General features: G+C 41.2%; 1 protein-coding gene, 1 non-coding gene and 1 pseudogene across 7 annotated transcripts; 2 read left to right on the plus strand and 1 right to left on the minus strand.

Moving 5' to 3' along the window:
- Positions 1-410: 410 nt before the first annotated feature.
- HERC2 (HECT and RLD domain containing E3 ubiquitin protein ligase 2) lies at positions 411-228,507 on the minus strand. 6 transcript variants are annotated; one of them, XM_067742325.1, is made up of 93 exons: positions 228,183-228,507; positions 227,705-227,807; positions 216,048-216,162; positions 196,969-197,106; positions 187,459-187,678; positions 184,900-185,000; positions 184,254-184,410; positions 183,696-183,806; positions 182,979-183,150; positions 181,080-181,253; positions 179,227-179,415; positions 178,520-178,671; positions 176,333-176,490; positions 176,130-176,243; positions 174,304-174,555; positions 170,063-170,256; positions 166,988-167,188; positions 162,954-163,182; positions 162,724-162,848; positions 152,623-152,801; positions 148,159-148,343; positions 146,378-146,533; positions 145,490-145,675; positions 139,919-140,074; positions 139,426-139,529; positions 138,402-138,552; positions 135,849-136,063; positions 135,465-135,597; positions 135,238-135,365; positions 134,951-135,146; positions 132,558-132,685; positions 131,828-132,001; positions 131,615-131,751; positions 131,352-131,503; positions 130,494-130,685; positions 125,288-125,475; positions 123,984-124,176; positions 122,478-122,660; positions 120,434-120,615; positions 119,757-119,904; positions 119,480-119,676; positions 119,010-119,240; positions 118,014-118,152; positions 116,452-116,595; positions 113,712-113,854; positions 109,853-110,120; positions 109,571-109,707; positions 109,027-109,125; positions 107,331-107,499; positions 107,102-107,227; positions 105,299-105,407; positions 105,042-105,181; positions 99,026-99,216; positions 98,206-98,311; positions 98,026-98,117; positions 78,160-78,335; positions 74,868-74,979; positions 73,461-73,542; positions 73,211-73,354; positions 71,685-71,775; positions 71,202-71,379; positions 70,933-71,014; positions 70,681-70,852; positions 67,488-67,632; positions 66,606-66,831; positions 53,616-53,787; positions 52,578-52,767; positions 51,633-51,773; positions 47,497-47,688; positions 44,814-44,967; positions 37,525-37,632; positions 35,870-36,001; positions 35,270-35,428; positions 35,070-35,185; positions 34,349-34,474; positions 33,740-33,895; positions 33,222-33,337; positions 32,922-33,120; positions 26,897-27,111; positions 18,695-18,872; positions 18,005-18,166; positions 16,765-16,856; positions 16,413-16,552; positions 12,672-12,859; positions 11,943-12,140; positions 9,506-9,589; positions 5,889-6,030; positions 5,565-5,759; positions 4,809-4,921; positions 3,984-4,174; positions 3,034-3,139; positions 2,502-2,714; positions 411-1,357 (listed from the first exon to the last, which is right to left on the minus strand). In XM_067742325.1, the coding sequence occupies exons 2-93, from the start codon at positions 227,774-227,776 to the stop codon at positions 1,085-1,087; spliced, it is 14,490 nt and encodes a 4,829-aa protein (XP_067598426.1). In that variant the 5' UTR covers positions 227,777-227,807; positions 228,183-228,507; the 3' UTR covers positions 411-1,084. The 6 variants fall into 6 exon arrangements, with proteins under 6 accessions (XP_067598426.1, XP_067598424.1, XP_067598423.1 ...); XM_067742323.1 differs by having other exon boundaries at positions 122,478-122,657; positions 139,919-140,089; XM_067742322.1 differs by having other exon boundaries at positions 139,919-140,089.
- LOC137225934 (NADH dehydrogenase [ubiquinone] 1 alpha subcomplex subunit 5 pseudogene) lies at positions 62,555-62,895 on the plus strand (annotated as a pseudogene).
- Positions 207,697-207,803, plus strand: LOC137226906 (U6 spliceosomal RNA). Its single transcript, XR_010944598.1, has one exon. It is a non-coding gene; the product is annotated as a U6 spliceosomal RNA (small nuclear RNA).
- Positions 228,508-257,005: the final 28,498 nt, after the last annotated feature.

The following is a 257,005-nucleotide window of genomic DNA, read 5'->3' on the forward strand; positions in this document are numbered from 1 at the left end:
CTGCCGGCCAATCTCCCTCCTATGGTCTCAGTCCTTCACTTCGCAGAGCCTACCACACACGTGATCCCGGAACAAGCAGCTCAAATCCTACTCCATGGCCGACTGGACCAGAGACACTCCCCTGCCCCCAGGCCCATGGGACAGGAAGGAACCAAGGCTGCAGAGGCAGATGGCATGGAGGACAGGGGAGGGACGCTGAAGGCTCCCGACCCTAGCTGCTCCCCTGGAGCCCTTCCAGTCTCCTGAGGACCACTCCCTTTGTCACTGCAGTGAGTTTGGTTTTGTAACCAAAAAAGTCTAACTAGACTGGAATGGCTTTAACTAATGCTGCATCAAACACTAATCTATTTTGGGGTGGCAGCACACCCACCAGTGCTAGTCTAACCACATAAGAAAGATCAGCTTAACAATTTTGTGACAGATGTTTTATTTATAGGGTATTAAAATTTAGGCATATACATGACACAAACATTATATATAGTACTTTCCATGATAGAAGTTATGATACTGCTCACAGAAAGGCCTCAATTCAAGTTACACACCGCATACGCTAGAATGTGCACCTGGGGAGGAGGGGGGGCTGATGGCCTTTTTGTTTTGATTTTGGTTTAAATAACCTCTGGATGCATTCAAGTAATACTGATCATTTAATGTTCAAAAAACTTTTAATAAACAAATTCCGAGTAAAATTAATTGAAATATTTATGATACGATTTAATTGTTACACAGTATTTCCAATGTACAATCAAGGCAATGCACAACACTTAAAAGGAAGGGAAAAAACCAATCTATTGCACCCACAGGGAAAAAGGCTTTTTATTCATTTTTGGGACGCTGCAATTCATTATTTATATTAAACATTTACACACTTTAGTAAACGCAGAAGTCCTACATGTAATGCAGCATTGTGGGTAAGAAGCCCCTTTTAAGTCTCCACGTGCGAGGCTGACTTTCTGATCATTCTCCCACACGTTAGGGGGCTAACCCTTCTCATGGCACACGTCACGCCCTGCAGTCTGAACTGCAGCACTCTGCCTCCTCGCTCAGTCTCGTGGTGTCTTGTGATGGATGCCATTTCTCCACCTCAGTGTCCTGTTAAGTAATCCTGTGTAGAGTCTGAAGCAAATGAATCCACATCCTCGTTCTCTGAGTCGTCACTGCTGTCATCCGCAGCCGGCTCTCCTGTGAGGGCTATGCGAGCATAATCATCTGTGTCTATGGACTTGCAAAAGTGGATGGCATATTTCAGTTTCTCCTCTAGCACCTGCTTACAGGAATACCGGGGCAACTTCAACAAGAAGAAGCAGGTGTAGGATTCAGGAAGGAAGTGGTCAGGAGGGTTGTATTTATCCAATACCTGTTAATGAAAAATGTTAAATCATCACAGACTATGTACAAGGACAGGTAAAACCGCAATCTATTTTATTGTGTTCATTAGACTCTTGACTCTCATTCACATAAAGCATCATATTTTGTTGGCTAAAAATAACAAAATATCAGAAAACACAAAATCTAGCCAATTTCATAAATAAAAAGGAGCAACTAACTATTTCCCAGGACTTTCAATAAAAAAATAGCAACTGGTTACTGTGACAATTGCCTTTTACAGACCAATGCTGTGAGGAGAGTCAGATGGCTCCACCCACCCCCGGTCAACAAGGTGGGACCCCAGACCCACTGACACAGGGTCCGGTGCAAAGGCACGGGCTTAGCCATCACCCATGTGGGGAAGCTCTCCCTGAATCTATCAGCCCACTTTCAACCACAACAGATTAAGATGCTAGGAAGCCAGCAAGAACTGTGGAAAAACCCCACAAATTACCTACCTTCTGAGAGGAAAACTGCATATGCTCTCAAAGATCTCCCTGAGAGGGGACTACTTCTGTAACCCTGGCCAGAGACCCAGGACAGGGTGCACTGGGCAAGGAGTCGTCCCCGAATCCCCCCAAACATGCGGGAGAGTGGACTTCCAATCCCTCTCTCTGCGGTAAACTCCACCCCTCAGCACTGCGACTGGCAAAGTCAACTGAGAGTAGGCAGTGGGGAATCAGGTCATTTCACCCCCAGGGCCTGACAGGTAGACAGAGCCTATCTCTGACCACGGACCGCAGAGTCAGAACTCAAAGCAAAACTCAATCTGATGAGCGCTGATTTTTCTCAGTAAGCAGCATTACTCAGTGATTCACCTAATTCAACCAGAGAATCAAATAAACGCTTTAAGTGATGTGTGTGCTCAACAACCTAGGATACGCTGACATAACAGCAGTGTATTCTGGTGGTGGCCAGATAAAACTTTTTAGAAGTAGGCAGTGGTACCCAAGACCTGTAGTCATTGAATTTTGAGCTGTCAAACCAAAGAAGTTACGTGTTTTTCATTTTTGTTTCCAGAGGGAAGGAAAACCACGTAACAGGAGAGACCTGCTCGCCTTCCCAGCTGGGGCAGGGCTGCGTGCGAGGAACACAACCCTCGGCTGACGCCGCGGGGTGTGTCGGAGCCACACCTGGACGACGAAGTCTCTGCCCCGGAAGTCGGCGATGGTCCTGGGCAGCCTCGTGCGGCCCCACACGAAGCGAAGGAAGAGGGAGCGCTCAGTGTTGGAGAAGGACTCCATCACCTCCCAGAACCACTGGATCAGGGGTGCGGAAGGCTCCACCCCCTTGTACGTTGCCACCGACTTTAGAAGATGCAGGGGGATGTCTGGGCTGCCGCACACCTGTGGAGGGACACGCTTTGCGTCAGCACAGGGTCCACCACTCCTTTCTCCCAGGGCTGGTGTGGGGAGGCTCAGGCGTGGGAGGCCCTAGGGGATGGGTGGGAGGACAGGCCCTGTGGCCTGCCGTGTGCGGGCCAGGGCTGGGTGGGGGAGGCGGGGACTAATCGCTCCCTGAGCATGTCTTACTTCACCCAAAAGGCACAAGTGTATCTCAGACCTCCAAGAGCAAGAGTTAACTGAGAGGTGAACTGGCGGCACTGACTCAGTGGATGACCATGAGAAGGCATTCCAGGGCGGCAGCACGAAGCGGCGGGCATACCATTGTCTCCAGTTCATATCCGGTGAACAGAGAAAGAAGGGGCACAGGCACGACTCGGGCCATCCCCTCCCGAACAGCAGCCACCTGCTCATCAAATTCGTGGAGTCTGAAAGAAAACACTCACTTCACACTTCTGTCTTTGGTGATGTAGACCTTGTTCTGCTCATACCAACCAAGCCTTGCCACACAGATGAGCCAGGTGTGTGCTCTGCAGACAGAGTCTCAGAGCTTCTCACGGAGCGGGGCCATCTCACTGGCACAGGGAACGCGACCTCAAAAACTAGCTACGGCTATACACGTTCCAAGACACAATTCTCAATCCCCCCTGCTTCCCAGGAAGAAGCCAGAGTCCGACAAGCAGAGGCAGCGAGCAGGCCTCACAGCACCCACGGTAAGAACTTCCCGAAAGCAGATGCTGCGTCCAAGGCCCTGGTGACTGGCGAGTTAGGGCACGAGACAGAAAGGAACACGGGTGGATGGCACAGGACACTTGCCAGGACCAGCCTCAGGCAGAGCCTAGCAAGCAAAGCCCACCTGACGCACGGGCCCTCATCCCAACACCCAGCCAGGTGCTTCTGGAGGAGAAGGCTCCCAAGCAGCACACTGAGCGGACGTCGCCGGAGGCCACGCAGCAACCGCAGCTGACGGTGGCGCAAGGGCCAGGCGAGGGGTGGAGACGCCCCAAACACAGCCCTGCTCCCGGAGAGGTGGCACACAAAGGCCTGTGACCTCTGCTGGGACAGTCCCCAAACGGGGATTCTCTTCACCTTGGTATTCTGATCAGAGCCAGGAATCTCGGGTGAGAATAGTAAGTACTCCAACCCTGATCACAATGGAGCCAAGTCCATTAAATTTTCCTTGTGGAAAGAAAGCGGCCACCCAAGCAAACCATTTTCTGCTGTTTTTGCTATTTACTGAGTTGAAACACTGGAGGGCAGACGACCACATACCTGTAGTTCATTGCGAGCCGGACATACTCAGCGCGGTTGTCCAGGGTGATATGTGTGTACTTGGAGCTCAGCTGGATGTCCTGGCCGCTGGCGCTTGGCACCGTGAAGGGAAGGCTCATGGCCTCAAACTCCTCCGAGGTGGCTTCATTGTCACGGATGTACATGAGTCCAGGGATAAAATCTTTATCGACCTTTCAAGGGGAGAAGGGAGTCCGTTTGTTGGGTCGGGGTTGTTCCCGCACCCCAGGCCCCAGTTCACACCCGACACGCAGTCGCGCGAGGCCTCGATCTGCCTGGGGCGTACGGCAAGGCTCCCAGTGTACTGCGCGTGCCGGGGAATAAAAGAGGGGCAGCGGGGAAGCATTTTACCCGAGGAGCTGAAGAAAGAACATGTAACAAGGAAGTCTTTAAAACCACTCACTGAGAGCGCGACAGGCACTGCTCACAGGCGAGTCCCAACCTCACTCATGGCACCAAGGGAACCACACCTAGGGAGGCCCCGGGAGCCTCAACTTCCCCCCAGCTGCCCATGGCTCAGCTGTGCCACAGGAAAGACAGAGGGCTTTCTTATCTGACGAGACCGTACAAGTGGCAAAGCCCACAAGCAGCTGGTGCATCAGGGTCTAGAAACGGACTGGCCTTGTGTCCACACCCCGACTCTGCTGCTAGAAGGCGGCCGACAGCCAGCAGCCTGACCACCTGCGAGTATGTCAGCACCTCGGGACAGCCTGTGCCTCTTAACCAGACCCCAGGGGACGCCCCCCATGCTCTGTGCTGGGCACACAAGGTGTCACATCTCTCAGCCCTCTCCCTCCTGGAGGTTACCTCACTGAGGTCTGCAATGGTGAGGCTCATCCCAGCCAGCTGCTTCCAGACAGGTTCAGCAAGGTTCAGACTCAGAGGACTCCCAGTCCGGATGGCAATACCCAGTAACACACCTGCTCGTTCGAAACACAAGAAACAGGAGATACTTGGAACGGATGACAGAACATCCAGTCCATTCAACAACACAGCAGAGATGAGCTCTTCACTGGGGCCTCAGTGCCTTCTAAACCAACATTACCCCAATTCACAGAGACTTAGGTCTGTCCTTAAAACCTTATATCCTACTCTGAATTCATTGCTCCCTTCTGTTCCTATGGGTGAAGTCTATAACTCTTCTGCTCTTTCCACCAACAGCTGTAGCCACAGTGGCCAATCCTCTGACGGCAAAGCCAACAGCCGGAGCTTCTCAAGGAGGTGCTCGCAGTGCCTGGAGAGGTGCAGGCAGTGCCGTGAGTTAATGGGCACAGACCCTCAATGAACAGGTGGCCAAGTATCAAGACATCCTAAGATCTGATCCCAAGTTTCAGATACGTTTAGGATGCAGACACGCTATCTCAGATCCTCTGAGTGCCAAAGGCACCTCCTGGTCCTTAGCACACAGCTGCTAATGGCCCGGCTCTGCACGTCCCTGCAGCTGCACACTGAGAAGCTCGAAGGAGACATTTAAAACAGCTGCACCAAGACACAGCAGCCATTAAGCTAACAAGGCACACACAGCGGAACAGCTGCAGCACTGCACCCACACAAGAGGCCCACCCAAGAAGCGGAACATGTTGGTGTGCACGGGCGCCCTGGCAGCCGGGCTGAACAGGTAGCAGTCGCGGTTGGCCCCCGACTCGTCCCTCCCATTGGGCGTCACGATCAGAAGTGGGGTGAGTCCATTCTGCAGCTCTTCACAGATCTCAGCTATGGACTCACTGTAGCCACCACCACAGTCATCCACAGATTCACCTGGGGGGAAAAGAGGGTCGGCAGCTCACGGTCACTGCGCCAAAGCTCCCTGGGGAGTGGCTGAGGGCCGCTCATTTCTCCTCGCACCACCCATTACACCACCGCCCCTCGGCGCACGCAAGCTCTCACCCACGAACTTGACCTTCCAGACGCGGTGTGGGAGGAGAAGGCTGTCAGGACTAAATGAGCTCATCTTAGCGCACATCTGCCCAAAGACAGACTTGGTCCCATCAGGGCCCGCTAGGCCACCTTTACTCCTTGAACGCTTGACCTAGAGAGGGAGACAAAGAACATACAGAAGGGGGGCCACAGCAGAAAGAACACAGGTGCCATCTTCGGCAGCCGACCGGCCCTGGAACCCCTGCATCCAAAGCAGGGCCCTGCGGCCAGTCACCCCTCCCGTTACCCTCGCCTGTCCTGTCCTGGTCACCAGCGGGGAGTGGGGGGCAGGAGACCCTACAGACAGCAAGCAGCACCCAGACGTGTGGCACGGCCCCTACAACCTCAGGCCGCCACGAGCGCCCAGCAAGCTCAAGCACAACCCCCCGAGCACACCTGTGCGCGCACGAAGGGTTGCTGGACCTCCCAGGACTGACCTATGTCCTCGCCTCCTCACCCACGCCTGCTGAGGACCCCGAAGACCAGCCTTGCGCTCCTCTTTTTCCCTCCCCTGATGCAGGCTGCCTGCTGGACAGCTGTGCTCATGGGGCCAGGGCGCGCTCGCCAGCACACGCAGCCCGGCAGGACGGTGGTGGCTAAGCAAACATGCCCTCAAGAAATCACAGACCACAGGAAGGACTGCAGCAGCCCGGGCGGGCAGGAGCTGCAGCCTGGCTCACCCTCACACTTTGTAACCTTGCCCACCGTCTCCGTGAAGAAGCGGCCAGGAGCCCTGAAAGCGCCCTCCGAGCAGACCATCAGCCCTGGCAGGGTCACCCCAAGGGGCTCTGAGACCAAACCTGGCCTGTAATATCTGGGCCAGGACAGAACCTTCCTCCCCTCCTTTCCTCACCTGCACAGACCCTGCTCAACTCTTGGGGTCACTGTGTCTCCAAGTATGATCGCTTGTCCCACCTGTATTTCTCATCATAAGCTAAGATTCCCCAACAGATCATAACAATGGCCCTCAAGCCCTCACTTAGTGTGGCCTCAGTAACCCTGCAGCTTGCAGCCTAGGCTGTGCTTCAGAATCACCCAAGAAGCTCAGTCTGAAATGACTGCAAAATGAGAAGTTAAGGAAAATATGATTGTGAGAATGTACTTTCACTTGACTCTTCTGGCTAAACTCTCACCATCCTTAACTTCTTCGTGAGTTCTAGGCTGAGTTTAACAGCTAATTCTCCTCACTGCATAAATTACCATTCTCAAGACTAAAAACATAAGAACGATGACAATAGTTTCCTGTGGAGTGAGTTTTCCTGTGCACCACACAGTCAGCTGCACGTTCTCATATGTCATTTCATTTGACCTTAACAGCAGCTCTCTAAGGCACACAGCGCCCAGGGGAGAGTGAGCTACAGAAAGGAAGAAGGATGCGTTCCTACGTGAGGGGTAAGACACAGACCTGCTGCCCACTCGAAAGGTCACATCACCTCCGTTTACAGTGCCAGTTAACACAGACTGATGCTCTCAGCTGCTATGAAGGAACATGGTTATGTGAACACAGCCAGGACACCGCAAGGACAGGGCTGTGTACCTGACACCTCTGGACAGCAGGAATATAGGTGGTTTTAATGGTCTTTAATTTGAATTTTCTAAATTTTCAGAAATGAGCAAGCATTATCTGCAATACATTTAAAGTTTTTAATGTACACAGATTTTTAGATCCTGTTACAAAACTAAATTAAATTCAAACACAGAGAAACCCTCCAAGAACATGGCCTACTTTTAGTGTCTCTACAGCACTTCTGACAGACAGTAAGAAAATGTCTCCAAGGGCATCCCCACGAGAGAAGGCTGCAGCCTTGGGACAGCACAGGGAAGAGGATGCCCGCACCACCTTTCTGGGTCACTGCTGGTGTCTGCGTCCAACTTGGAGTCACAGAATGCCCCCCACACCACTCTGCTCTACTTTATATCCATCTTTGTGGAGGACCTTCCCAATTTCAAGAGTATGTTTGAAACCCTGAACTGAAGGGAACCTGGCTCTGGCACCTGAGGACCGCTGGGTGGCCCGGAGTGGCCCCTGTGACATCAATGAGCATTGCACGCTGTGTTGAAGGTTGTTTATACGCCTTTTAAAAAATGTCTAATACAAATTTGTTTCTCTCCTTACCTATTCTGTTCTTTCAGACACACACCGAGCATTTTCATAACTCACTGTGCTGGGGATGCCAAGATGAGAAAAGAAGAGGCATTGAGCACACAATGACTGGAAAATGTGCCTGGTGTGGACTCCAGGTTAGCCAGGTTCCCTGGTGCCAAGGGCCCTGGGCTTGGACACCCACACTGGGCCACTGGCCCCAATGTGGTGCCTGTGCACAGCTGAGGCAGGCCTGCAATCCAGGAACACCCAACTGTCTGAATTAGACGATCAGCTTTCCTCACTTACGAACTTTAGTATTTACACCCTAATAATGTAGAGCAAACCAAAATGATCCTCCAAGGTGGGGAAATAAAAGCTTTTTTATGACCCTAGTTAAAACAGCCCATTTGTTTGTGGAATGGGCTGACTGACCTCCAGCTTCACATTAAACACTATGACGTCAGTGAAGGAACCACTTCCATCAGCATGGTCACATGTGTTCTCCAACAAAGGAAAAGAGTTTGATGCCTTAATTGAAAATGCCCCCAGGAACAGCTCTGGAAGAAAGTCTAGTCATACAACCAGCATCAGGGTAGAAACCATGTGCTGACACGACGGCTCAGGAACAAAGCATCTGCTCTTCAGGCTCTGCTCCTGCTCCAAGAGGCGGGGCCGACTTCGCTGGCGTGGGAAATGTCAAGTGCACACACGCCATCAGCAGTGCTGGGCTTCCTCTGGTTTTAATTAATTCTTTTAGCTCGAAGCTTATATACATTTGGCAGCAGTACAAATTCAGAGACGGTCTACTTTTCACTTCTTCAATTACTACTGTGACACAGTCTTAGTATAAGTGATTCTGGCCTATTAAACTGGCAAAGTAAGCAGCCATCAGAGCCGGGGAAGGTATGAGGCTGGCGGGAACAGGGAACCTGCTCTGCCTCTCAAAACCTAACCCAAGGGGGTGACTGAAGACACACACGTAGCTGGGGCCACACCACCTGGCCCTGCTATACCCTAGCCTTCTAGCCCCCAGCAGAGAAATCAACATGGGCAGCTGGTTGGCGTAAACAATCCCACGGCCCTACAGCATGGGACAGGGAGGTGCTTATTACAATGCATTAAGAGCAACAGACAGCAAGTTGCAAAAGAGAGTCATCCAGTTCAGTTTACAACCAACAGATACACACCCCCCAAATGTTAGCAGCAGTTATCACTATGTGGTGGAAATATGGGTCATTTTTACTTTTCCCCTTTTGCTTATCTCGATTTGTGGTTCTGGGTTATCTGAAATAAGCCTTTCTTCTTTCCGTTATAAAGAAAACCACTAACGTTGCCACCTGGCAGTCTCAGCACTGGACATCTCACACATGTGGCACCTTGCTCTCTAAAGCAAAGGCATGAGAGAAGGTTTTCTACGAGCACTTGCCCCCGGCTGAGGGGACATGCCTCACAACCACAAAGCCATCACATCTAAGAACAGAAAGCCATCTCCACTTGTTACCTGGATCCGGTTCAACTCCACCACGGGACCGTGCTGGCGATCTCGCACCATAGTTGCTTGTACTACTTTTCGGAAAGCCGCCTCCTAAAACACGAGAGACAAAATTTAGAATGTGATATAGAAAGTATTACCCACAGATATTTCACATCACAAAACTCCCTTTGTCGGGTCATGAGGTGGCCCAGGGCGGTAGCCTGGCATCCACACGCAAGCCCATGCAGAGGCTCAGGCAGCCGGCAGGGCCAGTGCTTAGCAGCACCCCCTGCCTGCCATCTGGAGGCATGAGGCACCCGGCACGCACTGCACAGAGAGGGGCGAGGGCCAGAGCCCGGGGACCACCTGCTCCAACCCAGGGCTCAGGCCAGGCTCCGAGGGTTAAACAGAAAACCGAGGTTTCCCAGCCAAACTGCAAGTCCACTAGTGGCAGGACTGAGGCACTAATTATACAGTATTGCTGTCCCAGCAGAGACATCGGCCACAAAGCCACAGCAGGGCCGGGGAGCGGGCCAGGGTGGGATGGGGATGGCGAAGCCAGTGAGGGAGGGAACTCATGGGCACCGGGCACTGAAAGAAACCTGGAAAACCCAGGGTGAAGACGGCAAGCAAAGGGAGCAGGCCCCAACTTCACCCAGGGAGACACATGCCCACGTGGGCCTGGGCGCAGGGGACACGTGCTCGTGTGCGTGTGCGTGACGACGGGAGGAGAGTCCAGACTCCCGGAGGAGGCAGGACCAGTGGCAGCCCCAGGTCCCTGCCAAGTGGACGACTGGGCTCTCTTCTGGAGACAGGGCGGCTGGGGTAGGAGCGGAGGGCGGGCCACGAGGTGCCGACAGCAAGGTCTGCACCCCCCTCTTAGGTCAGAGCCTGAGAGCTCCAACCTGTGAAGATGGGAAGGGAAGAGGTGCTGCCATCACACGGGGGGCCCACAGACACACACCCCGCACGATATAGGCGATGCAGAGGCAGGCTGCTCCCCACGCATTCCTGCACACCCTCCACCCCAAGGACCAGCACCCTGCTCGCTGCTCGGTCCTGCTCCAGGCATGAGCTCCCTTCCCCACGGAGCGCCCCGCGAGCCCCGCCCTCCTGTGGCTCGCTCTCTTCTGGGCCCTGGTAACAGCTCTCCACAGTCACCAACGAAACCCACTCCCTAGAATTTCCTGCAGAGGCGGTCCTTTCCAACGAGGACCAGAATAGAGGCTGACACCCCCGTGGCTGAGGGTGCCCTTTCAGCCTCCCTGGGCGTCCCCGCCCTGCGCTCCCAGCCTGCACGACACTCACATACTCAGCGTGAGACACGTGCTACCTCTCGCTTTGTTTCCTCCCTACAAGGAGAGGCTTTTTCCCTTTTACTGCTTATTATCACCTCCGCTTTGAGGGATTAAAAAAACGGTGAAAGTAATCAAATTTGCCATTTTTATTACTGAAAAATGGTTGAAGTAAAGTCTCATATTGATTTTACCTGCCCACAATTTTTTCCTGCTCCGGGTCATCAGAGAGCTCTTACCATTACCACAATCCTCATCACTGTCTACGTGTCTCTAAGCCACACATAAAAATAAAACGTGTGCACCAGTCTCCTTCGGCTAGGTATTTTAGGAAATAAAGCTAATCCTGAAAAAAAATCTGTTTGGACAGTACTCCAAAACATCTAAATTTTATTATCAATAAGAATAGATCATAACCTTGGATAACAATATATGTCACAGAATCAGACTCTTCAGGACTAGGATTCCTCAATTTGACCTCTATGCTTTTTTTTCCCTATACAAATATTCCCCCTACCATACAACAATCGAGCCTCTTCCAGGACACCCTGTCAAGCTGCTTGCCAGAAACTTGATGACTTCAGGCATTTCATTCTAGAAAGCTCAAATTATTACAAATGTCAATGGGTCAAAATTTCTCTCATGACTTTCAGAAGCCTTCATTCATGATTCTTTTCAGAGGCTGTTAAACTACCCTTCGGCCAGGAATTTCTACATATCCTGGTACCGAACTTCTATCCAAGCGATCTGTAACGTCCAGGTCCCTCCTCTGGACATCCCTGGAGAAGAAATTATCCCATTATTTTTCCTTCCTGCTGTCAGCAGGGATTTGCCGTAAAGCCTCAAGGCCAGGACAGCAGAGAACACTGTAAGAATGGAAGCTTAGGTCTGCCAACCCCCTTCTGGAGAGGTGGGAAACAGAGATTACAGGGGGAAAAGGCAGCACACCACACTATTCATTTTTAACATAAGCTCCAAAAGAGAAGAGATTTTGTCTGTTTCGATGCATTCTAAGTACCCAGGACAGAGCCTGGCATATAGTAGGTGCTCAGTGAACATTTGCTGAATGAGCTGTATTCAATACATTCCAACTTTAGGAATTTTTGTTGGATAAAACTTACTGAAGATACCAATATCACCTATAGTAAAAACTGCTACCAGAGTGGTACCTTTCCCTGGGATATCAGAACTCCTCGCAGAGTGCCAAAGCCCACAGAAGGCCCGAGTCCAGTTTCATCGAGAGAGCCCTCCAGGTCAAACATGGGGATGCAGGGGCAGAAGAGCTCTGAGATGTGATGCAACAGCAGCAGCCGGTTCCGCAGTGCTGTGATTGGGATCTCCTGCAAATGACTGTACTCCATGGGGACCTGAAACATGGAAACTGCGTTAAGTCAACTTAGGCGCCAAACGCACAGGTAAGCCATAGTATAGTAGATGGATTCTGAAAATACTGTTTTTGAAAACACAGAAGCACTATGACTTCTGAGTTTGGTTTAAAATATCTTGCTGTTTCTAAAATAATATTTTGGCCATTTTGCCTGAGCCAAGAAACGTAAACCAAAGAGAACGTTAAAAAAAATTAGCGTATAGAAATATATTTACTACAGAAAACATGCAGCCTGAACTACCAGAATGGTTTTATATAGTTTATAAAATTTTGAATAAAGGTGACACACTGATACACACAGAATGTCGACAGGTGTGAATAATTAATGTTCTTAAAAATACTGTTCTTACCATTATCAATAATTATAAATTATTTTCAGTAGAGCACCTCTGTAAATGTATAAGGGGAAAACGAAGTGGGCGCACGCTTGCACACGCATAATTCAATACACAGGCTGTAACTTTGTCACAACCTGCATGCCTGCTGGCCCACTCACCCAATCGCCACTAACCTGTGCAGGGAGCTTCCCAGCACTGGCGGGCTTGCTCGTTGACCAGGCGAGAGTGTGTGCTGAGCCACAGGCCACACGGTTGACCTTCTTGCCCTGAAGGGCAGCTACCAGCCGAGGCCTCTGGATGGCATTTGTTGTTCCATCTCCCAGCTGTCCCTCATCATTGTCGCCCCACGTATAAACTTCACCTAATGCAGATTTAGAACAAGGACTTGTATACTAGGACCAATGAACGCACAACCACCACCATCTTCCCACACGTACAGTCCTCGCTGCCCTCCAGCTGGGTGTCGGCGGTTGTCTGTGAAATGTTAACCTTACGGTGATCTAGATGTCTCTAATCACAACACTCAAAGAGGTAGCAGGCTTCCCAGGACCCTTCCCCTGCTGCTAACACGGCTTTTCCAACCGTGTCTGTTCGCAGGACTAAGCATGTAACTGGAGCAGTTCTTAATCAGAACAAGTAACATCAAAACAGATGGTAGGGCTTCCCTGGTGGCGCAGTGGTGGGGGGTCTGCCTGCCGATGCAGGGGACACGGGTTCGTACCCCGGTCCGGGAGGATCCCACGTGCCGCGGAGTGGCTGGGCCCGTGAGCCATGGCCGCTGAGCCTGTGCATCCGGAGCCTGTGCTCCGCAACAGGAGAGGCCACAGCGGTGAGGGGCCCGCATACCGCAAAGAAAAAAAAAAACAGATGGTAAATACTTACAATCCAAATTGATTTTGTATGTCAAAGGAAGAGAAAGTCAGTTTTTAACCAAACAAAATCCATGTTTTAAAGGAACATGTTGTTCTTCCAATGGTTATTCATATCCTAAACATGAGATATGAATCTCTCATTCATATCTCACTGATGAGAATCATATTTTTCAACATACCATATTAGATTCCAACCATGAAACACCACTGTATGGGTAAGGTGGTGACTAGAATAGAAATGAGTTTAGTTCTCTAGGAACATCACAAGCCTTGCAAATCCACAGACTCCTCAGGGTGCCATGAAGCCATAAGCACCACTGTGCAAAGTGCAAGGCCCACATGATCAAGGGCAGTGTGCTTGTGTCCTGCCCCTTCCTGCTCTGGAGAACTCAGTCCTAAAGCCACTGGGTAGGTGTCAGAGTGCAAGCAAGGGGAAGAGAGCCTCTCCGCAGAGGCGCAGCTGGGTGCAGGGAATCAGAGTGCATGAGAGACAAGGACTTCCATACAGAGGGTAGCCAGGTGTGGGAAGTCAGCCAAAGCAGGGAGCAGTACACCCATGTGGGGACACGGTCCAGAGTGGGCAGTCACAGCCCAAGTGAGGTGAGGATCCACCAGGGGAGAAGGCAAAGGCAACGATGGGACACCAGCCACTACAGGAAGAGTAAGTGAATCACTTACTTACTCAGTAAGGGGATCCAGGTTTCTTACCAAAAGAGAAAGGAGTAACAAGTATGGAAAGAGAGAAAACTAGAATGAACCTGTGGTCCAGTACCTTGGGGTACTGGTGTGAACAAGTGGTACTCTATGTACATATATACATATAGAAATAAACACAGATGTAATTTTGTGTATTACTTACATATATATTCCCTAGCTCTGTCCACTAAGAAGGCCTGGGAGCAGTGACATTCCATTAGCGATGAGCACACCTATAGACCTGACCTTGTCTTTCAAACACCATTTTCCTCTAAAGGCACCAGGGCTCCTTGGGGAAACAGACAATTCTAAGCTTGAGACATGGAGAGTCAAGACGAGGACAGAAGGTCTTTTTGTGCCAGAAAGCAAGGAAGTACTCAATGAATGACGGGGTGGGAACTTCAGGAGATGAAACCAGCCAAACAGGGCACAATTTGAGCATCAAGGTAAGTAAAAGCAACAGCTTATATATAACTCATTAAATAAATTAGGAAACCATGAGTCCAACAAGATGAAAACAAACCAACAAAAATTTAAATATCTGATGAGAATAAATAAAATGTTCAGTGAAAAAGGAATATTTATATAGTTTCAAACACCCTCCCAAATACTTATTAGTTACAAAGGATGTTCACAGTGGAACAGGCTGGCTACACCACCTTTATCAAGTGACTGACATTAACACCATTAGTAATGGGACAAAGAGAACATGCATGTCACCTGATGAACTGAGAATGAGTTAGGAATGCAGGACAAATTAAGATCAAAGATGTGCAACCTGAATCTACTGAGGAAACATCAAACTCAAATTGAGAAATGTTCTACAAAATAACCAGCCTATAACCAGTGTGAAAAGTGTCAAGGTCCAAAAAGTCCAAGAAGACTGAAGAAGACTGACAAGAATGACCCTGAGGGGTGACTGAGGGTTGTCTCAGAACAGAGACAAGAGCAGCACAGCTGATGGAGCCCATGTTGTGAGGGGAGAGAGAGGGAGGTCAGGTGGAGTGACAACTGTGTGTATTTTCTCACTGAAGGCCATGTTGTGATTATGTAGCACAGGGCCCATCACTGTAGGAAATACACACTTGTTCAGGGTAATGGGGCACCATGGCATCACCTATCTCTCACATGGAAAAAGAAAAAGTTCTTTGTACTATACTTGCAACTGTTCTCTAAGTGTGTTATATATATGTTTCAAAAAATTTTAAATTATAATAAAGGAAATAAAAGTGTGTTGTCATTTCTTCATCAAGAACTACATCAGTCCCACCACAAGCCACAGAAGTTGCATATTCATATATGAAACTCATTCATCGAAACTAATTAAAGGGCACGTGTTCATATAATTCACCGAAGCCTTTTAAAGGGAGCAAAATTTGGGGAATGTCAGTTTTCCAGCAGCCACCCATACTCCCTGGCCCCTTCACTCCACCTTCAATGCCAGCAATGGCAAGTTGAGGTCCTCTCGTAACTGGAAAGTCTCTCCTTCCCCTTCTTCCATCACATCTCTCTCACTGATCTTCTGCCTCCTTTTCTCCACTGAAGGGTGTGTGAGATTTTACTAGGCTCACCTAATAATTCAGAATATTTCCATACTGTAAAGTCAGCTGATTTGGCAATCTTAATTCCATCTGTAATTCCCTTTTGCCACTGTCTTGGGGTTCCCAAGACCACCCTCAGTTTTGATGATTCACTAGGAGAACTCCAGGACTCAGCACATATCATACTCAGAGCTATAATTCATTACAGTGAAAGGACACAAAGCAAAATCAGCAAAGGGAAAAGGCACATGGGTGAAGTGCAGAGAAAACCAGGAGTGAGCTTCCAAGGGTCCCCCACTCCCAGTGGAGTCACACAGACGCATTTAGTTCCTTCAGTAACAAGTTGTGGCCACTTGTGACGTGCCGTCCAGCAGGGACATAAGAGACTCGATGCCAGGGTTCTGACTGGGGCAGGTCAGGCAGGCACTCTGCCTGGCACGTACCCAAGTTCCAGACCCCCAGAAGGAAGCAGGTTTCAGCAGAGACCACGCTCTTTGCAAACATTCTAACAAAGCCTCCTTCAATTAGGACTGGTGGGAGCCCTCCTGAAATCCAGGCTCCCAGAAGCCAGCCGAAGGCCAACCTTGCAAGCGAGTGTTCCTAAAAACAGCCGTATCAGGCCTGCTCTGTTAGCCACGAAACACAACATGTTCACCAGTGTTAACACCAGGGACTGAAGACGATAGGGCCAAAACCACAGGCGTATTTTCAGAGTATAGTATGACTCTCCCCATCCCCCCTCCACCTTAGAGCTGCACAGATTATCCCTAAACCTCCAAGTTACAAGGTTGGGCCTCCCACCTACCGTCCTCAGTGCAGCACACACAGTGCAGGGAGCCGGTGGCGATGGCAATGACTTTCTTCCCCTGCAGCCCTTGAACCTGCCGAGGTCTTCTAACATGGTCATCAGATCCATGGCCCAGCCTGTGATAATCACCTTTGCCCCTGCACACAAGGAAACGTGGAACTTGTGAGTGCAAAGCCATCTTGTTTACCACCCTGCGCCACCCTCCTGGAGCAGACACCACACTGACACTGCAAGACACAAACCACAGCCTGCCACAGAAACCACATTTCTATCTACAAAAAGGCAGTTAAAGTGACTTCTAATTAACAATCTGGATTTGGTGGACTTAAATAAATAGAATCTTGCATACCAAGTATAGACAGCACCAGATTTGGTCAGGGCGACAGAAAACTGGGACCCACATTCCACTTTAACCACTCCAAGGCCCGTCAGAGAATCGATCTAGAAGGGAAAAGGCTTAATTAGACTGATTCAATCAAGGTTTTTGCTGATGGTTGCACCCATATAGAGACTGCAGTGACGCGAATAGAGAACTCGGAAAGCCCTTACTCCTACGCCAAACATTTACTACAACATAAAACCCTACTCCACACAGCCAAGTGTTCTCAGAAGGGGCAGGAACCCTGGCTCTGAGGGAGCACAGGCCACAGGCGGCCAGGCGGCCATGCCACCACCCGTGAGACCCGCCGCATACTGCTGGAAATGAACACGTCACTGTTGAAGGTCTATGATCGCTTTCCCCAGCATTCACTCTCCCAACTCCATTTCTCTTTGTGATGTGGTGGCCCCATTCTCCAGCAAGCCCTGCACTTCCCATCTGCCCTCCAGCCCTATCAGATGCACAGGCCCACAGGGAAGAAGAAGCAGGTAACGGGGGACGGATGGCCAAGACAACCAGGGTTCTGACTTCAGACACTAGCAATCCACCTGCCCAGGTTATTCCAATTAAACACGACGTTGATCGGGTCAGTACTGGAACCCACTTCCACCCCTGCATGCTCAAGGGTCCAGACCCTTCACAGCCAGCACCCAGAGGTCTTGTTGGGGTTCATTTACCTAGCTGACATCTTTTCTCACCTAGCAAACTATGTTCCTTATTACCTGTGACTGTTTCCAGACTCAAGTTCTCAAATTTAAATTAATTATCCCCTAATTCTCTGTTTTCTCCTCACCCTACCCCCATCACAATGATAGCAGTAATGGCCTCCCCCCCCAAGACCCCCCAACATTCGACATCTCAGTCCTGCAAGGTGCAAAGCCTCTGTCTAATGCCTTCTTGACATACAGAAGCCCACAACAATTTTTTCATAAATGTGGAAACCATACGTAACAGACCTCTGTGAACAGAAGGGTGTGAACAAGTCGTCCTTCCCCTCAAACAGGTCCGCACACTAAATAAAACCATGGGCTGCGTGAAGCCCCGCTGACCACAGACATTCCCAAGAAAGCACGAAACAGTACTTAAAACTATCTTCATACCTCTGGGTCTTTCACTCCCTTTTCACCCAGTGACCCATCATGTGTTTTGCAAAGAAGCTAAAGATGAAGTTAGGTTACTCCTGACACGCAGGCGGCAGCAGGCAGCGTACCTTCACGGGCGCCTTGCAGCCGTCGCTGCCCCCTCTGCCCAGCTTGCCGTAGTCCCCGTCCCCCCAGGACCAGACGGTGTCGTCCTCCGTGAGGCAGAGGGTCTGGGCATCCCCACTGCCACAGGCAACGTCGACCACACGGTGGCCCTGCAGCACCTCCACCTGCAGAGAGAGGGGCACTGAGGACATCCGACTGCAACAGAACGGAGGCTCTCCCCGGAGGGGTTAACGTGCTGGGATTTGGGGGTGGAGTGGGGGGGAGGGTGCCTGTCTTAATTCTTTACAAACAACAGGGAATCTTAATGGTCCTGCAGGCCAAGACAAAAGACACCCTCGCATATCTGAACTGTGAGCATCTCAGCGGTAGGAGGCAGGTCCCAATGTCCAGTGCTCAGTCCTGCCACCCACCCTGCAGCCTCACCTAAATCACAGCGGACCTCCCAGAAGACAAAGCCTCTAGCTAGATGCCAAGTAATATTTACTAGTGTAGATAAAAGGGTATTTCAAACGCTATCCTGTTTAAACGACCCATAGAATATATACCACGGTGGTTTTTATTCCCACCAAAAAAAACACTGTTAACTCTGAAACTAAAAAGAATCCGGAATAGGAAATACTGTGGATTTTTACAAAGCATAACGACAACAGCAAGCTGTCCCTCCAGGCCTCCCGCGCACAGTTCCTCCTCACCAGCTTTGGTTTCAACTGGTCCTCACTGTCACTGTGCCCCAGGCGGCCATACCGGCCTTTGCCCCACGTGTAGAGGTCCCCGGCTGCAGTGACACAGGCGCTGTGGGCTCCACCAGCAGCGACGTCAACCACCTCTATTCCTCTCAGAGACTCAATGACACGAGGACGGTCACACGGACTGCAAAAGAGGTCACCAAATGTAACTGAAATAGTTTCATTCTTAAATATTTTTAAATTATTAAATATAGGCTTTTGGTTTGTTGCTCATTTATCCAATGCACACCTCTCAACCTACATACATCTGTCAAGTCAATCATTAAATCAATCTGGAAGAAGCATTCAGGCCTGAACTCAAAATCATGTAATTCCCTACCTACCTCCTTCTATACAAACTGCCCAAATGCCAGAGAGGAGATGTACAGTCTAAATCAGGGGCTGGAAGACCAGCACTTACAGATGGGCCATGTCTGGCCTATGACCTGTTTTTGAAAGGCCAGTGAGCTGAGAATGGGCTTTGCATTTTTTAAGGGTTGTAAAACAAACAAACGAAAATGACGAAAGAAGGATACACAACAAAAAATGTATGTGGCTGGCCTAAAATATTTATTACTATCTGGTCTTTTGCAGAAACAGCCTGTCCACCCTTGCTATAAATCAACATTTCATTTAAGGAGTCAACTAGTCTATATATAACATGGCAAGCCTGATGACAAACTTCTTTTTCTTATTACTGAGTTTTGAAAGCTATTTATAATGATTTTGGATATAAGACCTAAGGTCAGATATATGATGTGGCAAATATGCTTTCCCAGTCCGTGGCATGTGCTTTCCATCTCTTAACAGTGTCTTTCAAAGAGAAGTTCACAATTTTTATAAAGTCCAATTTATCCTATTTTTCTTTACTGGATTGTGCTTTTGGAGTTCTATCTAAAAATCTTCTTCTGACCTAAGGTCACAAAAGTTTTCTCTCATGTTTTCTTCTAGACGTTCTTAATTGTAGGTTTTAGACTTATGAGTTAATTTTGCATATGACGCAAGATAAGAATTCAAGTTCAAAGATCGAGGTGTTCCCTTAGGCAAGGCTGAAGATTTCAGTCTGTGGTATTTGGAATTTAGGCTGCAGTCCTTGTTTTTGGATGGATCACTGGGTTTGTGGCACAGTTCATGCTTTAAACCAGATCTGAACAGAAGAATGGCTACTTGGCCCAGGTAGAAGTAGATGAAGTATTTGGTTTAATTTTGGATATTAATGGTGCAAGATAAGAATTTAAGTTCACTGTTTACCATACAGTTGTCCAATTGTTCAAAACCATTTGTTGAAAACACTATCTTTTCTCCAATAAATTGTTTTTGCACTTTTGTATTATGCACTGCAAACTGTGAGGGAGGAATCAAGTTTCATTTTTCCACACTCATTGTATCAGTATTTGTGGGTACGTTTTTGGACTTCCTATCCTATTCTGCTCCACTGATGTATTTCTCACTCGATACAATAATACCACACTGTCTTGATTACTGTATCTTTAAAATGAGACTTGAAGTTAAATAGTGTCAGTCCTCCAACTCTGCTCCTCATTTGCAAAGCTGTCTTGACTACTGTAGGTACTCTTCATTTCCACATGAATTTTATAATCAGCTTGTCAATTTCTACAGAAATTTTGATTGGGAAGGGGTTGAATCAATAGGTTAATTTGGGGGAAAACTAAAAAATCAACAATATTGAGTCTTCCAATCCATGAACACAGCATACTCCTCCATTACTTTAGGTCTTTTAAAATTGCTCTCAGCAATATTTTATAGTTTTTTGTCTGTAAGTTATCCATACCTTTGGGTCAAATTTATTCCTTACTATTTCGATTTTAGGGGGAGGGTACCATAAATGGTATTTGAAAATCTCAACTTCTGATTGCATATGTATATGTATAAAGACACACAGTTGACTTTTTTAAATGCAGAAATGTTTCCTTTATTTGCCTGCAATCGACTTTTATTTACTGATCTTCTATCCTGCAACCCTGCTAATCACACTCATTAATTCTAGTAGCTGTTTTGTAGATACCATCAGATTTTCTACATAAATAATCATATTATGTGTAAATGGACAGCTTTAATTCTCCTTCCAATCTGAATGCCTTTTACCTCTTTGCATTGTTGTGCTGCACTTGCTAAACCTGCTAAACAACGCTGAATACAACTGGTGACAGACAGCAGCAGATGTCCTTGTCTTGCTCCTGGAGATAGGGAAAGTGTTCAGCCTGTCACCATCAGGTACCACATTAGCTCTAGCTTTCTTTCTTTCTTTCATTCATTCATTCGTTTATTTATGGTTGTGTTGGGTCTTCGTTGCTGTGCGTGAGCTTTTTCTAGTTGTGGCGAGCAGGGGCTACTCTTCATTGCGGTGTGTGGGCTTCTCACTGCGGTGGCTTCTCTTGCTGTGGAGCACGGGCTCTAGGCACTCAGTAGTTGTGGCTCGCGGGCTCTAGAGCGCAGGCTCAGTAGTTGTGGTGCATGGACTTAGTTACTCCACGGTACGTGGGATCTTCCCAGACCAGGGCTCGAACCCGTGTTCCCTGCACTGGCAGGCAGATTCTTAACCACTGAGCCAACCGGGAAGTCAAGCCCTAGCTTTAACAGAGATGCCCTTTACGAAGCTGAGGAAGTTTTCTCTCATTCCCAGATTGCTGAAAGTTTTTATCAGAAACAAATGTTACTTTGCCAAATGCTTTTCCGCCTTTCATCTATTGAGATAATCTATACAGTTTTTCTTTTTTACACTGATCAATTTTCTAATGTTAAAACAATTATTCAATACTGGCAAAAACGTCATTTGGCCTTACTGCTTTATCCTTTTACATATTGTTGGATTCAACTTTCTAAAATATTAAGAATTTTTACATCTATGCTCATGAAGGATACTGGTCTATATTTTCCTAATAACATCTGAGTCTGGTTTTGATATAAAAATAAAGCTGTCCTCAAAAAAGTAAATTGGCTAGAATTCCCTCCTCAATTTTCTGAAATTGACTGTGAAGAACTGGTATTATCTGTTACTTACCTGTGTGGTAGACATCACCAGTCATATATCTGGTCCTGAGGATTTATTTGTAGGAAATTCAATTTCTTAAATAGACACAGGGCCATTCAAGTCATCTAATTTTTCTTGAGTGAGCATTAAAGAATGTGTGTCCTTTGAGGAATTTGTCCATTTCATCTAAAAAGTTCAATCTGTCGGCATAAAGTTATTTAATATACTGCATCTTTCAATAACTACATTCTGCAGTAATGAAAGCTCCCTCATTCCTGATATTGCTATAATTTGTGTGTGTCTGTGTATACATAGGTAGATAGATTAGTCTAGATGGAGGTTTTATTGATGATGCTACCTTTCTCAAAGAACCAACTTCTGTTTTCTTTAATTTTTCTCTATTTCTCTGTTTTCTATTTCATGGATTCTTGCTCTGATCTTTCTTAGTTGCTCACTTTGTCTTTCTTATTCTAATTCCTTAAAGTAGAAGCTGAGGTCATTGTTTAGAGATCATTTTTCTTTTATAAAAAGGCATTTCATGCTATACATCTCCTTCTAAGTACTGCTTCTGCTGGATCCCACACATTTTTATATGTTGTTTTCATTTTCACTCAGATCAAAATTCTTTCTAATTTAGCACTGATTCCTTCTTTGACCCATCAGTTTTTACATTTTAGTTATTTTTACATTTTATTTACTTTCCAAATATACGGAGGATTTTCCATACTTTATAGTAATTGATTTCTAATTAATTCCATTGTGGTCAGAGAAAATCTTTTATATAACTTGAATCTTTTTGATTTATCAGATTTGTTTTCTGGCCCAAATTACGGTCTATGTTGGCAGCTGTTCCACGTGTACTTGAAAAGAATGTGCTTTTGTTAAGTAGTGTTGTATAGTGGTAATTAGATCAAATTGGTCGATAAAGTTGTTCAAGTCTTCTGCCAAATCTTCTATCCACCTATCAGTTATTGAGGAAGGATATTAAAATCTGCAACTGTAAATCTGTTTCTCCTTGCAGCTCTGTCATTTTGTTTAATTTCATATATTTGGAAGATCTATTATTAGTTGTGTAAACATTTAGGATTATTATGTCCTCTTGATGAACTGACCACATCAACATCATAAAATGACCCTTTCTCTGTTGATATTCTCTGATGTTACATCTAGTTTGTATAATATTAATATAGGTATTCCAGCTTTATTTTAATCTGTGTTAGCATATTTTCCCACCCTTTTATTTTTAATCGATTTTAAATTTTAAAAAATTAAAAAAAATTTTTTTTAAATTAAAAAAAAATCGTTTTTAAATATAGACATGTTAAATACAAATTTTGTTCTATGTAGCATATGGTTTGATCTTGCTTTTATATGCATTCTGACAATGACTTTTAACTGTGGTTTAGATCATTTAACATTTAGATCATTTAACATTTGATGTGATATTATTTTGGTTTAGATCTATACCTTACTATTTGTTTTCTATTTGTCTCATCTGTTTACTCCATTTTTTCCTTTTTCTGGTTTCTTTCGAGTACGTTTTTTGATTCACTGTAACTCCTCTGTTGGCTTATCAGATAAAACTTTTTGTTGCGTTATTTTCGGGGTTGCTTTGGCGGATGTAGAATGCATCTCTAACGATTAGAGTGTAGTCTGGGGTCATGTACTACATCATGTATAGTATAAGAACTTCACAACAGTATATGTCCACTTCCTGCCTCTAACCCCAGCCTCTGTGCTACTGCTGTCATATATTTTACTCCTATGTATGTTTTAAGCATCTCAATTCATTTTTACCATATCCTGAAAACATTCAATTATCTCTTAAAGAGATTTATATAATAAGGGAAAACATCATGATATTAACCCATGTAGTAATTTCCTCATTCATTTGTATAGATCCCTGATTCCATCTGGTATAATCTTCCTCTGGTTTGAAGTAATTCCTTTAAATTTTTAGTTGTACAGATCTGGAGGTGGTGAATTATTTCAGCTTTTGTATGCCTGCATAAGTCTACTTCAAATTCATTCCTGAAAAAATAATTTCATTGAGTAAAAAAAATCTAGGCTGACAGTTATTTTTACTTTCACTATCTCCCACTGTATTCTAGCTTACATTATTTCTTATCAGAAATTCACCATCACCCTTTACCTTTTATTCTGTACATAACTGGTATTATTCCCCCTGGCTGCTTTAAAATATTTTGCTCCTTATCAATGGCCTTGAGCAATTTGATTATGATGTGCTTTGGTGTAGTTTCCTTCATGTTTCTCTTGCTTAGGGTTCTCTGAGCTTCTTGAATGTGTGGGTTTATAATTTTCATCAAATTTGAAATTTTTTCAGCCATTACTTCTTCAAAATCCCCATCTTCATCACTTTTGGTAACTCCAATTATGCATGTATTGGGCCATTTGAGGTTGTCCACAGCTCACTGATACTATGGTCTTTTTATATATTCTTTTTTTTTCTGTTTCATTTGGATAGTTTCTACTATTATATATTCAAGTTCACTGACCTTTTCTTCTGCAATGTTTAATCTGCCATTAATCCCATGCACTGTATTTTTCATCTTAAACATTGTATTTTTCTTGGACATTGTATTTCTTTAGGACTTTGATTTGGGCATTTAAATATCTTTCAGTCTCTACATAACATGTTCAAGTTTTTCCTCTAGCTTACTGAAGATAGAACTGTTTCAGTGTTCTTGTCTAGTAATTCTACCACTTGTGTCACTTCTGGGTCAGTTTCAATCAACCGACTTTTCTCCTTATATGGGTTGTATTTTCCTTCTCTTTTGTGTGCCTGATAATTTTTTTATAGCTTTATTGAGATAAAATTGACATATAATATTGTGTAAGTTTAAGGTGCACAATATGATTTGATAGATGTATATATTGTGAAATGGTTACTACAATAAGGTTAGTTAACAAATCCTTCACCTCACGTTTACTTTTGTATGTGTGTAGTAAGAACATTTAAGATGTACGCTCTTAGCAACTTGCATCTGTACAATACAGTATTGTTAACTATGGTCACCATGCTGTACATTAAATCCCCGGAACTTATTGATCTCATAACTGGAAGTTTGCACTCTTTTAGCAACATCTCTCCATTTCCTCCACCCCCAACCGCTGGCAACCACGAATCTGCTCTCCATTTCTATGAGTTCAGCTTTTTTAAGATTCCACATATAAGTGAGATCATACAGTTTTTTTGCCTTTTCTCTGACGCATTTCGCTTAGCATAAAGTCCTCGAAGTTCATCCATATTGCTGCAAATGGCAGGATTTCCTTTTTCATGGTTGAATAATATTCACATGCGCACACACACACACACACAACACATTTTTCTTTCTCCATTTGTCTGTCAATGAACACTTAGTGGTTGTTTCTTTATCTTGGCTATTGTAAATAATGCTGCAATGAACATGGGGGTGCAGATATCTTTTTGAAATAGTGGTTTCATTTCCTTTGGCTATATACCCAGAAGTGAGATTATTGGATCATATGCTAATTCAATTTTAAATTTTATGAGGAACTTCCACACTGTTTCGCACAGTGGCTGCACCAATTTACATTCCCATCAACAATGTACAAGCGCTCCCTTTTCTCCACACCCTTGCAAGTACTTGTTACCTCTTGTCTTCTTGATGATAGCCATTCTAACACTTGTGAGGTGATATCTTACTGTGGTTTTGATTTGCATTTCCCTGATGATTTAGTGATCTTGAGCAATTTTTCATGTGCCTGTTGGCCATTTGTATGCCTCTTGGAAAAATGCTTATTCAGGTCCTTTGCCCATTTGTTAATTGGGTTATTTGGTTTTTGTTTGCTATTAAGTTGTATGAGTTTCTTATGTATTCTGGATCTTAACCCCCGATCAGTTATGAGATTTGCAAATATTTTCTCTCATTCCATAGTTTGCCTTTTCACTGTGTTGTTTCTTTTGCTGTGAAGAAGCTTTTTAGTTTGATGGAGTCCCACTTGTTTATTTTTGCCTTTGTTGCTTGTGCTTTTGCTGTCATAGCCAAAAAATCATTGCCAAGACCAATGTCAAAGAGCTTTTTCCCTATGTCTTCTTCTAGGAGTTTTATCATTTCAGGTCTTATAGCCAAGTCTTTAATCCATTTTGAGTTAATTTTTGTGAGTAGTGTAAGAGAGTGGTCCAATTTCATTCTTTTGCATTTGAATATCCAATTTTCCCAACACTACTGAAGAGACATGTGCCTGATAATTTCCGACTGGATGAACAACATTGTGAATATTATCTTGCTGGGTGCTTGGTATGTTTGTATCCATAAAAACATTCTTGAGCTTTGATCTCTACAACACGGTTAAGTTACCTGTAAACAGGTTAATCCTTTCAGGTCTTGCTTTTAAGCTTTGTTGGTGGGATCAGAAAAACACTTAGTCTATGATTAATTTCTTTCCCCTCTGTTGTGCACCATCACTCTTAGTCCTCTACTCAGTGAATTATGAGGTTTTGGGAGTAGGCACTATCCTCTGCCCTCTGTGAGCTCTGGGAATGTTCCTCCTAATCTTTTTAGGTGGTCTGTTCCCTGGCCTCTCAGATATTCTCCTCACACATGATTGTCAGTATTCACCTCTGGAGATCACTGACCGTACTTTACTTCCTGTTATCCAATGTCTTTAGGGCTGCTATTTCATGTATTTTGTCTGGTGCTTTAGTTATTTCAGATGCAAAGGGCCCTGTCATTCCAATTTGGCAGGTAGTTCCCGTTACTTTTTAAAAATTTAGTGGGTTTCATTGCTTTGTTTGAAAAACTATGTCATTTGTGTGTCCCTTTCCCCTACTGCCATTTCCTCTGTATTTACAGTTTTAGCATCTGCATATTAACAAAATGCCAAATGTGATTCAGTGGATGACTCAGGATGAGGGGAAGGGGACTTGGGGGAAAAGGACAAGATGAAGCTCACCATACTTAGTAATCAGAAATCAAAATTCGGAACTGATTTCCCCCCAGCAGAGGGGTCATGTAGGCAAGCCTAAATAATGTCACATGAACTTATTTCTGCTAAATGAGTCATTAACATTAACTTTGAGTAGATTATTACAAATGTTGTCTTAAAAAACAAACTGTCAATACACCATACAAGCATTAACACAAACAAGAAGAGGAAAACTTAACATTAAAAATGATGTTTTCACATAATACCTTCTGTTGCCATGCCCCAGCTTCCCATCTTCTGCCTCACCCCAAGAGTAAACTTCTCCTTCTGAAGAGAGGGCAAGACAGTGTTTTCCTCCTGAGTTCACAGCTACTTTCTTAATAAACACATGCTGAATGGATTCAAGTAATGTTGGGGTAGATACCGACTCTGTCCCTCCAATTCCTAGTCTGCCGCCTGCACCATACCCAGTGGCATACAGCTAAGACAAGAAAAAGTAACATAAACATCAGATTTTTATCTAAATATATTTCAGTAAATAATAAACCAATTAGTTCATTTTAGTAATTAATAACCTATATTTTAGTAATTAATAAACCAGATCAATGCTCTAGATTTTTTTACCACAGAAAAATAAAATTAAAAATCACAGGAAAGTTTAAGACTTTATTTTTGCTTTATCAGATCTCTAAAAATTAAAGAAAACATTATAATTAATAGAAACCCCAAATTCAGAAAATGTATTTTGAAAACACAGTCTTTTCCCTGGACGCATTTCTATTTTTGTCTAGAATAGCAACTACAATTAATACCAAGAAAAACAAAAACGATTTAATTAGCTACTATATGCAAATCCCAGATAAGTAACACCTACAGAAACACCCATATGAAAATTATACATATACTTAGTACTTCAGCAAGGCAGCATACAAATCACACAGCCGAATATACTACTTTTCTTTCATTCTAAGTGGGTAATTGATTTGGGACATAAAACATCTTTACCATAAAAAAAAAAATCAAGATTGCCATTTCCAGATGCATGTCAAACACCCCTCCTATAACAATTTAAATGCTGTTTCACATTGTTTCAAATGCTCTGCTGCATTGACACAACAGTAAGGAAACTTCAAGGACTAAAACAGGAAGTGAAACCAAGAATTCAGATGGATAAATGAATCCAAAGTCAGCCTCCCCTGGGAAGGTTTTAAGGCTCTCGAGTGCACTGGGTGTGAGCAGTGAGGCGCCAAGCCTAAAGGGAGACTCTGCAGAAAGGAGAGGCTCTGAAGTGCTTCCCCTCACTCAGACTGTGAATGAGAACTAAGAAGAAAACAAAGAGAGTTGCCTTTCTCAAAACTTGGGACTGAATGAGAGGGTGGAAAATCTCTCCTGAGAATTCGTAACTACAAAAGCTGGTCCTTGAGTTGGTTTTCAGTCTGAATTAATGCTACCTATGGTCTAAATTCCGTAGGTAGAGAATTTAATTTACAATGGCTTAAAGTTGGTAGTACCCAGGGTCACAAATTCTTGTTTGATTAGTGACTTCAAACTAGGCCTCTGACACCACAAACTTCTTAACCAGCACAGGCAGGAGACAACACTATGAAAAAGTGAAAATGTGCTGCCTTCTTCTTTTACTTTCTCTTCATTTAGATACTGCCTGATCCCTCCTCAGTCTTCTGTCTGGAACTCCTCCTCTCAGACACCTTTCATGGAGCTATTTCCCAGCAGTTTTCCATGCTTCAAAATCGTCCCATCCTATCAGAACTTTATTGTTCAGAGTCCCATTTCTGTGAGATACTTAGCTTTCTAAGATGTTAATAGATTCTGATACTTTAGGATATCATCTTTTAAAATGTGTCCATTAAATGCATGGACCCTGTAATAAAATACCTTAGCTGAGAGAAATCAAAAACAAAACAAAACATACAAAAAACAAACAAACAAAAACTAGGCCTCAAAGAATTTCTACATCAAATTTTCCAAGGAAAATGGTCAGCTCATAGTTTTAAAAATTCCCATTATCTAAAAGGAAGGAAGGCACCATGAGAGAGAGTCAGAAGAAAAAAAAGCCCAATATTATGTTTAAAGAAATAAAAAGCTTGAAAGTATCCCCAAAGAATAAGAGACCAGAAGGTAACCCAAAACAGAACTTCCAGAAATTAAACAAAACATAGTTGAAACAAAAAACCCGGAAGTATTAAACAGAAGATTATAAACAGGTACAGAAATCAGACAACTAGAAAATGGATCTAAGGAAATTATCCAGCATATGGCACAGAAACACAAACAGAAGAGGAAACAGAAAAGAAGAGAGAATTTGGGATAGATCTCCTCACCTGAACGTCGATCAGAACTCAGAGTTTCAGGTACAGATCATACAGAGAATATGGGAGAGGCAATATTTGAAAAAATGTCTGATAATTTACCAGAGTTGTTAAAAGGCCACTTCTCAGAGCCAGGAAGCCCACCCCTCATCCCTCACCACCTGGCAGAAACAAAACAACACAAAAAAGGGCAGGAAAAGTAAAAAGAAACTGACATCTAAATATATTCTAGTGAAACTGTAGATCACTAAAGAAAGACCTTGAAAGCAGCTACAAAGAAAAGATTTATTACCTTCATTTGGGTAAAAATTAATCTGACTGCTGACATCACATTAGCAACAATGAATGCCAAAAACCAGAAGAATAAAACCTTTAATAGGCTGACTGAAAATAATGGTCAACTGAAAGTGTTATACTCTAGGACAGGGCTTGGCAAATCAGGCCCACCACCTGATTTTGCCACACCCATTCATTTACATATTCTCTACAAGCTGCTTTCATAACTGCAACAGAGACCAGACTATATGATTCCCATAGCCAAAAATACTATCCTTTACCTAGAAAAAGGACAAAGCTAAAATATTTTTAAATAAACAACAAAAACAATCAGGGGATTAACCAACAGTAGACCCTCACAAACGGAAACTGAAAATATACACTTAAAGTAGAAGAAAAATGACTGCAGATATAAGATCTGAGACGCACGAAATAACTGGTGACCAAAGATGTGTATAACATTTGGGTAAATCCAGAAAACACACCGTCTATATAAAACAACAATAATAATAATGCCTATCATTCGGGGAGCAGGTTAGCGCCAAAACACAGGATAACAAAGGATCAGCCTTTTTAATTTGAGAGGAGTATAGAAATTTTAGATTTTAAATATACATGTTAAAATCACCAGGGAACAACTGAAAGACAGAATTCTCCAGAAAACAGAAAAAGAGAGCTACACTTCAACCCTTGCTATGAGGCTAGCACGACCTTGATACCTTTGGCGGGTGGCCTCTGACGTGGTTCCCAAGAGTCCCTGCTTGCAGGGATTCCCGCCCCTATGTAATCCCTTCTTGGATGTGGGCTAGACCTAATGACTCTCTTCTAATGGACAGAATACAGCAAGAGGGATGCACTGTCACTTCTGGATTAGCTCACACAAGACTGACTTCTGTCTTGCTCTCATGCTCTCCTGCCCTCTCCCTTGCTTGCTCTGATGAAGCCAGCTGCCACATAGTGAGATAGCAAAGAGCTGAGGGCAACCTTAGCCAATAGGTCATGGGGAGCTGAATTTTCCTCAGGCCAGCCTTGCAGCAACTGCAGCCTGATGAAAGATTCTGGGCTGGAGGCCCAAGCTAAGCCACCCAGGGAAACTGTGAAATAATAAATGTGTATTGTTTTATGCCAACTGTTGTAAGTTAAACAGATAACTAATATATTGGGTTGGCCAAAAGGTTCTTTCGTTTTTTTCCATAAGATGGCTCTAGCAGTGCTTAGTTGTCTTTAACTTCATTTGAAACAATTTTGTTAGACTGTATTGGGACAGCTGTCATTATCAGTGTGCATTAAAAAAAAAAAATCAAAATTGGTGAATTTTTGTGTAGCCATTCTAATACTGAAGATATAGGGGGGAAAAAAGCAACAGTTTTGGCACATTACGCTTTATTATTTCAAGAAAGGTAAAAACGCAACTGAAATGCAAAAAAAGATTTGTGCATGGAAAATGCAAAAAAAAATTTGTGCACAACATTTGTGCATGTTGCTAATTTGTGTATGGAAAAGGTGCTGTGACTGACTGAACATGTCAAAAGTGGTTTGCAGAGTTTCATGCTGGAGATTTCTTGCTGGATGATGCTCCACAGTCGGGTAGACCAGTTGAAGTTGACAGCGATCAAATCAAGACATTCATTGAGAACAATCAACATTATACCACATGGGAGATAGCCGACACACTCAAAATACCCGAAACAAGCACTGAAAATCATTTGCAGCAGCTTGGCTATGTTAATCACTTTGATGTTTGAGTTCCGCATTAGTTAAGCAAAAAAAAAAACCTTTTTGACCGTACTTCCGCATGTGATTCTCTACTGAAATGTAACAAAAAGTTCTGTTTTTAAAACAAATTGTGTTGGGCGATGAAAAGTGGATACTGTACAATAATGTGGAACGGAAGAGATCATGGGGCAAATGAAATGAAGCACCACCAACCACACCAAGGGCCGGTCTTCATCCAAAGAAGGTGATGTTGTGTATATGGTGGGACTGGAAGAGAATTCTCTATTATGAGCTCCTTCTGGAAAACCGAACGATTAATTCTAACAAGTACCACTCCCAATTAGACCAACTGACAGCAGGACTCAAAAAAAGCGTCCAGAATTAGTCAACAGAAAACGCATAATCTTCCATCAGGATAACGTAAGACCACATGTTTGTTTGATGACCAGGCAAAAACTGTTACAGCTTGGCTGGGAAGTTCTGATTCATACGCCGTATTCACCAGACACTGCACCTTCAGATTTCCATTTATTTTGGTTTTTACAAAATTCTCTTAATGGAAAAAATGTCAATTCCCTGAATACTGTAAAAGACACCTGGAACAGTTCTTTGCTCAAAAAGGTAAAAAGTTTTGGGAAGACAGAATCATGAAGTTGCCCCAAAAATGGCAGAAGGCAGTGGAACAAAACAGTGAATACGTTGTTCAATAAAGTTCTTTGTGAAAATGAAAAATGTGTCTCTTATTTTTAACCTAAAAACCGAAGGAACTTTTTGGCCAACCCAATAGTACCATAACCGGACATGGAGTGGGTAAGACAAGAATATTATGATGATTGCACTCATGATCCTGGATCTCCCCAAAATCCCAAACACAAACCAAAAAAATATAAAACAGAACCTGACCAAGTAAGGTTTTTCCAAAGAATACAAGACTATCTGATATAAGGAAAACAATTAATCCAATTCACTATGTTAATCCACTAAAGGAGAAAAACATCTCTTTGATTATTTTTTAAACATAGGAAGAATGTTTGACCAAAGTCAGTACCTATTCCTAAATAGAAAAAAGAAGTGAACTTCCTTAATCTGATACAGGGCATCTACCAAAACCCCACAGTAAGTGTGTAAAGGATTCCATCATAGTGCTTCCTTTGCAGCCTGGATCAAGCCAAGTATAGGCCCACTACCACCCCTGTTTAATACTGTACTGCAGCACCCACCAGGCTGATGAGCTTCATTTCTCCCCTGCACAGGAGAAAAGTAAAAGTAAAAGACAGGTGAACTGGAAAGGAAGGAACAAAATTTATTTACAGAACATGGCTTTATAAAGAAGATACACAACAGTTTGAGATACTAAGAAAGAAAAGAGTATAATAAGGTCACTAGACATAATGTCAGTATATAAATACTAACGATTTCCATGTATCAGTAGCAATTAATTTTTTAAAAGATAGCATTGTGGGGCTTCCCTGGTGGCGCAGTGGTTGAGTGTCTGCCTGCCGATGCAGGGGACACGGGTTCGTGCCCCGGTCCGGGAAGATCCCACATGCTGCGGAGCGGCTGGGCCCGTGAGCCATGGCCACTGAGCCTGCGCGTCCAGAGCCTGTGCTGCGCAACGGGAGAAGCCACAGCAGTGAGAGGCCCGCGTACCGCAAAAAAAAAAGATAGCATTATGATAGCAAACAAAAAGGAATACATACGTTTAACGAACTGATATGCAAACAATTATAACACGCTTTTTTATGTATGCTGCATCTCAAAATAAAAAATTCTAAAACCACAGGACACACTAAAGATTAAACAGAGATACTTTAGAACGATAGCTGCTTCCAGCACACCATAAGCACTGTGTACACAGTCTTGAGATACTGTTTTAGCACAGAATCGTTATACATGCTGTGAACCAAACAAATGCCCTCCAGCCACAGCTGTCTCAGTTTCAGTGTATGACACAGGAAATGCACCTTCTTACCTTCCCATCAGCTGTCACTGCAAAGAGCGTCTGCTCTCCTCCAATTAACTGCACGGGTCTGAGAGCTGCAAGGGCTTCACATGGAGTGGGGACTTTAACTTTTGCACCTTCGATGCCCCCAAGCTGACCCCTATGATTATGACCCCAACCATAAATTGTTCCACTGCCGCCAGCAGAAAGAGTCCAGTCATCTGGTCGCCTGTAACAAACATTAAGAGAACAATTGACATGGGAAAGAACTGCACGTGAAGCACCATTCTCTCACAGACAACATTATTTCTTATTTCTGATATAGTAAACCTGTTCATCCACTGCACAAGTTGTTCATCTTGCTCTCTTCTAAAAATGCCGTGGCTCTCATGGAGAACATCCATGTTTTCGCCGTCTGCCATTAATTCACGAATTTTCTTAGCCACCTGGACAACATTATTATGAGATTATACATCAAACACTCATCTCTCAAGAATAAAACAAATAATACTAAGGTAAGAAGACAGGAGAGGAGGTCTCCCCACCCAAGAATATGAGGGAATGCCAACATCAACATTGTGACTTTACAGTTAATAAGTAAAATCAACATGATTATATCACGTTGAAGATATTTTAAAATGTCTAGACAGTATCATTATATCTTTACTAAAAATAAACTTTAACTGAAATTTACAGTATCAGTTTATTCATTTTCACCTATGTGCTTTTTTCTTTATGATATTCCTTGGCAAGAGAAGTGTTACTGTGTCTCATAATATTGGCATCTTTTTACACTATAAAGAAAACACTGTGCATCCCAAAAGTGGTTCCAAAATAACTTGCAATACCTCATCGAGAAACAGACGGGGCAGTGGTGTTCTCTTGTCCAGGGCCACAGCAACACGGGAGGCCATGCAGTACCTTCGGAACCAAGCCCACTTGTGCGTCTCAGCACAGCAAGGGAGAGTGTCTAATTCCAGGTCACAAGCAAGAGCTACTAGTACCTGCAGCCACCACAAATTAACAACACAGGGACACTCAGAGACACGGCTGACATTCCACTTCACCAACACTGCCTGCCAAAGACAGCCCCCACGCAGGCTCCCTGGGGGTCCTCCTTCAGAATTCCTCATGCCAGGCTGACTGCCACGTGCCCAGCAAGGGTCTTAGCATCACCAGTGATGTGGATTATTCCTACCTAGTGACTAGCAATGCACCTGACAACAGGACCTCAGATCAGACCACTGCTACAACACTTGCCACCTAAACCAAGGCATCTGAAAGCACACTGATACTTAAAGTACAAGGGCTTAGATCACACAGTTAACTCCTGAAAATCTTTCATATTCAACTTCAGCAATAGCTACACCTGTCCTCGGGGATGCCTGATACTTGATGCACTGCACTTGATGGCTCTCTGTGGCTCTCTCATCACTTCAGAACAAGTCAAGTATTACCTTGAAGAATGGGCTGTGGAGCAGTTGTTTGCCACCTCTCACGATAGGATCTTCATATTCAAACTGCCTTTGCAAAGCTTCTGGAAGGCCTTTCACCAGAGCAGCAAGAGCACTGCCTGAAAAACTCTTCAGAAAACAACCAAATTATAACCTATCCCAGGAAACCAAATGCAGGGGAGTCGAGTGTTTTGTTCCTGTGAGTCAAATGTTTTATTACATTGATACTGTTCTCCCCTAAAACATGTGATTGATACTTTCAAATAGGAAAAAATCTAAAAGGACATGATGAACACGAAAATAAAAAAGAACATGAAAATTCACCTCAAAATGTTTGGTCTTAATTTCAGCACAGCAACTCCCAGGGAACCAGAAAGGAACTTTCTGGCCTACAAACCTCCATCTCCAACATGGTTAAGATCAAGAGTTCTTTTCATAGTAACTATTTCATCCAGCAAAACAAAGGGGGTGTGGTGAGTCAGACTCATAAAGTCCAATAGACAATCCTATTCTCACAGCCTGAGAATAGGGCTGTTCTTAAAATCTAAGCCCAGCCTGAACTCAATATAGTAGCAATATAAGGGAGTCTGGATGCAAGAAAAGCTGTCTATTCCTATGTGAAACTTCCCAACTCTTCTCGGTGATTTAGAAGTTTACATTATTAAAGCAACGCTTTAGTCCCAAAGGGTCACACGACTAGAAACTGTAACGTGATGTTTCGTACCAAAGCTCTCGTTTCCCCATCATCTCCAAGTAGCCTGTTTATGTTAATTGATTGCCCAAATTCAGTTGTAAGAAGCTTCCTTAATCTTTGAAGGGCCCACATTCTGTGACTGGCAGCTGAAATGAGAAGGCAGAAAATGTCAGAGGATGATCATTTTTCTCACGGAGTGAGACAGACCTGACAACGGAGGTGCCATTTACCTAAGGCACTCAGCTGTGCGCACGCTGCCAGAGAGGCTGCAAGGCGGGGGATGATGCTTCTGTTTGAGGCAAGGTTGAGCCGGAAGTCCAACAGACAGGTTACTAAGTCCATGGACGGACAGGAGAGGACACAGCGATCAGAAAGGAGGTCTTTAGGGCCTGAAAAAAGAGCACTATAAATGTCCCCTTGCTGGACAGGGCGAGAGCTACCCCACAAGGAGACGTGGACAGATTCAACCAACAATGAGTGGGCCCCATCCCCCTGGATGCCACGGTTAGAGGGGCGCCCGGGGTGCTGCCACTGTCTTGCACATAACTACGTTCTGTACACTGACATTTTACCTGAAAAATCAAATGGCTTAAGAACTGCAACCAGCAACAGCTGGGAAACTTTGGGTGAGGATGGAAGGCTAACGCCCAACAGGCAGACAGCTGAAGCAGCTCACTGCAGTTCTGATCTTTGCCACGGCGGGGCCTTGGGCAGTGCTGTCTCCCAACACCACAGGAGAAGGTGGACCACAAAGTACTAAATGAACACGACATGTGTTGTTTCCCTCGCGTGGGTCATCAAGCCTTGGTGGCCATAAGCCTCCTCCTCACCTGCAGCTGGCATGATGGGGTAGACTGTGAAGCGCCAGCCCCATCCATTCACAGACCCGTCACTGATGAACTTCCACTTCAACTCATCCCCCGGGATGCGCAGCTCGCTGGACCAGTCAGACCACTCCCGGCCTGGAGGACAGAAGCACACTGGGGTTGGGTTCACCCGTCATCAGATCAACATCAACTTCTTTAGATACAAAGCAAAGTCATTCACGCCACATCTGAAGAATAGCTGGCTCCTCCAGCCCCCTCCCCATGTGCGTTCACACCATGCCCTTCGACTCACACTGTAGCAAGCAGTTGGGAAGTGGAGGGCAGGCAGGCACTGCTCCAACAGAGACACTCACACACAACCACGATGCTGTGTGAGAGGCCCGCAGAGACAGCCCATGCTCACACCCAGGGTCGGGGCCGCAGGGAGGTCTCTTGGGGAAGGTCTGATATAATGGTTGTTACCCAGGCAACAAAACAGAAAAGCCCGGTTCTTCCCCAAAGAGGGTGCAAATGTTCAAAGGCACAGGGGGCACCCCTGCGGCATAGGGGCAGCTCAGCAAGGAAGAGCCACCCTCAAGGGAGAGTGGAGCAGCCCAGCCAGAGCCCGGGGCCTGGGGTGCCACGGAGAGGAGCTAGAGAGACAGGCGTGTGGGGTGCTACCCCAGCCAGGCTTCTACTTCGAAGTGCCGTCGGTCAGCGGCGTGGCGGCAGCCTGGAGGGAATCTTGTCGGAAGCATAGAAACCAGGGGGAACATCTCACAACACTGAAAACTATATCGACATTTGTCAAACTGCCAGAAAAAAATCCACACTCATCTGTGACACCACTTCATCCGAAGTAACGTTTTGTGAGTAAAATTCTACTGGGTCACAGCCAGGCCCATCGTTTACATTCGGTCTGTGGCTGCCTTCACTACAAAGGCAGAGGGGAGTAGTTATGTCAGGAAACGTCTGCTGACCCTTGCTCCAGGTGAAGGATAAAGAAGTCTGAAGAGATCTACGTGTGCACGCGCGCACACACACACACACACACACCCCCACACACACACACCCGCACTGATGATTCTAAAAAGCCCAGTGAAGAGCGTGTTAACAAGCCCCTAGACAGAGTGATCTGCTCTTGCTCAGCCTCATGTTGAGCATGAGGTCGCTCAACCTCCTGAAGCACATCAGCAGAGCAGAGAGAGGCCCAAAGGAGACACCTCTCACCCACTCCAGTGCTGTCTACCACACGCACAGAACACTTCCTCCGTGTGCAACCCAAGTCCTCACTGCAATCAATTAAAACCCAAAAGCCTTTAAAGCCTTGTAGTATGTCAACATTTACCTGGCACGAGCCCGGCACTACCACACACCTTACAGCACCGTCTCCACTGACTGGCTGAGACTGGGCCCCAGGCGGCCTGTGCTCCCAACAAGGACCCGTGCTCACACTAGTCACCCAGTAATCCCACCCGTCAGTGGTTAGGGGCAAACATCACTTGAATAATTATCTTACTGAAAGTACTGGGAAGAGGCAGATAAAACCTACTGTATTTTGCAGCTGGATCACTTATGGCCCCTTCCTTAAGTCTTACATGAGAACGAAGCAGTAGTAATGTTCTGTTTAGTAATGCTAATGGTTCCGTTCTACAAAGCAAGCTCAACTGGCTTCCCACCTGACCGCACGGAGACAATTCTGTTGACGCCGTCCATGACTGTGAGAGGGTCGTGGCGCCTCTCTGTGGAGCACTGCCGGTCAAACTCCACCCTGAGTCCTTCTGCGCCTGGAGGACAAGCGAGCACAAAACACAAAGTAACAACTCCCACTCAACATACCACAGACAAGGCCAAAAGCCACACAGAAGCAGTGAGACTAAAATGATGTGTAACAGCTAATGAAAAGCAAAACTCAGGAAGAACTAACCTCAAAAAATAAGAACCTAAGACTGAGCACCCCTCTCTCCCACCCTGCCTCCCACAAAAGAATTCACCTGGGATGGAAACGCCAGAAGACATTCTCACTTGGCCAACTGGTTTTGTGGTCTCACTTCTGGGCACATTTTCATGCTGCAGCCCCAGCTGTGAGACCACGCTTTATTATCCCGCCCACCCCCATATTTAAAAAGCCATATAAAATCACATGCATCAAGCATTTAGCATTAGATCTAGAGTCTTCTCTGGGACAAATTAGCTTACAAAAGAATCAGTAAAGGGTAGGACTGGGTTATGGTGGAGGGAAGAGGGTGGCAAAATAACTATAAAACCACTCAAAATGATAAAAAAAAAAAAAACAGTGATTCCAGGGCTCTTCAAATCAATTAACGGCAAGCAACAAATTGAGAAGTGATTATTTATGGAAAAACCTGCCAAACTTGGGTAGGGAGAGTGAGAGCCTGTGGTGTCCTCGCCTGGGGCTGCTCTACGCAAGCTGGGGCACAGCTCTACCAGGGTGGGACTCTACCTCCTGGGGCTTTTTGCTCACTGTGTAGAGCAGGGGAAGTGCCCGGGCAGAGATTCTGGAAGTCAGAGAGTAGGGAGGGCAACTGAGGACACACAGAAAAACTTGCATCTTTGCTGGCCCGGGGACAGGGGTGTGGCTGGGGGGTGCCAGACCTGAGAACTAGCCAGAACTCTAACAGGAAGATCCTGGAAGTCAGAGAGCAAAGAAGCGCTCAATGAGGACGTCATTGAGGCCTGGATGACGCGAGGCACGTGTACTCAGGAAAACGGAAAGAGCTGGGCACACACACACGCACAGGGAAGACTGCCAAAACACTGACTTCCATGCCCTCCTTGCTCCCACCCACACAGAGATCCACCTGCAGAAGGGAACTCAGCAGGCTTGAGCGCCAAACCAAGCAGACATAGAGCAAACCCTAGAAGTCAGGCTACAAAACAAAAATCAAAATAGAAAAGTGAGCAGGGATCCCAGTGGATATGTGATGTGGGGGAGAGATTTCAGAGAGTAATTCCAGGCATGTTACAAAACAAACACAAAACCACCAAAGAAACCCAGTGACAATTACAAATCTTAAAAAAAAGTCAGAATCCAGGTGACACAATACAATCTAAATGTCCAGTTTTCAATAAAAAATAATGGGATATGCAAAAACACTGAAAAGTTTGAGCCATACTCAGGAAGAAAATCAGGCAACAGAAACTGACCCCGATGGCCAGATGCTGAACTGAGTAGACAACAACTTCAAAGCAGCTGTAATAAATATGTTCAAAGAGTTCAAGAAAACCAGAGAAAACATGATCACAAAGGAAAAGATGATAACAATGACTCGAAGAAAAAAGTACTAAGAGGAATTCTGGGGGTGGAAAAAGTACAATGACCGAAATGAAACATTCACCAGCTGGACAAAACAGCAGATTTGAAATGGCAGAAAAAAAGAATCATTATACAACTTGAAGACCGTGTAATTTCTATTACTCTAACTGGAGAACAGAAGAAAAAAGATTGAAGATAAATAAAGTCTCATAAACCTGGGAGACAACATCAAGCATACAAACATATGCATAATGGGAATTCCAACCCCCCCAAAAAAGAGGGAAGAGGTTAACGGGGGGCAGAAAAAGTACTTGAACAGAGATAGCCCCAAATCTCCAGTCTGATGAAAAACATTAATCCACAGTTCCAAAAATTAATAACCCCAAGTAGGAAAACACAAAGAGATCCCCACCCAGACACATTATACTGAAACTGTTGAAAACTAAAGACATGGAGACAATCAGGAAAGCAAGAGCAAAAGACACATAACATATAGGGGTACAAAATACAGTTAACTCTGACTTCTCTTGAGAAACAATGAACACAAGAAGCCAGTGGGATGACAAATTTAAAGTGATATGAGAGAAAAATGCCTATCAACTAAGAATTCTATCTCCAGCAAAACTATCCTTCAAAAGCGAAGGCAAAATAAAAACATTCCCAAATACACACATACTGAGAGAATCCACTGCCAGCAGACATGATTTAGAAAAACCACTTAAAGTATTTCAGGCTGAAATAAAATGATACTGGATAGTAACTTGAATCCACAGGAAGAAATAAAGAGCACTAAAAATGGGAAAGACATGGATTGAGAAATAAGGTTTTTTTTCTCCTTTTCTTAATATTTTTACAAGGTGAAAGACTGTATAAGGGAGAGCTTAGGAAACTATAGTCCACTGGAGAAATTTGTCCCACTCACCATTTTTACATAGCCTGTGAGCTAAGAACAGTCTGTACATTTTTTAATAGTTGGAAAAAATTCAAAATAATATTTTGTGACATATGAAAGTTGGCCAATCCCTGGCACAATGCGATAATTATTAAATCACATACATATATTTGTAATACATATAGTTACAAATATGTTGTACAGGTCTGCAACATATACAGATACAGTATATACAACACTAACAGCAAAAATGAAGGAAGAGGAAATAGAACTATAATGAAGCAAAGTTGCTGCATTTTACCAGAACTAAAACATTAACCTGACCTAGACTGTGATAAATTATGTATTTTAATCCTCAGAGCAAACACCAATAAAAGTGGTTTAAAATCAACAGAGGAATTTAAATGGTACACTAAAGAAAATTTTGTTTAATATAAAACCAAGCACTGAAGGAGGAACAAAAAAGGACACAAGACACAGAGAACACACACAGCGAAATGGCAGATGTAAATCCAACCACATTGTCTATAACTAACTGTCTTCCTAATCCAGATGTAAATCCAACCACATCTATAATTACATTAGATATGAATGGCCTAAGCATCTCAATCAAAAGGCAAAGACTGTAAGGATGGTCCTTAAATATGTTCCAGGTTTAGGCCATTTGTCTTGCTTTGTACTTGCCATCTGCCTTTTCATACCCATGAAAAAGAAAACCGAAGCAAGGATGCAAAGAAATACTACAAACTATAATGCAAAAAAACTGTCTTGAACGACAAGACCTGAAACTACATTTTAAAGGGGCGCAACTCCTTATCTGAGAATATCGCCTATAACAACCAATATGAAAACATATTCTTAGTAAAATTACAGAAAGAAAGCACGATTTATAAGGGGGGAAAATAGATTATCATTTTCCCACTTTCACAAGAGAAAAACATAATTAAGGACCAGCAAAGAAGATGACGTGGAGGGGACAGGAGAGAGAGACGGGTAGAGAGGAAGAGAATGTTGTTGGAGAGGTGAACAGGGCTCATGTAAAGTTGCACAGGCCACCATCAAGGGTTTACATCCTATTTTAAGGTTACAGGGGTGTACTGGTGGGTTTTAAGCAGAGTAGCAGTATGTTCTGACTCGTTTAAGAGACTCTCTCTAGATGCCACATAAGGAGTTGATTCTGGGGGACAAGTAGGTGAGAAGTAGAAGGTGAGAAGTAGAAGCAGAACATGCATATTATACTAGTATATGACATCTAGTATAATAAACCAGGTGAGACTAGATGGTTGGACCCAGAATGATCTGGAGTTGGTGATAAATGACCTAATTTGGAATATATTTTTAAAGTAGAAATGATAGGACTTGCCTGGTAGACTGGTTATGAAGTAAAGAGAGAAACAGAAAAGAGGAAGAGGGATACCAGATTTTTGTCTTAGGCAACCGCTGAGTGGAATTATCTTTTGTTTTGTAAATTTCTATGAAAGAGTAAGAGCTCAAAGTTAAAGAAGCTTTTCTGAATGCCATCTCATTCCAAAAGTTTAAGAATACTAGTTTCACATAAAAATGATCCGGATAAAAGTATCAAGGTCAGAAATCCAAGAAAGAGGGAATATATGTATATGTATAGCTGATCCATTTTGTAGTACAGTAGAAACTAACACAATGCTGTAAAGCAACTACTCCAATAAAAATTAATTTAAAAAATGTATCAAGGCCAAATGCAATAAAAAGTTATCATTATAAAAGAGAGAATAAGAACATAATAACATTTTCCTACAGACAATGAAAGCAAGCCAGAAAGATGTACCCACAAAACACATGAAAATTAAAATCTATTATTTCAAACCAAGCTAAAAGAAATTAGGAAAATGATACAAGATATGAAAGAACAACATAAATTAGAATTAGGACAACCAAAACACTAAATGAGAAAATAGGGTAAAGAATTTTTTTTTTTAATTCAGAAATGAAAATTAAACTAGAAAGAGCACAGGAGCAAATAAACACAACGAATAATGCTTTGAAACAAACAGAAGGACAAAGGGGGAAAAAAGAAGAGATAAAAGGCACTTGAGGGACTTCCCTGGTGGTGCAGTGGTTAAGAATCTGCCTGCCAACGCAGGGAACACGGTTTGAGCCCTGGTCCAGGAAGATCCCACGTGCCATGGAGTAACTAAGCCCGTGCACAACAACTACTGAGCCTGCACTCTAGAGCCCGCGAGCCACAACTACTGAGCCTGGGTGTTGCAACTATTGAAGCCCACCCACCTAGAGCCCATGCTTTACAACAAGAGAAGCCACCATAATGAAAAGGCTGTACACCGCAACGAAGAGTAGTCCCCCGCTCGCCACGACTAGAGAAAGCACACGCGCAGCAACGAAGACCCAACGCAGACATAAATTAATTAATTAAACTGTTCCTCCAAAACTGTTTTAAAAAAAAGAAAAAAGAAGCACTTGAGAGGGAGTAGCCAACACTGACTCTAAAACAGCGGTCCCCAACCTTTTTGCACCAGGGACCGGTTTCGTGGAAGACAATTCTTCCATAGCCGGGGTTGGGGGTGATGGTTCCCAGCAGATGAAGTTTCGCTTGCTCACCCACCACTCACCTGCTGTGCGCAGTTCCTAACAGGCCTCAGCCCGGGGGACCCCACCCCCACCCCCACCCCTGGCTCTACACGGCATCCAACACAAGAAAACGACCACATATCCATGAAAAAGAAAACTGAAGCTAGGATACAAACAAATACTACAAACTGTAATGCAAAAAAACTGTCTTGAAAGACAAGACCTGAAACTACACTTTAAAGGGGCACAACCCCTTATCTGAGAATATCGCCTTGTAACAACCAATATGAAAACATATTCTAGTAAAATTATGGAAAGAAAGCACAATTTATAAGGGGCGGGGGAACAGATTAGTATTTTCCCACTTTCACAGGAGAAAAACATGCTATCCAAAAAAGCTAACTTTCAAATTTGGGCACAAACTCTTAGAACAAGCTGACCTCAGTCGGGACTGCCGTCCTCTGAGCCCTGATGAGGAACTGATAAGAGAATGAGCTTCAGACAATCACAATAAGGAAGGAGACAACTAAACCTAATGCAAATTAAAAGGAAGGAAGTAGAGTATGTAACAGCTATTATGCTCTGGGATATACAGTATAATCATTTAAATAAAGTTACAACAATGAAGAGAGCAAGAAAAAAATTTTGTTAAATATTTTCAGTAATTATGTGCATGTTTGGTAGTATTAGAATTGTATCCTTAGTCTTTTGTGCATGTAGTGTGGGATAAAGCAAATAAGTAATTATGAGATATTCTAATTCTATCATCCCGTGTCTTAGAACCAGGATTTTGGGTATGGAACAAAAGAAACACTGACATAAGAGAAGACGTTAAAAGTAGAAACCTTGTAGCTCTGAATTTGGCTCTATCATATCATTATGAACTCAAAAGAAAGTCAGTCAGTCAGTCTGTCTGACTGTCCACTCATTCATCCTATCTCTGTCCACTGAAAAAATCTAGAAACAATGATAGCCCAGTGATCTGAAATGCTATCTCCACTAAAAGATACCAGGGCAGATTCCAGGTGGAGGGGAGAAACTACATGACAAGCCTAAAGCATCCTGTCATATCAGACTATATGGGAGTCACTGCAAGAGCCAAACTGAAGAGGTTCCTGATGTCTAGAGATGGGATAATCTGAGCTTCTGTAGGATAATAGTCACAATGGATTAAAGCCCATCATATATGTTTAAAACCATGAGTTCATAATGACATAAAAGAAAAAATAGGTAATTCCCTGGCTGTCCAGTGGTTAGGACTTGGCGATTTCACTGCCGTGGGCCTGGGTTCAATCCCTGGTAGGGGAACTAAGATCCCATGAGCTGCGAGGTGCAGCCAAGAAAAGAAAGAAAAAAGAACTGGTCACCTTCAAAGAATGATAGGTAACCAGTTCATTCTCTTGAAAATGTAAACAGAAGAAAAGAATCAAGCTTTTATCCTGCCTTTCTTACGCAAATAACCAACCAAAGGAGAGGAAATGTCCCTATATAGAGTATTCTAGCAAATAAATAAGAAAGCAATGGAACGATTAGAATAGCACCATTTTGCAACCTCTAATGGATTTAATGGCCTCAGGCAATGAGCATCAGTAGTGGCTGCCATCACGAAAGGAGAGACAAGCAGATAGCAGGTGCTTCCAGATGCTGGATCACAAATACCAATGGTCTCGCCAAAGGCTGAACTAATTGGGCCTCTGAATCAGGGGAAATCTGCAGAAAGACGGGGCTGGGGAGCAGGTGGAAGTGCAGCAGGAGTGTGCAGGTCAAAGGCCCAGGTTCCTCCATAGGTGAATTGTTGAGAAAAAAGGAAAAAACTGTAGGTCAAAAGAAACTTAAAAGATGGAAATTATTAATTAAGAGAGGTAAGATGACAATGCACGCTTGGGTAATAGAAACTGTCCAGAAACACAAGCCAGGACTGTGTTACTTCAGGGGACACAAGGAGGGCTTCTGTGGACAGGCACAAAAACTCTAGACCTGAGTTTTGGTGACTAAGGCATCCATCTAATAAGCATTAAGCTAAACATTTACTTTGCGTGGTTTTCTTTATCATGCTTTATTTCGGGGGGGGGGGGTCGTTTTTCTAGAAAAGGTGGGAAAAGTGATTCTAAAGCAATTCCGTAGCTTCTTTTCTATAAAACAATGACGGCTGCTTCTACTGATGCAACTGCAGAAATGAAGCTGTTCTACAGGCAGGGACGCCCCATTTCCTCCCTGGGGCCAGCCCTGAGTACCTGGTATCTTCACTGTACCGCTGGAGGAAGTGTCATCAGTGTAGGGATGGCTACTCTCCACCACCACCGGCTGAGAGGACAGGCGGCCACTCTGTGAGTCTGTGGCTACATCCTCCAACTCGGTGACACAGAGCTCCAACAACATATCTGCCACCTGCAGGAGGAAGCGGGGTACAAAGCAGAAGGACGTCAGGATGCCCGCCCAATTCAGATCTTTCCATAAGAACGGGGGCAGAGTGGAGGCCTTGGGAGTTTGAGAAATCTAGTTCAAATTAGGGCTCAGTTTCCTCATCTAGAAAATCAAGACAGCACAGAGCTCGCAGAGGTAGCAGCCAGGAGGTGCCTGACACACCCAAAACACCCAGTACATGGCAACTGATGAAATGAAATGCCTGTGATTACAACAGTTTCTCTTTACATCAAGACAAGATTTCTTCTGCCCCAGGAACAAAACTATCAAGCGAAGGAGCAGAAGGTATAAAAAGGACCAAGATCCTAGAAGGCACTGGGGGGCCAAGCAGGAGGGAAGCAGGAATGGAGAGGAACGACCAAGCTGTCCAGGTTGAACAGCAGCAGACGGCATCTGAAATGAGGGCTACAAATATGAAGACAACTGGGGGTGTCTCTTGACCCAAGACGTCTAGGGTCAGCCTCCATACCACATTCTCCCAAAAATCCATAATGTTCCAATTTCATTTGAAAATTTTAGTGATTCACACCATTTAAATGGTCAATACTGGTGATTGTAAACTCCTTGACTGCTATTTTTAAAAACAAACAAGAATATGCTATTACAGTAATAACATATTAACCTCCAAATATTTTTAATTTAGAGAAAAATAATGAATCTATTCTGTACTTTTCAGAAATGATTGTTTTTATCTATTTTTCCTCATACTTAGATAATAAACAGATTAGCTTAGCAAACAGCTTTATTAATGACAAACTAAGATCACTGTCATTTAGGTGTTATCATTATAAATTCAAAAGTTTCTCTTTTTTTCTTAAACAGTCCCACATATCAGGTCAGAGTAGGACATAGGAGTAGCATCTTGCCACTGGCCAGGAAAGTTTGAAGACAATTCCCACCTTTGTTTCTGTCTCCCCTTGAATCTGAGATGCTGACATCATCAAACTTCTAATGCACAGCCCACTAGGGCTCTTCTGGGCTTCAGAACCTTCCTCTGCAAAGCCAGTCAGTCCCCCAGGAGAGGTCAATAAGCTCTGAGGCGAGGGTGACAGAGCGGTCACAGCTGCGGTTCTGTCCTCAGAACACTCAAGAGTCCACCACCATTTCTCCCACCCACCAGCAACCTGAGTGTCTTTGAGGCAGTAATGACCTCTGAGAGCCTCAGTGTGCTTATCTGTGAACAAAGGGAAAGTCTGTGCTCCGTACTGAGAGAATGCACCAAGAACCAGGCCTGGCAGGTAATGTGTACAAGAAATGCTGGGTATTATTACTTTAAATCCATGTTCTCATTCCACCCTTTCCTTGCACAAATACATTAAACATGTGAAAACATTAATATTTTGCTTACGGCAATTCACCTTGATTTAATCTCTCAGAATTATGCCAAGTAACTTGCCTCAAAAAACTACAAAGTAGGAAACCTATAACTTTTAGTTCTTCCTGAATACAATTAAGAAATTAACAAGCCCCTAAAATACCTACCAAACCATTTACTATGATTTCAAGACCACTTGACCATACTTAAGTACTTTATGGTTTTGGTGGTGGTAATATGGAACTTGGAAAAACACAGATGACCCATCTGCACAGGGCACATGGCATCAGACTCCCTGACACAGCCAGTTCTGAAAAGGCAGAGCAAGGCTGCTGATAAATAAGGGTCCTTAAGGAAGCCCAAGGACTTCAGGACTAACCAATTCTACTTTTAAGATATATTGATATGATACTGACTTTACACCCTAGACTAGCCACATGTGGCTGTTCAGATTTAAATTAATTAAAGTTAAATAAAATGAAAACTTCAGTGCCTCAGGTGCACTAGCTACATTTCAAGTACTCAGTAGCTACATATGGCTGGTGGCTACTACACTGGATGGCTCGGGTACAGAACATCACCACGGCAGAAAGTCCCACAGGACCCAGTACTACCAAATATTAAAATCTATTTTAAATAGTTGATACTTAAAATACTGTGGTATTGGAGCACAGAAACTAGATTAATGGAATAGAAAAAAGTCCATAAAAGTTTAGAATATGATAAAAAGTGCTCTTCAAATCACTAGGGAAAAGATGGATTTATTCAATCAATGATGTTGGGGCAACATGTTCGCTATCTAGGAGGAAGTAAAGTTGAATCCTCACTTTATCCCTTACATCACGATAAATCCCAGGTAGTTCAAAAAGGTAAATATAATAACAGATGAAAACGTAAAAATGATTAGAAGAAACGTGAGAGAGTTTTTTAAACAATGTCATGCTGGTAGCATATTTTCGGTATAATACAAAATCCAAAAGCCATAAATGAAAAAACTGGCAGATCTGACTTCGTAAAAACTAGAAATTTCTAAATTCTAAAATTCTAAAATATCAAAATTACATCAAAAGGCAAACTGGGGAGCAACTGCAGCACAGATGACAGAGAAGGGACTCAACTTTAGCAGGAGCCCTTCAAGCACGAGACAGCATCAGCCCGCCCACCCGCCTGCAGCTCACCTGTGGGTAGGCAGCGCCCATGCCAGACAGCACAGCCGAAAGCACATCCTTGCCCTTGTCCCCAGCCCGGCCGCACACAGAGAGCTTGAGCAGGTCCACCATGACGCGCGTGTCGTCCACAACCAACAGGCTGGTGAACTCATCCAAGGACTGAAGTTCCGGGCCTGACGCTTTATTTTGGCTTTCAACATCCTAAAAAGTCAAACAATTAAAATGAGGAATGATATGTTAAGAGGTAAACAGTCATAAACTCAAAGGATACATGATTACCAATAATGAATAAAGGACTTTCTGAGAATTTAAGACCATGAAATACTAGATTAAGAAATGACAAGCCCCTAAAATCTCCACCGCCCTGCACTATGCTTTCAAGATCGATTACCTATTTCACAAATTACCAATGGCTGTCAAAAGGAATGCCTAAACTACAAAGAAATGACAATTTATACTGTGACCAAGTTCATAACAGAGATACGTTACAAGGGGAGACTTGGAGTGAAATCACACCATGTAAAATTACCCCCATAGGGTATGTTTGGGAGTTTTCTATCAACTAAATTTGTACACTATGCTTTTACATATTTTGTCTAGATCCTCTCCATAATTCTTTCTTAGAATCTTATTTAATGGACTTATTGGCATGTAACACATTGTCCATAATCTCTTGCCCCTTACGTTCTTTTAAAAAGAAAATATACAAAGTAAGTGTCTTCTCAACATTCCCCTTGCACCTCCCATTCACAGTATGTCAGATAAAACAAACCACACCTGCGATCATTTACCTCTCTTTCCACATTAGCAGAGGAAAGGAGATGCTTGTTTGCCTGTGGCAGCATCACTGACATCCCCAACCCCGCATGAGGGTGGGGGTGCCCCCCCAGGAGAGCCACCCCACAGCCTGCCGCCCACCACAAAGGAGCCTCTTGGGGGCTGGCGGTAGGGTCCAGCTTACAGGGGGGAACAGGGAGCCGTCAGAGCTGGGAAATCCCCCAGCTTCTGAGCAACACTGAGACCTGTGCTGAACAGGGGAGCAGCCGGGCCCTTCCCATTCCCCAAGCAGAGTCCAGCTCTCCAGGAGAAGAACAAGGTGCCACAAGTTCCTCTTCTCTTCTCTCTTGCCTTCTGGATTTCAGTGAAACCAGTGCCAATGCTTTTCAGAAACAGAAATGAGCCAGGGGAAGCACAAGCCCCACTTAGGAACCTTAAGGGCAATGTGACGTATCCAATGCGCAAAGTCCATCAATGCTCAAGTTGGCCCTGGAAGCCATAGCTCTCTCGGGCAGGAGCATGGTTTCTCCCTTTAAAGAAATAGACCCTGCTCCTACCTCCGAATGAACACTTAGGGAATCAGTAAGTGAAATTCATCGGAAACGATGACATTCCAGAATCTCACTCACTGAAGACCAGCGAAAGCATCCAGTGGAATATACTGATCATATATAACATCTTTGGTCTTATTTGAAGCAGGATCCAACATTTTTTTGGTGGGGGGTTTAAAAAAAATATAGAGGACAAGTCCAAAGGAAGTGCTAAAAAAATAAAATCACTAGCTGCCTATCCTTGAATAAGCCCAAAACTAACATGAAAATTACTTTGCCATTATTTATGAATCAAACCAAAACTGAAATGATAGGAATTAAGGGCTATACTCTGGATAATACCTATGTCTCATAAATAAGTTGGTTAGAAAGAAATTATACCATCCCTCTTCTAGCTAAAAGCAAAAATTTTGCATAATTCAGATTAATTTCTGCATTAAACCCTCACCCTAGGAGACTGCCAAATATCAGAAGTTGAGTCCAGACACCTAATTTATAAATAGCAATTTCCTCATCACCACAGATGGTTATGACGATTTTCCATAGGACATATTTTCATCAGCAGTAAGAGCATAATATAAATCCAGAGTTCCAGATGTAACTGACAACAACGTGTGTCTGTTCCCAGGGTCGGCCGGCAGGGAAGAGGGTGGGAGCAGGCGCGATGGCCTGGCATGGGGGCACCCGGCGGGCTCGGGAGGGCATCCATGTTGGGGCGCCGCGTGTTAGAGCCAAGGGGAAGATGTCCCTGCTCTGGGCCAGCGGCACTGGGTGCAGGGGTGGGGGAGGTCACAGGTCAAGCAGGGTGAGAGGTTATCCCTGCCGAGGGCAGGCTGGTTCTGCGTGCCAGAAGCTGTGCAGGCGACGGGGGGTGTCCGTGTGGGAGAGGAACGACAGCGAAAATGGGAGGGTGGCTACCTAAGGGCAAGTTATTAAACAGTCACTAACAGGAGCCAGGTTTCTCCCTTTCAGAGAAGAGAGTTTCCAACACAGAAAGGGAGGAAAGTAGAATGAATCCTGTGCAGTTACTAGAATTGACGGTATTGCTGCGGTTTCACTATATGTAGATATATAACAAAATAAATATTAATGTGTATAACTTATTGCATGGATGCGCACATGCACACACACACGCACACACGCTTATTTCCTAGCTCTGCCCAGGAACAGCGGTTGTGAACAGCTGCCCCCTCAAGAGCAGTGAGCACATGAAGGCCCAGATCTTGGCTTCTAAGTACCATTCTCCACTAAAAAGAACCAAGACCTCTTGGAGAAACATCTGATTTCTGTGCTGGAATATAAAACATCTTGTTAAACCTAGAATTTTGTGTTGTGCCAGGAAACAAGGAAATATAAGAATAATCAGAACATGTTAGAACAGAGAAAATTCTACCAAATATTTAAAGAATTAATACCAAACCTTCACAAACTCTTCTAAAAAACAGAAGAGGAAGGAACACAGCCCAACTCATTCCAGGAGACCAGTATTACGCTTTAACCCAAATCAGGAGAAGATATAGGTGCAAAATAGCAAAGCAATCCAACAACATATAAAAGGATTATATACCTAAAATATAGAAAGAGAGTAAGAATAAACCCTGTGGTGTTGGACTGAAAACTAAAGTATTCGTTTGAACCACTCATGGTTTTCATTATATAGATAAGATGCCAAAGGAGAAATAAATGCTTGTGGGTGTGTGTGTCTGTTTGCTGAGAGGGCCTAAACCAAGGACACCCAGTAGCAATCAGCTTTCCAAGCTCCCAGATCTTGTTTCTAAATTCTCTGATCCACTAAAAGGAACCAGCGCTCCTTGGAGAAATGGCTGATTCCAGGGCGAGGGCCGGGTAGGTGAAAGATAAGTTTGGAACACTCTATTGTGCTAGAAAGTAAGGAAGTGCTCAAAGAGTTATGGGGAAACATCAGAAGGACAAACCAGCTGGAAAGGGCTCCCAATGGCCAAGTCTGGGGCAATTTGGGTGTCAAATGATGTATGTCATTATTTGAGTAAAACAGGATCCCATGAATCTGTACCAATAGACAGACAAACAGATGAGATGAGAAAGGAAAGTTCTCCCTTACAGAAGAACCGCAACAGTGACATTCCAAAAGGAATGATGAAATTTGAAAAATCACCACATGACAACTACCACAGTAATAATGGATCCAGCTAGAATCATCAAGATACTAAAAACTGGTAGGTGAAAATATGACAAGGGATAAGGTAGTAACACAGTCTCAAAGTATCTCCCCATGAATACTTATTAACACACTTTTATTAACTTCCAATAGAGAAATCTGGCAGATACTTTTAACAAAATAGTAAGAATTAACATCACCTGTAATGCAGCAAATTAACAATGCACACATCCCAATGGGATGCACTAAAAAGAACCCTGCATCATTCTTGTGGCGTTTCTGACAAAAACAGGAACTGAAGGATTGTTCCATATTGAAGACCAAAGACACAACACTCAACCCTGGGCTGGGTCCTAGACCTATAAAGGATACTACTGGTACAACGAGCAAAATCTGAATAGGTCTATGGACAGAAAGTAATCCTGGATCAATGGTAATGTCCTGATACTCAGGAAATATGCACTGAAACGTTAAGGAGAGTTGGGGATTGTGCCCTACAGCGCTCCCGCCAATGGTTTAGAAACACTAACAACTGGAGAACCTAGGTAGACAGTACCTAGGAGTATATCACATAGTACACAGGCTTACACCATGTTCTATTTCTATGAACTACTTCTGCAACTTGTGTGTACATTTAAGATTATTTCAAAATAAAATGTTAAAGAAGAAAGCCCCTTGACCTCTTTGGTTTTGGTCATGGTTTCTGCAATGATGCTGGCAGCTCCTGGGTCATCTGTTACTGGGATAAATGGCCGAGAAGAAGCTGAGGAAGCAGATGGGGTCACTGCGGAGGGGGTCACAGCATCCTCAGAAGAGACGATCTAAAATGAAGAAGAAAAGGAGAAACTTGGCAACATGGCACACTTCCCATCCAACTCCAAAAGCCTTACCCCTTGGGCCACCTGGAATATACCAGATTTTACAGAGGTAACAAGGCACTTACACCACAAGCTACCACCTCCAGTGGGCTCTGGGACAGCCCTGCAAAATCAACCATATTCATATTCCCAGGAGAACCTATTAATAGTCACAACAGGTCACATGAAAATAACTAAAATGAGCTCCCATTTCTTCAAGTTGGATTTTCCCTGAAATAAGTTACAAAAATCTTTAGCTTTTGGAGCTTTCACGTTTCAGAATTTCAGATAAACAACTGTGCACTTGCATTTAGCAACTTTTTAAAAGAATAATCTGTTTCCACCTACACACGAAAAAGGCTCCTTTTTTAAAAAAATATTTATTTATTTGGCTGTGCCGGGACTTAGACTTAGTTGCAGCACGCGGGATCTTCGTCGCCGCATGAAGGATCTTTTTAGTTGCGGCAGGCGAGTTGTGTCATGCGAGCTCTTAGTTGCAGCATGAGTGTGGGATCTAGTTCCCTGACCAGGGATCGAACCCAGGCCCCCGTGCATTGGGAGCATGGAGTCTTAGTCACTGGACCACCAGGGAAGTTCCAAGGCTCCTTTTGCAAACAGAATATTTCCTAATTCAAGCCAAAAATCACAGCAGTAGGCACAAAAACACTCTGAATTAAGTGAAAGAATGACATACTTTACTAGATACAAATTAGCTACCTTTTCCTTTCTGATCAAATATTGCTTTATTGCTTTACCACTTATTTTTACCTCTCCTTTCTTTTCTTGCCATGGATTTGGACTCAGTCTGTCTTCAATATCAACAGCCAGCACACACTCCTCTCCATTCATGGGACTGGCCATGGCAGACACATCAGAAGTGGGTGCTGAGGAAGAGAACGAGGGACACTCCACCAGGGCAACCATGCCAGCTGGCATCAGGGCCCCGACCACGGCGTCTCTGTCAGGAGAGAAAGCCAGACCTGCAGTGAGCTGCCATTCACCTCTGCAGAAAGGAAGAGTCAGGGGGCAGGACAAGCGCTTATTGAAGGACCCCCTCATTTTTATAAGATAAGTATAAAAAGAGTTTTAGAAAAATACTGAATGTTATTACTATCCATCAGCTAAAAGCTAAAATACTTACTCCTGATCTTATTTATTGAATGACCACAGTGATGACAGGTGAAAAAGTGCCAACATAAATATGAGCCTCTGTATTTCCCTGAGAAGTCTTCTTGGTTTGTTCAAGCCTGAGGGTAATTTTGTGTTTACTGAAGGCCAAATACCAAAGGTGCCTCACACAAGACAGCAAGGACTAAATGTCCTCTCAACGATAAGTCAGCCTTTGGTCTAAACTAATGTTCCTGTGTAAGTATTAATTTCTATTCATCAGATCCATAACCATGATACACTGACGGCTGGGGCACTGATTCAGGTTGTGAGAAAACAGCAGCAAAACGGTGGAAAACACAGCACTGCCAAAACTGCCTTATCAAAAGTGAAGGAGATGACAGGTGTCTTGAACATTACTGTATATTAGTAACAACTGATTCTTCCTCTCATCCCCCAAAATATGTTTAAAGTTTATTGGCCATAAAAAATAATGAAAATGTTCTTTAACTTGATTTTCTAATTCATATTTCAACCTCCATTAAAGAAAGCACAGATACCATCATTCACCATCAAAGGGTGTATGACCCAGAACTCACAGTATTTAAAAACAATACACACAACATTTTCCATCAAAAAACTACAAAAACCCAAAGCTTACATAGCTGTGGGATTTCAAAAGTTAGCAAACGAGCCTACCTGGCATACATGATTTGCAGTGCTGTAAGTATATGAGATAAGGCCTGCTGTTTGGCCAGATTTCCATCTAATGACAGGAGAATCTTGGCAAGAGAGGGGCGATTTGGTTTAGAATTATTTGCACCACTGACTTTATTACTGGTAGCAGAAGAGTCAGCATCAGAAGGCACACCTGAAAAAGGAAAATAAAATTTGGGTTCAATTGTTAAGATCACAGTTTGCTCTGTTTCTATCATTTGACCTTTCAGTTTAGTTCCAAGACACACTGCAATCTGCATTTTGCTATTTCACAAATTAAATATTAGTTTCATTAATGGTCTTTCAGAGTTTAAAAAAAATTATCTATACTTATCTAAAGAAGCTATTTTCAGCAAAGGTTCACTGTAAATGCAAACAGATATAAATACTTTTGCAAAATACACTTACAACAATTTACACTATACATAAGTAAGCTTTGAAAATACTACAATAACTATCTGTATTTACTTATCATTGAAATGTAAAACAAAAAATAATCCAAAACAATGGTGAGAAGACAAGATGTTCACCATATACAGTCTTAGTGGACACATGTTCCAGCTCACTGCCCTGAGACTTCCCAGGCCTCAGCAGAGGGAGAGAACCAGGTGGAGCTCAGCGGTCTCTGCGAGCAGAGGAGGTAGAGCTCAGAGCCAGGGAGTCCAATGTGGCCAAAGTTCACAGGACAGGACGAGAGGAGAAAGTTGCCCAGAGAGTGCCCTGGAGATGTGCAGGTGCTCTCACTCACCCAGCTAAGGATGCAGCAGAAGCTGATGGGTGCCTACATAAAAGGGCACTGCCCAAAGCCAAAGAAAGAACTGCATGAAAGGACTGGAGACCCAGCACAGAGGCTGGGAGAAAATGGAGGGCCCAACTCGTGCCTGCTCCCATCCGCCAAATGGGAAGACCTCATAATTCACAAGACACTGAGTAGAATACTCAGTGGGGAAATAATTAGCCCCAGGCTAATATCAGGTCTGAATCCACTTAACAAATCCAAAACCAAGACCCAAAAAGATCAAACTGTTTGAGAGTAACTTAACTGTACCTAAGCTCAAGATTTATACACACATAAAAATCTCCAGCAACATTCAGGTTAAAATTCACACTGTATGGCATCCAACTAAAAGTTACCCAGTGGGCAGAAAGGCAGGAAAGTACCACTCAATTCCGAAATAAGAAGAAAAATCAATTGAGCTAAACAATCCAGAACTAACACAGATATTACAATCAGCAGACAGGTTAAAACACTTATATCTCTATTCCATATGTTCAAAAGAGAACCAGAAACATGAAAGATATAAAAATGCCCAAATCAAATTTCGAGAGAGGTAGCTAGGATGTCTGAGATTTAAACAGTTTGGTAACATTAACAGCACATTAGAAAATGAAGAAAAGACAAGTGAATTTGGAGACATAGCAATAGAAGCTATCCAAAATGAAACACAGAAAAGGAAGTTAAAAAATGAACAATGTCATTTATCTGTGGAACAACTTCAAGAGACCTAATATACATAGAACTAAACCTCCCAAAGAGGAGAAAGAAAGGTACAGGAAAGAAATTTTTTGTGAAGAATAGTAACTGAAAAATTTCCAAATTTGTTGAAAATTAGAATCCCAAAGATCCAAGAAGCACAATGACCCACAAGCACATGAACCATGAAGATAAAAACCATGGAAATAAAGAGAAAATCCTAAGAGTAGTCTGAGATAAAAGATGTTATGTACAGAGTTCCGGCAGAGAGCGCGGTGAGAAGCGGATCGTGGCCTTCTAGCCTGGGGCCCTCCAGGCCCTCCGACCTCTGGTCGGCAGGTGAACTGGGGGGCCCCCGGGACAGGCTCAGGCTGTGTCTTGCCGAGCCCCAGAGCCCTCACCGCAGCCGCCCACTGGCAGTGCCCGAGCCCGGAAGCAGCAACGAACTGCTCCCCCACCCCCACCTCCTTGACCTAATGGCGGCGGCCCCTCAGAGCCCAGATCCCGCCCACCGCCGGGTCTCTTGACCCCACGCTGCAGGGGTTAGGCGAAGCCTCCGGCAGGCCACCAAAGACATGGCGCCTTTGGGCGTCGGGCGTGGCAGGGCAGGAAGAATGACGGCCACTGGAACACCGAGGAGGGCCGTTAGAGCCTCGAGGGCCCGGGAAGGGGGGTCTACGTGGAGGCCAGCTCAGCCACCCTTAGGCCTTGGAGCCCGTGCGGATCCGAGACCTGAGGTGACCTCTCTGCCCCAGTTGGACGAGACCTCACCTCGTCCGGACAACGACAGACAAAGGCCTGAACGGGCCCGGGAGGTGTGCGGGGCCCCGATCGACGACGGGTGGAAAGTTAGCGGGTCATCGGGCGGTTGGTCGTCGTTCTACCAAGACCTCGATGTCGGAAGATAGAAACGGTAGAATCACGTACCACGTGCCGCCAGTAGGAAGTGCCCGCCACCCTTCGGGAAGACTTACTGGCCGTTTATAGAAGGCCTGTGTATATAATATGAAAAGGCTGCTCTCAACTTTCCCCCCAACCTTTCGAAAGAAGACTTTTCGCTACATATAGGCCTTCTAGATGTGAAGAGGTTGCCGACGTATGATAGAGTTAAAGTCACATGTCTTGTAAATGCCCATTTGTTTCTTTAAAAAAACCGTAGAAAAGAAACGTCTTCTGGAAATGACTTTTCGAAATGGAGTTGTTTGACCGCCTCTAGAGGCGACATCAGGAGCCACAGAGGTCCACGTTTGTTCAGTGGGTTAGAGGACATGGAATGGAAGACGTTGAGGAGGAAGAAAAGAAGGTTCTGTGCCAGACTGGTCAGTTAGAAGACGTTTGCGTATTAGAACCATTGGTTTGTGTGTGCATTTTTCTCCTTACTACTGTATGTGTAGCTGACAGTAAGTACTTTTTTGAAATATCTAGTCTTTCTAGATCTTCTAAAGTGCCTGATATTTGTTCAGAGTAGAGGTAGTAACAAGACATTTTGTAAATATCTTTTTGTTAAAATTCGTATGAAATGTTGTTGGGGGGGGAGGGGTGGCCAAACCACTTTTTTGAACAGTACGCGGTATGCACTGTGTTTGTTTGTGCACTGGTTCAAGGTCGGGGGGAGGAGAAGGAAGTGCAAAGAGCTCTGTGCCAGTGTGTTTATAGTGAGGCAAGATTAACCATTGTCTTTTTTATGTTCCTGCATTTGGTTTCACTTTGCTGTGTATATAGTGTATATAATGGACAAATGAGTCCTAATTTACAACATCTAGTCTTTCTAGATGTTAAGGAGGTTGCCAGTGTATGACAAAAATAGAGTTAGTAAATAATACATTTTGTACATTTTGTGTTAAAATTTCTAGGAAAGGTTGTCTTCTGAAAATTTGAGCATGATAGCCCTCTGGGTTGGTGGAGGGGGGAGAGAGAGAAGGGGGTTGGTCTTAGAATGGCTAGAATGCTGGTATTTTGAAGACAGTTTCAGATTATAACTGTTACATGTGTGCAGTTCATTCAGCACTGCTCTGTATATAGTGGACAAATTAAGTCCTTATTTGAAACATCTAGTCCATCTAGATGTTTAGAAGTGCCCAACGTATGTTAAATGTAGAGGTAGTAAAATATCACTTTGTAAATAACTTTTTGCTAAAATTCACAGGAAGTACTGTCTTTGGGAATGTTAAATGTTAAACCACCTCTCTGAGCAGTATACTATTGTCTATACTTGTTCAGTGGTTTGGAGGAGGGAGGGAAAGAATTGCAAAAGGTAATATGCTAGTGTGTTCATACCTGGACATTGTCAGACAAAACCATTTTTTGTATGTTCATTTTGTTTTGCTGTGTATATAGTGTATATAATGGACAAATTGAGTCCTGGTTTTGCAACATCTAGTCTCTAGATGTTAAAGCGGTTGCCAGTGTATGACAAAGTAGTAAAATGAGCACATTTTGTATACTTTATTGAAATTCATAGGAAAGCTTGTCCTCTGTAAATGACTTTTGGATATGAATTTGTTCAGCCACCTCTGAGCATTACACATGCATGTACTTGTCCACGGGATTGGCGGTGGAGAGAAGGAAGTGAGGGAGGAAATGGTTCAGGCCAAAATGGTCATATTTAGAAGATACCTCAGATTATAACCATTGTTACATGTGTGCAATTTTATTTAACAGTGCTGTGTACATAGTGGACAAGTAAGTTCTTATATGAAATATCTGTTCTTTCTAGATGTTTAGAAGTGCTTGATGTATTTAAAAGTAGTTTTAGTAGACTAATGCTTCTTGTAAATAGCTTTTAAAAACTGATGGGAAATACTGTCTTTGGAAATGGAATTGTTAAACCTCCTCTCTGAACAGTATACTCTGTGCTTGTTCATTGGGTTTAGGGAGGTGGGAGGGAAGATTGCAAAAGATGTTTTGCTAGCAGGTACTAGAACATTTCAACTTATCCATTGCTCTATATGTTTCATGCATTTTGTTTAACTTTACTGTATATATTTTGTATATACTGGACCAGTGGGTCCCAATTTTATAATATCTAGTCTCTAGATATTAAAGATGTTGCCAATGTATGACAAAAGTAGAGTTAGTAAACTAACACATTTTGTACACTTTGTGTTAAAATTCATTGAAAGGCTGTCTTCTGAAAAGGGCCTTTGGAAGTGAAATTGTAAATCACATCTAAGTGACACCTGTGCCTGTACTTGCCCAATGTTGGATGGATGGCAGAAAGGAGGTACTGGGAGAAATGAAGTGTTCTAGATTAGGATGTCCCTATGTAGAAGACACTTTCAGATCTAACTATTGTTACATGTGTGTAGTTTATTCAACACTACTGTGTATATAGTGGACAAACTTAAGTCCTTAATTGAAACATCTACTCTTTCTAGATGTTTAGAAGTGAACAACGTATGTTAAAAGTAGAGGTAGTGAAGTAACATATTTTGTAGATATATCCTTTTGTTAAAATTCATATGAAATACTGTCTTTTAGAAATGGAGTGATCAAAATGATCAAACCACCTCTCTGAGCAGTACACATTATTTTATTTGTGCTGGTTCAGGGAGAAGAAAGCATAAAGGGCTTTATACCAAGACTAACCATTGTCTGGTGTGTCTCTGCGTTTTGTTTTACTTGGCTGTGTACATAGTGTACATAAAGGACAGAGGGTCCAAATTTACAACATCTAGTCTTCCTAGATGTTAAAGAGGTTGCCAGTGTATGAAAAAAATAGCCGATAAATACATTGTGTACACTTTGTGTTAAAATTCATAGGAAAGACTTCTGAAAACAACTGGAAGAAGTAAAATTATTAAAATCCCCTCTAAGCATTACAGATGCTTATTATTCTTGTCCACTGGGTTGACAGAGATGAGAAGGGGAAGCTAGACTTCTAGGCCAGAGTGTTCCTGTTTAGGAGACACTTTGTGACTGTAGCCTTTGTGTGCAGTTTCTTCAGTGCTGCTACGTGTATACATTGTGGACAAAATTAAATCTGTATTTGAAACATCTAATCTTTCTAGATGTGTAAAAGTGCATAACATATGTCGAAAACAGAGAGTTAAAAGTAACACCTTTAAAGTATTTTTTTCCTGTTAATTCATAGGAATGGTTGTATTGGGGGAGTGGAAATTGTTAAACTTGAGTCTTGGAGAGTAAGCTGACTCACTGGGTGGGGAGGTGGGGAGCGGACAGGGAAGGAAGTACAGAGAAGGGATCTGTGCCCATGAGTCTTTAGACAAGTTCAGATTGTCTAACCATTGTTCTACTTGTGTGTTTTAGTTAATATTGCTGTGTATTAAAGAATAAGCAAGTCCTAATACCCAAAGTATATTAAAAGTAGAGGGAGTAAAATAACCCCTTAATAAATGCCCTTTTGTTGGTTTTTAGGAAGGGCTGTGTCTTCTGGGAGCGTCTACATTAATCCACGTCTTGGAGCTAGATATAGTCCCGTACTTAGTCGCTGATATGCTGGAGGAGGGGTAAGAGGAAGGGTGAAGGGAAGGGCTCTTAGCTAATATCTCCATATCTAGAAGACAGTTTTAGGTTATAACCATAGGTCTAAATGTGCATTTTTGTAAAGTACCAATGCTTATTATAGACAAGGTTCATTCATTATTTTGCAACATCTAGGCTTTTTAGGAGTCCTGAGGTGACAATGTATGATAAAAAGTAGAGCTAGCGAATTAACCAATTTGTAAATATCTTTGTTATAATTGGTAAAAAAGTAGCATCTTGGACATGGAATTGTTAAACCATCTGAGAAATGTACACCAGGACTTGTTCATTAGGTTGGCAGCAGAGGGGCAGAAGGAAGTATAAAAGGGAGGGAAGTGGGTGGATGTGTTCCTTTTTATATTTTGATGATAACCATTGATGGTGTGTGCATCTCTTAGCTGTACTATAGGAATACATTGTTAAGTAATTCAGTGGAAACATACCTCCTTGCTAATACTTTAATAGTTTAGATCAGATAATGAATCCTCTTAAGAGCATTATACTTTGGGTACTCTGTTGCTTTATATCTCATTTTTTAATTGAACATTAAGGGAATGTAGTATTTTAATCATAACTCTGCCAATATCTTAATCTAGAGGCCTGTTGCCATTTTTGCCTTTTCTGAAGTTTTTGTCGCCAAGAAAGGATTACATTTTTTTTCCTTCCAGATTGAGTTGGTGTAGTCTATTTTTGGTTATCAAAATACTCATAGCTTTGGGACTTTGAAACGGTAAATATTCATGATGTGTGAAAAAGCATGATACATAACTGTATGATCTTAATTACATAAAAATGGATGCTTAGTTGTTTAAATATACAAACGAGACCTAGAAGGACACATCAAATGGTAAACTGCTTGTGATGATAGATGACGTTGTTTTTTGCTTCTTGTGTTCTTTGGTTTCCTATTATGCACAGGTTAACTTTTAAGAAATAAATGTTATTTTGAAAACCTTAAAAAAAAAAAGCTGTTATGTACAGAAGAACAAAGATGACAGCAAATTCTCAATGAAAACAATTTCAACCAAAAATTTTATACCCAGCTAAAATATACTGCAAACATAAAAAGTTGAAAGGAGGAACCCCAGACCTGAGCTACAAGACATAAAAAAGTAAGTCCTTGGGCTTCCCTGGCGGCGCAGTGGTTGAGAGTCCGCCTGCCGATGCAGGGGACACGGGTTCGTGCCCCAGTCTGGGAAGATCCCACATGCCACGGAGCGGCTGGGCCCGTGGGCCATGGCCACTGAGCCTGCGCGTCCAGAGCCTGTGCTCCGCAACAGGAGAGGCCACAACAAGTGAGAGGCCCGCGTACCACCAAAAAAAAAAAAAAAAAAGTAAGTCCTTTAAGCAGAAGGAAAATCGTGCTAGATGGAAATATGGATCTCCACAAAGAATGAAGAACACCAGAATGTATCACTGATTCACTTTGTTATAAAGCAGAAACTAACACACCATTGCAAAGCAATTATACCCCAATAAAGATGTTTTAAAAAAAAAAAAAAAAAGAACACCAGAAATGGTAATTACATGAGTAAATATAGAGATATTCTTTTCTTTTTAATTCATTTCAATAGATAACCTAATGTTTAAAGAAAATTAATTTTTAAAACTGTCACATTTACAACATACAAAGAAATGTATAACAACAACAGCACAAAGGCTAGGAGGGAAGAAATAGAGGTATACTGTTATATAATTCGTATACTATACATGAAAGTGTAGAATCACCTGAAGGTAGACTATGATAAATTAAAGGTGTATAATATATATCCTAAAGCAATCACTAAAATAACATAATAAGTTAGAGCTCAAAGAAAACAAAGAGAAAATAAAATCATAAAGAACAATTAATTCAAAGAAAGGCAAAAAAAAGAGAAGAAAAAGAACAATGAACAGCTAGGACTAACAGAAAACAAATAGCAGGATACTGACTGAAAACAGATACATTAATAATCACATTAACTGTAAGTGAAATGAACACCCCAATTAGAGACTGTCAGAGAAAAAATTAAAAAGCTAAATACAACTATATGTTTCGTACAAGGAAGTGTCTTTTAGTAGGTTAAAAGTAAAAGAATGGAAAAGATATACCATAGTTTGCTGTGGTATATGGAGTACCATAGTTTAAGTACCATATAGCATTGGTCAAAAGAAAGCTAGAGTCACTATATTCATATCAGACAAATTTGACTTTAAAGCAAGAATTTCAAAGCAAAGGGATAAAGAGGGTAATCTGTCATAATGATAGCAGAGTCAATTAATCAAGGAGAGAAAAGTAAATGTCCACATTAGAAAAGTAGGAAGATCCTAAGCTTCTTAGAAGAAAAGAATAAAGATAGAGCAGAGATCAGTGAAATAGAGAACAGAAAAACAATGAAGAAAAATCAAGGAAACCATAAGCTTGTTCTTTGAAAAAACTTAATAAAACTGATAAACCTCTAGGAAAGAGAAGGTACAATTACCAATATAAGGAATGAGTAATGACATCACTACAGAGTCTACAAATGTTAAAAGAAAAATAAGCAAATATTGAGACCAACTTTATGCCAATAAGTTCGACTTCCATCAAAGACACAAATCTTACTAGGAAAAAAAAAAACAGATAACACTGAATCTATTAAAGGAATTAAATTTGTGGTTAAAAAACATAAAGAAACTGCACAAAGAACTCTAGGCCCAGCTGGCTTTACTGGTGAATTCTACTGAAAGAATACCAATTCTACACAAAATAAAAAGGAAAACTGAAAAGAAGGGAACACTTACCACTTCATTCTATGAGACCAGACAGAGATACTAATAGAAAATTACAAACCAATATCCATCATGAACAAAGAGGTAACAGTTCTTAACCTTTTTTTTTGGCAACTTGAATACAACAAGGTACAAAAAAAATAATCCACAGATCAAAAACAAAGCTGAAAAGAAATTTTTAAAATACATAAAACTGGGCTGTCATGGCGGCATGCTGAAGAAGACCACTGGCCTTGTGGGACTGTGGGTATGTAAGAGTCCACCAAGAGGCTAAAAATATTGTATACAAAGATTCTTTATGTTCTTGGACAAATCCTTAAAAATGTACCATATAAAAGGTATATAGAACAGATTACAAATGAGAAGCTGCGTATGGTTAAAGTGGAGCCAGATGTTAAAAAATTAGATGAGCAACTTCAGGGTGGCCAACTAGGAGAGGTAATTCTTTAGGCTGAAAATGAACTAAGTCTGGTGAGAAAAATGGTGGAATGGAAACCATGGGAGTCTTCAGTGGAAGAGCCTCCTGCCAACCAATGGAAATGGCTAATATAAACATCATTAAATGACTTGTGTTTTCATGGGAAACTGACATAATTAAATATTCTGTTATATTAAAAATGTTTCCATATTCATCTTATAATCAAGAAAACTGATATAAAACATATTGAGGAGACTTGTTAAAATTGATGATTATGGTAATAGGGACTTGTGAATCAATTCTTGATTTGCAGAGCATTCATTCAAATTATTTCCAAGATGATATTTTTTAAAAAAACAAAGAGGTTGTGGGAAGATTTGAAAGTTAATTGGAAAAATTCCTATAGATTTTCAACACAGGGACCATATTTGAAAGGTGAAGTATTTTTAGTAGTATCTTCAACACAGCATTTAATTTTTTTCATTCTGAAAAAACATAAAAGGTACTTAATTATTATTTAAACAAATTTATAGGTCACTGTTTGAAGTGAAGTAGTAAGAAAAAAACCATCAAATTAGAATTTGTTGTATACTTGAGAAAACTGATTCGGTATTTGAAGATTTGAGAAAACTGATTTGGTATTTGAAAGATTTTTATTTATAGTGGTAGTTGGAAAAATTTTCCTTTTGTCTCATTTAAGGAAGTTAGCTTTCTGGCCCTTTGCCTTTAGTTTTCTAGATCAACCAAAGTACATCAGGATAGAGAGAGAATTTCTGTAAAACAAGAGACACTAAGAGTTCCTAAAGTTTATCCAACATATAGATAGGCTTACATTCAAAACATCTCGCTGTATGGTTATAACTTCAAAGTGGAATCACTAAGTGGTTTTCACTAATTTCCAATATGAGTGCAGCCTGGATATCAAACAGGAGATAAATGCTCTTCAAAGAATGAAGCAGTTTGGCAAGTTTAAGGTTAAACAAAAATAAAATTACTTTTCATATGTCCTTAAAATACATATATATAACTGAATGAAAATGAAAATACAACATACCAAAATTTGAGAGATGTAGCTAAAGCAGTGCTGAGAGGCAAATTTATAGTACTAAAAGTTTACAATAGACAAGAGGAAAAGTCTCAAATCGATCTAAGCTCTCACCTCAAGGAACTAGAAAAAGAATAGAAAATAAACATAAAGCAAGCATCAAGATGAGAACAGAAACCAATAAAACTGAAAACCGATAAACAACAGAAAATCAAAGAAATGAAAAGTAGCAAAACCAGGCGGGGTTTATTCAAGGTATGGAAGACTGACTCAAAAACCTTAATAGGAATATTCATAGCAGATTTTACTTCTAATAACCCCAAACTGAAATAATCCAAATGTCCTTAAAAAGATCAACTGTATTTCTACACACTAGCAAGGATCAACTTGAATATTTCTAGATAATAGCAAAGAACAAAAGAAATTATTAAAACACCATTAACAACAGATGAACAATATGAAATATTTAGGGATAAATATGACAGAAGATATACAAGACCTGTACACTGAAACTACAGATTATTGCTGAGAAATGTTAAAGATCTAAACAAATGGAGAGAAATACTACATTCAAGGGTTGGAAGATTCAATACTGTGAAGCAAGTCCCAAAATGATCTATAGTCAGTGCAATCAAATTTCCAAGTAGGCTATTTTATAAAAATTGACAAGCTGATTCTGAAAGTTATATGGAGGGGCTTCCCTGGTGGCACAGTGGTTAAGAATCAGCCTGCCAATGCAGGGGACACAGGTTCGAGCCCTGGTCCGGGAGGATCCCACATGCCATGGAGCAACTAAGCCCATGCACCACAGCTACTGAGCCTGTGCTCTAGAGCCCACGAGCCACAACCACTGAGCCCACGTGCCACAACTACTGAAGCCTGCGCACCTGGAGCCCATGCCCTGCAGCAGGAGGGGCCACCGCAATGAGAGGCCCATGCACTGCAACGAAGAGTAGCTCCCCCTCACCACAACTAGAGAAAGCCCACGTGCAGCAACGAAGACCCAATTCAGCCAAAAATAAATAAAATTTTAAAAATAAAAAAATAAAAGTTATATGGAAATGCAAAGGGTCTAGAATACCCAAAACACACTTGAAAAAGAATAAAGCTAAAGGATTACCAAAGCTTGAATTCATTCTTTTATAAAGCTACAGTAATCAAGACAATGTGGTATTTGCAACAAAATACAAAAATAAATCAACTAAACAGAACTGAGAATCCAGAAATAGATCCACACATAAATAAACAACTGATTTTTGACACAAGTGCAAATTCTTTCAATCAAGAAAGGATATTTCTTTTTGACAAATGCAATTGAAACAACTGGATATCCATATATCAAATATAAATAAATAAATAAATTTATTTCAATCCATACCTCACACCACATATGAAATTTAACTCAAGATCAAGCATAGACCTAAATAACTAAAACTACAGAACTTTTATAAGAAAACACAGGAAAAGGATCTTTATGATCTTTATGATCTTGAGTCAGGCAAAGGCTGTTTAAATACAACACTCAAAAGATAAAAATGGATAAACTGGACTCATCAAAATTAGAAATTTTTTGCTCTTTAAACTTCACCTAAGAGAATGAAGAGACAAGCTACATTGGGAGAAAATATGTGCAAATCATATATCTGATGAAAGACTTGTACCCAGAATACATAAAAAGTGTTCAAAACTCAATAATAAGAAAACAAACAACCTAGGTTTAAATACAGGCCAAAGATTTGAATAGACACTTAAAACATATTTGGGTGGTAAATAAGCAAGATGCTCAACATCATTAGTCATTAGGGAAAAGCAAAGCAAAAGCACAATGAGATAACCACTACACATCTACAAGAATGGCTAAAATTAAAGACTGACCACACCAGGTACAGACACAAATATGGAGGAGCTAGAGCTTTAGAACAAACACTTTGCAAACAGTTTGCAGTTCTTAAGAAGATAAACCTACATCTACCAAGAATTCCTCTCCTAGGTATTACCCTAGAGAGAAATGCAAGCGTATGTCCATATAAAGACCTGTACACAAAGGTTCACAGCAATTTTATCTGTATAGCCAAAATTTGGAAACAACCCAAAAGTCCATCAACAGGCAAATGAATAAACCAACTGCAGTATACCCATAAATAAAATGCTACTCAACAATAAAAAAGAATGAAATACTGATACATGCAATGTGGATGAATCTCAAAATAATTATGGTGAGTGAAAAAAGTGAGATTAAGAAAAAAGTACATGCTGTATGACTTAATTTATATAAAACTCTGAAGGGCAAACTGATCTATAGTGACAGAAAGCAAGTCAGTGGTGTGCAGGCAGGGTGGGTCTACGAAGGGCACACGGGAACTCCAGGGTGGTGCACGGGCTCATCCATTACCTCACCTGTGATGATGCTCTCTCAGGCATGCACAGATCAAAGCTGATGAAAACTACACTTTAAAGGTGTGTGGCTTACTGTATGGTGATCACACCTAAACAGTTATTGAAAATACCAAGTGCCTATACATGTCAGGTGGTTATTGTAAAGTCTCCCCTGTTTGCACATGTGCACAGCACTGCCAGACCTGACCTGACCACAGTACAGGAATCAGCCTTGCACTCTCTTCCAAGTTTTCCTTCCAGCATAAATCACAGCACAGTGCGCCACGATGATTCTGTGGCTGTGGTTCAGAATGCAGTTAGCCCAGTGCCACAACCCCTAATCTGGTAGCGACACCACACATTCTATCGACGGCATGCTATAGCATACAGAGGGGTCTCAAATAAAACACAAATCTGTGTTACCTAAATAGGAAGCACCTAAAGGGTCTCTTGCGGTCTGGAAGAGGACGGGCTCGTGGACGGAGGGTGTTGCCACGTCGACGGTTGTCCATGCCACACTGTGCGAAGACCCGCAAGCCACTCGCGTGATCTTCTGGCCTTCTAAGCCTTGCACAAGTGTGGGCTTTCTATTAACCGTGGTCGTGCCATTGCCCTGCTGGCCGTGGTCATTGTCACCCCAAGCATATACCTGTTAAGGGGGAAAAAACAGAATTTTTCAACATTTCAGAACATTTGCTCTAAATTTACTTCAAAATTCTTGCCAATGACTACAGATGGGTATTTACTTAATATCAACCCAATGAATTCATCTATTTTGTTCTGTTACAGGAAGCAGGGAAGTTCTCCTCTTCAACTAAATATAGTAACTTATTTTTTCCTTTATTTTGCAAAGAAAAATGATCAAAAAAATATGCTCACTTTTCAAGGAATTTACTTCTTGGCTTTACAGAATTAGAAAGTATAATTCATTTTTAATTCATTTGATTAAAGTACAGTGTGCTGATTTGTTGTCATAAGTCAATGTCAAAGTATATCATCTATGAGCTTGTCACGGGATGGCCTCTCATGGCGGAAGAACGAGTAACACTTGTCAAAGATAACTTTATTTCTGAAATGAAGTACATATATCTCCCCATCAGGCATTAGAGTGGGAAACCCCATGGCTTTATAGCCTGCATCAGTCAGCAGCTCTTTCCCGGGTATGCTCACCCATGCTGACAGTTAGGCAGATATACACAGGAACACAATGGACAAAGCCCACCCTCCTGGTGCCCCAGTACTGGGACTCATGTCGTTTCATCATGTTACACTACAGACAAAAGGACCTGTCACAGGCTCGCTTACCTGCCCCGCGTCAGTGACCGCCAGGCAGTGCAGGGCCCCGACGGCCACATGCACAATTTTCTTCCCTCTCAGCCCTTCCACCACCTGCGGTTTCCGCACATGCACATCAGAGCCGTGGCCCAGCCTGAAGTAGTCCCCCTTCCCCCTGCAAGGAGGTCAAGAGCGAGCATTTTTAATACATGATTATGGTGCTGGCAATGCCCCACAGAAAAACACTCACTGTCACAGCGCTAGAGGCAGCTCAATGATAACATCATACACAGTGCCCAAGGTCTTTGAAATTACTGTTATTATCATATTGTTCTAAAATAGTATACCATTAATTCAAATTAATTCATTAATTCTGCTAGCAAGATCCTTCATGTGTGTTTTACATTTAAGTTACTGAGATAGGTTTCATCTAAAGAGATTGAAAACATGGCACGAAACCTCAAATGGCTCTTAAAAGACCTCTCTGCTATAATTCTTCCTCAGCTGCCTTTGGGTCATGATACTCAGGCTTAGGCCATCACACTGCCTGGCCGTGGTCAGCTGGATATTCCATTCCTTTCTGATTTAGTAAAATAATCTTTCACTAGAAACAAACATGAACTTTTTCAGGGATCAAATAAATCAGAAATCTGTTTTCCACGCATTTGATCACTAGGCTTCTTGCACGGCAAAGCAGCAGAAGAAACCCTATACATACACCTCACCTAAACAAGAAAGGCAAAACTGAAACCATTTCCACTAAGATCAGGAACAAGACAAGGTTGCCCATTCTCACCACTATTATTGAACATACTTTTGGAAGTTTTAACCACAGCAATCAGAGAAGAAAAAGAAATAAAAGGAATCCAAATCGGAAAAGAAGACAGAAAGCTGTCACTGTTTGCAGATGACATGATACTACACATAGAGAATCCTAAAGATGCTACCAGAAAACTACTAGAGCTAATCAATGAATTTGGTAAAGCAGCAGGATACAAAATTAATGCACAGAAATCTCTGGCATTCCTATACACTAATGATGAAAAACCTGAAAGTGAAATTAAGGAAACACTCCCATTTACCACTGCAACAAAAAGAATAAAATACCTAGGAATAAACCTACCTAAGGAGACAAAAGACCTGTATGCAGAAAATTATAAGACACTGATGAAAGAAATTAAAGATGATACAAATAGGTGGAGAGATATGCCATGTTCTTGGATTGGAAGAATCAACATTGTGAAAATGACTCTACTACCCAAAGCAATCTACAGATTCAATGCCATCCCTATCAAACTACCACTGGCATTTTTCACAGAACCAGAACAAAAAATTTCACAATTTGTATGGAAACACAAAAGACGCCGAATAGCCAAAGCAATCTTGAGAACGAAAAACGGAGCTGGAGGAATCAGGCTCCTGGACTTCAGACTATACTACAAAGCTACAGTAATCAAGACAGTATGGTACCGGCACAAAAACAGAAATACAAATCAATGGAACAGGATAGAAAGCTCAGAGATAAACCCACGCACATACGGTCACCTTATCTTTGATAAAGGAGGCAAGAATATACAATGGAGAAAAGACAGCCTCTTCAATAACTGGTGCTGGGAAAACTGGACAGCTACAGGTAAAGAATGAAATTAGAACATTCCCTAACACCATACACAAAAATAAACTCAAAATGGATTAAAGACCTAAATGTAAGGCCAGACACTATCAAACTCTTAGAGGAAAACATAGGCAGAACACTCTATGGCATAAATCACAGCAAGATCCTTTTTGACCCACCTCCTAGAGAAATGGAAATAAAAACAAAAATAAACAAATGGGACCTAATGAAACTTCAAAGCTTTTGCACAGCAAAGGAAACCATAAACAAGACCAAAAGACAACCCTCAGAATGGGAGAAAATATTTGCAAATGAAGCAACTGACAAAGGATTAATCTCCAAAATTTACAAGCAGCTCATGCGCTCAATATCAAAAAAACAAACAACCCAATCCAAAAATGGGCAGAAGACCTAAATAGACATTTCTCCAAAGAAGATATACAGATTGCCAACAAACACATGAAAGAATGCTCAACATCACTAATCATTAGAGAAATGCAAATCAAAACTACAATGTGATATCATCTCACACCGGTCAGAATGGCCATCATCAAAAAACCTACAAACAATAAATGCTGGAGGGTGTGGAGAAAAAGGAACCCTCTTGCACTGTTGGTGGGCATGTAAATTGGTACAGCCACTATGGAGAACAGTATGGAGGTTCCTTAAAAAGATAAAAATAGAACTACCATAGGACCCAGCAATCCCACTACTGGGCATATACCCTGAGAAAACCATAATTCAAAAAGAGACATGTACCACAATGTTCATTGCAGCTCTATTTACTATAGCCAGGTCATGGAAGCAACCTAAGTGTCCACTGACAGATGAATGGATAAAGAAGATGTGGCACATATATACAATGGAATATTACTCAGCCATAAAAAGAAACGAAATTTAGTTATTTGTAGTGAGGTGGATGGACCTAGAGTCTGTCATACAGAGTGAAGTAAGTCAGAAAGAAAGACAAATACCGTATGCTAACACATATATATGGAATCTAAAAAAAAAAAAAAAAATGGTCATGAAGAACCTAGGGGCAAGATGGGAATAAAGACGCAGACCTACTAGAGAATGGAACTGAGGATATGGGGACGGGGAAGCGTAAGCTGGGACAAAGTGAGAGAGTGGCATGGACATATATACACTACCAAATGTAAAACAGCTAGTGGGAAGCAGTCGCATAACACAGGGGGATCAGCTCGGTGCTTTGTGACCAGCTAGAAGGGTGAGATAGGGAGGGTTGGAGGGAGGGAGACGCAAGAGGGAAGAGATATGGGGATATATGTATATGTATAACTGATTCACTTTGTTATAAAGCAGAAACTAACACACCATAGTAAAGCAATTCTACTCCAATAAAAACGTTAAAAATAAATAAGTAAACAAACAAAAAAAAACAAGACAGACAAGTTTGGGCTAAAATTTCTCCAGTGTTCTTTTCTAAACAGCCCAGTTATAAGGGGAAATTTCTTATAATATTGTCATTAATCCCAACTCAAAATAAATTATAAAACAAAGATGCCTGAACGAGTAAGAAAATAAAGGTTTCCCCCTCCCTAAAAGGCCCCAAACAGACACACTGACAGATGACAGGCGTTTACGTACCATGTCCACACCACTCCCGACTTGGTGAGGGCCAGGGAGAACTGTGCTCCGCACTCGATCTGACACACCCCCTGTCCATTTAGTCTCTCAATGTTCTGGGGAATGTTACAGCCTTCGCTTCCTCCCCGGCCCAATTTTCCAAAGTCACCATCACCCCAGGAAAATACCAAACCTAGGTTTAAAAATATATACTTTAGGCCAGTGTCTCACAATGTTCCTCCCCCAGCAACGTGGAGTCAGGACAGGACTCACCTTCATCAGTCAGAGCCAGGGTCTGTGCATCTCTACTTCCACACGCCACCTGGATTACTCTGTGACCAAGAAGGACTTTCACCTACTCAATCACAAATTTAAAAACAGAATCAAGCACAGGCACTAAGAAAGCAAGGGGGATTTTTCCCCACAGACTGAAAGCCAATACTGGTCATGTCTTTATGAACTGTCCTAGACTGGGAGCTTATCTTCTCTGGAAATCAGCAGGTGGTAAACTTTCTGCAAGCAACAAAAATGTGTATAATCACCATTTTGGGCTTCAGCTGTGTTGTGTTATCCCCATGTCCCAAGCGGCCGTACTCTCCGAGGCCCCAGGTGTACAGTTCACCACTGGACGTGAGGGCTGCACTGTGCGAGCTCCCACAGGCAATATCCCGGATTCGCTTGGTTTTCAGGGCCTCTATCAGCCGTGGCTTGTCACAGTTCCTAAAGCAAGATTAAATAATATTCCCTATAATCAATCCAACCTTTTTAAAGAAGAAAGAAAAGGACATCAACACTGAGCCACATTTAGTCAAAACAACATCTTTAGATTAAGTTAACTATCAAACCTTAAAACAGAACATGTGAGGCCAAACCACATTCATAGACAATTTTTAAATATATTTTTAAGTTCCGTTTTCATAAATAACCCATCCTACTCAATTTTCTACAAAAAACTATCAAAAAGCATTCACTATTATTAACAGTAACAGTTTCTTATTAGCAAGTAATGAAGAAAATATTCTTACATTCTACTGAAGTGTCCAAGTTTGCCATCATCACCTTCACCCCAGGAAAACACTTTCCCATCAACAGTTAAAGCTGTAGCGTGCCGTCCACCTGCAACATTCACACAGAGAGAGGCTGCCAAAGTTGGTTTACAAAAGTTAACAGCACAACTACCTATTTTTCCTGGCATGCAGTAGGTGTGAATATGTGTTGAATAATTGAGTAAATAAGATGAACATTTCAGGGTGACAAATATATAAAATAAGTGAACATTTATTAAACTACAAAGTTTAAGTCCTACAAAGAATTTTACTCACAAAGAAGCAGCAAAATGATATTATTTATTAATGGGGTTGCTGCTATGTTAAATATATAAAGGGTCAAAATTCAGATGGAAAAATAAGTACATTTGTGATTAGACAAATTATCAAATGCAGTGGCCATTAGGCTTTTGTGAAATGTACCTAAACAATGGAATTATTTAAGCAAAAGTACCATCAATTGCAATTAAGGCACTATGCTCACTCTTCCCAAAACAATCAGTTCATGCTTTTTCCCCAGTATGGCTCACTCTCCTAGTCCATCCACCCCGGCTCAGGACTGAAGAGCATTTCCTCTCTGTCACTTGTGTCCACAAGTTCCTAGGCTCCTAATACCCATTCGCACCCTATCCCTTGCCAACAGAGCCCACATGATCCAGGGCAATGTGCTCAGCTAAAAACCACGCTTCCCAGACTCCCTTGCCCACAGAGGATGGTGACAGAGGTGCGACAGAAGTGAGTGAGGCTTCCAGAAAAGCTCTTTGGAGGGGCAGAGTGGGCCTGAGGAAAAGGCCTATCTTGTATGTTCACCTGTGGCTGCAACGGGGGTAGACAGCAAGCTAGTGCACCTCACAGGTACTGAGGCTGCTACACTGGCCCTGGACCCCACCTCCAGGTTTCTACAGAGAATGGTAAAATGCCATCTTGCTCAAGCCACTACCGTTTGGATTTTCTGTTTTAAGGGGTTAAATCTAACCCTATCCAGTATAGACACGAACTCAGTTTTTATCTAATTCAGTTCATTTCCTCAGAGCACAGGGCTTTGAAATGATACTCAAAGTTTCCTGAATTGAAGCAGTGTAATTTTTTTTTTTAAATGGTTCTTTCTTATCACTGGAATTTACAGATACTGGGAATCTGATGAAAGTTACAGGCTCTTTCCCCAGAAAAGTAACACATATTTAAGCACAGAACGTGATGACTGCAGAGATGCTATGAACCTGAGACCACAAGCTCCAAGATTAAAAGCCCCCTCCTTTGGTGAGGTATGCCCCACACGCCTGGAACGCCAGCAACCACTGGCTTCCAAGAAGCCTCGTGCAGCAACAATAATTAAACTCTAGACCACCTGGATTTTTACATTAACCAACTTTTATTCCTAATAGTTAAGTAAAATTTGAAAAAGAATGCAAAGACACTTTAAGGGAAATTGTTTACGGCCCCAGTTAATTACAGAGCACGAACAACAGGCTTATCTGTGCACCAGTGCAAAGCCTGGCTCTTACCTGAGTGAACGGCCACCTTCTTGACCACGTAACTGCTGAGAGCTGTGATCTGTCGAGGAATGGGCACAGTCCCACTGGAGAGGCCCAGCCCCAGCCGGCCATTCGTGGCTTCTCCACAGGCATACACTTTCCCTTCCACTGTCACTGCAAGGAACAGGAGTGAGGAAAGGACTCACTTTTCACAATGCAACAACTATGTTTTCAGTCCTAAGCATCATATAAAACTTTTTAAATATTAGAATAATCATACCTGCAAACAAACTTTTAGAACCACCAGCCACCTGTACTACATTTAAAGCAGACAGTGTCTCAGAGAATGAAGGAACTTTTATCTAAAACAAGAATTTTTTTTAAAGGAAAGGAGAAAAGAGAGAATGTTATTTACACTTTTAAAATTACAAGTAATCTTACTAGATGGTACATAGAATTACTGTTAATTTACATGGTTATATTAACCAAAGTTCTTGTCTCTTAGATATACACAAGTATTTTAAGGATGAAATGATATACTGAGATTGACTTTAAAATGAATAGGAGTGAGGCTGTGTAGGAAATAAAGACAAAAATGTGACCATCTGCAACTGTTGAAGCTGGTACAGGGACAAGAGGACTCAGGTCCCTATTCTTTCTACCTGGGTACATCTGAACATATCCATAATAAAAGGCAAAAAATAAAATACACATAATGTAAAGATATAAACAAACATTTGGTAAATTACATTTTATTTCAGGTCATGTCCTGCTCATTCTTGTTAATTCTAAGAAATTATACACTTAAATTTCCCATTAGAGATGGGTGTGATTTAATTTAAAATTATCAAAGCCCCTGTCTAAGAAGCCCTTTATGATTCCTATGTGTCAGAAAGTATCAAATAGTCACTACTACTGTGGAAGAAGGATGTTCATCCCAACCGTGAAGCGCCAACCTATCTTTCATGTGCAAACCCCAAAAAGGGCCATGCCCTCGGGACCCCCTAGACAGCCCCTGTCACAGCTGAGGCTCCCAGAGCTTCTGGGCCTCACATATCTCCAAATGCAGGGCAGGAGCCTCAAAAACAGATGTAACTCGAGGCTGCTGAATTGCATAAGATTATTTTCATTGTACTAGAACCACAAGACTTAAAATGAATGAGTTCTAACTTTCCTTTTCAGCTCCTCGGCAATGCAGATAACAAGGGATCTTATGATGGGTGAAGTCTCATGGAATACTAAGTAGTGGAGATGCTCATCTGAAAAGAAACTGTTTCCAGACACTAAAATTCGGAGGAATCTCTTCCTCAGTTAAGAGCCACACTGAATTCAACTCTAGTTCAAATGCATCAATTGTTGTACCTACTCTTTAAAATATAATTAATACTCTACAATTTTTACCTCTGTGCTTGTCAAATCTTTTCAAAAGTGTATGTTCTAGTTTACAAAACAGCAATAATGCAACTATATCTAAAGTGCACTATTTTCCAAGGACAGAGGCTTCTCAGAAACTAAATTTGATAATGTCTGTAAGTTCATGTCAAGAATTACTTAAGAAAAGTCAACTTTAAAAACAACATATAAAAGGAAAGACCATTATAAAAACTTCAAGAAGCATGGCTGTTGCTGGGCCTGTCTGGGTCTGAGCAGCATGGGGTGGCGAGGGCACTGGGTATCGGGCAGGTACCTTGGAGCCCTTCAGCCCTCCCAGCTGGTCCTTGTCATTCAGGCCCCACACAAACACTTTGGTTCTTATGGTAGCCGCCGATTCCAGACCTGCAGCCTTCTTTCTAATAAGGCTAATCAAAGGAAAAATAAAACAGAAATAGAGGTCAGAGTGAAAAAATTTTTTAAATAAAAAGGAAAACAACCTCAAGCACACAGTTTGCTGGTTACTATCAGAAACTCTTAAAGTTTTGTTTTAATTCAACAAAGCCTGAAGTATACACAGGAGTTAGTGTTCCAGAGGGTCAAAATTTCTAGATACCAGTATGCTACCTTTCAATACTAGAATTTAACCTTAGCTTTTTATTCTGGTGGAGATCTTCCCAAGAGACACTGTGCAGTTCTGTTTCTTCTTGTATACCAAGTTGAACGTGACAGCTTTTACTGCTTTTACAGCAATTACCGCCCATCGCCTTAACGCACAGCTACTGCAGATGTAACTGGAGAGAATGTTGGTTAATGGCGCCAAGAATCACCACCGGGACTGGCATTGTGGCCATGTCCCTAAACCTCAAACGCTGTTTGGTCATATTTTCCCCGCAAAGAAATAATAAAATGGATGTAGCCACATGGCCTCTGATGTACTCAAACACAAACACATGTCCCGAGGCAAAATGCAAATTTCTTCCTTTACACCCTCTGCCCACTGTGCTGGCCAGCTGTGTTGGAGGAGGAGGTCCAAATCTCCATTCTGCCAGGGGAGGTCTCACCAGCCCCCCGAGGCTCCTGAAGCACAGGCCATCTCATTCATCCCATCTCCTGACCTGCCCTCGATGGGTTAAAAGTTTGATCAACAAAGTCCACACATTATTCAAAATAAAATAAAAATTAAATTAAAAAAAAATTTAAATGACAAAATCACAGTAACCGATGTCCATGCATTAAGTGTTAACTATACTGCTAACACTTGAGAAAAATGGCTATTGTTACTTCCAATTTGTTGTACATCATAAATAAATTAGATTGAATCAATTAAAAAAAAAAGTCCATCAATTCTTGAACACGATAAGAACACGAAGTACATGGAACAATGTTAGATTTGCTTGGTTGTCAGTTTTATGCCAGGTGGTAAGAAAACTGTTGCTTCTGTGTTTGAGGTTTTAGCTTTTTGCTTTTGTTCTATTTTTATAAGTTACAATAGACAACTGAAGACTCCAGAGATTAGCTTACAGATAGGTAAGATTTTTTAACGTGTTACATACTAATGAATATTTACTTTCAGGGATCAAAATTTTATGGTTTGGGGATAAAAGGGTAGGAAAACTCTCATCCCATACCAGGCAAAGGAGAGCAAGTATATGTACATTCTATTTGAAATACCCTGTAACACAGTGTTACTCAAAAGTATGTAAGGGATTCCACCAGTGTTGAGACATGTAAGGACTGGTACCATGTAAGCATCAGCAGGGGGAACAAATGCCAGCGGGTGGTCAGTGAGGGCACACCCTAGTTGGGGGCTTGCCCTGTGGGAGACTGCTTGGACCATTCATTAGTTATTAGCTCATTAATGATATTTGAAAGGAAAAAAAATTACATTCAAATATCTAGAATTTCTTTTGTGAATGTATCCAGCTGTGTAAAAATTTCACCTATGAGTAAAGCTCAAACTTTTGTGGTTATTTCACATATATAGTACATGTACTAATTATATTTGCCCAATTCATTTTAGTAGCTACCGAATAAGAAAATGTGACTCTAGAATCCTTTCACTTAAAAATCCCAATGATTTATTTAAGTGAAATGTCATTTTCCTCACTTAATTAAATTAATGCATGTAGACACAAACAGTTTGAACTGTAACATATAGTATAACATATATTCTAGATAAGGTAGTGTTATAAGACTATTTTCTCTTCAACTTCTTTGCAAAGCTTCCAAAATGAAACAAGACAGGATCCAAGCCCAAGATCCCTAGAATGACCTGATTTATCACCACAGTGGCCACCTCTTCATGATTAAGAGTATGTGCTTAATAGCAGTGCAGAGCCAAGCTCCTTTGTTTCAAAAGGACAGACTGCTCACGTCACACACTAGAAAGCACTCAGTGCTAAAGGCAGTGATCAGCAGAGCTCAGCTAGCACTGTTACCTGCCTCTAGTGAACATCTGCAAGGACCCAGCTACACCAGCAATACAAGAGAAACACCTATCGACTTGGCAATTTCACTTTTAGCAATTTATTTGTGAAAAGACAACTTATCTGAGGACAGTAATTGCCTGCACTGTTTGCTGCTGGGACGTAAACAGAGCTCAGAACAGACACTGCACATGAGCCCTCCATACAGGTCTTGGAATAAAAAGCAAATGTGCACAGACCTGGCAGACACCTTTCTTCACCCTTGGTATATGATGTTCCCCTGCCAACACCCCTTACTGCCCACTTTGCTTTGATGGGGGGAGTTTTTCCTTGTTCTCCTGACAGCCCAATGCTCCTTTGCAGTCGCTCAAAGCACCAGGCCCTTCTCCTTCGTGCACTTCCCACAGCCATGAGGCCACTCTAATGTGTGTGAGTTTGTCTTGTTTTATTTAGCATGTTCAGTACAGCATTCACAGGACAGAGAACAGGGTTTAGCCCCCAGTAGGTGTTCAATAAATATATGGTGGACGAATAAATACAGTAATAGTCATCACTACAGGGCTCATACAAAATAAGGAACTGAGTAAATGAGAACGTAATCATGAGATGAAATATTGTACAAAATAAAATTATACAACAGAAGGCTAATGATACAGATATTCTAAAGATGGATGTTACTCATGGTTGCACAATAATGTAAATTTACTTAATGTCACTGAACTATACACTTAACTGGTTAAGATGGTAAATTTATGTATATTTTATTGTAATAAAAAATTTTTAATTTAAAAGTTATTAATAAAATTCTTAACAAAAAAGCCTGTAAAATACATACCATACCACACTATCTCCAAAGGAAAACACAATTAGGGACAGATAAAAAAGAAAACTACAAGAATATATACCAAAATATTAACAGTAATATTTCAGGTAGAAAAATTAACATTTTTATTTTCCCTTTTAAGTGAATTTTTCTAAATACAATGTGTTTCCACATTAAATTTTTCCTAAAATTAAATTAAATCATATTTTTGAATATGATTTGAACATTAACTAATACTTAACAAATAGTCCTATCGGCACTAAACTATCCTCATTATGAGATACACTCCAATTAAACACTGGCTTTTGAAAGTCAGAGTTTGGGCATGAGTACCACCAACAGCAAACAGCTCTCACCTCCCACTGTTGCCTTTTTCGTCCTCTTCCTCCTCATTATCTGAAGCTAAGAAAGGAACTGCAGCCAAATCTTCCTCCTCCGCACGTATCCGTCCCAGCAGAATGAGACCATGGATTTTACAATCAATTCCTGAGCTCCTGCACTGCTTTATTGCAATTTCAATATACCTGTGATACTAGATACAAACACAGTAAGCTACAGAGTTTTCAGAATCAAACACATTAGATACTTTAACTGGAGAGAAGGACATATGAGACATGGAATGTGTGGAAAGTTAGAGCCCCTTTACTTAAGTTCTGGAAATACTAGGCAGGGTTGAGGCAGGCACATTTGAGTGGGGTTTGCTTTCAAAAGAAGTCGTTAATTCACCAAGGATGTTCATCCAAGGCATGGGACTCACAGTAATTTTCTTACTAAAATGAAATAGTATGATAGCCTTACTGAATGACTCCAAAACTTTTCTGTCTTAAAGCTTTCTTAAACCAAGATGATTAAGAAAGAGATTAGGTGTCAGGTAGTCACAAAGGCTTCATAATTTTTAAAACATAATAAAAATACTTGATTACATACAAATTAGAGAAAACAATACAGAGTCCCATAACCCCATCACCTAGTTCAACAATTATCAATGGATGACTGATTTTGTTCATATATGGATTATCATAAGAAAATTCCAGGCAGCATGTTGTTTTAAAACTTTAGTATGTATCACTGAAATACAGGCATTTAAAAAATATATCCACAGTACTATTATGATAGCTAAATCAATAATCTTATATCATCTAAATGCTACCAGTGATCAAATTTTCTAATCATCTCATAAACATCTTTCTATTTTCAGCTTATCCAAATCAGAATCCAAACAGGATGCAACCTCCCTCTGTTACACCTTTGCCATTCATTTTTTAAAGTTGGCTCCCTGTCCCACGGAATGCCCCACCCCCCGTACTTGACATTCAGAGTATTCTTCTATTCCTGTATATCATGTGAACAAACACTGAAACAGCAGGAAGCACACACATCACCAATGACTTCTTGTTGCCTCAATGGGCCCTAATCAAACCTTAAGATCTACCTATGATGTCACAGGAAGCACAGGTTGAGTGAAAAAGGCAAACAGAGAAATGAAAAATTCTACAAGAAAAAGAGACCCTGTTTCTTTCTTTAGCAAGGAAAAACCAAGACAGTGAAAAATTTTAATGAAGTGCAAAGTGCAGACACTGCCTGAATCACGATTCAGAGTAACCAACTACAAATGAACATTTATTGGATAATTGGGAAAATTTAAACATTGACTGGATATTTTATGATATTAAAGAAAAACTTTTCGGTGTGATGGCATTGTGGTTACATTTTTAAAGTCCTTGTTAGAAATGAATAATTGAAGTACTCACTACTGAAATAAGGCCATGTCTGGAGCTTGCTTTAACACCTCAAAAAAAAAAGGGCGGGGGGCAGGGGGGACACATGGACGGAGTTAGTGAAACACGACTGGCAAAAATGTTGATAATCATTGAAACTAGGTGATAGGTTCATGGAGGATTCAGTATACTTACTATTTACAGTTATGTTAGAAAATTCCTGTCACAAACCATTTTGATAGGAAAAGCAATGCTAGAAGAAAGAGTCCAGTAGCTTTACAGGAATGGTAATATTCTAGTTCTTAAGTTGGTTGGAGGGATGGAGAGTGGGCCCTGAATTTTCTGAATACTCACAATGCTTCATATTTCTCATATACGTGAAATACACTATTCTGTGCTTCTCAAATATTACGTAATAAATTGTTCTGAACTGAAAATTTATTAAAATTTATTAAAATCAATACACCTTTCATGAATACCTATCTCAGTTACTGAATAAATTTCTGTGGTTACTGATTTACTTAAAATAAAAAAAAAAGAATTCAGTAGCATAATTAAGATAACAGACAAGCTACATTCCATTACCCAGCAATAAGTTAATAAAATGCACTAAAATGCAATATTATCTTTTCTCAGAAAAACTCAATAATATCTTCAATTTTCATCATTTGCCACTTTATTAATTTATTACCACCATTGGTATTAACTGTTAATTTATTACATGGCATTCCATAAAATAGTTTAATGACATTCAAGAATGAATGGTGTTCCAAAATTTTATTTATCAAAGACGGGAAGAAAATAAATAGAACAAAAACCTTCTGGTGTACCCAAGGGCCAAAGCATCAACTCTTAGACCTGGGGGAAAGTGTTGGTATGGTCCCATAGTCTCTAGATACAAGTTACCAATCTTCCACCTTGAAAAACTGTGTTACCAGTTTCTTTAACGTAACACACTGGGATCACATGGAACTTGCCTGCCTTTATGTGGACAGAAAAAAATAATAAAGCAATGATTCTTACCCAAGGAGCAAAAGACCTGTACTCAGAAAACTATAAGATACTGATGAAAGAAATCAAAGACGACACAAACAGATGGAGAGATATACCATGTTCTTAGATTGGAAGAATCAATATTGTAAAAATGACTATACTACCCAAAGCAATCTACAGATCCAACACAACCCATTTCAAATTACCAAAGGCATTTTTCACAGAACTAGAACAAAAAAATTTACAGATTGTATGGAAACACAAAAGACCCTGAATAGCCAAAGCAATCTTGCAAAAGAAAAACAAAGCTAGAGGAACCAGGATCCCTGACTTCAGACTATACTATAAATCTACAGTAATCAAAACAGTATGGTACTGGCACAAAAAACAGAAATACAGATCAATGGAACGGGATAGAAAGCCCAGAGATAAACCCACACACCGATGGTCACCTAATCTATGACAAAGGAGGCAAGACTCTACAATGGAGAAAAGACAGTGTCTTTAATAAGTGGTGCTGGGAAAACTCGACACGTACATATAAAAGAATGAAATTAGAACACTCCCTAACACCATACACAAAAATAAACTCAAAATGGATTAAAGACCTAAATGTAAGGCTGGATTATTATAAAACTCTTAGAGGAAAACATAGGCAAAACAATCTTTGACATAAATCGCAGCAAGATCTTTTTTGATCCACCTCCTAAAGTAATGAAAATAAAAATAAAATGGACATATACACACTAACAAACATAAGGTAGATAGCTAGTGGGAAGCAGCCGCATGGCACAGGGATATCGGCTCGGTGCTTTGTGACCGCCTGGAGTGGTGGGCTAGGGAGGGTGGGAGGGAGGGAGACGCAAGAGGGAAGAGATATGGGAACATATGTATATGTATAACTGATTCACTTTGTTATAAAGCAGAAACTAACACACCATTGTAAAGCAATTATACCCCAATAAAGATGTTTAAAAAAAATAAAAATAAACAAATGGGACCTAATTAAACTCAAAAGGAAAGGAACAGCAAAGGAAACCATAAACAAAACAAAAAGACAACTGTCAGAATGGGAGAAAATATTTGCAAACAAAGCAACTAACAAAGGATTAATCTCCAAAATATACAAACAGCTCATGAAGCTCAATATCAAACAAACAAATAGCCCAATCAAAAAATGGGTGGAAGATCTAAAGAGACATTTCTCCAAAGAAGACATACAGATAGATGGGCAACAGGCACATGAGAAGATGCTCAATATCACTAATTATTAGACAAATGCAAATCAAAAATACAATGAGGTATCACCTCAAACTGGTCAGAATATCCATCATCAAAAAATCTACAAACAGTAAATGCTACAGAGGGTGTAGGGCAAAGGGAACCCTCCTACACTGTTGGTGGGAATGTAAATTGGTGCAGCCACTATGGAGAACAGTATGGAGGTTCCTTTAAAAGCTAAAAATAGAACTACCATATGGCCCAGCAATCCCACTTCTGGGCATATGTCCAGAGAAAACCATAATTTGAAAAGACACATGCACCCCTATCTTTACTGGAGCACTATTTACAATAGCCAGGACATGGAAGCAACATAAATGTCCGTCACAAGAGGAATGGATAAAGAAGATGTGGTACATATATACAATGGAATATAACTCAGCCATAAAAAAGAACAAAATAATGCCATTTGCAGCAAGATGGATGGACCTAGAGATGGTCATACCAAGTGAAGTAAGTCAGACACAGAAAGACAAACATCATATGATATCGCTTACATGTGGAATCTAAAAAAAAAGGGTACAAATGAACTTATTTACAAAACAGAAGTAGAGTCATGGATGTAGAAAACAAACTTATAGTTACCAAGGGATAACGGGAGGAGGGATAAATTGGGAGACTGGGACTGACATATACACACTGCTATATATAAAATGGATAACTAATAAAAACCTGCTGTATAGCACAGGGAACTCTACTCAATACTCTGTAATGGCCTATATGGGAAAAGAATCTAAAAAAAAGAGTGGATACATGTACATGTATAACTGATTCACTTTGCTGTACACCTGAAACTAACACACTGTAAGTCAACTATACACCAATAAAAATTTTTTTAAAGTAATAAAGCAATCATTGGTAAACTGCATTTAATAATTTAAAAATAAACTCACTTATGATAAACTTTAGATGAATAAAAGTCAACTATTTGGTATCTTTATCCACTATCATATCAATTAAATAAGTTCTCATGAGATAATGTATAGGTAGTTAAAAAAAACTGCTTTAACCTGCGTTACTTTAAATATATTTAATTTACTAAAATAGTGTTCACGTCTGTGTGGAAAGATTTACTGGAAGATTTATAAGGCAGTCTCACTGATCCGTAATATGTACTGTTTAAAAGAACCTTCACTGATTCTCTCAGACAGAATTTTCAGGAGATAAAATTAACTTGGATTCATTTTGAAATTTTCCTTACTACCAAATTAAAGGTATGAAAACAAAAAAGCAATTTCCAGTGTCACATGTATGGTCAGAAAGAACTATTGCAATAGTAACAGATATTTAACGTGAATAACACAATGCTAAATGCACAAAGCACCCTGACATGCTTGGCAATGACTTTTGCCAAGAGCTTTTACCCCTGCTTCTTACCAAAGATAGTGAGGAAGAAATTTGTTTTGTTTTCTTTTCAAGCTGATCTGATAAGCAACAAATTCAAGTTGTATACATGTCAAATTTTAAAATAAATACAATTATTTAATTAAGGGGGAAAATATGGGCTCAATGTTATTATAGAGATGGTCAAAAAAAGGCAACTCCATTGTCATTTGCAAACCATCAAAAAGGAACACTATGGGAGAGTGGCCAAGATGGCAGAGTAGAAGGACACTAAGCTCACCTCTTCTCACAAGCACAACAAAATCACAACAATCTGCAGAACAACTATCGTTGAAAAAGACTGACACCTACTAGAAAAGATCCTCTACAGCTAAAGACATAAAGATGGACCACAGCAAGACTGGTAGGACAGGCAGGCTCATGATATAATTAAATCCCATACCCACCGGGGTTGGCAACTCACAAATTGGAGAATAATTATATTACAGAGGTTCTCCAACAGGAGTGAGAGTTCTGAGCCTCACATCACGCTCCCCAGCCTGGGGGTCTGGCACTGGGAAGAGGAACCCTGAGAGCACCTGCCTTTGAAGATCAGCGGGGGCTTGACTGGAGGAGATCCAGAGGACTGGGGGAAATAGAGACTTCACTCATAAAGGGTGCATGCAAAATCTCACATGCACCAGGACCAAGAGCAAAAGCAGCAATTTGATAGGTATCTGGGCCAGATCTACCTGCTGGTCTTGGAGGGTCTCCTGGGGAGGCAGGGAGAGGCTGTGGCCCACACTGGGGGCATAGACACTAGTGGCAGATATATCAGGAGAATATTCATCTGCATGAGCTCTCCTGGAGGCTGACATTCTGGCACCAAGACCTGGCCCCACCCACCAGGCTCTAGGCTCCAATGCTGGAACGCCTCAGGATAAACAACAAACTAGGTGCGGAAACAGCCATCAGCAGACAGACTGCCTAAAGACTTCCTGAGCCCACAGCTGCCTCTATACATGGTCCTGCCCACCAGAGGACCAAGACCCAACTCCACCTACCAGGGGGCAGGCACCAGCCCCACCTGCCAGGAATCTCACTCACTCAACTATCTAGACCAGCCTCACTCACCAGAGGTCAGACACCAGAAGCAAGAAAATGACAGTCCTTCAGCCAACAGACCAAGTCTGCAAATGCAGGCCAGACCCTACCCTGGAACCAGCTGGCCCGTGGCCCTTCCTTGGATGATGAGAAGGAACTGCACTGCTGGGATGCATAGGACATCTCTTACAGAGGGCCACTTCTCCAAGGTTGAGAAGCAGAACCAACCTACCACATACATAAAAATACAAATAGCAATTTAAACAAAATGCAGCAACAGGATTATGTTTCAGACGAAGTAACAAGATAAAACGCCAGAAGAAAAACTAAGTGACGTCGAGGCAATCTACCCAAGAGTTTAGAGTAATGATGATAAAGATGATGAAAGAACTCAGAAGGAGAATAGATGCACAGAGCGAGAAATTAGAAGTTTTTAAATAAAGAATTAGAAAATATACAGAACAACCAAACAGAATTAAGGAATGCAATAACTGAACTGAAAAATATACCAGAAGGAATCAACAGTAGCCTAAATGAGGCAGAAGAATGGATTAGTGAGCTAGAAGACACAGTACTGGAAATCACTGCTACCAAACAGAAAAGAGAACAAAAAGAAATGAGGACAGTTTAAGAGACCAGTAGGACGACGACAAGCACATAAATATTCATATTATAGGAGTCCCAGAAGAAGAGAGAGAGAAAGGACTTGATAAAATATCTGAAGAGATAATAGCTGAAAACTTACCTAAGCTGGGAAAGGAAAAAGTCAACCAAGTCCAGGAAGCACAGAGAATCCCATATAGGATTAACCCGCAGAGGAATACACAAGGACTATTGTCATAAAAATGAAAAAATTAAAAGATAAAGAGAGAATATTAAAAGTAACAAGGGAAAAGCAAAAGACAACATACAAGGGAATCCTATAAGGCTATCAGCTGATTTTTCAGCAAAACCTCTGCAGACCAGAAGGGAATGCACAATATAAAGTGATGAAAGAGAAGAACCTATAACCAAGAATATTCTACACTGCAAGGCTCTCACTGAGATTTGATGAAGAAAACAAAAGCTTTACAGACAAGTAAAAGCTAAAAGAATTCAGGAACATCAAACCAGCTTTACAGCAAATGCTAAAGGAACTCCTCTAGGTGGAAAAGAAAACGACACAACTAGAAACAAGAAAATTACAAAATGGAAAAGCTCTCTAGTAAAGGTAAACATACAGTAGGAAATCATTCACACACAAAGCTAGTAGGGAGGTTAAAAGACAAAAGGAGTAAAATCATCTGTACCCACAATAAGGGTTTAAGGGATAGACAAAACAATTAGATGTAAAATATGAATTCAAAAGCAGTGACCATGAGGGGAGAAGAGTACAAATGCAGGGTATCTAAAATGCATTTGAAATTAAGAGATCAGCAACTTAAAACAAGCACATATTTAACTAGACTGCAGTACAAAAACCTCATAGTAACCACAAAACAAAAACCTGTAATAGAAATACACACAAAAAAGAAAAAGGAATGCAAAATAACACTAAAGATATACATCAAATCAGAAGAAAACAAAAGAAGAAAGGGGAAAAAAAGACCTACAAAAACAAATCCAAAACAATTAGCAAAACGGCAATAGGAACATACATATGGATAAATACCTTAAATGTAAACGGACTAAATGCTCCAACCAAAAGACACAGACTGACTGAATGGAAACAAAAACATGGCCCATATATCTGCTGCCTATAGGAGACTCACTTCAGATCTAGAGACACATACAAACTGAAAATGAGGGGAAGAAATGTTATATCTTCTTCAATCCAAGGAAATACAACAATTGTAAATATATATTCACCCAACAGGGAAGCATCTCAACATATAAGGCAAACATTAACAGACATAAAAGGAGAAATCGACAGTAACACAATAACAGTGGGGGATGTTAATACCCCACCTTCATTAGTGGACAGATCACCCAGACAGAAAATCAGTAAGGAAACACAGGCTTTAAATGACATATTAGACCAGAGGGGCTTAATTGATATTTATAAAGCATTCTACCTGAGAGTAGCAGAATACACATTCTTTTCAAGTGCACATGGAACATTCTCCAGGATAGATGACATGCTAGGCCACAAAGCAAGCCTTGGTAAATTTAAGAAAACTGAAATAATAGCAAGCATCTTTTACGACCACAACACTATGAGATTAGAAATCAACAAGAAAACAACTGCAAAAAAAACAAGCATATGGAGGCTGAACAATATGCTACTAAACAGCCAGTGGATCACTGAAGAAATCAAGGAGGAAATCAGAAAATACCTACAGACAAATGAAAATAAAAACATGATGATCCAAAACCTATGAGATGCAGCAAAGCAATTCTAAGAGGGGAGTTCTCAAATAAACAACAAACCTTATGCCTAAAGCAAACAGAGAAACAAGAACAAACAAAAGCCAAAGTTAGGAGAAGAAATCATAAAGATCAGAGCAGAAATAAATGAAATAGAGACTAAAATACCAATAGAAAAGATCAATGAAACTATAAGCTGGTCCTCTGAAAACAGAAAAAAAAATTGATAAACCTTTAGTCAGAATCATCAAGAAAAAAACGGGAGAGGGCCGGAAACAATAAAATCAGAAATGAAAAAGAAGTTATAACCAAGAGCACAGAAATACAAAGGGTCATAAGAGACTACTACAAGCAACAACATGCCAATTAAATGGACAACCTAGAAGAAATGGACAAATTCCTAAAAGGTATAATCTCCCAAGACAGAATCACGAAGAAATAGGAAGTATGAACAGACCAATTACAAGTACTGATATTGAATCTGTGACTTCTTTAAATCAATTAAGCAATTTATTTTTCATTGATGTATAGTTGATATATAATAATATGTGAGTTACAGGTATACAATATAGTGATTCACAATTTTTATAGGTTATACTCTATATCTGCTATATTCCCCACGTTGTACAATATATCCTTGTAGCTTATTTTATACCTAATAGTTTGTGCCTCTTAACCCCCTACCCCTATATTGCCCCTCCCCTCTTCCTTCTCCCCCTGGTAGCCACTAGTTTGTTCTCTATGTCTGTGACTCAGCTTCTTTTTCTGTTATATTCACTAACTGGTGTATTTTTTAGATTCCACATGTAAGTGATATCATACAGTATCTGTCTTTCTCTGTCTGACTTATTTCACTTAGCATAATGCCCTCCAAGTCCCTCCATGTTGTTGCAAATGGCAAATTTTCATTCTCTTTTGTGGCTGAACAGTACTCCATTGTATTTATGTACCACATCTTTATCCGTTCTTCTGTTGATGGACACTTAGGTTGCTTCCCTATCTTGACAATTGTAAATAATGTTGCTATGAACATTGGGGTACATGTTCTCTTTTTCGGATATATACCTGTACCAATTTACGTTCCCACCAACAGTGTACAAGTGTTCCCTTTTCTGCAATTCTCGCTAACATTTGTTATTTGTGTTCTTTTTGATGACAGCCATTCTGACAGGTCTGAGGTGATATCTCATTGTGGTTTTAATTTGCATTTCACTGATGATTTGTGATTTTGAGTATCTTTTCATCTGCCTGTTGGCCATCTGCATTTCTTCTTTGGAAAAATGTCTATTCAGTTCTTCTGCCCATTTTTTAATTGGGTTGGTTTTTTGCTGTTGAGTTGTATGAGCTGTTGATATATGTTGTATATTAATCCCTTATCAGTCATACCATTTCAATTTTTTTCTCCCATTCAATAGGTTGTCTTTTCGTTTTCTCCAGGGTATCCTTTGCTGTGCAAAAGCTTTTCAGTTAATGATGTGCTAAATCTGTGATTTTAAAACTTGCAACAATCAAAAGTTCAGGACCAGGTGGCTTCACAGGTGAATTCTACCAAACATTTAGAGAAGAGTTAACACCTATCCTTCTGAAACTATTGCAAAAGAACAAACTGCAGAGGAAGGAACATTCCCAAACTCATTCTATGAAGCCACCATCGCCCTGATAGCAAAACCAGACAAAGATATCTCACACACACACACACACACACACACACACACACACACACGAAAGAAATGAAAATTTACAGGGCAATTATCACTGATGAACATAGACACAAAAATCCTCAACAGGTGACCTCCCTGGTGGCGCGGGTGGTTAAGACTCCACGCTCCCAATGCAGGGGGCCTGGGTTTGATCCCTCGTCAGGGAACTAGATCCCACCTGCATGCTGCAACTAAGCAGCTGGTGAACCGCAACTAAGGAGCCTGTGAGCCTCAACTAACAGAGCCCACCTGCCGCAACTAAGGAGCCCATGTGCCACAACTAAGGAGCTGGTGAGCCACAACTAAGGAGCCCTCGAACCACAACTAAGTAACCTGCCTGCCACAACTAAGGAGCCCACGTGACGCAACTAAGGAGTCTGCGAGCCACAACTAAGGAGCCTGACTGCTGCAAGTAAGACCTGGCTCAACCAAATGAATAAATAAATAAATAAATTTTTAAAAACTTCTCAACAAAATACTAGCAAACCGAATCCAACAATACATTAAAAGGATCATACACCATCATCAAGCAGAATTATCCCAGGGGTGCAAGGATTTTTCAGTATTCGCAAATCAGTGTGATACACCACGTTAACAAATTGAAGAATAAAAACCATATTATCATCTCAAATGGATGCAGAAAAAGCTTTTGACAAAATTCAACACACACTTATGATAAAAACTCTCCAGAAAGTGGGCATAGAGGGAACATACCTCAACATAATAGAGGCCATAAAGCCTATCCAGGGCTTGAAATAAAGATACTGGGACGAGGGGAAGATGGCGGAAGAGTAAGATGTGGGGATCACCTTCCTCCCCACAGATACACCAGAAATACATCTACACGTGGAACAACTCCTACGGAACACCTACTGAACGCTGGCAGAAGACCTCAGACCTCCCAAAAGGCAAGAAAGTCCCCACGTACCTGGGTAGGGCAAAAGAAAAAAGAATAAACAGAGACAAAAGGATAGGGACAGGAGTGCACCACTGGGAGGAAGCTGTGAAGGAGGAAAGGTTTCCACACACTAGGAAACCCCTTCGCGGGTGGAGACTGCGGGTGGCACAAGGGGAAAGCTTCAGAGCCGCGGAGGAGAGGACAGCAACAGGGGTGCCGAGGGCAAAGCGAAGAGATTCCCGCACAGAGGATCGGTATCGATCGGCACTCACCAGCCCGAGAGGCTTGTCTGCTCACCTGCCAGGGCGTGCGGGGCTGGGAGCTGAGGCTCGGGCTTCAGGGAGAGGTCGGAGCACAGGGAGAGGACTGGAGCTGGCGGCATGAACACAGCCTGCAGGGGGTTAGTGCACCACGGCTAGCCGGGAGGGAGTCCGGGGAAAAGTCTGGACATGACGAAGAGGCAAGAGACTTTTTCTTCCCTCTTTGTTTCCTGGTGCGCGCTGCTTAAAGGAGCTCCAGAGACGGGTGCGAGCCGCGGCTAAAAGTGCGGACCGCCTGGAAGTGTGGGATAGGGAGGGTGGAAGGGAGGGAGACGCGAGAGGAAAGAGATATGGGAACATATGTATAACTGATTCACTTTGTTATAAAACAGAAACTAACACACCATTGTAAAGCAATTATACTCCAATAAAGATGTGAAAAAAAAAACAACTGCGGACCCCAGAGACGGGTATGAGATGCTAACGCACTGTGGCCGCCACCAAGAAGCCTATGTGCAAGCACAGGTCACTATCCACAACCTCCTTCCGGGGAGCCCGTGCAGCCCGCCACTGCCAGGGTCCTGGGATCCAGGGACATCTCCCCCGGGAGAACACATGGCGCACCTAAGGCGGGTGCAACCTCACGCTGGCCTCTGCCGCCGCAGGCTCGCCCCGCACTCCGTGCCCCTCCCTCCCCTCCAGCCTGAGTGAGCCAGAGTCCCCAAAGGAGCTGCTCCTTTAACCCCGTCCTGTCTGAGCAAAGAACAGACGCCCTCCGGCAACCTACACACGGAGGCAGGGCCAAATCCAAAGCTGAGCCCCGGGAGCTGTGAGAACAAAGAAGAGAAAGAGAAATCTCTCCCAGCAGCCTCAGAAGCAGCGGATTAAAGCTCCACAATCAACTTGATGTCCCCTGCATCTGTGGAATACACGAATAGACAACAAATCATCCCAAATTAAGGTGGACTTTGAGAGCAAGATTTATTATTTTTTTCCCTTTTCCTCTCTTTGTGTGTATGTGTATGCTTCTGTGTGAGACTTTGTCTGTACAGCTTTACTCCCACCATTTGTCCTAGGATTCTATACGTCCGTTTTTGTTTTTCTTTTTCAAACAAAATTTTTTTCTTAATAATGACTTTTTAATTTAATAACTTTATTTTATTTTATCTTATTTTATTTTATCTGCTTTCTTTCTTTCTTTCTTTCCTTCCTTCCTTCCCTTCCCTCCTCCCTGCCTCCCTCCCTCCCCTCTTCCTTCCTTTCTTTCTTCCTATCTACTTTTTCTCCCTTTAATTCTGAGCCGTGTGGATGAAAGGCTCTTGGTGCTGTAGCCAGGAGTCAGTGCTGTGCCTCTGAGGTGGGAGAGCCAACTTCAGGACACTGTTCCACAAGAGACCTCCCAGCTCCACATAATATCAAACGGCGAAAATCTCCCAGAGATCTCCATCTCAACACCAAGACCCAGCTTCACTCAATGACCAGCAAGCTACAGTGCTGGACACCCTATGCCAAACAACTAGCAAGACAGGAACACAACCCCATCCATTAGCAGAGAGGCTGCTTAAAATCATAATAAGTCCACAGATACCCCAAAACACACCACCAGACGTGGACCTGCCCACCAGAAAGACAAGATCCAGCCTCATCCACCAGAACCCAGGCACTAGTCCCCTCCACCAGGAAGCCTACACAACCCACTGAACCAACTTTAGCCACTGGGGACAGACACCAAAAACAACGGGAACTACAAACCTGCAGCCTACAAACAGGAGACCCCAAACACAGTAAGACAAGCAAAATGAGAAGACAGAAAGACACACAGCAGATGAAGGAGCAAGATAAAAACCCACCAGACCTAACAAATGAAGAGGAAATAGGCAGTCTACCTGGAAAAGAATTCAGAATAATGATAGTAAAGATGATCCAAAATCTTGGAAATAGAATAGACAAAATGCAAGAAACATTTAATAAGGACCTAGAAGAACTAAAGATGAAACAAGCAACAATGAACAACACAATTAATGAAATTAAAAATAATCTAGATGGGATCAATAGAAAAATAACTGAGGCAGAAGGACGGATAAGTGACCTGGAAGATAAAATAGTGGAAATAACGACTGCAGAGCAGAATAAAGAAAAAAGAATGAAAAGAACTGAAGACAGTCTCAGAGACCTCTGGGACAACATTAAACGCACCAACATTCGAATTATAGGGGTTCCAGAAGAAGAAGAGAAAAAGAAAGGGACTGAGAAAATATTTTAAGAGATTATAGTTGAAAACTTCCCTAATATGCAAAAGGAAATAGTTAATCAAGTCCAGGAAGCACAGAGAATCCCATACAGGATAAATAAAAGGAGAAATACGCCAAGACACATATTAAACAAACTGTCAAAAATTAAACACAGGGTTTCCCTGGTGGCGCAGTGGTAGAGAGTCCGCCTGCCGATGCAGGGCACACGGGTTCGTGCCCCGGGTCCGGAAATATCCCACATGCCGCAGAGCAGCTGGGCCCGTGAGCCATGGCCACTAAGCCTGCGCGTCCAGAGCCTGTGCTCCGCAACAGGAGAGGCCACAACACTGAGAGGCCCACATACCGAAAAAAAAAAAAAAATTAAATACAAAGAAAACATATTAAAAGCAGCAAGGGAAAAACAACAAATAACACACAAGGGAATCCCCATAAGGTTAACAGCTGATCTTTCAGCAGAAACTCTGCAAGCCAGAAGGAAATGGCAAGAGATATTTAAAGTGATAAAGGAGAAAAACCTGCAACCAAGATTACTCTACCCAGTAAGGATTTCATTCAGATTTGATGGAGAAATTAAAACCTTTACAGACAAGCAAAACCTGAGAGAGTTAAGCACCACCAACCCAGCTTTACACCAAATGCTAAAGGAACTGCTCTAGGCAAGAAACACAAGAGAAGGAAAAGACCTACAATAATAAACCCAAAACAATTAAGAAAATGGGACTAGGAACATACATATCGATAATTACCTTAAATGTAAACGGACTAAATGCTCCCACCAAAAGACACAGATTGGCTGAATGGATACAAAAACAAGACCCACGTATATGCTGTCTACAAGAAACCCACTTCAGACCTAGAGACACGTACAGACTGAAAGTAAGGGGATGGAAAAAGATATTCCATGCAAATGGAAACCAAAAGAAAGCTGGAGTAGCAATTCTCATATCAGACAAAATAGACTTTAAAATAAAGACTATATGAAGAGACAAAGAAGGACACTACATAATGATCAAAGGATCGATCCAAGAAGAAGATATAACAATTGTAAATATTTATGCACGCAACAGAGGAGCACCTCAATACATAAGGCAAATACTAAGAGCCATAAAAGGGGAAATCGACAATAACACATTCATCGTAGGGGACTTCAACACCACACTATCACCAATGGACAGATCATCCAAAATGAAAATAAATAAGGAAACACAAGCTTTAAATGATAAGATGGACTTAACTGACACTTATAGGACATTCCATCCAAAAACAACAGAATACACATCAAGTGCCCATGGAACATTCTCCAGGATAGATCATATCTTGGGTCACAAATCAAGCCTTGGTAAATTTAAGAAAATTTAAATTGTATCAAGTATCTTTTCCGACCACAACGCTGTGAGACTAGATATCAATTACAGGAAAAGATCCATAAAAAATACAAACACATGGAGGGTAAACAATACACTACTTAAAAACGAAGTGATCACTGAAGAAATCAAAGAGGAAATCAAAAAATACCTAGAAACAAATGACAATGGAGACACGACGACCCAAAACCCATGGGATGCAGCAAAAGCAGTTCTAAGAGGGAAGTTTATAGCAATAAAATACTACCTTAAGAAACAGGAAACATCTCGAATAAACAAACTAACCTTGCACCTAAAGCAATTAGAGAAAGTAGAATTAAAAAAACCCAAAGTTAGCAGAAGGAAAGAAATCATAAAAATCTGATCAGAAATAAATGAAAAAGAAATGAAGGAAACGATAGCAAAGGTCAATAAAACTAAAAGCTGGTTCTTTGAGAGGATAAACAAAATTGATAAACCATTAGCCAGACTCATCAAGAAAAGAAGGGAGAAGACTCAAATCAATAGAATGAGAAATGAAAAAGGAGAACTAACAACTGACACTGCAGAAATACAAAAGATCATGAGAGATTACTACAAGCAACTCTATGCCAATAAAATGGACAACCTGGAAGAAATGGACAAATTCTTAGAAATGCACAACCTGCCAAGACTGAATCAGGAAGAAATAGAAAATATGAACAGACCAATCACAAGCACTGAAATTGTAACTGTGATTAAAAATCTTCCAACAAAAAAAAGCCCAGGACCAGATGGCTTCACAGGCGACTTCTATCAAACATTTAGAGAAGAGCTAACCCCTATCCTTCTCAAACTCTTCCAAAATATAGCAGCGGAGTAACACTCCCCAACTCATTCTACGAGGCCACCATCACCCTGATACCAAAACCAGACAAGGATGTTACAAAGAAAGAAAACTACAGGCCAGTATCACTGATGAACACAGATGCAAAAATCCTCAACAAAATACTAGCAAACAGAATCCAACAGCACATTAAAAAGATCATACACCATGATCAAGGGGGCTTTATTCCAGGACTGCAAGGATTCTTCAATATATGCAAATCAATCAACGTGATACACCATATTAATAAATTGAAGGTGAAAAACCATATGATCATCTCAACAGATGCAGAGAAAGCTTTCGACAAAATTCAACACCCGTTTATGATAAAAACCCTGCAGAAAGTAGGCACAGGGGGAACTTTCCTCAACATAATAAAGGCCATATATGACAAGCCCACAGCCAACATCATCCTCAATGGTGAAAAACTGAAAGCATTTCCACTAAGATCAGGAACAACACAAGGTTGCCCACTCTCACCACTCTTATTCAACAGAGTTTTGGAAGTTTTAGCCTCAGCAATCAGAGAAGAAAAGGAAATAAAAGGAATCCAAATCGGAAAAGAAGAAGTAAAGCTGTCACTCTTTGCAGATGACATGATACAATAGATAGAGAATCCTAAAGATGCTACCAGAAAACTACTAGAGCTAATCAATGAATTTGGTAAAGTAGCAGGATACAAAATTAATGTGCAGAAATGTCTTGCATTCTCATACACTAATGATGTAAAATGTGAAACTGAAATCAAGAAAACACTCCCATTTACCACTGCAACAAAAAGAACAAAATATCTAGGAATAAACCTACCTAAGGAGACAAAAGACCTGTATGCAGAAAATTATAAGATGCTGATGAAAGAAATTAAAGATGATACAAATAGATGGAGAGATATACCATGTTCTTGGATTGGAAGAATCAACATTGTGAAAATGACTCTACTACCCAAAGCAATCTACGGATTCAATGCAATCCCTATCAAACTACCACTGGCATTTTTCACAGAACTAGAACAAAAAATTTCACAATTTGTATGGAAATACAAAAGACCCCGAACAGCCAAAGCAATCTGAAGAACGAAAAACAGAGCTGGAGGAATCTGGCTCCCTGACTTCAGACTATACTACAAAGCTAGAGTAATCAAGACAGTATGGTACTGGCACAAAAACAGAAAGATAGATCAATGGAACAGGATAGAAAGCTCAGAGATAAACCCATGCACATATGGTCACCTTATCTTTGATAAAGGAGGCAGGAATATAGAGTGGAGAAAGGACAGCCTCTTCAATAAGTGGTGCTGGGAAAACTGGATAGGTGCATGTAAAAGTATGAGATTAGATCACCCCCTAACACCATACACAAAAATAAGCTCAAAATGGATTAAAGACCTAAATGTAAGGCCAGAAACTATCAAACTCTTAGAGGAAAACATCACAGAACACTCTATGACATAAATCACAGCAAGATCCTTTTTGACCCACCTCCTAGAGAAACAAAAATAAACAAATGGGACCTAATGAAACATCAAAGCTTTTGCACAGCAAAGGAAACCATAAACAAGACCAGAAGACAACCCTCAAAATGGGAGAAAATATTTGCAAATGAAGCAACTGACAAAGGATTAATCTCCAAAATTTATAAGCAGCTCATGCAGCTCAATAACAAAAAAACAAACAACCCAATCCAAAAATGGGCAGAAGACCTAAGTAGACATTTCCCCAAGGAAGATATACAGACTGCCAACAAACACATGAAAGAATGCTCAACATCATTAATCATTAGAGAAATGCAAATCAAAACTACAATGAGACATCATCTCACACCAGTCAGAATGGCCATCATCAAAGTATCTAGAAACAATAAATGCTGGAGAGGTTGTGGAAAAAAGGGAACACTCTTGCACTGCTGGTGGGAATGTGAATTCATACAGCCACTATGGAGAACAGTATGGAGGTTCCTTAAAAAACTACAAATAGAACTACCATATGACCCAGCAATCCCACTACTGCGCATATATCCTGAGAAAACCATAATTCAAAAAGAGTCATGTACCATAATGTTCATTGCAGCTCTATTTACAATAGCCCGGAGATGGAAACAACCTAAGTGTCCATCATCGGATGAATGGATAAAGAAGATGTGGCACAGATATACAATGGAATATTACTCAGCCATAAAAGGAAACGAAATTGAGCTATTTGTATTGAGGTGGATGGACCTAGAGTCTGTCATACAGAGTGAAGTAAGTCAGAAAAAAAAGACAAATTCCGTATGCTAACACATATATATGGAATTTAAGGAAAAGAAAAAATGTCACGAAGAACCTAGGTGTAAGACAGGAATAAAGACACAGACCTACTAGAGAATGGACTTGAGGATATGAGGAGGGGGAAGGGTAAGCTGTTACAAAGAGAGAGAGTAGCATGGACATATATACACTACCAAACATAAAATAGATAGCTAGTGGGAAGCAGCCGCATAGCACAGGGAGATCAGCTCGGTGCTTTGTGACCACCTAGAGGGGTGGGATAGGGAGGGTGGGGGGGAGGGAGACGCAAGAGGGAAGAGATATAGGAACATATGTATATGTATAACTGATTCACTTTGTTATAAAGCAGAAACTAACACACCATTGTAAAGCAATTATACTTCAATAAAGATGTAAAAAAATAAATAAATAAAAGGTTGGGGAACCCTAAAAAAAAAAACAGTATATGAATATACCTTTGCTATAAATGTGGACTCCACTATCTACTGCGTGTGTGTGCGTGTGAGTGTGCACACGCTTTGGGGGGGGCGGAAAAAAGAAAAAAAAAGAAAGATACTGTACTACTGTAGTCTATACAGTACTGTAAAGTATCCAAAAGCATAACCACTTGTAGAGGATGCACACATGTGACAATGTATGCCAGACGTGAACTAACTTACATGACTGGACATGTGAACACACATTCTCATCTTTGAAAGTTCGCATCTTGAAGGTTCGTATGTAGGGTACTTACTGTACTCATAAAACTATAAGACGCTAATGAAGGAAACAGAAGATGACACAAACAGATGGAAATATACACCATGTTCTTAGATTGGAAGAATATTGTGAAAATGACTATACTACCCCAGGCAATCTACAGTATCAATGCAATCCCTATCAAATTACCAATGGCATTTTTCACAGAACTAGAACAAAAAAATTTTTTAATTTGTATGTAGACACAGAAGACCCCGAAAGCCAAAGCAATCTTGGGAAAGAAAAACAGTGCTGGAGGAATCAGGATCCCTGACTTCAGACTATACTACAAAGCTACAGTCATCAAAACCAGTATGGTACTGGCACAGAAACAGAAATATAGATCAATGGAACAGGACAGAAAGCCCAGAAATAAACCTACGCACATATGGTCACCTTATCTTTGACAAAGGAGGCAAGAATAGACAATAGAGAAAAGACAGCCTCTTCAGTAAGTGGTGCTGGGAAAACTGGACAGCTACATGTAAAAGCATGAAATTAGAACACTTCCTAACACCATACACAAAAATAAACTCAAAATGGATTAATGACCTAAATGTAAGGCTGGATTATTATAAAACTCTTAGAGGAAAACATAGGCAGAACACTCTGTGATATAAATCACAGGAAGATCCTTTTTGACCCACTTCCTAGAGTAATGAAAATAAAAATAAACAAATGGAACCTAATTAAACTCAAAAGTCTTTGCACAGCAAAGGAAACCATAAACAAAACAAAAAGGCAACACTCAGAATGGGAGAAAATATTTGCAAATGATGCAATTGTTAAGGGATTAATCTCCACAATCTACAAACAGCTCATGAAGTTCAGTATCAAAAAAACAAACAACCCAATCAAAAAATGGGCAGGAGGCCTAAACAGACATTTCTCCAAAGAAGACATACAGATGCTCAACAGGCACATGAAAAGGTGCTCAATATCACTAATTATTAGACAAATGCAAATCAAAAGTACAATGAGGTATCACCTCATACCAGTCAGAATGGCCAACATTAAAAAGTCTACAAATAATAATGCTGGAGAGGGTGTGGAGAAAAGCGAACCCTTCTGCACCGTTGGTGGGAATGTAAATTGGTGAGGCCACTATGGAGAACAGTATGGAGACTCTACTTACCTCTGTGGAGTCATTCAGAAGGGACACTGTGGTATCAGTGGGGTTAATGTTGATTGTCTTTAATTCAATTAGGTTATTTAGGGAATTTCCACCTAGGAAGAAAAATGGGGTAAAGGAATCAGACAAAGGAGTTTTTATTATATGATAGAAGATATTTTTTGAGTAAAGTAATTCAAGTACCTGACACGACAACCAGGGAAGGCATGTAACTACTGTCAGCAGGATCCACTATCATTTTTAATCTATGAACAAGAACATCTGGGAAAATCTCCAAACGAATCCAATGCTTTAAAAAAAAGAAAAAAAAGCCTTCTTAGTAAAATTCAGCTATATTTTAGCTGGAAAGTATCACTAAAGCTTGACTCTCAATGAGATTTTTTAAATATATAATTTCACATGAGAGACAGAATTTGCCTTTAAGCTGGCAGAAACAAGAGCATTACTTGTTTATTAGAAGAATGTCTCCCTCTAAGCCCCAGAAGTCATGTGTTTATAGACTCCTGACTTAGGGTGGTCCCTTAATACCCATCAAAGAGTAGGTTATAGAAAACACTAGAGTCAAAGTGGAGGGAAAGCACCTTTCTCCAAGTCTAACTTGCATGTCTAGATAAGGCACACCCATATGTAAGTGCGATTAAAACAGCATTCCAAAGATAAACACATATTTGTTAGGATATATTAGAAGAACTTCTAACCAGAAGCAGAATCTGAACTCATACATTTTATGTGGGGGAATAAAACAAAACAAAACAAACCCTATTATACCCTCTATCAGTTATATAAAATCTATTACCGATATTGTTTAAAAATCTCTGACAATGAAAGCTGGATGGCATATTACTCTGAAACTTTAAAGTAATTATGAACTAAAATACAAAATGAGTACTGAGAGGTGCCATCACAGTATAACTTAGTAGGTTTTTCAAAGTTCGTGCTGAAGCTCTAAAAGGTTAAGCCATCTAAATGAAGTGTTTCTGGAAGTGTCCCCATGGCACACTACCTTTCCTTGTGAGCCCGAGGACTGCCAGCAGGGCTCGCTGCCGTCAATGAGACGGGAAGCCTGGTTCACAGAGGATGACACGTTTAGGCTCTTCACCATCCGTGCCCAGCTGTCCAGCAGCATTCCTGGCTGACTGTTGTGAGAGCGCTTCAGCTGTTTTCCAGAACGGCCACAAAATATTGCAGACTGTCCTATTTAATGGCGGTCAAACAGTGTTAATACTTGTGGGACAGAACCTTCACAACCAAGAAATAGATATTACATAGTGTTGAGCTCCTTACTTCAAGAAAATAGTAAGTTTCCAAACTAAAAGGAGCTAATAAATACCTAAAATGACTGCAAAAAACCTATTCAAGGTATTTAACCCCAATTTATGAGACAAAGTTCATATAATGCTGATTTATTCCACTTGACTCTCTCAAGTAACAACAGAGTGATACATTTCCAGATAGAACGATACATATAAGCAGCTGGGGGGCAAGTTCAGTAACTGTGCTTACAGAAAACATTCTTATCAAAAAACCTTTCATAAATGCAACAAAAACAAATTTGTGAAGTTTCTACCTCCATTAATGGTATATCTGGAAATTCATCTAGCTCTCCCATTGAGGACAACTAGAGGCAGACAAAACATTTAAAGATGAATAAATCTTGAAAGTATCAGAGTTAACAAGGTGATACAGAATTATGGGACCAAAATCAGAGAAAGGCTGAGATGAAAGGTGTCAAGATGAGTGCCCCATGGATCAGAGGCTGCTTTTCCCTGGTGTATTTATCAGTTTCTAAGGAGAACCTTAAAGAGGACACATGGCACTTCTGATGGCTTCCTAGGGCGAGGGGGCCAGGAACCGGAGTCCAGAGCTCACCAGGAAAGAAGGGGATGGCCACAGAAAAACTCACACTTTGGGCTGGGATCCCAACAGAAGAACCCCTAGAGGAAGGGTGAACTCTACAGGGTTGACTGTTTGTGTTCAGATTGCAGCTCTGCATGAAATCACCTCAATCAATGAAACTGGACTGAAGTGAGCCCACATAGTTACTTACCCCAATTACCTAGAAGAACAACCCTCTCCCCCCAATCCGTGGAGAAAGATAATATCTTAGGCCTCAAACTGACTCAAGAAATAATTTTTTAAACATAATGTCCAGTACATGATGGAATGTGAGACAAGAAAACATGACTAAAAGCTATGAGAATGACAGACAATAGAAAGAGACCCAGAGAGGCTCCAGATATTAGAGTTATAAGATACAAATTTTATAATAACTATACTTACTATGTTTGAAAAGACACTGAATATCTCAGCAGAGAATTGGAAACTATTTTTTAAAAAAGAAAGAAAGACTAGAACTGTTAAATACAGTAATTAAAATTTAAAATTCAATGAATAGGTTTATGAGCAGACTAGACTCAGGTGAAAACAGAATTAGTAAAAAATAATTAGAATGAAAAACTGAAGAGCAAAAGTTTAGAAAACATAAACGAGAAGGTGAAAGACTTAGAAGACAGAGATAAGAGTAACAGGTGAAAGAGGAGCCCCAAAAAAGAAGGAAAAGAAAATAGGGCATCGATAATACTGGAAGAAATATTGACTGATGGAAAACTTCCCAAGACCAACAAAAGATATCAAGGCACAAATTTTAAAAGCCCTACTCTGAAAGTTGGAAGAGAAGATCTTAAATGTTTTTACTACACACACAAAAAAGGGTAATTATGTGAGGTGATGGACGTGTTAACTACCAACCTTACTGTGGTAATCATTTTGCAATATACATGTACCAAATCATCACATTGAACACTTTAAACTTACACAATGTCATATGTCAATTAAAGCTCAAAAAAGCTGGAAAATTAATTAATTATAAGCTCTACTAACTACAAGAAAGATAAATACAAAGAAACACATATGTACACACACATAAAATTTGTGTAAGATAGAAACAAGAGTACCTCAAAAGCAGGCTAAGGGGAAATACAAAGACTGAATAGCTTTAATGGAACAGTAACTACACTTGCAGCTGACTTCAGCAGAAAAAATATAAACCAAATTACAATGGAACAGTATTTTTAAAGTGCTAGAAGTCCCAGCAAAAATATTTTTCAAAAATAAAGGAGAAATAAAGACACATAAAAAGAGAATTCATAACCACATAGATGCATTAAAGAAAATATTAAGGGCCATTCTTCAGGCAGGAGAAAAATGATGATGGATGAAAAGTGAAACACACAAAAAGGAATAGAAAAAAACTACAATATTAAGTATGTGAAAAAAATCTTGACAAATATTACAGAAAATAACAATCATATGCCTTGTGTTGTTTAAAATTTACATGTGTAAAGTTTTTAAACACAATAATAAAACCATGGTAATTTAAATCAGAATGAGGGTTAATGAAGTTAAAGGGATCTCAGGTCCTTGCATTGCTTAGGAGGAGGGTAAAAGTACTAAATAATATTAGATTTTATAAGTCAAAAAAGGATGTCACTATATCTTGAGTAACTACTAATATCAAAAATGCATATAACATACACTACTCATATAGTATATGAATACACACTAAACGTGTAACTTCTAAGCCAAGTATGTGTGTTGGGGAGGCGGTGGTTGGCTAACTAATAAAGAACGTATCAGTCCAAAGGAAGATGGAATGGAGAAAAAATGGAACAGAAAACAGGCAGAACAACAACAACAAAAAACACTAAGAAGTTGATCAATTAAAAAAATATATTTCAGTAACTGCCTTAACTGTAAATAAATACCTAAAAGATCCAAATAAGAGACAAAGATCATCACATTGGAATTTTTTAAAAAAACAGAACTATCTACAACCTCCACTAATCACAAGATTACTGAAATATTGAGGTTAAAAGGCTAGAAAAAGATACACTAAGCAAACACTAACTTCACCATAAAACTGCAGGAGACATTCTTTCAGGCATGCATAAAACATGTGTAAAATCCCATTATATGCTGAGTCTTATGATCATACAGAAGTTTCCCCCAAAATGTCAAAGATCAGGCAGGATACACAATCTGAATGCAATGCAGAAACCAATAAACAGATAGAGGTAGAAAATGCTGACATGTTTGAAAATTTAAATATCAATGAATATAAGAAAATAATTCCAATTCAATTTTAAAAATACTTTTAAATGAATGATGATGAGATATTACTACATATCAGCATTACAGGATACAGCTTAAGCCATGCTTAAAGATAAATTTAAAATTTTAAGTTCATATATTAGAAAATATGAATGTGAGAAATTAATGAACTAAGCATTTGGGGCGGGGGTGGGGTGCGGAATCAATGTAAACCTAAATTCCATAGGAAAAAGAAATGAAAAAAATATGAGAGACAGCAATTCAAAGCCAAAAGTTGGTTCTTTGAAAAAACTAATAAAATTGATAAACCCATGGCAGGCTGATCAAAAACAAAACGAAGTATTCAAAGTTAGCCTTGAAGAGGAGATTGCTCTGCAGATTCTACAGATCTCCTTCATAAAGATAAGAGAATATTACAAATTAGGACTAGAAAGGAACTTCCTCAACATGATAAAGGTTATTTATGAAAAACCCACAGCTAACATTATATTCAGTGCTTAAAGACTGAAAGCTTCCCCACTAAGTCCAGGAACAAGACAAGGATGCCTACCCTTGCCACTTCTCTTCAATGTAGTACTGGAAGATCTAGCTGAAGCAATAAGACAGGAAAAAGAAATATAAGGTATCCAAATTGGAAAGGAAAAAGTAAAACTATCCCAGTTCACAGACAACATGCTCTTAAACACAGACAACATGATCTTACATACAGAAAACCCTAAAGACGCCACCAAAAAACCCCATCAGAGCTAATAAATAAATTCAGCAAAGTTGCTGGAAATAAATTCAACACACAAAGTGTGTTGAAAATATGCACTGTAGGTGTGTAGTGTATATTTCTATACACTAGCAACAGATATTCCAAGAAGGAAATTTTAAAAAATAATTTAATTTAATATAGCATGAAAAATAAACCCTTGGGAATAAATTTAACCAAGAACCCATAAGACTTACACACTAATCACAAAACACTGCTGAACGAAATTAAAGAAGACCTAAGTAAATGGAAAGACAACTGACAATTCTGTCCAAAGTGATACACAGAGTCAATGCAATTCCTATCAAAATATTGTTTTTTACAGATGCAGAAAACTCCATCCCAAAATTCATACTGACTTCCAAGGGACACCAAATAGTCAAAACAATCTTGAAAAAGAACAAAGTTGGAGGACTCACATTTCCCAATTTCAAAACTTACTACAAAAGCTATCATAATCACTGTGTATGGTGCGGTACTGATGTAAGGATAGGCAAATAGACCAATGGAATAGAATCGAGAGCCCAGAAAAAAACCTCTCACATCTATGGTCAACTGATTTTCAAAAAGGGTGCCAAGACCATTCAGTGGTGAAGGGACAGTCTTTTCAACAAATAGTGTTGGGAAAATTGGATACACGTGTAAAAGAATGAAATTATACATTATACCATGCATAGAAATTAACTCAAAGTGGTTCAAAGACCTAAATTAAAAGACCTAAAGTTAAAACTATAAACCTCTTATAAACATAGGGGCTGACCTTCACAACTTTGGATTTAAGCAATGATTTCTTAAGTTGACCCAGAAGTAAGTATGACACCAAATGCACAGGCAACAAAAGAAACAATAAATTAAATTTCATTAAAATTTAAAACTGTATCACAGAATCCTATCAAGAGAGTGAAAAAACCACCCACAGAATAGGATATTTGCAAATCACATATCTGATTTAATGTCCACAATATATAAAGAACTCCTACAACTCAATATCAAAAGTTTTAAAATTGAATTGACACGCCCTCCCCCAAAAGATATACAAATGGCAAAAAGCACATGATAAGTGGCTCAATGTCATTAGGGAAACTCAAATCAAAATCACAAGATACTATTTTGCACCCATTAGGATGGCTATAATTTTTAAAAAAAGAAGAAGAGAATAACAAATGTTGGTAAGGATGTGGAAAAACTGAAACAGCAAAAACACTGCTGATAGTAATGTAAGATGGTGCAGCCAGTATGGAAAACATTTTGGTGGTTCTTCAAAAAGTTAAAAGAACTACCTAATGACCCTGCAATTCTACTCCTAGTTTTGAAAACTGGGACTCAAACAGATTTGTACATCAATGTTCACAGCAACATTATTCACAATAGCTGAAAGGTACAAATAACCCAAATGTCCATTAAGAGAGAACTGGATAAGCAAAATGTGGTAGATACATACAATGGACTATTACTCAGCCATGAAATGAAGTTCTGACACATGCTACAACATGGATGAACCTTGGAAACCTAATGCAAGGTGAAAGAAGTCAGGCACACAAAAACACAAATTTTGTATGGTTCCACTTATGCATGAGGTACCTAGAGTTGTCAAATTCATAGAGACGAAAAGTGGATTAGAGGTTGCCAGGGGTTGGGGGAGGGAAGAATGGGGATTATTGCTTACTGGGTACACTCTTATTTTGGAATGGTGAAGAAGTCTCAGAAATAGATAGTGGTGACAGTGTGCAATATTCCCTTAATCGTACACTTAAGAGTGATTAAAATGGCAAATTTTATGTTGTATATATTCTACCATAATAAAAAAAGATATACTAAAAGATATACAAATAAAAAGACTCACTCTCCGTCTCTCCAATTCCACATCCCATCCAACGAAACATTTACTAGTTTCTTGAGATCCTTTTACTGTTCTTTATGGAAATACAAGCAAACAATCCCTGTTATTCTAGTTCCAGTGACCACTCATTGCTTGAAGAAAAAACAGCAATTCATCAAGTGGGTAGGACCATCTTCCCTGTTTTGCTGTGCACACAGTACAGTGCTCACCATATAAATATGAACTTTAAAGAGCAAAGTTAAGTACATTTGTTTCCACAGTAATTATCTCATTAATAATAGTTTGATGAAAGAGAACATAACCAGTCTACTATACCTGGTTCATTTATTCTGCCAAATGTATGCCTGGTGTTGTGTTTTCTGGTTTTGAAACAAGTTTCACAAAAATCGAAGTCATCACAGTTTCTGCATTTGAATCTAGATCCATTGATGGGAAACATCTGACAGCCATCACACCTGTTTTTAAAATAGCCATTGAGTTGAAAAGAAAAAGCTGAGGTCATTTATTAAATTTAATTCCAAAGAAAACCATCCTTCCCAAACAAATCTAGCAATATAAAAATAAAAACTCACGTAACGCCAGGATGAATACTAGGTACCAACTCCATTTCTGATAACAGCCCAGTCCAGTGAGACTGCTGAGGAAAGTCGACAATAACATCTTTTCCATTGGCACTGAAAGCTAGGACAGAACAGAAATTGTCTGGAACATCTCTGTCACCAATAAAAACCTAAAATTAAAATTAAATCTATAGGGCTTCCCTGGTGGCGCAGTGGTTGAGCATCTGCCTGCCGATGCAGGGGACACGGGTTCGTGCCCCGGTCCGGGAAGATCCCACGTGCCGCGGAGCGGCTGGGCCCGTGAGCCATGGCTGCTGAGCCTGCGCTCCACAACGGGAGAGGCCACAACAGTGAGAGGCCCGGGTACCGCAAAAAAAAAAAAAAATTAAATCTATAATCTAGCTATGGGATATTATATTATAGTTATTTCTGTTTACAAAGAGTACTTCTCTTTTAGAGAGACATACTAAGATACTTATGGATGAACTAACACATGATGTCAATCAGGGATTAGCTTCAAAATAATGGAGGGAGGAGATCATGGATGAACAACTTTGGCCAGGAGTTTGTCAACTGTTGAAGCCAGGTGATGGGTACACAGAAGCTCAGTATACTATATTCTCTACTTTTGTATATGTTTGAAATTTTCCGCGATAAGAAGGTTTGTTTAATTACGCCAAGCAAAAACTCCATTCAATTATCTTAGGGACTAAAAATTACATTAATAACGTTAAGACATCTATTGCCCTTTGGTGAAAGCTACTCCAAAAGTTAACTTCTAAACCAAGTTACTATTTAAATTTATCTTTGTTTTGATTTGTAAAACTTTGAAGAATCTCTTAAGTAAAGAAAACTGTTAAAGTAAAATGTTAAATAAGCTATTTGTTCTTATGTAACCTAAGAAATACTAACACTCCTGCACCACCATTGCAGCCACTTCTAATCTAAGCTGTTTGACAGTAAGAGTTTTCTCCAAGACTGAAACAAGAAAAAACAAAGAAAAATGGCACTGAAGGAGTTTAAAGATAAAATAAAACCACACATATATCTGGATCATTTCTCATGCAATTGTTAAAATGCACATAGTATACCTTTTAAAGTATGCCATGTGTTTGATTTGAAATCTCAAGAATATCACATTAAATATTAGCTGAGGAGAATTTTGTGTTTCCAGTTGCTAACTCCTATCATTTGCACACATCCATTTAAATTTAGTCCTAAATTCTTACACAGCATTAAGAAAAGAGAGAAAAACACTGAGGAAACTAGCTATTTGGCAGAAGGATTGACAGAACAAGTTTATAGAACCCCAACATGAGACAAGGCCACCCTGAGACTGTAACAGATTGAGATAAAACCAGAACCACTCTTTAACATATCTGGTCACATTCAATCTAATCCAAACCACAAATCCATCCTGGCTGCTCTGCTTCCTTGCTCATCATAACCTCACTGTGAGTCCACTGTTCTTCCTCCTAAATAATCTTCACTAAGATTCTTAGAATTACCCCATTCCTTGAACCCCTCCCCAAATACACAATGCAAACCCCATTAGTCTTTGTTACACCCACTTATGGAGACACCCCATTTTCCAGGGTATGCATCCTCCCAAGTTGCAGTGAGTTAATACATCTGACTCGGTCCAACAACAGGTGTACTCCTGGTCTACAGAGCACTGAAAAGCAAAACAACACTATTTATGTATCATAAGGCTTGCCTTCCACTTGTTTTTCTTGCCCTCGAATGAATAAATTAAAAGTTACATTAGTAGATGAAAACCTGGCACTTGGAGTTTTCTTGCCTGGGGAACATTACCTTTCACAACTCCCGCACTCTGATGAGTCACAGATCCCCACTTGTACTTCGGTGTGGTAACTGAGGCTTTGACGCGAACTTTATCACCAATCTTGATGTGAGAAGGGGAGCTTGGTGGAGGATAGCCTAGAGATTCCAATAAAAAAAATGAACTATAATTAGCATTCATTTCTGGGAACTCTGAATCTAACTAAGAAAGACAAAAGAACTTAATAAAGAATGTTCTCACCTATAAGTTCCACATGAATATACCTAACCCAGTAGGTGCCTCCTTTCTGCTGCCAGTCACACTGCACATTGAGGTCATGTAATCCATCTCTATCCAACTTGATAACTTTGCCCACATCTCCTTCACACACTTCTTCATATGTTCGACAGCATCTAACCATCATTCCCACCTAGAATTAAGTTAAAAATCCAGTACAGTATATAGGTGAAATGATCAATTTTATGTAGTATTACTCTAGTCCTAAGAAAAATTTCCTCTACCCACCAGCATGCTCTCAAAATCATTTTACACTAAAAGGAACCAGGGCTCTTTAAAAAATTGCCTGGTTCGATGTCTGGGGCAGGAAATATACAAGATGAATTTGGACCAACTTGTGTCATCAAGCAAGGGAGCTATCAAAGATTAACAGGGTCCCTCAAAAGAACAACCTGACCAAAAGGAAAATGGCTGAAACACATCAAATCCATAACAGCCAATAAATTCATCATAATGATAATAAGCAAAATAAAGGTTCTTGGTCATCTTTTTAAGTACCAGGGCACCAATTCACCACTCTGAAAATTGATAACACAAGCAAACAAACAAAAAACAACCATTTATTCTGCCTTTTCTGTGTATACAAACTATATTATAGTTTATCAACCAGAGTTGATAAGAACGTTTTCTTCAACGAACAGAACTCCAGCTAATAAATTTGGAAGGGATGACGAACTTAGAAAATCACTATTGTGGGACCCTTCTTGATGGGTCTAGATAATGACATCAATGGCTACTGAAGCACCAAGATGGACAATTAATAGAGAATGGATGGCGTAGACAACAAGTGATGCTGCACGTTGGTCCATACGATACATTCTTTCCTAAGATGCAGCCTGAGTCCACTCACCCTCCAGCCCTCACTTTGACTTTACAGGAGATGCAGAGGAGAGGGAGGAAGATGAGGGCCAACGTAATTTTAGCCACAAATAAATGGCATGAAAAGGGAAAAAAGAGGGAGAAACTGTTCCAGGGTAAAAAGACACATCACCCAAATGTAAGATGCGTGATCTTATTCGTATCCAACTCTTTAAAAATGACTATAACAAGCCATTTTTGAGAAAATTGGGAAAATCTGAGCAAGCATTATATGTAAGATGATAGTAAGGAATTATTGTTTATTCTGTTAGGCAATGCGAGGTAACAGTAATGTCGTTATGTTAAAAATAAAATCCTCTATCTATTAGGGATACATACTGTTGACAAATTTATAGGAGAAATGAGATGATTTGGGGGATTTTCCCAGAAGTATACTAACTAGAACAAAAGAATTAAAACAGGAAAAGAAAGGATTTAAGGTTAAAAAGGACTACATAAAGAGCATAACTAAATGTTTAAAATTAGATGGCAATGAGAATAATTTTTTTTTTAAATAATATTTTTTTTAAAAGAAAGCAAAAACAGATTGTAAAAGTGTCCAAAACGGGGGTAATCGAGAAGCACAGGGCTGTGTGCCACGTCACTGTGGACAAGCCACCTCTTGCTCTCTGCCTCTGGTCCCCCCGCCCCCCTTGCTCATCTTCTGCTCCTCCGTCCTCTGCTCCAGCCACAGCGGCCTCCCCTGCTGGGTGCTGCACCCTCCCTCTCCAACTTTCTGAGATGCTCAGACATTTGCTGAATGAAAACCTAAACAAAGTTCCAGCCTAAGACAATTACTCACCTGAATATTCTCTCTCACATACACAGCATAATCATCATTACTCAAGAAATCAGCTCGCTTTTTGTACGTCTGGCTCTCTGTTACAACAGCACCAGTAGACTACAAAAGATAAATACATTTTTTTTAAATGGTGAACCGATAAACCTACTTAAAAAGAAAGTAGTTTGTGAAATCGATAATATTAAAAAAAAGTATAAAATATTATTCTATGTTTTCACTATGAAATTCTTCATTTAAAAGAGACTAATAGCAGCAGGATAAATCTCAAAAGCTGAAAGTACAGAAAATTTCTGAGCCATATCCAAATTAATCCCATAAAACAACTGGCTCAGAAGTCAACGTGTCGCATAAATAATGATTTTTTATTAAGAGCTCCTCTAATGGCTACCCGACATCATTAGATGTTGGAACAAGGGTCTGTCTTAAAGCTAAAAGTAGTTAAGAGACAGAAAACCCAGGCAGCACTTCGTAGCTTTGCCTCATGCCCAGCAGTGGTGCAGAGGAATCCAGAGCTCAGGACAGATGGCACGAGGGGAGCACTGACCACAGCATAGGCCGTGGCATCCACATCCTCCACCACCTCCTCGTCTGAACACTCCTCAGACCCCGTGTCTGCATCCGAGAGATCCGTGACCTGCACGTCAGCATGGTCCAGCAGCCACCCAACCAAGGCTTCCACGCCTAGGAGCAAGCACACACAGCATAACCACAGTGAGGACCACAGCGCCTGCCTCCCGAGGGGCCTCTGACGTTAGTATTTCAAGGGAAGCCTACAAACAAATGCGTGGGCGCGTTAAGTCCAACACCCACAAGGAAAACCCAGTACCTGGCAAGCCAGCAGCATTCCCAGAGGCGCCAGTGAGTGACTTCAGTGCAAACTCTATGTTCCTTCTAGGAAATCCCATTTCCATGAGCTGAACCACAATAGGCAGAGCAGGACCAGGAGACTGCTTGTGCTTCTTCGCTCTAACTGGGCGAACATGCTGCACAGGAACAGGCGTCGTGGCCTCACTGGAGCTGCAGTCTTCAAACACAGGGCTCAACGGGTGAGTAGACTCCACAGCCAAACACTGACACACGGCCAACGCGGCAGCCTGGGCAAATGGGGTTTGTAAATCAGGGGACTAAGAAGTCTAGGGAAATGGAAAGTACAGACTACTACTATGAACTGCAGTACAAAACTATAGAAAGCCCTGGCTTACATGTGTATTTTTAAATGAATGGATAAAACATGTTTAAAAACAACAAAGACAACTTCCATAGTCGAATGCAGAGGAAAGATTCAATAGTCAAATAACTCCTGCTTCAGTACACACAGAGTCTACCTAGTAAATGAGCTAATTATCAATGTCCACTGAGGAAACTTCACAGCAGCCCTGAACGCTAAGCGAGCGAACACAGGTGAGAGGCCTGATGGGGTGGGAGAAAGGGACCCCCACCCTTCCACATGACAGGTCAGTGCCCACAGCCTCCCGCTTTCTTCCCTCTGCACGCAGGTCAGAGATGGCACAGGACCCTCTCGTGTGTCACCAAATCAACTCCCAACTATTCAAAGGCAGAAAAGCCACTCTGGGGGTTAAACATGGTATAAAAAAAAAAATGAGGGAAATAAAGAATACTGGGTAACAAACTGCAATGCATCAATGAATACATGCATCACTGTGGCCTGAAGCTGGGAACTGCCTGCCTCCAGACAGGGAGCCCTCTCCCTTGTCCACTTGCAGCTCTCTTTCCCTTCTCTTCAGTTGTTCTCACAGCACTGAGACTTGCTCTTTTTTTTTTAACTGAACACGTCAGAAGGCATTCGGAAGAAACAGAAGACACCCTTGGGCCTTCCAGTGCTTAGGAAGTGTCAAAAGCCTAGGGTTTTGCTGTGAAGTCCGAATAACTGGGAAGTGACAGGCTTCCTAAAAGCTTACAATTCAGAACCAGATCGAGCTAGGGATTCTGGTTCTGGTAATGGAGAGGGGACTGGACTAAGCTTCTGCCGTGATAATAATTATGAATTCTGGACAAAATATTTTTTAAAACTGTTTGAAGGTCCCGGAGAAAACAGGAACAGGTGCAACCTTGGCCACAGGGAAGCCCACAGGCAAGCTGCTAAGAGGGGCACTGTCACTGGACTGCGGCCTGCCAGAGCAAGTAGACGTGAGGGAGAACCACAAAATGCACATGTGGTCTACACTCAAATCTTTGGCTGACGGCAAAACTAAGCGTGTGTGAGACTCAAGAACCCAGCCAAAAGAAACTGCTGGAAGGCCCAGCGCTAGGGAGACGGTGTGACATCCCAGTCCAACCAAGTTTCAGCACGTTGCTCAAGATGTAAAGGTCTCCACTGAAACCTCAAAGAGATTCTAAATCCCACAGAATTAAGAGACCAGGAACCAGGACTAAGGGCAAAACAAAAATAAATCATCACCAAAAAGTCGAGAACCAAGCCTCCTTAGACTGAGGAAAACTACCAGGTACTGAACCATCTACAAAAATAAAATTCCACATTCTCCAGAGGAAAGTGACAGACCCAGAGCCCATACGACATAATATCCAAAACATCCAGAATACAATAAAATTTTTTTAGATATGTAAAGAAGCAGAATCGATAATCAGAAGAAAAACTGCCAATGGTAGCAGACCAACAAGTGGCCTAGGCATTAGAATTAGCAAATAAGAAATTTAACGTAACAATCAGAAATATGTTTTAAAATATACAGTAAAAGACAGGTATAAAGGGTGAAGAGATGGGAACTGTCAAGAACGATAAAACTATAAAATACGAACAAAATGGAAATATGAGATCTGAAAATATAAAATAAAGGATTTCTTGGGTGGCTCACAGCAGATTAGACCCAATAAAGCAGCACACCCTGACCTTTAAAACAGTTCAGTACAGTTAACCAAGCCATTTAACCAAGAGACTTAAAAATAACAGAAACTCACTAATAATCTAGCAGACTACAGCAATAATCTTAGAAAAGAACAAAAGAGAGTGGGACAGGAAAAAATATCATAGTCAATAGTTTCCAAATTTGGTGGGGGGAAAAAAAACATCAAGTCAGAGATACAAGTAACTTAAGCAAACCCCAAGGAGGATAAGGGGGAAAAACCACCTACACCATAAGCACCCTTAGTCAAATTGCAGAAAACAAAAGGAAAACAGAAAGTATTAAACGCAGCCAGAGGAAATGAAAGACATTTCATACAGAACAATAAGAATGTCAGCTGAATTTCCATCAGAATCAATGGAGACAAAGCAATGGAAGCTCTCTCTCTGGTACAGTAGCCCTTCCCGGTTCTTAAAGGACAACTCTAGGTCTCCTTGTTCCCTCGAGTCTTATCTTTCCCCATAACACTGGGCACCTCCCAGCATGGCTCGGGGGTGCATCTGCCCAACATCCTCTTCATTGCTCAGTGTCCTGTTTTTATCTGATAGGTGACTGGCAACACAGCCTTGCAGCAACTTTAACCTGATCTCCCATCTCAAGTTTTCAGACCTAAGGAGTAGCTGGCATTCAGGCCCACTTGGAGAAGGCCCGCCACCCTCCTCTCCTGCTGCCCCTGTGCCCAACATTTCCTGCCTTCTCCCTTTGCCCCCCACCAGCTTCCTAGCTCACTCTGGATCCTGGCTCCCCACAGGGTCTTAGTCTCTGAAGATTTCTACTACGGTATTTTCTGCCTGCCAAATTGAGCACTCACGGTTTTGGTTTTTGTGTGCGTTTTTTAAAATTTATTTATTTATTTTTGGCTGTGCTGGGTCTTCGCTGCTGCACGCGGGATTTCTCTACTTGCAGCAAGTGGGGGCTACTCTCAGTTGCAATACGTGGGCTTCTCATTGCAGTGGCTTCTCCTGTTGCGGAGCATGGGCTCTAAGCACACAGGCTTCAGTAGCTGCAGCACGCGAGCTCAGTAGTTGCGGCTCACAGACTCTAGAGCGCAGGCTCAGTAGTTGTGGTGCCCGGGCTTAGTTGCTCCGCAGCATGTGGGATCTTCCCAGACCAGGGCTTGAACCCGTGTCCCCTACATTGGCAGGTGAATTCCTAACCAGTGCGCCACCAGGGAAGCCCCCAAGGTTTTAGTTTTTTCTTTGATATTTTGTCCAGAATTTTTGATGTAGTACAAAGCAAGAAGTATTTTTTAAAATACCTAGTCCTCCACGTGGTGGGCCGTGAAAGTTCCCATCATGCTTAGACCTGGCCAGATGTCAGTCTCTTCTATAGGAACATGCCCACAGCCCCACCCCTGAATATGCAGTGCAGTGCACATGCTCCAAAACAGGGTGTTGGTTGAGAGCCTGGCAGCAACAAGGCATGCTCAAGACAGGCTTTGGCGTGAGTGAAACAAATAAGCAAGCACCATATTCCTAGGTCTAATGGGGCTCTTTCAATAATAATATTTCCTGGAAAAAGACCCCTCCATGAATATTTGAGCATTAACACCAAATGCTGAATCTAGTTAATTTTTACAAATAATTCACAGAAACTTTAAATAAGATTAAACTTTAACTCATTCATTCTCTAACTAGTATTGTAATATTCTATGACAAACATGGTTAAAACCTAGTCATAAGAATTACTTTGGCATATCATTTAAAATTCAGACTATATCCTTAAGAAAATACACATCTAGGAAAAGAAAGTTGTCCACAATCTAATGCACTGGATTAGAATTGCCAAGGCTACTGACTGTACCTCAAGCTCCTGTTTGTCAAATATGGCCTTCACTGGAGACGGCTGGGTGGCCGAGGCCAGTAACTGCTGCAAGAGGATCATTGGGGGCTGTGGCCCTTCAGGAGACATGTCCCCAAGGTCAGGGGATGAGGCTGCTCCATCATCTGAATTTAAAAACAAAATATGGATGACACTGTATTTCCAACAGCAAACATCTCCTTACTACAAAAGATAGTGCATTGAGCATGTTAAACCAGGTATGATTTCTACCTCATCAAGCATCAGATAACCAAAATCTTCAAGGCTTTTTCCACTCCCTGCTTTTTGGCCTCGGTCCTTCTTTAGTTCATCTGTCTGTGCCTTCAGAGCCAACCAAAGCTACCTCCCAGATTCCTGCCCTTGGTCCAGTTCTTAACCTTCTCCATCTTGGTGCTCACTCAGTACTCCAGAAACCCCTTCTATGAACACTCCCAAGTCTGTATCTCTAGCCCTGGTTTTTCTGTTAACGCTTGTTCAGACTATAAACTGACACCAATCCCAAATATGACGTGTGGTCAGGGTGATGTCTTTTGTTGTAATCTGAGCAGCTTCGGGTGAGGTGTCTGGCACTTCTTGTTTGCCCTGGGACCACTAATAGCCAGGTTTGGTTACAATTTCAACTAATCCTCTAAGACCAGAGATTGTAAATCGTCTTGAAGTGCCAGAGAGTCAACAGTTTAGGCTTACCGACCACAGGGTCTGTCACAACTACTCAACTCTGCCACTGAAGTGTGAAAGCGGCCAGAGATGACATGTAAACAAGCAGGTGTGGCTATGTTCCCATAAAACTTTATAAAACAGGTGGCTGTGGTGGATTTTTTAAGCCCTGCTCTAGACAGCTCCATCTGGAGCCCTTGATCTGCCCCAAGCGTGGGAAGGTAATCCGGATTCACCGCTGCCATAGCTCCACATCGGGGTGACCACAGAACAGCCAATCCAATTCCCTGGGCCCTGCTTCCTGATCTTCTAATACAACTGTGGATTGTCTTCAGGGTCTAATACGGAATGAATCTGCACTTCCATTAGATTTACCTCCATGATGCCCTCTGAAGTCTAGGAAACAAAACGCAACACCCCACACTCCACTGGGCTTTTCTAATTTTTGTCAACAGTCCTCCTCCCTATCCTCCCTATAACTCAAGCTTGAAACGTCAGCCATCTTTGACTTTTCGCTAGTTTTCCAAAAAGATATCATCTAAAAGACTACACCATCACAGTGTCTACTGATTCCTTCTTTCCATTTTTCATGCCTTCCCCTGGAAGACACCTTATCACTTGACACAATTGCCCCCATATCCATGATCTCCTGTTTCAAATACTCCTATAACTCACTAGCGTATATATTTATCTTCCTCAACATCAATCCTTGTCATGACAGGCGCTGCCACAGCTTTTCCAGTCAGCCTTACCTCTCATTCTGGTAGTCAGGGCACTCTACCACATGACTTCAACTAACCTCTCCAGCTTTAGCCCCACAGTCCTCGATAAACCCTGAGCTCCTTACAAAGCTCAGTACCCACATACTTACTGCTTATGCCTGGGCTCCTACAGTCTCCTCCCGCGGGACAGAGACGCCTCAGTAGCCTGCACCCAGGGTCTGCCACACACTTCCGAGGCTGCTCTCCCCAGCCCTCAGCTGCCAGCATCCCCCAGACGCCTGTGAACCTGTGCTCACATGTCTTACAGCACACAGGCCCGTACCTTGGACAGAGCCATCTGCGTCCATTTTCTATCCCCACCCTCACCCCAGAGAGTAAAAAAATCATAAACAAGGACTATCTTGTTCCCCATAATATTTAACACAATGTCTTTCAATAATAGGTAATCAAAAAATATTTCATAGCTTTGGTTTTTTTCTATTCAAAGTCATATGAACTCATTCCAGAAAGTTGAGGTAATACAGAAGAGTACACAGAAAATAAAGTCAGCTGAAATTCTACTGTCACTATTTTGGTAAGCAGATGAATCTACGGCAAATCTACAAACAGATATACATAGCAATGAGCTTTTTTGTTTATCATTTTCAAGTTTCCATGGCATTAACATATATATATGTATCATCACTGTGAATGACGCCATGGTACTCCACTGCATGGGTACCCCACCTAATAATGGGCATTTAGGTGTCTCCAGTTTTCATCACAAAAACAACACCAACAAAAAAGCCATAATGAGCATCTGTAAACACGTATCTCCACGGCTTTTCATGTGATAAATCCCCACAGGATGACTTGCTAATCAATGGATATACAGATACAGATATGTGTGTGTATGCATTTTGAAGTCTAAGATTTCCTCAAATGCCCATTAAATGGTTGTACCAACTTAAATTCTCACTAGCAAAGTGTTAGAGCAGTGCCACTTTACGTGCATACGAACCACCTTAGGGCCTTGTAAAAAATGCAGATCCTGATTTCTTAGCTCTGGGGTGCGGCCTGAGAGTCCACATTTCTACATGTTCCTATGTGCCATCAATGCTACTGGTCCTTGGGCCGCACTTTAAATAGTGAGGCAGCAGAGCACTGTTCTCCCTCCCCCCCACCAAATCCCCTCAGGCTCTATCACTTTTCATCAGTTACTAGCCAGGTTGCACATCTTCCTTGTACATGTAGAAGCCATCTGTACCTCCCCTTTTATGCACTGCCTGTTCATGTTCCTTGCCTGTTTCCTACTGGAGTATCTGCCTTTCTGACAGATTCAAAAGGGCTCCTTAAAAAGATACCTGTATGAGTAGCTGCAGACTCCTGAACAGCTGGCTGAGACAAGATCTGCCTGAGCTGGTCCTGGTGGGAAAGCAGAGCACGGCCTGCCTTCAGAATGTACAGTTTTAGCTGCTGGCACCTCAGCAGGTCCAAGTCTACTTGTCCTGTGGGGGAAAAAAAAGGACTCAGCAGGAATGGAACACGCTGCTTGGGCTCTCCCCCTCAGCAGCTGTACAGCCTTGAGGAAGGCACTGCCCTGAGGGACTCAGCTGACCATGTCAAAGCCTGTCCATAACGTAGGACTTGCCCTTCCCAGTATTGTGGGTAAGCATCCTCTACCTCCCTCATGTCTTCTCCCTTTCCCGCTCCCCATGCATTACCTCGGGATGGGGCGAGTATTAGACGGTTTAAAACAGTTAGAACCATGTTAGCTATTGCTAGTATAATCAAATATTTCCCAAATTGCTGAAATTTCAACCAGATACCTACATCACAAATAAAATACTTTCACCTTGTCTTCCCAAGACGCCTATGAGACACTTTTGTCAGATACTCACAGCATACAGTTCTCTAACTCATCAAAACCATCGTACCCTACAGAATCTTATCTAAACAAATGACTGCAGTAATGTCCACGGGCGGACTGAGGAACAGACTAGGGAAGCCACCACAAGGATGGTAGGCAGACCACAAGGAGAGCTAGACTACAGTCACAGCAGCAGCGTTCCAAAGCAGGACATGCTGGAGGCCATGGAAGGCAGCATGGGGACGTGGGAATGTGGGATGGGAGGACACAGGAAGAGCCAGAGGTGCCACTGGGGCACCAAGCTCGAATACCTGGCAGACAGTTTTATTCACTGTGACAGGAAACGCTGGCTAAGGGACAAAGTTACTTGAATTGTTGACATGCTGTGGTTTACATGCACCTGGTCCTCTAGCCAGAGATGTGAACTGGAGATCCAGAGTTAAAGGTGTTTACCGTCATAAACGCTGCAGCAGCAATTACAGGAATGGGGGAAAATGGGTGAGAAAACTCAAGAAGAGTGGGCAGAAAGATCAAGAAGTTATGGATGAAACCACAAGGATTTCCAAGGTGCAAACAGCAGTCAGGGAGAAGAACTCTCAAATAATATGTGAGGGGCAATGTAAGGAAAGTCCAGTGAGCAGTGGAAGAGGAATAGTTCCAGCACGAGTGGCCTTGGTCTTCGACGGGTGGCCAGCATCCAGACACCAAGCGAGGCAGGTCCAAACACACAGGCCCTGCTAGGTACGGTTGCAAAGAGGCCAGGGGTAAATGGGGAGGGGGAAAGAACACAGATTCCTCTTCAAAAAGTGTGCGCAGAATAACGCTGGCACCAGGAGGTAGGGAGGCCTGGGGTTCTTCAGGTGCCACCCCCGCCATGGCATCATTCTTTGCATCACACACTCTCATCTACACACCCACCGTCACTCAACCAGTGGCCATCCATCTGAACCCAAAGACTTCAGCAGTGACAGAACTTGCTCTGACAAAACAACAAACACTGTCCAAACAACACTAGTTAAGACTGTAGCTGTTTCATCATGAAGGGCATGTACTGACCTGCAAAACCCTGTTTAGGTGACTTCTTTATTTTGTGTTTTTCCAATCTGCTACCAGCAAGGTTCACCAGCTGAGCCCAGACCGAGAGCATGGGCTCTGTGAAGGGCAAGTTGGTGACGCTGAACGCCGCAGCAGGGAGCTGGAGAGGGAGCACAGAAACCTTCAAAGTGTGTCCAACGAGAAGGACAAATGAACGTTCTGAAAGTTATCATAACTATGCATCTTAATTCTGAAGTAACAAACATGTTCATAAGTCTTTCTAGATCTGAAAATAATTTTAAAAAGACGACCCCAAAGGCAAGATAAAGGCTTACATATATAGTAAATATAACCTAAATTAATTTTTTCTTTACTGACTTGTTAAACAATGATTACATCGTGGTGGTAGTTATTAACTTCTTAGATATTTTCTATACATTTCAAATTTTCTACAACATGCATATATTCTTATAATAATCAAAAACAGCATTTTATTGAAAGATATAGGCAAATTGCACTTGGGTTATATCAAAGTAATATAAATCACTCACTTTCCCTATGGATCCCTAATTCACAGATTTAAGACGACAGTAGCTGCTACATAAGTCGTGGCACTCAACATAGGCATTAAGCATTTTCAACGTGAAAAAAAGATCATTTTTTTTAAAGGAGTCATTTTTAGGTTTTTTTGAAAGTTGAGTCATTCAATAAAAAATAAATTTCATAAATTCACATTTTGAAATAAATAAAACTAACTTATACTTACACAGGACCCTCTAAATTGCTAATGCCCTTTCACGTCTTTTGAGGCTAAAATAAGACACATGAACTACTAATCTATATACAACCCTGTGAGACAGGCCCTGTTAATCAAAGGGAAAAAGATAGATGGTTTTCCTCAAGTTGGGTAGCTTCCTAGAAGGCCAACCTAAACTACAAGAATCAAGTTCTTCCCAGGTCTAGTATAAAAAACCCCTTTGCCTCATTACCTAGTAACCCAAACACAAGTTCACCTACTGGCTTCAGCTGATTCAGTGGGCAAACGCGACACGTCCGCATGTCGGAGAACTGCACGGTGATTTTGCCCTTCGGGGTGATGCGAGTCACGGTGCCTTCTCCAAACTCATCATGCATGACTTGTCCCCCTAGTCGCAACCGACCGTCAATGCCTCCAATCACAGCCAGGACTGCCATGAGGCCCCCCACCTCAGGGGTCTCAGAGTCAGGAAAGTAGTCCTCTAACAGAGCCTAATGCAGACAGACAGCAAGCTTGTAGACGAGAGCCCAGGGGCTGCCTGTCTCCTACACACTTGCAATTAAGCCAAATTCACTTTTATGTTAGTTTCCTCAATAACTTTTTCCAGTAAAAAATATTTTAAAATACATCCTTGAACAAAATACACAGCATTTAAAAAGGTAATTTGAAAGTTAAATCAGCATTCTACAGAGAAAAACTAGCAGCTGTGAAAAGGCAGTGCAGCACCCACCCCCTCTGCCGGCTTTCCCGCGCAGCCCGCGGTGACGGAGTGCAGCTGCGAGTTGATGTACTTGTTGATGAGTCCGTTCCACTGGCCCAGGGAGTGCAGGGTGCGGAGCAGCGCCACCACCTCCTCCGCCAACGTGCTGCTGTGTGTGGCAGTCAGGGAGGCCTGCGGCCGGGCCCTCCGCCTCCTCAGCGTGGATTCTGCAGGAAACACGCGAAGGAGGGCCTCATGACGCCCTGCTCGCTTACCCAGGACACCGGTAAGGGGGAGAGCTGCCCACCTCTGAGGAACGGGACATCTGAAGAGCAGGTGGTGAGCAAGCGCCCCAGGAAACCAAACAGCTTCTCCACAAGGCACTCCATGTCCCTTGCCCTTTCCGTCCTGTCCCACGACGGAAGTACTGCTTGCAGTAAATGTACAGCTAAGATCTGGCAAGGGCAATTGAAAACAGCGAGCATTAAAGAAAGCCACTGTCTGACAGATTAGGAGGTTTTACTTTATTTTTTGTTCCTGTAACACAATTAATCATGTGAAAATTCTAATATTCATGATTCTACAGCAAGATAATTACATCCAGGTTGATTAGTGATATGGATTATCAGAGGTTAAAAAATAAGCTACATTACACATGCAGATATTCATTTAATTAAAAAATAATTCCTTTTAGTTTAATTCTTCTCAAGACAATTATACCACAACTCCCATGAAGCAGATCAGAGCAGCTGGTAGGATTTATCACTTCACAGAAAAGCAATTCAACTAAGGCTTAACAACTGAATCAATTTAAAATAATCAACTTCCTCAGCCTCTGAACTCTAGAAAATCTCCTGTGTTAGTTCCAGTTCTTTTCTGCCCTCAGGCACCTAATGACGACGGCCAGCTCAATGCCACCTCTGATGGGGCTCCCACAGTCCCAAAACTCACGCTAAGCGGGGATCAGTCTGGCAGCACAGTTACCTGCCGCTGCAGCGAGGCGGCGGTGAAAGGCGCGTGTCCCTCCACGACCTTCGTGAGCAGTGCGATCCAGGACGGGGAGCTGAGGGCGGCACACATGTGCGGTGTGAGGGCGATGCTGCGCACGAAGCCCAGGGTGCACCAGCTCCTGTGCTGCTCCCGGCTCACCAGCCTGCTGGGGGAGGCTGCCAGAGCAAGAGAGACCAGCTTGGTACCCCATTTCCAGAAATAAATGCCCAGTCCAACTTTTAACTTACCTACATCACATTACTTTCAATAATAAGCTCCTTTCCAAATATATTACAGTTTCAATTATTCTAAGTGAGAGCAACAGGAGGACCTGCGACTTGGCTCAAGGAACACTGTAGATTTTAAAAATCTCTAAGGTACACAGAGCAACTCAAACTCGCTAAGGAATTTCATCTACTTACTGTCTCTAAGCAGTAGGAAAACAATTCACAATTCAATAGCAGTTATCTGTGCGAGGACATCTGGTATAGGTTGTAAATTTCACATGTTTTAAATATCCCCCAGGAGCTTGTTTATATTTGATCTGCATCATAAATTTCCAATCCAAGTTTAAGAAGGCTATGATAGTAGAATGAGAATAAGAGGTTTTCACAGGGTTTAGTTTACCCCGCTTGACTCTGCCGAGAGCATGACCCTATCTGCTTCTCCCGGGGTCTCCACTAGCGGACACCTGGGGCTTCCGAGCCCTCCTGGCTGGCAGAGGCCCTGAGGTGGAGTCACGCCACGTGACCTGCTCAGATCCTGGACCAGCTTCCCTTCCCCAGCTCCCACGGACCAGCCGTCCTATTCTCCAGGCCTCCAGGCCTCCAGGGACACCACCCTTCAGACATGCTCTCTCCCATACTCAGTCACACCCACACACATGCACAGGCACTCGCACCCCAGCATGTCTCAGGTACGCACTCTCACGGCCACTCACACTCACTCACACATACCCAGTTACACAGATCCACATCCACACTCAGTCTCACTCAAACTCACACTCACATGTACACACACACGTTTGCTCCACTCACTTCCTCAACTTCTGCCCCACTTACACATACTCACATTCACATACTCAGAACACTTTTGTAGGCTGAATTGTATCCCCCAAAATTCATATTCACCCAGAACCTCAGACGTGACCTTATTTGGAAATAAACTCTTCACAGATGTAAGTAAGGTAAGGATTGAGATGACATTATACTGCATTAGGGTGAACCCCAAATCCAATGAAAGCCCTTACAAGAGGCAGAAAAGAACAGAGGAGGCATCCAAGTGAAGATGAGACAGAAACTGGAAAGATGTGGCCACAAGCCAAGGAACACTGGAGCTACCAAAGCTCAAAGAGAAAACGAGGGGCCCTCCCCTGGAGCGTTGGGAGGGGGCACAGGCCTGACGGCACCTTGATTTTGGACTTCTGGTATCCAGGATTCTGAGAGAATGAAGTTGTTGCTTTAACCCACTGTGAAGGGTTGAACTGTGTTCAGTCCTACTATCTCAGAATGGGACCTTATTTGGAAACAGGGCCATGGCAGATGTGATTGGTTTAGATGAGGTTAAACTAGATTAGGGTGCGTCCTTAATCCAACGTAACTGATGTCCTTATAAAAAGGGGAAATTTGGAGACAGACACACACAGGGAGAATGCCATGTGAAAATGAGGGCAGAGATCTACAAGCCAAGCAATGCCAAAGATTGCCAGCAAACCGTCAGAAATTAGGCGAGAGCCTGGAACAGATCCTTCCTGCCCTCACAGTCCTCAGGAGGAATTTGCCCGGCTGACACCTTGATCTTGAACTTCTAGCCTCCAAAACTGTGAAGAAATAAATTCTGTTACTGAGGCTGCCAGGCTGTGGTACTTTGATGTGGCAGCTCAAGCAAACTAATACACCATGTCTGTGGTAATTCGTTACAGCAGCAGCCCTATGACACTGACACACCCACACACCCCCACATGCACACCCACACACAAACACATGACAAATCCACAGCCCACTTCTGACTCTGTGGTCCACAACTGTCCACTGCATACATGTCTTGTCTGTCGTTCCACTCTCCACCAACATTCGCAGCAGCCCACACAGAGTCTTGACGGCTTCGCTCTGCATAACTTCAGCATGGACTCCAGCAGAAAGGCAAAGAGTCTGCAGTAAATTAACAGTGCTGGTAAGCATCACTGCAGTGGGGTGAATGTTCCTTTCAATTTGTTCAGCTTCTGAAAAAAAGAATCAAAATAAGGAACTATACTCCCAAATAAACTGGAAAATGTCCCTGCATGTAACTTAAGGGATTTAATATCACATTCTTCTTTTCTTACTGTGGAAAGGGAAGCAGCTCTTTGCAATTAAAGATGGAATTCAGGATGCACAAGTGCTCACCCTAATCAGCTCTGGCCCCACCTTACTCAAAGGAAACAAGCCTTTTAAATTACAGTTAAATTTTTTAAAGCAATCTCAGCATACAGCTCAGAAGCACTAAAATGATTTCAAGGATCCAACTTATCAAATGTCAAAAGCCGGCTGCTGCTGAGTTGGCTATGCCCCGACGAAGATGAGGTGGCCACCTCCAAGGAGGCGGAGCCTGGTGCTCACACGTCCAGGCCATCGGCCTCTGGATGAGGAAGACACAACTGGGCCACCTCTCTGTCACTTGGCCTGCCCTGCTCAGGGCCCAACTTCACAAGCAAAGCCCCCAGGCAGAGAGCTGGGAGGAGGGACACCTGGCCTGGACACTGCCAGATACAGTGGTAACAAACCAGCACCAACTATCTAGGCAGGGCCACACAGCTTCCCGCACACTACTCCTAACATGCCCAAGACAGGGGTCACCCATTTATATCTGACATGCATGGAGCAGCCTGCACATGCGATGGGCACAGAACACAGCCTCTGCCACCTTCCACGCCACCCCTTCTCTAGCGAGCTCAGCCTCTTGGGTCTCCTCTCCTAACCGTAAGAGTGACCTTGGGAGCCTGCCATGCTATGCATACAGCAGACACCTGAGCCCCAAGAATCAGTGCCAGCCTCCTAGACAGTCTCGCCAAGATCGGCATCCCGGGGTCTTTCAGATGCGTCTCAAAAAGTGTCATGGAGCCCTCTTCCCACAGCCTTACCTCTCCTTACAGGGTTAACTTTCTGAGGTCACTCTAAGTTCTCACCCTCACTTTCTCTAAGGCAGTAAAGTACTGACTAACTCCACATTATGTGCCACATTCTGAGGGAAGGGCCTCGGGAGGGGAAGGTGAAAGAAGGAAGAACACATGCTCAGGGCACGGTGAGGCAACGCCCGCAACTCCAGGAACAGGCTCAGGGACAGCAGGAGGCCCACCAGGGGAGAGGACACAGCAAGCCCCCCACTGCCTCACCCCGCCGCCCCCCACTGTCTCCGAGGCGAAATGGGGAGTCAAGTCCCTCAGAAATCACCCGGGGCCTGTCAACTAGACCTTCCGGGAAAGCCTGACCTACAGAGCACCTCTCTCACTCCCAGATGAAAGGACGGGCAGCCAACACACAGCTTGCCAGGTCCCCCGGGCACCCACCGGAGTCGTCCTCCGTGTCCGAGTCGTCTGCCGAGGGCTGCGTAGAGGCTGGCAGCTCCGCCAACTTCAGGTCGTACTTCCCCTCCTTCCCCATCCTGTAAGAGTTGGTGCTGCCTGTGTCCCACTGGACCCTGATCCAGCCATCCTCTCCAAGTTCACCAATCACGCGGCCGAGGCCAGGAGGAGGTCCGTCCTGAGGAAGCCAAAGCAGAGACGGGTTAAAGGTGTGCGGGCCTGTCTGTTACAGGAACACTGCCTGTGAAGATGGCTGCAGCAATGGACACAGCCCCCGAGTCCACAGGGGGCTCCAAACCCACCTACATGCCCAGCTCACATCATCACTGTAAAGTGAACACCAGCACGAACCTGCTCGCACGCCTTTACCAAAGAGGTGAGCAGGGAAAGCACCACCTCAATTAGCACGCTCTCTAAGCCAGTGCAGAGACCAGACTTCCCAGCCTGGTCCTGCCACCCTGCTCCTTGGCCCCTCAACCCCTCCTGGGGCTTCACAAGGTCAGGAACCTCCAACAAGCACCAGTATCTCCTCGTCGCCTCTCGTTCTTCATTTTTCCCCCAGATCTTAGAGTGAACCTCTACCTCTCATTTCTATGAGGAGAAGCTGTTTTTAGGATGCTGCTAGCTGTTCCAGTCACTCTGATCTCTGAGATGATTCTCAGGAGGCATGTGCTTAAGAGTGAGGCTGAGAAAACCTGGACATGACAAGAACGCTCCACGTCACAGAAGGGCGAGCGCTGTCCTCAGCTAGTGGCTCCAGCACCGGCGCAGAGCCCAGCCCCCGGCCTCTACTTGGGGCGACCTGACAGAGACACAGGAGCAAAGTGCTGGGGGAGAAGTGGAAAGATGGGCACCACCCAAACAGGTGCTTGTAGCCACTGGGTCAGCACGCCTTACCGGCACACGGCCATGAGCTCACAGAGGCAGTGTCAGAGCTTTCCCTACATGATTATTCAGGTGAGGATTACCCTCTCCTGCCCCCTCTCACACTTGTTCTGGGCTGCACCTCAAGTCGCGCCTATGCCAGGAGTTTCCTGAAAAGAGTCGCCACTCCTCATAGACTTGATCCTGTTCAAGGGCCCTAAAGCAGGCCGCCGCTACTCTCTACTGGTTTTGAGATTCTATTCACCTGCCCGGAAATCAACAACTACATCACCTGTCAATCACACATGTCCTTGAATGAGATAGGTATTTATTCCAGTTTCCACCTACTCACAGCATGCAAGTCAGGATGTGCAGAAGGTGACTAACGTATATGGCTAACGTGTTTAAGTCAAATCTCTAAGTACCTGATCACCCCATTTCCAGTCCACGCCTCTCATGACCCTGGTTCCAATCTTCATCATGGCGGCCAGCTCTGGCCCTGAAACTGGGAGCTGTACTGGGGCTGTTTCTTTCCGTGTCTCTTCCAAAACTGTGGCAGAAGCTCCTCGGGTGGAAGAGTTCATATCTTCTTCAACATTATCACAACTAGGGCCTATCAGAGCATCAAAAACAGCAGATGAGCCAATAAGTAGTTACAATTTCCTAATCTTGATATATGTTTTTTTTTAAGTATTACATATTAATGAAGATAATAATTTTAAAGAATCCGCAGTATATTTTTCTACCTATACAACAGATACCATGAAAAATTTACTGATGAGAACTAAAATTTTTAAAAAGGTTAAGTGGAGGACAAAATATATAAATATGTATCAGAAGATGTAAAAGATATAAAAATTCTCAGGAAAGACATTTACTCTATTTCTAGGAGTTATGCCCCACTCCAAAAAACAAAATGATTTTAAGTTATTAGAGAGACATTCATCACTCATATTTTTATTAGAACAGAAAAACAAAAAATAACCACCTAAATGTTTAACCGTGTGAGAAATTAACAAACTTTAATTATGGTACTGTAAAGAAAAGAGCTGACAGAGCAGGCCTGATACTGCTGTCCCTAGACAGCCTGTTTGCAAGTCAGCCATCAGCTGGCCTCTGGGAACCTGGATTTCGTGAGGGCTCCCACCATCCCCTCACTGCCAAGAATGCATCCCTGTGCCTAAACTGTTTGCACAAACAACATGGTCTCTGCTGAAACCTGCTTCCTTCTGGGGGGCCTGAAACTTACTCAAGTGCCAGGCAGAGATGCCTGCATGACCTGCCCAGTGAAAGCACAGGGCACGAGTCTCCACACTTTGCATGTGAAGACAACACTTCACATGTGTGGTCACAACACTTTGCTGGGGGAACTAAGTGCACCCTGTGGGTCTCCACTGGGAGAGAACTTGTGTCTAGTTTCTCCCAGACTTTGCCCATATGCCATCGTTGATTTTGCTTTCTATTCTTTCACTGTAATAAACTTTAGCCCTAAGTATGACTATATCTAGAGTATTGTGAGGCCTGCTAGCATATCATTAAAACTGGGGGTGGTCTTGGGGACCCTGACACAGGGATGACAGCAATGGGATTCTCTAGAACAACCCTGAGTCACTGAGATATTGCAAAAGCATTGTTCGGTACAAGGAAGAATGAAGGGATGGGACACGATGAATATTTGGTCCCTGGTGGCCATGGAACCACCCATAGTATAAAACAGAAGCTGACCTGTCAGCTGTGAGAAATAAAATTTACCAATGTATTTGAAAACAGTAAATTCAACCCCAGCAGCCAGCTTGCTTGGACTGAGGGAGGGGAAAGCACATCCCTGGTAACCCTGTGGTCTTTGTTCTGTCTCCACGTAAGAGGAAAAGTGCCCCAAACATTCCCAAAAATGGGCTTGGGTCGGTTAAAAATGTAAAGTTTGTGTTCCACTCTCCTCCAAGAGGGAGAAAAAAAGGTTATTCAATTCCCAGGTCTGGAGTAAAAGCTTTAGATAAACTGGAGGGAAAATAGTCTTTTCTTCAGCCTGGCAGTGCCCCTGTGAGGCCCCAGAAGGGGCAGGGGCTGCATTCCATCTGGGATCTCCCCTGGCAGCTGTAATTTTAACCCTCTAAATGCTGAATTTGCTGCTTTTTTTCATTTTGCAATAAGAAAAAAAGGAGAATCTTTCTTTAAGTGGCTTTGTATTTTGTGGCTATTGTATGTAGAAGTATACATAAAAATTAATATAAAACATATGCTTATAATTTCTTGTATGAAAGAGAAATCACCTTGATCAGAGAAAGCAACAAAGATAGATATGTATTCATTGGACACAACTCCCTGGCTTTTTGCAGCCAGTAGTCAGATTGGAATTTAAACTCTTGAGTACTGTTAACAGAGGAAGCCCCCATAATTAATGATTTGTGCTATGATTTTTACCTACTGGAGTCTCTGGAAAAAAGGGAGACAACAGAAAAAGAAAGGCAATTTCTAGATGGAAATACACTTTCAAGATTTTTAAAACAATTTTTAGTTGCTAATGAGGTCTGCAGAAATCAGATGTTGACTGACAGTATGGTGCATATTTCTGAATGGGTCGTGTGGGCACAAAGACTGACAAAATCAAAGAGCTTAGGAAAGCCTTGCTCTTTCATTTGGACTTGGAATACTGGCCCTGTAGTATCTCAAAATGTCAGGCAAAGAACAACATTATAAACCAATCAGATCTAACAGACATGTAGAGACATTCTACACAAAAAGAGCAGAAGACACACTCTTCTCAAGGACAAAGAGAACAACACCCTCCAGGAGAAGCAGTGTGTTAGGCCACAACACAAGTCTCAATAAATTGAAATAGGGGCTTCCCTGGTGGCGCAGTGGCTGAGAGTCCGCCTGCCGATGCAGGGGACACGGGTTCGTGCCCCGGTCCGGGAAGTTCCCACATGCCGCGGAGCGGTTGGGCCCGTGAGCCATGGCCGCTGAGCCTGCGCGTCCAGAGCCTGTGCTCCGCAACGGGAGAGGCCACAACAGTGAGAGGCCCGCGTACCACAAAAAGAAAAAAGAAAGAAAAAAAATAATAAATTGAAATAAGTAAAATCATATAAATTATCTTCTCAGACCACAATGGAATGAAACTAGGAATTAACAACAGAAGGAAAACTGGAAAATTCACAAATATGTGGAAATTAAATAACACACACTTAAACAACCAGTCAAAGAAACAAAAATCACAAGAGAAATTAATACTTTGAGACAAATGAAAACAAAAACACAACATACCAAAGCTTATGAGATGCAGCAAAATCAGTCCTAAGGGGGAAATTTAAATCTATAAATGCACACAGTAAAAAAAGAAGATCTCAAATCAATAACTTAACTACACCTGGAGGAACTGGAAAAACAAGAACAAAGTAAACCCAAAGTTAGAAAGAAGGAAATAATAAAGATTAGAGCAGAGATAAATAGAAAATAGAAAAACAACAGAATCAACAAAACCAAAAGTTGTTTTTTTGAAAAATGTCATCAATAAAATTGACAAACTTTTAGGTAGACTAACTAAAAAAAAAAAAAAGAGAAGATGCAAATCACTAAAACCAGAAAGAAAAAGTGGGGACATTGCTACTGATCCTATAGAAATAAAGAGAATTATGACCACACTGTGAACAACTGTACACCAATAAATTAGCTAACCTAGATGAAATGGATAAATTCCTAAAAACATAGAAATTACCTGCCTCAAGAACAAATAGAAAATGTGAATAGACCTAAAACAAGTGAAGAGTTGAATCAGTAACCAAAAAACTCTCAACAACAACAAAAACCCAGGGCAAGATGGCTTAACTGGTGAATTCTACCAAACATTTAAAAAAGAACTAACACCAATTCTCTAACCCTTTCAAAGACAGAATAGGAGGAAACTACTTCCTAACTCACTCTATGAGTTACCAGCATTACCCTGATAACAATAAAACTATAAAATACTGCTCAAAGAAACGAAAGAAGACCTAAATAAATATAAAGCTATCTCATATTTATGGAATGAAAGACTTAATATTGTGAAGATGGCAGTACTCCCCAACAGGATCTACAGATTCAATACAATCCCTACAAAACCCCAATGGCCTTTTTTGCAGACATGGGAAAGCCAGACCTGAAAGTCATATGGAAATGCAAGGGACCCAAAGTAATCTTGAGAAAGAAAAACAAAGTTGAAGGACTTATCGATTTCAAAACTTACCACAAAGCTGCAGTGTTCAAAACAGTGTGGGACTGGCGTAATGACAGACACAGAGACCAACAGAGCAGAACTGAGGGTCTACAAACAAACTTAAGTATCTATAGTCAAATGATTTTTGACAAGGGTGCTAAGAACTTGAGAAAAGAAGAGTCTTTCCAACAGATGATACTGGAACAACTGGATAACCAAAAGAAATAAAGTGAACCCTTACCCCACACCATATTAAGAAACTACCTTAAAATGGATCAAAGATCTAAATATAAGACTTAAGGAAGAAAACATAATGGGTAATCCTCTTGACCTTGGATTTGGCAATGATTTCTTGAACATGAAATCAAAAGCACAAGCAACAAAAGAATAACAGATAAATTACACTTAATCAAATTTTAAAATTTCTGGGCACCAAAGAAAAGCAAAACCCAGACTGGGAAAAAAATGTCTTCAAATCACATAACTGATAACAATCTAGTATCCAGAATATGTAAAGGACCCAGACAACTCAAAACACAAACAACCCAATTTTAAAATGGGCAAAGGACGTGAACAGACGTTTCTCCTAGATATACAACAAGCACAGGTAAAGAGGCTCAACATCATTCAACATTAGTGAAGTGTAAAACAAACCACAATGAAATACCACTTCACGCCAAGTAGGGTAGCCTTAATTCAAAAAAAAAACCAGAAAATAACTAGTGTTGGCAAGGACATGGAGAAACTGAAACTCCTGGCCCATTGCTGGTGGGAATGTAAAATGGTATAGTGCTGTGGAATAGTTTGACAGTTCCTGAGCAAGCTGAACATAGGATTACCATATGACCCTGCAATTCCACTCCTAAGTATATGACAAAAGGACTGGTAACAGGTGTGCAAACAAAAACTTGTACACAAATGTTCCTAGCAGCACCACTCACCATGGGCAAAAGGCAGATACAAGCCAATGTCCATCAATGGATGAATGGATAAATAAAACACAGTATATTCATATGACAGTTTTCAGCCATAGAAAGAAATGAAGTACTGATACATGCTAAATGAAATAAGCCAGATACAAAAGGCTAAAATTGTATGCTTTCATTTGTATGAAATATCCAGAAGGAGCAAGTCCATAGAGACAGAAAGCAGACTTGTTGTTGCCAACAGCTGGGGGAGTGGGAATTCAGGAGTCACTGCTAAATGGATATGGGTTTGCGTTTGGGGTGATGAAAAGTTATGGAACTAGATAGTATTAAGGCTTGCACAACACTGTGGATGTGCTTACTGATAACAATGAGTTATAAACTTAAAAGTACTTAGAATAGTAAATTTTATGTTATTTGTATTTTACCACAATAAAAAAAAAAGTTTATAAAAAGAGAGAGATCAAGGCAAAACCGTGGCATTTTCACAAAGGACTTAGGGCGATGCCGACCCACCGATGAGCCGAAGTGCTGTCTGTGTGAGAGCGAGCATGCCGGAGTTCAGCAGGAGGCTCAGGTTGTGGGCACCGTGCTGCAGGGTGAGCGTGCTGAGCATTACCAGGAGAAAGCGTGCTTGTGGGGTTGTCCCCAGGCTGGGTCCCGACGGGTTCTCATTTGTGATGGTTTGCAGGGGGACAGGCTGGATACCTAAAAAGCATTGGCACCTACATAAATTTCTTGTGCATGGATACAAGAACATACACGATGAAGAAAGCATTAACAATTTTTTTTTATAAGTCTGTCTTTTTCATCAGATATCCATAGAGTGTGGACATCGGGCAGCTCTGTATTGCTTTGCAATAATCATACCACCATCACTCCACATACAGCTATCTTCATCTGTCTACAAAACGTATCACACTGCTCTTCTAAATATCCCTGGTGGCTTACTCATTTCATGTCAAATGTAAGAGAGATATTTCACTTCTCTTCCACAAAACCAATCCTACCACTTCTTTGTAGATGCTCAAACTGTCCAGGAAATTATGTATTAATATAGGATACACATTCTAGGATAGATTGTGTAAGTGATACACATGAAAATGTTAAAATGCAAAAGCTTTATATTAGGATACTACAAGATTGTATCTTCTGCCAAATTTTGAAAGTTTTGTTTAGAATTTGAGAAAACTTAAAGCAGCTTAGATTATCATTCTAATGCACAAAGTTATTAAAGTCTTCAAAGCAATAATAAGAATTTGCAAGTTTCCAGAATATATAATAAAGAGCCAAACTATGAAATAATGCTGATGTGATCATTGACATCAACAGCAATTTTAATACAGCCTTTTAACTGTCAGATTTTTAACTCACCAAGTTCTTTAAACTTGTTATTTGCATCCATCAAAACATTTCGAATATTCTGAACAGCCCAAGCATACAGCTTGCCAAAAGTTACTTCAAGCAGCATCCGATTAAAAGGTGGGATCAAATCAACATCCTTTAAACAATCAGTAAGGGGTTCCCTTTCAAACAAAGATGAAGAATTTTACTCAGAATACTGCCAGGCTTCAATAAAACAATGCTTTGTTGTCACAGCTTCCCTTAATTAAGAAAAAAATATTATAAAGTCTTACCCTATATCAATCCCCTCTGGAATAAGTCTTTGCCATCCACAGAACATAGCATACTGCACAGACGGAAGTAAGAAATTTTTGGCTGCCAGTTTTAAAATTGTATCTATCCCTTCCAGGCGAACCTCTGCTCTCTCCAACTGCAAAACATCAATGCATACCGTTAAGTGTTTATGTATTATCCAATACAGAGAAGAATGTTCTTAGCAAATTTACCTGTTTTAGTAGGCACTTTCTCATTTTTTCCACATCCACTGGCTCTTCTTTAAGGGCAAATTCAGCAATAGTACTGAGGAGTGCAGACTGAGGATACAGACCCTGAACATTCTGCTTCAACCATTTGTATTTGTGAACACCTGTAACTGTACTCAACAGTGGCTGCCATTTATCCTGACAAAGGAAAACCATTTTCACCATTAGTTAACCCTATTCATATTAACATGTGCTCTAAAACAATTACTTGAAGAAAATATAAATAAATGCCACTAGGTTTAAATTGGTAAAATATTTTAAATTTAGTAATTAATTTATGATAAAAATGACTACATCATAAATAGGCTTATAAGTGAATTTATAATCTATATGCTTACATACTTTGGAATCAGCTAACCTGACATGCAAAGTTAAATTATCATCCATATTAATAGCTTCTGGAACAAAGGATACATTCAATGAATGAGTGAATAAATGAATGAAGAAAATGGTGAACAAATAATGATACAATATACTAATAAAGGCAAAAGGAAACACTTCTCCAGCTATCAATTTGACCAGGGCACCATAAGTCAAGTGCATTAAGCATCACTGGGGCACAGTTACTCATACTTTTAATGACCACCAAACTCTCTACTGTATATTCAAAAACAAAGCAACAATATTTGTGGATTCCCTTGCAGTACGTTGTGCTTCTACACAGCCAGTCTTAGAACCACACAAAATACTTCACCTTGGGTGATTTAACTGTAATGGGTCTTTTGTCAACATTTATAGTACTGTGAGGCAAGATGCAAGCTTCTTCACTCTCTCCGTTTCCAATTTTTTCTTCATCATCAGTAGAGTCTGGCTTCTTAGGAACTATGTTTAAAAACATCATTCATTATAACAATCATTAAATATGATTTTAAATTAAGAAATGTTTAAATTTGCATGAAGGTAAAGGATATATTTTATTCACAGAAACACATAAATATCATTGTCAAGTGCTCAAATTACAAAAGTAAAAACTATCATAATTATTCTCACATGACATCTAGTAATAACACTTTGCCACTCCATGTCAGGGATAGAAAGACAGTGACAGTGTTATGATGGAGGGAAGTCCTAAAGAAGGGGAAGCCCAGGGGTTGGCAAACTTTTTCATAAAGGGCCAGACAGTGAATATTTTAGCCTTTGCAAGCTATTTCAGTCTACTGCAAATACTCTACTGTTGCAGCATGAAAACTGGCAAACTTTATTTATGAATGCTGTCATTTAAACTTCATATAATCTTCATGAATCATAGTCTTCTTTTGAGTTTTTAAAAAATAATTTAAAAATGCAAAACCCAGGCTTAGCTCATGGGCGATACATAGCAAGTGGTAGGCTGCATTTGTCCCCAGACCCTAGTTTGCCCACCCTGGACTAGTGCATTGGTTCTGTCACCAGTGTGCAACTGAATCAATTAGATGCCTCTGACTACGTTAGTCTTTTTAATCAGAGAAATTTCTATTGAATTTGCAATGTGATATGTGGTGTTGCTTCCGTACTTTTGGTCCTCTTCAAGGTTTTCAGTCTCATTCTTCTCAATATATAATATAAATAACCAGCAACACAATAATAAACATAGGCAATAAAACATTAACACAGCAGGTCTGGGCTGCTCAAACCCTGCAAATTCCCAAGAAAGGCCTGTCCCGTCAGCACTGGCTCTTCACCAGCTCCTGCGAACTGAGCTCTGAAACCTTGGTATGTTCTGCCTGAGAAGAGTGTGTCTGAGGCACAGGACCACCTTTACCAGTGTAACCAGACAGCTTGTGACTTACGGCAACTGCCTGTGTCTACTCTGGATGGAGTCTGGGCAGCTGAGAGCAATCACGCAGGCCCCACATGGCCACGTGACTGACTCCCAACAACAACCCTGGACACCAAGGTTCAGGTGAGCATTCCTGACTGACAGTCCTTCACACGTGTCACATGTCACTGCTGAGAGAACCAAGCATGACCCTGTGTGATTCACTGGAGGGAACACTGGAAGCCCGGACCCGGTTTCCTTTGGAATTCCCTCCATGCACCTCTCCTCTTGCTAATTTTTATCTGTACCCTTTCACAGTAATAACTAAGAGTATAATAGTTCTTCTGAGTCCTGTGGAGCCCTACCAGTAAATCATCAAACTTAGCACAGCACCAGGAATATTAATTATTTCTATGTTACAATTAAGTATATAAACCCACAACATCAAGAAATTTTAAGCGGTGACAGTGTGAGCTCAGAGACCAGGGAGGCAATGGCCACACGGGGATGGGGCCACCCTCCCTCACGCTGAGATGGCAGTCTCTGAGTTTCCTGGCTACCTGGGTTAAAGGGATCTCAGAAGTGTTCCTGCCATATCTCCTGATTCAGAGCATCTCCAGGATCCAGATAAGCTGTGGTTTAAGCTCAGGAACAATCAATTCAGGATGGCGTCTACAATAAGTTAGTCTTTCATGGCATTGTTTGTAATGTCCATCTAAAACTCAGTAATTAATATTGCTTAATAAGCTAATCTGGGGATAAATCAATATAATTCATAAGAATATAATCAGATATTTTGGTAGACTTGCTTATAACCACAAGTGACCAAATTAGAAAGTATGTATTTTCACTCAAAGTTTGGTTAATACAAAAACTCTTTTCCATATCGCTACACAGTTGCTTCCTGAAAATATCAGTAACTCTTTTGTTTCCTTTTATAACAATCTTCCATGTTTCAGAATACTCAATATTGCCAAAGAAAAACATTTCTTCACAAGAATGGCAAGATTTATTGAAAGATTAAACGTTCCCATATATCTCATTACCAGGACAAGTGATTAAAAAAACACTTCCTTTTCCCCATCAATTTAATAAAGTTTACAGTATTTTCAGCATCAATTTACTAGTTACCAAATGATAACACACTCAATCCCAAAGTTGCATCATCATCTGATATCTTGGAAAAGTAAGCAGGATTTGTACACTTAACCCTAAATACACATAACAAACATTATGGCACTTGTGAAAATGCTACAATAGGTGAGCAGCAGCCCACAGCCTCACTGCAACCACAGACACCTATACGGGGACACACTCTGAAAGAATCCTCCTACCTTTTACCTTCTTACCTCTCTTCTTCCTTCGTTCTCGAATTATCTTCTGAGCTATCCTCCTCCAACGGGGCAAAGAACTTAACAGTTTAAACTTGGACATTATAGAGAGGTCATTACAAACTGCAGGTCTCAGTTCATTAAAGAGGAACCTCAAACGTTCAATGACTGGGGCACAGACCTCCTTGTAAGAACGGCCCTGTTCTTGATGTGTCTACAAAGTTAAATATGAAAGAACAACTTAACAACAAATACTTCGCCAACTGTCCAGAAGCACAGAAGAAAGAAAATCGAAATCTATTTACCTTAATGAGTGAGCATTTTGCTTGGTAGACAACCCTACAAACATCCACCACTGATTTAGGCAACGTTCTGTGCTTTACTTGCTCAATACCAAGTGTACCTGCATAAACTAAAGATAATGCCACGTGACCTGTAAAAGATATTTAAAAGAAAGGGCAGGGTAGGAATGAATGTGTACTACATGTCAGTTGAAAGATCTACAGTACAGCTACAATATTGAGCGTCATACCTAAATCTTCATGTTTTAAGAGGCAGCATAACAGCAAGCGGCCGACCTCCTCCACAGGATGCTCAGGAGGAAAGGTGATGGGTGTGGTCAAGTGGCACTGCCTACAGTACCTTTCTATCTGACACAGAAAGTCCTGCAACAGAAACAGCTGGGGGTAACTTCAGAGCCAACCTCACAACATCGTCAAGAATTCTAAACTAAGTGCCGTAGCTTCTAAAACCTCACCGGACATTGAACTGAACCAGCCTCTTACCTCAAAACCAGCCCTCCAAATAATATGTAAACAAAGTCTGTGCTAAGCTAACCAAAGTCTGTGCTAAGGTGTTCACAAGTCAAAGTCCTAAGGTAAACAAAGGACGCTGAGTGTGGGAAGGCCTCACTCACCTTCACGTTGTGGTCTTGAATGTTATTGTCAGCAATGGCTTGCAGGAATGCCTGGGAATGGTCACCCAGCGCCCGTCTGTGGGAGTAGAGCCGGGACTTGCTGGCGGGAGTGCCCCCTGGAGAGCTACAGTGGTCCTCATCTTTCTCCTCATTGTAGCTGTAGTGGATCTGGCTAGTCTGCAGGCCTCCAGAGAAGATGGATGACTGAAGCCACTCTAGAGAGTGCACATGCAAACGTTAAAAAGAAACCTGAGTGCACTGTTCAGAAATAAATACTGAAAAAAAAAAAAAAAAGATAGAAAACTAAGTACTTCATTTAGGAGGTGAAATTCAGGATCATTCATATGAAAGTCACATCTAACATATTTACATAGATTGGCTTATAATTCCTATATCTATGTGAAAAAAAGTAACACTTTCTGGTTACTCAACACATCTTAAGCATGGTATCAGAACCCAATATAATTGTTCCAGATACCTGCTCAAACATGGAGCTGTCCAGTTCCACAGAAACCATGTGAAGACTAGAGCTATGCCTTCTAACAGGGAAAAGAGCACTGAGGCACCACTTACACAAGTAATCACCGATTTCAACTGGGATAACCACAGGCTACAAGTACTACGAGGGGAACGACCGTGCAGCAACAAGCCCCCGACTATTCGGGGGGACGGTAAGGAATTTGCTGTAATCTGGATGAAGACCAAGACGCTGAGCATCCAGGCAGGAGAACAGCATGTGTGAAGGGTTCCATGAAGAAAAACATGCTCAGGGCAGCACGTCTCCCTAGAGCATTAATCAATTAATAATAATAAGAGACTACTGAACATACAACACAAGATCGTTAAGTAAGGGATGGATACGTGGAAACCTGAGATCCAGTAGGCTATAAAGGAGACCTGTGTCAAGGCACAGGTCAGACCCCATAAGAACATGCCACCCATCAGTGCAAATAGGGATACTCATTGTAACTGCTATGAGTGAGATTCACCAAAGAATAATCAGTTTTTACATAACTACAGATTTTTTTTCAATAACTGTGCTATCAAAATATTCCTCCAAAACCCAAACAATCAAATCTGGGATGCACTCAATGTCCTTTTACTGGAAATTTCGATTTTAGAGCATTCAGGAGCATTCATCAAAGTGCCACATTAATTCTTCTAAAACACAAATGTGATCAGACCCTCCCTGAACCTCTCCATTTAGAACTCCGTCTTGTTTCTTTTTTTAAAAAAAATTTATTTTTTGTGTTTTTTTTTTTATTTTTGGCTGCACTGGGTCTTCATTGCTGCGTGGGCTTTCTCTAGTTGCAGCGAGCAGGGGCTACTCTTCGTTGCGGTGCATGGGCTTCTCATTGCGGTGGCTTCTCCTGTTGCAGAGCATGGGATCTAGGTGTGCGGGCTTCAGTAGTTACAGCACTCGGTCTCAGCAGTTGTGGCTTGCGGGCTCTAGAGCGCAGGCTCAGTAGTTGTGGCACATGGGCTTAGTTGCTCCGCGGCATGTAGGATCTTCCCGGACCAGGGCTCGAACCCGTGTCCCCCACATTGGCAGGCGGATTCTTAACCACTGTGCCACCAGGGAAGTCCCCTACAGGTCTTCAGAGGAAGAAAAGTCCACTGTCTTCGAGGCTCTGCAGACAGCAAGGCGCCCAGCACACACACCAAGGGTGTGCTCCAGAAGGCAGGCTGAGCAGGCACCATGATCATCCCTGCCCACTAGCCTTCTCCCCCGACCCTACACATACACAAGCAGCTCGAAGCTGACTTTCTCAACGATGCCCTCACACACCCAGTCTGCTGGGGCTCCAATTTCAGGATGGCTCCACCTCCATGAAGTCTTTCCCTCCACCCCATCCCCACTTCCCAAACCACTTACAAATGTCTCCATTTTATCCTCTAACACCATCCAACCTGACCTGCTTACCATGTCTGGCTCATCATCACACAAGAAGCACCTGAGGGCAGAGGTGCACCTAATTCTACACCTACTACACCCATGTTAGAGACTAACATGGTAATTCACATGAGAAATTACTCCATAGATACTTGTTGGATAGTCAGTGAAAGACAGATGGAGAAATGCAAAAATATGTGAAGAGATATTTAAACCTATCATATGGGATAGGGAGAAAATGTAATACTTTAGGTGGTTACAAAGGCTGCCATCACAAAATGTATTGGATTTGAGTCTGGTAAAAACGCAATGCTCAAATAGAACAGCATTCCTAAGAGGAACAGCCAATCCACATCACGTGGATTTCTAGGCACACAGGGAGATGTCAGTCGAGTTGAGCCGATCTGTTGGAGGATGCAGAAGTGAGACCACGCACAGGCCCAACATTCCTACATACCTGTTAGCTTCCTGTGCTGCCACAGGTCGTGAGCACAAATGAAAGCCGCTCACAGCTATTTCTATTAACTGGTTTAGTCTCACTATCCTTATTTTTCCTCACCAATAACTGTGTTGATTCTTCCTGTTCTATTCTCAGTAGCACTTACAGCTCAGCTAAAATAACCTGCTAATCTGTTAGCTGAAAACAAAATTTTTCTTACTGGCGCATTCGACCTCAACTGGAGATAGTGGTGTGCTCATAGCTAAATAGGAAGCGTGTAACCCAAGGAGTAGGCCCAGATTTCTTTCAGTGTCTATAAGAGGTGAAGACAGACTTCCCAAATCTGGTATGGTAACAATTTCTTGGTCAGGCTGCAAAAGACAAATTTCAACATTAGTATGATGAGATTAGTAGTATGAGAAAACAGCGTTAATTAACATTAAACCAAGACCAACAGCTTTAACCTTAAACAAGACATACTGCCATAATAAAGACTATATCCTATAATAGAGAGATCAGGCTGCTACCAAAATAACAGAAGATATAAAGCAGACAGTATATGCATAAGTCTGGTAGAAAATCCAAAGCAAGGATAAACCACTTGGCTAGAAAATTCCTTAGGGAATCAAATAGAAGTTAGAAAAGAAAAGGATCTAATGAAAATAATCTTAAATGTTGCCAGCCACATGACAATTTATAAACAAAGTTAATTTTTCCCTTCATAAAATGCTGCAAACATTACCCTTGAGGCATAACTTAATAAATTTTATTACCTCTGTATCCATATCTGGAAAGCCAATCCCAATATATGAATCCCAATGCTAATGAATATATAGAATGGACATATTTCTATTCTAAAAAATTATGCTACTAAATAGTTCCTCCCCAAAAATATATATCTCAAGATGGTAAGTCCTTCCAAATTTCTACATAGGATTACAATAAAATCATAAAGACAAAAAGTTAACCTCTTTTTTTTTTTTGTGGAACAAGGTCTACGTTTCTTACAAATTAACAATTTTAAAATAATTTTTCAAGGCTAATACATCATAAACTACATGAATAAATGTAAACTGATTTATGAAAAAACATCTCTAAAAGATCTTTGTGTTTATCACTTAATAATGACCCCCTCCCCCAAAAGATCCAACCAGCAATATTTCAGGGTAAAAACCACTTCTCAGAAATATCCAGAGAGGTTCTCCACTAAAGTCCACCTTGGTGCTCACTGCACACAGCCTCACCTCCAGATACTGGCCAACACAGAAGGCATGCATTGATTCCCGTGTGTCTTCAAACTGCAAAGCAGCTTCCAAAGCTACCACTGGGTCTTCCCCTACAAACTGAGCTGCAACATAACAAACAAAAGCAACATGACTTCAGTACAGTTTGCCTAGGCATTTATAGTAGAAATGGCAAGTAGGAAATAGATTAGGCAGGTTAACTCCAAAGTGAGGGTTACCAAAGTAATGTGATCTCTCATCCTCTGCCAGGGCTGTCTGGGTCAACTCAGAACTTGGAACAAGTTCCAACAAGTGTTGGAACAAAAAGTGCATAATGATAAGAAATTTTGCATATGTGCCTGAATTTGCTGTGATAGGACAGACCCCAAAGTCACTGACAGATTGAAATGTATGGGTGCTGGAGCAGTACTAAATTGATTATTTTAAACCAAACGCTCTGCTTAAAATAACACATCTGAAACTACTAACCATGAAGTAAAAAGCGAGGCCTTACCAAGAATACTATTTCCTGTTAATGACTGCGTCTGGAAGTCCTTTATATCATACACTTTCCCATCAATCACAGTCCAGAAGCCTCCATCTTTATTATGGTTCTCCAAATCAGCTTTGCGTATAAGCGTCACTTCCTCATTATTTCTACAGTTCTGACCTGTAAAAAATGACTCTGTGTATACAGAAACCAAAGTCAATGAATCAATAGATCAATAGATAACATGACTAGTACAAACTGTGTGAAAGAACTACAAGGTGAAATAGACAAATCCACAAACACAATGAGAAATTAACATACCTCTTCCTATAACTGTCACCACAAACAAAAATTCAGCAAGGATACAGAATGATTTAAAAACAAAAACACCACATGAACAGCATGAATAGCAAGTCTGGCCATATACCAAGCATTAGAGCAAATCTCAAAAGATTTCAAGTAAGTCAAGTTACACAGCAGGGACACTGACTACAATGCAGTTAAGTTAGAAATAGGTAACGGAATTCCCCGGGGGCCCAATGGTTAGGACTCCACGCTTTCACTGCCAAGGGCCTAGGTTCAATCTCGCAAGCCATGTGGTACGGCCAAAAATAAATAAATAAGTAAATAAACAAACAAACGAATGAATAGCAGAAACAGGTAACAAAAAATAAATAAAAACCTCTACATATTTGAAAATTATAAAATATATTTCATAAATTCCCAGAAAAAAATGACTACGGAAATCAGACAACTGAAATGAACAATAATGAAAATACTACAGATCAACACTTGTGACATACAGCTAAATGTATGTTTGAGGGCATTTCTACCTTTAAATGTATATATTAGGAAAAAAGAAAAGCTAAAAAGTTAACAAACATAAAATCAATAAAATTCAATGAGTTCATAATGATACTCAAAAAAAAAAAGAAAACCTCATGGGTCACCTTTGGAAGCATTAGGACTCCAACTTAATATTACAAAAAATGGTTAACGAGGGGTGGGGTGGTGGTGAATCAAGCCAGGATCACATCCTCCCTGTGCAAACTGTATCTTATGCTACCAGAGAGCTGAGGGCAAGGTTGCTGGGGGACTGCACAGAGGACACGTTATACATGAACTCCCTGGTCCATGTGAACAGAAGTGAAGGTGGGGCCGCCCACCATCACAGGCCTCTGAGCCGATGAAACAAAAAGCGCACACACTCTGACCCATCAAAACTGAATCCGAATCTCATTAAGCCTATACATATTATCAGCAGTTTACAGAAAATGTAACTGACAGAAGATGTTAAGATTTGAAGAAGAAAATGCAATCAACCAAGTTCAGAAAATGTGAAATTCTCCAGAACAAATGTCCTACTTCTTTGAAAAATAAACAGTATGACAAAAGAGAGGGAGAGGAGAGCCTGGAAATAGCTGTTGGGGAAAAAGAGACTCAAGTATGTATCACCCAACTGCAACGTACAGAACTTGTTTAGATCCTGACTCAAAATAACCACTAATAAAAAGATTAATCAATCACTGTTAATCTTAGGAAAATGAGATTGTGGTTTTATTCTCCCAAAAAAGTTCTTCTTATCAGGTGAAGTGTATGAAAATGTTTTAGACAGAAATATGCTTTAAAATAATACAATCAATCAATCAGATAGAAAGTGTAGGAATGCTTCGGGAATGTGAGTTTTTTTGTTTTTTTTTTTTGTTTTTTTTTTTTTTTGGCCACACCACGCAGCATGTGGGATCTTAGTTCCCAACGGGGAATGGAACCTGTGCCCCCTGCAGTGGAAGCTCAGAGTCCTAACCACTGAAATGCCAGGAAAGTCCCCAGGATTGTGAATACTTTTTATTCTACATTCATTTTATTATTCTCTCTTTTATCTCTGTTAGAAAACTTTCAAAATAAACATATTACAAAAACATCAGTATGCTAACAATTATCATTTCTCAGAAAGTTAGAAAAATGTCAGATTAAACCCTAAGAAAGAAGAAAAAGAAAGAAAGAAAGAACAGTGTGGTATCAGCATAATGACAGACATTTGGATCAACAGAATAGAGAGCCCAGAAATAAACCCTCACAATATATAGTCAAATGATTTTTTTGACAAGGGTGGCAAGATCATTCAATGGGGAAAAAAGGACAGTCTTTAGAAATAAATGGTGCTGGGAAAACTGAATATTCAATTGCAAATGAATCAAGTTGGACCCCTACCTTTCACCATACACAAAAATTAACTCAAAATAGATTAAAGACCTAAACATAAGAGCTAAAACTATAAAACAGAAAACTCTTGGACTTCCCTGGCAGTCCAGTGGTTGAGACTCTGCATTTCCAAGGCAAGGGGTGCGGGTTTGATCCCTGGTTGGGGAACTAAGATCCCACATGCTGAACGGCGCAGCCAAAAAAAAAAACCACGTGTGTGTGTGTGTGTGTGTGTGTGTGTGCGCGCGTGTGTGTGTATCTTAGAAGAAAACATAGGAGGAAAGCTTAATGACACTGGATTTGGCAATGATATTTTTAGACAAAACACCAAATGCACAGGCAACCTTCATCCAAAAAAAATCAAAGTACACTATCAACAGAATGAAAAAGCAACCCACAGAATGAGAGAAAATATTTGCAAATCATATATATCCAGAATACATAAGAAACTCCTACAACTCTACAATAACAACAAAAAATCTGGCTCAAAAGTAGGAAAAAGAGGGATTCCCCAGTGGTCCAGTGGTTAGGACTCTGCACTTCCACGGCAGGGGGCACGGGTTCAATCCCTGGTCGGGGAACTAAGATCACACAGGATGGCAAAAAAACAAAAGTTGGAAAAAGACTTGAAAAGACATTTCTCCAAAGATACGCACATAGTCAACAGGTACATAAACAGATGCACAGCACCACTAATCATTAGGGAAAACCAAATCAAAACTACAATGTAGGGCTTCCCTGGTGGCGCAGTGGTTGAGAGTCCGCCTGCCGATGCAGGGGACGTGGGTTCGTGCCCCGGTCTGGGAGGATCCCACATGCCGCGGAGCGGCTGGGCCCGTGAGCCATGGCTGCTGAGCCTGCGCGTCCGGAGCCTGTGCTCTGCAACGGGAGAGGCCACAGCAGTGAGAGGCCCACGTACCGCCAAGAAAAAAAAAAAAAAAACTACAATGTAATACCACTTCATCCAAACAGGATGGCTATTATTTAAAAAACAGACAACAAGTGTTGGCAAAGAGGTGGAGAAATTAGAACCCTTCCTTGTGCATTGCCTGCGGGAATATAAAATGGTACAGCTACTGTGGAAAACAGTATGGCAATTCCTTAAGAAATTAAACATGGAATTATCATATGATTCAGCAATCCCACTTTTGGCTATATACCCAAAAGAAGTGAAAGCAGGGACTCAGACATCTACACAGTCATATTCACAGCAGCATTAGTCACAACAGCCAAAAGGTGAAAACGGTCAAGTATCCATCAACAGATGAATGGATAAAAAAGGTGTGGTTTGTATATGTGTGTGTATACACACACACACACATATATACACCATATATACATATATATATACCAAATATATGTGATGGAATACTACTCAGCCATAAAAAAGAATGAAATTTTGCCATTTGTGACAACATGGATGGAAAAAAACTGTAGAATCATCAAGAGTTGCAGAAAAAGTATTTGATGAAACTTAATATCCATTCACGGGACTTCCCTGGTGGCACAGTGGTTAAGAATCCACCTGCCAATGCAGGGGACACGGATTCAATCCCTGGTGCAGGAAGATCCCACATGCCAGGGAGCAACTAAGCCATGCGCCACAACTACTGAGTCTGCGCTCTAAAGCCCACGAGCCACAACTACTGAGCCCACGTGCTGCAACTACCGAAGCCCGCACACCTAGAGCCCATTCTCCACAACAAGAGAAGCCACCGCAATGAGAAGCCCGCGCACCACAACGAAGAGTAGTCCCTCCTCGCCGCAACTAGAGAAAGCCCACGCACAGCAACAAAGACTCAACACAGCCGAAAATAAATAAATAAAATATAAATAAATAATTTTAAAAATCCATTCACCATTAAAGACTCATCACAAAGCAGAAACAGAAGGAAACAAACTTAATATTTTAAGGTATCTACAAAGAAAGTCCTACAGCAAACATCATACTTCATGTGTGAACTCTGGGAAGTTTTCCCTCTGCTCTTAGGAACAAGACAAGGATGCCCATTATCACCATTTCTATTCCACAGTGCACTAGAAGTGCCAGCAAGTGCAATATTTCCGGGGCAAAGCTCTGTGCTCAGAAGCAGACATGGGCAGAGTCACCTGATTCAGACAAAAGTGGCACTCTAGAGGAGAGACCACAACGGTCCTTTCACCCAAGCGTGCTGCCACAACAATCCTACGGACAAAATGCATATGGAAAAAAATGGCATGCGATCTCTTGGCACAGAGGAGGGACAGGGAGAACTCCCACACTTTGTAGAGATGAGGCACAATCACTGTGGAAACCTGGCATTCTGTACTAAAACACGCCTTACAAACCACCAAGCAAAAGACGTGAGGATGTTTAAACAACTAAGTTGTTATGGGGAACATGTCTATCTGATAAAATGATCAAGAGAAGCAGGGGAGCGGCAAGCACACAAGCCCAGAGAGGGGAATCTTTCAGGGAGACAGAGACAGTGTTTGGGAGGGTCCTGCTTAATGAACAGCTTCCCCTGTGATCAGTCCCAAAGCTGCTTTCGGTACTTTCGTGTCCATGTTATACTTCACAATAAAAAAAGGTTTTACAATGAGTATGTTTGAACTGCTGATCAAGTTATATGCCTTCAACCATACACAGTAAACAGACAAAAGTCACAAATGACCATTTAAGTTCACAACAGTAGATGAATCGCGTTGAAAATATTAGCTATACTAAAAAATAAAAAATTATGCTCAATATCCTAAGGTCAGTTATTTTCCTCAGGACAACTGTTACTTTTCGTTTTAAGCTCCTATGTTATAGAAATGACAATCTACAATGGCATAAGAAAAGGCCTACCTTGCTTGAGCTTTCCTATAAAATGAAAGTTGAACCACAACTTCAATTAATTCTGTGAGTTCAGGAAGTCATAATACTTAGATTCAAAAGCATCAAAATTCAAAACTTTTGAGAAGACAAGTTTCATTCCAATTTGGTAAGCACTCGAGACAGTACGGACGGGAAGTGCTCAGCTGACTATGGGAACTCCATAACTCATGTCACATAACACCAATGAGTTTAAGAAAGTCCTCCCATATTAATGTCTGCCTCCAAAGTGGGACCATATCTAACCACCTCAACAGTACCTTCTGGAGACAATTTCCAAGAAAGGGTTTTCCAGAATGTTCTAAAATAATCCAATTTGGGATGTAACAACCACTTCTAACAGAAAAATTTTCCTTAAATATAACCCAAATCTGTTCTGATTTGGATTATCTTTGTTTTCCATTTACACTACCATCAGTGAAAATGGCAATAACTGGTCTTCCTTTGTTAAATAGTCTTTCAAATGAAAAGGCAAGAATAGAATAGACTAGGACAAAACTTTCCTCAGTGAAAGTCTTTAAGTTAAGATGCCATACCCATGATGCCGGGCCAGGCTAACTCTTCATGGTCGTCCCTTTCCTTTCCTGGTGCCAGGTGGTTGAACCGATCCAGATGTTCTAACAGGCCACCCAGCAGAGGGACAGCTCCAGCCTCCTGCATGAGACCAGCATTTTTACTGAGCAGAAGCACTACAGAAACTACTAGTTCTGGAAGGAGAATACCTACATTTAAAAAGAAAAAAAAAAAGGCATGAGATTTAAACAAAAGTGTTCATCCTATAAAACCATTCTGTAAGCTTGTGCTATGTTTAAATTCTGATAAATCACAAAATAAGGAATGCTAGTCCTTTAGCATATTTCTACAGGATTATTTTCTCTTTCATTCTGAAAGAAACAAATATAGGTATCAAACAGAAGCCTCTGAGTTATAAGAATACTTTTCAAAAACACTGTGTTTCAACACAAAAGTATTAACTAGGGTCTTTTATTGAGAAAACTAAGTGTTTGCCACTAAGCTTATTATCAGAAAAAAGGCACTCAATACTCTGTCACAGAATTAACTTGAAAAAATATTAAGCAATATAGGAATTTATTAAGGTCCTAAAAGGGGCAACTAATTCTTATGCTGCTGAAATAAAATTAGACAATTACCATTAACCTCATTATTGAAGTGTTAATAATGGTGGTATGACTCTAAATCACCAATTATATGTATCACTGTATGTGATACAGTGACGTGACTCCCATACCAGGTTGCTCAACCACAGAACTGTCAGTAACTAAAAAAAACGAAAGGAGAAAGGGCTACAGGACTAGAAGATGTATGGGGTAAAGGCATGCAGGTTTACCACAAAATGATAAATTTTAAATCTCATCAATCTCGGAAAAAGATACATGCCCACATTTAGGAAACAAGGTAAGTACCAGTGAAGTCCCCTTCCACAATGCAGGCCACCTCTGCAAAGTGCCTCCAGCTAGTGGAAGCAATGCTGGCTGCCACGGGCAGTATATCTCCAATGTGTGTGCACAAAAGGGCTGTGTACTTCTTCAGCAAGGAACCAACCCCCATTAGTTCAGGACCTGAAGGGAAGATTTAGACAATTTCATTTGCACTATTAAAATTTACTTTGTAAATAAACTTCATCGTTCCACTAGTCTACTCTCATCTATACATATTTTACCTATAATAATTTTCTCAAACAGGAGCCGTTAATCTTACTTATTTAGTCCTTGGCTCCTTTTATATCACATAATTTGAGAAACTGAATTTGGATATACTGACTTTTATACACTGCACTATATAGTATCTAAAAACTTCAAGTAAAAATACTAAAGTCATAACTTAGAGTTCTAAAACCTTATATCCAATATACATGTTTTCTAAGTCCAAGACTTAATGCCTGAAAATTACTCGCAGTGAACAAAGTTAGGCATTTTTCAATCTTATAAAAATCTTCAACTTTTCGGAGCTTTCCTGGCGGTCCTGTGGTTAAGACTCCACAATCCCAATGCAGGGGGCCCTGGTTCGATCCCTGGTCAGGGAACTAGATCCCACACATGGCAGCGAAGATCCTGCGTGCTGCAACTAAGGCCCAGCACAGCCAAATAAATAAATATTAAAAAAAAAAAATCTTCAACTTTTCCTCCTACATGGCTCTTAAAAGCTTTTTAGTTCTTGTAACTTTATGACATTGAGATGGTCACCTCTTTCAGACTGAAATGGTTCACCAATTTCAACCTGAAATTTTCCATCCTCTACAAGTGCCTAACGATTTTCAGGAAGTAACAAAATTGTTTTAGACTATACTGGCTATGAAAATATTAACAGGGCTTCCCTGGTGGCGGAGTAGTTGAGAGTCCGCCTGCCGATGCAGGGGACACGGGTTCGTGCCCCCGTCCGGGAAGATCCCACATGCCGTGAAGCGGCTGGGCCTGTGAGCCATGGCCGCTGAGCCTGCGCGTCCGGAGCCTGTGCTCCGCAACGGGAGAGGCCACAACAGTGAGAGGCCCGCATACCGCGAAAAAAAAAAAAAAATTAACAGAAGTAGCAAACCTTTCCATCACTGACAGAGAAAACTACCTTATAAAGAGCCAGGCACTCCTTTTGGAGTTTGTGGAAAGTGCTCTACTCTACTTTGTACACAGGACTGAGCACTTATGTATCATCCTATTTTCATTCTCACAGGCACCCTCAAGTCTTCTTAACCTAACTCTGTAGGTGAGCAATCTACAGCCCCCAGGAGACTTAGTCCCGTGTCCAACAGCTAATAAACCAGAGCTATAACTGAGATTCAGTCTTCCTTCAACAATAATGCATTCCTCCTACTACACCCATCTAGCTTACCAGGGTGACATACAAACATTAGGTCACTATTTCGTCCCCACATTATGTCAATCTCTAACAGTCCACAACTAACCCGTTGAATAAGTCTGATAAATCTTCTGTAAGACTGACCTGAACATAAAGGATGCTATTTCTCACGTCTGAGGAATTTAAATGTTAACACAATGAAATAAAAAATATTGATGAGTCTAATATAGAAATATCTGTCCAAAAAAAGTGGATGCAAAATGAAATCCCCCAAAATTGGTGCATCTAACAGTATAAGAACTACACATCTGGGCATGCAGAATAGGCATGTCAAGAAGCCTAAATAAAAAAGCCAAAATACACACAAGACACTTTAACATTTTAAGTAACTTACTAGAAATATCTGAAGTCTGACCAACATTTTCTCCTGGATAAAGTTTACTGATAAGTAAGCGCTGAAAACGCAGCAACAAATCCAATGAAGCAGATCTCTCATGACTATGTTGCTCAAAGTCTAGACATGATGATATCCGACGGGCAACATCTTTCAATCTGGCTACTGTCTGAGAAGCAATGTTTCTATGCAGGAGAAAGAGGATTGCAAAATTAAACAAGTTATGCTTGTTTTTAAAGGGGGAGAGGAGTTGTAAAAAATAAAAATCACAACATAAACTAAAATCAGAAATAAAGATCATACACCCAAGTGACCTGCAGCTGGCTTCCTTCCCCAAATGTGTGTCAGCTGTATCTGCAATAAGCACACCTCATTCAAAACTGAGCAGAGGCACACGGAAGACACAAGAGGTAGAATGATACCCTTTGCTTTATAGATGTGCTCCTAAGAGTTGCATGGAACAGTCCAAAATGATAGGAAACCCCTGTACAAACCTTTGGAAGGAAAAGTAACTGTTATTATTTTTTGTCCAAATCTGCATTTCAAATATAAATGTGACACTATCCTTAAAGACAAGACCCACTAGCATTTCTGCATCTGCCTCACAAGTGTGCCTTCAGACTTAATCAAGTAAACACCCAGGTGGGCCATGTGGGGGGATACCCAGGGCTCAGAAACTACAGGAAGGAAGACCAAAGTGGGCACAAATAAAACAGGTCAGAGTAAGAGATGCTCAAAGAACACGGCAGCAAGGAAAGGAGCAGAGGATCCAATTCCAACTGCAGGATCCAACTTGAGCCATGAACCATCAGTAAGTAAATGGGGAGAAAAGAAAGTACAATTAGAAGAGTAGTAAGTGTTCTGTTTCCATGAGCAGAATGCAAAGGAACCTGGGCACAGAGGTCAAAACAAGGAAGGGGAGTGGACACAGTGGACACTGTAGGTGACGGAGTGCCAGGTTGCTGGCACTAGATTCTGCAATGCTGAGCCACCAGTTTTGAAAGGAAAGTGACATCCTGTTTGTGTCCGAGAAAGGTAACTGAAGTCAGTGAGAAAGCAGATTTTAGAGGGCACAGGGAACACCAGATAAGACCCTGCCACCCAGGGACAGTCTTGGCGCCAGGTGAACAAGGTCTGATCCGTGATACTGAAGACAGAAGGAAGGAAGTTAGTGAAATTAAAGAGCCGAAGCAGATGGGCTTCCCTGGTGGCGCAGTGGTTGGGAGTCCGCCTGCCGGTTCGTGCCCCGGTCCGGGAGGATCCCACATGCCGCGGAGCGGCTGGACCCGTGAGCCATGGCCGCTGAGCCTGCGCGTCCAGAGCCTGTGCTCCGCAACGGGAGAGGCCACAGCAGTGAGAGGCCCGCGTACCGCCAAAAAAAAAAAAAAAAAAAAAAAAGAGCCGAAGCAGAGCCTGGAACTTCTGTCAGTGTAGCTCCACCACAGCAGCCCCAACCCAGCCAGAAGGGTGAGAGCCAGCGGCTGACAGCTGGCACTGTCACTGGGGAGGCGAGTCTGGAGCCTCTGCACAACACCAGGCCACGGAAGAGGATTCTGCTCCACTTCTTTGATTTCTAACGTAACAGCAGGTTTGAGGAGAACCTCTGTCAATCGCACCAGCCCCCAGCGTTCATCCACTACAGCAGTGGAGTGAGGACAGGAGCAGAAGACACACATCAACTCACGTCCACAGAGTTGAGAAGAAAGAGCAGTAGGGACCCCTGGCTTGTGCTCAGCACTCCCAGCCACACAAAACCAGGTGGATGCTCAGGGCCTCACCTGTGGTCCACCTCACCTTTCTGCTCCACGACCTGATAACCTGACCTGATAACCATATCACAATAGAAGAAAAGGTCTGGAATCTGGGTTTTATGCCATACATGATGGAGCAAAAGACAGTAATAAAATACAATACAAATGTTAACTTATTTCCCTAATACAAAATTCAGAATCATAATCAAAGTGTGTAATTCTGATAGAGTTCATTAATTTAAACATCTTCACAGCTCTCTATTGCCAAATATAAATGGTTTTCTGTGGTTCTTCGCCAGCATAAGAGTTACTCTGAAATCTGTTTCATGGCTTACTTTTGGGAAGCTGCAGTTTCTCCAACCTGTCTTCCAAAGAATAAAATATAGGAAATGTCTCCAAAATCACCAAAATGTAACTCTTTAGACTATTTTTCAACAACTGCATCAGTCAAGAGGTATTTAGACTCCATACACTGAGTCTCCTTTAGTCACAGACACTTAAGGTAAGAAATAAATGTTAAAGTTTATCTCTGCAAGGGGAGGGGCACATCATCTATGCTTATGAAAGGACCCTGGAGCATAGGCATTCTGTTAGTGAGAGGGCTGTACATGCATTTTTCTTTTTCTATTTTCCAAAAATTTTTAAGGTACTATTTACTCCATGTTTCAGTTTTTGTTTTGTATTTTCCAAACAGGTACATTTTCATTATAAATCTGCTGTGGAGCCAACTCCTCCCTGCATGCCAAAGGAACCAAAAGTAAAGAGGAAGGTTCAGAAGACAATGTGCGAGGATGGGCTAGAGAGCACTGTCCAACGGAAAAGTACTGCCAGGGAGTCACATGTGTACTTTAAAATGTCTACCAGTCACATAAATAAAGATAAAAAGAACATGTAAAATCAGTATTAATAATGTACTTATCCCCATATATTTAAAATATTATCATTTCAACATAAAACCAATAAGAAAAAGCATTGAGATATTTATATTAGTTTTTTGAAGACACAAAGTCTTCAAAAGCCACCGTGTATTTTGTACGTACAGCACATCTCAATTCAGATAACTAAATTTTCACTGCAAATACTTGATCTGCACTTAAGTCTCATAAAAATGCAGAGCTGAAAAGGTAAATTCATACGGCCAAGTTATTCCAAACATAATTACAAGTTTTCTAATAGCTGAATCTAATAGCTGAATGTCTAAGTTTTTTAATTTTAATTTTAATAAAAAATAAAAACTCAGTGACTCAGCTACACTGGACACCCACAGGCAAACGTGGCAAATGACTGCCAGACTGAACAGCACAGGGGTAGGTAGGCTAAGATGGACAGGTCTCTACACACCAAGGGAACAAGTAGTCTGAACAAGCAGGAGAGCTGGCCCCTCATGGGAACAGTAACCTAAGACAGGACTGAGGTCAGAGAACCCAGCACTGGCTCTCTGCCAGTGACACCAGCGGGCCCAGACACAGCCTCCTCGGCAAAGGAAGGGGCAGTCAAGAACACGGAAAATCACATCTTGAGATACTGCTTTTGCTTTAAAACTTCTCCAGAGACCTTTACCTTTTCACTCCAAAACACTCAATGTTCATTTTCTCACTTGACCCTCGATTAACTCTGCAAGATAAACACTGCTCTTGCTGCTACTGCCACAGTTACCATGCTGGGCAGGTGTCAGTGGCCAGCTTTAGACAAGCAGGCGCAACTGCAATTTTCTAGGAACAATTCCCAAGCTCTTGTCACTGCCACAGCTGCACTGACTTAATTCACTTTATTTCAGACTGTTATAGTGAAGATCAGAATGCGTGAATACTGATTTTAAAAATCATCACCACATTATAAAAAATAGGAAACAAGGGGTTTTTTATTAGCATTTACTAAAATATATGTCAGGAACTAGCTCTAAAACTTCCTCTTTTAAAAGCCCAGCAAATTCTGGTGTTTCCAGGTGTGAAGGGCAGGCCACCCCACGCCAGTACACCGCCCACCAATGCCCTGGACTTAGGTACCTAAGCCAACCCACCAGGCCCTCTTTCCTCTCTGTATAAACAATAAACCAGGAGCCAGGTTTACACAGAGCGGAGCTGTGTTACATAAAGGAGCAATAATTTTTCCTTGTCTAACAAATGCCTTTCAGAAACCACCCAGCTTTTTTGCTCTTTCTGAAGGACACCGCAACGCAGGCTGACATTCTTTAGCAAACAGTGACTGACTACTTCAGCCCTTACCAAGGTGAGTCTCTGCGTATATTCTGACTCTGACTGATTCTTACCTCCTTCTGATCAGTCCTTTGACAATAACGCTCACCATTCTTTTACTTACTTCAGCTTTTGAAAGTTGTCTTAGAAACTAATAGATATAATTCTATGATATATAGAATGAGGCAAGGACACAACCAGTTTAAAAAAAAAAATCTTACCATGATGATTTTCACTTGTATCTACCTGCTTACTAACGAGGCTAAGAACCTCATCCTAGGTTTATCACACACTCCAATTTTCTCTTGTGTGAAAACTTTTAGAATCTCCAGTTCTACTTCATACATTCTAACCTCTCCTCTCACCTACATTTAAGAATCTGCTCTAAAGTCTATCCTAGGTAATTTTCAAAGTACTTCATCAACAACTAAACACATTTTTGAGACCCTAGTACTCGATCTCACTATCTTAATATGAAAACCAATAATCCTAATTAAAATATGTCTAATGCTATTTACCTAAGAAGCTGCTGTATGAGCTGAACCAGAGGCAAGCACTGTTTTCCAGAAGATTCATAGATTCCCGTATTAATAAGATCTTTATCCAGTGGAGTCCTACTTCTATGAAATGTCGAGGCATTCGCTTCCTGTTCATCAATTTCTTTTTCCTTCTGTGCTTCTTTTTTGGCTTCAATATCCTGTAATTCATGAAACAGAAACTGGTTACCAGTTATCTCAGTAGCAGGTATGAAGGCACCATGGGCTGAGCCCTGATCCCACAGCCTAGCTGTGTGCTGACTCACACACCTGGTGACAGTGGCCCACACCCACCCACTGGAAATCACGCCACTCAGTTGCTCAGTTTCTAAACAGACGATTTGTCCTACAAACCCCGTGTCCAGGCTGCCAGTGCTAATGGTCTCCAGCGTCCTTCTGTGAAGTTCCTAAAACCTTTACCCCTGCTTCTGGCTCTCACAACACCCAATGTGATCACCTAGGCAGAGTCTACCTGCTTTGTAAACATGAAGCAATAACCTACAGAATGGGAGGATACATTACCAAATCTTGTATCTGATGTAAGACATACAAATAAAGAAAGAATTCTGAAAACTCAACAATTAAAAGATAAATGACCCAATTTTAAAATAAACAAAAAATCTGAACAGACACATCTTCAAAGAAGATATACAAATGGCTAATGAACACATGAAAAGATGCTCAACCTCATTAGTCATCAGGGAAATTCACATCTCCTAGGACAGTATAATAAAAAAGATGAACAGTAGCAAGCATTTGCAAAGATACAGAGAAACTGGAACTGTCATACATTGCTACTGGGAATGTAAAATGGTACAGCCACTTAAGAAAACAGTCTGGCTATACCTCGAAACATTAAACATAGAGTTACCGTAAAACTCAGCAACTCCACTCCAAGGCATACGCCCATAAGAAATAAAAACGTATGTCCACACAAAAACCTATGCACAGATGTTTATAACGGCATTATTCATAGTAACTTAAAAGAGAGAACAACCTAAATGTCCATCAGCTGATGAATTAAACAAAATGTGCTGTATCCATACAACAGAATATTGTTTAGCGATTTTAAAAAGTTAAGTACGACATGAATGATACAACTTGGCTGAACTTTGAAAACACTATGTTAAGTGTAAAGCACCAGACACAAAAGGCCACATACTGTACAAATCCACTTATATGAAATGTCCAGAACAGGGACATCTTTAGAAACAGAAAGTAGATTAGCGGTTGGCAACGGCTGGGAGGAGTGGGGGATGCGGAGTGACTGTTAAGGGGCACAGGGTTTCTTTTTGGAGTGAAAGTGTTCTGAAATTAGATAGTGGTGATGGTGGTTGCACAACTCTGTGAATATACAAAAAAAAAAATCACTAAATCATACACTTTAAGAGACTGAATTTTACAGTAGATGAATTAGATCTCAATAATGTTATTATTTTAAAAAACTTTTAAAGGAGGTATCTTTTGCCAGTCAAATGCAACCAATATTCCTGAGGACCTATTATACACTAAGCATTGTTCTAGTAATCAAATTTACTGTGAAAAAGCACACAAGTTCTTTCCTACTGGGCTTTATTTTCTAATGGCAAAAGCCAGAACAAGTCTAAACACAAAGTCTTCCCCATTCTGAGGGGTGTGGGGACAAGGACCATGTCTAAGGGGCTAGACTGGAACTGTGCCACCTACTCTTCAGAATAAGAAGGACACAGACCAGACAGCTTGAAAATGTGCGTGCTTTTGACCCAATTTCATTTCTAGAACTTCTTCCTAATAATCATTCTTATACCCAATGACTTATAATCTTCAAGAATGTAACTAAAAATTATTTATAATAGTAAAACTATCTAAAACCTAAATGGTCAACAATAGGAAATTGTTTTAAAAAAAAAAAAAGTGATTCCCTTTCCATATGACAGACTTCCCCAAAGCAACAGAACAAATGGGCATCGCAGAATATTCAACACAAAAGACATGGCAACCTTATGAGTGGAAAAGATACAAACCACTGAGACCAGTTCTGGCATCATAATTAGTATTGTTAGTAAACATTTGCATTTTTGAAAGCCTGGAAGACCATACATGAAAAACATTAACAATGGTTATTCCTAAATGATGAGGGTTTTTCTGTTTATGCCTTTCTGTAGCTTCAAAACATTTTTGTTTTAAAACAAACGGCCTTTTGGCTATTTTTTCAGACATCTTAATTATTGTCATAGGGATCACAATCTGCATACTCTATAGCCCACCTCCCCCTCTCAAGGTACCACTCTCCAGCAGGACGCAAAGAATAACATATGCTAACTAAATTAACAGGTTCTAAAAATACTGCTTGGGGGGACTTCCCTGGCAGTCCAGTGGCTAAGACTCCGCGCTTCCACTGCAGGGGGGCGCGGGATGGATCCCTGGTTGGGGAACTGAGGTCCCGCATGCTGCACGGTGCAGCCAAAAAATGTTTCAAAGTAATAAAAATAAATATAAAAAATAAAAATACTGCTTGGGTCTGGCCCACATGTGAACTGCCTCTGCCTGTTCTCTGTCATTGCTCCCATCAGGTGAACTATTACACTGAGCCACACAGAGCACAGGAAGAAAAGGAAGAGGTTTGGAGTCAGCAAACCTGTCATTCACTAGTCATGACACCTTAGCAAATCGCTAAACTTCTGTGGTATCTATGTCCACGCTTATAAAATGGAATTTTAAGACAACTTTTTCCACTCAATGTGAAAAACAATTCACATTTCCTGGCAAGAAAAGAAAAATTTACACATAGGAAAACTTTCTCTGTCCTTTGGCCTCCTCTCTGCCCCCTACGGTACATTGTTTACCTGCATTATGCATCGATCAGCCTTCCCTATCAGCAAAAATACCTGCTCAACCATAAACAGCAACATTCTCCTAGCATCAACAAGACAACACCCTCAAAGAAAACCCTCCTTCTTCCTCTTGTAAGAGGCCATGATGATGCTTAGATCTGGATTGTGTAAACTGTCAATAACACATCATTTAACGTACAGCCCTCTGTCTCAAAAAACTTACATAACTGAGCCTTGACTTGTAAGGAACGCAATAATTCTCAGAGCTTTCTGAGATTCTGTTCCTGGGTTATAATCCTCAATTTGGCTTGAATAAAATTTTCTATCTCTTTCTTAGATCGACTGATTAATTTTTTGTCAACATCAACATGGCTCACAAGGTTAAAAAAAAATGAAAGGAAACTACACAGCATAGGATCTGGAAAATAACAAGGTACACAAAGAATGATACTTGCAACTAAAATCATTACATTTATGATTTCCTCTAATTTTTTTCAATTTAATCAAAGTAGGTATATTTTCAAAAACATTTTTAATACACTCACTTCATCCAATTTTATCAGTGTAAGTTTTTAAATTGAAAACTATTATGACAATGAAAGCAACAAAAGAAGCTATGAATGGCCAATAAGCACATACAAATTAACACCCCACCCTACCTGCAGAATAGCTAAAGCTTTTAAAAAGACTGACACGCCTCATGTTGATAAGGTCAAGAAACGGCTAGAACTCTCATACACGCTGGTTCAGATGTAAATGGCACAACCACCCTGGGAAACTGTAAACACACACCCACCCTAGAACCCTGCAAATTCTAATTCAAACTATTTACCCAAAAGGAAAAACACGTGTTCCCAATCATCGAATGTCTATCAACAGGAGAAGGGATATACCAACAGTGCCATAATCACACAATGGGGCACTCCTCAACAGCAAAAATAAAGTGACACTACAGAAGCCTCTTAGATAGCCTCATCGACCAAACAGCAGGCAGCAGAAGCAAGGAGAACTACAATCCTGCAACCTGCAGAACAAAAACCACAATCACAGAAAGATAGATGAAATGAAAAGGCAGAGGACTATGTCCCAGATGAAGTAACAAGATAAAACCCCAGAAAACCAACTAAATGAAGTGGAGCTAGGCAATCTTCCAGAAAAAAAATTCAGAATAATGAGAGTGAAGATGATCCTGGACCTCGGAAAAAGAATGGAGGCAACTAGAGAGAAGATGAAAGAAATGTTTAAAAAAGACCTAGAAGAATTAAAGAACAAACAGAGATGAACAATACAATAACTGACATGAAAAATACACTAAAAGCACTCAATAGCAGAATAACTGAGGCAGAAGAATGGATAAGTGACCTGGAAGACAGAATGGTGGAAATCACTGTCATGGAACAGAATAAAGAAAAAAGAATGAAAAGGAATGAAGACAACCTAAGAGATCTCTGGGACAACATTAAACGCACCAACATTCGCATTACAGGGGTCCCAGAAGGAGAAGAGAAAGAGAAAGGGCTGGAGAAAATATCTGAAGAGATTACAGTCGAAAACTTCCCAAACATGGGAAAGGAAACAGCCACCCAAGTCCAGGAAGCGCAGAGAGTCCCAGGCAGGAAAAACCCAAGGAGAAACATGCCAAGACACATAATCAAATTCACAAAAATTAAAGACAAAGAGGGTCTTCCCTGGTGGTGCAGTGGTTAAGAATCCGCCTGCAGATTCAGGGGACACGGGTTTGATCCCTGGGCTGGGAAGATCCCACATGCTGCGGAGCAACTAAGCCCATGCGCCACAACTACTGAGCCTGTGCTCTGGAGCTGGCAAGCCACAACTACCGAGCCCACAAGCCACAACTCTTGAAGCCTGAACACCTAGAGCCCATGATCCACAACAAGAGAAGCCACCACAATGAGAAGCCTGTGCACCGCAATAAAGAGTAACCCCCCCTTGCCACAACCAGAGAAAGCCTGCGCACAGCAATGAAGACCCAACGCAGCCAAAAATAAATTAATTTTTTTAAAAAGACAAAGAAAAATTATTAAAAGCAACAACGGAAAAACAACAAATAATATACAAGGGAACTCCCATAAGGTTAACAGCTGGTTTCTAAGCAGAAACTCTGCAAGCCAGAGGGAGTGGAAGATATATTTAAAGTGATGAAAGGGAAGAACCTACAACCAAGATTGCTCTACCCGGCAAGGATCTCATTCAGATTCAACAGAGAAATCAAAAGCTTTACAGACAAGCAAAAGCTAAGAGAATTCAGCACCACCAAACGAGCTCTAAAACAAATTCTAAAGAACTTCTCTAAGTGGGAAACACAAGAGAAGAAAAGGACCTACAAAAACAAACCCAAAACAATTAAGAAAATGGTAATACAAACATACATATCGATAACTGCCTTAAATGTGAATGGATTAAGTGCTCCAACCAAAAGACACAGACCGGCTGAATGGATATGAAAACAAGACCCATATATATGCTGTCTACAAGACACCCACTTCAGACCTAGGGACACATACAGACTGAAAGTGAGGGGATGGAAAAAGATATTCCATGCAAATGGAAACCAAAAGAAAGCTGGAGTAGCAATACTCATATCAGATAAAATAGACTTTAAAATAAAGAATGTTACAAGAGACAAGGAAGGATACTACATAATGATCAAGGGATCAATCTAAGAAGAAAATGTAACAATTATAAATATATATGCACCCAACATAGGAGCACCTCAATACATAAGGCAAATACTAACAGCTGTAAGAGGAAATCGACAGTAACACAATAATAGTGGGGGACTCTAACATCTCATTTACACCAATGGGCAGATCATCCGGACAGAAAATTAATAAGGAAACACAAGCTTTAAATGACACAATAGACCAGATAGATTTAATTGATATTTATGGGACATTCCATCCGAAAACAGCAGATTACACTTTCTTCTCAAGTGCACATGGAACATTCTCCAGGACAGATCACATCTTGGGTCACAAATCAAGCCTCAGTAAATTTAAGAAAATTGAAATCATATTAAGCATCTTTTCCAACCACAACACTATGAGATTAGAAATAAATTACAGGGGAAAAAACGTAAAAAACACAAACACATGGAGGCTAAACAATATGCTACTAAATAACCAAGAGATAACTGAAGAAGTCAAAGAGGAAATAAAAAAATACCTAGAGACAAATGACAATGAAAACACGACGGTCCAAAGGCTATGGAATGCAGCAAACGCATTTCTAAGAGGGAAGTTTATAGCAATACAATCCTACCTAAAGAAACAAGAAAAATCTCAAATAAACAATCTAACCTTACACCTAAAGGAACTAGAGAAAGAACAACAAAACCCAAAGTTAGCAGAAGAAAAGAAATCATGAAGATCAGGGCAGAAATAAATAGAAACAAAGAAAACAACAGCAAAGACCAATAAAACTAAAAGGTGGTTCTTTGAGAAAATAAAAAAAATTGATAAACCTTTAGCCAGACTCACCAAGAAAAAGAGAGAGAGGACTCAAATCAATAAAATGAGAAATGAAAAAGGAGAAGTTACAACAGCCACCACAGCAATACAAAGCATCATAAGAGACTACGACAAGCAACTATATGCCAGTAAAATGAACAACCTCGAAGAAACGGACAAATTCTTAGAAAAGTATAACATTCCAAGACTGAACCAGGAAGAAATAGAAAATATGAACAGACCAATCACAAGTAATGAAATTGAAACTGTGATTAAAAATCTTCCAACAAACGGAAGTCCAGGACCAGATGGCTTCACAGATGAATTCTATCAAACATTTAGAGAAGAGCTAACACCCATCCTTCTCATCAAACTCTTCCAAAAAATTGCAGACGAAGGAACACTCCCAAACGCATTCTACAAGGCCACCATCACCCTGATACCAAAACCAGACAAAGATATGACAAAAAAAGAAAATTACAGACCACTATCACTGGTGAATATGAATGTGAAAATCTGCAACAAAATACTATCAAACAGAATCCAACAAGACATTAAAAGGATAATACAGGGCTTCCCTGGTGGCGCAGTGGTTGAGAGTCCATCTGCCAATGCAGGGGACACAGGTTCGTGCCCCGGTCCGGGAAGATCCCACATGCCATGGAGTGGCTAGGCCCGTGTGCCATGGCCGCTGAGCCTGTGCGTCCGGAGCCTGTGCTCCGCAACGGGAGAGACCACAACAGTGAGAGGCCCGCATACCGCAAAAAAAAAAAAAAAAAAAAGGATCATACACCATCATCAAGTGGGATTTATCCAAGGGATGCAAGCATTCTTCAATATACACAAATCAATCAATGTGATAAACCATATTAACAAAGTGAAGAATAAAAACCATACGATCATCTCAAAAGATGCAGAAAAAGCTTTTGACAAAATTCAACACCCATTTATGCTAAAAACCCTCCAGAAACTGGGCATAGAGGGAACCTACTTCAACATAATATGTGTAAGTCCATATACGACAAACCCACAGCAAACATCATTTTCAACGGTGAAAAACTGAAAGCATTTCCTCTAAGATCAGGAATAAGACAAGGATATCCACTCTCACCATTATTATTCAACATAGTTTTGGAAGTCTTGCATTCTCTTGCATTCCTATACACTTAACAACGAAAGATCAGAAAGACAAATTAAGGAAACAATCCCATTCACCAGAGCAACAAAAACAATAAAATACCTAGGAATAAACTTACCTAAGGAGGTAAAAGACCTGTACTCAGAAAACTGTGAGACACTGATGAAAAAAATCAAAGATGACACAGATGGTGAGATACACCATGTTACTGGATTCGAAGAATCAATATTGTGAACATGACTATACTACCCAAAGCGATCTACAGATTCAATGCAATCCCTATCAAATTACCAGTGGCGTTTTTTACAGAACTAGAACAAAGTATCTTAAAATTTGTATTGAGACACAAAAGACCCCGAGTAGCCAAAGCAATCTTGAGGAAAAAAAAAAAATGGAGCTGGAGGAATCAGACTCCCTGACTTTAAGACTATATTATAAAGCTACAGTAATCAAGACCATATGGTACTGGCACAAAAACAGAAATATAGATCAATGGAACAGGAGAGAAAGCCCTGAGATAAACCCACGCACCTATGGTCAACTAAGCTACGACAAAGGAGGCAAGAATATAAAATGGAGAAAAGACAGTCTCTTCAATAAGTGGTGCTGGGAAAACTGGACAGCTACATGTAAAAGAATGAAATTAGAACACTCCCTACCACCATACACAAAAATAAACTCAAAATGGATTAAAGACCTAAATGTGAGACCAGACACTATAAAACTCTTAGAGGAAAACATAGGAAGAACACTCTTTGACATAAACACAGCAAGATCATTTTTGACCCACCTCCTAGAGTAACGGAATTAAAACAAAAGTAAACAAATGGGGGCTTCCCTGATGGCGCAGTGGTTGACAGTCTGCCTGCCACTGCAAGGGGCGCAGGTTCGTGCCCCGGTCCGGGAGGATCCCACAGGCCACAGAGCGGCTGGCCCCGTGAGCCATGGCCGCTGGGCCTGTGTGTCTGGAGCCTGTGCTCCGCAATGGGAGAGGCCACAGCGGTGAGAGGCCCGTACCACAAAAAAAAAAAAAAAAGTAAACAAATGGGACCTAATGAAACTTAAAAGCTTTTGCACAGCAAAGGAAACCATAAACAAGACCAAAAGACAACCCTCAGAATGGGAGAAAATATTTGCAAACAAATCAACTGACAAAGGATTAATCTCCAAAATATACAAACAGCTCATGCAGCTCAATAATAAAAAAACAAACAACCCAATCCAAAAACGGGCAGAAGACCTAAATAGACATTTCTCCGAAGAAGACATACAGATGGCCAAGAAGCACATGAAAAGCTGCTCCACATCACTAATTATTAGAGAAATGCAAATCAAAACTGCAATGAGGTATCACCTCACACCAGTTAGAATGGGCCTCATCAGAAAATCCACAAACAATAAATGCTGGAGAGGGTGTGGAGAAAAGGGTACCCTCTTGCACTGTTGGTGGGAATGTAAATTGATACAGCCATTACGGAGAACAGTATGGAGGGTCCTTAAAAAACTAAAAATAGAACTACCATATGACCCAGCAATCCCACTACTAGGCATATACCCTGAGGAAACCATAATTCAGAAAGACACATGCTCCCCAATGTTCATTGCAGCACTATTTACAATAGCCAGGTCATGGAAGCAACCTAAGTGTCCATCGACAGACAAATGGATAAAGAAGATGTGGTACATATACACAACGGAATGTTACTCAGCCATAAAAAGGAACGAAATTGGGTCATTTGTAGAGACATGGATGGACCTAGAGACTGTCATACAGAGTGAAGTAAGTCAGAAAGAGAAAAACAAATATCGTATATTAACACATATATGTGGAATCTGGAAAAATAGTACAGATGAACTGGTTTGCAAGGCAGAAATAGAGACACAGATGTAGAGAACAAACGTATGGACACCAAGGGGGGAAGGCGGGGGGGCAGGTGGTGGTGGTGGGATGAATTGGGAGATTGGGGTTGACGTACATACACTAATATGCATAAAATAGATAACTAATGAGAACCTGTTGTATATCACAGGGAACTCCACTTTGCTGTACAGTAGAAACTAACGCAACATTGTAAAACAACTATATCCCAATTAAAAAAAATAATAATACGAAAAGAAATAAATAGTTCCTTAGGAAAAAAAAAAAGGCAAAAAAACAACATAACACTACATCCAACACAGGTGAATCTGAAAATCATTATCAAGGCAACATAAAGCTGACACAAATGAGTATATACTGTATGATTCCATTTATGGGACAATCAAAACTGGCAAAATTAACATCATCTGGGGGAGGCAAGAAAGTGTCCTAACTTCAAACACAAAGGGGCACAAAGGCACTTTCCAGGGTGACGGAAGTGATTTATATTATGATTGGGGTACCTGTCAAATTCATTTAAATAGACATTTAAAATGGGTACATTTTATCATACTTAATAATAACTCAATATTTTATTAAACTAGTAAAAAAATTTAATTACAGAAATATTTGGCTGTTACTAAAAGCTTTGTGTTTCAAGGTTTTTTTTAAATAATTCTGGCAAAGTGTCAGTCTCAGCTCACTGGGGAGTAAAATCACCTCCATCAGTGTGCACGCGCACGCGCGCGCGCACACACACACACACACACACACACACACACACACACACTCCTAGGACCATACCTGGATTTCTGCAGTAATGGCTGCATTTAAGGCTGATTCTAAGCCTCCATCAGCCATCAAGCTGCCCACAAGAAGATCAATCATGAATCGACGACCTGGACTTACGTTAACTTCATTGCCTGAAACTGGAAAAGGTAAAGTGTTTTTCCCAATGTGAGGCAAGCACCATCCCCTCTGGCACCCCCTCCTGGGCCAACCCCACCCGACCCCTGCTCCTAGCCCCAGCCCACCTGCACAGGGCAGGAGAGCAGAGAGTGCCCGGGCCCGCTCCTCAGCAGTTGGCAGCAGCACTGACCACCCGCTCTGCAACACAGCCTGGGCGGCCGCCTGCACAGTACTCAACACGCCCGCACTGCTGGCCAGGGTCACCACCGTCTGCTTCAGGCTGTTGAGGAGGACGCTGCCCAGACCTAAACCAAGGAATTCTGGGTCAACCTGGTGACTGATGGCAGCATGCAACTGAAAGGAGAAAAACAATTTTCACTTAGAAGCCCTAAAAACAAATGCTTTCCAAATCTTATTAAAGATGGAATAATACCTCAAACTGAGTTTTACTCAAATAATAAAGGTAAAACTTCCAGTATAGGTATTTTTTTTAACCATACTAAAAATTTTTCACCTATAGTAGTTGAGAATCCATGGTAAGGTATTCTATAAAAGGAATTTTTTAAACCCAACTCTGAGTATGTATGTGGAAAAGATCAACAAAGAGGTTGAACCCTGTGGAAACAGCAACCTCTACCCCACCCCCAAGCACCCAAACCAAACACAGAAATAGTGAATATAACTAAAAACTATTAAAAGAGTAGACAGCCAAGCTGAGGGTATACAAGGAAAAGTATACAAGGGAAAGTTCTGGTTTAGCTCTTGAGACACACACAGCAGCAGCCAAGGGGTTCTGGGCTCAGAGAGCAGATCAAAGCCTTCTGAGACACAAAATGCTCAGGACAGCCCGCTGAACCTGAGCTTCCTGTCAGCCAGCCAGGGCCTGAGGGCAACATACTACCCACACAAGGCTTTGGGCACAAAGAGACCCCACAGTGAATCAGAGACCTGGCCTGCCCTGTGAGCAGATGTGAAATCAAATTTATACCAATCATCTAGGTATGGATATCACACGTCAAGAACTGAACACCAAAACTCATCAAGAGCCCAAGGAACTCAATGGAACCTCACAGACACAAGTACAAAACTGCCCTCTGAGGACATCTCCACAGCCAAGGGCAAAGGGACACTCCACAAACCCTCCCCTAAGGGTGGCCTCATAGTCAAAAAGGACAAGCCATACTAGGTCACCACAAAGAAGTGTCACAGACAGGGTAAGAGGCAAAACGCATGTCCCAACAGATTTTAGCAATTTAAAAAACTGGAATGAATCCATAAAATAAGTAAATGTTCTTAGAGATCAAGGAAGGAACAGAAGCCAGAAGATGAGAATATAATGAGCAAATGAAAGCCCTGGAAAACACCAAAAATATAAATTCTGAAAATGAAAAAAACAGCTACAGGAATAAACACCTCAAGGCAGAGGAGTGAAGAGCCTGGGCCCCAGGTTCCAGCCCTAAACCTTTGTGCACTGGGTACCCAACCTGGGCAACATTCCTGAACTTCGTGCCTCCCCAGCTGTTCAATACAGATGGAGGGTCCCACCTCCCAGAGGGCTGGTAAGGGGATTTGATGATTCAATCAATATGTGTAAAGCAGTGCTCACATAAATTTTTTAAATAAACAGACAATTCAACAATATGGAACATTCAGCTAAATGATTCGTGAATTGAAAGAAGAGTGCTGAGTAAACCACCCAGAAAGCAGAACAGAAAGATTAAAAAGTGAGCATTAAAAAGGATAAACAGATTTTAAAATATCAAAGAAGTTGTGATACTTGGGAAAATAAAATGAGAAAGTTCAACATGCATTTAGTAGGACTTTTCCAAGGGGAAAGGTAGAAAAAAAGAAGAGAGCAATTCCAATGGTAAATAGTGAAGACTTTTCAAAACTTAACAAAGGTAAGTAATCTCAGATTGAACAAGAATCATAATCTCAAATTATATATACAAGAATAAATCCTGACCTAGATACAATGTATTAAAATATAAAACAAAGACAAAAACCTAAAAGGCTACCAAAGAGAAAGACAAATTAGCTACAAAGAAACAACAATTGCACTAATATAAGATTTCTCAGGCTTTCCTGGTGGCACAGTGGTTGAGAGTCCACCTGCCAATGCAGGGGACACAGGTTCGTGCCCCAGTCCGGGAGGATCCCACATGCCGCAGAGCGGCTGGGCCCGTGAGCCATGGCCGCTGGGCCTGCGCGTCCACAGCCTGTGCTCCGCAGCGGGAGAGTCCACAACAGTGAGAGGCCCGCGTACCGCAAAAAAAAAAAAAAAAAAAAAAAAAAAAGATTTCTCATTGGCAAAAATAAAGGTCAAAAGACGGCAGAACATCTTCAAAGTGCTTATAAAATTACATACAACCTAAAGAGCTAAGCCCCATTAAATTATCTTAAGAGGTGTTAAAGGGACCCAAGTTTTCAGAGGTTGTAACTCACAGACCTTAAGGAAGAAATTTACTGAAGGAGGTACCCAGGAGGGAGGTGATGTAAGTAACAATGACAAAACAAATTGGTTTAAAAAAAATAAAAAAAAAAAAGGACTATATGCCTGAGTATGTCCTCTTAAAAAATGATTATGATAATAATTGAAGGAAAGTTTAAAAATAATTACTACATTTCACCAATCCTAAGAGGTATTTTCTTTCACATCTTAACTCTAAAATCAGAATGTATCTTACACATTGCAATTTGGAGCGCTTTTCTTTTTAGCAGCACACACAAAAAAACAGTGTGCCTTGGAGTCAATGTAACAACAGACTATTGAACAATTCAAATACTGAAGATAGAAAGGGGAGTTTAGGTTTAATGCACCCTATAACCCCTATATTTTTCAGGAAGAGAAGTACTGATTAACTTAACACTGTGGAATTAACAAATATTTAATTTTTTTGTAACATGATTAATGTCCAGAAATCAAAATTTCAAAACTTAGGAACAATTAAAGGGATTTGAAAGGAAAAAACTTTTTTAGAAATTTGTTCAAAAGATACTAAAATGATGAACAAACTTACGCCAAGACTGAATTCAAATACATTAGTAATCACAATAATTGTAAAAGATTAAATCCACATAGTGAATAAAGACTCTCAAGTTGTATTCTTTTTAAGAACTGAGCTTTATGAGTCAATTTTTTAAAAGACACAACTAAAACAAAGACCTCGACAGACAGAACAAAGCAGTGGAAAAACAGATGGCATGAGGCAAATATGGACCAAATGAAATAGAGCCTAGAACATGTACAGGGTCTTTCTCCACAGCACCGACCAGAGCAGCAATGTCACTAGGAGACCATGGGAAGCAACAAAAAACTGGGCGGATCCATGACTAGGATACTACACCACAGATGCCCTGCTAAATGAGTTCCTACAGAAGACTTCTGGCGAAGGGAGATACTCTCCAAATTTCTGCTAATTCCATTTTGCAACTAAACATTACATTCAGTTCTGTGCTTTCTGGAAGCCAAGACAAAAAAGTGGAGGGAACAGAAGGGGTACATGATGGGTCACACAGCAACCCTCACATTATAAAGGGGGAAAATTACTTTGGTGAGAAAAACTGTTCTCTTAACATTAAGTCACAGGGTTTTATGACAAAGAAAAACACGACGATCAAAGATTTTAGCTACAGTTCTACTTGGAAAAAAAATTTTTGTAGCTTTTCTTCTTCTGACATTTAAACTTAACCTTCCCCCTGAGGAAGCGGAGGTACCCGTGGAGGACACAGAGCTTCCTGAATGGGGCTCCCCTCTCAGTCCAGAGGAGAGGCTGGCGACCACCTCCAGCTGATCTCCCAGTCACCTACCGTCTCACCCAGTCACCTACCGTCTCACCCAGTCACCTCTCCACACACAGCAACAGGAAATTCAAGACCGACTCCCTGATGAATGCCAACAAGCTGAATTTAGCAGTAATAACGCAGTCCATATATGCTCTTACCTGCATGCAGATACTGACTTCCAGGGTAAGCACAAAATAACTAGACTGAATTTTTTAAGCCTCATACACATTACACTCCATCATAATCTGACTTTAAAACACTTTAAAATTTTCATTAGCAGTTTATTCAACAGGCTAAACCCCATACCCTTTAATATGCATAAACATCATTACAAACGCATAAGACACTTACAAAATGAGGGAAAGGAAAATACCTGAAGTCGCAGAAGATTCAGTGTTGCCACAGCCATACACTCTTTCTCTTGGGGTGGGGGCCAGTCAGCAGTGCCATCCATCCCCTCACTCACTTGCCGTAGTAGGAGGTCTAACTGCTCAAAAGTCATTGAGCAGATGTCCACCACAAAAGGGACACGGAGGCCAATGGACCACTCAGAACAAGATGACCAAGCAAAACTCTATGGAAGAAACACATACCCTTATGTATGTGTAAAAACAGTTGTAAATCAAAAACAGTTGTAAATCATATACCTGATAAGGGATTAATACCCACAATATAACAAGAACTGTTACAACTCAAAAAAAAAAAAATCTAATTCAAAAATGGGCAAAGAACTTGAATACATTTCTCCAAAAAAGACACACAAGCACATGAAAAGATACTCAACATCTTTCCCATTTGGGAAGTGCAAATCAAAACCACAATGTGATACCACTTCATACCCACTGGGATGGCCTTAAAAAAAACAAGAAAAAGGAAAATAACCAGTGTTGACAAGGATGTGGAAAAATTGAAACCCTTGTGTGTATCTGGTGGGAATGTAAAAATCATGCAGCTGTTGTGGAAAAACAGTAAGGCAGTTCCACAAAGATTTAAACAGAGTTATCATAATGATCCAGCAATTCCAATCCTAGATATATACTGAAAAAAACCGAAAGCAGGGACTCAAACAGATACTTCTACACTAATATTCATAGCTGTATTATTCACAATAGCCAAGAGATAAACAACCCATGTGTCCACTGAAGGAGGAATGGATGAACAAAATGTGGGAGTTACATATTTTTATTATTAAGCCTTAAAAAAAAAATTCTGATACATGCTACAACATGAATCAATGTTGAAAATATTATGCTAAGTGAAATAAGCCAGACACAAATGGTCAAATATTATGTGATTCCACTTATATGAGATACCTTGAATAGACAAATTCATAGAGACAGAAAGTAAATTTCAGGTCACCAGGGGCTAGGGGAGGAGAAATGGAGAGTTACTGTTTAATGGGTACAGAGTTTCTGTTTGAGATGATGAAAAGGTTCTGGAGATGGATAGTAGTGATGGTAACACAATGCTGTGAATATACTTAACATCACTGTATGTTTTACCCTAATTTTTTTAATGATCAAAAGCATTAAAAAAAAAAAAAAAACTGACAGAACCAAAAAGAGAAATGGACAAATCCACAATTATTCTTGGAGATACCAACACCACCCTCCCCAAAGGAAGACAGAACAAACAGACAGAAAATCAGCAAGGATCTAGAAAAACTGAATAATACCATCAATGAACTAGATCTCATTGACATTTATAGAACACTTCACCCAATAATGGCAAAATATATCAACAGCAAAATACTCTTTTTAAGCACACATGCAGAACATTCACTAAGAGAACACAGCCTGATATATAAAACAAACCTCATTCTGAGATATAAAACAAACCTCAAATCTATAAGAATTGAAATCATATAGAGTTTATTCTCTAACCACAGTGGAATTAAACTAGAAACCAGTAACAAAAAGATAACAGAATGATCTCCAAACACTTTGAAACTAAACAACACACTTAATCCATAGGTCAAAGAGCAATCCACAAAGGAAATCAGAAAATATTTTGAACTGAACAAAAATGAAAATAATCAAGATTTGTGGGTGCAATTAAAGCACTGCTTAGAGGAAAATTTATAGCATCAAGCACTTATCTATTACAAAAGAAGAAATGTCTAAAGTCAACAACCTAAGCTTCCTCTTGAAGAAACTAAGAAAACAGTAAAGTGATGCCAAGCAAGCTGAAGAATGAAAAAAGGGACAAGAGGAGAAACCAATGAAATTGAAAGCAAAAGAACAAGGGGAAAATTAATGAAACCAAAAGCTAGTTCTTTGAAGAGAGCAACAAAATGGATAAACATCTAGCAAAACTGGCAAAGAGAAAAGACTCAAATTACCCATATCAGGAATGAAAGAAGGGATATCACTGCAGACCCAAAGACTTCAAAAGGTCAATAAGAGAACACTAATAAGGAAAACTTTATACATAAAAACTGGGTAACTTAGATGAAATTGAACAATACCTTGAGTGCCACAAACCAGGAACACTCACCCAAGAGGAAACACTCTGAATAATTCTATATTAAAGAAATTGAATTTGTGGTTAAAAATCTTTTGAGAAAGAAATCCCCAGGCTCCTATGGATTCATAGAAAAGCATTTAAAGAAGAAATGACACTAATTCTACACAACTCATTCCAGAAAATAGAAGAGGATGGAACACTTGCCTACACTTTTTATGAGGCCAGTTTTATCCGGATAAAAAGTCAGACAAGAAAGCACTAAAAAAACCACAAACTAGTATCTCTGAAGAGTCCTGACAGAAAAATCCTCAACAATGTATTAAGCAAATCAAATCCCACAATATAAAAAAAGAATAATACACCATGACCAGGTGGGGATTATCTCAAAAATACAAGGTTTGGTCAATATTTGAAAATCAGTCAATGTATTCCACTATATAAGCAGACTAAAGAAGGAAAACGTAATCATATCATGTGAGAATAAAAAGCATCTGACAAAGTTTAACATCACTCAGGATTTTAAAAAAAGAAAAACTTGAAAAAAGTAGGAGTTAAAGGAAACGTCCTTAATTTAATAAGGCATCTACCAAAAACAAACAAACAAAAAAACATACAGCTAACATCACAGTTAATGGTGAAAGACTGAATGCCTTCCCCCTACAATCAGGAACAAGACAAGGATGCACCCCCTCCCTGCTCTTACTCAACATCATATTGGAAGTCCTGGCCAGTGCAATAAGGCAAGGAAAAGAAAGAAAAGGCATACGTATTGTAAAATAAAACTGTCTCTATGTCCAGACAACAGAACTGTTTCTGAAGAAAACCGCAAGGAATCACAGCGAAGCTCCTAGAACTAATAAATGAGTTTAGTACAACTACAGGATATAAGGACTAAACACACAAGTCAATGGTACTTCTACATACTAGCAATGAACACTGGGAAACCAAAATTCTACAAAATGCCAAGCCATCTACTCAGTACCTGGGCAGGTCCGCAGGCAATCCCAACTATGTGTTTGGTATCCAGTCCTGGCAGCGCAGCAGGTTCTGGCTTGGTCACACGCAAGGTGTCAAAGTGCTGGCACTGGTCATTGCTCCCCCAGCTGTGGACCTCACTGTCCTCAGTCAGGGCCAGGCAGTGGGTGGAGCCTGCAGCTACATCAATCACCTTCTTCCCTGGGAGGAAAGAGGGATGCAGATACAGGTTCACGCCTATGACTTCTGTTGCAATAAAGATATTTACTTTAGGCCACTCAGGTCAGAAGGCATTTAATGTCAACTTCTAAAGGATAATTCATTGCTTTAATATTATTCACAATTCATCTGCCTTGTGTACATTACTAAAACCCCTGTTGTGTTTTACTAGCTACAACTTATTAAGCCCTACAGCCTGCAAATAAAATAATTCTAGGGTATGAAAAGGATCTGTTCATTTTTCTCATCCATTCAGATTTTCATTCAGAAAAAGACAAGTGTACTTTTAATTAACTACTAGATCATATTCTCCTGTCCCAATGTATAACCAAGTGCACTCTTTTTAAAAAAGACTCTTGTGTTTTTAGAGCAGTTTTAGGCTCACAGTAAAACTGAGGAGAAGGCAGAGATTTCCCATATACTCCCTACCCCAACAGATGTTTAGCCTCCCATTATTAATTTTTTTACACATGGCTGTCCAGTTGTTCCAACATCATTTGTTGAAATGACGATCTCTGCTCCATTGTATTGCCTTTGCTCCTCTGGTCAAAGATCAGTTAAGTACATTTATGTGGATCTATTTCCGAGCTCCCTCTTCTGTTCCAATGATCTATTAGTTCATACTTTAGCCAATACCATACTGTCCTGATCACTGTAGCTTTACAGTTAAGTCTTGAAGTTGGGCAGTATCAGTCTTCCCACTCATTCTTCTCCTTTAATATTGTGTTGGTTATTCTGGGTCTTTCACCTCTCCACACAAACATTAGACTCAGTTTTTTGATATCCATAAAATAAATTGCTGGGATTTTGATTGGGATTGCATTGAATCTATTGATCAAGTTGGAAAGAACTGACATCTTGGCAATATTCAGTATTCCTATCAATGAACATAGAATATCTTTCCATTTATAAAGTTCTTTGATTTCATTCATCAGTTTTGTAGTTTTCCTCATATAGATCTCACACATATTTTGTTAGACTTATACCTATGTATTTCATTCTTTGGATGCTAATACAAATGGTATTGTGTATTTAATTTCAATTCCATTTTTTTGCTGCTTGTATATAAGAAAACAATTAACTTTGGCATATTAACCATCTTGCAACCATCTTGCAACCTTGTTAGTTCCAGGAGGGTTTTTGGGTCAATTCTTTCAAATTTTCCACATAAACAATCATGTCATTTGTGAACAAAGACAGTTTTATTTCTTCCTTCTCAATCTGTATAGCTTTTATTTCCTTTTCTTGTCTTACTGTATTAGCTAAAATTTCCAATATAATTTTGAAAAGGAATGGTGAGACGGGACATCCTTTCCTTGTATCTGATCTTAGTGGAAAGGCTTTGAGTTTCTCACCATTAAGTATGACATTAGCTGTAGGATTTTTATAGATTGTCTTTATCAAGTTGAGGAAGTCTCCTTTACTCCTAGTTTACTGCAAGTTTTTTTTAATCATGAATGGGTGCTGGATTTTGTCAAAAGCTTTGTCTGCACCTATTGATATGATCATGTGATTTTTCTTCTTTCATCTGTCAATTTGATGGATTACATTAACTGATTTTTTTTAACATTGAACCAGCCTTTCATAGTGTCTGAGTGTGTGTGTGTGTGTGTGTGTCTGTGTGTGCATATGCATTTTCTTTATATGCCATCCATCAACGGACAATTTGGTTGTATCCATGTCTTAGCTATTGTGAATGATGCTGCAATGAACATGGGGATGCAGATAATTTTTCAAGTTAGTGTTTCTGATACCCAGAATTGGAATGTCTGGATCACACGGTATTTCTATTTTTATTTTTTGAGGACCCTCCATACTGTCTTCCAGAGTGGCTCCACCAATTTACAGTCCCACCAACAGTGCACAAAGGTTCCCTTTTCTCTACATCCTTGCCAACTCTTGTTATTTCTTGTCTTTTTGATAACAGACATTCTAAGAGGTATGAGGTGATATCTCACTGTTTTTAAATGTATTTCACTGATGATTAGTGATGCTGAACATCTTTTCATGTACCTGTTGGCCATCGTTATGTCTTCTTTGGAAAAAATGACTATTCAGATCCTCTGCCCATTTTTTAATCAGATCATTTGGGTTTTTTTGCTGTTGAGTTGTACGAGTTCTTTATATATTTTGGATATTAACTCCTTATCAAATATATGACCTACAAATATTTCCTCCCATTTCATATGTTGTCTTTTCATTTCTCTGATGGCTTCCTTTGCTGTACAAAAAGATTACTGATTTTAGATCTTTCTTCTTTTCTAATATATACATTCGATGTTATAAATTTCTGTCTAAGCTTTCACTGCATCCCACAAATCTTGAAAAGCTGTATTTCCATTTTCATTTAGTTCAAAATATTTTAAAATTTCTCTTGTGATTTCTTCTTTGACCTATGTGTTATTTGGAAGTATACTGTTTTATCTCTATGTATTTTGGGATTTTCCAGCTAATTTTCTGTTATTGATTTCTAGTCATTTCCTTTGTGGTCTGAGAGGAGACACTGTTTGACTTCTCTTCTTTTAAATTTGTTAAGGCGTGTTTTATGGCCCAGGCTGGGTCTATCTTGGTGAAAGTCAAAATACACTCTTCAGTGAGAAAGTTTTCTAAAACAAAATCTATTTCTCTCCAAAGTTAAATGATGTAAGTGTAAAATATATTTTTTCTATTTAAATAGTGTTAGCAAAGTACTGTATTTTTGCTTATTAGTAAATCTAACATGACCAACACAAGGGGTGTTTTCAGACATGTCAACATAAAAAATAATTCAGCTGAAAGAACTCTACTACAGTAAGAGAAACAATTCTATCCAAAGAGCCTATTTTAAGAACTACCAAATGACTGTATGTATCAACAGTCACTTAAATACTCTCACAGTGCACTAACTCTGTATCTAATTAATGTTGCTGAGGAAGTTGATTTCCTCCACTAAATGAAAGGAATATAAACAAGAAGGCAAATAAAATTCAAATACATCTCCATAATAAACAACCAATTGTATTACTCTGTAACTTATCTCAGATGCTTAGAAAATAATAAACACCAGAGGAGCACACAAAACTTCTAATCACCGAAGTGTTAACATGCTTTAAAATAAAAATGCTGGGGAAAGGAACCCGCAAGTCCCAATTAAAAGGCTCACTTCCAAACTCCCCTGACAAAAAAGCAAAAACATAAAGGAGAATCCAGCGCAGCAATCCAACAAACTTCATCCCTTGTGTCAAATGCAGCCCAAGGACCGTTTCTGTGAAGAAAGGTGTATCGGAACACAGGCGCATTTGTTTTCATATTGTCTATGGCTGCTTTGGGGCTACAACAGCAGGACTGAGTAGTTAGGAGAGACAGCACAAGGCCCTCAAACCTAAAATTACACATAGAATCTGGTCCATTAAAAAATAGCCTGCCCACCCCCTGTAGTGTAGAGATAAAGCACTACAGGCCCCACCTGGTACACTTATCACCAACCTCTCCCATACTTTACAAGGCACCTGTAAAGCACACCTACACGCCTTGGCTCCCATTCCTCCCAGCTGCTGAGAATGCATGCTGGACACCCTTGAAACCAAACAAGAAGATTCATCCATAAAGGATAAGTTCAAACAAGACCACTCCAGGCTGACCCAACCCGATCTCCCTCTGTGCTCCCATAACACCACGCATATCCATAGCAAGCAGACGACCTCACCAAACGGAAGTTAATCTCACTGAGGCCAGCTGAATGAGTAATGAATGGGTACTTGCCACAAAAAAGAACTCTCCAATAAAAAAAAAACAAACAAAAAAAAGAACTCTCCAACACCGGTAAAATTTAAAAGTTTCAAATTAAATTTGATGCAAATAATTCTAGGTCACTTTTTAATACAGACAAACCACTTTCCACTTATTATCTATACCTATCAAAATGTGGATAAAAGCTTCTAATGATGAGTCATTCACAGATGTCAGATAAAGAAAAATACCTGCAAACTTTAAAAGATTACTAAAGACAACTGCCTCAGATGGTTTTAAAAGTTTACATTTTGCACTCACCTTGCAATCCTTCCAAGAGTTTGGGATAACGAACATGTTCCTCTGTTCCATGCCCAAGTCTCTGGTTGTCACCTTTCCCCCATGAATAAACCTGGCCGTCTTTTGTCAAGGCAACAGAAAACTGACTTCCACATCGGACTTTGACAACATCCAAGTCTTGAAGCTTCTCAATCAGCTTTGGTGTTTTGCAGCCGTCACTACCACCTCTGCCCAATTTCCCATAGTCACCATCTCCCCAAGACCACACCTGACCTAAAAAATACAAGTTATTTGAGTAAAAATAACTGTACATCTAAAGAAAACTTCTAAATGTCTGCAAATAATCAATATAGCCAATAACACACAAAAATCTAGACCACTAATGTATATAGCTGACACTACACAGGTGGTTACTGACCAAATGAAATCTAGTTTCTATTCAGGTTGATAGAGAAGCAATTAAGAAAAGGAAAGCTGAGTTTTCTTCTTGTTTTAACTGAATGAATAATAAAATCCTAACCCTTGCTAGTTTGGGCTCAATGATACTGCTTCCACTAATTACTAAACACAGAGCGAAAGCTCCACTGCTTCCATAAAACACAGCAACTGGGCCCATGGCCCACTGCACACCACTCTTGCTGTGTTGACCACAAGCCAAACGTACGATTGTATTTATTCCCAGTAACAGTTGTTAGCGTAATTTAATTAAATATTACATAAGGGGATAAAATTAAGTTGCTCTCTGTGGGAGAGCAAGGCTGAGAGGCTCCCAGCTAATCCTGACAGACCCCACGATTCGAAGGACAAACCCCCACAATACTGAAAGACAAATACAGTTTAAAAAATCAACATCAAGGGCTTCCCTGGTGGCACAATGCAGGGGACACGGGGTTTGATCCCTGGTCCGGGAAGATCCCACATGCCACGGAGCAACTAAGCCCGTGTACCACAACTACTGAGCCTGCGCTCTAGAGCCCGCGAGCCATAACTACTGAGCCCGCGTGCCTAGAGCCTGTGCTCCGCAACAAGAGAAGCCACCACAATGAGAAGCCCCCATGGCGCAACTAGAGAGAGCCTGCGCGCAGCAACAAAGACCCAACGCGGCCAAAAATAAATATAAATAAAATAAATTTATAAAAAAAGAAATCAACATCGGGAATTCCTAGCAGTCCAGTGGTTAGGACTCCACCCTCTCACTGCTGAGGGCCCGGGTTCAATCCCTGGTGGGGGAACTAAAATTCCACAAGCCGTGCAGTGCTGGGTGGGGGGGGAGGGGGAGGAATCAACATCAAACTTGATAAATGTATCCTCAAAAAGTGTCAAATGAGTACAATCGCAGTAATGAACACAAATATAAAACTGAAATTAAAAACAAGTATCATACTGTGAATACACAAAGACTAAGCAGGATTTACCACAGGGAATCAAGGGTGGCTGAACATTAGGAAATATAATCACAATAATCAGAAACGACTTAAAACGTCAATTATTCCATTTATTTTCATTTCTCTGTTAAAAAGTAAAATGCCCAACCAGGAAGGATGGTAGCTCTCTGGCCCTGGGTAACAGAAGTTACAAGTCCCATAACTTCTCTACCTCTCCTGAAGACACTGAGGTGCACACTTAAAGACTCCAGGGACTTCCCTGGCGGTCCAGTGGTTAGGACTCTGCGCTTCAACTGCAGGAGACCCAGGTTCAACCCCTAGTCAGGGAACTATGATCCCACAAGGCGTGTGGCACAGCCCAAAAAAAAAAAAAAGAAAAGAAAGACTCCAAAGCTCATTCCCTCTAGGAGAGCGGCCCTCCTCATCCTGAGAGCCTGTCCAGGGCAGCAGTGCCCCACATACCATTCTCCGTCACAGCCAGCGTTTGAGCATCACCACTCCCACATGCCACGTCAATGACCTTCAGCCCTTTGAGCCCAGCTACCAGCATCGGAATGGCCTCGTCTTCACTGGAGCCTTCAAAAAGATAGGACCACTGTTACTGCAAGTCCCTCAGAAGAGGCAGCCTCATGCTGCATGCTCCAGCTGACTCAGAGCAGACATACCGTGGCCCAGTCGCCCATAGTTCCCCCGGCCCCAGGTGTACAGCTCGCCCTCGGCAGTGATGGCCGCGCTGTATGTGCTCCCACACGCAATGTGCACCACATGCTTCCCGGCCTGCTTTCCTGAGAAGGCAGAGATCACCTTAGGCTCCTCAAGAGGCCTGTGGAGAGAAGAGGAACAAACGTGAATGGCCTTCTGAGACCTTCCTATTAGTGACACTACTGGGAATAAACTATCAGAGCGTCAAAAGACACTTTCACCTTTCAGGTGCCTTATGAAATAATTAAGAAATACAGAATTCAAACACATACCACCTCCATGATTCTTTGTTAAGTGGGCACCTAATGCCAAGCATGGCATCCAGCAGACTATCACAACAGTGTCTGTTAAAGACAAAGGTGATCAAGTCCATGGCAGCTGTGGTCACAGTAGTCTGAACGGTGGCCTATCCACAGACAGCACTCAGCAACAGGGAAAGATGAAGCTCACTGACAGAGCCAGAAACAGAATACTACCAAGTGGCAGAGGGCAGGTCAGTGGCCACCAGGAGCTGGAAGTGGGGAGCAGGGGTTGGCTGCAAAAGGGTCCAAAGAAAGGGGGAGGGGGATAGGAGTGGGTAATGGAACTGCTCCGTGCCTCATTTATGGTGGCTCCCAGCTGCAGGCACTTGTGAAGCTCAACAGACTGTGTAAGGGAAGCTGATGAATTTGTAAATCTCCTTACACATGGTTGAAATTTATATGTATTTGTTAAACAAATGAGAAGAAATGATGCAGCAAGGTTTACTAATCGCACTGCAATCTATATTTTACAAATGAAAAGTCAGAAACAGCAAGGATGAACTGGGCAGAAGAGTCTCCTTAGTTGATTCTTCACCTTCAAAATTAGCAAAATGCCCGATGCTTATAATCTAAAATATGTCTGATGTGATTGGTAACACCCACTCTAGCCTCTCCAAAGACATAGTTTGCTCACTTTGTGACCCACTTTTCTGCAAAATAAACAAACACAGAGGCAGGGGCACACACGGGAAGGGGGACAATGACTCTACTCTGGTACCACTTCCCCCTTCTTCCATTCAGCTCAAGTCTCAACACCCCCACCACACACACCAAAGTTCCTCTGCAACTCCTGCCCTTCGTACTGGTCTCCTTTCCTTCCCTCAACTCCTCGAGTAATGGACAAGTTAGTCAACCCAGCACTTAACTTCAACTGAGTATTATTTTATTACAACATATTTTATGCATACTAATTATATATAACATAAAAAAAGTAAAAAGACTAATGCCTCCATCCTGTAGCTCAACCCTTTCAAATCCTGTGTGCTCCATGCTAATCCTGCCCCCCTGCTAACCTGAGAGTAACAATTCTAAGTTCTGTACTTATCACTCCTTTTTTTCACTATCATTTTACCACATTTGTCTGAGTCCCCTACAACACTGTCCAGTCTGGAATATCAAGTCTGCTGAATGCTAACACCCAGTATGCATGACTCTTTCTTCACGGTTTGGGATCCTTCCTGGTGGATGTCCACCTCCACCCCAGTAAGAACGGGGCAGTCTCCTCTCGACTGCTGCTGCCCACTCCCTACTCACGGCTCTGACCACTTTGAAATGGGGCTGCATCTTCAATTTCAGCCTAAGGCTCCACTCACAACGGCAACATACAAAAGGGCTCCTCTGATTCTGAGGCAGCCATCAGAACTCTTTCTTTTCACAAGCCCGCATTGAGAACAACCATTCTGTTTTATTTCTTGGTCTCTTACGATAATCGAAAGCTTCCGCAAAATAAGGTATTAGGAAACTCTTGATTTTATTAGCTGGGAAAACGACAGTATGGCTCAAGGAAATGAGGACCTCATCTGACAGAGATGTGTGGAGACTGTAAATGAAGGAAGAGCGTGGGATTTGGTTTAGGAAACCCCACGGTGAGGGTGCGGCGTGGGCAGCTAACAACAGGAGTAGCAAAAGCTGGGGGAGAGGAACACGAAGGCCAGCTGCCATCACTCCCTGTGCTGGGGGCACGGCTGCCCAGGGCCACCAGAGCGCCGATCCCCCTCGGCAGCCCTCTCCGTCCTAGCCCTACATGTCTGAGCAGCTGCAAAACACCTCACCACACTTTTCTTTTCCACCCTATTTTGGTTACAGCAGCACAAGAGTGTGTCAGTTACAGGAATAGGCTGTACATACACTGTGTCCCCGTGGCCTAGACGTCCACCATCCCCACAGCCCCAGGAATACACCTCTCCGGTGGCTGCCAAGGCCAGGTAGTGGTGACCGTCCGAATGGGCAGCAATTTTTACAATGTTTCTGGAGGCAAGACCCTGGACCAGCTGTGGAGCCTAAAAAGGTAAAAATAGGAAGAAAATTGGTAAGCAGTCCAAGGATAAAGAAAACAGCATGACTCGCCTCAACCCTGTACCTTATGTTGACAAACTCCTCTCGAACTGAAAGAACGTGAGCCTCTGGTGGTTGCCAGGCCACCTGTCCAGTCACCCTGCCCAGCACCAACAGAAGAGCACCAGGCGGGCGGCCTCCACGTGCTCAGAGGTGAAGAGCTCCTTCAACAGGAACGTGCCCAATCTGCCACCAACCCCACGACTGCCTCATTTGTTACTACCTTCCTGGCCCCCAAAGTGAAATGACGTTACAGTTTACAAATGGGAATAACAGCTGGCAATAAATGGCGCTGTAAGGAGTTCCTGAGCTTAAAAACTGAGAAATTCTGCCCCCAAAATCTTGACAATAATGATCACAATTAAAATTTTTAAACACAACTAATAATATACAATGAGCAGGTGCTTATAAATCTTCAGAAGTCAACCGACAGAAAGAAAGACAAGATCCACAGCACCCACAGCAAAGGGGCCCCTCCACCAACCCGCCCCAGCACCTACCAGCGTGTCACTGTTGTAGGCCTGCGTGTACACACGGCCATTCCTCGACAAGATCAAGAAGCGCTTCTCTGCACAGGCGATCTGTGTGACCCCCAGGTTGGCAAGGCCTTCACACTGAATTGGACCGATCACATTGGCATAGTATTTCCATCCTATTAACCCCCATCCTATGACCTCTTGCAATGATCCCTGTCAGACAACAACGTAAGGAAACATTTTCTTTATATCAGCAAGAAAATTCTTTCTTAGACAAAAAAAAGAATAATTCATGCAAGGAGTAACAATGAGATACAGTAAGATAAAAATAAAGGAAGTAAAGAAAGACACTGATTCACAACATCAAAATAACTCAGAATACCCCATATGGCCTCAGTTAGCAGGTAAGATGAAGTAACTGAACAGGTTTCTTTTCCACAGCATTTCATTTTAACAGAGCCCATTAAAAAGTAGTACAAGTAGACCTGAAACATATTTTAAAATGCTCAAACCATATCAGGTTACCACTTCGCCGTTACAGGCAGGGACCCAAAGGCCTAAGCACAAGTCTAGGAGACAAGTGTCCCTGGCTGTTGGTGGGAGTGAGAGGAATGAAGCCACGTGAGAGCAATTCGGGGATAATCAGCTCACGTGTCCACCACATCGGGTACATCACCACTGCAGACGCGTGCTCACACATAGAGGAACAAAGGTAGAGGGTAGCCATCGCAGCATTACCTGAGTAGCAAGCTTCTGGCAACACAAGTGTCCACCAATAGGAGACATTTTAAAAAATCATGATACGTCCACATGTGGAACACTAAGTTTCTTTTAAAAATAAAGAGAGAAGCTCTGCTTACTTATACAGAGAGCTCTTCAGTAGTCGGCTTAGTGAAAAAACAAGCTACAGAAGTGATATAATACAATACTGCTGAGAGAACTGAAAGGATGCATAAGGGACCAGAAGCATGAGAGGCAAAGGTGGGGAAAGAGGGCGAGGAGGCAGTGGGAGAGGAAGTGACAGGGTGTCTCTGCATTTAGTTTTCATTGTTGAACCATAGGAATGTATTACTTATCTGGAAAACATAAATACCTGCAAAATAAAATAAATACTCCTCGTATTAAACACTAAAAGTTAGAAGGAATTCCCTGGTGGTCCAGTGGATAGGACTCTGCGCTCTCATTGCCGGGGACCAGCTTCAATCCCTGGTCAGGGAACTAAGATCCCACAAGCCACATGGCTCAGCCAAAGGAAAAAAGCATTAAAAATTAGAAAAATCTGCAGTTTGCTGTACAGCAGAAACTAACACAACATTGTAAATCAACTAGAGTCCAATAAAAATTAATTTAATAAATAAATAAAAGTACTTATGCTGCCAAAACAAAGAAAACCGTTAGAAGAATCTGGATTCAAAACCAGGATTCTTCTGCGTGACCTTGGCAAGGTTCGGTACCACTCCAAACGGCAGCCTTCTCATCGACACAATGGGGCAGCACAGTGATGGTCGGGTGCGTCTGTGTGAGGTCCTCCGTAGGCCTGCACGAGCAGGCCCCCACACACCCAGCTTAGTGTCAGACACGTCGCTACCTTTCTCCTGAGGAAGACAGCGTGGCGTGTGGCTGTGGGAAGGCAGGAGAGCGCTCTAGGGACGTGCCCCTGAATCTGGAACCTGGGACACGGGGTGGGTCCTGAACCGCTGTGTGCCTCGGCCTGCTCATCGCCCACTGTGACCGCTAACGACGCCTTAAAGCGTATACATGTTTAAAAGCTGAAAGCCAAATCCACCCCAACAGCAGAGAAAGTGAGTCTCCACACAGGTACAGAATGAGAACCTAGGAACATACACACAGAGCATAAACACTGCTCTCGCACTGACCTTATGAGAGGTCGGAGAGCTACAGAGAGGTGGCATACAGGGGGCGGCCAGGCGGTCCAGGTGGGCCATGACAACAACCGCAGTCTGTCGTAAGTCTATGGCAAGCTCGCTGTCTCGCGGAAGAGTGAGGTACCTCAGGAAGCTCTCATTGGGGCTCAGAGGGCCAGACAGAAGCTAGAGAAGAAAAGTAAAGAAACATCTTCAGAAACGGTGGGAAAAATTAAAGTAACACAGTTAGCCTTTAACCACTCTTTATATTTTGGTATTCACAGTTAGACATTATCTGTAAACCTGCCCCTTTCTGGCTATCAAGTAAGAAGTGTTGCTGACGCATTGAGATCTATACACGCACCGCACACAGTGGTGCCCACACATCCGCACATCCGTCACCTGTGTGCCAACTCCACACAGGTAAATGACACAGCCCGACCGTCCTCAGGTTCACTACCCCAAGGACCCTCGAAAGAACTCAGAGCAATCTTCCTGGGAACAAAGCACTGTACCTCAACCTGGCTTTGAAAACTGAAAACAAAAACCACTTACTTTAATCTAAATGCTGCCCACTCATCAGAAAACCTAATTTTATTTGCACATTAAGTAATAATTCTAATTCTTCTGAAGCCAGAATAGCTTTATTATCACTAAAGACTGCAAAGTGAAAGAATAATTAGGCTGAAACTTCATAACGGAATAGCTAAGTCTTTCCAGAAAAGACCTGCAAGATCAAACTTGTACCTCTAAAAAGCCACAGCCCCAGGGGTGTGGAGCTGGGCGGGCCCTGCCCTGCCACCAGCCTCAGCTTCCTGGGACTAAACACAGGGATGACTTACGTGACATTCTCTGCGTGGTGCCCCACATTCAGGAAGGGCCAACAAAGTGAGTCGCTATTTCCAACGCTCTTTTTCTAATATTTTTCTGAAAGTGTGCATTTCAGACTTGGCTCCACGCTGCCAATGCAGCTGTTGCTGGCTAATGGAGGTGCCGTCCATAAACAGCACATGGAGGAGGACAGAGCGGGAAGAGAAGATTTGCCTGGGCCCTGGAAGGGTCAACACCAACCCACAGTAACTGCCCTCCACGCAGACAGAGTGAGGTATCGTGGCAGAACAGCTCCTCTGAACCAGACGCGCGCTCCCTCCCACGCCAGCCGAGCCTCGCTCCTGCACTGTGGCCCCATGTCATCACCGCAGGCACCGTAAGAACGCACTCTTTCTGAATATCATCAGGATTTTTACCCATCTTCATGCCGCTACTAACTCAATTAGCCCCATCACAGCCAAACCACAACACGACTGGCTGCCGGGAACACAAAAGCGCTAAACGCACAAAAGGCTCAGGGGCTCCAGCGTAGCAGAAAGAAAACTGCATGGCCAGCAAGGCAGCAGATGGATCTCTGTAAAAGCACAAGCTGATATTTGTTAAGAAACATGGTCCTAATACACACAATCCAAAATGAACACAAAGGGCCAGGGTCTACAAAACACAGCTGGCTCTGGTCACTCCTTAGTTGCTGCAAAGAATCCGAATGTGATCATGCGATAGTTCTGCTGTATCAACTTGTGACCTACACAATGACCTGCCATAGCCAATGCCACACCTGACTCACTGTTTGCTTCGTTTTTTTCCTTTATTTTTGGTCATACCGCGCAGCTTGCAGGATCTTAGTTCCCCAACCAGGGATTGAACCCGTGCCCCCTGCAGTGGAAGTACGGAGTCTTAACCACTGGACGACCAGGGAAGTCTCTGATTCACTGTTTTAATGGCCAAAACCACTCTCCCCCCAGAAGCAACTACCACCACAGATAATGTGCTCTGGTCTTGTGTATAAAAGGCTAACTCCTTTAGGATAAGTGAAATGAAGAGAGCTACTTAAGTGCAAAGTCTCGTGACGATACCTACATGAGTGTCACCTTCTGTATGGGGGGCATCTTTACTGCACATGATGCTCTGGAACCTTTGCAGCAAAGGAAGAAGGGGGGCGCTGGTACCCTGGGCAGACCGCTCATTGTCAGTTTCCTGTGTCCCACTGTCCCACAATTGAAGCAGCAACAGGATAGCAGATAACATTTGGCTGGAAGAGAAATTATCTTTATTCTCTAGTAAAAATTTTAACATTTTTTGCCATGGTCTGTAAAAAATTAAAGCAGACAGCTAAATAAAACTGAAGAAATACTTTAGATTTGAAAGGAAACTAAAACAAGGCCCTGAAAACAATTCTTGGCAGTAAAATCCCTAAATCAATGCCAAGATTTTAGCACAAGACATCTACCTTCTGTGGATGAGAAACATAAAACCAGTTAAGAAGCTCAAATAGCACTTTCTACAGGGAATTTCTAGGACCTTAAATTAATGGAATAAAAATAACTATTTGAAGAAAATTAAGAGAGAGAGGGAAAAGAAATAACAGTTCCTAAACTACTAGAAAGTTGAACACAAAAAAGGAAGTGAAGAAAACTTAAGTGTACCCAGGTCTGAAAATAGAGGGTCTGGGACATGGTTCTTTGATCACAGACCACCACACATTTCCTACAGTCACAAATAGTTCAATGAAATGCAACAGCTGCTCAGATACACAGGCATCTCCCTACAGCACTCCCAGCCTATAGCACCCCTCACCTCAGCGTGCCTCTCTGCACAGCCAGCTCTAACAGGATGGCCAGGGCCAGGTGCTGGTCCTGCAGGGGGATACTTCCTGGCCCTTTGGTACCAGGCGTTCCATGAACATCCCTGAAATGACAGCAGAGGATGCAGGGACAAAGTAACAACAGACCTTAAAGACAGCATACTTAAAACAAGCATGTTGTTAATGTTAAATTAAGTACCTTCCCTTTCCCATGGAGAAATATATTTTTAATATTTAGAATCAGGTTTCTGAGACTTGCTTACTCAAATTTAATCAGAGATTCTAAAGCATACAATTAACCTGTAAAGATAAGTTTTTATTAAAAGTATTAATTCAGATACTATATGATGATTACATTAGAAGACATATTCCAAGTTGCTGTAGCATAAAACTACTTGTATCATTATTCAAATGATGAGCCTGAGGGTACGCTGGAAACACTCCAGAAACCAACCTACTAAATTTCTTAGCTCTAAAGAGAAGAAGGTGAGACGAGACTGCAAAGCATGCTGGAACCGTTCACACAGTAAAATGTAAGAAGAAGAACTCACCCGGTCACGACGGACCTGAGGAAGCGGGTTGCTCTTTCTACCACCTCCAGCCACACAGAGGACACTGTGCTCTCATCAAAGAGCGAGGCCTCAGGCAGGGCTCTCAGGGCGTCCAGGGATTCCTGCAACAGCTCGCTGCAGAGGTCCGCGTCCTCCCCTGGGCACACACAAGGCAGATGACGCCACCCGTACCCGGGCAGCACACAGACAGAGTTCTCCCCACTCTCCCAGGCAGGTCTCCTACCCCCAGAGTGAGAGGACGCCACTGGCAGGTTTTCAATCTCTCACTTTCCTCTCAATGAGATACCGCAAGAACTCAGAGACTAACACTGAACAGTTGCTCCAACGTCAATTCTTTATTGTATGACTCTCATGTGAGCAATTCTAATTTCTGGTTCTCCTAGAAAATAAATCAGTACAGAGGCACTGCGGTGGTTCACCTGGGATGTATGTGCATACGCACCTTTTTTCTTAGAAGCACAGGCCTGCAAAGTCAAACAGACTGTGAAGCCTCTCATTTTACAAACAAGGAAAATGAGGCCTAGAGAGCACATGGGATCAACCCAGGGGCACGTGGTGGCAGAAGTGAGGAAAGAACCCACATCCCCTGATGTGGCAGGAAACAGAACACGCGGGGCACACGTACCTGACCGCCAGGCCCTGCGCAAGAACGCAAAGGCAAAGGAGAGAGCTGCTCGGGATCCAACTCTCGCAAGGCCTTCCACCCCTTTGCCTGTGGGCCGGGAACTGCGGACAACATACATGGGGGGGTGTGGGAATTGGTCAGTCAGAGGCATGTGCAAATTCTAAAATAAAATAAGTAATACGAAAGGATTTGTTCCAAAATGTGATCAATGGGTTTCTTTAGATAGCAGGATCACAAATGACTTTTAGTTTCACGCTTTAAAGACTTTTATCAAATGTCCTTTGTAAAGGAAAAGTTTTCTCTTTGAGGGGAAAAAAAAAGACAGTTAAAAAGAATTTTAAATGACTTGCTAAAACACTCATGAAATAATCTCAGGGAACTAATATTATTAGTTGGGGGAAGACAGATGATAAACGAAATAAACAGATAAACATAAAAGGGGGATTCAATTTACAAAGTAAAGAAAAGGCAGGTGAGGGGTAAGGAGCACACAGAAAACAAGGCAGCAAGTGCCGACACTCAGCCCCAGGCCTGGGCATCAGCTCTGGCCCTCCCCCTGCCTAGGGCTATGTGGCTGCTAGGTCTGCAGGCCCCGTCATGTGCTCTTCTCCTTCACCCACACTCCCACCTACCTCAGCAGGTAACCCCGCCTGAATTTACTGCTTTTCATTCTCACGTGTTTTTTAAGCATTTTTCTACTTATATATGTTAATTTAACAAGACATGGTTTCATTTTGCACGTATTAAGAAGTTATACAAACCATAAAAATCATCCTTTTAAAAAAAACCTAGAATATAAAAATGTGTGTACAATATAAACTCAATCATACGTAGCAAGAAATTTTATTTTCAACTTTATACTGTTATGTATTTCTACTATATACTTCACTCTCCAAATTTACTCTAATTTGCTTTCATAATTAGGGAGAAATGTTATTTAAAATGGGCAATCATATAGAATGATCTCCCCAAGATACAATATCAAGTCAAATTAGCAGTGAGGAACGTGGGGACCCACAGAGGCAGCTGGTACGCGCACGTCTATGAATCCTGAACAGTGCAGGATACGTGCTTGGGGAGCTCTACGAGGAAACAACCCTCTAAGAAAGCTGTACCAGGAGAGGCATGAAGCTGGGGTTCCCCTCAGCCAATCGCGACCTCATCCACGGAGAAAGAGCCAAACAGTCCTAAATCTGTACCGTGTAAAAACTGCTAAATCTTCAACAAGTGGCTCTCCATTTTACAGCTATTTAAGAAAACAGAAATAGAAATAGCTTGGACCCACCCCCATCTACGCCAATCAACTATCCAACCCACAGCCAGTTCTACGAAAAAGGTAAAACCCACTACTATCCAAATAAGTCGAGAAATTAGGGAAAGATATCTACTAAAATTTAGGAGATAACACTACACATCTAACAGAATGGCTAAAATAAATAAGTGACAACACCACCAAATGCTGACGAGGATATGGAGAAATGGAACCACTCATACATGGCGGATGAGAATGTGAAATGGTACAGCTATTCCGGAATCAGTACGAAAATGTCTTACAAACCTAAACGTAAGACCCAGCAATTGCACCCTAGGCATTTATTCCAGAGAAATGAAACTTAAGTTCACACAAAAACCTGTACACAAATATTCACAGCAGCTTTATTCAAAATACTCAAAAATGATAAACAACTGAGATATCCTTCAAAGGTTGAGTGGTTAAACACAATGTGGTACATCCATACGTGGAATCCTGCTCAACAATGATGACACATTCACCTACTTGGAAGAATCTCAAAGGAATAATGCTGAGTGAAAAAGCCAACCTCAAAAGGTTACATAATAAACATGGAGAACAGGTTAATGGTTGCAGCTATAAAAAAGGGTCCTTGTCCTGTACCCTGTGGCAGTACTGACAGAAATCTACACCTGCGATAAAATCTCATGCATACACACATACACAGAGGATTGAAAGCATGTAAAATGGGAAATCTGAGTAAGACGGGTACAATGTATCAAAGTCGATATCCTAGTTGTGATTTTTGTACTACAGTTTTGCAAGTGAAAAACTAGGGAAACTGGCTGAAGGGTATAAGGAATCTCTCTATTATTTCTTACAACTGCATGTGAATCCATAAAAGCATCTCTTGTAAGAAAAGAATAAGTAAATCACATTAAGAAGAAAAAAAATGAAGCATCTAAACTAGTTAAGCACTACTACAATGTGATAATTCCCTACCCGGTACCAAAACAAAAAGAATATAATGTTCAGATCCCATTTTCAAATCTAGACATGCCGATCTGAACTTTTGACTGGCTTCTACAGTTACTGACAGAACAGGGTCTTTAAAATAATGGTACAGGTTACAGCATAGCCTGTTACTTTATGAGCAAATTGGGAAAGCCATTCTCCAGATTATATGAAACATACAAAAAGGGAAAGAAAGAATAAAATTTCAGAAAACAAAAACAGACTATATTGAAAGCCTTAATTAAACTTTCTTAAACAAAACAGCATGAGTTTTATATTTAGCTGGTATCAGGATTCTTTTTTAATTATATTACCTCTTTTTGTCCACAGGAGGCAAAGAAACACTGCTGCTTTTCCACTTAACTTTGACAGTCTCCTGAAAAACAGTTCTATTCAAGGCAATGAAGTATCGTTCCAAAACGACGAGTCTCTGCTTGAGCCTCAGGGCTGAAAGGGTGGTGGTGGCTGACTGGATGGCCAGAGCTTGTTGCTCTCTAACCAACACAGAAAGACACTCCTTCAGTTCATTCACCTCTAGAAAACAAGATAAAACATCCAACCTCTGAATATCATGGGCACAGTTTGTTGTAACATTATAAAATGGGTAACAATAATAGGTAATAGCTGAGTGCTTAATATGTGCCACAAACGGTTTTAAGCAGTTTACACACATTAGGTAATCCTCACAGGCACCATTAAGAGGTAGTACTGTGCATGCATTCTATGGAGGAGGAAACTGAGGCACAGAGTGCTTGCCCAAGGTCACCCAGCTGAGTATGGCACACGGGAGACCACTCTTAGCCACCATGTTATACTGCCTCTCTGTAAACATGGTATAAAAGTTTTTAACACAAAATTGTGAAGTCAATCCTTATCAGCAACACATTTCCTAGATAGAGAGAAAAACTACATCCAGTATTTTCATGTTATAAAACCAAATCCAAAATAAAAACAGTTTCAATAAATTGCCCAGCATACATGACCGATGAGAGGTAATACATTTATGGAATATTTCAGAGAAAGATGAAGTAACTAGTCAGAATGTGCTATGGGTAAGTAGTATTTCATCATACTATTCTCTCTACTGTGTATGTTTGAAATTTTCTACACTTAAGGACTTTTTTTTTTAGGTACCTAGAAGAAAATTACGTGAATGAAAATAACTAAAAGGAGTCTTGTCTTACAATTAAGCATAAAGCTGCCTTAAGTTGAACTGTAAACTAAGTTACCTTCCACCAACCCCCTATACCAATAAAGCACCTGTAAACTAAGTTACCTTCCACCAACCCCCTATACCAATAAAGCACCCAGTGGTAACGAGAGCAGGAGATGTCCTATGCTTGTTTTTCTATCTCTGATATTTATTAGCTATGAAGCCAAAACAGTCATCGCCCTGGTAGCCTCATATACCAAGAGACAAAAGTCACACACCTACTGACTTCCCCTATACGGAAGACATTTATTTTTTAGCTACCCATGACCTAAACATGCTTTTCCTATGGCAGAGAAGGAGATCATAGAAGGCATCAGATGGATACACCTCACCACTCTCTAGAGAGGCCACCAGGACAAAGCTTCCCTCTCCACACACAGGAACTATGGCACAGAGATGCACATCCAGACACCAGAGGTTGGATGCTAAGTCTGGAAAGCTCCACTAGCTAAAATGGCTAATCATTATAGAAAACTAGATGGAAAAAATATGTCTTTTTGTGTTTTTTGTGTTTTTCTTTTTTTTTTTGAAAAATACTTTTGGAACTTCCCTGGTGGTCCAGTGACTAAGACTCCATGCTTCCAATACAAGGGGTGAGGGTTCGATCCCTGGTCTGGGAACTAAGATCCCACATGCTGTGTGGCATGGCCAAAAAAGGAAAAAAAAATTTTTTTTTAAATACAGATTTCAGAAACACTAAAAGCAATGTAACAGAAAAATATGAGAAAAACATTAATAAATGTTTTTTAAAAATACTCTAAATTCCAAACTAGGCTCAAGATGAAGAAGCAGAAAGATTTATACATGAAGTACCATCCCTACCCTTCACAGGCATCCTTGCAGAATCACCTTTGGCCCAACACTGAGAGGTGCCTGAGGCCCTGCATACATACGGGAGACTTCACTGAGACAAGCCCTGTCAAAGACAGTTTGTCTACACATCCCCCATGCAGAATTTCTTCCAGAAATCAGGCCTAAGAAAAGCTTTACCTTCCTGAATAATCACTATGTTTTCTACTTTGAAATAATAATACGTCTCTCTTCCGCGTTGCTGCAAAGCCCAGAGACAACTGTGAAGCTCAAAGAGAGCCTTCATGCCCTTGAGCCTGCTCTCCTTCCTGATGTCCTAACGGTGCTTGCCCTGCCCAACTCCTAATGCCTAGTCAATCAGTCATTTATTGTAGGATACCTTGAAACAAGTAGGTGAGTAAATAAAGTAACAAAGAAACAAATCATGGAGACCATGGGGGGAGCCAGCAGAACTCCCATCCCCTCCTGGCAGTAACAAGGTATAGCACACTCTTGCCCTGCCAGAATGGTGTCACAGAAAACCAATCAGAGTCTCAGAACATAACGTGAAGATGTCCATGTTTCAACAGAAAGTCACTCATCACATCAAGAGCCAGGATGATCTCAAAATAAATTTTAAAAAGACAATAAATAGAAACACCAAGATGACAGAGACGTTAGAATACTCTCATAAAGATTTTAAAGAAGCCACAATAAAAAAATGCTCCAAAAAGCAAAAACAAACACACTTGAAACATATGAAAAAATAGAAAACCTAAGACAAGAAAAAGGAGTTTTATTTAAAAAAGAAAAAAAAAGAACCAAATGGAAATTTTGGAACCAAAAAACCTAATAACCAAAATAAAGTTTGGTGAAAGGGCTCAACAGTAGAATGGAAAAAAATAAAGATGAATCACTAAATTAGAAGCCAGAAGTTGCCAATCAAATAAGGAGAGAAAATACACTGGAAAAATAAAATTGCACTGAACTGAAAACATGCTAGAAGGATTCAATGGCGCATTACATGAAGCAGCAGAAAAGCTCAGTAAACTCAAAGACAGGGCACTGTAGTTCACCCAGTCAGAGCAACAAAAAGAAAAAACAATGAAAAAATGTGAAAATAGGTTAAGGGATATACGACACAATATCAAGCAGACTTCACAGGGTCCCAGAAGGAGAAGAGGCAGAGAAAGGGACAGAAAACTTATCTGATGTAATATAGGAAAAAACTTCCCTAACCTGGGGAAGGAAACAGACATTGAGATCCCGGAAGTCCAGAGAGTTCCAAACCACAGAAAACTAAAGACACCCACAACAAAACACATCATAATTAAAATGTCAAAGGTTAAAAATAAGATAAAAATCTTAAAAGCAGCAAGAGAAAAACAACTTGTTAGATGCAAGGGAACCCCTGTAAGACTGTAAGTAGATTTTTCAGCAGAAATTTTGCAAGGCAGAAGAGAGTGGCATAATATATTCAAAGCCTGAATGAAAAAAACTTCTTTACCCAACAAACATATCAAGTAGCAAGTGAAGGAGAGATAAAGAGTTTTCTAGACAAGTAAAAGTTAAAGGAGTTCATCACCACTAATCTAGCCTTAATAGAAATGATAAAAAGAGTTCTTTAAGCTGAAAAGAAAGAGAACTAATTAGTAACAAGAAAACATTTGAAAGTATAAATCTCACTGGTAAAAGTAAATATATAATAAAGGTAGTGGATTAATAACTTAAAAACTGAGTATAAAGGTTAAATGACAAAAGTAAAAATAACTATAACAAACAATTAAGGGATATATAAGATAAAAAGTTGCAAATTATGACATCAAATACACAAAACATGGGAGAGGAGGATAAAAATGCAAAGCTTAGAATGTGTTCAAACGTATGTTTATTTATAAATAGAATGTTATAAATACAAGCTGTTATATGTAAGCTTCATGGTAGCCACAAAGCAAAAAACTATAGTAGATACACAAAAGATAATGAGAAAGGAATCTAGGCATACCATTAAAGAGAATCATCAAATCACAAAGGAGAACTACAAAACAGCCAGGAATAAAACAATTATCATAACAGCAATAAAAACAAACGTTATCAATAACTGTAAATGTAAATGGAGTAAATTCACCAATAAAAAGACACAGAGTGGTTGAAAGGATTAAAAAAAAAGAACTCATCTATATACTGCCTACAAGAGACTCACTTCAGACATAAGGACACAACACACAGACTGAAAGTGAAGGGATGGAAAAAGATATTCCATGCAAATGAAAACCAAAAGAAAGTTGGGGTACCTATACTTAGATCAGATAAATAGATTTTAAAACAAAAGTGTAATAAGAGACAAAGAAGGGCATTACATAATGATAAAGGGGTGAGTCCAACAAGAGAATATAACATTTGTAAATACCTATACACCCAACATAGGAGTAACTAAATATAAAGCAAATATTAAGAGACCTAAAGGGAGAAATTGATAGCAATACAATAATAGTATTGTATTATAGTATAGTAAAGGACTTTAATACACCCCTTACATCAACAGATAAATCACCCAGACAGAAAAATCATTAAAATAACATCTGCCTCATATGACATGTTAGATCTGATGACCTTAACAGATATATACAGAACATTCCATCCAAAAGTAACAGAATACACATTCTTCTCAAGTGCACATGAAACATTCTCCAGACTATCATGTATTAGGTCACAATAAACTTAATTAGACTGAAATCACATCAAGCATCTTTCTGAACCACAAAGTTATGAAACTGGAAATCAACTACAAGACAAAAACTGGAAAATTCACAAATATGTGGAGATTAAACAACATGCTACTGAACAACCAATAGGTCAAGGAAGAAATCAAAAGAAAAACAAAGACCTTGAGACAAATGAAAATGGAAATACAACATACCCAAACTTACGGGATATAGCAAAAGCAGTTCTAAGAGGGAAGTTAAGAACAATAAATGCCTACCTCAAAAAAACAAGAAAAATCTCAAATAAACAAGAAACCAGATAGCCTAAATAAGCACCTCAAAAAACTAAAAAAAAAAAAAAAACACAAATGAAGCCCAAAGTTTTTAGAAGGAAGGAAATAACAAAGATCAGAGTGGGAACAAATGAAAGAGACTACAAAGACAATAGAAAAGATAAATAAAACCAACAGTTGTTTTTTGAAAAGATAAACAAAACTAACAAACTGTTAGCTAGAATCACCAAGAAATAAAGAGGGCCCAAATAAATAAAATCATAAACGAAAGTGGAAATGTTACAGCTGGTACCACAGAAAGACGAAGACAACTTAGAAGAAATAAATTCCTAGAAACATACAAACTGCCAAGACTGAATCATAAAGAAATAGAAAGTATGACCAGACCAATTACTTGTAAGGAGACTGAATCAGTGATTAAAAACCTCCAAACAAACAAAACTCCAGAACCAGAGGGCTTCACTGGTGAATTATGCAAAACCTTCAAAGAAGAATTAATACCGATACTTCTCAAACTCTTACAAGAAAAACAGAAAATGAGGGAATACTTCCAAACTCATTTTACAAGGCCAGCATTACCCTGATACCAAAACCAGACAAGACAACCACCAGGCAAGAAAATTACAGGACAACTTCCCTGATGTTCACAGATGCAAAAAACCTTCAACAAAATATTAGCAAACCAAATTCAACAATACATTAAAAGGATCATACATCATGATCAATTGGAATTTATTCCAGAGATACGAGGATGGTTCAACATCCACAAATCAATCAATGTGCTATACCACATTAACAAACTGAAGGATAAAAATCATTTGACAGAATTCAATATCCATTTATCATAAAAAACTCTCACAAAAGTGGGTACAGAGGGACCATACCTCAATGTAATCAAGGCCATATATGACAAGCCCAGAGCTAATATCATACTCAGGGGTGAAAAGCTAAAACATTTCCTCTAAGATCAGGAATAAGACAAGGTTGCCTACTCTCACAACTTTTTTTCAACACAGTATGTGAAGTCCTAGCCACAGCAATCAAACAAGAAAAAGTAATCCAAACGGTAAAGGAATAGGTAAAACTGTCACTGTTTGCAGTGACGTGACAGCATACATGGAAAATCCTAAAGACACTCCAAAAAACTACCAGAACTTGTCAATGAATTTGGTCAAGTTTTAGGATACAAAATTAATAAACACAAATCTGCTGCATTTCTACTCATGAATGATGAACTACCAGAACGAGAAATTAAGAAAACAGTCCCATTTACAGTTGCATCAAAAAGAATAAAGTACCCAGGAATAAATCTAAGGAGGTAAAAGAACCGTAGTCAAAAAACTGTAAGACACTCATGAAGGAAATCGAAGACTACACAAACAGATGGAAAGATATACTGTGCTCGTATACTGAGAGAATTAATATTGCTTAAATGACCATACTACCCATCTACAGATTCAATGCAATCCCTATCAAAATCCCAATGGCATTTTTCACAAAACTAAAATAAATAATTCTAAAATTTGTACGGAAACACAAAAACCCCTAACAGCTAAAACATTCTTGAGAAAGAAGAACAACGTTGGAGGTATCAGGCTCCCTGATTTTAAACTATACTACAAAGCTACAGTAATCAAAACAGTATGGTACTGGCACAGAAACAGACACATAGATCAATGGAAAAGAATAGAAAGCCCAGAATGAACCCATACTTATATGGGCAATTAATCAAAAAGCGGTAAAAATATACAATGGAAAAAAGACAGCCTCTTCAACACATGATGTTGGGAAAACTGGACCTCTACATGCAAAACTGGACTACTCTCTCACACCATGCACAAAAAAAATTCAAAATGGATTTAAGACTTAAATGTAAGACCTGAAACCATAAAACTTCTAGAAGAAAACACAGGCAGTACACTCTTTGACAATGGCCCTAGCAATATCTTTCTGGATATGTCTCCTCAGGCAAGGGAAACAAAGGCAAAAGTAAATTAATGGGACTACATCAAACTAAAAAGCTTCTGCATAGTGAAGAAAACTATCAACAAAAGGATAAGGCTTATACACTACCAAACGTAAAATAGATAGCTAGTGGGAAGCAGCCGCATAGCACAGGGAGATCAGCTAGGTGGTTTGTGACCACCTAGAGGGGTGGGATAGGGAGGGTGGGAGGGAGGGAGATGCAAGAGGGAAGAGATATGGGAACATATGTATATGTATAACTGGTTCACTTTGTTATAAAGCAGAAACTAACACACCATTGTAAAGCAATTATACCCCAATAAAGATGTTAAAAAAACAAAAAAAGATAAGGCTGCCTACTGAATAGGAGAAGACATTTACAAACAATATATCTGATAAGGGGTTAATATCCAAAATATACGAAGAACTCATTTAACTCAACATTAAAACAAACAAACTACCCAATTAAAAAAATGGGCAGAGGATCTGAACAGATATTTTTCCAAAGAAGACATTTAAATGGCCAACAGGCACATGAAAAGACGTTCAACATCACTAATCATCAGGGAAATGCAAATCAAAACCACAGTGAAATAGATACCACCTCACACCTGTCAGAATGGCTATTATCAAAAAGGCAACAAATAACAAGTGTTGACAAGGATGTGGAGAAAAGAGAAGCCTTGTGCACTGTTCGTGGGAATGTAAATTGGTGCAGCTACAATGGACAACAATATGGAGATGTCTCAAAAAATTAAATATAGAACTACCACATGATCCAGCAATCCCACTTCTGGGTATTTATACAAAGAAAACAAAAACACCTATTAGAAAAGATATAAGTACCCCTATGTTCATTGCAGCATTGTTTACAATTGCCAAAATATGAAAGCAACCTATGTGCCCATCAATAAATGAATGGATAAAGAAGATGTGATAAATATAGATACAGATATACACACACACACAAAATATCACTCAACTATAAAAGGGAATGAAATCTTGCTATTTGTGACAACATGGATGGACCTAGAGAGTATTACGTTAAGGGAAATAAGTCAGATAGAGAAAGACAAATACTGTATGATTTCACTTATATATGGAATCTAAAAAGTGAAACAAATAAATAAACATAACTAAACAGAGTCAAAGATACAGAGAACAAACAGGTAGTTGCCAGTAGGGAGAAAAGTGGGAGGTGAGGGAGATTAAGAGGTACAAACAACCAGTTGCAAAGGAAATGAGTCAGGGCTAAAATATGACACAAATGAACCTATCTACAAAACAGAAACAGACTCACAGACACAGAGAACAGACTGGTGGTTGCCAAGGGGGAGGAGTGGGGAAGGGATGGATTGGGAGTTTGTGACTAGCAGATGCAAACTATTATATATAGAATGGGTAAACAACAAGGTCCTACTGTATAGCACAGGAAACTATATTCAGTACCCTGTGATAAACCATAATGGAAAAGAATTTTTAAAAGAATGTATGTATATGTATAACTGAATCACTTTGCCATACAGCAGAAATTAATACAACATTGTAAATCAACTATACTTCAATAAAAAAATGAGTTATGGGTATGAAATATACAGTGTGGGGAATACAGTCAGTAATTAGGTAACGTTTTTGTATAGTAACAGATCATAACTAGACTTATTGTGATGATCATTTTGAAACGCATAGAAATATCAAATCACTATGTCGTATAACAGGGAGTAACACAATGTTGTAGGTCAATTCTACTTCAAAAACAAAGAAACAAACTCATAGGAAAAGAGATCAGATTTGTGGTTACCAGAGGCAGGGGGTGGGGGGAGGGGGAATTGGCTGAAGGGGGTCATAAGGCAGAAACCTCCAGTTATAAGATAAGTAAATACTAGTGATGTAATGAACAACACGATAAAGATAATTAATGCTGCTATATGTTAATATGGAAGTTAGAAGAAGAAACCCTAAGATTTCTCATCACGAGGAAAAAATATTTTTTCTATTTCTTTAATTTTGTATCTATATGAGATGATGGATGTTCACTGAACTTTCTGTGGTAATCATTTCATGATATTTGTAAGTCAAACCATTATGCTGTACACTACTTTATGTCTACTTTGTGACACTACTTTGTGACTACCTTATGTCAATTATAGCTCAATAAAACTGGAGAAAAAAAAGTTAAACACAGAATTACCACATGATCCAGCAATTTTACCCCTAGGTATATACGCAATGAATTGAAGCAGAGACTCTAACTCGTGTACACCTATGTTCTTAGCAGCACTATTCCCAATAGCCAAAAGGTGGAAGCAACTCAAATGCCCATCCACAGATGGATGAACAAAATGTGGTATATACATACAATGGAATATTATTCAGCCTTAAAGAGGAAGGAAATTCTGACACATGCTACAACATGAATGAATCTTGAAGACATTATGCTAAATAAAGTAACAAGCCAGATACAAAAAGACAAATATAATGATTCCACTTATATGAGGTAACTAGACTAGTCAAAATCCTAAAAACAGAAAGTTAGTGGCTCCCAGGGGGCTAGGGAAGAAAGGGGAGTTATCATTTAGTAAGTACAGAGTTCCAGTTTGGGAAGATGAAGAGGCTCTGGAAATGGGTAGTGGTCATAACTGCACAACAGTGTGAATGTATTTAATGTCACTGAACTGTATACTTAAAACTGACTGAAATGGTAAAATGTATGTTATGCACAGTCTATTACAACATAAAAAAAATTTAAGTTTAATTTTTAAAAATTCTATGACCAAAAAAAAGTCCACCTACTCTATCTAGAAAATGAGTGCTGGATCAATCGTTCCAAAGTACCAAAAGTTCAGAAGATCATAATACCTGGTTGCTTGCCCCACACCCAGCTCTCTAGGATTGATTTGGCCCTATATGCAGGTGCAGGAGTTTCTTCCTCTTCTTTTTTCTCTTTGTCATTTAGATCTTCTTTCTTTGTTCCAATCTGCATATCAACACCATCATCTGGAAAATTTTTTAAAAATTTAAGTGTATAAATTGCTTTTTAAAATGTAACATCTACTTGCCAACACCATCATCTGGAAAAAATTTTTTTAAATGTACATGTATAAATTGCTTTTTAAAATGTAACATCTCTTTCCCAGTCGCTCCCAGAAATGTAAAGGTTAAGTTACAACACACATCATTAGCTGACCATTTGATGGTTGGGAAAAAAAAAATTACATGACTCATCAACATAACAGAAACAGTGTGATTTATTAAGTAATGAATAGCCCAGTGACCCTTTTAATTTAAAAAATCGATATTCCAATTGTTCTTTGAAGCATGTCTTCCAAAATATTCCAATTTCTTACTACATCTCACAACTAAGAAACTTAGTCTTTGATATTAACATTAACTGTTTTCATCCAGTGATTCCCAACTGCTGTGTGTCCACGGGAAGGGAGGATGTGGAATCAGAGTATGATTCAATGATCATTTTCAACTCTATACATTGCCCTACTCCACCACCAACTGAGAACCAGTGCTACACAGGGCCACTACCACTGAGGGAGCGTAATTCAGAAGCACTGCAATACAGCAGAAACGTGAGAACCATGACTTTAGGCCACTGACAAGTTTCAGTCAACAAAAAATGTCATGAAACTCCTTACACAGTAAGTTAAGAGAGAACTAATATTAACATAGAGGTGTAAATGTGTCCTAGCCTAGAAAGCCCTTACTAAATGAACTATTTTCTAAATGACATAATTAGAAATATACAGTTGACCCTTGAACAACGTGTGCAGTCAAAAATCCGCATGTAACTTATAGTCAGCCCTCCACATGTGCAGTTCTTCCGAGTCCAGCATTTCCAACAACCAAGGATCATGCAGTGCTGCAGTATTTACTACTGAAAAAAAAAAATCTGCTTATATGTGGACTAGTACAGTTCAAACCCATGTTGCCAGCATCAACTGTACATCTAAATCTGTGAAAGAGAATATATCATATCACAAACAGTAAGGAATATCTAAAAATACCTAAAACCAACAAGGGACAAAAGAAACTCCTAAATTCTTTCAGAAAAATATCAGATATCCAACAGAAGGAACCCCAAACAGCTAATGCTATGAAGAGATACTCAAATTCATATTTAGAAAAATATAAATTAAAATAATGAAGTATTATATTACTTTACACTCACCAAATTCACAACTGTTAGAAAGCTAAAATATAAGCTCCAAAGCAGTAATTTTTTTTTCCTTTTTCATCTGGTTTTGCTCTCTGATATATCCCAAATGCCTAGAACAACGCATGCCAGGGAATAAGCCCTCAATGATGAGTTCAGTAACTAAATAATGCCAAGTGTCAGTAGAAATGTAGGAGGCACAAATCTTCAGACACAGCTGGTGGGAGGGTGGACCCCGCAGCCTACCTGGAGAGCAATCTGGTACAGCTGAGTTACATGGAAGGTCCTCCAGTCGTCCCGAGGGGCTATGCCCACAGAGCTCTCACACAGGCCTGGGATTGGGAGGAGGTGGAAGACAGAGACCCGCAGCAGTCTAATGACCTTGGACACAACTTAAAAATACAGTGCTTGGGCTAAAGAACCACACACTCTCCATGTACACAAACTTACAATGCATGCACATTGTACAACAGTATGTTTTAAATGGCATAAAAACAAATACATTACAAAGAAAACACCTAAAAATATGGATTTGGAAATGGTGTGCCAGGAACTGACCAGTGTAATTAACTCAACCCTCTGCCCCTGAGGCCCAAGAAAAGGCCCCTGTATACCTCATGTGTCCCATTCTTTCAACCTCCTGCAACAGCTATGGTTAACAGTACCTCCCCCATTTACAGAAATATCCAGGGAGTTCCCTAGCGGTCCAGTGGTTGGGACTCTGTGCTCTTACTGCCGAGGGCCCAGGTTCAGTCCCTGGTCAAGGAACTGAGATCCCACAAGCCACGAGGCACAGCCCAAAAGAAAAAAAAAAAAAAAGATATATCCAACAAGCTCCTGGGCATTAAATATAGATTTTTTTGTAATGTGTACTTTTCATACATTACAGATGTAAAACCACACAGCGCCTCTAAATTAAGTACAGATTTGCTTGAAGTCATAGAAAAAGTCAGGCTCGGAATCAGGTTCTCAACCCTATCATACATCAGAAGCAGGGGGTGAGGGACGGACACACACACACACACACACACACACACACACACACACACACACACACATTTTTAATACCAAGCCTCAGTTCTATCACCAGAGATTCTGATTCAGTTGGTCCAGGGCATGGCCTGGGCACCAGCAATTTTAAGTTCCAAGATATTCCTAATATTCCACCAGGTTTAAGGACCACTGGCGTAGAAGGTAAAACGTTAATAAGACAATGCAAATGCAACTGACCAAACAAACAATGGCTATTTTAGCTATCATAAGCACTCTCACTGTAACAAATTAAGGTCATGCAGAAGTAAATAAATCTTTTTAAAAAGATAAGACAAGTGAGAGAAAGGCCAAATAACTTTGGCACTTCTGTTTTTCACAAATTGTTCATCTTTTCACTAAAACTTAAACCATGAAATAATCATTACTGAGTTTTGTGACTGAGAGATTTGTTAATTTTTGTTTTTTTTCACAAGTGTGAGAGAAGTGTCCATGGGGACTGGCAACCTGATTATTGGAATTCAATCTTTTTACAAGCAATGAAGCACTGTTTATTGTCTCTTAGCTTCAGTTCCATCCTCAGTAAAGCTCAGAAGCTCACCTCCAGCCTGCTTTGTGACCAGGAAGTACCAGCATCTGTGTGGGGGACTTGGCCACAGCTCTCATGTCACCCCATTTGATCCTCATCAAGGCAAAGACCAAATGACCAGACTGGCTGTGGATCCCAACCCTGGGGAGGTTGGCTGGCTTTCCCTGGAAGAAGAGGTGGGCCATCAGGACCCCAACACTTCCCTGTAACCACCCAGAAGATCCTCACTATGAGTGACTAGACAGGGACAGGAACCGAAAGCCTGGGCTTTATTTGGCTAGATATCTAAACTACTGAGGGAATGTGGAGAGGAGGGGGAGGAGGGAGAGAGGGGCAGAGGGAGAAGAAGGGTGCACTCTGGGAAAAGGCAAGGCTGCAGCAGAGGATGGTGTCCATGCATCCACCTCTGGGCTGTAGGTCCAGTACTCTCCCACTACACCACTCTGCTGCCTCTGTCACAACAAAGAGCCTGATCCCCAAGGTTGTAGAGAAAACACCCAAGGCAGCCATGGGCACAGCAAAGTGGTTAACTCAAGCCCAATGTAAGCCCAGCATCCTTAAACCCTGTAAAGTAACCTTCACCATGGGGAGTCCCCTTACCCTGACAATACTGAAGCTTTCTGGAGAAAAACAAATTAAATTTGAAACAAAGGTCCACAATTTAACCCAAGTGGAACTCCAAAGTTTACTGTAAGAACTTATACAATAAAAAGACAGGGCTTCCCTGGTGATACAGTGGTTGAGAGTCCGCCTGCCGGTGCAGGGGACGCAGGTTCGTGCCCCGGTCTGGGAGGATCCCACATACCGCGGAGTGGCTGCGTCCGCTGGGCCTGCGCATCCGGAGCCTGTGCTCCGCGACGGGAGAGGCCACAGCAGTGAGAGGCCCGTGTACTGCCAAAAAGAAAAAAAAAACGAAGACAAAGGGCTTTGGTGCCACTATGACACAGGTTCTGATTTAACTTAAGTATCTCCTGAAATGTACCAACTGGCAAACCTTCATGAATTTAAATCAATACTGGGGCTCAAATTACATGTATAGCTGGGGATCCCACTAAATCTAAACAAGGCAGCCCATATAATCTTAGGGGAATTACTTCATATAATCTAGAAGACAAATAAATTTGCTTCGCCTTAACCATCACAACTATTATTGCCTTAAACTCCCCATGGTCACAGCACCCATTGCCCTAAAATATCCCATAGTGGGCGTGGACACTGACACAATGAGTAATAAATTAAAATTAAACTAAGTGGGACGTCCCTGGTGGTGCAGTGAGTGGTTAAGAGTCTGCCTGCCAATGCAGCGGACTCAGGTTCGCGCCCTGATCAGGGAAGATCCCACAGGCCGTGAAGCAACCAAGGCCATGTGCCACAACTACTGAGCCTGCGCTCTAGAGTCGGTGAGCCACAACTACTGAAGCCCGTGCACCTAGAGCCCATGCTCTGCAACAAAAAGCAGCCACCACAATGAGAAGCCTGCACACTGCAATGAAGAGTATCCCCCACTCACCGCAACTAGAGAAAGGCCGCACGCAGCAAAGAAGACCCAACGCAGCCAATAAATAAATAAATAAACTTTTTTAAAAAATTAAACTAAGTATTTAGCAATTACAAATTGGCTTGACAAACACGGCACCTGTTTATGGGTTGAATCATATCCTCCCAAAAGATGTTCAAGTCCTAGCCTCCAGTACCTGGGAATGTGACCTTATTTATAAAACTAAGGTCTTTGAAGATAATCAAATTAAAATGAGGTCATTAGGGTGGGCCCTAATCCAACGTGACTGGTGTCCTTACAAAAAGAGGAAATTTAAGCACGGAAAGATATGCACAGAGGAAAGACAATATGAAGACACAAGGAGAATATGACCGCCTACAAGCCAAGGAGAATGCCTCAGAACAGAGCCTTCTCTCACAGCCCTCAGAAGGAAACAACCCTGCCGTCACCCTGATTTTGGACCTGCAGGGTCCAGAGCTGTGAGACAATACATTTCTGTTGTTTAAGCCACCTAGTCAGTGGTACTTTGTTACAGCATCCCTAGGGAATTAATACAGATACGCCCCCCCTTAGCACCCTCAGAGACTCCTTCACTGAAGAGGCTTCAGCAACCTTCTCTCATGCCCCCTGGGGTCTCTGGACCACATATGATGACTAGCTGTTACCCTGGGGCTGCAGATGCAAGAAACTGCCCTTCTCAGCCCCGCACTATACTGTACCTCATCAGCGTGGAAACTGCTGGTCATGAGCTTTCCTGAGAACAAAGCCTGGCCCCAGGTGCACATTTTTACAAACCCTTGGGACACAGCCTTTTAGAGTTGCTTTTTTTGGGCTCAAGGACCCTAGGAATCTCTTCCCTCACAGATACCCAAAATATAAATCAAAGTCTCTACATATATTAAGACCACAATATGAGGCCTCAATTGCCTTATCCTTGTAAGGACAAGGACACTCCTTACCCCTTTAGAGTTCCAGACATTACTGATAGTGACCAAGGCACTCATTCTGCTTCTCAGAATACACATGCTGGGCTCTTAAAGAAGGCATTCAATGACACTTCTACCTCCCCTATAGGGGGAGGCAGCAAGTTTACTGAGATGCATAATAGACTCCTCAAAGAACTATTTAAGTTACAATGTGGCAAATGGAATTTTGTCACTATTGCCACAAGCACTGAGCAACCGAAACTGACGCACCCTGGGGAGGCATACTCCCCCACACCAATGGCACACGGGTCACTCAATCGCCTGTATTAACAATAATAGAGGAGACTTGTAAAGTTCATGCTTTTGACAACTGCCTCACCATGGGGTCCTCCCTCTCCTGGTCAATGCCAACTCATTTCCTAGGGGGCAATTCTCCTCTTCCCTAAAAGTCACGATCATCACCAAAGTTTAAACTGATGTCATAGCATCAGAAGGCCAACTGTGGTATAAGGCCTGAAAGTAACGTTCTACATTTTTAACGTGCTGAAACAAAACAACTATCAATCAGAATGCTGTATCTAACAAAAATATCCATCATTCTCAAATGAAGAAAAACTAAGAGAATCTGTAGTCAGCAGACCTGTTCCAATAGAATTACTAAATTATCTTAAGATAAGGGAAACAATACCAGAAGGAAACCTGGAACAACCAGAATGAAGAATGAGTAACAGCAATGGCATATACCTGAATAAGTGACCAACATTTTATACAATGCACCACCCAACAACAGCAGAACAGGCATTCTTTCTAAAGTACACACTGAATACTCACCAAGACAGACCACATCCCAAAAAGGTAGGACTTAAGTAGAGGGGACAAAAAGGCAGCAGCTAATGGAAAATGAAAATAAGCTTACATGTACTATACAAAGTATCTGGCCAAACAACAGGGCATTATCCTTTTTAATCCTTACAAACAATTATTCAAGAAGGCAGGTTTTTGTCTCCAGCTCACAGATGCGGAAGAAACTGTACCTCACAGTGTAGCCCAGCCACAGAGCTCGGGTTAGAAGACGGTGCTGGCTGTAACTGCTAGGTAGGCCCTGCTCACCGGTGGGGTCCACCTATAAGGCTGGGAGCGAATTCCAGCCCAAGGCTGGTTTATGTATGGTCCAAAAACTAAGAAAAGATTTTACATTCTTAAATGATTGAAAAGTAATCAAAAGAAGAATAATATTTTGGGATGAAAACATTATAAAAACTTCACATGTCGGTGTGCACTTAGTTTTGCATATGGCTGCTCTGGCACAACTGCAGGGTTCCATAATTACCAAATAGTTAGGGTCCCCAAAGCTTAAAATATTTACTACCTGGTCCTTTAGAGAAAGTCTGCAACCCCTGATGTGCACCTTGCTATAAATTTTACAAATAAAAAAAAAGAACTCAAAATGCTCATTTAAATACCAGCCATATAATCTCTCATCCAGGGTAAAAACCTTTGACAATTCATCAGGAAGCAGACAAGAAGCATCACTAAGCACACCCCAAGTTTTATTCTCAGGAGCATAAATGAGAACATTTACAATAGCAAAGGCGGGAGGAAGTCACGAGGATGCAAAAACCACCAAGAAGAGCTCCAAAGCAGCTCCACGACAACACGCACAGTATCTCCAGTATTTGTCAGCTCTCCTTTTCATCAACACAGGGCTCGAAGTTTACAGAGAGAAAACAAACAGAACATAAACTGTTATGGAACACCCACACATCACAGATTATGGAAAGCTGGGGACAGGGGGTGGCGGGGTAGCTGACCTTCCTGAGGTTCCAGGGCAATACCCTGAAGGAGACGAGCAGATTCCAGGAGATGGAACCAGGACTGGATAACTTTAACACATTCCTGTCAGTTACAGCGAGGAGGTTTTTTACAACCACCCAGTGAGATTTTGACTCAAAGCACTGTCTCCAGGACCTACAGAAAGAGGAGTGCCAAGGCAGAAAGGCTTGGGGCCCAGGGGCCACAGCAAAATAGAGGTAGGAGGCACCTCTTCTGTGCAGCTGCCCACTGGTGGGTCGGGGCCACAGCTGGAGGGGCGCTCCTGGAACAGCCCAGGGCCACCATCAGGGAGACCTGCATTCTACTGTTCAACAAGGTTCAACTGTGTTTTGAAGAAAGCTTACTCACTAACATATGCTTCTCAAAAAACAGACTGTATGGGTATCTAAGTGTATTAGCAAGGATTCTCCACAGAAACAGAGCAGGGGTGTGTGGCGGAGGTGGGTGGAGTGTGTGCATGTTGGAGGTGGTGAGGGAAACAGATTGATTTATTTTGAGGAATTGGCTTCCATAATTGTGGGGATTCAATGCCAAAATCTGCAGGGCAAGCCAGCAGGCTGAAGACCCAGGGAACAGCTGATGTTACAGTTTGAGTCCAAAGGCAATCTGGAGACAGGATTCCTTCTTGCTGGAGGAAGGTCAGTCTTCTCTCTATTCAGGCTCCTCGACTGATTGGATGAGGCCCACCCACATTACGAAGGGTAATCTGCTTTACTCAAAGTCCATGGATTTATTTATTTAATAAATTTATTTGTTTATTTATTTATTTTTGGCTGTGTTGGGTCTTCACTGCTGTGTGCAGGCTCTCTCCAATTGCAGTGAGAGGGGGCTACTCTTCGTTGCGGTGTTCAGGCCTCTCATGGCTTCTCTTGTTGTGGAGCACGGGCTATAGGCACGTGGGCTTCAGTAGTTGTGGCACGTGGGCTCAGTAGCTGTGGCTCACGGGCTCTAGAGCGCAAGCTCAGTAGTTGTGGCGCACAGGCTTAGTTGCTCCATGGCATGTGGGATCTTCCTGGACCAGGGCCCGAACCTGTGTCCCCTGCATTGGCAGGCGGATTCTTAACCACTGCGCCACCAGGGAAGCCCCAACGTCCATGGATTTAAATGTGAGTCTCATCCAAAAATCACCTTCACAGAGCTATGTGGAATATTACTTGATCTAATAAATACCTGGGCACCACGGCTTAGCAAAGTTGATACATAAAATTAACCATTACACTAAAGGTCCCAATTAATCAAACATTAGCTAAAAAGGGATACAGTATATGTTTTTATATGACATTGAAATTTTTTTTCTATTTACAAAGAAGTACAAGTATAATTTTAAGAGATTTTAGGTGTGAAAACTTTCTAATGGAACACAAACACAGAAGTGGCCATTCAAATTTCCCTTAACTCCACTGTATTATAAAGATACAGTGCAATATTTATTATGTCTAGCTCATTTGATTAGGGATGTAGTGCTGGTAACATGGCAACTTCACAAACAATTCAAAGATTTTAGGAGCAGATTAGGGAAAAAAGATGCCTATATTCATTTAACAGAAAAATTTAATTCTCACATGAAAAATAAAGTGATCCATCAAGTCGATAATAGGATTTTTTCTTTTTTTGGCCATGCCGCGTGGCTTATGGGATTTTAGTTCCCCAGCCAGGGATCGAACCCAGGGCCCCAGCAGTGAGAGCACCGAGTCCTAACCACTGGACTGCCAGGGAATTCCCAATAAATGGGATTTTAAAAGATGGAGAAATAAAATTAAGGAAGACCTCTCAGCAGGCATGAATAGTTAAAAAGCTGAAAGCATCCACCTGAGTGACACATAAAAGGGCACTCATCTTCAGTGTCCCATCCTCCACTGGGGAATTGGTACAGCCCTAATCAGCCTGAAGCCATGACAAGACAACTCACTAACTCATGACGCAAATTCTGATTGGATCTCTCCTGTATATATAGTACTCTGCCAGGTGCTGGGGTACCAGGGTTAAATGACAGAGCCTGTCCTCATGGTTCAAGGTGGATACAGAGCTGTTACAGGCAGGGTGAGGGACATGAGAGTAAATGCAGGGGCCTTGGCTTCTCAACTCAGGGACCCTCCCTGGCAGCTTCTTTCATCGCTCTGTTGTTTTCTTCATACCACTGCCACTCTGTCCATTTTTTATTTGTTGTGCCAGTTGGTATATAAGCACCAGGAAAGCAGGAGCCACGCCTGGCTCATTCACCACCACATTCTAGTGCCAGAAACCCTCACCAACAGCCGGATGAGTCCGTGAATCAATGAGCAAATGAATGAATGACCCACATGCTGCACAACTCACTCAGTCTCCCCAGAGGAGCGTGCATCCCTGGGACTGCAGTGTGGAAAAGGATCTGGAAGCTCCGATCCACAGAACTGCCCACAATAACCCATGGCCAAAGCAGCCTGGCTGTAGTCCGGGCTGTGCTTCCTACCCATCCACTGGTCTCTCCTCGACTCAACAGAGCTGGGCCCAGGAGGGGTCAATTTACTGATTTCAAAAAAGGATAAAATAAAGTCAAGCCAGAGACTGAGGGTTAGACTCTAAATGCTGTACCGTTACACATTTTTTGTACATTTCTTCTAAATTCTGGTGTACCTCACATCCTAGAAGGCTTTAATTTCTATTGAAAATAAAGTGTGTATGTTTCATACATGCACTTATATGCCCGTAAGTTACCTCTGGAAAGATACTAATAATAGTAATAATACCCCTGAGAAGGAAAAAAATAAATAAAAGGAGGTAACTGAAGAATAGGACTGGGAAGGAACTCACTCTTCGCTGAAAACTGTGTTAGCTTTTGAATGCTATAAGCTATGCATGCAATATAAGTATTTTTTAATAAGATAAAAATGTTTAAAAGTTCTAACACTGAATTTAAAAATAAATGTGTGATATAAAAGATTTGAATTCATTCCTGCTGCAACTCCTTTAATCAAAAACAGGAGTTCCAGTCTCTCAGGCAGGCAAGTCCCTTCACAAGCTGATTTAACACAGGAACATGGGACATCCTTTATCCTAGGTACTGGCACCTCCTATATGCCAGGCACTGTGTTCAGTGAAGGGGACTCATGGCGACAGGACACTGACACTCCTGCCTGCACTTGAACAATCACCGTGAGAATCACAAACCCTTAAATAGCACAAACTGGGAGCCAGGCACTGTTCTGCACATGTCATAATCAACTCATTAATCAACTCAATAACCCTATGAAGTAGGTGTTTCATCAATCCAGAGATGCACCTTTTGCAAATTTCAGCATGTCAAATTGATATGCATCAGATTCATGGGCAGCACATTCTCTCCTGGTGATAAATAATACCACGTCTTACTACTGAGGCATCTTAGCCTTGCTGAAATGCATTTCTTGCCACCCAGATAGTGCTCAGAGCATATATCTCACCCAGAGCCTTAGGCTAGTAAGGAGAGCTCTCCCTCCGCTGGCCCCAGGGTCTGTGTGCCTCATCATCTCACAAGCCAAGTGCAAGACCAGACACCAAAATGCTGACCAGATTTGCCTGAGGTTGGATAAAACTGTGGTGGAACTTTGGATGATTAAAAGTAATTCAGGTGCTCATTTTGGCAGCACATATACTAAAATGGTAACAATACAGGGAAGATTAGCACGGCCCCTGCATAAGGCTGACACACAAATTCATGAAGTGTTCTTATACGTTTTGTGCCCTTCCCCACCATCTTGACACCCTCTGCTGATTAACACACACACACACAAAATTCAGACTCATTCAATAGAAAACCCTATGGAGCCAGCAGATTCTTGATATCAGTACCCTTCATTGTATTTGTATATTTTCTTACCTCTGCAAGGAATTATTAACTATGAAGTCTATTAAATCTAGTGGTACTCCTCTTCTTCTATTTATTAAAGAATAATAAAAACTTACATAATCTAAAAAAATGGAAATCAAGAATCCCCGGAAAAGAAAGAAACTTCTGATACTTCAAAGAGTGGCCAGCCTTTTGAGGGGGAAAAAAAAACATCTCTCAGAAATGGACTATATATAAAATAGATAATAAGAACATACTGTAAAGCACAGGGAACTCTATTCAGTACTCTGTAATGACCTATATAGGAACAGAATCTAAAAAAGAGTGGATATATATATAACTGACTCACTTTGCTGTACAGTAGAAACTAAGACAACATTGTAAATCAACTATGCATCAATAAAAAAATTAATTAAAAAAATCTCAGAAATGGAACCCTTGTGCACTGTCGGTGGGAGTGTAAATTGGTACAGCGATTATGCAAAACAGTATGGACACTCCTCAAAAAAATTAGAAATAGAACTACTATATGATCCAGGATTCCCACTCCTGGGTAAATATCCGAAGAAAATGAAATCACTATCTCAAAAAGATATGTGCATCCCCATATTCACTGCAGCATTATTCACAAAAGCCAAGACATGGAAACAACCTAACTGTCCATCAACGGATGAATGGATAAAGAAAATGTGTATGTACACACACACAAACACACACATACAGGCACTCTCACACAATGGAATACTATTCAGCCATTAAAAGAAGAAGAAAATCCTGCTATTTAGAACACCATGGTTGACTAGGACATTACACTAAGTGAAATTAAGTCAGACAGACTATATGATCCACTTACATGTAAAATCTGAAAAGGCTTCAACATAGAGAGTAGACTGGTGGTTGCCTGGAGCTGCCCGGGTCGGAGACATCAGTCAAAGAGTACAAACTTCCAGTTATAAGAAAAATAAGTTATGGGGATGTAATGTACAACATGGTGACTACAGTTAACCGCAGAGTCCTGTATACTTGAAAGCTGCTAAGAGAGTAACTATAAATGTTCTCACCACACATCAAAAAACGGTAATTATGTGAAGGGATGGACGTGTTAACTAACCTTATTGTGGTAATCATTTCATTTGCTATGTATATCAAATCATCATACTACACATCTTAAACTTATGTTAATTACAGCTCGATAACTATGGAAGGAAAACACATCTCTCAGAAACTGCTAACTTAGAGGCACCTTTACATTTAGAATTTAAATTCACATACTCCAGGTGAACCCTTGGATAAATCAGACTGACTTGATAACTCTGGTTAAAAACGGCTCTATGGGGCTTCCCTGGTGGCACAGTGGTTGAGAGTCCGCCTGCCGATACAGGGGACATGGGTTCGTGCCCTGGTCGGGGAAGATCCCACAACAGGAGAGGCCACAACAGTGAGAGGCCCGCGTACCACAAAAAAAAAAAAACAAAAAAAGGCTCTAAGTCCATTCCCCGATGTGCTAGCAGTGTGGCATATAACACAGCATACATGATTTCTAAGCCTTGGGTTTGTTTTCTCAAGGAGAACCTAGTTAACCTGAATTTTCTAAACTGTCTACATGAGTTTCACTCATCAGAAAGTTGACATAACTTCCAGGTGTAAGACTGTGAAAATATAAGATTACAGACTCACTCTAATTGAATTATAAAATTCTGACAAACTTCTTTATATCAATAAAAATCACATTGTTCTGTAGTGTATTACCTTAAAAGCAACGTTCAAATCTTTCATTAACTTACACTGGCCCCAATACTAAATTGATTTAATCGATAGCTAATCTGTGAACCCCTGTACAAATGCTAAGAGAAAATAACTAGATCATCAGTCACCAAGCACAGGTTAACGAATAAATGCACACATGCCTTTGCCTCTTATTGTTACTGCATGGCAGTATTCAAAACCACCTTTGCACCTCTTAATGAGCACATTCTTCTTGCTTATTAAACATGTAAAATGGGACCCTTATAATGTGGACTCCAGAGCTCTGCTAAAATGCTCTAACATCTACTTCCCATTTTTTTATCTGTGGTATAATAAAAATATATGTTTGGTCTTTGCTCTAGGTTCCTGGCGCAGAGCTCCTAAAACCCTTGGAATTTACTGAGGATAGGAGTGTCTTTTGATACTCATAACGAGCCCCTTTCCACTGTACCTGAGCTTATGCTAATGAGCTGACTCAGCGTGGGGCCTCTAGACAGCTTCATGATGTGGGCTGGATACCAGAAGGACCAAACAGCGATTAGAGTGTGAGAACTATCAGGCCCATCCCCTGACCTCCAGAGAGAGGGGGGCTGAGATTAAATTATAAAATCTCTTGAACAACAGAATTTGGGGAGATGCCAGGTTGGTGAACACACAGGTGTGCTGGGAGGGTGGAGGGCCCAGAGAAGGCTATGGAAGCTCTGAGCTCCTTCCCCCAAACCTTGCGTTCTGCATCTCTTCCATTTGCCTGTTCCCGAGCTGTATTCTTTAAAATAAACCAACGAAGTGTTTTCCTGCATTCTGTGAGTTGTTCTAGTGAATTACTGAAACTGAGAGGGTCATGGTAACCTCCGAATTTGTAGTCAGCCAGGCAGAAGTGGGAGTAGTCTGGGAATCCCATTTAAGGCTGGCATCTGAAGTGGAGGTAGTCTTGCGGGACCGAGCCCTTAATTTGTGGGGCCTGAGCTAACTCCAATAGTTAAGTGTCAGAATTGGATTGAATTATTAGCTATCCAGCTGGTGCTGGAGAATTACAGAAGTGGTGTGGAACGACTATCCGAATTAGAGGCTACTTAATTTAGATAAAAGTCATAATTAACATGGATGGTTGAGATTGGTAAACCAGAAAGGATGGTGGCAGAGAAATGTAAATATATAAGCAAGATGATAAACGTTACTATCAAGGAATAAAGATGGAAGAAAGATAGGGACTTCTCCGGCAGTCCAGTGGTTAGGGCTCTGCGCTTCCACTGCAGTGGGCGCGGGTTCAATCCCTGGTGGGGGAACTAAGATCTCACATGCCGCACAGCACAGTGCAGCCAAAAAAAAGGAAGAAAGACAGTAATTTTTGTCTTAAAGGAAAATGTCCAATTATGTCAAAACGTGAAAGACGGTAAGAGATAAGTGAGCAGATAAGTAAATTGCAGAAGATTTGAGGAAAAGGGCTTTATCTGCCTAAGTTAAACAAAACCTGCAAAAATGTGTCCGAATTGACAAAGTTGAGCAATAAATAAAAGTGTGAGCCCTTTACTACCAGGCTGGGCTTTCTCTCTGGGACTAGGGCACAGCCATCCTCTCTCGAGCCCAGGTCAGCTTCCTCTGAAAGCTGTTTGATGCCACCTTCCCAGGATCAGACTCTAAACTCTGAACTATAAAACTGTCAAGGTATTTTTACACCAGATGTATCTGGCACTTCCTAGATGACCAGAATAACAAACAGTGGCTCCCACATCATGGAGTTCATGATGTTAACACCCACATGCAGCAGGAAGGCTGGACATAAAAATAAGCAGAGAAGGGATGCTCCGTATTTCTTCATGAGCTCACAGCTATCATTAGAGCTTCCCTGTGCTTCAGGGCCACAATATGGGAGAGCCAGCATATCAAAAAGAGAAAATTAACATTCCCTTGATTAACTTCATACAGGCAGGATGTTATTTAAACAAACACACTGCAATTCCCAGGATAGTGGGAGGCTCTAGACATGCTTCCATACCTCGCTGCCTTTGCTGTGTTCTAACCCCAGGATGGACAAGGACCAAATCCTCACACCACAGCCAAGAAGCCCACCCTGCAAAAGATTTTACTCCTGTCCATTTTGATAACGTTGCTAAGTCTAATCAATAAACTGGAGCCTCAAGTTTTATCATCTGCTCCCTTCTAAAGCTAAAGCTAAAGGCCAGAAATTGGGTCTTCAACAAACAAAAGCAACAGCACCAACCCTGTAGGGAACAGACTCCAGCAGAAGCTGATATCACTGCTTCCAATAGACATCAGGCAGGGTCCCAGGAGTGGGTTAAGTTTTCCATAAAGGACTAAAGATTCAAAGTGCTAAGAATCAACTATGAAGGACAGAATATATTTATGAGGGAAATCTAACTGTGGTCATTTGCTTTTTTTTTTTTTTTTTTTCCAGTACGCGGGCCTCTCACTGTTGTGGCCTCTCCCGCTGCGGAGCACAGGCTCCGGATGCGCAGGCTCAGTGGCCATGGCTCACGGGCTCAACCGCTCCGCAGCACATGGGGTCTTCCCGGACCGGGGCACGAACCCGCGTCCCCTGCATCGGCAGGCGGACTCTCAACCACTGCACCACCAGGGAAGCCCTGCTTTTCTTTAATGTTCTGTTTTCTAAGGAGCACATGAGGAAGCTCTTTTCCTCTTTCTGCCTCTGAAACTCCCAGTGTAATAGACTGTAGCTACAAACAGACATAACATACTCTTTGACAAGCAAGCATCATCAGCAGGACTTGGAAACACATTGGAAAGGCAGATTCCCAGGCCCTATCCCAACTCCAAGTAACGGAAAGCTCTAAGGGTGGGCCAGGCATGGGTGTCTGACCAAGCCTCCAGGAGATCCTGATGAACTACAGAGTTTGAGAACCCTTAGGCTTTTGACCTGTAGTGTGTAAGCGTGCCCCCCGAGAGTGTGTCCAGAGCAGCAGCAGGCGCCCCTCCTGGATTCAGACACAGCTGGCGCTCCAAGGAGTCCACTTCCCTCCAGGCTGGCCCACCCCACCTCCACTGCTCCCCGTTACCCGGCACACTGCTCTTTGCAGTCCTCCACCTGGAGGCCTGTGCTCACTTCTCCCCAGGGACCCCACACGCCACCGCCCTTGAGCCCAGACCAGGGCCCCCTGACAGACCACAGGGAACACTCCACCTCGGAACTCCTCCAGCCCTGGCTGTGGGTAACATCATGGGGTCTTCATCATCCTGTTACACACCTTGCTTATACAGATGCCTTTTCTGCCCAAATAATCATGAATTATTTGGGGAGAAAGGCCACATTCAATGTTTTACATCCTCCACAGAAAAACTATAAAACTAGCAAGAAAGTTGTATTCTTAAAAAAAAAAATCAAAAACTCATCTCATGGAATACATAACTAAAGAGTACTGACTAGACAAAGGAAAAAAAAAAAAAACCCCAAACAATTAATGCACTTAAGGACAATATGAAGTCAGAAAAAGCCAAAAACAAGCTCCATAAAACTACAAAAATTAGTCCTGATGTCAATAAATTACATTTGTAATGTAATAGAAACAGCAGTGAAACTTTTTCAAGAGGCCTGGCTAAGCAAAATAATGGCTAGTGTATTTCTACTATCTGCATAGACTGAGAAGGTTTATAATAAATGAAACAGCTCATGATACTTAAGTTCTTCACATAAAGGCCAGCCCTAGACAAAAATAAAAAAATAAGCTTAGCATATCTTTTAGTAGCCTCCTAACTTTCCTTTCTTTATATCCTATTCCCTCCTCTACCTTCCTCAAAATAATAAATACAAACAACCCTAAAGAGGGTTGAAAGAAATGTTCACTTAAAAAAACGTATATGGGCTTCCCTGGTGGCGCAGTGGTTGAGAGTCCGCCTGCCGATGCAGGGGACGCGGGTTCGTGCCCCGGTCCGGGAAGATCCCACATGCCGCGGAGCGGCTGCGCCCGTGAGCCGTGGCCGCTGAGCCTGCGCGTCCGGAGCCTGTGCTCCGGAACGGGAGAGGCCACAGCAGTAAGAAGCCCGCATACCGCAAAAAACAAAAAAAAACAAAAAAACAAAGAAAACGAAAAAAACAAAAAAACATATATGACTATAATCTAGCCTGCCTTTTGCAGGGTAGGCCCCCAAAAGGAAACACAAAAGCTTACTACGTAGGAGGAAGCATTCTTTCCTCATCAGTAGGACCAGAAAGTTCTAAATGTGACTGCAAAAGAAAGCAAAGTTTATCTCAATGGAAGCGCAAATTAGAAGCCACGATTTCCCAGAAATTAACCACGCAGAAATCCAGCTTGATAACAGTAAGAACTCATCCTAGAATGGGTGGGTGCAGAAGAAAGTGACCGATCCCTGAAGAAAACAGAACAAAGAAAACTTGTGTGTTTGAGGAACTTCTACTCTAATCTGTATTTTCCTCACAGTCAGCTACAATACAACCACATATAATGTACACAGTCTTAAAAATGAAATTTGTCATGTATAAGCCTGAGAAAAAAAGTATTTTCTAATAATAAAAAGCAATATCATGCCACATTAAAAATAAACTTTTACTGAATGTCAAAAAAACTATTCAGTTGGGACCTACATAAAGAACAATTACACTTTGCTTTCTAACCACATGATTTTTAAAAGAACAAAAAATATTCATCAAATGTAATGAATAAGAAATACACTTTGAATTTATCCATGTAATTAGCTTTTCTTAGAGTATCTTTTAGAACTAATGTTTCACAAAAAACATTTTGGGGAATGAGTTTCAATGCATTAACAAATACTGGAGAGCTGAGACGAAGAGGCACAAAAACTTTAAAACTACACAGAATGGAAAACCATAATTCAAAAAGATACATGCACCCCAATGTTCATTGCAGCACTATTTACAATAGCCTGATCACGGAAGCAACCAAAATGCCCATCGACAGACGAATGGATAAAGAAGATATGGTACATATATGCAATGGAATATTACTCAGCCATAAAAAGGAACGAAATTGGGTCATTTGTAGAGACGTGGATGGATCTAGAGACTGTCATACAGAGTGAAGTAAATCAGAAAGAAAAACAAATTTCGTATATTAACACATATGTGTGGAATCTAGAAAAATGGTACAGGTGAACCAGTTTGCAGGGCAGAAATAGAGACCCAGATGTAGAGAACAAACATATGGACACCAAGGGGGGAAAGCGGCGGGGGCGTGGTGGTGGTGTGATGAATTGGGAGATTGAGATTGATATGTATACACTGATGTGTATAAAATAGATAACTAATAAGAACCTGCTGTATAAAAAAATAAATAAAATTTAAATATTCAAAAAAAATATGTATACAGAATGAACTACTAAAACATTACGGAGTGAAAGATGCACAAAACAGCACAGAGGACTACATGATTCTATTTACATGTAAGTCTAGAAAAGGCAAAACTAATCCACGGTAGAGAAAGATCAGACCAGTAGTTGCCTCTGAGCAGAGAGGGCAGGGGTGAGCCGGGAAGGGGCATGAGAGAACCTTCGAAGTCAGAGTAACGTTGAGGGGTCTAAGTTACACCAACTACATCTGTCAAAACTTATGGAAGAGTAAACTTAGAACATGTATTTTATTATGCATAAGTTTTACCTTAAAGACAAAAAGTTACACTGAAATGGACCCTGTTAATACCATACATGAAGTGCCCAAGGGCACCAGGTAAGGCGCACCAATGGACAGAGGAGGGACTAGTAGGGCCTGGGGGATAGGCGTGCGGCTGCTCACTGTGTAGACCTGTAGGCTTTTCAGGCTTGGGGTGGGTCCACGCATTCATTTCTTTTTAAAGCCTAAACAGTGATTCTGATTCACAGCCAAAGTCAAGAACAACTGAGTGACAGAATTTCATTGCGTTTTCATAACTACAGGCCTAACAAGAGTGTTCACTGATATTTCCCTGCATAGACAAGAAGATACAATAGAAGGGGAGCCAAGTCCAGGCCACAGGCCAAAGGCTTCCAAAAAGTGTTTTATACACTCCCACTCGAGAGTCATACAGGAAAAATTTCAGGAATACTGATTATTTCCACTCGACCTTATAATAACCACAATTTATAGTTAGCCAAAGCAATATATATTTCAAAACTTAACGAAGAAACATTAAGTGGAGTTCCTATAAGCTACAAATGAGACATCAGAGGAAGGACACCACAGCGAGGTGGTTTTGCCGTGAAAAGGCCTTCAATTCACACAGAACAAGGAAATCCAGGAAGCTCCTAATATTAACTATCATTTAGACATCTCCAAAGTGAAAACAAAACTTCAGTTACACTCAAGCACACTTCTGTTCCTATAGCACATTCCAAAATTTCTATAAAATGCAATTTATAAAGGTCTTCACAAAATGAAAAATACTAAAGGCCCTTACCTTTTCTAGAAGGAAGTTCTCCATTCTGTGTTAACTCTGCCCCAGTATATACAATTTCTCCATCTTTAACCATTTCATTCCACAGACCACAGAGCCCATCTCGTGTGAATGCAAGCTGGCAATGATAAATAAAATAAACTTACAGAGTAATCACACTCACAATGCAATTCTTAAAGAATAATATGAAAAAAAAATCTCATTCGTTCAACATTTAATGAAAATTTTCCCAAGAAATACAGTTAAGTGAAAAAGGTACTGTGCATAATAGCTTATATACTGTGCTACGTTTTGCCTAAGATACAAGAAAAAAGACACATGTGGGCAGGTGCTCTGGAAAGATAAACCAGACACAAATTACATGATCACTTATCGGGAGATGGGAAGGGGAACGTGGGTAAAAAGCAGCAGAGGTGAATGAAGGCAAGATTTTGAGTATACCTTACATTTACTTCTAAAACATATAAATGATTTTCATTTTCAAAAAGTACAATTAAATCATAAAAAGCAAAGCCTATAACTGGTAACAAGCAAATTAACCTGTTTATCAAGAAGAAAAGTACACTTGACCCTTGAACAACTCAGGGGTTAATCCAAATATAACTTTTATAGTCAGCCGTCCATATGCACGGTTCCTCCACAACCACAGACTCAACCAACCATAGACCGTGTAGTACTTCAGTATTTACTACTGAAAAATATCCAAGTACAAGTGGACCCACGTAGTTCAAACCTGCATTGTTCAGGGTCAACTGTATGTCAAGACCCTTTTCAACTATACATCTTTAGCTGGATATACTTCAAGGGGAAAAAAAAAACCTTAAACTTTACTAATTGGTCTTATTCACAACTATAATATTGACATTAAAATTTTTCAACTATTTCATGTATATATTATAGGATAAAGCAATGTTAATATAATAAAATGTATGTTTATGACAAAGTATGTTAATGTTACTAGATTTAAGTATAAAAGATAAAATCAAGGAAGTTTTTAAGAACAATTTGAATTGGAAATCTCAGCATGAATTTATATTTGAATATATCTGCTTGCACTGTCTTTGGAAAAGACCTAAAATCAATGGCACTCTGAGAGCAGTGAGTACACCCAGCACCCAGATACTGGTTTCCAAGAACCACTTCCTACTAAATGAAACCTGGGCTCTAGGGAAAAAAAGGCTGAGTCAAGGACCAGGAAAGAAAGGTGAGCCTGGAATATCTTAAGTTTGCACCAAAAAAGCTGCTCAAAGCCTGATGAGGACTCCCTCACTGGCCAAATTTAGAATAATTTTGAACATCAAAATACATAACGGGGCTTCCCTGGTGGCGCAGTGGTTGAGAGTCCTCCTGACGATGCAGGGGACATGGGTTTGTGCCCCAGTCCGGGAAGATCCCACATGCCGCGGAGCTGCTGGGCCCGTGAGCCATGGCCGCTGAGCCTGCGCGTCCAGAGCCTGTGCTCCGCAACGGGAGAGGCCACAACAGTGAGAGGCCCGCAAAAAAAAAACAAAAACAAAAACACGAGTCCATAGTGATATTCAAAGACAAAACAAAAATGCCCACAAAAATGCTCTTGGTTGTCAGTATTTGGAAGTCAGAAAAGGTTTCCCAGAGAAAGCAGTCACTGAAGGGCGTGGGCATGGTAAACACCCAAAGAAGGCATCCATTCTGAAAATGGCAGGTACAACAGAAACCCTCTTCTCAGACAGACAAGACACTTTACACTAAAACAGACACATCTGTTTGCCCATCTTTTAATGGAAGGTCAGGGCCTTTTCTTTGTTCACAAGTCCACCAGCTTGTCCCTTGTCATCAATCCAACATTCGCCACTCTCATGAAGCATCCACTATTTCCAGACTCAGTTTCTTTAAAGGGAGCAAGAACTGAAGGGCACTCTGTGAGCGATCTTAGTACACAATTCCTTTAGACTTGCAAGGCTTTTCCCGCAATCCTTGACAGTTCTCTCTTACCTAACCCGTACAAGTAATTTTTTTTAGCATCTCACTTTTATCCAAACGATGTGTAGTAGGCAAATCTAAGATTCCCTCAAGATCCTTGCCCCCCCGGGGCACACACACCCTGTGTAATCCTCTCTCTGAGTATGGGCAGGACCTGTGAATATAGGACGGGACTTTCCACCTGTGACTAGGTTTTGTTTCCTTCTGTGGCAAAAGTGAAGGAATTTCTCATATATAATTACGGTCTCACATTGGTTGATGTCTAGTCAACCAAAAGGATGATTACCCTAGGGCCCTGTCAGGTAAAAGCCCTTAAGAGGATGGGGCCATCCAGAAGAGACACTCTCCCAGCCACTGCCATGAGCTGCCAATGGAGGGGGCATATCCTAGGAGCCCACAGCTCAGCCCCACCCAACACCCAACAAACTGAATTCTGCCGACAAGGACCCCAGTGAGACTCCAGATGAGAAAGCAGACTGGTTAGCACCCTGACTGCAGCCTGTGAATCCCGAAGCAGAAGACCCAGCTAAGCCATGGCCAGACACCTGACCCACACAGAAAGGGGGAGAGAGTAAATGGAGTTGTTTTAAGCTGCTGAATTTCTGGTCAGTGACTTGTTACATAGCAACAGAAAACCAATTTCGCATCTAACTTAGTTTTCACAGAAGCAACAACTTGCTCTCAGCACTCATATTTTATCTGTCCACATCACTAACAAGATAACTGCCATAAACATACTTGAGACCAAAACATGACTGCTGGCAAAAGTATTAACTGGCAGAGGGAGAAGTAAATCCTTTCTAAAAAGTGAGCCACAAACGTTCAGGGCCCCTGAGGTTTTAACGCGGGAATGGAAAGGCCTGGCTCATCTGCTGGTCTGCGTAAGAGGTGGGCAGCTAAGAGCTGCCGCTGGGCTCAGTCCTGGCCCACAAAGCCACGTAGGCAAACAGTGGCCAGAATAAATACAGCCCCACACGTGCTGTGCTCCAGCAGTTACACGCCACCTCTAGGGGCCAGGGAATAAATGATCACACCTCCAGCCATAACTCAGTGTCAGGGCAGTGGAGAGGACAGAGGAAGAAACCAGAAACAAAGGAAATAACTTAGGTGGCCTCTGCTAAGAGCTCCCCCAAACAGGATGAGAGCGTAAGCCAAGACATGGAAGAGAAGAGTATGTAAGACATTTCAGATCAAATGGGACACAGCAGATGTGAAACGTGAAAAACCAGGTAGGGAACAGACTCAGGATGAGAGGGAATTAGCTCAGTTTTAACCACTGAGATTTGCACCAACTACTGAACATAAACATGGAGATACTCTCCCCATGCACGTGCATACATGTACACACACACAGACACATTACACACATACTGCAAATACAAATCCAGATCTTAGCAGAGTGTTCAGGGCTAGAGGTTCAAATCTGGGAGTCAACAGCATGGGCAATAGACCTGCAGAAGATGCTAACGCGGAAGGAGGGAGGGTGGACCAGCCCCGACTGCCCACTAGGATTACCCCTGGGTGGCTGGGGACGAAACATTTATTAAAGAATAAGCCAAGGAAGAAGCCCAGTTTACATGGAAACAAGAACTATCACTACCTCCCATTCTTTCATCACTCGGGTCATGCTGGGAAGGATGAGAGTAGGGCAGCTGTGTGGAAGGTAGACACTGGGTGTCTGGAAGGATACTCGCTGTAGAAGCCTCTTAGGAACTGCGGACGTGAACTCGAGTAACCACCCAACTACAATGGTTCGGGCATCTGAAAGGATTCGAGGAAGGAGGAACACTGCTAAGGCAACAGAGCAAGCTTCCATGGAGCAGGGCTTGAAAGAGCTAGACTGCAGAAGGCAGAGATGAAGCCCCTGGGAGAGCATTCCAAGGCACTGGGAGGGAAGAACAGGATCCCAAGGAGAAAGAGGCCAGGAAAACTGGGAAATAATCATGGCACTGGAAGAATAACCTGCACAAGCAGTGAAAGTCACTTCAATTTGGCAGTTTAAGAGTATTTGTACAACAGTCTATAAATAGTTTGTCTTTATTAGTAGGTAATTTACATAAACGTTCCCAATGGGTGACAACACAGATCTTAAATTTTAACTTTTTTCACATAGAATCCAGATGCCTCTGATTAGCATTATTCAGTCTTAGGACCCTTTTCCAATGTGCTCTTACATTCTTACCTCACACCTCTAAAATGACACAGCAGGTAAAGGCATTTTCATCCTGAAAAGAAGCCAGCAAGGGGGCTAGTAATAGGCCCAGTTTTGAGGGTCAGGAACTAAAACTTAGGAGTTCAATTACCTGACCAAGATCACACAACACCGAGGCTGTCAGAGTTTTTGGGAAGAGGCCTAACTCTCAAGCTTGTTCTCTTCTCACCAACACCACATGCACCAACACATGCAGTAAGGAGGCCTGGGGGAGCCATCACAGGTGCTACCAATACTTGAAAACCAAATAGAATTGGGCAAGAGGACCCTGAAGGTATCTATTAAAATAACTACTTCAGAACTGTATAATTACACAATATAATCCGAAATAGAATATGCCAAATGAAATAAATGGCATTTTGATTAACTTATAGTTAGAAAATGTTTATTTCTTCTATTTTTAAAATATGCCTGAAATGTGATCTGTTCAAATATTTGCAGATGACTAAAGTAAAGATATCTGGTTTTTTTTCTTAGCCTTGCAGAAAAATACTTTCTAAACACCTACTGAACACAGGACAATATACCAATTCCAAAAAATTTTAAGAACAGGTTTCTAGAACTGGAAAGGTCAGAAAGAAACATAAAGTACATCTGTTTGAAGACATCCAGGCAGCAAGGAGAGGAGGACAGCCCAGGGAGCCGAAGGCTGCTTCCCTAGAGGCACCTGCCAATTCTGCGAGCAGGGCTGAGACCAAGCACAGCTCAGTGGAGCTGCTGAGAGGCTAGAGCCATGGTCCTCACAGGAAAGAGGCCTGTGAGGAAGAGGGAAACATGCCACGCTTTGAGCAGAACTCCGAAGGGACACACACACACACACAGAAGTACGGGTGAGGTACAAGCAGGCCGGTAGGAGCCCCGTTTTGAACCATCACAGTTCCCTGCTGCTCTGAAGTAACCTGAGGTCACTAGTGCTACTAGTTTGACAGATCCTCTCTGGAAGAGGAAAGCGTTACCCAGTATCCCCAAGTGATCACAACGATTTTTCATGTACAATACCTAGAACTCAAACAAAAATAAAAATGGGTAAGATAAGGCCACATGACTGAAAAATGAAGAAAATGGAAGACAGCATAAGCAAATCAAGAGTGTATCCAGAAAAGAGACATACAGATACAGACTTTGCCCTAAAAAGGAAAGCCCAAGTAACAGATTAAAGTGCTGACACTTTCCCTGGCAGATGCCAGCCCAGGGCAGTGAGGGGAAGGGCAGAGGGGGAGGTAAGACAAGGAAGCATAGGAAGCAAATGATGCAGCAAGTTACTACAGGGGTCAGCAAATTAAGGCCCACCAGGGGCCAAACGTGGCCCACGACCTGATTTTAGATGGCCCTCAAGCTAAGAGTGGCTTTTACATTTTTCAATGATCGAAAAATAACCAAGGAAAATATTTCATGACACATGAAAATTATGACATTCAAACTTCAGTATCCATAAAGTTTCTGGAGCCTACCAACATGTACTTGTTTTATGTACCGGCCGTAGCTGCTTTCGCATGACAACAGCAGAGGTGAGCAGCTGTTACAGAGGACACATGGCCCACAGAAATATTTACGATCTGGCCCTTTACAGGAAAAGTCTGTAGACTCCCGTTTTACTGCACCGGTCCCCACTCCATGGTGTGCGGCAGGTATACTCTCCAGGCATGTGGGGCTCTTCGCCAAGGTCTCCGAGAAGAAACCACAGACCCGTCCAAGGAGGGAAAAAAAGGGGGTGGGGGGTGGGAATTAAAATACCCAGTTCCCGTATCTCTCCTTACCAAGCGGTGAATGTTCGCCCTGTGGAAAGTGAGCTCCTGCTCTCCCCCACCTTCCAGACGATGTCACCTGCAACTCCATGGTAGGCAGCTGGGAAGCCCTAACCTACACCCTGCTGTGTGACGTTACATCTAAGACGAAGAGTGGAAGGGCAGCCCACAGGCACGCTGGGGTATCAACCCAGAGGGAAAGGGAGATGCAGTCGAGGAATCTAAAGAGGCTGCACAAGGTTTAACGTGTTCAAGCAATTAAAAGATCACATGAACAATTTCAGCAGAGAACTGGAAACTATAGAAAAGTACCTAATGTGGCAGTTAAGCAAACTGCCAAAACACTTCAAACTAAACATTTAAAATAGATGCATTTTACTAAATATAATTATACCTCAATAAAATGCATTCAAACAAAAATGTGGAAATTCTAAAACCAAAACAAACAATATCTAAAATTAAGAAGTCAATAAATGAGATTAAAAGCAGATTGGGAAGGCCTGTGCTTCCACCTGTGAAGAATTAACTTCTTTAGGAATTACCTGTCTGGTAGAAAACCAGACAGAATATATCAAACAGCTGTTTTCCAACATTGGACAACAGACAGCCCAGAACTGTGATCCCTGAGAAGGGCAACAAATGAAGTAAGGGCTACAACTTCCCAAACTTAATGCCTAGAAGCAGCTTCCAGGCTGCAACACAGGAAAGGGGAACCCAAATAGAGCCCAGAGGTCTTGCTGAATGGAGGAGACAGACCAGCTATAAGTAGGTCAAAATGACAAGAATACAGGAGAGGAAGTTGGCTGCAGAGAGGCTGATCTCTGGAGATGGGAAGAGGGGACCCCTTGAGATTCTGGCTGAGAACTGATCTGGGTATGAGTTGAGAACACTCCCAAGGCTGGGGAAAGCAGCACTAAAAAGGAGTAGGCAGAATCCCTATGATTCACAGTCTGGGAAATCTTGTGTTTCCACCAACCAGAATAGAAAGACCTCCCAACACATGAAGCATTAGAGTCCTGAGAAGGACATTGCCTTAATAAGGCAGATAAATTAGCCCAAGATTAAAGGCTGTGCTAGATCAGCCCAAACAAACCTTAGGATCAATCTTTGAAAGGCCAAATTGATCCCAAGTAACTTACATGCATGCCAGACAAAACTAATGCTCTGTAAAAGAATAAAACAAAATCTAACACAGAATAACATAATATTTATTTATAATGTCCAACATTTAATAAAAAATTACCAGGCATGCAAACATGTCCCATAACCAGAGCAATAAATCAACAGAAATGATAGATTCAGTCAATCGAAATAAATGCAGAAATTACAGACATGATGGAATTAGCAGACAAGAATGTTAAAAGCTCTATTATAGATATGTTCCATGTACTCACAGAGAGGAAAATATGAACATCATGACAAGTGAAATGGAAGATATAAAAAGGAATGGAATGGAATCTCTAAAGATGAAAATACAAGACCTAAAGTGAAAACTTCAATGCATAGGATTACTAAATTAGACACTGCAGAACAGTTCTACTATAATCCAACATGTCTAAGCATACAGCTGTTGTAACAGCTATGCTCTCTCCCTTTTAAAACTCACTCTGGGTTCTACCCATAACTATAGGTTTAATGCCCACCACCAGTCTTCATGTCCATGTACAGTCATTCAGTCATCTAAAGATCTTTCTCTACTCAACTCCTCAGGAAGGGCTCTTGGAAACAATATTTTCTGAGTTCCTGCTCATTGATAAACTTGTGTCCTTTTTACCTGAAAAGTCAGTTCTGCTAGAACATAAAATCCTTGGCTCACATTTTCTTTTCTCGGGTGCCATGAATATGTTACTCAGCTTTCTTCTGCATAAGGCCTTGTTGTCAAGTCTGATGATAAACTCATTTTCTTTCCTTTATAACTATTATTAGTCTTTTCCAAGAACCAAAGCTAAAAGTCAGTTCTTTAAAAAAAAGACTACCAAAATATATAAACCCCTGACAAGACAGGTCCAAAGTACAGAAAAGATACAAACAACCAAAATCATGAATAAAAAATTGAGCAATACTACCTATTCACAGACACGAAAGAAATCACAAGAAGTCATTATGAAAATCAATTAAGTTACCTGTGTGTACAACATCCTTTTCCTTCTATGTATCATCTGTCAACTGGAAAACCTTAGATTTGAATTTACCAAGATGTTCATGTTTACATTTTTTAATCTACTGATATTTCTAAGTGTAAAGTGACAATATATACATTTAATAACTTTAAGTTTAAAAGCTAACTTTCATGCTGAATCATTTTAAATTGATGACTAGAAGAAAAGAAAAATTCAATCTGAGTTGCATTATTGATATAGTCAACAACTTTGATGGGCCTCAAAGGCATTATACCGAGTGAACAAAGCCAGTTTCAAAAGGTCACATACCATATGACATTCTCGAAATGACAAAATTATACAGATGGAGAACAGATTAGTGATTGCCAGGGGTCAAAGATGGTAGAGGAAGTTGAGTGTGACTATAGAGGGACAGCAGGAGGGAGATCTCTGTGGTGATGGAACACTTCTGAATCTTAATTGTGGTGGTGGTTACATGAATAATCACATATGATAAAATGGCATAGAACTATGCTCACATTGTACCAATGTCAATTTGCTGGTTTTAATATTATACTATAGTTACCTAAGATTGTACCACTGGGGGAGTCTGGAAGAAGAGTATACCGTGACCTCTCTACTTTCTTTGCAACTTCCTGTGGGTCTATTATTATTTCAAAATAAAAAGTTTTAAAAATTGCTTCATACATACCTAATTTCATGTTCCACTTCAAAGAACCCAAAAATAGAAACCCAAAAATAGGAGATTGATCTGAGTACAGCTTATTCAAGAAAGAACAGGATAACACCAGCCATTTGTGGACCCCGGCTCAAAGACACACCCTTAAGCTTACATCAAGACTAGCAAGGGACTTCCCCGGTGGTCCAGTGGTTAAGCCTCTGCTCTTCCACTGTGGGGGGGCACGGGTTCGATCCCTGGTCAGGGAACTAAGATCCCACATGCCATATGGCACAGCCAAAAAGAAGAAAAAAAAAAAACAAGACTAGGAAATAAATATGCATATGTATTTTAAGAATAAAAAGTTTTTAAGGTATTATGTACTATTTTTATAGTTCTTTTGCTTAACTGACTTTTTGGTTCACCAAAAAAACTACCAATCACATTAGACAGAAGGACTTTTACTGTAAATATAAACATGGTAATGGTAGTGATTATGTAGCTAACACTTCTTAGCTCTGTATTTGCTGCCTCCTCAAGAGAGTTGTGAAGGAAGATGGCGATTCAAGGAACTCCACACAACAACCAGAAAAGAGTACTGAAGAAGTAAAAGGCATTATATATGTAAAAACCAGATATATGTCTGCCATACAATGGGTACTCCATTAGAGGCAGCTGGTTACAAAGTCCCAGGCCTGAGGGATCTAAATGTCTCTGATCAAGAAAGTCTAGGATTAGTGTCTATATTCTCTATAATAGACATATTAAAACTTTTCAGTCTCCAAAAATTTTTCCTTTCTAAAGTCACTGAAAACTTCACAGGCATTTCAAATAAAAACAGCCATAGAAAAATAGATTAGCTAACTCTTACAGCTAAGAAACATGCTTCTACCCCACATATTATTCATTACCCAGGTGTCAATCCTGCTCCCAATACAGAAGCCTACTTCAGGAAGGGGACCCTTCCCACTCCAGGTGGGAGAGACATCCCCAACAAGGTAAGTGTAAAACCCATCAGCATAAGGCTGGCATCCACAATATATGTTTTCAGGAAAGATTCCAAAGAGTAAACCATGTCTAAGTTATTCCTTAGGGTAAAACAACAACATTCATTCCTCACATTTAATAAGCAATGCTGGAGAAATTGTATAAAACCAAGGTCACCAATCACTTTTTTCACACTATTTTCATTTATCTCACAGCTTCAACACCCATACTACATTTTTCCTCTATCCAAAACCTAGGTGTCTTCACTTATTCCTAGGACCTAGGTCTCTTCACTTATTCCTAGGAGTTCGGAAGACTTCTGAATAGTACTCAAATGTCTAAAGAAGGGCCAAGCACTGTATATTACACTAAATAAACCAAAGGTAAAATGGTAATCACTCTAAGGCATGAGTGGTGTTTCTATCTATGTGTATCTGCCTGACTCATTGTAGGCACTCAACTCAGCATTAAACCGGTTTTAGATCAAGATGCTAAAACTCATATTTAGCAATTATTCAATTATAATTACTAAGGGAAAAAAAACTTCATTAGGTAAAGTTCTTTACTTCAAAAAGTTTTGTAAAATATATAAACACTAATACAAAAACAATTCTTGGGACTTCCCTGGTGGTCCTGTGGGTAAGACTCTGCGCTCCCAATGCAGGGGGCCAGGGTTCAATCCCTGGTCAGGGAACTAGATCCCTCATGCATGCCGCAACTAAGAAGTCCACATGTCTCAACTAAAGATCCCGAGTGCGGCAACTAAGACCCAGCACAGCCAAAATAAATAAAATAAATAAATTTTCTTTTAAATTTTTTTAAATAAAAAAATAAAAACAATTCTTAAAATCAGTTTGCCGGAATCTCAAGATTTTGTAAATAAGAAATTATTCATCTCTCACTTCCCCCACCCCTGCTTAAAAAAAAAAAAGTCAAAGGAAAACAGAAAGTAATTGCTAAATAAAAGGTAATGTTTAAATTAAAAAAATAAAAAGTCACTACTTTGCCAATTCTTAACCCAATTCTTCTTGGGTTAACCATCCCATCACCCACAACATAGTTCTTAACACTTGGCTCTGAAACCAACTGGGACTCCACACTTAAAAAAAAAAATGTAAGAAGGGCAATAACGCTTCACTACAAATATCTAAGATCAACTGATTACAGAATACATGACTTGCGTCATGCAGTAGGTAAGACTGTATTTAAACAAGGTTAAGATTACTTGAGAAATACTTAAAATGGTTAACCTCAGGGAAGAGGGAAAAAACACATATACACAACAAAATATTTCAGCCATTTCTTTCTGAGGGCAACAGGGAGTTACAAACAGTTTTTCCATTTGCAAACAAAACTAACTTGGGATAAAGAAAAGACTACAGAAACATCATCATTATTTATTTGACAATTTCTGGACAAGCATGCAATTACCTTAAAACAAATTATTAGAGAGTCTAAGGCTAACATTTTGTTTCCACATGTTCTTGATATGAAAATCCAAGCACTCCTCTTAATAAGACCAATGAGAATACAAAACAAACAGCTCAACTGAACCCTTGTCTCTCCAGAAACACAATCCCATAAAAATGAGTTTCTGCAGGACATAATAAATGACTGTATGTCACTTCTCCCCCACATAATTAACTGAACATCTCAAAAAGTATCACTAAACAGTCACCAAGATATGGCTAAGAATGATACAGACCTCTTAAAATATAATAACAAAAAATTTTTGCATAATATGTCGTTTCTTGCACTTATAAATAACTGTAATTAAAATGTAGCCACACACACTATAAATAGAGCAATAAAAACTGACACAATAAAAGGTACATTTAAAGTTATAGAAAACAAACCTGCTTCTCTAATATGGCAAGATCTGATCTGCATGCCCTTACATATCCTAAAGAAAGTGTTCACCAGAAGTTTAACTATGTAGGCAAGGAAAACACCAGGAAAAAGGAATGTCAAAACCCCACCTGTATATCTGTTTTCAACCATTTGGAGTCAAGTCGAGCCTGAGCAGCCAAACAGAAAGAATCAGAAGGCATCTTTCCCCCGATTTCCTCCCAGTCGTCAAACCTGCAAGTAAAACAGAAACGCTGAAGACCTAAACCTTTTCAGAATTTTGCAAAGACCCTACCGCAAGATTTAATGCGGCAAAAAGAGGGAACAGGAAGGAGGGAGAGGAGAAGCTCTGGAGGAGGGGAGTGAGAGGAGGAGAGAGGGAAAGAGAAAGATGGGGCGAGAAAGGAAAAAGCCTACTTCCAGTCCAGGTAAGAGTCACACACGGGATTCGCCCGGGTCTGTACCACGTCGGCGAGACCTTGAGAATGGACGGTTACAAGACCAAATCACAATGTCACCCCTTCCCTTAAATCCAAAAGGTAAACACACAGACTGCAAAAAGCCCACATCTCAACGACAAATGACACCAGAACGCATCCTCCGCTTTACCTCAGGCCAGAACTGGTGCGTGAAATAAATTAACCAAAATTCACGTCTGCAGAAAAATCCAAAACAATAATCACTTGGAAATGAAAAGACAGCCCGAGACGCGCGCCGCGGGCGGTCCGTGCAGGCCCCGGTCCGGCGGCTGCGCCAACGCCCGCCGTGCCCCGGTTTGGCCCGGCCCCGGCCTGCACCGCCTCAGCGGCCGGCCGCCCTCGCCGCCCCCCTAGAACGAAGACCGGACGGCAGAGGCCCGGCTGCCTGGCTCCAGCGCGTGAGGACACAGCCCCAAAAGCCACGGGCTAAACCGGCGCTCCCAATCCCGGGGCCTGCAATCCCGGCGCCTCCAGAGGCCGGCGGGGCGGGCCGACGCGGGACTACGGCCCACGCTGCCCAGCCAATCGCATCGAGGCGTCTCCGCAGGCCCAGCCAATGGGGAAGAGGAACATCCCCGCCCCTTCTGCCGACTCTCCAAGTTTCCTTCAATCCGGCTCCTCTTCCTCCTTGAGCTCACCCCCTTGCGGTCAAGGCCAACCGAAGACGCCGAGAGGCGGGATTTCCGCCGCACGCACGCACGCACGCACAAGCTCCTGAACCGGACTTCTCCCAACGCTCCCAGAAAGGCAGCCGGTGGGGAGACAGCATGGTGATGCAGGGTGGCTCGGCTTGGTCGGCGCTAGGGCTGAAGGTGAGGCGGGATGGGGTCTGCAAGAGCCTCTTGCTGCCTGTCCCACTGAATGCAACCAAAACCTTGCGCAGAATACATGGAGCAGCTGGTAGCAGGGGGATCAGAGAAGGAAATGAGAGCTTTTAGTTCCACTGAACCAGTAGCCAGAAAACAATGCTTAAGAAATTTAAAACAAAGTCATACAAAGTATGTTCTCTGATCATAATAGAATTAACTACAAATCATTAAGAGATACAGGACAATCTCCAAACACTTGGAAGTTACACAATACATTTTTAGATAGTCCATGGGTCAAAGAAGAAATCTCAAAGGAAAAGAACTATTTTGAATTGAACAAAATTAAAATGCAGCATCAAAATTTGTGGGATTCAACTAAAATACTGATGAAAGTGAAATTTATAACACTAACTGCTTATCTTAAAAGTGATAAAGACCCCAAATCAACAATCTAAGCTTACATTTTTTTATTTTCCCATTCTTTATTTTCCTGATTTCTAGACTTTATTTTTTTTAATTATTTTGGAGTATAGTTGATTTATTGATCAATACAACGTTGTGTTAGTTTCAGGTGTACAACAAAGTGAATCAGTTATACATACACAGATATCCACTCTTTTTTTAGATTCTTTTCCCATATAGACCATTAGAGGACTGAGTAGAGTTCCCTGTGCTAAGCTACCATTTTAAGAAACGAGGAAAAGAAAAGCAGCACACACCCAAAACAAGAAGAGGGAGGAAATAATAGAGGAGAAGAAATAAATGAAATTGAAAACAGCAAAACTATAGAGAAAAATCAATTAAACTAAAATAAAACCAGTCATTTGAAAAGATTATAGGCTATGATGAGACCTCCAAAAAGAGGGAAAACACACAAGCTACCAATATCTGGAATGCAAGAAAATTTATCACTAAAGACCTCAAAAGGACAGTAAGGGAATACAGGTTTCCCCAACTATCCAAAAGAGAATTCCTATGCAACCTTTCGGAATGGAAATGTTGTAAAGCAAAGAAAGGACACATCTTGCCAAGGGATGCACGAAGTAAATTGCGATAAAGCTCAGATACTCACAGACACAATTCGAAGCTATGGTGGCTTGATGATGAGTTGCTGAGTGTAGTTCCCAGGGAAGGAGCTTGGTGGTGCCACTTGCTGCTTGGGGTGCAGGTACCTCTATAACAGCTCACAACAAAACAAATGCTGAATGCTGTTTTCATTTTTTGCCTTTTTCCATAAAAGGGAAAATTCTCTTTGGGATTTCTTTTGGTTAGCAAAAACAGGTAGTAATGCAGGTCTTTTCACAGAAGCAACATGGCATAAAGCGAGCTTTTGAAAAGCAGGGGGTACCTGTCCTAGAAACAACTCTATACATACAGATTTGACAATTTATATGAAATGGGCTAATTCCATGAAAGTCGTACACTACCAAACTCACTCAAAAAGAAATAGATAACCTAAACAGGGTTAAAGAAATTAAATTCACAGTTAAAAACCTTCTAAAAAAGAAATCTCCAGGCCCAGATTGTTTCATTGGTGGATTCTGGTTCTACCAAATATTTAATAAAGAAGTAACACAAATTCTATACAAACTCTTCCAGAAAATTGAAGAGGAGTGAACATTTTCATTCTATAAGCCCAGCATACCCTGTTAACAAAACCAGAAAAAGACATTACAAGGAAACTTAAGACCAATATACCCTACAAACATAGATGCAAAAAATTTTAGCCAACTTTTTGCAAATAGATTCCATCACCATATAGAAAGAATAATACATCATAACCAAGTGGAGTTTATCCCAAGAATTCAAGATTGATTTAACATTCAAAGCATCTCACTAGATACCAAAAAATGCTTTGAAGAAGATCCAACATCTCATTATAAACACTTTCAGCAAACTAGAAAGGGAGGAGAACTCCTCAACCTGATAATGGACACTTATGAAAACCTACATGCAAGCCAAAACAGTCTTGCAGAAGAACAAGTTTGTAGGACTCACACTTCCCGATACAAAAACTTACTACAAAACTATAGTAAACAAAACAGTGTGATACTTCCAAAAGGATAAACATATAGATCAATGGAATAGAATACAGGACCCAGAATAAACATTCACATATCTGGTCAATTGATTTCTGACAAGACCATTCAATGGTGAAAAGACAGCCTTTTCAATAAATGGTTCTGGGAAAACTGGATATCCACATACAAAAGAATGAAGTTGGACCCTTAACTTACACCATATATAAAAATTAACTCAAAATTGATCAAACCTAAAAGTAAGAACTAACAGTGTAAAACTCTTAGAAGAACACATGGGGGGAAATCTTCAGCTTCATGACATTGGATTTAGCAATGATTTCTTAAATATGACATCAAAAGCACAGGCAACAACAACAACAAATAAGTCTAAAGCTTTGTTTATCCCTAATCTTATTTAGGTTCCTACTTCTCATCTATTTCCCCCACCTCTACCCCTACCTCTACCCCTCTACCTCTACCCCTAAACCCTGTGGAACTTACAGACTATCTTCAGCAACATCTTCAATTGATTTTTTAATATTCTCATCATGTTACCGATCTAATGAAAAACTTGCTGTTCCCTGTGGAAAACAGTCATTTTTTATTCTCCCACATCTGTACATCTTAGGGCATGCAATATCATTCCCTGCCACTTTTAAACCATTTTTCCTCCTGCTTCACTTAAGAAAACAAAACAAAAGAAGACAAAAAGCCAAACTTCTTTGAAACACTGCTATTTGACGATACCACCCTCTGCTCCTGATTCCAATAATCCATACTCCCTCTCATCACTTCTCATGTTCACTGAAGAACACGAGTCACCACCCAGTTCCCTAACTTTCAGTTCCTCAGGGCCTCACTTTTAACCATCTTACTTCCTGCTCCACCTGAGCCACTAACCACCATGACCAGTTCCATTCACCAAATCACCTTGAAAATCACAGTTGTGAGCCTCTGACTCTTTGATCACTTGCCCATGATCTCTAATCAGTTGTTCCTCTCTCCCTCTGTTGTACTTGCCTGGCAAACCTCAACACTGGGTTAGTCCACTCCACTCACTGGCAATGTGGCTGAACTCCTGAGGTACACACTTGAGTATATACTCAATATTTTTTCCATTCCCCTGGTGCTGCAGAGATCTCTGGTACTCAGGATACAACAGGCCTGAGAATGAAAAACCACCCAGCTGTGGAGCAGCAGAGTGGAGGGATAGAAGGAGACCCTGGAAGATGTACATGCACCACTCACCCAGTCTTGAGCCCATTCACCCTAAGACTTAACTAAGGGTAGAAAAAATTAACAACCAGATGTTATTGCAGCCAGAAGCACCCTAACTGATAAAACTTCTCACCATGAAAATTACCATCATAATTTCTTTCTGTAGCTTCTTTCTTGCCTCTGTTATTGTGGATAAATCTTCCCATATCTAATAGGTAGACAATCCCCCTGCTAGGGCTCTGGATCCACCCCCTCACCTATCAATGACTCCACTCAAGTATTAGTCCTTGCCTCACTTCCCCTCCATCTTTCTCTCTCTGCTGCATCTGGTCTATCAGCTTATGAATATGCCAAGGATCTTAGCTTTAAAGACCCTCCTTTGAGCTCCACATATCCCTTCAGAAGCTACCTCATTTCTCTCTTTTTTCACAGCAAATTTTTTTTTCAAGTGGTCTCTACTTTCTACCTTTACTTCTCCATTCCACTCTCCTTTGAACCACACCAGTCAGGCTTTGTTCCCACCACTTCACCAGAACACTCTAGGATAGGTTACCAAAACGTTCACTTGGCCAAATCTCATGTCAGTCATCGGTCCTCACCATATGTGAGCTCCCAGTAGTAAGTTCACAGTTGTTCCCATCTTCATTATTGAAACCTTTTCTTCACATTTTCCCAGGTTTCTTCCTACATGACTGGAAATTCTTCATCAGTCTCCTCATTTTCCTGACCTTTCTTTATTGGAATGACCCAACCTTATTCCTCGACTCTCTTTTTTTTATTTTTTTTATTTTACATTTTTTTATTTTTTGGCCTCACCATGGGGCATGCAAGATCTTTAGTTCCCCAACCAGGGAGCAAACCCGTGCACCCTGCAGTGGAAGCGCAGAGTCCTAACCACTGGACCACCAGGGAATTCCCTCAGCTCTCTTCTTTACCAACAGTTACTCCCTGGGTGGTGTTATCTAATCATGTGGCTTTCAATGTGCTAATAACTCCCTGGTTTGACATCTTTCATTAAATCTAAGATGTGTTGATGCCATTATTTTCTTAATCTTACTAAAAGGTGTCAGAAAAGATGTCATAACTGAGTCACAACTTCCACTTGTCTGACAGCCATTGATAACAGGATGCATCCTGATTTCGGAGATATTAATACATGGAAAATGTGTACCTCAGAACTGAAGGAGTAAGATGTATATATCTCCAGTTCTAAATTTCACAGTCCTTCATCCAATGACCCATTTGGAAGAACAATATGTATCTCAAATTTAACATGTTCAAAAGTGAATGTAGGGTCTCACCTCTCCACCCCCTACTCTTCTCAGTAAACAGACTACCTTTCACCCAGGTGCTCAGGCCAAAATTTGTTGCAATAAAAATAGAAGTCAAGGGTTTTTTTTCCCCCTCTTCTGAGAACAAGGAAAATAAAGGGCACAGTGAACAGGCTAGCGAAGAAACATAACCTGGCCTGAAAGAGTTAATCACTCCTAGTTTTATTTTAACTGTCACTAATCTGTAGTGTCTGTAACTAGATTTGTACTTCACAAAGCTAACCTCACTCCCTGACACTATGTAAATTACATTCTGCACCTATCACCCCTGACTCTGTGTGAGTTACGTCCTGTGCCTGTCACTCCCTAACCTCATTACATCCTGGCGGGCATACATTCCCTATGCCCCCTTGTAACAAATCCCTGCCCTGTAGCTTTTGCGTTTCAGAAAGAAGGTTGCCGGCCCATAAACCAGAGACAAACTGACCCAATTACCAGGCTGCCAGACCCCAATTACTGGGCTGCCTGACACCAGCTATGACTGTTTTGAAGCAATGCAAGGGAAAAAAGAATGCAAGACCTTCACTACTTTGATCCTTATAATATACCCGGGACAGCAAGCCCTGTGTATAAAATCTTCTCCGATTCCCAGGGGAGGAGGGCACAGTTCTTGAGGTGCTAGCCTGCTGTGCCTTCCCTTTGCCTGGCAAAGAAAATAAAAACCCTCTCTATTTCTTATCCTTCAAATCTCTGTCTCCGTATTTCTATTCGGCATTGGTGCACAGGGAGCCAAAATTTGTTGGCAACAAACCTTTGGAATCATCCATAACTCTTCTCATGTCCAACATCCACTCCAAGAATAAATCCCATTGGCTCTATCTTGAATTAGACCACTTCCCATCACCTCCACAATAATGTGATCCAAAACGCCTATGTCTCTCACCTGGACCTACACAAGAGCTTCCTAACTGCTCCCCCTGTTTCCATTTTCATGCCCCTATCATCCGTTCTCCACCCAGCAACCATATGATGCTTCTCAAATATGCTTCAGACTACCTCTCCTTGACCAAAACCCTCTAATGGCTTCTCACCATACTTCTAATAAAATCTAAGGTCACTATTATGCCTACAGGCTATACCTGATTTACTCCTGACTCCTTTGTCCTTTCTTCCTTCCACTTTCTTCTTCACCCACTTCACTCCAAGCACAGAGGTCTTCTTGCTACTTCTTCAACATGCCAAACATGTTTCTGTCCCAGGGCCTTTGCACCTGCTGTTCTCTCTACTTGGAAAGATCTTTCCTCAGAAATTTGTCTGGCTTTCATTTGTTTATACATGGCTCAAAGACCCCACCATCTGTCTGACCCACACCCCAACTTCCAATATCCAAGAGAGGATACCTCTTTGATTATTCCCAGGCCATGGAGGGGGTCCCTCTCTCTTGAGGCAGGTGTCCACCCTTGGGTCAATCATCAGAGTCAAGAAGAAAGTCATGTGGTACAAAACACCTACTTAGACCCAGTCCTTCAGTAGAAGCTATAGGTTCGATGTATGTATTTTCAAATAAGATGCATGAGTTGGGTAAGCACTTGTAAATGTCTATTACAATTTCTTCACCTCTCTGATTGGTCAGGTTTGCAATGATTAAGAGGAAGGGCAGTCAGACTTCTTGTGTCAAATCTTGTTTCTGCAACTTACTAGCTGTGTGACTTTTGGCGAGTTATTTTGTCTCATTTTAAAATGAGGATAATAAAAGTATTCACCTCATAGAGTTACTTTGAGGAATGAGATAATTGATGCAATGTGCCTAGAACAGTACCTAGTAAGGTCTTAATTTATGTTAGCCACCATCATCATCACCATCACCATCATCATCATTCCCCTTGGCCTCACTCTAGCTCCAGTTAGTTATTCAGAGCTGAAGGAGACCCCAAAGTCCGAAACTTATCCCCAAGGAAAAGACAAAGAAGAAAAAGAAAAGATACTTTTATCCCACCAAAATATTCCTCCATGTGCTGTAGAGTCAGAGAGACCTGAATTCTGAGTTAGCTACCTTCTATGTGACCTTGTGGAAATTGTTTAACCTCATTTTCTTTATCTGTGGTATGGGGGTATTACTGCCTACCTCTTGGAATGTTCACACAGTCAGAGACAATGTATGTGCGGTGTCAGGCAATCTGTAACCAGGTTTTTTTTTTAGTTACTGGGATTTTTTTTTAGTTACTGCGATTCAAGAGTTATTTCTGCAACATATCTTCACCTATTCTGATGATACACTTTTCAGAAGAAGCCAGATAATGTGTAGAAGGAATGACATAATTAGGGAAGCATTGTTTTCAAATCCTAATAACATTGACTCAGGTAACTCACACTAAAACCATTGAGTAAATGATTGATGGGGAATTGGGCATTCCTACAGCAACACTATCCAAATGGCTTTCTAGTCACAGGGGGAAAACCTTAATTGTCCTGACTGACGTCATCCTAATCGAGTGGCCACTGTTAGAAACACTTATGAAAGGTCAACTAGATATTTTGAGTCTTCTGATGCAATATGAAATACACAATATTACCCATGATACATTCTAGTTGTTTTTAATGTCTTCATTAAATCTATCAAGTCTTTAGGTTCTTATAACTTTTAATTTTATTTATTTATTTTTATTTATTTATTTGGCTCTGCTGGGTGTTAGTTGTTGTGTCATGCGGGCTCTTAGTTGCGGCATGCAGGACCTAGTTCCCTGACCAGGGATTGAACCTGGGCTGCCTGCAGTGGGAGCGTGGAATCTTAACCACTGGACCACAAGAGAAGTCCCATAGCCTCTTATAACTTTTGAGTTATAAGAAACATAGGAATTAGAGGAACAAGCTGAAATCATCACAAGAGAATAATTTGACCTAGTCTCATCAACAACTCAGTGCTGTAAAGAAAGGGTCTGAATTGGATAAAAAGAGAATTAAGAGATACTTAAGTGATTTAAGAGATCAAATATAAATGCAGAGTCCTGGACTGGATACTTTTGACAATCTCCATTTAAAAGTCATTTGGAGATATAAAATAGCTAGTGGGAAGCAGCTGCATCGCACAGGGAGATCAGCTCAGTGCTTTGTGACCACTTACAGGGGTGGGATAGGGAGGGTGAGAGGGAGATGCAAGAGGGAGGGGATATGGATACATATGTATACATATAGCTGATTCACTTTGTTACACAGCAGAAACTAACACAACATTGTAAAGTAATTATACTCCAATAAAGATGTTAAAAAAAAGAATGATTATATGTATATGTGTAACTGAACCACTTTGCTGTACACCTGAAACTAACACAACATTGTAAATCAACTATACTCCAATAAAATTTTTAAAAAAGTTATTTGGAGGACAATAGGAGAAATCTGAATAAGATCTGGGCTTTAAATTATGTGAATATATACTGATATTGGATAGGTATATATCATTAATGGGGAGAAAACAAGTTGAAAAACAGAATGTATAGGACGAAAACATTTTAGCAAAAGAGTGTGTGTGTGTGCATTGAAAAAGGTCTGGAAATGTACATTCTAAGGTGTAAACAGTGATAAAATTTGGACAGTGGGAAAGGATGTTATTATTTTCTTAGTTATGCTTATCTGTATTTTCGAATTTTCTGAACATATAAAGATTAAATTGTACTCTAAAAATAAATAAATAAGACTTCACTACAAAAAAAGAGTGTAAAAATTTCTTTTAGTTAACTGGCAAAATTTTGTTTCTGGAAATATGACAGAATAGTTTTCTGAGAAAAAAAACCTGCCACTTAAAAACACCTAGACATATTGGAAATGGTATTACAGTCTAAATATAACCAAGTTTAAAAACTTCAAGAGTATCTCTAGGGTCAAATGCAAATAGAAACTGAGAGGTAAAGCAATGATAGAGTGAGAAAGACTTTGTGACATGAAAGTAGTTGCCCATACTTGGAACCTAGACACCTGGGATCCCAAATCTGACAGGCAACACTTGGAGCACTGGGAATAAGTGCTTGTACTGGGAGCCTGAGTATGGGACCAATAAGTAGGGGAGATGAGGCTGCTCACCCTGGGGAAGTTACCCACATTCAGAACTTAAACGCCTGAGATCTACCAAGGAGAAGAAACATAGGCTTGTTGCCCAGAGTAGAGGCTCATTCCCAGAGCTTAGAGACTTGGGGTATAACAAGTAGAGGAGACAGGGCCTTGACAAACTGGGAGGAGGTAACTCTACTTGGAACATAGACATGTAGGACCCTCATAATCTGAACCTGGAGAACTGGATTCAAACAAGCCGCAGAGACAGCTTTGGTGACCTAGTAACTGTAACCCATACTGGGAACAAGAACCTGAGATCCAACCAGAATAGGACACATGGCTTTTGTGCCTGGCTGTAGAAGATCATACTCAGAACCTGGAGACCTGGTATCCAACAAGCAGAGGAACAAGGCCTTAGTTCCCCGTGCATAGAGATATTGAATCCCACAAGCAGAAGAGACAAGGTCTTAATGCCTTTAAGCTGGGTGCCCATATTTAGAACCTCTGCTCATGAGATTAAACAAGCCAAGGAGACAAGGCTTTGGAGCCCTAAGAGTAGTAGTCAACATCCAGAATTTATACTAGGAATCCAAAAGGCAAAGGGCCCTGTGACTCAGTGCCAGGATACTTTCCCATAATCAGAACCTGAGATCCACAGCAAGAAACTAACACAACATTGTAAAGAAACTACACTCCAATTAAAAATTTTAAAAAAAAATAGAGAGAACCTGAGATCCAACAAGCAGAGAAGGAACAATGCTCTCGGTGTACTTGCCAGCTCCCAGATTCTAGACACTTGGGAATCCACAAAGCAGAATATATGAGACCGTCTTGCCTGGGGAAGATTTGCCACTATTGGCAACGCACAGACCTGGAATCCAACAAGCAGAGGACACAAGACCTTGCCCTGGAAGTAGTTGTTCACTATCTGAACTTGGAGGCCTCGATTCCTTCAAGCTGGGGAGCCAGGGTCTTTGCACCTTGGGAGTGGTTGCTTATGCTGAGATCATAGACATCTGAAGTCAGCTAAGGAGAAGGGACAGAAAGCATGGGTGCCCCTGGTGTTGTTGCCCATTCTAGGATCTTCGCGACTGGAAATTAACAAGCAGAGGAGCCTGTGCCTCTGTGCCTAGGGATTATTTGCCCATACTCAGAACTTAAAGATATGAGATCCAACAAGCAGAGGAAAATAGACATGGTGACCTAGGAGCATGTAACAATTTTTGGACTCTAAAGATCTGGGATCCAAAAAAGCAGAATATATGAGACTTTTTTGCCCAGGTAGACGTTGTTCCAACTCAACATAAAGGTCTGGATTCCAAGAGGCAGAGGACACAAGATTTTTGTGCCCTGAGAGTAGTTGCCTGTACTCAGGTGAGAGATCTGGGGTGCAATAAGCAAAGAATACACTGCTTTGGTGACCTGGGAGTAGTTCCTAGAAAACTCGGAATTATCAAGCAGGGAGACAAGGTCCTGTGCCTTAGAAGGTATACATACTCTAGACTTAGAGGCCTGGAAAACAAAGAGCAAAGGAGGCAAACTCTTAGTATTGTGGGGGTAGCTCCCTACAACCTGAACTTAGATAACAGGATTCCAACAAGCAGAGGAGATGTGGTCTTGGTGACCCTAAGGTTATGTGCCCATACTCAGAACACAGAGATCTGGAATCTATCCAGCAAAAGAGATGAGGTGCTGATACCCTGAGTGTAGTTGCCATACTTAGAATGTAGTTACCTGTGGATTGACATGTATACACTGATGTGTATAAAATGGATGACTAATAAGAACCTGCTGTATAAAAAAATAAATAAAATAAAATTCAAAAAAAAAGAATGTAGTTACCTGGGATTGCAATAAGGTGAGGAGACAAGACATCGTATTCTCACAGCAGCTGCCATTCCCAGAACTAGAGACCTGAGACCCGGTAAGAAGAAAACAGAGCCTAGTGCCTTGAAAGTTGATTCTCTCACTCAAACCCTAGAAATTTGGATTCAACAAGCAGATAAAAAATTTTTGATGTTTGGGGAGTAGTGGTCATACTCAGAAACTAGAGGCTCATTTTTATTTTTTTATTATTTTTTTAATCAATTTATTTCTTTTCTTTTCTTTATTTTTGGCTGAGTTGTGCCTTTGTTACTGCACGCGGGCTTTCTCTAGTTGCAGCGAGCGGGGGCTACTCTTTGTTGTGGTGCGCGGGCTTCACATTGCGGTGGCTTCTCTTGTCGCGGAGCATGGGCTCTACGCGTGCAAGCTTCATTAGTTGTGGCTCGTGGGCTCTAAAGCACATCCTCAGTAGTTGTGGCGCACAGGCTTAGTTGCTCTGCAGCATGTGGGATCTTCTCCGACCGGGGCTCGAACCCATGTCTCCTGCATTGGCAGGTGGATTCTTAACCACTGTGCCACCAGGGAAGCCCTAGAGGCTTTTATTTTTTTTTAATTTATTTTATTTTTGGCTGCATTGGGTCTTCGTTGCTGCGCGCGGGCTCTCTCCAGTTGCGGCGAGCAGGGGCTACTCCCCGTTGCGGTGCGCGGGCCTCTCATTGTGGTGGCTTCTCTTGTTGCAGAGCATAGGATCTAGGCCCGCGGGCTTCAGTAGTTGTGGTTTGCAGGCTCTAGAGCGCAGACTCAGCAGCTGTGGCGCACGGGCCCAGTTGCTCCGCAGCATGTGGGAATCTTCCCGGACCAGGGCTCGAACCCGTGTCCCCTGCATTGGCAGGTGGACTCCTAACCATTGCGCCACCAGGGAAGCCCCGAGGCTCATTTTTAATAAGGGTATTTGACCAGGTCTTTGTGCCCCAGGAGTATTCTCCCAAACTTGAATAGAGACCTGAGATTCAGTACAGAGGAGACAAGGTCCTGTTACCCATGATTGGTTCCTAAACACCAGATATCCAACAAGCAGAATAGAATAGGCTTTGCTGAGTTGAGAGAAGTAGCCCATATTGGAAACTTAAAGTCCTTCTACCGAAGAACAGACAAGGCCTTAGTCTTAGAATAGTTGCCAATACTTGAAGCCTAGAGGCATGAGATCCAACAAGCAGAGGTGACCAGTCTTTGTGTATTCTGGTTTGTCCCTCCACTGTGAACCTAGACTTTGGTGCCAATAAGAGAGGAGGTCAGCCCTGGGCACCCAGTGAGTAGTTGTCTATGCTTTGAACCTAGAGACTTTAAATCCAGCAAGTATAGATAATTATACTTGAAATCTTGACCGACATCTTGTTTTGTGGCGGCTCCATCAATCTATAGTGATGCTATTAGCTGGGAATGCCTGGGGCACTCACCTGGGCCCATACCGCTTGGGGCAGCCCCACAGACATTTCCCTGATGATATAGTTGGACTGGCCCTTGTGGTTTTTATTACAATCGCAAGATGCACCTCAGCAACAAACACCAGAAAACTTTGAAAAAGCTAGTTTTATTACTCATAGGTCCTGGAGGGTACACTGCATGCCTGGGGCCATATAGCAAGGTTACAGATAGAGAGAAAGTACATACACATGTGGGGTTCTGCCCAGGGTTTCATGGGTTCACTATCGGTGAATTTAAAACATAAGAGCAAGGATTAAAGTGCAAGAAGGGAAAATCAGGGTTGGTCAGTTATCTAGGTCACCATGGGCTTTCTATAATGGGAACTTCATGGGTGGGCTGGCTCTTTATCGAGTTCGGTAGCTGGCAATATGTTTATTCAAGATGGACGTCTTTGAAATGGATGACTGCAATCAAAAGCTTAATATCAGGCACTTACATTACATTCAAAAAAGCTGATTGTCAGGCACTTACACTACACATCTGGGATCTAACAAGCAGTGGAAACAAGCTTTAAAGCTCTGAAAATAAGTGTACATACTGGGAACCCAGAGATGTTTATCCAAAAAGCAGTGGCCTTGCTGACCTGGGAGTAGTTTCCTATACTCGGAAGCAAAACCTGGGATCCAACAAGCAGAAGACACAAGGAGAAGTGGTCATATTTGGAACACAGAGAACTGTTATGCAATAATCAGTGCCTTGGGTGCCCTGAAGGGAGTGGCCTCCCTGCATCTCACAGTCACAGGAAATGAGGGCTTAGTGCCTGGGGGATTAGTATCATACTTGAATCCTAACAATTTAGGATCTGACAAACTGTGAAGATATGGCTTTGGAACCCCTGAAATAGGCATACATACTTAGAACCTAGAGATGTATCGATATAAGCCAACAAAGAAGGAATAAGGCCCACTTGGAACCTAGAGATCTTGAATATAAAAGTAGAGAGATGAGGCCTTGTTGCTTTGGGAGTTTCATGTTTCACTTCTTCATGTTCTGGAGACCTTTGAATAGTGAAGCAGTAAGGAAAAGGCCAGGGTAACTGGAAGTAATTGCCCATTCTCACAGTATATATCTTTGTTTTCTACCCAGCACAGGATTTAATGTCTTGGTGTCCTGGGTGAGGTTGCCCATTGCCAGAACCTAGACCCTCTGGATCTATCGCAAAGAGGAAATAAGGCTTTCTTGCCTAAGGAATGCTGGTCCAGAAGTGGACCCCAGTGATTTCAAGAAGAGCAGAAGTGGTACTGGAGCCCTAGCTGTTTGCTATAGATTGAATATTTGCATCCCCCACCCCAAATTCATGTGTTGAAATGAATTCAAATCTCTAGGTTTTGAGAAAACGCAGTTACTCCTGGATCATAAAGGCCTTGTTTCCTCTGGGTGTTTAATCTCAGGTTATAGGTTCTGAGTATGAGAAACTATCCCCATTGCCCAGTGTGATGTTACTAGCATATGGGGCCTTTGGGAGGTGCTTGGGTTATGGGGTTGGAGCCCTCATGAATGAGATTAGTACTTTAATGAAAGAGACCCCACAGAGCTCCCTAACCCCTCCCCCCATATAAGGATACAGCAGAAAGAGAGCCAGCTGACTTAGAGGAGGTGGACCGTCACCTGACACCCAATCTGCCAGCACCCTGGTCTTGGACTTCTACCCTCCAGACTGTGAGAAATGAAAATCTGACAACTATAAGCCATCCAGTTTATACTAGCAGAGGATGTTTGCTACAGTAGGCTGAACGGAGTAAGACACATTATTGCCCATATTCAGAACCTAGGGAACTTGGATCCAAGAAGCAAAGGCAACAAAGCCATGACGCTGCGGCAGTAATTGCTCTTCCTCAGAACCTAGAAATATTGGATCCAACAAAAGAGGAGACAAGGCTCTGTTGTCCAGAGAAGAGTTGCCAATAGTTGGATCCTGGACATTAGATAAATAACAAGCAAAGAAGACAAGATTTGGTGTCCTGGGAACACTTGCTCACACTCACAACCTATAACTTGGGATTCAATAAACAGAAGAAACAAGCCCGTTATGTCTTGGGAGTAATTGCCCATACTCAAAACCCAGAGGATTGAAATAGCACAAGCAGAGGAAAAATGGTTTTCTTGTCCATTACAGAGAGTAGTATTCAAACTCTGAACCTAGAGATCTGGATTCCAAGAAGCAGAGGAGTCAACGCCTTCTTGCTCTATAGTAGCTGCTCTTTCTTAGAACCTGGAGACCTGGAAACCAAAAGGGAGAAGAGACAAAGTTGTAGTGCTTTGAGTAGTTTCTCCTGCTTGGAACCTAGAAAACTAGGAGCCAAGAAGCCTTTATCTCTTGGAGTAATTGCTCATACATGTAACCTGGAAACTGAGATGCAAACAACTAAGAAAGGGTCTACGCAACCTGCAGAAGTGGAATTTAGACAACCCCCTGCACACGCACACAGGAAACCACATTTTTTGTAGGGATTTGAGACTTGTAGACTAGAAAAATTCTGCCTGGTGCAGAAAAAAAAAAAACTGTTTTAGCATTTAATGAAAAAAAAGTTTAAAATCTCATCTAAGAATTTTTAAATATAGAACTACATAGTTTTGAGGTTTGAAACTGACACTGTCTTCATGGCCTGGAAAACTGAAAGTCAAGCACTTGTCCCATATAAACAGCACCTTTGGGAGCCTGGCGGAGCCAAACCTAAGTCCTCTGTGGAGGAACACATACTATGAATTCATTCATTCATGAATTCATTCATCCTCCACAGAAAATACGGAGGATAGAGGAACAAATAAAATTTTATCACAAAGAAACTAGCGAACTTCATTAGTTATCTATTGCTGCATAACAAATTACCACAAACTTAGAGGCTTAAAAAATGTTTATTATCTCAGAGTTTCTGTAGGTAAAGACTCAATGTGGCTTAGCTGGGTCCTCTGCTTAGGGTCTCACAAGGCTGAAATCAAGATGTTGATTGAGGCTCTTTTTAACATTAAAAAACTCATCTACTTGGAATATATTTGGCTATACGTTATGATAAATGGATCCAATTTAATGTTTTCTATATGGTCACCCAGTTGTCCTCAACCTATCTATTAACATTTTCCACCAGACAATAGTTTAGGCAGTTCTGATCAAGTTTACAGCTTGCCAGTTCTGTGTGTAAAATGAGTAAATAGTTTTTCTGAGTGAGACTTGAGTTCCTCCTGCTTTTAAAATTAGATATTTAGTTTATCTATTCAAGTACCTTTTTTGAGTCTACTTCCCTGACTTTAGTTGATTTCTGGTATGGGAGAGGCTATTACTGCAAACACACAAGAGAAAAAAAAAGAAAGAAGGAAAGAAGGAAAGAAAGAAAAGAAAGAAAGAAAGGAAGGAAGAAAGGAAGGAAGGAAGGGAGAAAAGAAAAAGACATACAGGAAGATATATAGATAGAAATAGATGATAGATGACAGATAGATAGATAGATAGATAAAGAAACTGTCCTGAGAGATGCCTGCTTGCAAAGTTTTCCCTTGGCTGGCCTCTGGGAACTTGGATTTAGTCAGGCCTCTCACAACTCCATTATTATCTTTTTCCCTGATAAGAGTGGTTCACCATGCCTAAACTGTACAAACAATATGGTTCATGCTGAACACTTGCTTTTCTGTAGGGAGTCTTGAATTTTGGTGTGTAACTGACCACAGAGAAAACCTCTGGACTCCTAGGCTCAGGCAAGTTTTCCTGGCAGATAGCATTTCATACATATTGTCACAGCTTATTGAAGGAATTAAGCACATGCTGTGTGACTTCTTTAGAAAAGAACTCTTGGAAGCTCACTCCTGGTTTCCTCCAGACCTCGACCCATGTACCTTTTCCCTTTGCTGATTTTGTTTTGCATTCTTTCAAAGTCATGAGTATGACTATATGTTGAGTCCTATGAGTCTTCCTAGTGAATCATCAAACCTCTGAGTGGCCTTGGGAACCCCTGACACAGATGCTTAATAAGAATATAGAATCAATGAAAGAAGAACTCAGATATTGGATAACAAGACAACAGATACAATGAAAAAGAAAGTTTCAGAGCTAAGGAAATAAACAGAACATCATCTATTAGTGGTTTTAGACATAGATGATATATAGTGAGATAATTACGAAAACAACAGATAAAATACTATTCAGCATAAGGATAATTGGTGTCTTTAAAATAGAGAATTTACCTGATGGAACCTAAGAAGAGAAGGGGTAGTTAGGGGATATTTAAAAACACAGTGGTAGAAAATTGCCTGAAAGAAGGAAAAACAATCTACAAAAAAAGGATATACTGTGGACTAGGAAGGATGATATAGATTGAGCAATTCTGTAGTATGTCCTGATTGTGTTATTGAGCTTCAAGGATAAATAATTCTGGAGGCACCAAGCAGAAGAAAGAGAGGTGAAATAAAAGAGAGCCTCTACTACTACCTATTTCCTTAAAACATTTGAAGCAAACAGCAAAATAATAGGATTAGATAGAGTTGGAAGAATGAATGCATGGATTTTTAAAAAATATTATTCTCTGTACTTTTATGTACATTTGAAATACTTTATGATGAAGAAAAACAACAGATTTTTCAATCTTTCTTGATTTCTCATTTGCATTTCTCGTTTGCATCACTGACCATGAGGGACCAATGCCCCCGCCTGAAGCTGAGCTCGCTCTGCCTCTCCTGTATGTGAGTAAAGTGTTCCATCCAGTGCCTATGTGAGTCGTGTCTCTCTTGGCAACCCTGATATCTACAAACCATGGAGAGAGTAGACATCCTGAGACTGCTACTCTTGGTGGCAGGCATTCTTATGCTATTTGCTATCCTCCATGCAGTAGGACTTTTCCCCGGGAGTGGTAACAGGTGTCATTTGCTTGACAAATCCATTTCCACACATGCTCACACACTCATGTTTTTTTCCTTGTGAAATTAAAAAAATCAAATCTGCAACATAATTATTTCTCCTGTATACACATTAGTAGTTGTCTGTAATAGATAAAGATATTAATGTAATCACAATTACATTATATAATGTAATACCATGCCCAACAAAATTAACAGTCATTCCTCAACATTATTTATACCCTATTTGTTTTCAATTCCCCCTGACTGTGGCCTCAGACTTTTAAATAACATTGAATGTCAGAAGACAATGGGACAATGCCTGCAAAGTTTTAGGAAAATAAAGTATGGTCTGGAAATATTAGACTTGTCCATTTTGTACTTCAGGCAAACTTTCTATAAATAAAAAAAGCTCAAAGATTATAGCACCCATGGTTGTTTTTTATTTATTTATTAATTAATTTATTTATTTTTGGCTGTGTTGGGTCTTCCTTTCTGTGCAAGGACTTTCTCTAGTTGCGGCGAGCGGGGGCCACTCTTCATCGCGGTGTGCGGGCCTATCACTATCGCAGCCTCTCTTGCTGTGGAGCACAGGCTCCAGATGCGCAGGCTCAGTAGTTGTGGCTCACGGGCCCAGTTGCTCCACGGCATGTGGGATCTTCCCAGACCAGGGCTCGAACCCGTGTCCCCTGCATTGGCAGGCAGATTCTCAACCACTGCGCCACCAGGGACGCCCTGGTTGTTTATTTTTAATATACACTCATTGAAAAATTTCCAGTGAATTAAAGATGAATGGGAAAACTTGGTAAAAGGATGATATGAACAACAAACCCACTTTTCATATGTGTTTAAGATAACACAAATATAGAGGTATGAATACAGAGTAGTCTCTAAATGTTATATGCCTCGACATATAAAACATTTTCAAGGCACTGGAAAGTAAGCTGATTTCCTCACTTCTCATTGCAGGGAGTCAACTGATACTGTCTAAATTTGAAACATGGAGTTAAGAGAAACGTAATAACTCCCACCTCTTAATGTTTTTTACTTACTTTAATTATAGTGGCATCATTTAGGAACTAATATCTCATGGTAAAATTGTAGTTATCTCAGCTTTGGTAGTTAGTTTCATTTCAGTTTTTTAAATGTTATATCCAAGTAATATATATGTGCCTTCCCATCTGATAAAATGTCTATCCTCTTACCCATATACCCATTTACTGGAAAAATGTCTGGAGTGGAGTTCTTAATGGTAATAATAATTACTTTAGTGTGATGAAATTTGGGGTGATGTCTTATATTCTTTGGCATTTACTGAATTTATTGTGTTTTTTTAAAAAACTGAGCATACCTTTTTTGCCAAAAGCACTTTAGTCTTTTTTTTAATTTTTTTACTAGCATTATTAGAAAAGTAAAACATTATGATTATGTTGGCAATGCTGTTGCTGCTGTGTCCACCTGCTTGCTTCTGCTGAGGTTTATGATAGAAGTTATTGCTTATGTTTCCAGAAAACATCATTGATGTTCATAAGTATATTTAAAAAGAATAAGCAACCGTTTCACACCTACTAGGATGGCTATTAAAAAAAGACAAGGGGAAAATAACAAGTATTGGTGAGAATTTGGAGAAATTGGAACCCTCGTGTATTACTGGTGAGAACATAAAATGGTGCAGTGGCTGTGGAAAAGTTTGGCAGTTCCTCAAGATCTAAACATATAATTTACCATATGACTCAGCAATTCCACTCTTAGGTCTATATCCCAAAGAATTTAAGTCAGAGCCTCCAATAGATACTTTCACACCAATGGTCATTGCAACATTCGCAACAGACAAAAGGTGGAAACTGGGCTTCCCTGGTGGCGCAGTGGTTGGGAGTCCGCCTGCCGGTGCGGGGCACGCGGGTTCGTGCCCCGGTCCGGGAAGATCCCACATGCCGCAGAGTGGCTGGGCCCGTGGGCTATGGCCGCTGGGCCTGCGCGTCTGAAGCCTGCGCGTCCGGAGCCTGTGCTCCGCAACGGGAGAGGCCACAGCGGTGAGGGGCCCGCGTACAGCAAAAAAAAAAAAAAAAAAAAAAAAAAAAAGGTGGAAACTACATAAGTGTCCATCAAAAGATGACTAGATAAAAAAAATGTTGGAGAGAGACCTTCAAGATGGCGGAGAAGTAAAACGTTGGGCTCACCTTCCTCCTCACAAATACATCAGAAATGAATCTACATGTGGAACAACTCCTACAGAACACCTACTGAATGCTGGGAGAAGACCTCAGACTTTCCAAAAGGCAAGAAAATCTCCATGTACCTGGGTTGGGCAAAAGAAAAAAGGAAAAACAGAGACAAAAGAATAGGGACAGGACCTGCACCAGAGGGAGGGAGCTGTGAAGGAGGAAAAGTTTCCACACACTAGGAAGCACCTTCACTGGTGGGGTGAAGTGGGGGAAAGCTTCAGAGCCACAGAGGAAAGCGCAGCAACAGGGGTGCGGGGGGCAAAGCAGAGAGATTCCCGCACAGAGGATCGGTGCCAACCAGCACTCACCAGCCTGAGAGGCTCATCTGCTCACCCGCCAGGGCGGGCGGGGGCTGGGAGCTGAGGCTTGGGCTTTGGAGGTCAGATCCCAGGGAGAGGACTGGGGTTGGCTGCTTGAACACAGCCTGAAGGGGGATAGTGCGCCACAGCCAGCTGGGAGAGAGTCCGGGAACAAGTCTGGACCTGCCTAAGAGGCAAGAGGCCATTGTTTCGGGGTGTGCAAGGAAAGGAGATCCCTTCCCCACGTGCCCACAGAAGGTAGAGCACCGCCTAAGCGAGCTCCAGAGACAGGTGCAAGCCACGGCTATTAGCTCAGACCCCAGAGACAGGCATGAACTGTTAACGCTGCTGCCACTGCCACCGAGAATTCTGTGTGCAAGCACAGGTCACTATCCACACCCACCCTAGGAGCCTGTGCAGCCCGCTACTGCCAGGGTCCTGTGATCCACGGACAAGTTCCCCGGGAGAACACAGGGCACGTCTCAGGCTGTTGCAATGTCGCACTGGCCTCTGCCACTCCAGGCTCAACCCACATTCCAATTATGACTACTGTAACCCTCCCTCTCCCTGGCCTGAGTGAGCAAGAGAGCCCTAATCAGCTGCTAATTTAACCCCCTCCTGTCTCGGCAGGGAACAGACTCCTGAGGGTGGCCTACATGCAGAGGCAGGGCCAAATCCAAAACTGAAACCCAGGAGTTGTGTGAACAGAGAAGAGAAAGGGAAATTTCTCTGTGCAGACTCAGGAGCAGCAGATTATATCCCCACAATCAACTCCATAAACCCTGCATCTGAAGAATACCTGAATAGACAATGAATCATCCCAAAATTGAGGCAGTGGACTTTGGGAGCAACTGTAGACTTGGGGTTTGCTTTCTGTGTCTCATTGGTTTCTGGTTTTATGTTTATCTTAGTTTAGTTTTTAGCGTTTATTATCATTGGTGGATTTGTTTATTGGTTTGGTTGCCCTCCTCTTTTTTTTTATGTTTAATTGTAATTTTTTTTTGAGTTTTTTTTCCTTTTTCTCTTTTTGTGAGCATGTACGTGTATGCTTCTTCGTGTGATTTTGTCTGTTTAGGTTTGCTTTTACCATTTATCCTAGGGTTCTCCGTTTTTTTTGTTTTTTTGTTTTCTTCCTTTTCTTCTGAGCTGTGTGGCTGGCAGGGTCTTGGTGATCTGGCCAAGTTTTAAGCCTGAGCCTCTGAGGTGGGAGTGCCAAGTCTAGGACGTTGGACCACCAGAAACCTCCTGGCTCCACGTAATATCAATCGGCGAGAGCTCTCCCAGAGATCATTGGCTCAACGTTAAGACCCAGCTGCACCCAACGGTCAGCAAGCTCCAGTACTGGATACCTCATGGCAAACAACTAGCAAGACAGGAATACAACCCCACCCATTAGCAGAGAGGGTGCCTAAAATTATACTGAGTTCACAGACACCCCAAAACACACCACCGGGTGTGGTCCTGCCCACCAGAAAGACAAGATCCAGCCCCACCCACCAGAACACAGGTACCAGTCCCCTCCACCAGGAAGCCTACACAAGACACTGAATCAATCTCACCCACTGGAGGCAGACACCAAAAATAACAGGAACTACGAACATGCAGCCTTCAAAAAGGCGACCCCAAACACAGTAAGTTAAACAAAATGAGATGACAGAAATATGCAACAGATGAAGGAGCAAGGTAAAAACCACCAGACCAAACAAATGAAGAGGAAACAGGCTGTCTACCTGAAAAAGAATTCAGAATAATGATAGTAAAGATGATCCAAAGTCTTGGAAATAGAATGGAGATAATACAAGAAACCTTTAACAAGGACCTAGAAGAAATAAAGAGCAAACAAACAATGATGAACAACACAATAAATGAAATAAAAAAAACTCTAGAAGGAATCAATAACAGAAAAACTGAGGCAGAAGAATGGATAAGTGACCTGGAAGATAAAATAGTGGAAATAACTGCTGCAGAGCAGAATAAAGAAAAAAGAATGAAAAGAATTGGGGACAGTCTCAGAGACCACTGGGACAACATTAAACACACCAACATTCAAATTATAGGGGTCCCAGAAAAAGAAGAGAAAAAGAAAGGGTCTGAGAAATATTTGAAGAGATTATGGTTGAAAACTTCTCTAACATGGGAAAGGAAATAGTCAATGAAGTCCAGGAAGCACAGAGAGTCCCATACAGGATAAATCCAAGGAGCAACACGTCAAGCCACATATTAATCAAACTATCAAAAATTAAATACAAAGAAAAAATATTAAAAGCAGCAAAGGGAAAGCAACAAATAACATAGAAGGGAAACCCCATAAGGTTAACAGCTGATCTTTCAGCAGAAACTCTGCAAGCCAGAAGGAAGTGGCAGGATATATTTAAAGTGACGAAAGGGAAAAACCTACAACAAAGATTACTCTACCCAGAAAGGATCTCATTCAGATTTGATGGAGAAATTAAAACCTTTACAGACAAGCTAAAGTTAAGAGAATTCAGCACCACCAAACCAGCCTTACAACAAATGGTAAAGGAACTTCTCTAGGCAGGAAACACAAGAGAAGGAAAAGACCTACCATAACAAACACAAAACAAGTAAGAAAATGGTAATAGGAACACACATATGGATAATCACCTTAAATGTAGATGGATTAATTGCTCCAACCAAAAGACACAGACTCGCTAAATGGATAAAAAAACAAGACCCCTATATACGCTGTCTACAAGAGACCAAACTCAGACCTAGGGACACATACAGACTGAAAGTGAGGGGATGGAAAAAGATATTCCATGCAAATGGAAATCAAAAGAAAGCTGGAGTAGCAATTCTCATATCAGACAAAATAGACTTTAAAATAAAGACTATTACAAGAGACAAAGAAGGACACAACATAATGATCAAGACGAAGATACAACAATTGTAAATATTTATGCACCCAACCTAGGAGCACCTCAATACATAAAGCAAAAGCTAATAGCCATAAAAGGGGAAATCAACAGTAACACAATAATGGTAGGGGACTTTCAACCCCACTTTCACCAACGGACAGATCATTCAAAATGAAAATAAATAAGGAAACACAAGCTTTAAAAGACACATTAGACCAGATAGACTTAATTGATATTTATAGGACATTCCATCCAAAAACAACAGAATACACTTTCTTCTCAAGTGCTCCTGGAACATTCTCCAGGATAGACCATATCTTGGGTCACAAATCAAGTGTTGGTAAACTGAAGAATATTGAAATCGTATCAAGTATCTTTTTCGACCACAGTGCTATGAGACTAGATATCAATTACAGGGAAAAAAATTGTAAAAAATACAAACACATGGACACTAAACAATACGCTATCAAATAACCAAGAGATCACTGAAGAAATCAAAGAGGAAATCAAAAAATACCTGGAAACAAATGACAATGAAAACACGGGGACCCAAAACCTATGGGATGCAGCAAAAGCAGTTCTAAGAGGGAGGTTTATAGCAATACAATCCTACCTCAAGAAACAAGAAAAATCTCAAATAAACAGCCTAACCTTACACCTGAAGCAATTAGAGAAAGAAGAAGAACAACAAAAAAATCCCAAAGTTAGTAGAAGGAAAGAAATCATAAAGATCAGATAAGAATAAATGAAAAAGAAATGAAGGAAACAATAGCAAAGATCAATAAAAGTAAAAGCTGGTTCTTTGAGAAGATAAACAAAACTGATAAACCATTAGCCAGACTCATCAAGAAAAAAAGGGAGAAGATTCAAATCAATAGAATGAGAAATGAAAAAGGAGAAGTAACAACTGACACTGCAGAAATGCAAAGGATCATGAGAGATTACTACAAGCAACTATATGCCAATAAAATGGACACCCTGGAAGAAATGGACAAATTCTTAGAAAAGCACAACCTTCCAAGACTGAACCAGGAAGAAATAGAAAATATGAACAGAAAATATGACAAGGACTAAAATAGAAACTGTGATTAAAAATCTTACAACAGGGCTTCCCTGGTGGTGCAGTGGTTGAGAGTCTGCCTGCCGATGCAGGGGACACGGGTTCATGCCCCGGTCCGGGAAGATCCCACATGCCGCGGAGCGGCTGGGCCTGTGAGCCATGGCCGCTGAGCCTGTGCATCCAGAGCCTGTGCTCCTCAACGGGAGAGGCCACAACAGTTAGAGGTCCGTGTACCACGAAAAAAAAAAAATAAATGACTGTTTAAAAATCTTACAACAAAGAAAAGCCCAGGACCAGATGGCTTCACAGGTGAATTCTGTCAAACATTTAGAGAAGATCTAACACCTATCCTTTTCAAACTCTTCCAAAGTATAGCAGAGAGAGGAACACTCCCAAACTCATTCTATGAGACCACCATCACTCTGATACCAAAACCAAAGATGTCACAAAAAAAGAAAACTACAGGCCAATATCACTGATAAACATAGATGCAAAAATCCTCAACAAAATACTAGCCAACAGAATCCAACAGAACATTAAAAGGATCATACACCATGATCAAGTGGGGTTTATCCCAGGTATCCAAGGATTCTTCAATATATGCAAATCAATCAATGTGATACACCATATTAACAAACTGAAGGATAAAAACCATATGATAATCTCAATAGATGTAGAAAAAGCTTTTGACAAAATTCAACACCGCTTTATGATAAAAAGTCTCCAGAAAGTGGGCATAGAGGGAACCTACCTCAACATAAGGAAGGCCATATATGACAAACCCACAGCCAACATTGTTCTCGATGGTGAAAAACTGAAACCATTTCCCCTAAGATCAGGAACATGACAAGGTTGCCCACTTTCACCACTATTATTCAACATAGTTTTGGAAGTTTTAGCCATGGCAATCGGAGAAGAAAAAGAAATAAAAGGAATCCAAATTGGAAAAGAAGGAGTAAAACTGTCACTGTTTGCAAATGACATGATACTATACATAGAGAATCCTAAAGATGCTACCAGAAAACTACTAGAGCTAACCAATGAATCTGATAAAGTAGCAGGATATAAAATTAATGCACAGAAATCTCTTTCATTCTTATACACTAACAATGAAAAATCTGAAAGAGAAATTAAGGAATCATTCCCATTTACAACTGCAACAAAAAGAATAAAATACCTAGGAATAAACCTTCCTAAGGAGACAAAAGACCTGTATGCAGAAAACTATAAGACACTGATGAAAGAAATTAAATATGATACAGACAGATGGAGAGATATACCATGTTCTTGGATTGGAAGAATCAACATTGTGAAAATGACTATACTACCCACAGCAATCCACAGATTCAATGCAATCCCTATCAAACTACCAATGGCATTTTTCACAGAACTACAACAAAAAATTTTACAATTTGCATGGAAACAGAAACGACCCCAAATAGCCAAAGCCACCTTGAGAAAGAAAAACGGAGCTGGAGGAATCAGGCTCCTGGACTTCAGACTATACAACAAATCTACAGTAATCAAGACAGTACGGTACTGGCACAAAAACAAAAATATAGATCGAAGGAACAGGATAGAAAGCCCAGAGATAAACCCACGCCCATATGGTCACCTTATCTCTGACAAAGGAGGCAAGAATGTACAATGGAGAAAAGACAGCCTCTTCAATAAGTGGTGCTGAGAAAACTGGACAGCTACATGTAAAGAATGAAATTAGAACACTTCCTAACACCATACACAAAAATAAACTCAAAATGGATTAAAGACCTAAATGTAAGGCCAGATACTATAAAACTCTTAGAGGAAAACATAGGCAGAACACTCTATGACATAAATCACAGCAAGATCATTTTTGACCCACCTCCTAGAGAAATGGAAATAAAAACAAAAATAAACAAATGGGACCTAATGAAACTTCAAAGCTTTTGCACAGCAAAGGAAACCATAAACAAGACCAAAAGACAACCCTCAGAATGGGAGAAAATATTTGCAAATGAAGCAACGGACAAAGGATTAATCTCCAAACTATACAAGCAGCTCATGCAGCTCAATATCAAAAAAACAAACAACCCAATTCAAAAATGGGCAGAAGACCTAAATAGACATTTCTCCAAAGAAGATATACAGATTGCCAACAAACACATGAAAGGATCCTCAACATCACTAATTAGTAGAGAAATGCAAAGAAAAACCACAATGAGGTATCACCTCACACTGGTCAGAATGGCTATCATCAAAAAATCTAAAAACAATAAATGCTGGAGAGGGTGTGGAGAAAAGGGAACCCTCTTGCACTGTTGGTGGGAATGTAAATTGATACAGCCACTATGGAGAACAGTATGGAGGTTCCTTAAAAAACTAACAATAGAATTACCATATGACCCAGCAATCCCACTGCTGGGCATATACCCTGAGAAAACCATAATTCAAAAAGAGTCATGTACCAAAATGTTCACTGCAGCTCTATTTACAATAGCCAGGACATGGAACAACCTAAGTGTCCACTGACAGATGAATGGATAAAGAAGATGTGGCACATATATACAGTGGAATATTACTCTGCCATGAAAAGAAATGAAATTGAGTTATTTGCAGTGAGGTGGATAGACCTAGAGTCTGTCATACAGAGTGAAGTCAGAAAGAGAAAAACAAATACCATATGCTGACACATATATATGGAATCTAAAAAAACAAAATGGTTGTGATGAACCTAGGGGCAGGACAGGAATAAAGATGCAGATGTAGAGAATGGACTTGAGGACACAGGGAGGGGGAAGGGTAAGCAGGGATGAAGTCAGAGAGTAACACTGACATATATACACTACCAAATGTAAAATAGATAGCTAGTGGGAAGCAGCCGCATAGCACAGGGAGATCAGCTCAGTGCTTTGTGACCACCTAGAGGGGTGGGATAGGGAGGATGGGAGGGAGATGCAAGAGGGAGGAGATATGGGGATATATGTATACATATAGCTTATTCTTTTTGTGCTACAGCAGAAACTAACACAACACTGTAAAGCAGTTATACTCCAATAAAGTTGTTTTTTTAAAAAAAATATCGTACATTAGTCCTCCTTTATCTGCAGGCCATACCCTCCAAGAGCTCCAGTGGATGCCTGAAACCTCAAATAGTACTGAACTCTATATATACTATTTTTTTTCCTATACATACAGATGAACATATATACCTATGACAATGTTTAATTTGTAAATTAGGCACAGTGAGAGATTAATAACAACACTGATAAAATAGAACAGTTATGACAATATAGTGTAATAAAAGTTATGTGAATGTAGTCTCTCTCTAAATATCTTATTGTAAAAATTTAATGCCTCTTTCATCTTAACTAAGCACTTATCATGCACTGTGGCCATAACTTTTGCAGTCTGAGGTGTGACAGCGAAACTAGCACAAATCTCTTTTTCCTTCTTCACAGTTTATGGATAGAAGATTCTAAGTGTAGATCTTATTGACCTCAGAATACAATTTTTTTCTTTCCTTTCCTTATTAAGTTCAAAACTTTCACCTTTTCACTTAAAAGAAGCATTTTACAGCTTCTCCTTGGCATATCCAAATTGTCAGCATCACTACTCTTGTGCTTTGGGGCTGTTATTAAGTAAAATAAGGGTTGCATGAACCCAAGCCCTGCGATAGCCAGTAGTCGATGTGATAACTGAGTTGCTACTAAGTGACTAAATGGACAGTATACAATGGGCAAAGGGATGATTCATGTCCCGGGCAGGATGGAATGAGATTTCATCATACTACTCAGAACAGCATGCAATTTAAAGTTTATGAATTGCTTATTTCTGGAATTTTCTATTAACATTTTTGAACCACATTGACTTTGGGTAACTGAAAACAAGGAAAGTGAAACCTTGCATAAAGGGGACTACTATATTTACATACAATGGAATATTACTGAACCATAAAAAGGAATGATGTTCTGACATACGCTACAATATGGATGAAGCTTGAAACATTATACTAAGTGACACGAGCCAGTCACAGAAGGACAAATATTGTGCAATTTCATTTATATGAAATATCTAGAATAGGCAAATTCATAGAGGCAGAAAGTAGGTTAGTGATTAGCAGAGACTGGGGGTAGGAAAAATGGGAGATAACTGCTTTATGGGTATAGAGTTTCTGTTTGGAGTGATGGAATAGTTGTGGAAATAGACAGTGGTGAGGGTTGCACAACACTGTTAATGTAATTAATGCCACTGAATTGTACATTTAAAAATGGCTAAAATGGCAAGTTTTGTTATATATATGCTACCACGACAAAAAGAGAATAAGCAAAGGACTAGATACATTCAGCATAAAAGTTTTCATACAGAAATAGTATTTGATTTTATATTGCTTCACAAACAGTGATGCATATAGGTATAGGTTGATATTCTTTAGTTTTTTCAAAATTTACGAAGATTTCATCACGGCATCACTTATAATAGAAAAAAAAACTGGGAGCAACCTAACATCCAACGACAGCTGAACAGTTAGACAAATTACGGTAATTAACTTTATGGGAAATTACACCGTCATTAAAATAATCATTATGTAGCAACGTAAAAACTGATTATGATATATTAAATAAAAAGGATATTTTGTATATTGTCATTGCAATTGTACTTTAGGTGGGAAAACAATAACTATTAGGCTAGGGCTGTGGGATTGAGTAATTTTAAAATATTGTCCCATGCTTTCTGTAATTTCGGTATATTTTATTAAAAATAAATCAGTAAATTGGACGGTGCGATCACGAGCTCACTGCCCCGGTGCGGAGACAGATAACTTCCCTTCCTTCAGCGGTCCTATTCGAGTTTCCACAGCTGACGTGTCTTGGTTTCAGGCTCCAGGGGCGGCTCTCTGCGGGCCCCCGAACAGCTTTGTGAGGGACCATTATCCCAGCGAACGCTGCGTCCTGCTAGCGCTCTTCCAGTCCTAAATATCGCATGGGACACCCACCAAAACCCATCTGTTTACC

Source organism: Pseudorca crassidens, chromosome 6 (assembly GCF_039906515.1).
Source record: "Pseudorca crassidens isolate mPseCra1 chromosome 6, mPseCra1.hap1, whole genome shotgun sequence".
NCBI lineage: Eukaryota > Metazoa > Chordata > Mammalia > Artiodactyla > Delphinidae > Pseudorca > Pseudorca crassidens.

What these genes read in the sequence shown, in the direction of transcription:
- HERC2 (XM_067742322.1), bottom strand. Translation starts at nt 227,776, where the DNA reads ATGCCTTCTGATTCTTTCTGTTTGGCTGCTCAGGCTCGACTTGACTCC. An exon ending in CAAAATGCTCACTCATTAAG is followed by an intron (nt 135,147 to 135,237) that starts GTAAATAGATTT and finishes TTAACTTTGTAG; the next exon opens with ACACATCAAGAACAGGGCCG. An exon ending in AGATGTCCCGTTCCTCAGAG is followed by an intron (nt 119,677 to 119,756) that starts GTGGGCAGCTCT and finishes TGTTTCCTGCAG; the next exon opens with AATCCACGCTGAGGAGGCGG.